Genomic DNA, 288,358 nt, shown 5'->3' on the forward strand with positions numbered 1-288,358 from the left:
GGAAACTTTATTAAAGGAAGTAATGTACCTTACAGTACATTAGGCTGGCCTGAGTTGATATTTATATTAACAAAATAAATATATGTAACAATCAGTGCAAAACTACAGTGGAGTGGAGAGCCAACCCTCTGCTATCCTGGGTTGTCCATGGTTTTAAAATCTTTATCATTGACTAGGACATGATGTGAAGTGTCACCTTAACTATAATTTTTTATTTTTACTTTTTTTGGTTTTTTAGAAATACCTAGTTTTGACAAGCTTTATATTCATCTTTTTTTAAAAAATGGTGATACTTTGTATTAAAAGCTGGAGATCACTGCTTTAAGTAAGTTATGGCTTTTGTACTTTAAGCATATATATTCTAAACCAAGCATCAGTAAGTGTCCTGGGTAGGTTATATTTTCTGTTTCCAGCAATGTTCAGTATTGTGTGTGCTTTGCACCTCAGAAGTGAGTCTGCCAAGGCACTTAGAGAATGTAAGTCTTTTAGGGACTTCATGAGAATGGGCTACAATTGACACAAAACAGAACCCATCCATCAGCAGTGTCAAATCCCCCAACAAGCATACTTCCTTTATAAACACTCAAAATCTACTAAAAATCCACAATGAGGAAAAAAAAGCCATTTACTGCATGTCACTAAAAGACAAAGATTTCCCCTAATAAAAGCACAAAGAATGGATCTTGGCTGCCTGTAAGAACAGAACAAGATTTTGTTTTGTTTTCAAAAGAGAACAAAACAAACAAACAAAAACACCAGAAATACCACACGCTTGCCATTTCCACAAATCCACTTCCTTTTATCTATCCTTAGAGGTCAGTTTTTCAATCAGTTCTTGAAGTGGAGCCAGTTCTCTTCTGTCAATAAGGTTGAATTCCTGTAGAAGGGGCGGGGAAACAAGATTTTACTTGAACAGACAATGTAGTGCTAGTACCAAGTTTACATTTAATGATAAAGTTACCCTGCAGTTTGCAATCGTCCAAGCTTACCTGTTAGCCATTTTCAACATCTAGGTAGCTGGTTCAAATCCAATCTAGGTCACTAATGACTAAACATGGTTACAATCATCAGAAGGCTATTCAGCAGCCTATGTGAAATGAATGAGTGTGCTCAATAAAGTGCCTGGTAGATTCATATTCCAAAAAAAATATTTTACTTCACACTCAGTAAACTCCCTTCTCAGACCCTGTTCTGCATTAAAGCCATCGAGCAATGGAGCTCAGACAGTTTTCCCCCTTTTATAACTTCTAAAGTGCCACTTCCTTGATGGAAAAACAGTAGCAGCCAGTAAATGCACTCTGCAGCTTGATTTCAGAGTTTTCTTCTTCTACTGGCTGTGAATTAAGGTTTTCTTTGGTACTTGTCTGTCTTGTGGAAACATGTCATAATTCACTGTTGCAATCTGTTAATACTTATAGCAATAATTATACCCTGCATTACCAATAAGGTAGCATCTTGGGCTTCGAGCTGCCCAATTATGTAAAAACACCTGCTTCCATACCAACTCCTAGAAAACTCAAAGAATGGTATTTTTATATATCGACATTTTAATATATGCTGTCTTCAGAGCAGAAGGCAACCATTACCATCGCATTCTTATGCTAATTTACCTGAACAAAAAAAATAAAGTGCTTGAAGGATGTGTTAAGATGTGCCTCTTCTTGCAGCTGGATTACTGGATCAAAGTGCTGGTGGTAAATGTGAGCATAAACTCTAAAGAGACGCTTTAGAATGGTCTTTGCCACTGACATGAAGTTCTTTGGGAAAGGAACACCTAAAAAGAAACAAATGCAGAGTAAGCTCCTGGGGGCAGAGACCGTGTCTTCACAGATTTTAAAGCCAGAGGGACTATTATGATCACTTAGCACATAACACAGGCCATGGATTTCACCCAGTGATTCCTACATCAAGCCCATAACTCCTATCTGAGTTAGACATCCCATTCTTGCTTTAAAAACTCCAAATGATAGAAATCTCTGTGTAAATGGGTCCAATGGTTAGCCTTGCTGTCAAAAAAATTGCACCTAATTTCTAGTTTGAATTTGTCTAGCTTCAGCTTCCAACCACTTATTATGCCTTAGTCTGCTAGATTAAAGTGTCCTCTACTATCAGAAATCTTCTCCCCATATAAGTACATAACTATGATCAAGTTACCTCTCAACCTTCTTTGGATAAACTAAGGGCTAGTCTACACTTACCTGTCGGGTCGACGCGGTGAGTTCGACTTCTCGGAGTTTGAACTATCGCGTCTAATCTGGATGCGATCGAAACTCTCCCCTCGCTGGTCGACTCTCGCACACCACCACCACCGCGCGCGGGCGAGTCGACCTTGGAGCCGCAGACTTCTTCAATCGGCCTGCGCCGGATCGTAAGTTTAGAACTACTAGTCGAGAGTTCAGCTACGCTATTCACGTAGCTGATAAATAGATTGAGCTTCTTTTGTGTCTCACCGTACGACAGACTTCAAATCAATCTTGTAGCTCTTTTCTGAACCCTTTCCAATTTATCAACATACCCTTTACACTGTGGACACCAGAACTGGACAGAGTATGTCAGTAGTGGTCTCACTAATCCCTTATACTGGTGTAAAAAAACCTCCTTACTCCTACTCAGTATTTCCTTGCTTATACATCTAAGGATTGCATTTGCTCTCTTAAGCCACTGCATCACACTGGCAGTGCATGTTCACTTAGGTTATCCACTATGACCCTGTTGGTCATTTTCTGAGTCACTGCTTTCCAAAATATAGTCCCTCATCCTATTAAAAAAAAGTCTTCATATATACTTGAACAGGGCCAAATAAAATGGAGACGCAAGCCCTCTGTGCACTACAGTAAGATCAATATTAAATAATTTAAAAACACCATTAACGTTACTGTTAATAATAATAAAAGCAGCTTTCCTCTCCCCCACTCGCTGTGCCCAACAGCTCTGATCTGAAGCACTAAAGCAAATGCCATCTTGCTAACAGGTTCTACATTGCCACCTACTGAGCAGGGGATAGCTGGGAAGAGGGATGACTTAAAAAACAAAACTTATTATAGGTTCATTGCACCCGACTAAAACCATGAACAAGTAAAAGCAAAAGCCATTTGATTTTGACAGATGGTCCATTTTTTTAAAATGCGCTGTCATTAGCAGCTTGCTGAATAGTGCCATGCATTTGAAGAAGCCTCCTCAAAACATAAAACATTTCCCAATTTATTTGTAAACAATAAGTTCTGTATTCCCGATCAAGGGTGCAATGCTGACCCAGTAGGGGAATGCCTCCTTGGGGCTATGCTTCTTTCCTGCACAGAAGCTTATTTTGGTAGTTGGGAAAACACAATATTCTGCAAAAAGATACAGAGGATAGGGTCCAGGGGTTGAAATTACTTTTCCTCCTCTCCTATTTCTCTAGGAGCAACACCCTGCTTTTTAAAAGGAGAAAGCTGAAGAATCAATGAAAATACAGCTGCTTATTAAATAGAAACACCCTTTTTCTACATCCTGAATTTTAACAGGTTTTTATTAAGGATTGCTCTATTATGTATCATGTCTGATAGCCAGGCAAACAAATTGTACCTGTTTAACAGATGCAAGTACCTTTCAGTGTACTAATAAATTGTTCTTTAACTGTCCTACAGCAGTCACTAATCATTTAAGAAACAACTCAATATTCAACAGCTCACTCTATTTATTGCTGAGTTCCCTTTAGGGTTGAATCAATATTTTTTCCTTCCTGTAAATTCAGACACAAAGCTACACATGCTTTTCAATGCTAAGAGATCTTAATAGTCCTGTACAACAGGATGCTGATTTCACTGTTCATTTTTACCTATTTTGGATGGAAATAGTGTTTCGTCATCCAGCTGATCCTGGACCCAAGTCATCAGGTAATCAATGTACTTTGGTGCTGAGCACTTGATTGGTTTCTTTATGTTTGTCCCATCTGCCCAGTGATACTCGTATCTGGGTTGGAACAGAAAGGAAAGACATCTCTTGAACACACAACTGAGTCATTCATACAAAAGCCTTAGAAAGGTTTTTTGGTTTCTGTTTAAGGAACTTGATTTTTATAATGCTTTTAGAGACACTCACTCCCGGTCCTTTCCTTTCACCAAGGGAGAGAACATACTGCCAACCCAGGATGAAAAGGACTGCTGAGTGCTGCAGTGCTAAAGTCCTCCCAAAGGAACCAATGAGCTATTTTACGTAATTATACATACACACCTGTATATATTATATTCCTCTAAATACAAAAGAGAGCGATACTGCCAGTTTAAAACTATGTGCTTTCAGAGAAAACATCGTTACCTATCCTACAAATCTGACCTTAAATTATGAGAACTGAAAGAACTTTAATAAATCTTATTAACTTTTAAAGAGCTTAAGTTTACTCTTCATTTTTTTCAGCTTGGACTGAAAATAGCCTAGTCACTTTCATTTTCTATTCTTAACACAATAGCAGAATGCTGGGATGTTTGAGTGGCAAACAGCAGGGGAATGATTGTTTTAAAATGTTTCCTCCAGAATTAAAATTATGAGAACAATTTTGTTGGTCATACATCTTTGCAAAATATGTTTAAAATATATTTGTTTTACACAAGGGCAAAATTGTGGACATAATTTAATCAGACAGTGCCTGTTTTAAACAATGTAAGGCCTGGTCTACACTAGGAGGTTATGTCGAATTTAGCAGCGTTAAATCGAATTAACCCTGCACCCATCCACACAACGAAGCTATTTAGTTCGACATACAGGTCTCTTTAGTTCGATTTCTGTACTCCTCCCCGACAAGGGGAGTAGTGCTAAATTCGACATGGCCATGTCAAATTAGGCTAGGTGTGGATGGAATTCGACGCTAATAGCTCCGGGAGCTATCCCACAGTGCACCACTCTGTTGACGCTCTGGACAGCAGTCCGAGCTCGGATGCTCTGACCAGCCACACAGGAAATGCCCCGGGAAAATTTGAATTCCTTTTCCCGTCTGGCCAGTTTGAATCTCATTTCCTGCTTGGACATCGTGGCGAGCTCAGCAGCAGCGGCAACGATGCAGAGCTCTCCAGCAGAGGTGTCCATGCAATCTCAGAATAGAAAGAGGGCCCCAGCATGGACTGACCGGGAAGTCTTGGATCTGATCGCTGTGTGGGGCGATGAGTCTGTGCTTTCGGAGCTGCGCTCCAAGAAACGGAATGCGAAGACCTACGAGAAGGTCTCCAAAGCCATGACAGACAGAGGATACAGCCGGGATACAATGCAGTGCCGCGTGAAAATCAAGGACCTGAGACAAGGCTACCAAAAGATCACAGCGGCAAACGGACGCTCCGGATCCCAGCCCCAGACATGCCGCTTCTACGAGGCACTGCATGCCATTCTCGGTGGGTCTGCCACCACTACCCCACCACTGACCGTGGACTCTGAGGATGGGATAGTGTCGACGGCCGGTTCCTCGGAGATGTTCGCGGATGGGGAAGATGAGGAAGGAGATGAGGAGGGCGAGGCAGTCGACAGCGCTTACAACGCTGATTTCCCCGACAGCCAGGATCTCTTCATCACCCTCACTGAGATCCCCTACCAACCCTCCCCAGCCGTTAACCCAGACCCTGAATCAGGGGAAGGATCAGTCGGTACATGCTTTAAACATGTAAACATTTATTTTTAACAGAGCAGGAATGGGGATAGAACAGAAATCCTCTTGGGAGATCTCCACGAAGCTCTCCTGGAGGTAATCAAAAAGCCTCCACAGGAGGTTCCTGGGGAGAGCGGCCTTATTGGGTCCTCCGTGGTAGGACACTTTTCCGCGCCAGGCTATCAGCAGGTACTCTGGGAGCATTGCCTCGACGAGCATGGCGGCATAGGCCCCTGGTTTGTGCTGGCTTTCACGCAGCATGCGGTCTCTATCTCTGTCAGTGATCCTCCTCAGGGTGATCTCGCTCAGGGCATCCTGCTTTGAATTAGGGGAATGTTAGTATTGGGAATGCTTGACTGTTCCTTTACATAACAATAAGCGTCGGTTTACAGCCACGTGGTGGAGGCGGTAGAGGGGCAGCATACAGGGATCTTTCCCGGGGACAGCCGCGAGGGGGTGGAACAGGGGCAGAGTTCATGCTTTCCGGATTGCCGGCAGCAGGAACTTGCAAAAGCTATGACCATTGCTTTGAGCGTGAAAGGAGGGCACTGCTATACATTAAGTTTTAAGCAGCCAAAAGTCTACGGCTTACCATGTGTGCCTGCTCCCCGAATTCTGCTGTCCTGCCCCGCTTGTCTGATCTCCAGTGCAAGACCCCAGGCAATGAATGCGAAGGCCGAAAATTCGAACTTGTCCTGAGTGCGCATGAGATAGGTGCTGTGCATGGTCTTGTTCACAGAGACAGACTAGACTATGTTCATTGTTCGCAAAAATGTATCTTTGTAAGGAATTCACTCCCTTTTTCCCATCACACAGCTGCGACTGTTTCCCTACCTGCCCCGGCATCCCCCTCACAGAGGCTGGCGCAGATTAGGCGACGAAAGAAAAGGACACAGGACGAGATGTTCTCTGAACTTATGGACTGCTCCCGAGCCGAGGCGGCACAGCAGACCCAGTGGAGGGAGAACATGTCTCAGTACCAGCGCTCACACAGCAAACGGGAGGACAGGTGGCGGCAGGAAGACCAGCAGGCGACTCAAACACTGCTTGGACTAATGAGGGAGCAAACGGACACGCTCTGGCGCCTTGTGGATGTTCTGCAGGACCGCAGGCAGGAGGACAGAGCCCCACTGCAGTGTATCTGTAACGGCCCTCCCCCGCCACAAAGTCCCATACCCCCCTCACCCAAAGTAACAAGAAGGAGGGGCGCCAGGGGCCATGAAAACTGTCACTCCACCCCTGCAGAGTGCTCAATTACCAAAAAGCTCTCATTCCCTAAATTTTGAGAAGTCCTTTCCTTCCTGCCTCACCCAAGCCCCCATCCCAGTTTCATCCCCTAACTGTCTAGGTGATGATAAAAAAGACTTTTCTGTTAATTACTGTTTCTGTCATGTTCTTTTAGAGGAGACTGTGTTTCAAGAGGGGAAGGGGGTTGGTAATTGGACAGGTCAGTCACCTTTACCAGGGTACAGACACGGGGGCAGGTTCAGCAGCAGGTCACACACACAGTGCAGTCACTAGGCACCCTGGTCGGTCTGGGAGGTGGTTTTCATGTTCTGTGTGTGGGGGGGGGGGGGCTATGTGACTTTGTGGCGGGGGAGGGTGGTTAGAGATCTTATGCAGCGGTCCTTATCCTGGATCACAGAGCCACGCAGCAGGGGATCTGTAACCGTCCTCCCCCGCCACAAAGTCACATAGCCCCCACACACAGAGTCCCGAGAAGGAGGGGTGGCAGGCTCCGTTGAAACAACCAGTCCGCCACCGTGCACCGCTCTAGGAGCAGGAGCCTGTCATTCCTCGAGTTTAGAAGCGGTCTTTGCAGCACTACACACCCTACCCACCACAGTCTGCATCCCAGTTTTAACCGTTTACCGCGAAATCAGTACTAAAGAAAACGGTGTTAATTAACAAAGTTCCATGTATTTTATTTTTAAACGTGCGTTGGAAGGGGGTGAACGGGGTATGTAACTGCAGAGGATAGTCAACATTAACTGGGTAAAGAAACAGGGGCAGGTTCAGCTTCTCTGTAAACAAACTGAACAGTCACAGGTCACGCTGCTCGCTGGGGAACCTAGCTTTCAAAGCCTCCCGGATGCACAGCGCTTCCCGCTGGGCTCTTCTAATCGCATGGCTGTCTGGCTGGGCGTAATCAGCAGCCAGGCTATGTGCCTCAACCTCCCATCCCGCCATAAAGGTCTCCCCCTTGCTCTCACATAGATTGTGGAGCACACAGCAAGCTGCAATAACAATGGGGATATTGGTTTCGCTGAGATCAGAGCGAGTCAGTAAGCTTCTCCATCTCCCCTTGAGACGTCCAAAAGCACACTCCACCACCATTCTGCACTTGCTCAGCCAGTAGTTGAAGAGTTCTTTGTCACTGCCCAGGGCGCCTGTATAGGGCTTCATGAGCCAGGGCATTAGCGGGTAGGCTGGGTCCCCGAGGATCACTGTAGGCATCTCCACATCCCCAACAGTTATTTTGTGGTCCAGGAAGAAAGTACCTTCCTGCAGGCGTCTACACAGACCAGAGTTCCTGAAAAAACGCGCGTCATGAACCTTGCCCGGCCATCCAACGTTGATGTTGGTAAAGGCGTTGGCTACACTTGCAAATTTGCAGCGCTGCAGCAGGGTGTGAAAACACACCCTCTCCAGCGCTGCAAATTGCAGCGCTGCAGCAGGGTGTGAAAACACACCCTCTCCAGCGCTGCAAATTGCGGCGCTGCAAAGCGCCAGTGTGGTCAAAGCCCCAGCGCTGGGAGCGCTGCTCCCAGCGCTGTCCGTTATTCCCCACAGGGAGGTGGAGTACGGACAGCGCTGGGAGAGCTCTCTCCCAGCGCTGGCGCTTTGACTACACCTAGCGCTTCAAAGCGCTGCCGCGGCAGCGCTTTGAAGTACAAGTGTAGCCAAAGCCAAAACGTCCCCTATGGTCCACCAGTGCTTGCAGCACCATTGAAAAGTAGCCCTTTCGGTTAATATACTGGCTGGCCTGGTGGTCCGGTCCCAGGATAGGGATGTGAGTTCCATCTATAGCCCCACCGCAGTTTGGGAATCCCATCGCGGCGAAGCCATCTATGACGACCTGGACGTTTTCCAGGGTCACCACCTTTGAGAGCAGTAGCTCAACAATTGCGTTGGCAACTTGCATCACAGCAACCCCTACGGTAGATTTGCCCACGCCAAAGTGGTTCGCTACTGACCGGTAGCTGTCTGGCGTTGCAAGTTTCCAGAGGGCTATGGCCACTCGCTTCTGCACAGTCAGGGCTGCTCGCATCCGGGTGTCCTTGCGCTTCAGGGCAGGGGACAGCAAGTCACACAGTTCAAGGAAAGTGCCCTTACGCATGCAAAAGTTTCGCAGCCACTGTGATTCATCCCAGACCTGCAGCACTATGCGGTCCCACCAGTCCGTGCTTGTTTCCCGGGCCCAGAATCGCCGTTCCACAGCATGAACATGACCCATTGCCACCATGATGTCCACGGCGCGGGGTCCCGTGCTTTGTGAGAGGTCTGTGCCACTCTCACACTTGATGTCCTCACCGCGCTGCCGGAGCTTCCTCGCCCAATTTCTCAGCATTTGACTGTGAAAAAGGTGGACGATAAGGTGCGAGGAGTTGACAACGGCCATAACTGCAGCGATGATCGCAGCGGGCTCCATGCTCGCAGTACTGTGGCGTCCGCGCTGTCACTGACCAGAAAAAATGCGCAAACAGATTTCCCGCCAGCGCTTTCATGGAGGGAGGGCGGGAGTGACGGTTGAATGACGACAGTCGACACATTTTCCCCCAGCAGGCATTGGGGGCTTGACCCAGAATTCCAATGGCAGCGGGGACTGCGGGAACTGTGGGATAGCTGCCCACAGTGCACCGCTTCCAATGTCGACGCTTGCCCCGTTAGTGTGGACTCACAAAGTCGAATTACTGTCCTTAGTGTGGATACACACGTTCGACTTTGTAAGGTCGGTTCCACAAATTCGAGTTAAGTAAAATCGAACTACTCTGGTAGTGTAGACATACCCTAAGGTATTTTGTCAGTTAAATCAGCAACTAGGATAATCTTTTCACAATATTTTTTAGAAGAGAGATCAATTACGGCAGTAAACAAGACTAAGCACATTTATTTACACATCTCTCTTGGTTTATCAAATCATGGATAGTTCTTTGAAAACATCTAGTCAATGTATAGCAGCAGTCCAAAAAGCTGACAGAATGTTAGAAACCATTAGGAAAGGGCTAGATAAGAAGACATCAATATCATAATGCCGCTATATAAATCCATGGTACGCCCACACTTTGAATACTGTGTGCTGTTCTTGTCTCCCCATCTCAAAAAAGATGTATTAGAAAAGGTACAAAGAAGGGCAAGAAAAATGATTAAGGCTATGGAATAGCTTCCATACAAGGAGAGATTAAAAAGACAGACTTTTCAGCTTGGAAAACAGATGACTATGGGGAGATATGATAGAGGTCTAAAATATCATGAATAGTATGGAGAAAATGAATAAGGAAGTATTATTTACTCCTTCACATAACACAAGAACCAGGGCTCACCCAATGAAATTAATAGGCAGCAGGTTTAAAGCAAAAGGAAGTATTTCTTCATACAACGCATTTGACCTGTGAACTCACTGCCAGTGGATGTTGTGCAGGCCAAAACTATACTGTAACTGGGTTCAAGAAAGAATTAGATAAGTTCATGGAGGATAGGTCCACCAATGGCTTTTAGCCAAGAGGGTCAGGGAAGCAACCCCAGGCTCTGAGTGTCCCTTGCCTCTGACTGCCAGAATCTGGGATTGGCTCGATAATTGCCCTGTTCTGTTCATTCCCTCTGAAGCATCTGGCATTGGTGCTGTCGGAAGACAGGATACTGGGCTAGATGAACTATTGGTCTGACCCAGTATGGCCGTTCTTAGGTTCTAGCATAGAGAGAAAACATTAAAAACAATCAAAAAGTCTACTTGCATGTTAATGAGTTTACCAAGAACTGCCCAGTCCAAACATTGATTCTGGCAGAGCAGACCTTCAGCAACCCCAGCCCTAGGGGAGACCTGGGGTAGTTACCAGCTCATCACAGCTTCAGCTCAGAACAGGCACAATCATGACATGTTTACCCTTTCATTTCAGGAGCTGGCAATTAGTAAACAATAGCTTTTCCCCCCAGGCATACATTCAAAAGAGTGGATTCAAAGTGTGTCACTTGCATTCCCCAGCTACTTCCTAGGAAATCCAATCCATGGGTATTGTCCCAAAAAGTCCTTTGAACTTTCTCATACCTTCCAGAAATTGCATTAATCCCGTCTTCCTGCTAAAGCACTTCCACACTAATCTCACAATAATACATAAACATTTGCATTTCTAATATAATGTACCCCAAAGATAGCAACCCTAATTCAGAAAGGTTTAACTTAATTCAATGAAGTTCATTCAGGATAATACAGGATACCGTCAGTCTGTCATATAGTGACCCACACCATTTCTTGACGCATCGCCTTGTTCCTCTGAGGTCTTTTGTGCATGTATTGACCCTGCTTAGCTTGTGTGACCTGACAACCTCGGAGTATGAAGCGGTATGACTTCTAAGAAACAGTAAAGATATACTCTCTGCCACAACACATACTATAAGTGGAAATATGCAGAGATAATCTCCAAATACTCTGGCAATCCCCACATGTCTGGCTTCATAAAAGAAACTGGACTAAAACTTTGAGATGGTTTAATCTATGGTACCCACACTTTATTGCTGCTAGTGAGAATACTGGGTGCAGTATTACATTTGGTACTTTTAGGGGTCACAAAGCTGATAAAAATCAGTGTTTTCTGCATGATTAAATGTATTAATGAAAACATTATCCTAGGACTGAAACTTCTGTAGAGGATTCCCAAAATCAAGAGCAGCCGCATTAGGACAGTTATGGAAGATTAAAACCAGACTCATACATTGACTCAAATGAGTGAGCAAGCACTTACATCTCTAGTAGTAAAATAAACATACCATGCCATTGCCATCAACTAAAACTCAACCTTATGGTTGGATTGGTCTTTTTTGAAAGAGAGAGAAAACCCCCAACCCCTCTGTAATGCTCATGGATCATGTTAAAATAGAGACAAAATGATATTTAGTGGGTAGAGTAGGAAATATAACATTTATAGTGACTAGCTGTAGGATCGAACAGCCCCAAATGACATTGTTAGGCTTTACCAGGATTGAGATAGATTAGTTAATCATTCTTGCTATTTACATATGCTAATGGTTCTACCTAAATGTGAAAATATACCTACGCACTAAAGATAACAAGACCAACGCCTCCTCCGTAGAATTCTTATATATCTAGACGTTGGTCTTGTTATCTTTAGTGCGTAGGCGTATTTTCACATTTATATATGAACGTACACTTTTTCTTTCCAATAAAAATACCTTTGAGAAGGCTGTAGAACAAAACTATCACTTTCGCTAAGCAAAGCACCCATGCTAGGAGGCCAGGATTAAGATTTTTAAGGATATTATTATATACATAGGAACTTTATATGTAACATCTTTAAATCCCAGTGAAGAGATATTAATTTGACAGTTTAAAATACTGTGTTCAGTTTTGTGAAGGGACACTGGAGCAAAGGAAGAGGTCAGAAAAAGGTAAGTAGGTTGGCACACTGCTGAGAGAGAGGAGCTATTTAAAGAGGCAGATTCAAATGAAGATATATAACTGTTCTCTCAGCAGACATGTAAGGCAGAGGAACAGAAATTTCATATTTCAGTAAGTTATGAGCTTAGGCCAAAATTGGGATTTGTGGATACTCTTCACTTCTAAAAGTCAGGCCTCTGTTGTTTAGGTGCCTGAACACATAAGTGCTGAGCACCCACAAATCTAACTGAAGTCAAAGGGATCTTTCAAGTGCTCACTCAGCAAAAAACAGGCCACTTTTATGAAGATACCTAAATTTGGACTTGGACTAACCCTAGACATCCAGATGCGAAAATTTTGGCCTTCATGTTTTTTCCAGTGTGTACCTACTGGCAGACATGAAAACCAATGAGAAAAGGGGAAATTGAAGCAATAACTCAATTTCCCCTCCTTCCTAGTACCTTGTAAACATATTACTTTAACAATATATTTTATACAGACTAATAACTTTGCAATGTGCTTGGTTACATGACAGTTGAGGTGGCAAACATAGTAATGAGGACTGACGACTGAAAGCAGGTGTAGCTCGTTTTGGTTGGGTAGATGAAAGAATATGGGTATGAACAGGAGACATTATTTTAAGACATGAGTCAGTGAAACTTACTATTTTCTTTCCCTGTTTTTATTTTTCTGACAACTAGCCACTGGGTAGTGGAAGGCAGAACATAAGGACTGCTCCTGCTACCGACTCAACGGGCATGTCTACACTAGAATTTTTACCCGAGTTAATTGATTGCCCATTGCTCAAGGTACCTAATATGCTTGTAAAGGGCTAGTCTGGTAAAACCTCCAGTGAAGACCCAGAGCCACAGGAACAGGACTGAGCCCATAGTGCATGGTATGTAGATGTGAAAAACATAAATGGACCCTTGGCTAATAATAGAAATCATTCCAGTCTTACACCTGCAAGCAGCTCCCCATCTCCAAGCAAGATCTCAGGCCAGGGAGGTATGCAAAGAACCCTAGGAAATAACTTCCTGTACTTAAAGGTCCCTTCCGACACTTGCAGATGTAGAGCGCGAGGAGTTAAATCAGCTCTCAGAGACGGCAGCAGGGAAAGTGCTGCCGTGTGTTTACACTGTCAGCTGTAAGCGCAGTGACGTGGCCACAGTAGCAGCTCTTGCAATGCCATAGAGAGCAGTGCATTGTGGTAGCTATCCAAGTATGCAAGTGGCTGCAGCGTGCTTTTCAAATGGGAGAGGGGATGGAGTGTGTATGTGGGGGGAGAGATGGTGTGTTTTGGGAGACAGAGTGTGTCAGCATGCTGTCTTGGAAGTTCAGACAGCGGCAAGGGGAAACTCCATCAGCCCCCGCCCCCCCTTCCTCACACACAGCCTGCTTCAGCAGCAGCATTCCACAGTAATGGTTTGCTTTGTCCCAGAGCAGATAAGCATGCCAGCTCTTAGAAACAGAGCTTTGAAAGGGGATATCCCCATGCCTGCAGCCAAGTTCAAAACAATGACAAGAGTGGCCACTTGACTTCAAGGGATTATGGGACATATCCAGAGGCCAATCACAGTGCAGTAATGCAACACGTCGTCCACACTGACACCTGAGAATTTCAGCCAGGGTGCAGCAAGCTCTATTCCTCTCACGGAGGTGGATTACCAGGAGTGCTCCAGCTGCAGAGTCCAGGCACTCTAAGTGCCATGCCAGTGTGGACACCTCAGGAGTTAGGGCGCCCAGGGCTGATTTAAGGTGCGCTAACCTGCAAGAGTAGCCAAGGCCCAAGATAGCTGCTGGAAAGAGGTAGTGAGTGTGAGCTGCAGAGACCCCAGACACAGAAGCCCAGAAGCCGCTTGCATTTAAGGCTTGCCCAGAACACAAAGTAGGATTCCGCATGTCAAAAAAGTGCTTTAGCCCAATCTGTCCACTTCCAGGGGGTTACCTCAAATATTTATCTTTGGATTTGCAAAGACTAAACCCTAATAATGTTCAGCAGATGCACAAGACTCCATGCCCATGCCAGAGGGAAGGTTATTTTCACACATCAGTGGCTCTTCAGTTTGGTTACATATTTCATAAGCTTCTGAAAACAAACCTTTCAGTTTTGCTTTGAAAACTGATAGGATGTCTCAGTGATTTGCAACAGTGAACCATTTATATGCTACATGTTTTGTGCATCACTAATCAGATATTTGTTTCCCTTTTAACATAACTAAATAGTGCTACACCCATCTTGTCAAAAATTTATGGCAAAAATCTACATATCCTGCTGTCATAAACAGATGGTTAAGGGTTAAAGTGTGTTTTACCTGTAAAGGGTTAACATGCAGTACCTGGTGACCACCTGACCAAAGGACCAATCAGAGATGAGATAATTTCAAATCTCTGTGGAGGGAAGCCTTTGTCTGTGTTCTTAGTGAGAACTGTTCTTGAATCTAACAGAGGACAGTCATGTCTCCAAGTTCTCCTGGAGTAGTTTCTACTAATTAATAGTGAGTATTAATTAGAAAGGCAAATTAGTCTTATGATTTGATTTCTATATTTGCAATTGTGTGTTTGCTAAAGGAAATGCTTTATTCCTGTTTGCTGATATTGCTTTTACTGAGAAAAGCGGGAGAGGGGATTCTCTCCAGAGATTGATAAGGTTATACCCTATGAGTGTCCAGCTTGGGCTCATAGAGATTCTGTATTTTCTTTTTATTCTTTAATAAATTCTTTTCTATTAAGGACTTGTTGGTCTTTCCTTGGGTGGATTCTCAGGAAAGAGAATTTGAAAATCCCAGAGAGCGGGAACTTGGGTCTCTGTGTTCTTTGTTCTGAGTTCTTAGCCGTCTGGACCTACACCAGTCTAGACGCTTAACCAAGTCTGCTCATCTTTCTGAACTAATTTCTTCTATTCAAGCTAGTGAGTATTAGAAGAACTGGGTAATTGCATATAAGAATCCTGTGTCTGCAATTCTGTGTGTTTGCATTGATTATTCATAATTTTGCCTGTATTGTTTGTACTGAGGAAAAGGGAGAAATTTCTCCAGAGGACAGTCATGTCTCCAAGTTCTCCTGGAGTAGTTTCTACTAATTAATAGTGAGTATTAATTAGAAAGGCAAATTAGTCTTATGATTTGATTTCTATATTTGCAATTGTGTGTTTGCTAAAGGAAATGCTTTATTCCTGTTTGCTGATATTGCTTTTACTGAGAAAAGCGGGAGAGGGGATTCTCTCCAGAGATTGATAAGGTTATACCCTATGAGTGTCCAGCTTGGGCTCATAGAGATTTGAAATTATCTCATCTCTGATTGGTCCTTTGGTCAGGTGGTCACCAGGTACTGCATGTTAACCCTTTACAGGTAAAACACACTTTAACCCTTAACCATCTGTTTATGACACCTGCACTTTTCAGTTTTTCTAGAAGGATGTTGCAATCAGAGAGCAGGACACAGGAAGTTAACATATGTATTTTTGTAGTGATTAACTAGAAGGTTGCATATAAACCAAATAAATAATAAATATCAGTAGCAGTAGTAATACATACTTAGCATATATTGTGCTTCATATCTGATGATCTCAGAGTGCTTTACAGTATCGGTAAGTATCATCCCCATTTTAAATTCTAAGAACCTTCCTTCCTTCTCCCCCAAGACACTCTCTCTCTCTCCCCCACCTTTCTCCATCTTCCCCTCCGTTCCCCCAACAAAAAGGTGCCTGGCAAAAGTTTCTCAAATTAGCTCACTTCATCTTATGAGACTCATGGTCCATGAAGATCTACTTCTGCTTTATTTATTTTTGTCAATACTCCTGTTTCATTGTCACAGCTCAGAGCTAATTGTACCTTTGACTACTGTCTGTCTTCCCAAGTGCAACCCTCTTAAATGTTAAGACCTCTTGCCTTCACCTGTCCCGGGATGGAATCCTGCAATTTTCTCACTCTCAGATTGGGTCCTGTATACGACCTGTGATTCTGCAGCGAGCCCCACTATTCTTCCCTTCGCGAGCTGTGACCAGTGGGAGAACAGGGACATAAAACAGCCTTTCCAAAACAAAGTATGACTTAATCTCATCAATAGGAACAAAGCATAACAAAAACAAAGGGCTCTTAACACAAGAGCCTACATGCGTATCTGTCTTACCTAAAGTCTGGGTAGACCTAGCTGATGGGACACCCCCATTTCTGGGAATTGCTGGTGGGAGGCAGCTGGGCTCTAGCCACGAAACTGACAAGAGCGCCAACAGCTGGTGTAAGTGCCCTAACTACACCAACGTAAGCCCTATACCCCTCGTGGAGGTGCAGTTATTATGTCGGTGTAGTAGGGCACTTACATCAGCAGGAGGAAGGCTGTAGTGTAGACACTGACATAATCAGGTCGAAGTACACTGCCTTATGTCAACCTTACTGTGTAGTGTACAGCAACCCTTTGTTACGGTGTTGGGCATGGTGACTGATTATTTTTAGGCCATAAGGCACGTACAGAGTAATTGTATAAAATACCATCTGGCCTTTGGACTTAATAAAGGAATTTATGGTTACATTAGTGTCTAGTGGTCTCCCACATTAATATTAATAATTTCTAACATTATTAATAATTCCACCATGCTGGAGTACATCCTCCACCCTTTGGAAACATGACAAGCAACACCCTAACGGTCAGACAGACATAATATGCACAAAATGTTACAGGCAGCTCTCACATCCTTCAGATTATTTTATTTATTTATTAGAAATAGCAGCTCTGACTGTGACCCACCTGAAGGAAAAAAATTCAAGACATGGCCTACATAGTTTTTGACTTTTATCATACCGCTTTTGATTAGAGGTGAGATTTTTAACCACTATACTTTACTGGTAAAAGTCCTAGTGTGGACTTTAAGGCGCCTTATATTGGTATATCTTAGGCCATGTCTACACAGCAAACTTTTGCCAACGCAAGTTACGTCGGCATAAAGCTGATGCAGTTAGTATACCACGTGTGCACATGCATACTTGGTTCCACGTGTCAGCACTGTGTGCACTCAGGAGTGCGTGTTGACGCTCTGTGCGGTGCGGGTATCCCATTGTGGTGGGATGTAGGTGCTTGGGCCCACCGTTCAGCGCACTGCCTTTTGGGAAGATTTGGCAATGTACTATCAGGCAGAAATAAGTCACGCAGAGGTGACCTGGGAGCAAGGGGTCACCTTCCAGGCAAGCAACTTTCTCTGTCCTGTAAGGTCATCTATATCCCATAATTTTCCTACCTTTTTTAAAAAATCCCACAAGCCTGCGTGGCCCATCTCGCTGTCTGATATCTCTGACAGAAGCATGGAGCCTGCACTATTGTATTGAGCATTGCAAGCACAGGATGCACGATCCTCTGGTATTTGCAGAGCTGCAAGAAGAACCAAATCAGCAGAGAACATGATGATTTCGTAGAAGGCAGATGCTGTGGGACACAGCGAGAACCACTTCAAGATTGTTGGTGGTGTTCAAGGAGTAGCTGCAGAGGGTGGAGCACTGCTTCTGAGCCAGAGAAATGAGTCCTGATTGGTGAGACTGCATCGTAATGCAGGTTTGGGATGATGAGTGGTGGCTGCAGAACATTTGGATGTGCAATGCCACATTCCTGGATCTGTGGGCTGAGCTTGCCCCAGCCCTCCAGCGCAGGGACACCAGAATGAGAGCTGCACTGACAATGGAGAAGTGAGTGGTGATCGCACTGTGGACATGTACAATGCCTGATTGTTACCGGTCAGTGGGAAATCATTTTGGAATTGGAAAATCCCCTCTGGCGGCCGATGTCATGTAAGCGTGCAGGGCCATTAATCGCCTCCTGCAAGACTGTGACTCTTGGCAACGTGCAGGACTTAAGTGGATGGATTTGCAGCAGCAAGGTTCCAAGACCGCAGTCGAGTGAAGTTGGCATGCGTATCCCTATTTTGGCACCAGACCACCTTGCCACAGCATACATCTACAGAAAGGGCTACTTTTCTACTGCTGGATCACCAGGGATGCTTCACCAAAACCAAAGTGGGCTGGTCAGGGAAGGTGCATGACACTCGCATCTTAAGAACACAGGAATGTTCAGAAAGCTATAAGCAGGGACCTACTTTCCCGACCAGTGGATCACCACGGACGATGCTGAAATGCCAACAGTGATCTTGGGAGACCAGCCTACCCTTTGCTCTCCTGGCTCATGAAGCCATACACCAGCCACCTCGACAGCACCAAAGGAAGATTCAACTACCAGCTCAGCAGGTGCAGAATGACAGTTGAATGTACTTTTGGCATACTGAAGGGAAGCTGGTGTTGTTTACTCACAAGATTGGATCTTAGTGAGAAAAATATCCCAATGGTTATAGCAGCCTGCTGTGTCCTGCATAGTATCTCTGAAGCAAAGGGGGAAAAGTTGCTGCCAGGATGAGGAGCAGAGGTAGAGCGGCTGTCTGCTGAGTTTGAACAGCCAGACACAAGGGTTTTTAGAAGAGCTCAACATGGAGCTATATGGCTCTGGGAGGCTTTTAAAAAAAACACTGACAGTGAACCACAGTAATGGGTTGTGATGTACTGTGCTCTACCTGGGCCCTGCTGTCTTGGGGCTTGTTAGGAATTGTGGAGTACTGTACTTGGTGTACATTTATGAATATAATAGTGTCAATGCACCTATTTATTTTGTGGTGCTCGCTGTACATTTATGACTATTATCCTGTGAGTTGTGTCAGACCGTACAGCAAGTGGGTGCTTTCACTACAATTAGGCATTCTGTAGCATATTGTGGGAATTAAAAGATTAATTATTTTCCAAACAATACAATTTTATTGAGTAAGAATCATAGATTATTAGGGTTGGAAGGGACCTCAGTAGATCATCTAGTCCAACCCCCTGCTCAAAGCAGGACCAATTCCCAAATGGCCCCCTCAAGGATTGAACTCACAACCCTGGGTTTAGCAGGCCAATGCTCAAACCACTGAGCTATCCCACTAGTCCTGTGGGAAATACTGTAAAAAAAATTCTGTGCAAATTAAAGGCAAATGCATTAAAGCCTTAATAAATGTATGGAACAGAACTTAAGAAGTGGAAAAACCATTCAGGTCCATTTTAGCTACACATAGCAACCATGGTTTTCACATGTCAGTGGATGTGAAGCTGTGGTTCTCCTTAACATTCCCGTAGGGAGGGGTTCAGGATGTGGGCCCTGATGCCACATTGGACATTGAGGGGGATGTAGGGAGATGTTGTAATGGAGTTTTCCATGGACTGCAAAGGGAGGCGAGCCTGTGATTGTTGAACCTGTAGGTCCACAAGAGTCTGCAGCATCTGTGTTTGCTGCCAGAGAAGCCCTATTATGTCCTGGTGCATCTCTCTCCCTTTTGCTGGTGGGATTCCTGTGCCTTTCTCCTGTCAGGTCTTTCCTTCTCCATACAGTCTGCAGTATTCACCCTCCAGGCCCTCTGCTCATGGTCTGATGCAACACTGGCTTCCCAGATCTCACTGAACATGTCATCTCAAGTCCTCTTCTTTCTCCTCCTTCTCTGGCTCAGGTGTTCCACAGGTGTGGAGGGGAAATCCCTCAAGGCTGCAACAGCAGCAGCTACAGAAAAACATCCAGAGATACCACTGTCAATATAGTGACAATGGAAAGCCAAAGTTAAGATTCAGAACTCCCTTCCCTCGCTCCCCGTGAGTTTTAAACAAGACATGCTTATTGACACTTCTGCTTCGGAATGCTTATGCCCGGCACCACTCACAGCACCAGTCATAGTGAGTACGTCCCACCAGGGAGAAGGGAAATGAGGAGAGAATTGCTTCGTTGCATGGAACTACGGGGAAAGGGCGCGGTATTGAATACTGGCACTGTTTTCCACAGGCGGTGGTGATTTTAGCTGATATCTCACTCCTTAGGGTAACAAAGGCACGGAGAGCACAGCTGCTACTGCTGTCCCAAAGCCACTCAGGCCAGTATGCCGCTAGCCTGTTTCCTGCAACGATGCCTACCAAAGTTATTGTTGACCGGCGTGGGAAAATCCTACCTGGAGGAAGAAATAAGGCTGCCATCCCTCGAAACCTTCGGGAGAGGATTGCAGAATACTGCCACGGAAGTTTTATCAAGATCTCAGAAGGATTAAGGAGCCATCCTGGTACACACAAACAAACTGCGCTGCATGCCCTTCCTGCCTAATTCTACAGGGGAACGAAAAGCAGATAACTCTACCTCTTCTTGTTGTACCACTACCTCTTCTGGTAGGAGTAAATTAATGAACAGTCAATAGGTGTGTCTTGTAAGGCTGGGGGCACGTCATTGTAATGGGAAATACTTTTAAACACTTACCCACGGTTCCTTCCGCTGCATCGGGCTTGCCCATGCTCAGCTGCCGGGACTGACTGGACTATAGTGGAGCCTCAAACAGGCCCTGGTTCGTGTCGTAACTGGAGCCCCAGGTCGCATGTCCCTCATCCTCCTGCTCTTTTTTCTCCTCCTCTTCCTCACTATTCACAGCAGGGGCCAAAGACTTGAGCTCCTCAGAGGTATCCAGAGTAGTCTACAGGGTGGTCGTGGGGTCTCCATCAAGAATGGCATGCAGCAATTTGTAAAAGTGGCAGGTCTGCAGCTCGGCACCAGACTGACTGTTGACCTCCCTGGCCTTCTGATATGCCTGCCACAGCTCCTTTGCTTTCACGCAGCACTGCTGCTGATCCCTGTCGTACCACTTCTCTTGCATCCCCGGTGCAATCTACTTGTAGATGCCCACACTTCTACAGCATCTTCTCCACACAGGCCAAGGAGAGACAATTATCTCCAGGCCAGAGCATGTCTGGAGAGTGTAGCCAGCATGGTCAGCTGGGCAGTTGCACACAACAATGGAGAGCTGGTAGGCATGCTCACCAAACTGGACAATCAGGAAAAGACATTTAAAAAATGTACAGGGCTTTAAAAGAGAGGGCGGCCTTCCAGTCTCAGTGAACCCTGGGCAGTGGAGTTCACAACTGTGACCAGAGCAGTCTGTGTCGAGCATTGTGGGACAGCTGCTGGAGATCTGTTCAGGTTGACACAGGTAATGCGGTGCCTACACTCGCACTGTGTCAACCTGAGTACAATGATGGCCCAGTGCCACTCGGGGAGGTGCTATACTGCCTGGCTGTAACAGAGCACTTACACCAGCGGGAAACAAATGTAAGTGTAGACACATGTGCCACCAGATTGACGCAAGGCAGCTTATGTCAACCTAACTTTGTTGTCTAGACCAGGCCTTATTTTCGTATGGAAAGGGGAATAAACTCTGCTAGTAGAAGGCACTTTTATACTGGTATAACTGCACCACACGAGGCTGGTTGCGTGGGTAGACAAGCCCACCAAGTAAACATAGCATGCTTGCTTCTAATCAGATAAACAGTATTGCAGATGAATAGTTTCACTGTATTCCTTAACTACACATTACAAATTCAGAGTTCATGTTGCATATGGAAGTAAAAAGCAGAGAGAGGGGGAAGATGCACACGCACACATTTTTATCAAATATTTGTGTGTAATATCAAGCACTCTTCAATATACAGAAGATTTGTTTCCCAGTTTATTTTACATTAGAATTTCAGGTATTTTCCACTCTGGAAGACACTGGACAGCTGCAGAACTAGCAGAAGTACAAGATGACATGTATCGAGTAAGTCAAACTTCAGCAATTGAGAGGGGGAGGGATTTCTAGTCAGACTGTTTAAAACTGGGGTTGATTATTTTTGTAATATCTAGTTAACTAAAACACATGAAAAAAAAAGCTTTCCATATCCCCAACCCTTCATTTAGGGGGTTAAATGGATACCAGTCTGCCTTACAAAGACTTTTTTTTTTTGTTAGAGAACTCACTTGGGAAAGATCAAATTGGACATTCATGATATTTCTAAGATTGGGGGTGGGGGAGAACCTCAGTGTCCCCCCGTCCCCGCATAGTGTCAGGTCTTCTTTTTATATCATAAAGCAACAAGAGAGGGCACAACATTTTCTCCATCGTTGTAAGTCACCTTTAATGCAAGAGGAACTGAGCATTATCACACCTTTGCAAATAGAGATTGATCTCAAAAGTTGCACTCTCTCAATGATATATAACAAGTATTCTTACTTTGGACCAGCTGACATCACTGGGCAGCTCTCTTCTGTACAGAAGTCTGTAATAGTACCATAAAGCATATTGATCTGGTTGAAGAAGTCCACGGCTGTAAAGAATGTGAACAGGTCAGTTAGCAGTCTGGTAACAGTCTACCAACAGTGCAAACTTCATGCAGTTCTAATTACAAAATTCCCACTGCTGAACAGGTGTATAGAGTTTTGTGATGAAGCTTCCTCATTGTTAATTGCTTTGTAAATATTACAACGGAAATGTGAGGCACAGACAAAATAGACAATTGCGTATAAATGTTATATTGAAGTCCATTGCCATACAATGATTTCTGTTCTGCTGGTTATGAGCCAACTATTAAGAATTTATGTTTTAGCCTTTTAATGTATTTAAAAACATTGCATTTCATTTAGCAGTGCATTTCATTGAGCTTTTGTTTATTTTGGGGGAATGCTTATTACACATTCTGGGAGAGAGCTGTCTGAAATATTTAATAATATTGCACCTTTCACAATGAAGGAAAACAGTTAGATTATATATGGTATCTTGGCTAACATTTTTTAAAATAGAGCCAAATATTTTTTCCCCCAAAATTGCTGGGCACCCAGAAGCTCCCATTTCAGTAGGAGGTGCTGGGTGCTCAGTGCTTTTTAAAAAACAGGCCTCTTATTTAGGAGCCTAACTTTAAGCTCTTGTTTTTGAAAGGCTTGGCTTCTGTAATCAATTTATAAAAATAAGCCTACTTTTTCCCCCTATTGACTGATCCTGATTTCAGTTGGCAGTCTCTATGTTGCTCCAATGCCATCCAAAGGAATGCTTTGGGAGCATATTTTGTCTCAGTTCAATGTAAATTACAGGCAAAATTAAAGCAGGGAAATCAATCACATGGAACAAATCTGTGATTGGTAACCACTAAATACTTCCGGTTCTATGCATAACACTTCATGGGGATAAAGGTTCCATATGTCTTTCCGCAATTATTCCCATCTGCCTTCCACCCAGGAAGAATCCAGCTACTGTTATAGTCTCTGCTGGTGAGCTCAAGTAATACAAATCCACAAGAAAAGATGGTCTATGATATTTTACACACACACACACACACACACACACACACACACACAAAGGATGTGAAATGTAGACAGATTCAGCTACAATTTACAAAATCTATTATTTCATTTTGTCACTGCTAAATGAAGTTTCTAGCCCTTTTGGCTGCATGGCTAGTTTTGACAATGTGAACAGATGCACAGTTAGTTTTGTTTCCGTCTGTCTGCAGACTAAAGAAAAGCACTAAGGATACTTCTACACAGGAAACAGCAGCCCGAGGCAGCATGTCTCAGAGTCTGGGTCTCCAGTCTCAGCCTCCTGGGGTTTGCACTTTGGCACCAGTGTAGACATTCGAGCTACGGCTGGAGCTCAGGCTCTGATGCCTAGGTATGGGGGTGGGCCTCAGAGCCCAAGCCTAAACATCTATGCAGCTCTTTTTAGAGCTTTAGTGCAAGCCTGAGTCTGTAGACCGGGGCTCTGCAATGGGTTGCTGCTTGCTGTGTAGATGTACCTTTAGGTTAAAGTGCTGTGTAGACAAAAAACAACCCACCCACCCTCTCCGTGAGGGGAACAGCTCCCAGCGTTGGGAACGCGGCTCCCAGCACTGTAGCACTGTCTACACTGCCACTTTACAGCACTGAAACTTGCATTGCTCAGGGGGGTGTTTTTTCACCCCTGAGTGAGGAAAGTTTCAGCGCTGTAAGTGGCAGTGTAGACAAGCCCTAAGAGACTCAAAACCTTCCACTATTTATCTTAGTTGGGGCAAGGTGTGTGAAACCAAATTAGGGCCGCTTCTATGCCTGTGTCATGCTGAGATGGACCCCAAAATACTCAATTAATGCCCCAATTCAGTGAGCTTGACAAACAAATCACGTCCTTAAATGTCATTTGAATGAGTGTTCAGCTAAGAATAAGGCTCTTCGCTCCCAAGGCACAAGTAGCTGAATATTCTATTGGCTCATCTTTGGAGCATTCAGTTAGACATTTTTGTATTGATAGCCTTCATTAGAAGGTGACATTTACAGAGCTATCAGTTACAAAATGCAGCACTCCCACAAGTACAATCTGCAGACCGCTAGGGAGCACTGTGGGGTTTTGCAGTGTTTACGTGAAACATCATGCTCAGCCACTTCAGTCTCACTGAACCTGCTATCCAAGGCTGGGGTTGAGCTTGGGGCAGGGTGACCAGACAGCAAACGTGAAAAATCGGGACAGGGAGTGGAGGGTAATAGGAGCCTATATAAGAAAAAGACCCAAAAATCGGGACTGTCCCTAAAAAATCAGGACATCTGGTCACCTTAGCTTGGGGCAGGGCACTAAGAAAATAACTTGCCCTGCTCAGTAGCAAACCCCCAGTGAAAGGTCTGAACTTGCTCTAAAGGGAATTCTTTCGGGCAATCCCATCACGGCAAAGGGATCCACACCCAGAACTCAAGGATTGTCAAGGTAAGTATCTGAGGTAGGGGAGAGGACAGGAGAGATCCTTTAGGCTCCATAAATGACACTTAAGGAAAGTTACTTCACAGACTATATGCAGAGCATGCCCAGCAAATTCCTGCCAGTTATTTTAGTTCATCCCACTTTTCAGCTGATGTAGTAAACACAGGCTATAAACTGCATTGTGCAAGCACAATCACCCAGGAGCAAATCAGCTCAAGACTGGTGGATCGTGTGTTTAGTGCACAGTCTTTGGAGAAGCAGTAGCAGCAAATGGCAAGACATCATTCGGGGATGGGGAAGGGGAAAGGGAAGTAGTCATGGAAAGGAAGGGTTGTTAACACTTGGAGAAAAAAAAACCAACACCATAAATTATTAAAATCTTAACAGGAAATTTTAAAATCAAAAGAACTACAAGCAGATTTTGTATATTGCAGCCAATTTTGAACTTTCCAGTCTACAAGAGCTGTTAATTAGGTTTCCAATCCTCACTCCCCCAAAACCCCACTAACCCCGATTTCTCCTTAAATGCAGACATGCCCAAAACCACACCGGCTTTGAAAGTGTGACTGTTATTGCTTTGAAGCCCACATTCTGAGTTTCAAAAGGGCATGAAGCACATCTCCCAACCTCCAAATTCATCAGCGTGTGACAAACAAGCATAATGTGGGCCACCTGTTTTTGACGTATGTAATGCAGTGCCTTAGCCTGTTAATTTCCCCTTTTCAGCCACAGAGCTGAAGGTTGTAGTGTTTTTTTAAAAGCAGTTTCTCCAGTTACAGAGGTGTGTGTTATCTGCTGATTAAAACAAGTAAAGAACCAAGGTTTGTGGGGTTTATTTCCACATCTGTCACTGGTGTCTTTGGGGAAGACATTTCAAATTTTGTACCTCGATTTCTTTCTTCTCTGAAAAAAAGAGAATAGCAGGCTTCTCATAAGGGGGTTCTGAAGTTCATATGTTTATTGCACATCTAGGATGTTTAATCCAATCATTTAAAAATATTTTCGTTTTTTTGCCTTTCAACTTCATTGGAAGTTCCCACAATAAAACTATTTTGTAAAATGGATCAACTATTTGACACACTTACGTAACCCATTGCCACAAACCATCAGAGCGGTCAAGGTCTGGCAAGATTCAAAAAGGGTTAGGCATTTATATGGATAAGAAGAAAATCCACAGTTACGTTCAACAATACATACACCCTCATGCATCAGCCAACCATCCCACCCACTGTTCGGGATAAGGAAGAAACTTATATGGGCAAATAACTCCATAATTACCCAATTCAGGGATCCTACCATTTTCTTCTGAATTACCAAATACTGGCCACGGTCACGAGACATGACATCAGATGAGACATAGGAATTGCTCTGCCAGATCAGACTGGGGCTAAGTTCCATTTTTCTCCTCCATTGTTCTTTGCCCAGCAGTTTTGAAATGTTGCCCTCTCTGCTCCCTCAGACTGAGGCACACTGCTTTACTTGTACAGCTGTGCCTGCAGCATGAGGAGAACATACCCTTCTATTAGGGAGGGCACACAACATTAGGCCTTCTTTATATATCCTAAAAAGGTAACAAACCCAATGTTTGTCCTTTACAGGCCACATTTAATAGGCTTTGATGGTGGCAAACTGGAGAGCAACTGAAAGCAGGAGTAATATAATTGGTATATGAAGCATCCTTGGTAATGTTTAGTCAGAAAAAATAGTTTGCTTTTTAGACAGTTTAAAAAAAATCTATTCATGCTAAATTTTGTAAAAGACCTATTTCGATTATTTAAATATTCCCTTGTAATGATGGAAACTCAGACCATAGCATCATGTGGATGCATGGGAACTAGAAGGTCAAGCTGGGCAGTATTGCTTTACTGCCCAAGCAGCATAAAATGTGGAAAGGAAACACACGGTTTCCAAAGTATTATTTATACTGCACACCAGTGTATAGAACATTGTGCAACAAGGGAAGCACACCAAAACCACCAAGTTCCTGCCCTGAAGAGTCTACAGTCTAAACGCACAACAGGTAGAATATCAAAATTACATGGGGCATCTGGTTATTACAGCCAAAACTCTCCATGAAATGTAGGGGGCTGGCTCCCTGAGTGTTTGTTCCAAGATGACGGGACACCAGGAAAGGCAGTACAAAGGAGATAAAATGAGTGATCAGGAGAGGCATGTGCAAAATATAAAGGATGGGAGTTGTAGGCAGGGATGGTTTTCAAGAGAGCTTTGTAAGTGAGGAGAACCTTGAACTTACTACAGAAGAGAGGAAGCCTGTGTAAATATTCAGAGGGGGAGAAAGAAGAAGGGGAAACATGGTTAGAGCAGGCAGAAAGGATGATAATTTGGGCATCTCTTTCGCATAAACTAGATGGGAAGAAAGTGATAGGAGAAACAGCAAGGAAAAGTTATAGTAACCAAGTCAGGAAGTTACCAGAACACAGGCTAACGCCTTGGCAGGAACAAAAGGAAGAGATTAGCTTTGGAAATGTAATGAAAAAGCTTAGAATTTGGCAAGAGCAGACGAAAGACATTCTATATATAAACGTTTATAATCTTCACATCCGTTTTAGACTTGACCCTGAGTAGTATTCATCCAAGCAAATGTTTGAAACTCAGGCTGCGGCAGCGCTTTGAAGCGCTAAGTGTAGTCAAAGCGCCAGCGCTGGGAGAGAGCTCTCCCAGCGCTGTCCGTACTCCACCTCCCTGTGGGGAATAACGGACAGCGCTGGGAGCCGCGCTCCCAGTGCTGGGGCTTTGACCACACTGGCACTTTGCAGCGCCGCAATTTGCAGCGCAGGAGAGGGTGTGTTTTCACACCCTGTTGCAGCGCTGCAAATTTGTAAGTGTAGCCAAGCCCTCAGTGTGGAGAAGCATGTACAGTTGAGAAACACAGCACTAGCTGGAATCTGAAGGAGTAAAACACCCTAGGATGATACTTAATTATTTGCTAGAAACAGTGTTGGTGTTTCCCCTTCACTGCTCATCTGATTTGTGAACGAGCATTTAGATTTTAACCACAAAGAAAAGCAATTTGTTTTGGAAAAACCCATAATTTCACCACATGGAACAGAGGGGTTTTTAGCTTGAGCCACAGACTGACCAGTGCATTAAGAACCACGCACTGCACAAGAGACAGCTATGCAGTTGTCCTTATCCATTATCAGACACATCACTGCCCACCTCATATAAAAAAGGTCAGTCAACTTACTATTAACTGCGACCCATTCATTTAAATCTTCACCCTCTGGCAGCATAACGGCCATCCGGAGATTACCACTTCCAAGCGTGGCTTCTGCATGTTTTAACAGCTCATACTGGTGAGACCCCTCCGGAATGTTTTTCTTTGGTTTAAAGGTTTTAGAAGAGCGACTACCACTGTGAAGGGGAGAAGAAAAAAAAAAGATTTAAAAGAACTTGTAGGAATTGAGGGGAAGGAGTGAGGAGCAGAGAAGTTAAGAATCAGTTCACTTCTCGGCCTTCTGGCTAAGAGGGGTGAAAACAATATCTAGTGTGAACACCTTTACCCCCTTCCTCCCCGTTTTTATTTAGATCAAGCAGGATGTTTACAAAAATAAGGAGCTACAAATTACAGAACTGACTCATATTTGTTAAACAATTGCTCGTAACTCAGATTACTCCCTATTTCACTGTATTCTCATCTATTAATATTATTTCTGAGCCAGCTGGGAAAAGGGGAAACCCATCCTACCATCCATCTCATTGCAAGCTGGGTCAAAGCCAAAACATTAAAAAGCACCTTACCAGAATCAAGATGACCAAATTTTAAAGCCACAAAAAGAAATTCTCTCCCACCTCCCAAAGATTAAATGAGTAGAGCTGAGCAAATACTAGATTTTTCGGTTTAGGAGCCAAACAAGAAAAACTGAAAAAAATTCCAGTTTGATTTGAACCAACAATTTTTTTTTTCACTGAATCAGAAGACTTGTAAAAATTTGGTTTTGAAAAAAAACGAAATGTTTTAAGTTAACCTGAAAGGAAATTTTTTCAGTTTTTATATTCATTTCGAGTCGACCAAAACATTTCAGTCCAATCAATTTTTTTTTTTGGTAAGTTTTTTGTTTTGATTTCGGCCTTTTTGGGTGTTTTTTACTGTGTGTGTGTGTGTGTGTTTTGTTTTAAACTGGCCAGATTCAAAATTCAAATGTTATTTCAAAGTAAAAAGTCAAACTGAAACATTTTGACCCTTTGACATTTTTTCCCCTGACGCTATTCTCCCAATTAAGCAAACAGTTTCAGACCCCCCCCCAAAATGCATTTTTTGCTGAAATTTTTTTCCCTAGCTCTACTGAGGAGACAGCATGGGGGGTGACAAGGAAGAATAGAGAGACGGTAAAACCATTACATTTAAAATACTTTCTTTCACTGTGGAAAAAGGATAACATTGAACAACTCTGGGAAAAATACATTTAAAAGCTAAAATCAGCCTGTTCAAGACCAGCAGTAGTTTCACTGTATAGGGCTCACTGAAAATATAGTACATCACACTGAAGTGGCTGTTATTTATGAAGGGTTCTCAGATGATTAAAAACAGTGCAGTGGTCATATTAATCTGCGTCAACCTATTTACATGCAAATATTTGCCTTCCCTAAAAAGATAGTGTGAAGCATGGCTAGAAAGGGTTAAACATCCTGCAAAATAAACAACCCTCAAAAGACATGTGGGGAGATAATGTTTGTGGTTTTGTGTTCTTACATATGTATGAGTAGGGTCCTCAGACAATGTAATCAACAGTCCCTGTCTATGCTGTATTCTGATAATTCAGAGGTCAAAAGATCATCATTTAAATGAACTGTAAACACGGGAGATCTCCGTATTCATCTCTCTTTGAAATGCATAGCAAATAAGCTGCAAATGGTGGAGGAAAAAGCAAATTGCTTTATGTTAATTCTATAGCTAAGTACCCGTGATGGATCTCCTTCAAAGTCATGCTAATTACCTTTTGAACTCCCAACTTGTCAAAAGACAAGAAATTGTATAAAAGATCCTTGGGTCCTGATTCTGTCATCTCAGATCTGCTTAGGCTTCATCAGGGGAAGTTTGATTTGCAAGACTGAGGTCCCAGTTATGCTGATAAGCTCTGAATATGATATTTGGACATTAGACTATAACCTATGAACTATTTCTGAAAGAACTCTGCAACTACAAAGCTCACCATCTCTGCTATGTATCAGAGAGGTAGCCGTGTTAGTCTGGTTCTGTAAAAGCAGCAAAGAATCCTGTGGCACCTTATAGACTGTTAGTCTATAAGGTTAGTCTATAAGGTGCCACAGGATTCTTTACATCTCTGCTATGAATCTGAACCTCAATGAATTGAACTCATGTCTGTATGTATATTATCTTTTACCCATATGCTCTGTGTTGTTTTTTAATAAATTTTAGTTTAGTTAATAAGAATTGGCTGTAGCATGTATTTGGGTAAGATCCAAAACATTCATTAACCTGGGAGGTAATGTGTCCGATTCTTTGGGATTGGTAGAAACTTTTCTTTTATATGATGAAATAAGATTTTCAGAAATCATCATATTTGACTTAGGTACTTGAATGGAGGCCTGAGGCTGGATCACTTTAAGGGAACTGTGTTGTTTGGACTTCTGAATAACCAGTGAGGTGGTAAAGAAGCTGTTTTATGCTGCCTTGGTAAATCTAAGTATTGGAATAACCACCAGCTTTATGGGGATTGTCTGCCCCATTCTTTGCAGTTCACCCTAGTTGAGTGACCATAGCTGGCCCTCACTGGGACCCTGGTCACAGATGGTTAATCTCACACAGCAGCTCCAAGTACACTTTATAAAGAATTACTATTGTTTGGATCACTATTAAAGTATTAAAATATACTTAGCCACAGAATTGCTACTGCAGTGCTATAGTTCTAGCTGAGCTGACACTTCCACTTCCAATCCCTATTTCCATATATTTCTCAGAACATTTCTTTATGGATTTCATGAAGGGTTTTCACATATTCTTTCAGACTAGAAGTTATATTTGGCTGGAAATTTTTATAACAGTCAAAAAAAATTCTAGGTAAAAAATTCTTGCTATTTCAGTTTTATACAAATCCAGATTATTTAATGTTTGTGCTTGGACAACTACAAATAGGTTTTTTAAAACTTTCAACTTGGTGTGCATGTGTGCTGAACAAACAGAGCCTAAGAAAGAAAATTTGGATAGAATTAGAGGAAATGTAGTTACTTCAGTTTTAAAGAAGGGTAATGAGCCAGCATTGCATATTAATTTCCAAAATGTTAGAAAAATGCACCAAAGTGTGAGGCTCCAAATATTTGCAGAAGTGGATTTCATAGGAACAGCCAATATGTGGAACCATAAATGATTTCTAAGTGAATTTAGAGCAGATTTCTGTTGGAAGGGGAAGTTAACATTCTTTTTGCTTCTAGCAACCAGACCGGGGACGTGGGGGGCGAATAAATTAAATCCAGACACTATGGAGCATCCAAAGCAACCACCACCCAATAGTCTTCTCTTGTAAAAAAAAAGCCCTTCTAATTTTTCAATGTATCATCTGTTAAGGGGTATGGCTTTCAAAATTTTCTAATAGTGCAAACTACTGTTATGCAGGTGTTTGCGTGGTACAGGAGTCACAAAAAGATGAGACTGCCCATTGCCAAGGCAGGGCTCATGCTTGGAATAATGTTTGTTTGGCTACATTTTCACCTAAAGCATTGTAAATAAACTGTCTCTTTTCCTTTGTATTTTCCCCACTCTGCAGCATCACAGAAAAACAAACAAACATGAAAGATCACACGCTTGTTTCTACAAATGGTAAGTATTAAGAAGAAACATGCACATGAAAGAGCGCAATGAAGATAGGTTTTTAAAGAGTTTGATGAGTGAGGAATTACAGGGACTTAATGTTGTTATGTAACAAGCATATGATAAATTGCCAACTGTGTCATTAGGTCTTTTAGCAGCTAAATCTCAACAAGGGAAGGGGAAGAAGCAAGTTACTGAAATTGGAGTTTATTAATCAGTTGCTTAAATTCTGTTGAACGGGAAGCCTCTTAAAGTAAGAGAAGAACCCTGGGATATTTGAACATTTACACTGAATGTGACTTGGGCTTCTAAGCCCTAAACAGTGTTGCACCACTCTGCTTTTCTTTTCTGTAAAGCTACAATTTTCTACCTTAAAATCTCCACAAGTGACAACTTTTTAAAAATAATCTGAGATTCATAAAACTAAGACATTTAAGTATTTTTGTCACTCTCCAACTTTTGACATTAAAGGTGGCTTGCAAAAAAAAAGTATTATTGCCCTTTCTTGCTGCTTTATGATTAATTAAAAAAGCCTGAAGGTAAAATTAGTTTCCTTTCCTGTAATTTTGGTTTCTCACAGTAAAGTGTCAGCTATTTTGCTGTTGACTGTTGGGCTGTCCCTACCCAAGTTCCTAGTTTGGGAGTAACTGCTTAAAGTTCTTCCTTTGAGCTGGGTTTATAAAATAATTATATAAATTCATGGAGGATAGGTCCACCAATGGCTATTAGCCAAGATGGTCAGGGATGCAACCTGATGCTCTGGGTGTCCCTAACCTCTGACTGCCAGTAGCTGAATCTGGACGACAGGGGACGGATCACTTGATAATTGCCCTGTTCTGTTTATTCCCTCCGAAGTACTTGGCATTGGCCACTGTCAGAAGACAGGATAGTGGGCTAGATGGACCATTGGTCTGATCCACAACAGCCATTCTTATGTTCTTCTTCTCTTATTGTAATATTGTTCCACAAGATAATACCAACGTTTCCTGATGACTTTTAACTTGAGCAAGCTGATGATGAGATTCTGGGATAGGTAGTTTCTCCTGATCTGTTGGAGATTACCAGCCTTTTTGGAATTCCCAAATGGAATAGAATAATTATTATCCTTATTGTCTGAAGGCCCACTAGGAAGATTTTATCTGGACCTTCATCAGGAGAATTGAATTACCAAGGATAAGGATAGCACATGGGGCATATATGTCTCTTTTCTGGAAAAGCCTATTTTTAATAACAAAATTCTGTAGATTAAAAATAGATACAATGACCATGAAACTGTATTTGGGCACAATATAACCATGCTGACCAACTCAACACATTTGTGCGATGAATGGATTTTAAATGTATTCTGGGAGGAGAAGGAGGGATCTGGGTTTGCACTTGAGTCAGACAGACTTTTATAAGGGTGTAAGCCTACAGAAGGTTATAAAAGAACTGTGCACACAGTAAGCATACATACCACAGCAGCTCTCAAACCCATGGAGGAGTATCCAAAGCCAAGTTTGCAAGAACTTTCAGTTTTAATAGTTAAAAAAAAATACATAAGAACATATGCTCCACCCACTAGAAACTAACTTCCTAGATTGGGAGTAGCCCTGGCTTCAGTGCAGAAAGAAGGAATCCATCTTTGGTACCAAGAATAACTTATGGCCTTTGTAATGGGGTACTTTGTATCACTACAGAAATGCCCTACTAATTAAATTTTTCTTGTCTGGATTCAGGAGAGACATGGGTGGCTCTGTGATGGCCAAGGTTGAGTGGATCAACTTGACCAAAATATCCAGTCATTATCACTGCAGAGGTTGCCTGTTTCATCTGAATCAGAATGTTTTAAGGGCTCACCCTCTTTGGATGGAGGTTTTGGTGCTAACTTGCAGGAGTTCCACTGGTGCCTAGATTTGTAAGAGGGGATATTGGGCTTGTAATTTTTCTGTTTGACTTTCTTTTTCTCACCATTAGGCTCAAAAGAGAAAAATGAGGAATCCCGTTTCCTGTGAAATGATGAAAATAGATAACTGGGTCTCAGAGGAGGAGGAGAATTCTCTAAGGGAGAGTGAAGAAGTATGGATGGGAACCTGTAAACAGGAAATGGAAAATACGGAATAACCCCAAATGTGATCGGATCAAGAGGAAAGATGAGAACACCCAAGTCTTTCAATCAAAGAGGCTGTTGAGGTATATGAACATCTTGTTTGAGAGGCTCAGGGTACAAAACTGGTGAGAGAAGCTAAACCCCTGGGGCCCTCCTGAACTGAGCAGTCTAAAGTTTAGAGGGTGTAGGGAAGTTGGGGATATACAGAGGGAGACTGTGAAGAGGATCAAGCACTGGTAACAGAGCCATCCCTTGGGCATGGAAGGCAACAGGAGCCTGTTAATGTGGCTCTCTCTGGAGTCCCAGAGCTTTTCCGTACCCCGCTAATGACCTTATTTGCTAGCTTGGGAAGCACTGTGGTAGGTTCTGGAGGGATAAGCAGATGTGGCAGGGGAGTCTCAAACTGTAGCAGGTATTCGACACTTTTGTAGTAACAGCTGGCTGCTACTGCAATTAAGAGTCACAGAGTAGGAACAGGAAACAGGTGGCTCTGATGTAGACCACTTCTAAAAGGCATTCAATAATATCTGTGTTTCACCTAGAGCGTAAAGGTACGAGAATCACATCTCAAATAAGATAACTGCTGTTCATGGGCAGAGAGGAGGAGGAGAAACCACTGCTGGAGAAGCCCTCCACCCTCATTTATTGCCAACCAAATTGGGTTCAAACTAACGCAACAGAGATGGAAAAGGCACCAGAAAGGCCTGATAATCGAGTGCTCCCAGGAAAGAGGAGGAAGCTGATGCTCCCCACGGTACATGGATCTCTCACAAGCTGTACAGTCAACATACCAACAGGGGGAGTGGCAAGCAAAACATCTCAAAAAGCTCCTGGCAATTGCTTCCGTAGGAGCTCAAGTGGACAGGATACCCTGATAGTAACAGCCACAGTGATGGATCCAAAATACAAGAGATTATTAAAATAGGTGTTAAGTGTTAAACAGTGACCAAACATTTCTTCTCTCAGTCACTCAGGTTTCAGGTGCATGCTGCCAATCATCCCACTATTTCTCCAGTATGGACAAGGAAGCCAACTTCTGATATTTCTAATGTAAACCAAACCAAAGCCTTTTGAAAAACAAACAAACGAAAAAAACCAAACAAACCACCATCCTTTTAGGTCTTCTTTCTGCATCATAAAGCATCAACAAACAACAACAACAAAGGGTGGGGGGAGCAAGAATACTCATCCACTCTTTGCAGGGTGCCTTCACCCACCCTGGTCTGCAACCCTGGCCGTTTTACCAATATAAATGATTAATACTGAAAAACCGTAACTGCTGTGACTAATCTGGTGCTTGAGGCAGAATGTACACCCTAGTTATATAGACTATGTGACAGATGGATCTCTGTGGGATGTAAACAACTCTGGTTTGTAATTTAAGATACAAAGAGTGGATCTTGGCAGGAAGATTTAGAAGCAAAGAAGCGAGCTGCCCAAAAGGTATGTAAAATTCTTCAGTGTCCCACTCAAAGACTTCATCTTTGTGCTGGAGGGGAAGGGAACAGACAAAGAAGCGAAGAAATTCAATATTTGATAAAGAGGACAGATGAACCGTTTGCTTTTACATAATCATAGAATAAGTACAAAGCATAGGTGAGGCTTCCGGGACAAGGAAAGAGCAAGTGTAGATAAAAGATGGTGGGTGGGTGTGGGGGAATCCTAAAAAGGGATGAGAGCTCAACAGCTAAGTTACAGAGCCTGTTCAATCCCTGGATGGGAGACCTTCTTTAAAAAAAAGGAAAATTAGGACATTTTGGCAATTCAGTAGGTAGCAGGTTGAGCCAGTAAACTGCTATGTTGGTTGGGTGTCTCTTTAAATGAAAGAAGTACAGAATTGTAGACTTGTAAAAATAAAAGATTAACCAAGCTCCACATTAGCCCCAAATATGCACCCTCAAACTTCAAATACATACAATCACATCTTGGTTTCTCCACCTGCCTACCAAGCTGGTCAAAAACCACATTGATAAACATGGTCCTTATGCCCATGTGACTAAATACAATCAATTCCCTGAGTTACAGATTCCGCACTGCCATTCTCCCATTCCAACCCACAATCTCTGTGCCACTACACAATCATTTCCAGATGGCAAGAGATGGTGTAATGTAATATTTGCGGGGAGGGAGAAAAGGTAAAGATTCAAAGCCACGAGGTAAAGAGAGGAAGGAAAATCCAGGACAGTGGTCACAAAACGCTACAGAAATATTTATAACGTTGAGGCCGGTTTATCATTCCCATGCAATTGGGAGATTAAGCACACAAGAAGTCTTCCAATTGCATTCATGAGGTCTCATACTGTACATACAGTAGAGTTTAGAGCTGCAAGAACCTAGTACAGCATCTCTATGCCAACCCCCTTCCAGGGCAAGTTTGTTCCATGCCAGATGTTTTCTTGTGCTTTGTCCAGTCTGGTTTTAAATGTCACTACTGATATGGTTTTGACTACTTAACTGTCCTGGTGTTCTCCTAATTACACTAATACATCCTTTTCTTAATTTCATCGCATTACTCAGTTATACCCCCACACCTGTTTGCCACGCTTAGTAACTTCTCTTCCTCTATGAAATTAAGCAGTGTCAAAATAGACTGTAAAATCCACCACCTTAGTCTTTGCTTGCCCACACTATATATGCTTTCCAAAACTGAGCAGATAAAAATTCACTTAACCCCTTCTATTTGTTATAAATTGGTTTGTGTGAAATGAGATTATAAAAACTCTTATTGTCTCATGTCAGCTTCCCTAAATCCGCAGACACACATAACCAAGTATATGACTACAGAGTGTTTTGTTTGGAGGCCACCGAAATGATAGATTTATCATCATTGTGCTAACCATGTATTATATAAAAATAAAGCCAGTTTCCTCTGTGTCCCAATTTAAGGTTTAAGATTATTTAATTGTGAGCCAGTATGTGAAACTCCCCCTTGCCTGTTTCATTCCCTAAACTGTCAAACTCAGGTGCATGACATTTACTCATGGACATAAGAGAAATAAAAGGAAAAGAAATTTCTTGTGTAAATACTAAAACTTCCATTTTTCTTTTAAATTAAATAAGCGGATAATTGTTCAGTAACCATATTAAATGCATCGAAGAATGAGAAACACATCCAAGTATCACGTCTTCCCCAATATTTCTCAGTCAACTTAATGAGTTTCTTCTCAGTTGAACTAAGTTTCTACACATTCTTGAGGTTTTAAGTATATTTAGTTCACCTGATTCCCACCTCAAACATTTCTAGAAACATTTCGCAACCTGTTCTATATTTGGAAATAACTGCAGAGATTCAGCCTCCAGATGTAGATTTATCTATGGGTACGTCTACACTACGGGACTATTCCGAATTTGCATAAACCGGTTTTGTAAAACAGATTTTATAAAATCGAGTGTGCGTGGCCACACTAAACACATTAAATCGGTGGTGTGCGTCCACGGTCCGAGAGCTATCCCATAGTTCTTGGCATTTCCGGGTTGAGATCCCAGTGCCTGATGGGGCAAAAATCATTTCGCGGGTGGTTCTGGGTACAGCCTCACCCCTCCTCCCTCCTGACAGCGGCAGACAACGCTTGGTGAACCGTGCAGACGCTATAGCACAGCAAGCATGGACCCTGCTCAGCTCCATACCGCAATCGTGGATGTTTTAAAAACCTCGCGCTCTCTCGCAGTATATGCTGAACCAGGACGAACCGAGGCGAGTAAGAGGCGGATCGATGACAGTGATGAGGACGTGGACACAGAATTATCTCAAACGGAGATCCTGATGGTAATGGGGCAGATTCTATCCATTGAACGCCGATTTTGGGCCGGGAAACAAGCACTGACTGGTGGGACCGCATTGTGTTGCAGGTGTGGACGATTCCCAGTGGCTGCGAAACTTTTTCATGGTACTTTGTGACTTGCTTGCCCCTGCCCTGAAACGCCATAATACCAAGATGAGAGCAGCCCTCACAGTAGAGAAGCGAGTGGCGATAGCCCTGTGGAAGCTTGCAACACCAGACAGCTACCGGTCAGTCGGGAATCAATTTGGAGTTGGAAAATCTACTGTGGGGCTGCTGTGATGCAAGTAGCCAAAGCAATCACTAAGCTGCTGCTACGAAGGTTGTGACTCAGGCCATAGTGGATGGCTTTGCTGCAATGGGATTCCCTAACTGTGGGGCGATAGATGGAACCCATATCCCTATCTTGGCACCGCAGCACCAGGGCACCACACGTGAAACCGAAGGGTACTTTTCAATGGTGCTGCAAGCACTGGTGGATCACAAGGGACTTTCACAAACATCCACGTGGATGGCCAGGAGGGTTCATGATGCTCGCGTATTCAGAAGCACTACTCTGTTTAAACGGCTGCAGGAATGGACTTTCTTCCCAGACTAGAATATTACTGTTGGGGATGTTGAAATGCCTGTCGTTTTCCTGGGGGACCAGCCTACCCCTTGATGCCATGTCTCATGAAGCCTTACACAGGCAGCCTGGACAGTGGTCAGGATCTGTTCAATTACAGGCTGAGCAAGTGCAGAATGGTGGTGGAATGTGCATTTGCAGACCTCAGCCAAACCAATGTCCCCTATGTTATTGCTGCTTGCTGTATTCTCCACAATCTCTGTGAGAGTAGACCTTTATGGCGGGGTGGGAGGCTGAGGCAAATCACCTGGCCGCTGATTACGCGCAGCCAGACACCAGGAGATTAGAAGAGCACACCAGGATCAGAGAAGCTTTGAAAACGAGCTTCATCAATGGCCAGGGTACAGTGTGACTGCTGTGTTTGTTGATGAACACCCAACCCCTTGATTGACTCAGTCCCTGTAAACTCCCCTCCCCTTCGAGTACAGCTTACTTATGCAAATAAAGTCACTCTCATTTAAAAGCATTAATTCTTTATTTTTCATTATAAAAAGAGGGAGAGAAGTAAGGGTGTGCTTTGGGAGGAGGAAAGAAGGGATGGAGAAGGCCATTAAAAAAATTCAGAGTAACGGCATCCTTCTGGTTGGGCTGTCCACGGGGTGGCTGGGTGAGGAGGCTAAGGAACATGGTGAGGAGGGTGGTTATACAGGGCTGCAGCGGCACTCTGTGATCCTGCTGCCGTTCCTGAAGCTCCACAAGCGCCGGAGCATGTCAGTTTGATCACGCAGCAGCCCCAGAGTTGCATCCCGCCACCGCTGATCTTCCTGCCGCCACCGCTGATTTTCCTGCCGGTCTTCCTGCCGCCACCTCTCATCTCGGTTGTCCCTCCTGTCCTCACGTTCATCCCTCCTGTCCTCACGTTCACTGGCATCTTTCCTGTAATTTGAAACCACGCCTTCCACTCATTCAGATGAGCTCTTTCATTGCGTGTAACTTCCATAATATCTGAGAACATCTCATCTCGCTTCTTTTCCTCCGCCTTATCTGTGCTAGCCTTTGGGATGGAGGAGGGCAGCTGCATGAGGGAGATAAATATTTAGAAAGATACATTTTACAGAACAATGGTTATACTCTTTCACAGTGAAAAGCACTATTCACCTTACATAGCACATGTGATTTCTACAAGGTCGCATTTTCATCTTAATAGTGACTGCTTGCATCTCTGGGGTTACAGATCTCACAGACACAGGTCCAGGCATCAGGATTCAGCTTGCATGCGGCCATGGTAAGCCACTGTCTCAGTGATTTACCCTCCCCCAACGCATGGCTAATACCACGCTAGCTCCTGCTAATCAACAACCTTCCCCTCCCCACCCACTGCTTGTCCGTGACCAAACAGAAAAGATCATCGGCATTTCCAGGAAAGTGTTTTTAAGCTGCTGCATTCCACGAACCCAGTAGAAAAATGGCCACCCCCCTTACTTAAATTCCTGATTTTTAACCAGGTTATCCTGAACGATATCACTTTGCTGAGGATAACAGAACAAGATAAAGAGCGGATGCTTCTTGAATGCCAGCAGTCCCGGGACCATACGCTGCGATGCTTTGCCACGCAATGATACCTGATTACTTGCTACATGCATGGCATGGTAAAGTGTCCTACCACGGTGGGCAGAACAAGGATGCCTTGCCCAGAAACCTTCTGCAAAGGCTTCTGGAGTACCTACAGGAGCGCTTCATCGAGATGTCCCTGGAGGATTTCCTCTCAATCCCGGACATGTTAACAAACTTTTCTAAGTAACTATACTGTCTGCGAATGCATCCCAAGTCCTCAGGGCAAATCAATCATTAAAAAAGGCTTGCTTAAAAAACACTGTTTGCTATTTGCAAAGGTACACTCACCAGAGCTCCCTTCCAGGGCGTCATTCTCTGCAATAGTTGCAGGGCTGGGAGCAGGTAATTCCGTCAGGGTGATAAAAGCTCCTGGCTGCTGGGGTCACGGAGTGCTGTGTGCTCTCTGTGAGGTCTTCCTCTTCTTCTTCCTCTTCATCTTCCCGTCTGCATAATCCTCAGACATGGCAGAGATTACAACCCCACCTCGGAATCCACAGTCAGGGGGGGGTACTTGTGGCGCAGCCCCCTAAAATTGCATGCAGCTCAGCATAGAAGCGGCATGTTTTTCGACCTGCCCCGGACCTTCCGTTTGCTTCTTTGGTTTTCTGGTAGGCTTGTCTGAGCTCCTTAACTTTCACTCTGCACTGCACGGAGTCCCTGCTGTGGCCTTTAGCAGTCATAGCCTTAGAAATTCTTTCAAATACTTTTTCATTTCGTCTTTTGGAACGCAGTTCTGTTAGCACTGAATCATCTCCCCATATAGCGATCAGATCCATTACCTCCCGAGCGGTCCATGCTGGGGCTCTTTTCGATTCTCAGGAGACTGCATTGTTAACTGTGCTGATGAGCTGTGCGTGGTCACCTGTGATGATGAGCTCTCCACGCTGTCGGCAGGAAATGAATTTCAAAAGTTCCCGGGCTTTTCCTGTCTACCTGGCCAGTGCATCCGAGTTGAGAATGCTGTCCAGAGCGGTCAGTGGTGCACTGTGGGATAGCTCCCACACTAACCCTATTCCGATATGTTAATACTCGTCGGGCAGGAGTACAGAAACCGATTTAAAGAGCCATTAAAATCGATATAAGGTGCCTCCTAGTGCGCCTAGTGTAGACCAGGCCAAAGACTGAGCCAGGCAATATGTCTAGTGGAATGTTAGGCAACTGACTCACTAGCCAAAAAGTCACCAGGCAGCCCACACCCCTCAGCCAAACAAGTTCTTCCCACTGTCAAAGAGTCTCACTCACTTTATTGCCTTGGCAAAATCATCACAACATTCCTGTGGTCAAGGGCTAAATTTCCACAGATGCAATTCTACCAAATCATCTACTGATGGGGAAGTCTGAGTGCTAGAGCCTACACCCTTTTCCTCCTAGAAATATGATTCTACATATCTGAAAAGCAATACTCTCAGGGTGTCTTGCAAACAAACGTCATAATCCATTAAACCACTTGGATAGCCTACCGTGATAATCTAGATTCAGCATCTGATGGAGGTAAATCTATCAAGATCCAAGTACTAAGTATTTAACCTAAGTTCTTGCTATCCTTAATTAACACTGGAAAAGGACAACCAAAAAGAATGCCTACCTAAAACATCTAACTCTTAAGGGAAAACTCTAGGAAAGGATTGTCAGACTCATTCAGTGAAAACGCCCAATTATATTTTAATTATGTTCCATGGGTTGGGTCTTAAGAGTCTGGGCCATCTACTCATTATTTGCAGTACCAGGGAGGTTTGCACAGAGGTTGAGGATAATCTTTGGCCCTTATGCAATAATTAAAACTTTGAGGGCATTTTCACTGCAGAGTTAAATCATGCTCTTGCTTGGATGTTGCCTCTTCTACCCAACTCCCATTCACACACACACAGAGCCCTCTGACGTGGGTGTGGTAGTGCTTTACAGGCTGTCTGGTCCATCTTGTGGCATAGGCTGAAACCCAAGTGCCGCTTACACTCAGGGTAGTAACTTGCCCACTTTGCAGTGAGGACACACACTAAACCACTTAAGTGCTAGTAGTCCTCCAGTGTCTTCCCACAATTCCTCATATGTGCCCAAAAGGAAGATAAGATCTCCCACAATTCACTGGAAAGAATAAGAGCAGCTCGGCTTACTGCAGCCTTAAGAAAAGACAGTTACCTGTTCTGTAACTGGTGTTCTTCGAGATGTGTTGCTGATGTCCATTCCACAGTAGATGTGCATGCTCACCACATGCACTGGTGCCAAAAGTTTTTCCCTCAGCAGTATCCGTAGGGGACCAGCTCTGGCACCCGCTGGAGTGGTGCCCGCATGGTGCGGGATAAGGAGCGCTGCCAGCTCTCCCCACCCTCAGTTCCTTCTTGCCAGAAACTCCGACAGTGGGGAAGGAAGGCAGGTCGTGGAATGGAGATGAGCAACACATCTTGAAGAACACCCATTACAGAACAGGTAACTGTCTTTTCTTCTTTGAGTGCTTACTCATGTCCATTCCACATTAGGTGACTCCAAACAGTTCCCGTGGAGGTGGGTAGGAGTTCACGGCTGCGCAGATTGTAGTACAGCTCTGCCGAACACAGCATCACCTCTGGACTGCTGAGTAATGGCATAATGAGATGTGAACGTGTGGACCGAGGACCACGTCGTGCCTCTACAGATGTCCTGGATCGGGATGTGCGCCAGGAAGGCTGCCAAAGATGCTTGCACTCTAGTCGAATGGGCCCTGACGATCGGCGGTGGCAGGACCTTTGCTAGCTCGTAACAGGTCTTTATGCAAGAGGTAATCCAGTTGGAAATCCTCTGCGAAGAAACCAAAAGGCCCTTCATCCTATTTGCCGTAGCGATGAAGAGCTGGGTCGATTTTCGGAAAGGCTTGGCACGCACCAAATAAAAAGCCAAGGCCCTCCAGATGTCCAGCACGTGCAGATGCCTCTCCTCACTAGTCTTGTGCGGCTTGGGACAGAACACAGGCAGGAATATGTCCTGGCTCATGTAGAAGCAAGATACCACCTTTGGCAGGAAGGCTGGGTGAGGCCGCAGCTGGACCTTGTCCTTATAAAACACTGTGTATGGCGGTTCCAAGGTCAAGGCCTTTATCTCTGAGACGTGTCTCGCTGATGTCACCACCACCAGGAAAGCGACCTTCCAGGACAAGTAGGAAGGAGAGCAGGAGCCCAGCAGCTGGAAAGGCAGGCTGGTGAGCCTGGAGAGGACCAGGTTAAGGGTACTCTGCAGGACAAGGGCCTGTACCTGCAGGTAAAGCCTCTCAAGGCCCCTCAGGGACCTGACAGTCATGTCATGAGAAAAGACTGTCTGACCTTGGATTGGCTGGTGGAACGCAGAGATGGTCACAAGGTGCACTCTGATGGAAGAATGTTCCAGACCCTGGTTCCTGAGCTGTAGTAAGTAGTCCAAGATGTACTGCACTGAAGAATGTGAGGGAGAAATGCTGCACTCCAATGCCCAGTGGGAAAACCTCGTCCACTTGGCCAGGTAAGTTAGTTAGTCTCATGGATGGCTTCCTACTTCCCAGGAGAACCTCCTGGACCTACTCTAGTCAGGTACGCTCCTCTGGCTTCAATCATGGAACATCCACGCCAAGAGGTGTAGAGACTTGAGGGTGAGGTGTAGGAGCAAACTGTGATCCTGTGACAGCGGGTCCGGACAGTAGGGAAGGGGCCAGGGAGAGGCCACCACCATGTTCATGAGCATGCCGAACCAGTGCTGGCAAGGCCATGGAGGGGTGATCACGATAACCTGTGCCTTGTCCCTCTTGATCTTTACAAGGACCTGGCTGACCAGAAGGATCAGAGGGATGCGTACATCAGACCCTTGGACCACGACAGGAGGAAGGCATTGGAGATAGAGCATTTGCTCAGGCCCCACCGGGAGCAAAACTGATGGCACTTTCTGTTTCGCCAGGTGGCAAACAGATCTATTGGGGAGTTCCCCACCTCTGGAAGATCATGCAGGCCACCTCTGGGTTGAGGGACCACTCATGGTGAGAGAAGTCCTTGATGAGGTGATCTGGTACAGCGTTCCTGATGCCAGGGAGGTGACCAGCTTCCAGATGGATGCTGGGAATGATGCAGAAGTCCCAGAGACGGAGAGCCTCTTGGCAGAGAGCCAACAAGCGCACTTCTCCTTGCCTGTTGATGTAAAACATTGAGGCTGTGTTGTCCGTTAGGACTCCCAGAACTCTGCCTGATAGGTGTGACAGGAAGACCCCGCAGCCAGCCGGACCACTCTGAACTCCTTGACGTTTATATGTAACATTGCCTCCTCCAGGGTCCACATCCCCTGGGTCCGGAGATGTCCGAGGTGTGCCCCCCAAACGAGGTCCAAAGCATCCGACGCTAGCTCGACAGATGGAGCAGGACTCTTGAATTGGACTCTTTCCAGGACCTTCTTGCGATCAGTCCTCCACTACAGTGAGGTGAGACCCGCTGGGGGAATGGTGACGATCTTTTCCAGGTGGTCCCTGGATTGGGAATAGGTTGATGCCAGCCATTGCTGCAGGGGCTGCATGCAGAGCCTGGCATGGTGGACCATGTATGTGCAAGCTGTCACGTGGCTGAGCAGGCGCAGGTACACTCAGGTCATTGTCAGGGGAAACATGGACACTTCCATAATAAGGTCCATCAGGGCCTGAAACCTGTCTAATGGCAGGAACTCTCTCGCCCAGGTCAAGTCGAACACGGCCCCGATGAATTCTATCCTTTGAACTGGAACTAACATGGACTTTTTGTGGGAGCGGCACATGGCTTGTAGTACGACGACGTTGTGTTGGACCTGAGCCTTGGAGCTGCCTTTGACCAGCCAGTTGTCAAGGTACGGGTAAATTTGGAAACCCCGACGCCTGACGTAGGCCGCGACTACTGCCATGCACTTTGTAAACGCCCTTGATGCTGTAATCAGGCCAAACAGAAGGACTGCAAACTGGTAGTGGGCTGAACCCAGCATAAAACGGAGAAAGCGTCTGTGTCCTAGGAAGATTGCTACATGAAAGTATGCGTCTTTCAGGTCGAGGGTGGCATACCAGTCTCTCAGATCCAGGGAGGGGATAATGGAGGCCAGGGAGACCAGGGGAAACTTTACCTTCTTTAGGTATCTGTTGAGGTCTCACAGGTTCAGGATGGGACACAGACCACCCTTGGTCTTTGGGATCAGAAAATACCAGGAACAGAAACCCTTGTTCCAGTAAGAAGGAGGGACCTCCTCTACTGCCCCCAGCTGTAAGAACCCCTGAACCTCCTGCTCAAGAAGACTCTCATGAGAAAGGTGCCTGAAGAGGGACGGGAAGGGGAGGAAGGGGGAAATAAATTCGAGTGTGTAACCATGCGCCACCGTACTGAGGACACAGTGGTCCGAAGTTATCGCCGACCATGCTGGGAGGAAAAAGGAAAGGCGGTTGCAAAAAATTGGTAGGTCGCCCTCAGGCATACCCTCAAAATGACTTTTTAGCTCCTTGCTTGGAGCGGGTCTAGCCTGACTGGGCAGAGGGTCGTGGAAGGTGGCTTGTGCGCTGTCTATAGCCCTTGGGCTTTTTGTGAGGCGTGTCCAGCCGGGGATGGCTCTCTTGCCCCTGGGGTAGTTGCAGTTTGAACCGCTTATGTGCCGAGCCCGGAATGTAAAGCCCCAAGGTCTTTAGGGTGGTTCTGGAGTCCTTCAGCCCATGTAATTTCTTGTCCGTCTGCTCCACAAACAGGGCCTGGCCATCGAAGGGGAGGTCCTGAATCGACTGCTGAGCCTTGGAGGACAACCGGGAGAGGAGCAGTCAGGACGTTCGCCGCATGGAGATGGCAGACGCCATGGTGCAGGCGGCAAGGTCTCCCGCATCAGACACCGCTTCAAGGGCCGCCCTAGCAGAAGCCATGCCCTCGTTGAAGATTGCCTGGAATTCTTTACAGGAACCTTCCAGGAGGGCACTTCGAACTTGGCCGTGGCTTGCCACATATTAAAGACGTAGTGGCCAAGGAGGGCCGGTTGCAGTGATCACAGGGCTTAAAGCCTGGGGAGCGAGGCATGCCCTGTCCCCCGGCTAAGTCCCCAATGGGACTAACAAAACTCTAACTACTGCTAAGGGCTAACTAACTCAACTACTAACTACGTACACTAACTTTACAAGAACTCTCATTCGTACGAATGAAGCCTAAGCAACGCTAGTAAGAGCAGCGAACATTCCGTGCTCCATCACTGGCAGCAAGAAGGAACTGGGGGGGGGCAGCCGGTGGTGCCCCTTTTACCATGCCGTGCGGGCGCCACTCCAAAGGGTGCCAGAGCCACTCCCCTACCGATACTGCTGAGGGAAAAACTTCCAGCACCGGTGCATGTGGTGAGCACACACACCTAATGTGGAATGGACATGAGCAAGCACTCAAAGAACCACCCTGGAATACATCCCAAAGTTCCAGAAGTCCTAGTGCCACTCATGAATGAGGACAGCACCAGAGTGGGCCTTGTAACTCAAGTATGGCTCACACCCAGTGTAGTCTAACCAGCATATTCCAGCCTGGGTTCTCATCACCGGGGTTAACTCTGTAGTAAAGATGCATCCTTAGGGTATATTTACATGGGAGAGACTCAAGAAAGTTAAGGCGAACCAACTAAAGGTGTAAAGTCAATGCACAGAAATTAAAGCATGTTAAACCCCTATGAGGTGCTTAGTCTCTGGAATAAAGTAGCTGTAGTTCGTTGTGCTTTAATCCTCAAGGAGCTCCATCTTCAGAAAGTTTTCTTTGAAATCATAAGGACCAGAAACTTACTCTAAAAAATTAAAAAACAAAAAATCTGCAGAATCTGATTCTATTGTAGGAGCCATCAGCATACTTTAAGCAGGCCAGATCCAGCCCATGGACTAAGTGATATCACTTTCTCTAGTGTCACTCTGGGTACTTGTGTGTTTTTGATTTGTGTATATGATTTGCTGTGAGGAGGACGTAATCTTTATTTTTCTCCCCAGAGATGCAATGTCGGACATACCAACTTCAACAAGGCCAGCTGCAGAACTCAGAAAAAAAACTCTCAAGAGAGATTACTGCAGTACAATTAAAGTGAGTCCCTCAAAATAGCTTTCTAAGCAAATATTTGTGACAGTTTGACACAGTCCGAATATGCATAATTCAGACAGTTCACAGAACATGTACCTGGGGCTTGGACAGCGTGGTTTTGAAATAATACTTAGAACTCCAGCTTTTCATCTTCAAAGGACTTTATAAACGTTCATTAATCTTTACAACATACCTTTGAAGTAAGCATCATTACCTCCATTTTACAGATGGAAAAACTGAAGTAGTGAGATTAAGGGTATGTCTACACTAGCCTGGCCAAGGTCATCTGACTCAAGCTCACAGGGCTCAGGCTGCAGGGCTACAAAATTGCAATGCAGACATTTGGGCTTAGCTGGAGCACGGGCTCCTCCTCCTCACAGGGTCTCAGAGCCCGGGCTCCAGCCTCAGCCCAAATGTCTACACTGCTATTTTATAGCCCCACAGCTGGAGCCCTGTAAGCCCAAATCAGCTGCCCCGGGCCAGCTGTGGGTGTTTTACTGCAGGGTACTGCACATACCAAGTGATTTGCCCAACTCCAAAAGAGGAAATTTGTGCTAAATACAAAATTAGAACTCAAGTTCCTGGCTCCCAGTCCCATTACTCATACTGTGCTTCTTTTTAAAGTGATGCACAAACACACTAGACAGGCAGAACTAAACTCCAGATAATTAACCATTTTAGACTATCAAACATGAAGAATGCTGGGCTTCAAATTATACAGCTTTGCCAAAAATAGCCAAACGAACACTTCAATATTGGAGAAAATGTTAGGTCCTGTCTAGATGAAGTAAATAACTGATATTTTAACACATACTAGCCAACATGCTTTACTCAATGTGTTTTTAACCCTAGTGTTAAACCCTTTCTACTGCTGCTAGGTGGCATTCAAAAACATGTTAATCGTAATGGGCTAGCTAACATGTTTTAAAACTCCATCTATTTTACTAATCTAGACAGAGTCTTTGAAGGTACAGTACCTCTTTCTACCTGTTGCAAAAGAGATGGAGATGTCATCTGCCATTGTGGTTAGCTGTGACAGTAATGTCATTTATTTCCAGTGGCACCAAAACAACTTATGTTAGCCTGTCTCACAATAACTAACATATCAGCATGGGGTAAATATTTTAATATCTTTAAAAAAATAAAGCAATAGGTTTGACATTTGGATGTGTTGTCTCCATGGCAATGAAGGTATATTTGAAGGACAGCAGGAAAGAAAAACTTTACATGCTCAAATTTATACTTAGGAATTTATCTTAAACATTTTTATTCATAGCACTGATGTGTCACAACATTTCTACTTTGAAGAGAAAAGGTAAGTGAGCCAGGTGTTTTCAGATTCCATTTAGTTCATTATAAGCCACTTTATTCTGCTTGCAAAGACAGAAATCTTAATTTTTTAGCTGTGCTCCTACATGCTAAATTAAATTGTCCCAGCTGGCCATTTTAATCTGGATGTAGCAATTCAATGCAAGAAGTTAGAACAATTGCCTAACTTTACGAATCATTCATTCCTCTGGTTAGCCGTCACGCAGCATCTCTTGAGACAAATTTTTAAAAAGAAAAAAGGACACGGTGAAGCAGCAATCATTTGCTCCTTATGGCGGTCACCTTGGAGCTAGCTACCACGAAGTCCTCAGGTGCATGTTTCTAACATGCTGTCCCCAAAAATGGGTCATGAAAAGTTCTTCAACTATGTTCAGGATGACTAGGTACCCAATAATCCAGATGTACTTAAGTTACACAGATAATATTTGATGTGTGGGTTTATTTACCAATAACTTTTAATAAAAGTGATCAGGAACATTAAACAGGATGGACTAAGCTGTTCCAAATATTATAGTAGTATCCAGCCAGCCAACTCAAAGCAATAGTAGACTGTGGGTGCACTAATCTTTATTGAACAAAAAATGATGGCAGTGTAAATATTGCTAGGTTACCACAGATTAAAATATATATATATATATATATAAAAAGATCACAACTGCCAGAAATGTATATACGTCTTCTAGCAAAGGCTACTCTGTGGGTTTGGAATAGAACTAGAGATAAATTACTTTTTCTCTCCAGTAACAACCATTGCAAATCATCCGGATTTTTATCCAAATCTGGAACCACAGACTGTAAAGATTGGGACAGCCATGGAATACATATGGTTGACCAGTTGTTCACCAAAGAAGCTTTTCTAGTTTATTTAGAAATCCAAGCTAACCTTAACTGGCCCACTTCTCCTATGGTACCAATACCTTCAAGTTAGGCATTTTTCTCAGCTTCCTAGAAAACTTGTTTTATACAGAAAACAAACTTTAATATAAGCAATGGTTTCTAGTTGATGAGGAAACAAAAAAGTATAACTAATTTATATCAATCTTTGAAGGCAACTTTCCTAAAAGAAATAGCCATATATAACACAGTGGGAAAAGATTATGGACAGAGAAATTATCCCAGAGAAATGAGCTTTGATATGAAAAAGAGGACCAGCAACCTCAGTCTGTAGCACAATAAAATAAAATTTCTTTAAAGATATAGTTTAAATGGCACCTCATACAGGAAGGTTAAAAATAGAAAGCGTTAATAGAGATAAGTGTTGGAGATACTGTGGTGATAGAGGTAATTTTATGCATGTATGGTACACATGTCTAGTCATTAAAGAGTATCACGAAGCAATTCATAACCAAATATTACAAATTGTTGGATATCTGTTACTAAAAGATCCTCTGGCAAACTTCCTAGAATTAATCTCTGATTGGCTAGTAGCCACCAGACTAGCAGTAGCCTCTCACTAGAAAGAGAAATAGTCCAAAACTACAGAAATGGTTCCAAAAACTATGTGAGGCTGTTGTTTTATGGAAAAAATAACACATCCATTACATACCCAGCAAAACAGAGGCCAATTAGATGCTTAGCTATTTGGTCACCATTTATTCAATATTCAAAGTATACCTGTCTGCAAAAACACAGCACCCCTGTCCAATTTTCTTGAATATTAACATTAAATAGACAATACAAGTAGAATCAGTAGTTTCACTCAATTTGATAAAATCCACAGAAACAACACATCCTGGATGATGTAAAGAGGCTCACTCTAATATGGCTCTCAAACTTTTACATTGGTGACCCCTTTCACATAGCAAGCCTCTGAGTGTGACTCCCCAGTATACATTAAAAACACTTTTTTAATATTTAACACTATTATAAATGCTGGAGGCTAGGCAGAGGCTGACAGCTCGCGAACCCCACATCATAATCTCAACCCCAAGTTTGAGAACCCCTGTTTACTTTGTTAAATAGAGAGATCTGATTTTATTAATGCACAATCTCTCTCTAAACAAAGCTATTGTTTCTGATATTTACATGGCAGTGATTTGTAAATTGCTAAAACTTCCTGAATAAATAGTTGTTAAAAAGGAACATCAAGTTAAGTGGCAAAATGTGACCTAAAATATACATTTTTAAAAGTTTTGAATGCATTTTAGGGGTCCTGCAATTGATCTTCTTTCACTTCCTCTCTGCATGCTGAAGCCCCGCCCCCAATCAGGTAGATTCCTACAGCACAATGGGAAGAGGCCAGTGGGAGCATCAGCATCTGAAGAGGCGGCAGCGTTTAACAAAAATCACAGGATAGGGGAAGGTGAATCAGCTGTCTCCCCCACCCCTCTAAGAATCTGGGGCAACTCTGGAGAGGGGGGGACAATCCCACCCCCCCAAAGACTAGGGGGACAACTGGGAGTCAGGCAGAGCCACCTGTGCACACCTAACAACCCACCCACATACATTAAATGATGGGGCACGTACACACACACACGCATGAATTGTAACACATAATTTTCCTACCAAACCCCTTTTTGGGGTAAAACTATTATTTATAAATAACAGAGAAAATTAAGCCACAAAACATGGGAGTGATGCCTACATTTCATTTCAATGGAACAAGTGTGAGAAGAGCAACATTTCACCCCAAATCTTTCTGTAGGCTAGTATTATTTTTAATTCTGTATGCAGCTCCTTACCAAAAGCAGGGCTCTAGTTCTGTTATGGTCTGACTGGGAAAAGAGAGCAGAGGGGGAAGGATTTAGAGTTTCTGGAAACTGGACATGACTCTGAGTCTCAAGACCTTCTTAGGGCTTGGCTACACTTGAAAGTTGCAGCGCTGGTGGAGGCTTTCCAGCGCTGCGGCTAGTAACTGTCCACACCTGCAAGGCACATCCAGCGCTGCAACTCCCTGGCTGCAGCGCTGGCTGAACACCTGGTCTGGTTGGGGTGTAGCGATTGCAGCGCTGGTGATCCAGCGCTGCTCGTCAAGTGTGGACACACACCAGCGCTGTTATTGGCCTCCAGGGTATTAGCAGATATCCCAGAATGCTTTTAACTAAATTACTCTCTTTGTTTTGTTATGCAGCCTCTCTTTGTTTTGTTGTGAACTCCCGGAGCTGCTTATCTAAAAAACAAACAGAGCTCCTGTTTGCTGTGATCAATCTGTACCTGGCTGTGAACAATCAAATGAGATAATGAGGCAGGCAGGGAGTGAGTGTTTGCTTGACAGAAACGGGGCAGAGGGGAGAGAGGGAGTCCGTTGGCTGCAGCTGTTTGCAGTTAAGAGTTAAGGGTAAGGGATCGGGAACATTTTCTGATTTTTCAAGGCAGGAAGGTAACACACAGTGTTGGCTCCAAAAATCCACTCTCTCTCTCTCGCCCGCTCCCTGTCACACTATGCCCCATCCCACCCCCCTCTTTTGAAAAGCACGTTGCTGCCATTTGAACGCTGGGATAGCTGCCCATAATGCATCACTCCCAACAGTGCTGGAAATGCTGCAAATGTGGCCACACACCAGCGCTGGTAGCTGTGAGTGTGGCCACACACCAGCGCTGTTCCTACACAGCTGGATGACCAGCGCTGGTGTGTGGCCACACACCAGCGCTGTTCCTACACAGCTGGATGACCAGTGCTGTAACTCCCAGCGCTGCAACTTTCAAGTGTACCCAAGCCCTCAGACTCATTGTGCTCGTAAAGGACCATACAGCAGTTCTACAGAGGAATGACTTCCTCAATCCTTGGCTAGGCCACAGAGAGAGAGAGAGAGCGCGCACCTGTTCACCTCAGACATGGACAGTAACACACATTTTTGCCCCCTCTAGATTTGTAGTACCACACACTAGTTGGGACTGGCTGTGAGAGTCACTCAGAAATGCCAGCTGGGATAAAATGATGCTGCCTACCTTCTGGGCAAAAAGAGAGACTGATGGAAGCATGTGACCCCTGTACTATACTTATTACACTGCTTGTGGATCCAGATCCCAAATAAATTATTTTTATTGCAATGGCAAGCTTGGCAGCAAGTGCTGCTTGATTCACTGATTCCACATGTAACAATCTCACCACACATTAAGTCAGCAATTTAAATCATGTGGATTAAAAAGAAGATTCATTTAACATTTCGTGAGGACAAAGTCACATGAGTAACATGACATAGTCCTTGCACAACTCTCTGCCATTCGCCATACATTACTATCAACTATAACACCTCAACAGCCACTCAGTCTGTTCTCAATGTCCTGGGTCAGTGCACTGACTGAAGGCAATCAAGACAGTCTACTACAAGTCTCAGATGTCAAGATGAATATTCAATGTAAAATCTGCCCACAGTTTTACCAAACAGAAACTGGACAGCGGGAAGCAGACCACTCAGTGAGCATATGGTGCAAAAGGCAACAGCAGTTTTGTTGTTTCATTTGTTTCTCGATTATCACAGTTTCAAGGGCAAGGTCTGTCTGTAGTTGGAGAAGTTCCCGATATAATCCAAAGCAGTCTAAAAAAAGTATTCTGTGATTAGTTTGCTGAAGAACCATCCTTGAAAATTAAGAACTGATAAGGCTGGTTGAATACATGCACAGACCAAATGAACAATGTGCAAGACATGAAAAATGGCTCAACAAAGAATAGCCAGAGGCTCCATCTTTTCTCTAAATACCAAGTGTCTGACTAATTTGAAGCCTATCCTCCTTCCCTTTTGGCTGCTGGAAGCAGTACTGCCAACCCCAAGCATTCAAAATGGATGAGTCAGGTTACAAAAAACTCATGAGATTTTACAAATACACTACGCCGATATAACACCACCCGATATAACACTAATTTGGATATAACACGGTAAAGTGGCACTCTGGGGGGGGGGGCTGCACGCTCCGGCGGATCAAATCAAGTTCGATATAATGTGGTTTCACCTATAACACGGTAAGTTTTTTGACTCCCGAGGACAGCGTTATATTGAGGTAGAGGTGTATAATGTATTTTGGGCTCTTCATTTGCTGTTTGTTATTTGAGCCTTCAGGGTACACACATCACATTTTCAAGCTTTTCTCTACAACCATAAAGTCTAGAAACATGCTTTATTTAAAAAAAAATGAAAGATGGGATTCTTCCATAATCTTTCTTTATGTGCTGGGTTTTTATGTAAAACATCAAATATTGCAAGACATGACAAAATCACAAGTATCAACAACACTGCAGAAGGGGTATTCTCTCTCTCTGTATTCTTGCTTCCTAACCTAAGAGTTTCCAGGCTGCTCAGGGAGGAGGTAGGGCCTGTGCAAATCTACCCCGCCTCTGTTTTTTAAGGCACTAAAAAGTGTTTGTCTGTAGATGCGTGAAGTTAGCACAGTACTGGTTTACACTCAGTTCATGCTCAGAAGGTTTTCACCACAACTCTCAGGGCCAGAAAATCCTATTTTGTGTGGTGACCATGAAAAAAAGAGAGATGGGTGTAGTAAATGCTTAGATTCTGCATAAATTGATAGCTCTCACTTGGAAAGCCTTCCTACTCAGACAACATGCAGGGTTCCTCAGACATCTGCCACTATATCTCCATCCTGAGCAATATTAATAAATGCTCCTCGCTAACACAGCACATTTCCACCAAAAGCAGAGAATTTTATACCACACCATGAGGAAAGTATACATCAGTCCCATTTCAGAGGGAAGTTAAGTGATCCTGCCAATATCACACACAGATTAAAGCAGCAAAGCCTGGAAAATAACTCAGAATTCCCAACTCCCATATTCTGACCACTAGAATAGACTCTGGGATAGCCCCTTTGCTATTCTAGGCCTGGACTTTCTAATGAAGGGACACTCCCAGTTGCATCAAACTGTACAGCAGTTTTCAGAACAGCAATATACATTTGGACCCAGGTTGCAAAATCCCAAGTCATTTTCACCTATAACCCAATTAGGATTTGAATCCAGGTCTTCAAAGATGACAAATGAATAGCCTACTGTACTCTCTTACTACTCTCCTGAATTATTTAGAAAAAATAGCGCATATGCATGATCATTTTATTCTGCTTCCAGACTCAGTACGAAGTGTCAGTTTTACTTCCTTCTGTTTCCCATCAAGCAGTGGCATTAAACTGATGAGACAGACAGATGTAAGATACATGCCAAGAAAAAACAGCCAATGGAAACTTTTTATTTATGACATAAAGCTGTCAAAAACACATCCCAATATTTTGGAGAAGTGGCTTGAGAAGGGGAACATCTGTGGAAATGAACAGAATGCCAAACTATGCAAGTTACGAACGAGTTCACCTAGACATCCCTTCCATTTACCACTGTTTGTTGTTTTTACATTAATGTAATTCAAGGGTAAATGCTTTTTTATTCTAAACTGCAACTGGCAAAAGTCTGGTATTAATTTTTAATCCCTTGTATCCAACATCCTTCCTATTACACACACTCCTCTGGATACAGTCTAGTTGCTATTTATTGTTTCACCTGCGATAAAATAAAATGGCAACTGCAAGCCCTTTGATAAATGTCTTGAAAAGCTGCCATTTCCCGTAGCTGCTAATATCTGGTATAAATGTAACCATTGTACCTAAAGTAAACTGTCGGAGCTCTAGACTTCAAACAAGTTATTGTTTGGGGGACGGAAGATGTGCTGGTCCTCTCCTCAAGGCTAATAACATAGTATTCTTACCTAGAGACAGCAGCAACCAGAGTTTTCAACAATCTCATCATTCAGGAATGCCTTTTACCCTTTCATGCGACGTGCACGTCTACTGTATACCAAGGCTTCAACCAGTTGTTGAGGTTACGGAAGACTTGCACCAGCTTGCACCTCTTCCTCATTCCCAACTATTTTCCTAGGACTTGTCAAATTTTGCAACCCACACAACAAGAATTAAGATTTTCCCCATAGATAGGTCCACTCTGTTGTAGTAGTGTTATTCAATGAGCCTTCTGGCTAATCCTTAACAATAACTATGTGATACTACAGTGAAAATACTCATTTGGCTTCCAAACATTTTCAGACAAACTCAATCACACTGCCTGCATCTGTAACTTTCACTCCATGCACCTGAAGAAGTGACATTTTTTACCCACGAAAGCTTATGTCCAAATATATCTGTTAGTGTTTAAGATGCTAATGGACTCCTTGTTGTTTTTGTGGATACGGACTAACATGGATACTCAGTCACACTGTATTTCATTCACAGCTCCTGCACACTTCAAAATAAGACAGCTTTCCAAGTTCTCATTTGAAATGCTTCCTGGAGACTCTGCTGTTTGACCCCACCGTGCCAGGAAGGGAGCTTCATTTCCTGGTTCGAGCGCCTGCTCTTGACCACTTTAAACCGAAGACAATGCATGACCACATCTTTCTTTCTGGCTTGGTGCACAAGACCTAGGTCAAGGAGGAATGTTACATTATGCAACCTGAAAAAAAGGCTGGTCAGGATACTCAGAGTGTGTGTGTATATTCAGCAACTCCTACTTCCCAGTTCCAGCCTGTTCAACTCCTACGTACACTTAGAAGTGAGCAAAAATGCTGTCAACACTTGCAATTTTATTGCAAGTCTTCTGATGTTTTTCTTAAAGCCCCAACTCCTCAAAGTCATGTGATTCTGAAAACCTCAAATTTCAACGAAAGAAGTTAGTTTCTAGCCATCATGATTGCTACGAAAAACTTGAATGTCTCAACTCTAAAGCCTCAAAAATTTTGAGGCAAATAAAAAGAACCCTGCATTTATAATTCTTAAGCCAATTATGATTTTTTGAACACTTGGGGTTGGCAACACTGGCAAAGTAACAGATGTTATTTGTTATGGAAGCGCGTCTTAAATTTCTCTTAGGTGAATTCTAGACTTTGGCTTTGCTTTTTTGATGTAAAGCAAACCCCAAGTCTAGAATTCACCTAGCAGAAATTTAATGAACATACAAATGTGAGAAAGAACAAGCCTGTGTTAGATAGAAAGAAGGAGCTGGTGTTCTCTTTAATATTGGGTTACTGAACATCTTATCTTAAACCAGGGCAGAAGAATGGCTTTGTGGTTAAGGAACTATACTGGGATTTAGGAGATCCAGGTTCAACTCCTGGCTTGGCCATATGCTTCCTATGCAGCAAGTCACTTAGGCTACATCTGCACTACAAGCTAGGGGTGTGATTTCCCTTGCTCATGTGCACATACCCATGCTAGCTCTCAATGAGAGAGCCCAAGTATAAACAGCAGTGCAGTACAAACTTAACAAGGTATGTACTTGACACAGCTAATGCTGCTACCATGGCTACACTGCTATTTATGTTTGTGCTTGCTTACTGAGAGCTAGCGTGAACGTGTACACGAGCAGAAGATTCAGACCCCTAGGCTGTAGTGTAGATGTAGCCTTAGTCTCTGTGTCTGTTTTCTAACCTGCAAAAGGACGATTACACTTCCCTTTCTTCTCAGAATACTGTCATCAATATTTGTGATGTTCACAGTTACTATGGTGATAGGAGGTCACAAGTACCTAGACAGAGTTGTGGTATGAATAGGAATTTATAGGGTTTGCTGCAGCATTTCTCCACAGTGCAATGCAAAGTGTGGCTTCTAAACCAGGAAACAGGCAAAGGTTGGATATGCTTACACCCTGAAATAAACGCACCCATGTCTTTACATGTGATCATTTCATGCACTTTTAACCTCTGGGGAACCTTCAGAGAGCAATGCAAGTCAGAGCTAGAATCACTGGATACTACTGTACCAAGTTCCACACACTGTAAAACACGGCTGAACTGACTCCCGGAAGACCCTACTGGTTGTGACAGTGGCTTAACTTTATAAAGCTTTGTCCACAGTAGTACAAACAGCAGCATTGAAGAAGGGGGAGCAAAGAGAAAGTGAAGCTGATAGGATGATTCAACAGGGAGGAGCTGGGATCAAAAAGGCAGCAGGTCACAATGAAAAAGGCTACAGTCTTACTTAAATCACCCAGACAAGCAGAAATTAAAGGGGGGGCACCGAGGGAGGGGGGGGATAAAAAAAATGGCCATATTTTTTATTTATCTCCCTTAGAGTCTTCCACAGGTTATTCCTCATGGCCTTCCTTACAAGAAGACTACAACATTACTGATCGAATGGTTATTATGGCTATTTTTTAAAAGGTACCATATATTTCATCATTATACATTAAGATGAAACAAGTGGCTATTCAATTTCATAGACTTTCATTTATTACTTGATACCAACAGACTAGGCTACAGCTTTAAAAGGAAACCAGCAATAGCCTGTTCATTAATTAACACAAACTATACAAAGCCTAACAGCCAAGAGGCAGCCTGGGGGCCGCAAGTGGCCTTCAACAGCAGCAGTCAGTAGTGAGTAAAGCCTTTCAACAGTGCAGGTCTCTACACGGCAAATATTGTAGCGGCAGAGCACTTAGTCAATTGCTTCCTGGTGCTGCTGTTGTCACAGATTAAAAAGAGAGACAGGAGATAAATCAATAACAACCTGGAGATGAAGTTTCCTTTTGGCACAACACACATTGAAGAACTACAATAGACCAAGAAGTCAAAGAGTTGGCTGGGTGCCATGTCAGGAAGAGAGCAAGGGGCCCCTGAAACTGCTCTAGCAGCCAAAGCAATTCAAGCTTCCCACAGACTTTGGCTCTTGCAGGTACAGAAGGTAGGATTTATGCTGCCCTTCTCACCCAAAACAAACTGATCTACAATTCAAAATGTCATATACAAATAAAACAAACTTACGGTATTTCCCTGTATTCTGAAGGAAGGGAAGACGACAACAGTTCAAATTTTCAGTGTTTGTTGCTCTGTGTTTAGCAGCAAGTGCTCTCGGTGGAATCAAACAACTGGTTGCACAAGTACAAGTTTAATCTCTAAAAAGCATCCAGAGCAACGGGGGTGGGGGGGAGGGGGGAATACTTTTCACTGGTTACAGGAAACAAATTTCTTACAGTACCTCTATTACTTCACACTAGAAAGTAAATAATACCTTATAGATTCAGAGTAGTTAGAAACAGAAGAAAGCTGTCACCTAGTCCATCTCCCTGCTAGTACAGGATTGTTCCTTACAGTAAATTTCCTAGGGTTTTGGCCAGTCTGAGCCAAACTGAGAAGTTCCAAGTGATGAGGCTTCCACAGTTTCCCTAGTTGTGTTATTCCACATCTAAATAAATCTCATTGTCAGGAAGTTTCTCTCTTAACTGCAGAATCTTAGTCTGATATATAAGGGTATTACTAAGAGTGAGTCTCTAACCATCTTTGATGTTTAAGTCTACACACATATAAAGGATGCAATATTTCCTACATCCCTGTAGTTATCTTCCAGGCTATAGGTATTTTGCTCTTTTATACTTTCCTCATAAGTCAATATCTCCAGCCTCTTCTCTGAATTCCCTTCAGTTTGACAATATCTTTCTGGTAACAGTGTTCACCACTGAATGCATTATTATAGGTGCAGAAATAGCAAATATGGGAGAACCAATTGTCAGTTTATTTGGCCTTTCAAGAAGTCTTTGAAAAAGTCCCTCACAAGAAGCTATTCAGGAAATTTTACTACACATTTTTCTAATTCAATTTGATCTAGTACACTTACTTCTAAGTCCCTTTTTATTACTTCTCTATACTTACTGGTATGTGCAATTCCTCCCAATCTACAAGCATGTTGATGAAATTCATGTATGCTCTGGAAGAGGGGGAACACTTGAAAGTGTTAAGGAAGACCACTCCTACCACTGACCCTTCTCTAGCTCACTAGACACCTCTTGCCCCAACTCAATGAATTGCTGTTTGTCGTTACTTTTTCTTTACGGACTTTCAGACAGTTTTTTAAATGACCTGGAATAACTTTTTCAAAGATAGTTTAAATTAATTTTTCAATTAAATCTGTGAGACAGTTCCAAATTCCTTCTAGAGTCTAGATATATCTATTGCATTCCCTTCCACTAAGTCTATTATAAAAAGCAAATCAAGTTTGTCTGGCATAATTTCTTAATTACAAACTCCATGTTTCCTGTTCATGATTTCACTACTCTCTAGATGTCCAGTGACTTTTCTATCTGTAGTAAAATGAGGGAAAATACCAAGTGAAATTAGACTTGCAAGAAGTTAAACTGCCAGGATCAGTCTTTGAGGATTTGAAAACAATTTTTAAAAATCAGTACTTTGCTTTCCTGAAGATTTCCATGATTTTTCAAATAGAATGGTCAGTGGCCCAATAAATTTGTTGGACAATTTCCTTAATATCCTAGGATGTATAAAATATGTTGGACCACTTGTGTAGGCTCATATTTTTCAAGTATTCAATTACCTATTCTAAAACTGATAGTAACTTTTTTATTTTAAAATATATGAACAGAGTTGGCCTTCTTAGTCTACTGTTCAAACTTTGATATTTTTCTTGGACAGATGTAAAGAAGGAGTTCAACATTTCAACTGTCTGAGTCACTAATTTAATTCTACTTATAATTAATGGGACTACTTTCTCCCTAGTATTACTTTTTCCACTTACTATGTTTGCAGAGGTCCTTCTTTCTTTTCACTAGCATTAACTTGCTTTTAAAAAAGTCACAGGGCAAATTCAAAATAAGAGTTAAATTTTCACCCAGTTTTATTTTCAAAATTACTTAGAGGGAAAGAGTTGGATGATCTTTGCTTCTTTGACAACCTGTAGGTATTAAAATATTCAGAACAAGGTTCCTCCCTCATTTCACTGAAAAGGTTCCAAAAATTAAAAGTTTAAACATAGTCAAGTTTTTCCACCACAAGCATCTGGGCATGCAAACATGGCAGAGGACTCTGGGAATTACTCAGTAATGTCTGAATATGCTAAACAAATCAGCCAAGAAAGGTTAAGCAATAAATCATTCAGATTTCTGTGAAGCCCATCTTTCCCTAAACATAAAATCTAGCCTTAAAAAAGAAATTGGAATACTTTAATATTTCTACTGTACTTGAATGTAAAGTGCATTCCCCTTTACAGAAGCAGAGCACAATACAGTTGTAAATATCAGACCATCAGAAAAGGTCCATATGCCACTGAGAAAGATTCCAAGTGCATCCTGCAGCAAGAATGGCCATACACCATGCAATTTACGCAATGGCAGACTAAGATTAGTTGTCAGTAAAAGTAGAGCCCTGCAACAGAACAGTATTTTTATAATTTTAACTAATACCACCAACATGCTCAGTACTGTATAGAACATGGAAGAAAAAACAGTCTCTGCTCTGCAGATTATACAGTCTCAATATTAGACAGCAGTTCTGTTAGATTTGTCATATACAGGTTAAACATGCAGTACAGAAAAAGTGTAGAAAGAGGGTCTAGACTGCTTGTGGGATTATAATGTCAATATGTTTTCAGAAGTCTTGACACAGAAAAGTCTTGTAGAAGAAGTTTGTTCTGAAGAGATTCAAGTGTAGAGAGGGAGGACCCTTGGCAAAAGTTTGGAAAGGCACTCCATACAACAGTAGCATGGGTGAAGTGACAAGAGGAATAGGCAACCAGGAAGATGGAGAGATACAAGCATGTGCACAGACATGTAAGGATCCGAGAGGATGAGGAACTTGCACTTAATGAAATGGTAAGAGCGAGACAGTGGAGTGTTTCAAAGAAGGCAGTAATGTGGTGGGGCCATGGGATGAAGGACAAATGGGTACAAATAAGACAGACAGAACACACATGTCCAATGTCTACAAGAGATCAGACACGAAGATTATAAATCACCATTACTGATGATAAAGTTATGTAGATTCCAAAAGAAAATTAAAAAAAAAAAAAACCACCCAAAACAGCAAGCCCACTTTTTATACCAAATCTGACTGCAACTACACAATAGATATGAGAAACATTAAGAAAGGAATAACGTTTGTATGTCATTTACAGACTCATATAGGTCTAGGCTAAATGATTAACAAGACTTTCCCATTTTTGACTTCTCAGTGCTGTAGTGTTCACTACAATACTCCCCGCCCCACACACACACACACACACACACCTTCGTTATCCAGTCAAGGTGAAAATGTTTCATACAACAGGCTTCTACCTCTTCCATTGAGATACTATTCTATAATTATTCAGATCTCATCAATAAGAAATTTCAAGCCAAACTATTCTTAATGTCATTTCATTATTTCTAGTTATATTCTTTTGCAGCCTAAATAATCTCTTTGTGATATTAATATCCTTCAAATCTATTTAGACACAACATAATGGGGGGGCAGGAAGCATGGATTTTCAGAACCCAAACTTTACACATTCTTGAAGTTAATGAATTAAAGAGCAAATTAGAAACAGCAAACAAAACTGAATTTAAGGAACTGATTTGATATTGTTAGTACACAAAAAACAACTGTAACTGATCAGCACTTTTTTGAAAAACACTCTGTGAATGGCTGAGGCAAATCCAACCAGACACACAAACGGCTGACCTGCAGGGGCAGAGTTTCTTTTGTTACCATGCTATCTAGATAGTTTAGAACAGGGGTCAGCAACCTTTCAGAAGTGGTGTGCCGAGTCTTCATTTATTCACTCTAATTTAAGGTTTCGCGTGCCAGTAATACATTTTAACATTTTTAGAAAGTCTCTTTCTATAAGTCTATAATATATAATTAAACTATTGTTGTATGTAAAGTAAATAAGGTTTTAAAAAAAGGTAAAAAAGTAAAAAGGTTTAAGAAGCTTAATTTAAAATTAAAATGCAGAGCCCCCAGGACTGGTGGCCAGGACCTGGGCAGTGTGAGTGCCACTGAAAATCAGCTTGCGTGCCGCCTTTGGCACACGTGCCATAGGTTGCCTACCCCCTGGTTTAGAAATAGGGTTCAAAGCTTTATTATTATTTTTTTAAGATATCGATAAGAAATAGTTAAGAGATTTGCAAAAAAGAGATGCATTTCACAAAGGGTCACACTATTAAATACATGTTTGTAATTCTACCTCTTTCTATAAGGTAAATAAAACTGGCTGATGATACAAACATGGAAAACCAGAAAAAGTAGTGCAAACATCATTTAGAAACCTGAAGGTATACACTTAGGTATGTCTATGTTACAACAGCACAATTATGTCTCTGTAGCACCATAGTGTAGATGCATCCTACATTGCTGGAAAGTTTTTTTCTGTCAATGTAGTAAATCCATCTCTCCGAAAGGTGGTAGGTAGGTCAATGGACAAATTCTTCTGTCAACCTAGATGTGTCTACAATAGGGGGTTAGGTCCACCTAACTACATTACATAGGGCATGAAATTTTTCACAGCCCTGAGCAATGTAGCTAGGTCAAGCTAATTATTAGGTGTAGACCAGGCCTTAGATTACACATCTGAGTTGATTAATGGTACATAGTGTTCACTTAAGGAAATAAAATAAAGACTAAAATAATCAGAGGCAAGAGATTAAGGGCTTGTACCCACTACCACTTATGATGGTATAGCTTATGTGACTCAGGGGGCGTGAATAAGACACCCTCCCGAGCGACACAAGTTACACCTAAGCACCGGTGTAGACAGCACTATGTTTGCGGGAGAGCTTCTCCTGCCGACATAGCTACCAACTCTCATGGAGGTGGTTTTATTATGCCAACAGGAGAGAGCTCTCCAGTTGGCATAAAGTGTCTTCACCAGATGTGCTACAGTGGAGCAGCTGCACGGGTATAGCGCTTCTAGGGTAGACTAGCCCTAAATCAAAGCACAACAGAAAGACTTAAAGGATAGGAGGTGATCATGAATCACCTATCAGAGATTCTACAAAATCTATACTATAATATACTACACCACCACCAAAGCTTCATTACATAATCCTCAATATTTAATGCAACATGTAGTTATATCATGATCTGAAATCTGGTAATGTCAGCTAAAATTGCTTGACTCCTGCAAAGAAGTATCACATAGTTAAAACGAAAATACAGATGCCTGAACTAGTGTTACCTACTATCATTACAACTCACAAGACAACAGAAAAGAGACTAAGAAAAATATATCTATTTCTCTTTTTTCTGTTTTACTTTGTGCTTTTGACAGCACTTTTTGTACATGGTCAGTTTCCTGTTTACTTATTCAGATTCCCCTGCTTGACACACATGCTGCAACAGAGGAAAGAATAACGTTTAAAAAAATATATAGGCAAATGATTGTAAAACCATAAAAAAATAAGCCAGCAGAATCAAGGACAGGAAGTGTACCGGAAGTTACTTTAAATTCATGTGTGGAAACAGATGAATTTGAAAGTTTATGTTTTTTAAGTTTAATAAGATCTTTGTGTAGCCATAAAATGTGCTGAGAACGGATACAAGCGTACTAACTACCAATTTCATTTCTTGGTCTTGAATGGAAAGTTCTGAAACCCTAAAAGTATTACCACTGCATTTGACAATGGAAGACTATAAATGAGGCTTTGAAGTAAAACAACAGCTGAAGAGTTCAAGTTGGTAGAAGTCTAACTATAATCAGAAGTAGTGAGACCAAATGTGGGTTATTGGTATTAAATTTAACAAAGGGAGCCCACCAGAATGTGCTTTGGGCCCAAATCCTCTTACTTCAAAAGGAATCCCCCTTAACTTTTAGCAAGAGCATGTCTCTACTGCAGCTAGTTACTTGACTATTTCAGAACCATTGTCTCTCCCTGTCGTAAACAGAACAATTAGACTTGTAATAAGGACAAGAAGGTCAGGAATTTTGAAAGTGTATCTGTAATTTAGTCAACTTTGCCACTGAAAGTGGCAAATTCCTAGATTTAATAGGACTGTATCCCCAGGACACAGAAAATGATCCCTGTAGGGGTACTGCCATATTCAAACAGGTGCGATGAAGGGCAACCAAAATAACTCAGAGAGAGGGGATGAAGCTATACTGCTTAGAGTAAAGAGAACCAAGATGGGAAGGATCACAGTAAGTATATAAATGGACTGATGCTAAATGGCAGCTGTGGACTGTAGTAAAGAGGGAGAGAGAGACTAAACAGAGGGTAAACAAGTGAGGCAGAAATGTCTTCACACAAAAGATAGACAGAAATTTGGAACCAGAAATACTTCAAGAGGAAACAAAAGATTTTTTTTGTGGGGGGGAAGGGAAGAAAGCTTACAGCCTTCTAGATATTTGAAGTTATATTGAAGTGATATAAGTCAATGTATTTAAGATCAAGGCTTAATAGACCAAAAGGCTCTTAATGTTCGTATTTTTTCCTGCAGGCAAGTGAAGAGGGAATGGGAGAAGAGAATGGAAGCCATTCACTTCTGAATCAAAAAATTTACTGCTTATAAACATTTAGACACACAGTCTCGGGGAAAAAATACTTTTACATTCATTAATTACAAAAGAATGGGGTTTGTGTCTTTGTGCATTTGAGACAATGATTTTGTACAATGAAAAAATGAGGAACTGATGAGTAAATTCACACATTTAGATGGAAAGAAAAGCCATTAATTTAACAGAGCACTACTGAAATGTGTAACAAAGCTGAGAGCTATAGAATTGGAGACTCAACCAACTACTGGAAGCAATACTTCCAGTCATTTAATATATAATTTCTGGTAGAAATGATGTAATATGTGAGAGTGGAACTGTGAGACTGCTAACAATTTAGGAGAATTCTAATCAGTAAGTTAATGATCATATTCACAAGAACAGAATGATGCACTAGTATCAGGATGATGTTCTGAACACCTTAGCAACAGGAGCTACTCCTGCCCCTCCAGCAAAACTAATAGCAGCTCTGTGGTACTGGGAAACTGCAGTGCTACTTTGTAGACAGAGTGGGGAGTTCAGAGAAACTTGACCTTACTTCTCTCCTCCCCCGCTCCCTTTAGATTTTTTTTTTTCTGAAGTGGGGCTTGAAGCATCCACCAGGCGTCTCTAGATCCTCATCCTCTAGCTCTTCTTCCCTTCTACCACACTTCTGTTCCCACTTCCAGAGTCCCTGCATAGACCTTAATGTGTTCTGGATGCACCCGATGTGTCAACATGGGAGTGCTGCTGGGCCAGCCTCGGGAAAGTGAATGCAGCAAGACAGTTATGCTGAAAAATGGGCTTGTCAATCTAGCAGAGAAAGGTATAACATGAGCCACTCACTGGAAGTTGAAGCTAGACAAATTCAGACTGGAAATAAGGGATACATTTTTAACTGACACTAATTAATCATTGGAACAACTTATCAAGGGTCATGGTGGATTCTCCATCACTGACAATTTTTAAGTCAAGATTGAATGTTTCTCTAGAAGATGTGCTCTAGTAATTATTTTGGGGGAAGTTCCATGGTATGTTTATACAGAGGCCAGGCTAAATGATCACAATGCCCCCTTTTGGCGTTGGAATCTATTAATGAAAAAGCAGGTCATATGAAGAGCACCTCCTGTAGAGAAGTGAAATGAATAGACAATCCATCTTGTAGTCGGTTATATTTAAACTGATCCATACTCAAATGGCTGGACACACACAGTTTGAGAAAATTCAGTCAGAACCACTGCATGTTCCTATAATACTTCAGAGTATCTCTCTATAGGAGTCATCTCATTTTTAACGTTCAATGTATTTCTTCGTGAAAAGATGAGTCATACAAAGGGTTTACTCAGGAAGAGCTCCCACTGGAGTCAGAGAGAAAGTAAGGAGGAACAAAAGAACTCTCATCCACACTTTCAAAGGAGTTTTTAGATTTTTTTGGCTATCTTTTGATAGCTCAGTCTCCGCTGACTTATATGTTCCCCAGAGCAGAGGATAATACTCAGCATGATGATACAAATGCATTCTAGTAGTCCTCCTCCAAAGGCGCTAGCAGTGTCACGAAACAGATGATCTAGAGCAGTGGTTCTTAACCTTTACTGCAGCCTGCACCCCTTTGGTTCTCAAAATATGCCTCACACCCCTTGTCAAAAATCGTTGAAGTTCTTTAACCCTACATATATCATAACTATAGAACAAAAGACAGAGTTTGATAGTATATTACAGTAATCATTAAAAAATGTATAATGTTAATACATACATAGGTTTGATTAAACAAAGTAGTTGTACTTACACATGCCCATGCTTAATTTGTGTTTTTGATGATTTACCTTCTAAAAATTCTGGCATGTCTCACACCCCCAGAAAGGGCATCTTGCAACCCCAGTGGGTGCATGAACTCCAGGTTAAGAACCACTGATCTCGAGCAACTCTTGCCAGTTATGTGTTATTGCCACAAAAGCAAAATCAGGTATAGAGTAGGCAATATCAGGCCAAATGATTATTCTACAAGATGCTTCTAGATGGCTATGTAAAAAAAACCCATGAGAAGGCAAAGCTAAACATTGGATTCATGCAATCCCACTCAATTTAAATGTAATGGGAAGAAAATAAAAGATGGTCTGTAGGATGTGGCAAAGGAATAGTCACTCATTGCCCGAAAGTGATTCTGCAACAACTGAGTCAATATGACTGATGACCTTCCTTGCTCTAATCCTCTGACAGTAAAGTTTCTCATACAGTTACATCTCATTTTTTCAGCAAGCTCACTGTTCCCCGGATTTAGTAGGAACGTTTTGGTTAATTAAGCAATAAGACATGCTAAGGCATATGTTGCAGTTTATTTTATTTGCCGGTAAAAAGTCCTCTTAATATCTCCAGTACCACAGTATTTCCTATTGTATACTACTGCAGAGCTAAGATAGACTAAATTAATTAAAAATAGCCTTCTAGTTTTTCCTTTTTAAAATAAAATCAAGAAGTTTTATTTTCCTAGTTAAATTTTATTTATTTACTTACTTTAGAGTAAAAGTTGAGCACTGAGGCTTCAAGTTAAGTACTAATGAAAACAACAACAGTCTAGTGCCAAGGGAGGATAATTAGAAGGTCTAAACATGTAACAGAATTGTCAAGATTTGCTAATATAGGCAAGCAGTTTCATGAATATATCTGATTTGTGTCAATCACCAGAATATCACCATGTTTATGAAGGTTTTAAAAAGTAACATTTGCAACAACAGTTAATATACAATCACTTCCAATACCCATCTTCATCTCTTTGCAAATGGGGACAAAAACCTGTACCCCTGGTGTCTTGTTACCACACCCTCCTGTAGAATGGTACAGTCCTCAGTTCAAGGACTCAGTACAGTCTTATCAAAAAGGTACTTTCAAAAGAAATATTACAGGATCAAAATAAACATTGCACACAGAAATCTTGCCTTTGAAGGTGGTCAGAGTTCTGTTCTTATTTTCATTTTACAACCATAATAGCTAGTAGTATAGGCTTAGAAAAATAAACATCAAGAGGAAATTATAAGTATGAAACAATTTTGGCATAAAAGCACACATTTAGGAAGTAGTTAAGATGCAGTAGTTAAAATTGTGGTGGTGAACATGTAAGAAATCTCCACAATGAACTATGCATTTCTTTGTCAATGTCTTTTTGTTTGTTTTTCTAAACTAATGCTTCTTTATCCACTGGCATAAATAAATAACAAAGCCCAACAGCAGCATCCATTCAGTCCTTCATTCACGTATTTCAGAAGATTAAATTTTATGTGCAGAAGTTTTCAGATGTGATCTCTGGACTTTAAAATTCATTGCAACATCACTAATATCATGGAGCTTTAAAGTCATCCCCATAATTCTACCACTCCCAGGGTAGTACTATTTCATCTTGTAGCTGGGAGCTCAAATGAGCATACCACACAGCTTTGGCTCCACAGCCCACCAACAATAATCTGAGGGAGAAGGAGCAAGAGCTCAAGCATGGTAGGCACAAATCTATTGGGGGGGGGGGAGATCCTACAGTTCTTTGTAAGAGCATATGGGGTTCCCCGCATCAGGAGGTATTTCAGTTCTTATTTTGGTTCAATGAATAGGGTAGGGGTAGTGGCACTGACGAAGGAGAAAGTCTGTCCCAGTAGCCCAGGGCTTGGGAGCAACTCTATGATAAGGCAGTGTATGTGTAATACTGAAGAAAAGTTTTCTAGAACTTTTCTGAGTTCCCAAGGGATTACAAAAGGGAAAAATAAAACAACAAGCATTTAAAAGACATTGTCAAGACAGTCTGATAATTGCAAAATAAATTATATTAAAGATGGGGCAACTAGGAAAATGGGGGTTTTCATTTAGGTTTTAGTACTGTGTTCAGCATTAGGGTTTCCGACAGCTTTCAAAGAAGGGATCACAAAGGGATACAAAGTGAAAGACCGGAGCTGCCAGCATGGGAGCAAATCCTTGGACCCTGACCCTTTGAAAATAGGAGCTGAACAGAAGTACTTAGAATTTTAGCTACAGAATTTGAAAATACTTTGTTTAAATAATGTTAAACAGATTTTTGGTAAAACACATAATCCAATTATTTTTATAATTACTAAAAATCCTTATTGTGAAACTAAGTGTCACAAACTGGTTCCATATACCATAGCCTCAAGAGGGTTTATCATCAGGACTCTTTGGATGAGGCTGTGGCATATGGAACCAGTTGTAACACTACTTTCACAGTATGTAAGGTTTACTTGAGACCGGGCACTGCTGCCACCAGGGCTTGGAAATTTCCCTTGCATATGGTGAGTAAGATGCTTTCCCAGCTAAGTTTCATTAGCTTCAGCAAAATCTAAACTCTCATGAGTTTCAGTTTTTTAAAAAAGGAAGTTTCTAGCACCTTATAGTTGCAAAGAAAACCTTCCAAACACAAACAGAATGTAATCAACACAGGTGTCCTTCAGAGTCTGCAAACAGTGTGTTCCAATGCCTTTACTGTAGCTCTGAGGGCTCCCAAACTGTAGCAGAGTGTAAACTGAACAGATGGTGGGTTTTCACAACTGTTATTGGGAACCCTATGAGCACCCACATAACTGACCAGAATCAGGTCAGTTTCATTCTTCAGTACCTTAGGAATCTTACAAGAAGCATCACTGGGAAGGATTCCCCAGCAACAGAGGTTAAGGACAGATAAAGTAGTGGAAATTCTCCCCCCATTGCAGCTAGGGTGACCAGACAGCAAATGTGAAAAATCGGGACAAAGGCTAGTGGATAATAGGAGCCTATATAAGGAAAAGACCCAAAAATCGGGACTGTCCCTATAAAAATGGGACATCTGGTCACCCTAATTGCAGCAACCAGGACACTAAAGTGGGAAGAGGAAAGAGAGAGAGAGAGAGAGAGAGAGATTATTGTAGGGAGAAGAACAATAGATTGGCTTGACTTCTGGCAAAGCTGAGAAAAGTAGAGAATATAGTTCTTCAAGAGCATTGAGTGGGCTAGAGGAGGCACAAAAGACAGTATTTGTCAGTCTGAAGTATATGTATTCTGTAATTTATCTGCTATGAAATGTGTTTATGATTTTTATAGTTCTGATTTTGAAGTGGACCTGCAAGAAGTAGTGAAGGAAGGAAGGTGGGAGAAGAGTAGAGACACATTCCCTTTTTGACCTCCATATCTATAAAAGAAGCCTGAATTTAGTAGATTTAAAAACAAAAAAGTCAGGTCTTATTTATACATCATGAAGAAACAAAAAACGGTATCATCAGAAGCACATTTTTTCCCTTTGTTTACAAGTCACATTCACACTGATGTTTATTGGGAGATTGCTCACAGAAATGTTACCAATAAATAATGCATACATCCCAACAAATATAAGCTTATCCCTCTTCACTCCCTGAAATTGTTTCCTACAACTCTTTTTCACCAGAAATCTGCACTTGTCAATTCTGACTGCTCATTTTAATAAAAAATATGAAACTGTATATTGGCCTTACGGATGGGGGGGTTACATAATCTTAAGGGTACACAACTGTTGGATAATAAATACTTTAGGATCCTGAATTATGTCAGGGATTTTTATTAAAAATCATTTTTGATGTAGCTTCTTTGCTAAGGCAGTTTTAGTAATTCAGGATAGCAGTAGCAAATTGCCAGATGGTACGCCTACAGAACTATCTTTAATTTCTTCCTTGGAGATGCAGACTATCATTTCTGAAACTCTGCTGTAACTTCTTTTTGAAAGGAATCTGTCAAACTTTTTTATTTTTACCCAGCTTTTGATAGCACGGCCTGTTAAAGAGTATATTCTGTATCTCTTTTTTTGCTCCCCTACAGATGTTTACAAGGATCTTTTCAACACCGGAAATACTGATTATACAGAGAAAACAGTGAAAGTGACAACATGCAACACTGCTGTCAAATACAAGCAGTAAATAAAACATTTTTTAAAATTCATTAACTTATCTCAATGATAACATTAGATATTTTGATAATAATAGGTACACTTTTATTTAAAAAAAAAAACTATTTTCAAATTGAAAATGTCACCCTGAATTCTTCCTACATAGCTAGATAAGAATGAGGCAAATTCACTCCATGCTGACCACTCGCTGACCCTATCAAAATAATGGAATAATCATGGGTCTGAGAAATGGAAATTGAGAATATTCTCTACATTACAGGAGGCGCTCGGCATGATTGGACCCCATATGAACACAACTGCTGTGTTATTTGGAAACCCAGTTGACAAAGAGAACGTGGGATTTTATCTTGTGCTTCAGGGGCAAATTGGAGAACTACAGCATTTACTGAAGATACAACCTGCACTTGTATAGAGGATCACCATATGGTACACCTAACAGAAGCATCTTTATAAAAACTTCATAATAAAACTGCACCAGATAAATATAAAAATGTGTACCCAGCCGGAAAATAAAAAGAGAGCACTGTATGATTGGACTGGAGAAAGGGGGGGAAGGAGGGAAAAACATTGTTACCTGCAGCAGCAATTAAGCCTTCTCCTGAAGCTATGTCTAAAAAAAAGTGTGTTTATTTTGCAGCCTAAAAAGTGAGTGAGATACTGAATATGTAAATACATTCATGTGTTATATAAGACTTTGGTTTTGATGGGTGTAACCAGGATAATAAAAGATAATTCCCGGGGACAAGAGGAATTGAGGAGACATAACTAACCTTTTTTAGGAAAATGCTTGGAATACACCTCTACCGCATTATAACATGACCCGATATAAAACAAATTCGGATATAACACGGTAAAGCAGTGCTCCGGGGCGGAGGGGGGGCTGCACACTCTGGTGGATCAAAGCAAGTTCGATATAATGCAGTTTCACCTATAATGTGGTAAGATTTTTTGGCTCCCGAAGACAGCGTTATATCGAGGAAGAGGTGTATCTAAAATGCTTGAGATATCTACTTGCCAATAGCAAGCTGAAAGCCAGGTGGGGAAGAGAACAGGCATACATTTCTGCTGAATTTAAACTTTAAAAAAAACTTTTAAGTTTCTAGACCTTAAGATTTGAAAGAAACTCTTTCAGTTATAAACAAAGGCAGTGCTGTCCCCATGAGTCTGCAGACAGTTCCAGTACCTTTGCTGCTGTTCCTAGCTTTGCTGAGCAGCAGCAGAAACAGGCACTGAAGTTATTCATACAAGAAGTTGACCCTGACCAATGGAGGCTAGGGGGAAATGGTATAGCAGAGACCTGCTTCACCCCATTCCAGGAGCCAGGAGGCTCTAGAAAAGGAGAAGAGACAGAAGTGTATCTTTTTCTTTCAGCAGCCAAAGGTGGAGCTTCACATTTTACTGACACCAATTAGCCAGAGACCATGGATTCTGAAACTAACGCCCCACTCACAGACACACACCAGAATCCAAGGACAGCATTCTGGTATCACTCTCGCTCTTTCCCAGCAGCTTGGGATGGTGGAGGAGGGGCACAGCTAAGCTTCTAATGAGGACAGTACCAAGGCCACCCAATAAACTTTTGTATCTACTGCTGACTAGCAAGTTTGGTCATTCAGCTGGTAGGTATCTACCAATTCTAGCCTTGACTAAGATACTGCATCTGCAATTTCAGGTGAATTGGGTTGGTTTTGGCAAACTTAACCAATGTAATGACTAGATTTATAAAAGGAAGCTAGTATCAATCTTAATTACAGAGAGAATAGTGTCTCTCCATGATGAGAGAGTCACTACTACTCCAGTTCCCAAGAAGAAAGCATCTCCTCCCATGCTGTTTAGAATTAGGCCAACCATATGGCATCTAACAGTTATCAATATAAGCCTTCACCAACTTTCATATACCATGTTACTGGTCCAGCAAAGACTTATGTATGTGCTTCTTCACACAGCGCACAGTCAACTTGTGGAACTCCTTACCTGAGGAGGTTGTGAAGGCTAGGACTATAACAATGTTTAAAAGGGGACTGGATAAATTCATGGTGGCTAAGTCCATAAATGGCTATTAGCCAGGATGGATAAGAATGGTGTCCCTAGCCTCTGTTCGTCAGAGGATGGAGATGGATGGCAGGAGAGAGATCATTTGATCATTGCCTGTTAGGTTCACTCCCTCAGGGGCACCTGGCATTGGCCACTGTCGGTAGACAGATACTGGGCTAGATGGACCTTTGGTCTGACCCGGTACGGCCTTTCTTATGTTCTTATGTTCTTATGCTTAATTTTAAGCACCAGTAGATTTTGTAAATTGGGGCCTAAATGGAGTTTAACTATTAAATGGTATCTTTTTCAGCTGTGTAATTCCATCCCCTCACCCCCCTTCTTTGGAGTGCATCTCAGTTTAGTTAATAGGTCACTGAACTGGTTTACATTAATTGTCTTAAGTACCTTCTTTCCATTCCCAAGGGGAGAAACAAGGATAATTTAGTTCCACTCTAGTCTATGAAGCTGAATAGCAAGAACATAGGTATTGCATGTGTCTGATTTGTCACTAATTCCTATAGGATCTTTGTATCCTTGCAGTAAACAATTGCCTTCTCATTATCATCCATCCAGTCAGCACCTTCTTACCTACCTGGCTTGCTATATTTACAGCAGATGAAAGGTAGTCATTTGCACAAGGAGTATCTGAATCCTTAATTAACTTTTAATTACATGCATCTGATGAAGTGGTTATTCACCTAGGAAAGCTTATGCTCCAATACATTTGTTAGTATATAAGGTGCCACAGGACTCTTTGTTGCTTTTTAATTCCTAATGTGTTACATTAACACATCAGCCAAAATACCTTATGTTAAAAGGTTTTTGCTGCACATATTTTTATTTAGTTTGAAAAGAAAAGGTCTAACTTAGTACCTACATAGTGTTTCTCTCTACAGGTTTTTTTTTTTTTTTTTTACACAAACATTGGCCTATTTCCGTACCAAATATTACCAGTTGAGCAAATTCAGAATAGTCTCTGCAGAGTAACATTTGAGAAAGTCTCACTTCTCTATATTAATGGAGTGCAGTGATTTATTTCCTGTATTTTTTTTCTTTAAACCTCCCCCTCCTTCCTCCCTTTTCTTTTTATTTACAGGCTCCAGCAATGAAATATACCAACATGTTTCCCTCTGTGAAAACAAACTGTGCCCTCTACATGCCCGAGAGATACTGACAAGGCTGTCTGGTGGTCCCAGTCCTATGCGATCATGAACTTCTAATTTTAGAAATCTACCCTTTAAAAAAAATGTAAAACCAGGACTCACAAGCACCATACCCTCCCCCATTGCCCCAACCACTAGGGTCGATGTTAAGCTACATGTCACAGGAATAACATAACACCACGTTACACCACCCAAGGGCCAGGGCCGAGCGGAGGATGGGGATTTCTCAGTGTTATTGTCCAAGATGTCCCTGTCGCTCCAGCGAAGGCTGTATCGCTGCTGGCCTCAGCCAAACCCACCCAGGAAACCCCCGGCTGCGGGCGGCAGGGGCGGGCGTTGCGTGCCCGCTCGACCCGCTGCTCTCGCCGGCCGGGCACAGCTGAGGGGCGCGGGGCGGGAAAGGGGAGCAAAGAGCCGGGCTGCGAGAGGGACCCGCTCATGGTGGCGGTGAGGAGACTCTGAGCTGCTTCCTCAAGCACGAGCCCGGGGCCGGGCCGGAGCCCCGCGCTGTGCACTAGCCCCGCCGGCCTGGGAGGGAGGGAGGAAGATGGGGGGTGGGGAGGGTCCCCGACCCCAGGCCCGGCGGGGAGCGGGGGCAGCACGAGCCCGGCGCTACTCACAACAAGAAGCTCATGGCGCAGGCGGCGGCGCGGGACCAGCGAGTGGCTCCGCTCTCGGCTCCCAACGGCAGCGGCCGGCGCAGGGGGGCGGGGGAGAGCGCGGGGCGGGGCGCGGAGAGCCGGGGCCTCCCTCCGCCGTGCGGGGCCGAGATCCCCGCAGCCCGTCCGCTCGGCAGGGCCCTTGGGCTCCTCCATCCCCGCTGCTCCAGGCCTCCCCACCTCCCCCTCACGCCGTGACATTGACCCCAGCCACCCTCCGCTGCCCCCACCCTGGCATCCTCCGCCGCTGCCCCAAACACTGCCCCCAGCAGCCCTGCCACCCCCAAAACCACCTACCACCGCTTCCCCCACTGCCCACCAAAACCACCTTCCACTGCTTCCCCCAACCACATATACCAGTGCCCCCCCTCCCGGCACAAACCCAGCCCCCACACCCCTCCCAAACACCGCCCCCAGCAGCCCTGCCACCCCCAAAAACCACCTACCACTGCTTCCCCCACTGCCCACCAAAACCACCTTCCACTGCTTCCCCCAACCACATATACCAGTGCCCCCACTCCCTGCACTAACCCTGCCCCAACACCCCTCCCCAAACACCGCCGGCATCCCTGACACCCCAAAACCACCTACCACTGCCTCCCCACTGCCAACCAAAACCACCTTCCACTGCTTCCCCCAACCACATATACCAGTGCCCCCCCTCCCGGCACTAACCCTGCACCAACACCCCTCCCAAACACCCCCCCCAGCAGCACTGCCACCCCAAAACCACCTACCACTGCTTCCCCCACTGCCCACCAAAACCACCTACCACTGCTTCCCCCACCCCACAGACCAGTGCCCTCCCGGCACTAACCCTGCCCCAACACCCCCTCCCCAAACACCGCCCCCAGCAGCCCTGCCACCCCCAAAAACCACCTACCACTGCTTCCCCCACCCCACATACCAGTGCCTCCTCCCGGCACTAACCCTGCCCCAACGCCCCTCCCCAAACACCGCCCCAGCAGCCCTGCCACCCCAAAACCACCTACCACTGCTTCCCCCAACCACAGATACCAGTGCTCCCCTGGCACTAACTCTGCCCCAACACCCCTCCCCAACACCGCCCCAGCATCCCTGCCACCCCAAAACCATCTACCACTGCTTCCCCAAACCCGCATACCAGTGCTCCCCTTCCAGCACTAACCCTGCCCCAACACCCCTCCCAAACACCGCCCCAAAGCCACCTACCACTGCACCCCCTCTCCAAACACCACCCACAGCACCCCACTGCCCACCAAAACCCCCTACCACAGCGTCCCCCGAGCCCCCAAACCAGTGCCCCCCGGCACTAACCCTGCCCCAACACCCCCTCCTCAAACAGTGCCCACAGCACCCCACTGCCTCCCCTATACACTGCACCCCCTCTCCAAACACCACCCATAGCACCCTACTTTCTCCCATCCAAACATTACACCCTATTTCTGCAGCACCTCACTCCCCCAAACCTCCTACTGCCTCCCTTTTAGTACCTCACTCACCTAACACTACTTCCTGCAACAGCCTCTCCCCAATCAAGGACCCCCCTACCAGCACTTCCTCCAAATACCTCCCACCTCTCCCCCTATTGCCTCCTCCCTAACCTCCAAGAATCTATCTGCAACAGGACAACTGTCTCCACCAAAGCCCCAATAGCATTTCCCTCATAACAAGCCTATCAGCATTCCAGACCTTCCCCCAAACCTTCATTAGTGCTTGCTCCATCCAAAGCCCCTACCAGTATTTTCCTCATAATAGACCCTCAACACCTCCCCATTAGCATTTCTCTAAACTGAAGACCCCCCCACTACACCCCATTCCCAACACCCATCATTCTGCACTAACCTCTCCCAGTAACAAGATTAGTCTAGTGGACAAGGGCAAGGCACTGGACTGGGACTCTGAAAACCTGGGTCCATTTCCCAACTGACTCACAGATTTCATGTCTGTCCTTGGGTAAATCTCATAATCATTCTGTGCCTCAGTTTCCCATCTGCTGCAAAGACAATAGTTCCCTATTTCATAAGGGTGCTGTGAGGATAAAATCCACTAATTAGTGTGATGCAACTCAGATCTTTTGGTGAAAAAAAGACATTTAAGTAGATAGCAAATCTATCCAAATCCCCCAACATTCCCTAAGTCTCCCTCTCCCCACTTCTCCCAACAGCCCCACAAAACACCCAAGCCCCTCTCCCATACTATTTTGTCATCATCCCCTTGCCTTCACTAAAGCCAAACGCCTCTTTACACACCAGCATGCCTCCTAACAGCAGAACCTGCTCAATTTACCCCAACTCAGGCCACCCCAAGAGCAAGGTCTCGCAAAAGCCCCTTCTCCCAAACCTCCACCACTCAGTCCAGTCCACACTGCATACCCAGGACTGCCGACCTGTGTGTGTACTATTCATTGCTTTAGGTGGTTCAGATAAACCACTGAAATTATCCTACCTCTGTTGTTTGTACCCCAAGTTCAGGCCCCTCTTTAAGGTATGTTTCATATAAGGATGCAGCGCTCTCTGCTAAGACTATAGCTGCAGGAAACATTACTGTATGAAAAAATATATGGCTTTAACTTACAAATTGTCACAGGACAAACATGCAACATACCATTTTGCATTCTGCAGCCTATCGGCCCTGAGCCCTCCGTCTCTTCACCAAAAGGAATTTAATAACCCATTAATGTCCTATGAATTAGGTTTGCAAGGAATATCATAGAATCATAGAATTCAAGATCAGAAGGGACCATTATGATCATCTAGTCTGACCTCCTGCTAGATGCAGGCCACATAAGCCGATCCACCCACTCCTTTAGCAAGCGACCCCTGCCCCATGCTTCGGAGGAAGGCGAAAAACCTCCAGGGCCACTGCCAATCTTCCCTGGAGGAAAATTCCTTCCCGACCCCAAATATGGCGGTCAGCTGAACCCCGAGCATGCGGGCAAGACTCTCCAGCCATACCCTCTGGAAAAAGGTTATATCATATCATTGACCCATTGTACTATTTACCAGTGTGGCACTTAATTGACCTATTGACTAAGCCCGTTATCCTATCATACCATCTCCTCCATAAACTTATCTAGCTTAATCTTAAAGTCATGGAGGTCCTTCGCCCCCACTGTTTCCCTCGGTAGGCTGTTCCAGTATTGCACTCCCCTGATGGTTAGAAACCTTCGTCTAATTTCAAGCCTGAATTTCCTGACTGACAATTTATATCCGTTTGTCCTCGTGTCCACATTAGCACTGAGCTGAAATAATTCCTCTCCTTCCCTGGTATTTATCCCTCTGATATATTTAAAGAGTGCAATCATATCTCCTCTTATCCTTCTTTTGGCTAAGGAAAACAAACCGAGCTCCTCAAGTCTCCTTTCATACGACAGGCCTTCCATTCCTCGGATCATTCTAGTGGCCCTTCTTTGTACCCGTTCCAGTTTGAATTCATCCTTCTTAAACATGGGAGACCAAAACTGCACACAATACTCCAAATGAGGTCTCACCAACGCCTTATATAACGGGACTAGCACCTCCTTATCCCTACTAGAAATACCTCGCCTAAAATACTTTGCACTTCTATAGAACCATTTTCCTCCACCCTGAAAGATTCGCTTTAGTTCCACAGGAATTAATTCAGGGAACTCCTATGTCCTATACTGGAGGACATATTAGATGATCACAGTGGTCACTTTTGGCCTTATAATCATGAAACTATGAACCTTCCATTCAAGGAACTAAAAAAACATTATCCTGATTTTACAGGTGCAGAAAGTGTGGCACACAGAGGTTTATTTATTTGCCCATCAACAAACCAGAAATCGGTGACTGTCAGAAATAGAGCCCACAATTGCTGGCTCTCACATTTCTACTCTATTCACTTAACAATTCTGAGGAAAGAAATCAAGTGCTTTAAAAATATCAAGACAAGTAGCAACCCTAGTTTAGCATGTAATCTTTATCCAGCCAGGTTAAACCCATCAGTCGGTTAGGGACACACCTCTTAATTAAAGATCAGGGCAGTTACAATCCAATCCACTTTGTGCAAACTGTTGCACTCAAACTTCTTGGAAATTGCCAGCATTGCCCTTACCTGAGCCCCTGCCCTAGCAACTTTTTTTTTTCCACAGCAAGGTGGAGGTATAATCTCTTCTCTCATCAACAAGAGTTCAGTGTGGAAAGTGCTAGAGATACATTTTGAAATAAAAATAAATGCAAATAATTGTAAAATTTTGCTTGCAAGTTATACTTCGATTGAATAGTGGGGAGGCAGGTGTTTGCGGGCCAGGAACCCCAACCGCGGGGTGTCCAGTATTCAGGTGGATCAGGACCCTCTCCCTTTTTGTGCACCCAGATCCAGGGACTCTTTGGGGCTGCCCGGGCATGTGCCTGGCCCTTCGTGCGTGGGGCTGTCTGGCCGAGATCACCGCCGTGCGAGGTTGAGCGGCTCCGGCAGACCACCCAGGGGTCTGAAAACCCAGAGAGCCGCAAGGCTCAGCAGGGCCAAACACGGTCGCGAGAGCGAGCAGGAGTGTGCTGTGGTCCCCCACCACACCTGACGGGCCCACATCACACACCGCCCTCTCGTAGGAGACCCAGTAACCCCGGCTGCCCTCCCTGTCTGGTTTGCTGACTTCTTTTCTAGGGGGCTGCCTGTTTTTTTTTTTTCCTTTTCTTTTATGGGAGGGGGAGGGATAGCTCAGTGGTTTGAGCATTGGCCTGCTAAACCCAGGGTGGTGCATTCAATCCTTGAGGGGGCTATTTAGAGAACTGGGCTAAAAATGCATCTGGGGATTGGTCCTGCTTTGAGCAGGGAGTTGGATTAGTATGACTTCCTGAGTCATAGACTATCAAGGTTAGAAGGGACCTTAGGAGGCCATCTAGTCCAACCCACTGCTCAAGGCAGGACCAATCCCCAGACAGATTTTTACCCCAGTTCCCTAAATGGCTCCCTCAAGGATTGAGCTCACAACCCTGGGTTTAGCAGGCCAATGCTCAAACCACTGAGCAATCTCTCCCCCCATGGTCCCTTCCAACCCTGAGATTCTATGATAAGAGGCCCAACCTCTGGGTAAAATTCAGGGTGCACAGCACCTCTCAAGAGGTGCTCAGCAACTGATAAAATCAGAGTCAAAGTACTGGAGAACAGCTGCAGGCCACATTTCTGGGCTGTTTAGACTGTGCTTTGGGTGTCCCTACCTTACAAGACAACTCCTAGACCAAGCAAGAGACTCTTACTTTTCTTGTGGGTCTCTCACCCAGTTGCTGCTTGTATTCTAGTCTAAACAAAAATAAAAAATACAATCCAAAGACATAGGCTGCTGGTGAAACCTTAGCCCTATTGAAGTCAATGGCAAAACTCCTATGGCTTTAGAAGGCCCAGGATTTCACTCCTTTATTTCACGAGTTGCTGGGTGCAAGCAGATGCCTGCTTCAGGATCCCTGCGTTCCATGTCAGTGGCTGTAGAGTCTGTCCATGTGGAACAACTTGTAGGATCAGGGCCATAGTTTGAGACAAACAAAAAAAATGCAGTTTAGTATTGAAATACACAAGAAAGGCAGGAGACCTTCAGGGTTGCTGTAAGGCAAGTTAAACTTTGCCAAAAGATGTTAGAACTTAACACAGAGCTTTAAAATTTGCATAGGATAAGTTCTAGGGTTTTTTTTTTCAATAATTCGCCTTACAACTTTGAAAGTCTCCTGCTTTACTCATGCATTTAAAAGCTGAACAGCTTTTTCTGTGTTCCAAACTAAGTCAGAATGTCAGGTTGGTGTCTCCCTGCTCTACTCATAATTATATTTTAATACTCTGTAATCAAGACACTTTTTAAAAAAATGGTTTATTGGGGAGAATTGGGGTGTAATTAGAATGCATGTAAGATGACATTGCACTTTTCTCAATACGTTTGTTAACAATCTGTATCTAGAGGGTATTTCTGCATTGTTGGCCAGGTAGATTAGGCCCTATGCCTCAAAAAATATTGGGGGGGGGAAACGCAAATGCAGATCTATTCTGGTTTTGACCTGAATAATCTGCATTCCCTCCTCCTACCCAAATGCACTCTTCTGCCTGCAGAATGTTGTATTTTAGTAGCAACTTAAATTTCAAAGTCTTACTGCAGTATACTATAGGAGACGCTTTACCTTGGTAACTGTCATGGGAGATTACATAACCTGTATTCTTTATGCCTTGTAGCATTTTTCTATTCCTAAGGGCAGAAGAGATGCTTATTCCAGACAGAGGGGATATGAGGAATCAGCAGCAGACTACAGTGTTACATAAGCATAGAACTGCTCAGCTGAGCAAGTAAAGACATGTTGAATCTAACAGATAGGAGGAGACAGAGGGCCAGCACCAGTGCTAATGGGTTCTTGGGCTGCTGCCACATCCACACCACCAACACCAGAGGGCTTTATGCTCCACTAAAAGTACTGCTCACAGGAACCTGATTGGAAAAGCTTTGGAGCCCGACTGGAGCGGGTACACTATTTAAGCTGGAAAAAGACAGAAAATCATCTGTGCAAGAAGATGGATCTTGGTTTCCTGCAACAACATACTGTGCTGTCAACTACTTGACTCCCAGCCTTGTCCCCGACTTCAGTCCTGCCCTGCCCTGTTCCCTGCTCCTTTTTGCTGAGTCCAACCCTTTTGCTGAGTCTAATTCTCTGACTTTGATCCTGGGTCTGACTCTTGTCTCTGACTGGTTCTGACCCTTGGTTCCATTTCCTGTCTCCTGCTCTGACTACTAGCTCAGACTGCCCATGTCCCAGTCCCTGATAGCAACGGCCTCACATCTACTATACCACAAAGCATAAAAAATTACTTCGAAAGAGCCCTAAAACTAACACTTGACAAAATGCTTTGGTTCCAAATGAAAGTTTCCAGGTTCTATTCACTGATAAACATTAATTCATTTGGTGCTCGTAGCACAAAAATATGCTTAAAATTATAATAAATATATACTTTCTAAGGTGTATTGTGAGAGGAAAACAATGTTTAATCACAACATTCACTTCTGCAACTAATATAATGCAGTACATTAATGCCAGGAATATTGTACCCTACATCTTGGATGAAATCTACAGTATATAACAAGGTGGTTTTTTAGCAGGTGTATTGTTTTCCTGATTAATGTATGGTATTTGTCTCCAGGGGAATGGATACCTAGATGATGGATTAATATGATAACTGAATATTTACAGGTGGATATCTGACAGACTCCATGGTCAGTACCTCTAGAGTTATTTTCATGTACTAAATCAAATCCTGAACAAACAAGCAAAGCATGAATAAGTGATTTTTTACCCTAGGAATTACAAAAGATTGTGTGATGGGACATAATCCTCACCCCCAACCAGAAGTAGGACACTTCTTCAATCTGAGCATGTCCAGTTACAGCTGGGTATTAGGAAGAATAATAAATAGGGTCATTTGTTACCTCCAACGCATCCCATGGATTTCGTGTACCATGCTATGTGTGGCTCCTACTTTCTGACGTGCTAACAATATGCATCTCTGAGATAAGTGTGGGAGCTTTCTCCAGAGATCACCACAGTGTTTGTGATATGGAGTTCCTTTGCCTGGGTTCATGCAGATTTTATTCCCTCATGCAGCTGAGTCTCAGTGATGGATGTTTTGCAGTATCGTTCAATGGTAGCCCAGAGTAGGCACAAAATATGATACTACATATGTACAGGGTTTGCAGGTTAGGCTATTAGAATAGTCTCCTAAGAAAAATCATGGAAACCCCATTGCCTGAATAATTTAAAGTAAAACAAATCACTTATGACTATACTGAAGGCAACAATTGTGCTTTGGTAAGGTGATACACAGAGTATCCTACTGGAAGAGTAGCACCTGTTCTGACGCATGACTTGTTCAAGACTTTTCTTCTTTCTGCATCTCAGGCTACAGAAAACAAGAATTTGTGTAAGTAATTTTTAACACACAACTCTGCTACCAATAACATAGTTAACAATTAACAATACGCTGTCTTCCTAGAAATATAAATCCTCTAAATCCTTAATCAAATATGATATTGACGGCAAAGTTCAGATATACTTATAACAGATTTCCTTTTTCAGATAGGCTTTCTTAACCAGGGTTTCTGACGAATAAATAAATACAAGGTGCATTTGACATATGTAATGAACCTTTTTCTTATCCTGGGTGTAGGGTCTTTGCTTCATAAATACATTCATATTTACATATAAATGTTTTGTTACAGGAGTCACAGTGATGCCTGGAAGATATCAGTGTCACATTAAGGCGATAATACATGTGAAATCATTGTCATATATTGCTTATAGGCTGTTTTGCCAACAAACTGTTGCCTCCTAAAGGTAATCTTGCAGACACTCTGAAAGCTGCAACATGGGTTCTGAGTGGGATACTACCCATATAGATATTCTTCACATCAGTGGAGGAACCGATATGTTGAAGGCAAGATGGGTGAAAACAGATGTGCATACACCATTTGTCCTACTCAGTTGAGAAATCTTCAAGAACAATTTCTCTATATGAAAATAAAATCTATCTAGCACGGCCAGTCAGTGAGCTCAACGATCTAGTTATGCAGAGAAAAGCTGTCTGGCCTGGAAGCTGATTTATGTTATAGGCCAAACTGTCAAAAGCAGCTTCTACAATTGTACCTGCAAAGTTTCTGCACTCAAGTTTTTGTATATGCAAAACTTGGGTCTGCATATTCAAATACATATTATGAATGCAAACCTAGGTTTGGCACATGTTGAAACTTGAACATTAAAAACAACAGGCTCAGCTTTAAAAGCTGGGCTGAAGCCCCTTTGCAAATCCATATATGTGGCTTCTTGTGTCCAAAATCCAATAAATTTGAGAGGACTATTGTCCAAGGTAACAAAAGTCCAACTCATCCTATTACATAAAATTGTTTATAAATATGAGCAAAAATTAGGAGAGAAATAGATTGGTACAAAATGGGCTGTTTATTTTCAAAGAATGGCGATAAGGGGCCTTCAAGGCTCCTGGTAAAGTCATGCATTGGCATAACAAGCTGATTCTAGAAACGGGAGAAAGTGTTTACAGTTTAAATCACCAAAATGTTTTGATTGGTTAATTTTAATGGGAGAGGGTGCCTCCCCTTCTTTATCTGGGGTTGCACTAGATAGAAGTGGCGGCATGTGAGACTGAAAGGCGTGAGCTTCACCATCATGGCTGCCAATACCCTCACCATCTTCTGGAAGCCTGGGATCCACCATGACAGGGTGGGTCTTCACAGTTCCAATTCTGAAAGAATCCTTACCGGAGTAGGTCAGAGAGGGAAAACCAGAGAACATCACCAGCTTTGGCTAAATCCTGACAACCTTGCATGTGAGCCTTAGGGTCCTGGTGTCATATCCTCCCTCATGTGTCATTTTCCTTTCCTACCTTTTTTCTTTTCTTCATTCTTTCTTTTTGCCTCGGACTGATAAAAATTTGGCTTATTTGGCCAAGATAACTCCACCTTTTTCAACACTGCTGTGAGCCTGTGACCAGAAAGGCCAGCTAACAGCAATCGCCTGAATAGCCCAATGCCCAGGTCACAGAGTGGCTGATCAGACAGTGAGCTGGGCCTGTATTACTCCAACAGCGAGGATGTAAGTGAAAGTCAGTACCAGAAACAGAAGCTGCATTCTATTATTCTTTTATTTCCCCTATTGTATGCTTGTCTCATCTTAAAGGAACAACAGCAGCGGTTCTATGCCATCTAAAGTAACCTTTTCTCTCACCACCCGACCAAAAAAATAATAATAAAACAAGGAGTTAGGACTGTCTTTAATACCAATTAATACCATGTAAAAGACTCTCAAGTGTAATGGTGGTGGTGGGTTTCTCTATGTACTCCTTTAAGGGAGAGGGCATAAGGAATAAATAAAATAAAATAAAATACAAATTAATGCTTTACATTCCAAATACTTTAACTGTTTATCCTTCTTCTTCGGTGTCTTTTTTTAATAAAAAGTTTAAAAAATTGTAATGGTGGTTATTACAATGGGAGTAAGCCTACAATAACTCCACATGAAACCCTGAATCACACCTGACCGTTTAATGTTGTAACTGAACAAGCCTTCATTTACATCTTAACCCTAATTGGTCCTGAGATACCCATTTATCAACCCAACAGGACACATGTATCTTAGGGCTTGTTCACACTTTATTCCTGAGGGAATTCTGCGCCACTGCACATGTGCAGAATTTATGTCCCCTGCAGATTTCTTTGCTTACTCGCAGAAAAATGACTTTTTGATGGGGAAGCAAAGGGAAGCCACAAGAGCAGTCAAACAACCCTCCCCAGCAGTATGTTTTGGGCACACAAGGCATCTGGCAGAGAAGTAAAACACTGTGGGGCAGGAGGCAAGACTGGGGAAGACCCGGCTGAGCTGGGGAGGATGGGACTTCCTCTTCCCCTGCATGGGATTCAGGACTATGTCAGACCCACCCCCAAATTCCTCCCAGCTGTAGAAAGCTCTGTAAACTTCCCCCCCCCACACACACACTTCCTGCACCCATTGCTCCTCAGCTGTAGGGGGAGGGATCACTGTACAGGGAGCTGCTCCCCCATCCGCCCAACCCCCATGCATCCAGACCCCCTCATACCCAGACCCTCCTGACAAGCCTCACCCCCCCACACACACCCAGGACCCCCCGACAAGCCCCACTCCCCCTGCACCTGGACCACCCCAACAAGCCACCCATACCCAGATCCCCACCCTACCAAGCCCCAACCGGCTGCACCTGTATCCCCACCCCACTGAGCCTCACTCCCCCTGCATCTGGACCTCCCACTGAGCTCCCCACACCCAGACCCCCCTGCTGAGCTCCATCCCTCCCCCCAGACCTCTCCTGCTGAGCTCCAACCATCTTTATCTGGACCCCTCTGCAGAGTCCCATTACCATTGCACCTAGACACACACACCCCCGATTCCCCCACGGAGCCACTCGCACCCAGATTGCCCCACACAGAACCCTCTCAACCCACAACTGGATTCCCCCCAGGCTAAGCCCCTCCCTGCCCACACCTGATGCACCTGGCACAGAGGGGCAGGGCCCTGGGATGTTTCTGGGGCAGGCCCAGCCCTTGTGCTGTATTAGTTTTGGTGCAGCCTCACCACTGAGTCCATGTCCCGGGGTGGGGAAGCTGCACAATGATCTCCCATCTCTGTGCAGCCAGTGGCCTGTGCTCCCTAATGCCATGCTGGAGCCTCCGCATATATATGACAAATAAAATTTGCAGAATTTTAAAATACTATGTGCAGAATTTATATATTTTTTTGCACCGAATGTTCTCAGGAGTAACACTTAAAGGGCTACAGTGGGGCAGCTATGCTGCTGCAACACTTCAGTGAAGACACTACCTGCATTGATGAAAGGGCTCTTCCTGTTAGCATAGGAATTCTACCTCCCTGAGAGGAGAATTCTCCTGTTGACCTATTGCTGTCTACACCAGAGGTTAGGTCTGTTTAACTGTATTGCCAGGAGTGTGGATTTTTCACACCCCAAATTAATGTACGATTTCAGAGTAGCACCCATGTTAGTCTGTATCCACAAAAAGAACAGGAGTACTTGTGGCACCTTAGAGACTAACAAATTTATATACTGAGCTAATTTCCTAGTGTAGATCAGGCCTTATTAATTTGACACAATTAAACTTTTTCCTGCTGCCTTCACCCTGTTAGTTGCATAATTTCTTTTGCCTTAGTGACCAAGCTTTTCAAAACAGGAAACAGTGTTTTAGAAGGGAAAACAGGAACTAACTATAATTTAAATGGGAGATGACAACATGGTTAAATGATTAAGGCAGGGACATGGGTTCTTTTCCCACCTCCGCTAGACTCACTGTTTGAGCCTAGAAAAGCTACCCAAGCACACTATGCCTCAGTTTACTCACCTGCAAGATGGATATATGAGCTATTATAACACCACCTTGCTCTTAAGTAGAGCTCAATGTGCTTTACAAAGGAGATGGGTATTGTTAAACTAAGCCACAGGGAGGTGAAGCCCCTTGGTCACCCACCAGGCCAGTGGATTAACCGGGGACAACACCCAGGTGTCCTGAGTCTCGCCCAGTGCTCTACCCACTAGGGAACACCGCCTCCCTCTTTCAAAGCGCACTAAGCTAAAGGGCGACCAGGCTCCCTTATTCGGGGGGGAGCCTCTGCTCCCGACTAGCCCCAGGTGCAGACAAGCCCTAACCCTGCCTTTGTTCTGTCTAGTCGAGGTCTTTTCGCCAGGGGTTTCAGCGACTGTGTGGGTGGTGGGGGGTGTATGCGTGCGTGTGTGTCTCTCTCTCCTTCCGGCTTGGAGCGTCCACACCGGGAGTTACCCGGCACGACACCCCCGTGTGGCCGAGCGCTCCCAGCCCCAGTGTCACCGCAGGGGCCGAACCCAGCCCGCCCGGGGCAGCCCCACACGCTAAGCCCCCAGCCCAGGCCGGGCCCCGCACCCCATGCAGGCCAGGCCGGGGCCCGCCGCGCCCCCGCGCCAGGGCCTCCTGGGAAGGGGAGGCGGAGCCGGAGCCGCCCGCCCCGGGCCGCCTGGTGTCCCCGCAGCAGCGCATGTGCCGGGCCTGCTCCGCCCCCGCCGCCGCCTCGCCTCGCCGCCGCCCATGGCCGGGACGCGCTGGGTGCTGGGCGCGCTGCTCCGGGGCTGCGGCTGTAGCTGCAGCAGCTGCCAGCGCACGGGGGCCGCCTGCCTGCCCCTGCGCCCCGCCGCGGCCTCCGCCTCCGGCCTCTCGGGCCGCCGCCGGCTCCTGCTGCTGCTGGGGGCGGCGGCCGCGCAGAGCCGGGGCCTGCAAGTGGCGGTGGCCGCCGGCAGCCTGCCCAGCCCGGCCGGGCCCGGGTTCGGGGCCTTGCGGGGCCCGCTGCTGCACCAGGCCCACCCGGGGCGGAGCTACGGCCAGGTAGGGCGCCCCCCACCTCCCCCTCGGCCCGCACCTTCTTCCCCGGGGATCCTCCCCCCACCTTGGAGGGGGTCCCCAAAGGGGCCGCTGGCCTGCCCCCTCCCCCTTCAAATCTCGGGGGGACCCCAAAGGGAGGGTAACTGCCCCCCCCCGAGTGACCCTGACCCCCAATCTCTGGCCGATCTTGTGGGTGTTCCCCTGCCCCCAGATCTCTGCCCAAGTCCCTCTAAATCTGTTCCCATCTCTTCAGTCTGCAGGGGGGCTCCCATCCCTAGCCTGGGGGGGGTCATTCCCTTTTCCATCAACTCCCCTTTCTCTAGAGTCACTAGGGGCAATCTCTCACTAACTGGGGTCACTATCTTCTCCCTGGCACCCAGTCTGTGGGTGATAGAAGATTATCCAGAGGAGAGAGGCTGTTTTTCCCCCCTCATGTTCTTGTTCCTGTATTTCCCCTCTAATCTTTATTGGCCACTGCTTCTGTTTATACCCAGGAGGTCAGTGAAAAATCCATTTATTGGAGCCCTTATAGAGTTAAGAAGAAACTCCTGTCACTCTTGGGAGAACTCCCTTGCCCAGTATTGAAGGTCACCTCTGTTGCCTTCTCCATCATGCCTTGGCGGGGAGGATGTTCCTTATCTGAGGTGTTAAATACCCAGTGTCTTGTCAAGATAGCAAATTAGAAGCCACAGACTTTTTTTGTATAAGTAACTTCTCTACAATGCTGCTATTCTGTAAAAATGACTGTGAACTGTTGTATACAGGTTTTTTCCTGTATTGTGTCTAATTTCTTGAATACTGAGATTTGTGTAATGACCCTTTTTTTTTAATGATTAAGTGCCCAGTTATGCTAGATTTGTAGCATGGCATAAATGGTTTTCAGAGGAAAGTCTTGGGTATCCTGTTGCCATTAGGCAACTGGCTCAGGATACCTAAAATTAAGTTTCTCATTACCTGCTTAGCTCATTGATTTCACTATTCCTTCCATCCTTTCAGTGAGGAGGGTGTGGACTTTTCAATCCTATGTTTAATCTTTAAAAAAGAAAGTAAAATATAGTGAATTTTTCACAGAAACTGGGTCTGTGTTTGAGTTTGTAACAGAATATGAATGATCCAAGTCGTTTTCCCTTTTCTTCCAAAGATTTTGGGCACCTCTCAGTCATTAGGCATTATCTGTGGTGGAGACCCTGAAAAGCAGACTTTAAGATATAGTTCTTTTTGTTTGTCATTTACTACTACTGGGACTGAAAAAAGTCTTTATTAGGAGCAATCCTACAGTTTGACTGGGTAATCTAATAGACTGTTTTTATCTCTGTTTATTTCTCTGAACTGCTGGTGATAGCCAGCACAATATTCATTTAATAGTTTTAACACAGAAGGGAACTATTACTGAAACAAGTAGTTGAGCAGCTGTTATTTTAAAAAATAATACTCTCCTCTTTTTTCAAAGGATTCAAGTTCTTCATTTCAAGATGAGTATCCTCCACTCTCAGAGTATGAACCAACTCCATCCAAGACAGGAGAGGAAGATGATGTGTTTCTTATCCGAGCCCAAGGATTGCCATACTCTTGCACTGTTGAAGATGTGCTTAGCTTTTTCGCTGGTATAATATCTGGTTTTGTACGAGATGTGATGTGGTTGAATGTGTTTTTAAATATTAATGATTGACTCCAAAACACAAATCCTGTGTTTACTGTTCAGTTACATATTTATAAGTATTTGATATGGTGGAGCTATTTATTCTGTGTTCAGTCTCTCTCTGTCTCATAACGGTACAAATTAAGTCTGTCAAGCTATTAAAAGAATTAATTATGATTAAAAAATTAATCACTATTAATCGTGCTGTTAATAGAATACATTTATTTAAATATTTTTGGATGTTTTGTATATTTTCAAATATAACAGAATACAAAGTGCACAGTGCTCACTTTATATTTTTATTACAAATATTTGCACTGTAAAAAACAAAAGAAATGTATTAGTATTTTTCAATTCACCAAAGTACTGTAGTGCAATCTCTTTATCATGAAAGTTGAACTTACAGATGTAGACCTATGTACAAAAAATAACTGCACTCAAAAATAAAACTATGTAAAACTTTAGAGCCTACAAGTCCAGTCAGTCCTACTTCAGCCAATCACTTAGGCAAACAAGCTTGGTTATAATTTGCAGGAGATAATGCTGCCTGCTTCTTGTTTAAAGTGTCACCTGAAAGTGAGAACAGGCATTCACATGGCACTGTTGCAAGATACGAATCTTTAGTGCATCTGGCACGTAAATATGTCCCTTTGTGCTTCAACCACCATTCCAGAAGACGTGTGTCCACGCTGATGACAGGTTCTGCTCGCTAACGATCCAAAGCAGAGCGGACCGATGCATGTTCATTTTCATCATCTGAGTCAGATGCCACCAGCAGAAGGTTGATTTTCTGTTTTGGTGGTTCGGGTTCTGTAGTTTCTGTATCGGAGCGTTGCTCTTTTAAGACTTCTGAAAGCATGATCCACACCTCATCCCTCTCAAATTTTGGAAGGCACTTGAGATTCTTAAACTTTGGGTCAAGTGCTGTAGCTATTTTTAGAAATCTCAGATTGGTACCTTCTTTGTGTTTTATAGATCTGCTGTGAAAGTGTTCTTAAATAAACATGTGCTGTGTCATCATCTGAGATGGCTATAACAGGAAATATATGGCAGAATGCGTGTAAAACAGAACAGGAGACATACAGTTCTCTTGCAAGGAGTTCAGTCACAAATTTAATTAATGTATTTTTTTTAATGAGCATCAGCAGCATGGAATCATGTCCTCTGGAATGGTGGCTGAAGCATGAAGGAGTATAAGAATGTTTAGCATATCTGGCATGTAAATACCTTTCAGTGCCGGCTACAGAAGTGCCACGCAAATGCCTGTTCTCACTTTCAGGTAACATTGTAAATAAGCAGGCAGCAGTATCTCCTGTAAATGTAAACAAACTTGTTTGTCTTAGCGATTGGCTGAACAGGAAGTAGGACTGAGTGGACTTTAGGCCCTAAAGTTTTACATTGTTTTGTTTTTGAGTGCAGTTACGAACAAAAAAAAAATCTACATTTATAAGTTACACTTTCATGATAAAGAGATTGCACTACAGTACTTGTATGAGGTGAATTGAAAAACTATTTTTACAGTGCAAATATTTGTAATAAAAATAAATATAAAGTGAGCACTTTACACTTTGTATTCTGTGTTTTTAATAGAAATCAATATATTTGAAAATGTAGAAAAACATCCAAAAATATTTAATAAATTCATATTCTATTGTTTAACAGTTCAGTTAAAACTGCGATTAATTTTTTTAAATCGCAATTCATTGAGTGAATCGCATGAGTTAATTGTGCTTAATTGGCAGGTCTAGTACAAATAAATCATTTAACTTTATTTTTAGTTGTATTTTAAAATACACTCAAATTATTTGAATTACAAACACAAAAAATAAAAATTTGCCAACCAGGTAAGGCCTTGATGCTACAGTCTGATCCAAGTGGGGAGATCCTTGCATCCATGCAGAGCTCTGCCGGCTTCTATGGCACTCCACCTGGGTATAAATGCTCACCTGTTTAGAACAGATTGTAGGATCAAGGCCTTAAATTGATAACCAGTTGAAATTAAGGCAGTGTATGATCCTAGTTGTGTGATTGTGGAGATATCTATATCTCTACATAATGGCATTTACTGTCCTGTGTTTGATACACTGTAGTGTGCTGCTTAGGTGAAATTTTTATATAAGATCAGAATGTTAAGTTTCAATTGGATCAGCAGATTATGGTAAGGAAGAAACACAATAAATCAATATTGTGCTGTTTCCTTAACTGTATCTTTTGTGTGTAACTTTCTAGACTGCAGGATTCGAAATGGCGAGAGTGGGATACACTTCCTTTTAAACAGGGATGGCAAACGCAGAGGAGATGCTTTGATTGAACTAGAGTCAGAACAGGATGTGCAGAATGCCTTAGAAAAGCACCGGAAATATATGGGTCAGCGGTATGTGGAAGGTACGTTTAATCTATCTGTTTTGAAAGTAACCTACATATACACCTCTATCCCGATATAACGCTGTCCTCAGGAGCCAAAAAATCGTACCGCGTTATAGGTGAAACTGCATTATATCGAACTTGCTTTGATCCGCTGGAGTGCGCAGCCGCCCCACCCCCTGAGCACTGCTTTACCATGTTATATCCGAATTCATGTTCTATCGGGTTGTGTTATATTGGGATAGAGGTGTATTAAAACAGGCAAAGAATATTTTGGAGCAAAACTAAAGATATTACTGTGTCGTGGCGTTCATATGGCTGCAGTGCATTATGTATCCTCAGGGAATTCTGCACCCAACAATTCTGCGCACCATATTTTAAAATTCTGCAGAATTCTACATATTTTATTTGTCAAAATAACACAATATAATCATGCCATTTTCAATTATTTTGGTAGTTTATTTCAAAATACCTGTCAGCAAGTGTCTGTAACAATACAGACAACAACAAAAAAAGACTCAGGAGATGTTTTCTGACCAATAGTTTCGTTACTAGGTATATTAATACAGAACGTTGAGTAATTCATTTAAACTAGCATAGAGAAACGTATTTCCTGCATCCCTCAGAAACAATGCAAAGGCTTGAGGGAGTCAAGCGTGATGGGTGAGCCAAGGGAGAGAAGTAATTGCTGGAAAGAAGCCTGGGAGTGAACCTGAGAGTTGTTAGGTGTGGGTGGGAGAAGTATGGAACAGGATTTTGGGTTGTTTAGGAGCCGGGAGGAGTTGTTAAGGGGTTGCTGAGCCTCCCCCATGCAGACTCTCTGGCTGATCCTTAGCCTCTCCCATTCAGTCAGGCCCCTCTCTCCGTGTGTCCCTGCACTCCCCCACTCTATTCAGTCAGGGCACATCTGCCCGTCCCCTGTGTTTCCTGCACTGCCACTCCCCATTCAACCAGGCATCTCTGCACATTTCTCATGTAGTCCTGCACCTTCACTCAGCCAAGCATAGCTGCTCCTGTCTTCATCTGCCCCTGTGACCCCACTCAGCCATCCCCACTCCCACACTACAAGATCTATCATTTGCTGTGTGGCTTGCAGGTTCGAAGGTGATGCCTTTCCCCATCACATAGCAAGTCATAAACATTTCTCAGGAAACCCAAGCAAAAACTCCAGTTAAAGTTGAAAGAATCATATTGCTTCAGCCCAAAACCAAGAAAAGAATGTTTCTTCAGGGTGACTTTGTAGGAGTTGGGGTGCAAAGGAAAATATACAGTCTAATCTTGTCTTGTATTCTTTGCAGTTTTTGAAATACACAATGAAGATGTAGATGCCATATTGAAGAGTCTGCAGTCCAGTTCATCATCCCCTGCAGTTAATGATGGAGTTGTACGCCTGAGAGGCCTTCCTTACAGTTGTACTGAAGCAGACATTTCAGAGTTCTTTGCAGGTGACTTAAGACTTTTTCTTTTCAGCTAACATCTTCTAAATAATATCTTCTGCTTAGCTGATGTAAATTTGAGTTGTATAAATTCTCAAGTGCAATATGGTGATATCATCTCATGCTGTCTACAGGACATGTTAATACTTCTGGCTGTCTCAATTTCTGGGCTAACTGCACTTCTAACCCATCCTGGTCTGAGTGCATTCCTTCTCAGGCTTGGTGGCATCACACAGTTTTCCCACTCTCACACCGAGCCTTTGGCCGCAGTCCCCGGGTACTAACCATGATTAACTTGGCAGGTCCGATTTAAATTCAGAACCTGCTGCCTTCTTCCCTCCAAGGGCTGTGACCAGACAGCCTTCTTAAAGCAAACGGTTTCACAGAGTTTAAGGCCAGAGGAGACCACCAGATCATCTCATCTGACCTCCTGTGTATCACAGGCCGCCAGCACTGGTATGCTAAACCTAACAACCAAAATGAGACCAAAATGTTACATTCCACAAGAGACTAAACGACTGTGTGTCACAGGCAGAGAATAGGAAACCAGAAGCATTTCAGAGAAAAAGATCTTAAAACAATAAACCGACTGCACACTTGTCTGACAACCTTCTGCATGGGGATACTGACAGGTCTAAGCTTCCTGCTCACACCCCTACATGGCAGTCTCTGCCCTTAACTCACAAACCAGTTCACCTCTTTACTTCAGCCAGTGTGTCATCCTGCTCAGTCTTCTGATCACCCTCCTACACAGCTGCCAAGTCATTTTTTAACAGTTTATAACCCTTTGATCTTTTAGCTCCCAGCCGTGGTAAAACAAGCCTTGCAGCTCTGTAGGAAACACAAGGTTGTTTCCTTGAAGCCAGTATCTTTCCTGCTGTCTTTCCAGCATGTGCTGGGATGTGCCCTCGCTGAATTAAACCAGTATAGGTGTATAATAAACCTTTCACTAGCCCTACTATAGTTACACAGTCTATCCCAGTCACTAGGTCACCTACAGTATTGTTAACACACACATACACAGCAACTCCACATCTGCTGCTCTGGCATCCTCATAGTTGTGAAGAAAAGCTTCAGAATCTGGGCTGAGAGGACGGCAACAGCGCAGCAGTTACAAATTCTGCCGACAGCTTCTAGAAGAGGGAGGAGCAGCACCATTAGGACTTGGGATGCATGCCCAGCACTAAAGCAGTACAGAACTCTGCTGCTGAGGGTTGGCCCACGCTGATTGCAGAGAGAGTTGGCTTCCCTTCTGGGCTCTGCAGGATTGGCTTCCACTTTGTAGAGCCAAGATTAGGATGAAAATAAGATGCAAAAGTTAAGGCACAGAATAGATAAAATGGTGCCAAAATGAAATGTCACTGACGGTATATTGTGCACCTCTTCATAATATCATCACTCCTTTCTAATGTAGTTTGAGCATTGAAATAGTTAACAATGTTGATATTTAAATGATCCTCACTAGGCATCTTAGTTAACACATGGTTGAGATGAATGTGACATTCTCAGAGCCACTGTTTCAGGCTGTCTGCAAACTCAGGCAGATGTTGCTGTCTCACCTTCAAAACATGAACAGAATGTGTTTAAAGTTATAACAGTTAGATATCGTAGTTAACGAATATAATGGAGAACAAGATGACTGCCCTCGGGGGGGGGGTGGGGGGGAATCAGGTGAGCAACTCAGCCCAACCTGGTCCATTTCAAGCCTTGGCTTAGAGATAGTGTGGAGTTTTAGAAGCTCTAGGGTCTGTCAGACATCATGATTATTGTATCTCTGGCTTCTCTAGAGTGTGGCAGAAAGGATTGCACATTGGAAAAATGATTAATCATAATTTAAGTATGGTTGAATACTTCCCCTGACTTCTATGTGGGCTGCTAGAAATTGAGAATAAGACTGTTCCTTTCAGCTGAGCACCTGCCAGCTGTAGTGTAGGGATAACTTGTTCATGTGCTTTAGGTCCTCTGTCCTTAAACAACCAACCCTAAACGGAAGAATGTAGAGAATTGAAGTAGTCATAGAGAATAAGTAGTCACTTATTTTCCCTTTGAAAACTCAGGCAGACCAACATTTCAGAGAGTAAAGCTCATATAAAAGTAAAATTTATGTACAAATCAAGGAAAAGGTAGAAAAGGAATAAGTTTAAAAAAAAATCCAAAACATTCAGTATTTGATCAGTTCTATTCAGGGTGACTTGAACTGTCAGTTCAGAAGTAGGTACGGTTTCATCTATTTAAACAAGAGAAGGAAGACTGCACATGCTACAGCTCACATAGAAAATGCTTTTTTTCCCCCCCTAAAGGTTTGGATATAGTTGAGATGACTTTTGTCATGGATCAGAGAGGAAGAAGGAAAACAGGAGAAGCTTTTGTGCAGTTTGCCGCACCAGAAATGGCAAATCAAGCCTTGTTAAAGCATAAGGAGGAAATTGGGAACCGGTATGTGTTTCAGTGTGGTTAACTAAGTGTTTGTGTACATTATGATTTTAATCTAAGGATACAGAATAACTTAAAGCTTGTGGACATAAACAGTGAACAAACATAACTGTCTACCTTTGTTCCAAATTGCTCAACAGTATGCTCTTTCACTCTCCGTCCTTGCTTTTCCCCAGTCATACATGCTAGCTTGAGTGTCGTTTGAAACATTTTGTGCAGAGTGGAGACTTGGTGAGATTTTTTTGATGTAGTATTTAGAATTCTTAAGGGAATTGGATGTTTCATAGACAGTGAAGGGGGAAAGAAGCCTCTGGGACATGTAGTCCATTACTCTGCAATAATCTGGGATTCTGGCTTTAACAGTGCCCATCTAATTTAAATGAGAACATTATGGAATAATTTGCAGGAGGATGGGTAAAGCATCTGCTGGGCTGGGATAGTCTTTCCAAGGCAGTTTTTTTGATGCCTGCAATTAGGTGGAATCTGGTGCATGCCAAATAAAAAACATGTTCTAAAGCGGTCTGAGTCATCCCTGTCAGAGGTATCCAGACAGTATCAAGAGGGAGGAGTAACAAACTGGGAGGTGTCTGCTTCCCCTTCAATTAGAACATGGCTTGACAAGTATATTCTATCAAAATTCTTTCCTAATATTTAACATATTTCATTTTCCTTCTGTTTAGTATTTGTAGATGGTTGTCATAGCTACCTTTCTCTGGGTTTTATGTTACCTTATTTTCACCTGTAAATAATATATGCTAAAACCTCGAGCGTCTTTGCTCTCCTTTGCATTTCCTGCACTGTGTCAGTTATCTGTAATGAAGAGATCTTAATTGTATACAATACTGAGCATGGCTTCACCAACATAGGATTGTTGCCTCTGTCGTTACATATAAAATCCTTACTAACACAGCCCAGGATAACAGCTTTTTTCTTTTTGTAGTTTCGGCATACTGATAGCCTCTAATTTGACATCCCTCATCCGTTCTCTCCCCTAGATTTTTCTTCACATTACTGCTTTCTATATCCCCAACTATAACTAGGAACAGACTAATTTAGCAATTGTGGTTAAACACTGTTGGGGCCAACTTTAAATACTGTTTGGTCCAGCCTGTGTGAACAGGACCAAATAAGGATTTAATTAGGTTCTTAATAACAGGGTAACCTACCTAGAGGCCTAGGCTATTTTGTGATAACTTCTCCCCTTTCATATAAATGGGGCCCTATTAGTGTGCCTTGATGTTGCAGTTCATCTTGGTCTGTTTTTCTGAACCCTTCTATTTATCTAAATTGTTACCCCATTCATTTTCACTCAGTTCTTTAAAGATTGGGCTCCCTGGCAATCATCTTCCACTCTGTTCTTGAGCCCCGACTTGCTGGAGGATTCTCTGCAGCTTGAGGTCTTCAAACCATGATTTGAGGACTTCAGTAACTCAGACATAGGTTAGGGGTTTGTTCCAGGAGTGGGTGGGTGAGATTCTGTGGCCGGCATTGTGCAGGAGGTCAGACTAGATGATCATAATGGTCCCTTCTGACCTTAAAGTCTGAGTCTATGAGACTAATTTTGTATAATCTACATTTCAATAATTAATTGTTCTTCCTTTTTAATATTTCCTTGTGTTACATCTAATAGACCTTAAATTACTAAAAGAGAAAGGACATTCTAAGTGACTTTCCACTGTCCATGCATCTTGCATCTCTCGGTTTAGCCACTGAAAATAGACTAGATGGTTTGTTTTCCTGCACCGGTACAGTGCTGATCCACTGGGATTTATGCACCAAAACGTACATTTTGGTTCTGAATTAAGTTGTCGTCCTTTTAAACACTGAAGTAGACTCCATTTACGAGACTGTAGACTAAAGATCTTGTCCACACCAAATTGATGTTCTATTTGGCTTTTATTATCATGACTGTTGCACAGAAATGTGGATGGTCTCTTCTCTGATGGCTCCTAATGTCCCTGGGGCTATCTCTGGGTTCCTCATCTTCCTGAATATTCTTTGTCTCTTAGAAGCCCTTCTGAAGGGGCTCAGCACATTTGATTGCCATTTTCCTGATCTCAGCACTCCCATTTAACTGCTCTAGGACTTAGTACCTTGGATTGCATGGTACCTAATAGCTTGTAAGATTTAAAGACCCAGAATGGTTAAAAGGCTTGCTTAGGGCCTTTTGATGGTTTTATTCAGGTAGAGAAGTATGTAAGGAGGGACACTGAGAGGTCCAATGTTGGTGCATTTGTTCATTGAAGGATGAGGGCTGTAATTTTACAGTAGATTTCAGTTAGGATAAGACACTTGTCCATCTTATGCTTGCATCTTTTACCCTGATTAATTTGATTCTGGATCCTTTGCAATTACACTGTTTATGGCCCAACCAGTTTTGTATCAAAACCTCAGTGTTTCTAGCTAAACTTTTTAATTCTAGGCAAGACTGTGCTGAAAGCTTTAATGAAATTTACATGTATGAAATCAGTGCATGCCATTGGAGCACCACGCTTGCAATTATATCAGCTGAAGAAAGTGGTTCATCTCATGCTCTTTGGAACTGTGCTTGTTATGTATTGATCATGACATTTTCTTCTTCATGCTTTCCTAACTTATTCTGCTATTTTTAGTACTGAACTGGTCTGTAGGAATGCTGCAAATGTTAAGACCATTCAAGTGGCTACATAGAATCAATTGCAGGGTTTTAGAATCCCATTAACACTTGAAATCACTGTGACCATTTTGGATTTACTCTGGAGAAGCGGCAAGTAGTTTCTAAAGCTTTAAAAGGTTCATTTTAAGTTGCAGAGTCAGGCTTACTAGGTGCAATTGAAAACTTAGCTTTAAGATGATGGTCCAGAAATCTCTGCTGCTTAATGAATCTCAGGGTAGTTGCAAGTTGTGTTGCGTGATTTCGAACTCCCACAGAGCAGCATCCAGTGGGAACTGTGATAGCACTGCACTTGAAAGTAATTGAACATTACCATGTAATCCTTTTTCCTTTTAAATCTAGATATATAGAAATATTTCCAAGTAGGAGGAGTGAAGTTCGAACCCATAGCGGTTTGTACAGGGGGAAGAAGATGAATACTTATCCAACTACTAAACTGATAAAAGAATCAGAATCAGTCTTTGAAGAAAATGATTTGGGTCAGCCCCTAGGACTGACTACAGCTTGTGAAAGTGAAAAAGAAAATGGTAAGTTCTTGCTTGTTGCATTTGTTCTTTGAAGCACCTTGGCATATACTCTTGCTTTTGTCTGCACCATGTACACATGCATACAAACTGTTTTTATGGAAGAGTGTAATGTTGCAAGTACTAATACTGCTTTTGTTCATTTGTGAAGAATCTTATAGAGAAATGATTGAAAAGCCTCGGGATGCTTCAGAATTCGGGAGTACCTCATCACCGCTGCATTTTGTCCATCTGAGAGGTCTGCCTTTCCAAGCTAGTGCCCAAGACATTGTAAATGTACGTTACAATACGATCACGTGAATATACAGCATTGGTGATAATTTAAACCCTGATTACACTTTGAAGAGTATCAATCTTTTGTGCTATAAATATTTTAATGCTGCCTAATTTCCAGGTGGATTGCATGTGGAAACAAGGGATGTTTTAAAGAGTTGAAGGACAAAATTCAGACACATTGTGGGGGATGGTAGGTGGGCGCAGACATCAAGGGATGGGTGGGTAGAACAGGTTCAATAGCTAATTAAATCCGTATACTTAAAGTGCCCCACTTACTGCTGTAAATTTAACTTTTGGTAAATGTACATATAATTTCTGCCTTGGAGTGTGAACTTCCCCATCCTAAAAAATCCTCTAACTCTGTTACAAGTAACGTGGCTTGTGCTATCTGAAGCTGTAATACAGGTTATTCCATAGCTGAGTTTTCTGTCTTGCATATTTTATTTAACATTTATGGTTCAATAGAGCCTAGACACCTCAACTAGGTTGGTGTGCCATTGTGGAAGGCATTGTTCAAATTATCTGTTCTAAATTGCTGCCAGGCCTTGGTTTTGTGCTAAATAATTTGAGCTAGTACTGCTATTAGCAAAAGGCCATAGCGTGGGGGAAAGGTAAAACTAATTTCAACTCCATGAGCAGCAGCAGAGCGTGAAGCTTCACTAGGAGAATATTTTTTGGGTAAAGATGTTACAAACAAAATAGACTATTGTGCTTTCTTCTCCCCATTCTATCTTGCAGGTGTTTTGTTAAGAGAACTATAGGAACAGATTTTTACAATAGCTTAAGGCAAACCACTGTGCGTGACTGTGCTCTTGTGTACATGTTCATGCCAGATCTTTTAAATAAACTTCTCTACAGATCAATCAAAAACCCTTGTTTTAAAACTGAAAGGGTTTGATAAGATTTGTCCGATATAACCAGCATTTGTCCCCATGTTTAGCTGTAAGCATGGCTATGCAATGGATACAGCTGATGATTTTTTTTTTTCTGGTGAAAAACAAAAGCAAGCACTTCCTCAAAACAAAGTAGAATACAGTTCATCTAAATAGAGGTAGGCAACATGGAGTTTATTCTGACAAGCAAGATACGTCAATGCAAGGTGATGCATATTGGGGCACATTAGCAAATTTAGTCTAAAAGGTTTTTAGAATAAAATGATTCTAGATATGATCATAGATAAATGATTGTACTTATCTAAGCAGCATCATATTTAACTGACACCATTTTATTTCAACTTGGGTATTGCCTTTATAGCGAGAAACCAAGTTGTAACAAAATGGTCAGCTAACTTTTATGCTGGAAGGAATCTTGTATAGAAGTGGAATTAAAAATGGTAACCAACTGTAAAACATTTTAATTCTATCAAATAGGAGTTCCCAAGATTTGTTGAATTATTACCACTGCAATAAACTTGTAGAATTAAACTACATAGCTTACCTCCTCCCTGTTGCTCCATCTCACCTTTCAGTTTGACTCTTAACTGCTAGCCATATATACTTGAGCTTTCACTTAGATTTTGTTTTCTTTAGTTTTTTGCTCCACTGAAACCTGCAAAAATCACCATGGAATATAATTCCAATGGAAAAGCTACAGGAGAAGCAGATGTACATTTTGAGACTCATGAAGATGCAGTTGCTGCTATGGCCAAGGATAGGTCACACGTGCGTAAGTAATGCCTGCATCTTTTTCTGCCATGCATTATTGCTGTTGAGCCCGGTAGTGCCAGTCATCTGGAACATCTTGTCAGGCCGTGGGCTGTCTACTGATCATGTAGTACGGAGCACCTTTCAAGTGTTAGGCCTTGAATTGTTCAGGCCTGAAATGTTTAACTCTACTCAGTGTGACTGTTACATGCACTATATAGACTTACCTTTTTTTTATTATTATTATTCAGAAACTTTATAAACAAACATTTTGTAATTATTCCCCAGAGCATAGATATATTGAATTATTCCTGAATTCATCTCCAAAAAGAAAACAAGATTGCTAGTGACAGTGGCACAAACCCAAACTAGGTAAGTATATTAACCATCCTCCCCTCCTTGGTATGCTGTTTCCAAAGATGGACAATTTGACCCTTATTTCATAGGCTTACTTGTATAGCACAGTGCCAGGATGCAGAACATTAGCTATTGAAGACAAGTAGCTTAAAGTCAAAATCTAAGTCTAGAATTTTCAAACAACCCTACTTAAAGTTAAGCATCTAAATTTATAATGAATTTGTCATAGATGTCTTATTGCAGGCACCCAAATTTGAATATTTTGACCTAAGGACCCCACCCAATTCCTGATGAACATTCTTTTCACATTAATGGAGTTGGATCAGGCCCTCATTTAGACACCACTCAGTAAAGCATGATAGAACTGAGTGGGATGCTGTGGTACATCAGACTCTTTACAGCTGGACAGACATTTATCAGACTCTCCAGTTAAGCAGTGACCTTGTGCTGGAATTCAGGTTTTAAAGGGCACCCCCCCCCCCCAAATCCCCTGATTCTCTGACTCCTGTGGAAGGTGAAATGAAAGTCTAGGCTCATAAGTTTCTCAGTTGTGAAACCAATTTTTGTGAGCCAAGTAACTGAAAAATGTATTGATCATTTCTACAGCAGTGGAGTGGTATGAGAAGCAAACCTCGTAACCCTTGATTGCATTTGAAATAGCTGACTTGTTCAACATATTTACTTAGTGACACGGGAGACACATTGTTTACATAATGGGTGATGGAACTGGGCAAATGAGAGAATGTAGGGGAGGGAGCAATCTTGACAGACTTGATTCTGAGGAAGCTGGATCAAAATTTGTTTACTTAAGAAAATTTCTTTTAAAGCTTTTCATGATAACAGCTGGCTTTGTCAGTCATCCTTTAAAAGCCCATGTCGTAGCTGTGCATGGACTGTGAGCCTGCTATGTAAAGTGCACCTGACAGAGAACCATCATGAGCTTTGTTCTAGCACTGAGGTGGGAGAAAGCAAGATGCTCCACAGGAGCATGAGCATGATACTTGGATCATCTGAGCCAAGAAAAAGGGGTGGAGATTTAACATATGCAGTTGAAGTTTTTGCTGATTGAAGCCTATTTAACCTGATGAAATGTAGTTGCCTGTAGTGAACACCTGGGGCTGCTGTCCTGCTGCAGGGAGTTTGTCCTCCGGCTATAGTGCTCAGAGACAATTGTAGATTCTTCCCTTAAATGTCTTCTGCAGAATATAAATTTTGGCTTTATTTTTTTAAATAACTTGTTTTTGATTGAGTATTCCCTGCATAGAAGCGGGTTCCCATCTCTCCCTCCCTTCGCTTTCCTAGTCTGAGCTCTCTAGTAAATGCAGTGGAAGATGGAACCCTCTCAAGTGGTACATTGATTAGGTTGGAGGTAAGGGACTAGCTGAGTTTCAAGGCTTTAATCTTCCTTGCCACGTGTAGCAATGCTGGCCAGGTACAGGAAAAAAAAGCCCTTTTTTTTTGAAATTCATTTTGCTTTTCACAGCGGCGAGCTCATCATCACAGGGTGACCACGCACAGCTCATCAGCACAGTTAACAATGCAGTCTCCTGAGAATCGAAATTTGAAGAATTTCTAAGGCTATGACTGCTAAAGGCCACAGCAGGGACAGAAACAAAGAAGCAAATGGAAGGTCAGGGGGAAAAAACAAAAAACATGGCTGCATGAGCTGCATTTGCTGCAATTTTTGAGGCTGCGCACACCCACCCCCACCTGACTGTGTGGGGTGGGTAAATCTCTGCCATGTCTGGGATTATGCAGACGGGGGGAAGATGAAAGGAAAGAAGAAAGAGAAGACCCGCAGAGAGCACACAGCACTCCGTGACCCCCAGCAGCCAGGAGCTTTGCAAATAGCAAACAGTTTTTTTAAAGCTTTTTTTTTGATTTTGATTTGCTGAGGACTTGGGATGATGCATTTCAGACAGTATAGTTACTTAGAAAAGTTTGTTAACATGTCCGGATTGAGAGGAAATCCTCCAGGGACATCTCCTTGGCAGAAGGTTTCTGGGCAAGGCATCCTTGTTCTGGTTCTGGTAGGACACTTGCATGCATCATGCATGTAGCAAGTAATCAGGTATCATCATGCGTGCAAGCAAGCAGCGCGTGGTCCCGGGGGACTGCTGGCATTCAAAAAGAAGCCTCTTTATCTTGTTCTCTTATCCTCAGCAAAGTGATATATCGTCAGGATAACCTGGTTAAAAATCAGGAATGAAATGCGATGATCTTTTCTGTTTTCACCGGGGGATCTTCCCCCCCAAGCGGACGGACAGTGGGTGGGGGGGGGGGAAGGTTGTTGATTAGCAGGTAATCACTGAGACAGGCTTGGCGCAGCTGAATCCTGATGCCTCCTGACCTGTGTGTCTGTGTCTGTGAGATGCAAGCAGCCAGAGATGCAAAGCAGTCAAAAATTAAGATGAAAAAGCATGTGCACATGGGTATGTATAATTGCTCAGTTGTTTTGTGTATAGAACAGTAACCATTGTTCTGTAAATTCTGTCTTATTAATCTCTTTATCTCCCTTTCATGTTTGCTTTTTTTCCCTTCTCCCTCCCCCTCTCCCAAGCAAAGGCAGCACAGAAAAGGAAAGGAGAGGAGAAAGAGATGAGATGTTCTCAGATATTATGGAGATTACGCAGCTCATGAATGAAAATGATGATCTGGTTTCGTGGCGGAATTTCAAAGAAGGACACAGGTGAGAGTGGGTGGAGGAGGAGGGGAGAGGGGGACAGGGACAGGGAGGGAGGAGAGAGAGAGAGAGAGGGGGGGCAGGAGCAGAAAATCAGTGGCGGGGCGGAGATCAATCGGTGGCGGGATGCAACTCTGGGGCTGCTGCGTTGATCAAACTGACATGCTCAGGCCGTGCCGCTGCTGCTGCCCCTGCCCACCCTCCCCCTCCCCTCCCCCCTCCCCCCCTCCTCACCCAGGCGGCAGAACGGGAGGGGGGGAGGCCTGCACCCGCCTCCCCCCCCCCGTGGACCCCCCCCCCAGAAGGATGCCGTTACTTTTTTTTTTTTTTTTCTTCCTCTCTCCTCCTCCCCTCCTCCTCCAGCACACTTACTTCTCTCCCTCTTTTATAATGAAAAAATAAAGAATTAATGCTTTGGGACTCAAATCAGGGGGGTTGGGTGTTCATCAACAAACACAGCAGTCACACTGGACACTTGTGCCATACATAGCTTGAAGACAACCTCCACTACTGCTTTTGTTACTTGAGGAAGCAGTAAATGTTCTACACTTGCACTACACATCTCCTGTGAAGTCTTACAAGAGTATTTAGTACCATCTATGATCTCTTTACTGTGCATGGTGGTGAGCAGTCTGGTTGAAAATGGGTTAATTTGCAGAGCGTGATTTGGATCAGCTCTGTGCTTGGATCTCCTCCACTTCCACAGACTTGTCAAGAGAACCTGCTTATTTAGTGATGGCTTAATTTAGGTAAGCTTTGAGTGCTCCTCACAAGTGAAGAGTTGTAGTCATTCTTGTTGAGAGCTATGTACAGTAGAGAACTCTCAAATAACAAGGGGTGGAAGAAAAAGTTAGCATTTGGCAATTGAGAGCTTCTGATACCCAAATCCGTAACATTTTTTCCTTTTTCTTTTCAGGATGAAGCAAGAACGTGTTTGCTTATCATTCTTGGAGGTAGAATACAGCTGCTCTTGTTCAGTAGCAAAGAAACCATAAACATTGTTTTTTCAAAGGCAATTCAGTCTGTATCTAAAATTATTCAGTATGGGTTTGTGTAGTAAAGCGCACAATAAACTGTGTTCACACTGTGGAATTTGTCTAAAAACAGAATTAAGGTTGAATCCATTAATTGTCTTTGTAGTACAATAATTGCTACAGTACAGGCAGGGGTAAGTTCTGATCTAGGTTGTTGCTGTGACACTGAAATATCACCTACTTGTGTTGCATTACTATTCAGCTTAACAGTTCTTAGTAGATAAGAACCCTATGTTTAGAGATTCCAGCAATAGTTGAGAACCATCTGAACAATAACTTTACAAAGCTATGAGGTAGTTGGGCGCTTGTTTAATTTAAATATCCTAGAAAATACAAAAGCATGGCATTGAGAGAGTCTAAAACACAGTAAGAATGTGTTACTAATAGATTTTGTAATGGTTTCACAACTCTTACCTATTGCTTTCCTTTGTCATCTAAACCTGGCACCTCTTATCTCATTGTGCTTAAGGATGGAGTAAACACTTTGAAATTGTCTGAGCTTAAACTTCTACAGTGTACATGCAGTCTGTGGGGTGAAAGGTAACTTCTCTGTACAGTACTTAAGTACCTACCCAAACGTTTAATCAAGGATGTTTCATATTTGCTTTTATGGGGTAGTTTCTAAACTGCATATTGTATAATAGCACTGCTTCTCCCCACCCACCCATACTTTGTTGGGAGACTGAAAGGCATAGCATGATGGAATAGCTACATGAACCTAGACTCAGTACACAGTTGGAAAAGGCTTAAGGTATTTTAATCTTTAGTTTCACCATCACAATAAAAGCTTATTTCACTTCTCTTCTTTCTTATACTATGTGAGGCACATTCTGTGTACTCTTCCCATATTCTGAGTAAGGCTTTCTCCACTTTTCCCTTAGTTAAGCTCTGTTACTGAATTTACAGTAGATAATACTTATAAGAGCATTAATATCTCTTTATAGTATCTCAACTTTTCCAAATGGACAAACTGCTTAAGCGTACTATATTGGGTTCTGACAAAGGGCAGGTCTACATGAGAATGCTCCAGCTGGGAAAGAAATGATTACATTACCACCATAACCACTCAGTCCCTAAACAAAGTGTTTGAGATTTTATTTATTTATTGGGGGGCAGGGGAGAAAGAGGGCCCTCTATATTTCAGTGTTTTCTGGTTCAACTGCTCCCTTCATGACAAAGCTCTACCACCTCCCCCTGCGTTCCTTCACAGATTACCTTCTGTAATAAGTATTAGAGGTCAAAATAACCTTACACTTACAGGTGTGTAATCCACATTGTCTTCAGTAACATGGGAGTTTGACAGCTGCTAACCCCCCAGGAGAAACAGAATCCAGCTCACTCTGAGCTGCATACTGCTGCAGTGCCAGTAAAAACAGGTAATTAAGTAGGTGAGTGCACACAACCAGCAAAACTGATGAATAAGGTGCCACTTGTGTAAATGGTAATGTTCAGTGCTAGCAAACTGTTTTTTAATGCAAGTGCCACCTTCCAGCTAGCAATGCATTTATAATGTTACAACTCCACCTAGTGCATAAGAACAATCCACAAGCAGAAATGAGAAGCAACAGGGATGGAGAAAGTATTCTTTAAGCAGTTTTATTTTGTGTGGAACAGCAGTGCCAGAAAATACCTTCCCCTCCCACTTAGCTTTCAGGGCTACACCTACGAACAATATCAGAGCAAACATGCTTGCAGAATTTCCCTTAGAGGTGGTATTCAACATTGTGTACAGTAATGGGGCCAGCACTGCATTTACAAGCCTTTAATACTGAGGATAACATCAGAGGACCGATGTAGGAGCCATCTTGGAAATCACATTGTAATTCTGACATTTAATTTTAACTCTTCCTGAATCTCAGATGTACACAAATATACTACTAACTCCTCATGGCTGAAGTAAACTGAAGTTGTTGAGCACAGTGGATTTTAAGTGACTTTATCCTGCTTTTAAAAATTGAGATTTTAGAATTGTAGCATTAGTATTTAAGAAGGATAGCAGCAATTTTCCTTTTTGTGAAGATCAAAAGAAGGTATAAAGGCAACCAAGGAATCGGCTACCATCTCAGAGCTTCTCATCACACTCACAAGGGAATGTGGACATGTCAGCATTTACACAGTAAAATTAAGTACTATAATATCCAAATGCTCTTAGAATGGCTTACATTTCAGTTTCTACTCTGACTAGCAAAAAACAAAACCAACTTGACTAGCAGATGTAAAATCCTGTAGATTTGTACAGTATATGCATATTGAATATTTATCCTCCCTGCAAAAGCCACCAACCTCACCTACAGATAAAAGATCCATTAGTCAAGGATCTTTTCCAGTCACTCAAAGTGCTGTCCCTGACTCTGCACTGGTGCCCCTAATTAAACGGTCTTCCTAGAAAGTTGAAAGCACCATATTTCCCACTTAGATTCCAAACACAAAGCTACTTTTTTTTTTAATTCCTCCTGAGAAGTTGCTATAGTCAATTGCAGGAAGATAACTACTATTTTAAGGGGGAAATATTAGAAGAAGAAACCATTTCAAACTGATCTTGTAATGTTTTCCTCTCTGTTCCCCCTACTTTCCTGAGTCCCATTCACTCCCTCATGTTGGCTCCTGTGAAAGAGGCCCTGCTAGTTGCCTGCAGTCAGCAGAGGGAGAGTCAGACTAGATTATATACTGATCATCACTGGCCCAATCAAGTGGCCTGAACTCATCTACACACTTCCAATGTAGTTCTAACAGATTTAATTTGCATATAATCACCTTTAGAGAAATAAACCAGGTTTCCCTATAGATTTGTACAAAATTAATGCAACACCCCCACATACATATAAATATACATAAGTCAGTTTTCTAAAGATTACAATACATTCTGTGGTCTTGGTGGTTCAGTTAGGTTTCCAATACAAAGTAGGCCAAATAACCTAAGCCCCTCTCTTGGGAGTGGGATGCATACCAGCATTTGTAATTTTGCACTTTTGGCAGGGGCGGGCTGGAGCCCTTACATAGAGAGGTACAAGTGGCTGTGTACTTCAGAAAGAAGGTGGTGTCTTTTGGGGTAGCAGAGAAGCCTTAGATAGTAAAATGTCATATGTCAGATTATCTTTGTATGAACCGTAAAACCTATTTGAAAGTGAATTTCAAATTAGCACATTTGAGCCTCCTACTAGCAGTAATCACTTCTTGTGGCTACAAAATGATCAGTCTTATGACTATTTTAATAAAAAAACACATTTGCTGCTTAAACAGCTGATTAATGTGCACAACATTAGTAGGAACAGTATGCTGGACAGAATGTACAAACATGCCCCTAAATATTCTGTTTAAATAAAGACCAGTATATATATATTTAAATTTAAATATTTTGGAATCAAGATCCATCCTCTAATTATCAGGTCAAGACAAAACAGATTTATAGTTTTTAGAATGTCACGAGAACTTCCACTATAAAGTTCGAAGGTGTTTGTTTTTACAAAAAAAAAAAAAACCAGTTGTATTTAATGTCTGAGTATTTCACTCAAGCTTACTGTGCTGAGTGAGTGAAGTGGCTGCTATTCAGTTCTCATCTCTCACACACACCTCAAAAAAAAAACCCCAAATCTTTTAAATCTTTCCTGTTACTCTACACAACCAAACTGGAGCCCAAGAGAGGACTGAACTGAGAAATGATGTGCCACACACATGTTCAATTCCCAGTTCTTTTGTGGGATTTTTCTGTTTGAACTAGAGCACCACAGTTCATTAGCACTGCCAGGGACAGAAGGGAAAAGGGAAAGTGGTGTTTTAAGCAGAGTCACACATGCGGGTGAAAAATTCCTTCTCGTTCTTTGTTTCAGTTATCATCTGGTTCATTCCATTTTGCCTTCAAACAAAGCACTTAAGTAAACCTTTGTACATGCGTTTTTACCTCTTCTTGTAGTTGCCATGGTACATGAAAATGAACATGCATTAAGGCTACTCTGACACAAAATTCTGAACGGTTCCTCGCACAGCAGCTCATGCCTGAAAGTGGGGGTGTTCTCCTGAAGGAAGGCTCGGACCACCATTTTAAATTGACAGTTGAGAGAGAGAATGTGAACATAACGTACTTCCGCTCTTTGACCTTGCAAGAGCAGAGGGAAGAGAGATTCTTCTCTAGAAACTCGCCCGAAGAGCTTCAGAGCCGAGACCTAAGCTACAAGATTTCATAGCTGGACCAAGCCTTGATTGGTCATCACTGTCCCACATGCGGAGTCCTACAATGGGCTTGTGGAATATTGCTGTATCAGCTGTTCGTGACAGGTGTTGCAAACACGCTCTGGGTTTATGCTGGATGGAAGGGGCAGTTCATTAGCTGAACAGGCCTCACAGAAGATTCCGCCACAGTTCTTGCAAATGTTCTAAAAAAGGGAAAGAGGAACGAAAAGTGGAAACTACTGTTAATGAGATGAGAGAGACCGCGCCAGCCAATCACAAGGGGCCCAACAACACCACGTGAAATAACTAGGTTTTCTCACTAACATTCAGTTGGCCAAAAGACTGTACTTTGTCCCTGGAAAGGGCACCTGAAGCTTCTGTCCCTCACCCATCACTAGAGAGTCCCTGTTGGCCTCTCCTCCAACCTTTGAGGGACAAAGGTTCTTTCCCAAAGGATGAGAATGTTACTTCCGCAAAGTTCCTAAACCCAGAGAGTAAAAATCAAAACTCCAAGAACAGGCTGGAGCAAATTTTGCAAACTATACCCACATGTGACTTGGCAAGAGTCAATTTAAGCAATCAGTACTTAAATGCTAGTTAATCAGAACACACAGCTACATATGAAACCCTAGTAGAAAAAAAGTCTTATCCACCAGAACTACACGTGTAATTTTAATTTCATGCACATTAGGGCTGTCAATCACGCGATTAACACTATTTAAAAAATTAATCAGTTTTAATCACACTGTTAAACAACAACAGCATCCAATTTACATTTATTAGATTTTTAGATGTCTTCTACAGTTTCAAATTAGGGCTGCCAATCCCAGTTAACTCACGTGATTAACTCTAAAAATCACGATTAAAAACAGTAATTGCGATTAATCGCATTGTTAAACAATACCAATTGAAATTTGTTAAATATTTTTGGATGTTTTCTACATTTTTAAATATATTGATTTCAATTACAACACGCAATACAAAGTGTACAGTGCTCACTTTATATTTTATTACAAATATTTGCACTGTAAAAGACAAAAGAAATAGTATTTTTCAATTTACCTAATACAAGTACTGTAGTGCGATCTCTTTATTGTGAAAGTTGAACTTGCAAATGTAGAATTATGTACAAAAAAACTGCATTAAAAAATAAAACAATGTAAAACTTTAGATCTTACAAGTCCACTCAGTTCTACTTCAGCCAATTGCAGGAGTTAATGCTGTCCACTTCTTGTTTACAGTGTCAACTGAAAGTGAGAACAGGCATTCTCATGGCACTATTGTAGCCAGTGCTGCAAGATATTTACGTGCCAGATATGCTAAATATTCGTATGCCCCTTCATTCTTTGGCCACCATTCCAGAGGACATGCTTCCATGCTGATGATGCTCATTAAAAAAATAACGCGTTAATTAAATTTGTGACTGAACTCCTTGGGGGAGAATTGTATGTTTCCTGTTCTGTTTTACCTGCATTCTGCCATATATTTCATGTCATAGCAGTCTCAGATGATGACCCAGCACATGTTCGTTTCAAGAACACTTTCACAGCAGATTTGACAAAACGCAAAGAAGGTACCAATGTGAGATTTCTAAAGATAGCTACAGCACTGGACCCAAGGTTTAAGAATCTGAAGTGCCTTCCAAAATCTGAGAGGGACGAGGTGTGGCGCATGCTTTCAGAAAACTTAAAAGAGCAACACTCCGATACAGAAACTACAGAACCTGAACCATAAAAAAAGAAAATCAACCTTCTGCCGAGAAGATGAAAATGAACATGCGTCAGTCCGCTCTGCTTTGAATTGTTATTGAGCAGAACCCATCATCAGCATGGACGCACGTCCTCTGGAATGGTGGCTGAAGCATGAAGGGACGTATGAATCTTTAGTGCATCTGGCACGTAAATACCTTGCAACACTGGCTACAACAGTGCCATGTGAACACCTGTTCTCACTTTCAGGTGACATTGTAAACGAAGCGGGCAGCATTATCTCCTCCAAATTGTTACCAAACTTGTTGGTCTAGGCGATTGGCTGAAGCAGAACTGAGTTGACGTGTAAGTTCTAAAGTTTTACTTTGTTTTACTTTTTAATACTTTTTTTGTACATAATTCTACATTTGTAAGTTCAACTTTCGCGATAAAGAGACTGCACTACGGTACTTGTATTAGGTGAATTGAAATACACTTGTTTTTTTACAGTGCAAATATTTGTAATAAAAATAAATGTACAGTGCTCACTGTACACTTTGTATTCTGTGTTGTAATTGAAATCAATACATTTGAAAATGTAGAAATCAAAAAATATTTAAATAAATGGTATTATATTGATTAATCGTGCAATTAATCAGTTAACTTTTTTAATTGCTTGACAGCCCTATTTCAAATATATTGATTTCAATTACAACACAGAATACAAAGTGTACAGTGCTCACTTTATTTTTTACTACAAATATCTGCACTGTAAAAAAAATAGTATCTTTCAATTCACCTCATACAAGTACCGTAGTGCAGTCTCTTTATTGTGAAAGCTGAACTTACAAATGTAGAATTATGTACAAAAAAATACACTAAAAATAAAACAATGTAAAACTTTAGAACCTACACGTCAACTCAGTTCTACTTCAGCCAATCGCCTAGACCAACAAGTTTGGTTACAATTTGCAGGGGATAACGCTGCCCACTTCGTTTACAATGTCACCTGAAAGTGAGAACAGGCGTTCGCATGGCACTGTTGTAGTCAGTGCTGCAAAGTATTTACATGCCATATATGTTAAACATCCGTATACCCCTTCATGCTTCGACCTGTAGATTGCTCTCTTTTGTTTCATCTTTTTTACATTGCAAATACTTGTATTAAAAAATAATGTAAAGTGAGCACTCTATACTTTGTATTCTGTGTTGTAATTGAAATCAGATTTGAAAATGTAGAAAATCAAAAAATATTTATAATAAATGTAAATTGGTATTATAGTATTAACAGTGCCATTAAAACTGATTAATCTTTTTAATAGTTTGACAGCCCTAATATATATGTATATGGGGATGTATAGATGTATGTGCATAAGTTATATTGACATATCTACAACCAAACACTACTCTCGTATTTGGGGATTTATAAAAAGCTGGTATAAGATGTGCTGGAATTTGCAGTCCTTTTAACTAGTGTGCTTCCTAAAGGCAAGCTGAAAAGCTTCTAGAGAAATCATATTTGAGACTCCCCACTATTAGCAGCATGTACTCAAAAATAAGAAGGATAGGGTTTACCCAAATGTTTTAAGTCGCTGCTTTACCTACCTGCCAACACAGGAGTTTAGGGATCTGTGTGTCTCTCGCCATAAGGGCTGGTGTCCTTGACACCCAGCGCTGCCAAGAAAGCAGCTCCTTGCTCAGTTCCTTCAGTCAGTGACACTCAATAGTTCAGAGAAAAAACACAGAACCCCTCAGTTCAGGCCTTGGCAGATACACTAAAAAGCCTTTCAAGTTCTCCCTGAAAGTATCCATACTGAAAATGTGACCCAAGCTGCCTTCTAAGAGTGGTAATTTTTAGAGCCATAAGCTAGTGCTCTATATAACATGGGACAAATCTTTATTGAACACAAGCAAGTCTCAGAAAAAACGCCAATTATGCGGGAGGGATTAGGTGGGTCTCCCAGCGATGTTACCAGCTTGCCAGAGGAAGTAGGACAACAGGGTCCTCTCTGGGTCCTGCTTTCCCTTCTCACCTCACAGACAGGGGTTTTCCTATCTAGCTCTCCCAATGCTATTGGGAAGAGTTCAGTGGCTCCACATGACAGAGGGGACCCGGCAGCCCTAGCAGCAGGGATGTTGGGGGACTGAGAAAGGAAAGTTAATTTAATTAGGGCTTCATTTTCTCTCTGTGAGATGAGGCCCATTGTATGGCACCATTTCTGTGATTCTGGAAAGGCGAAAGGGCCAGGGAAGGAGAGTGACCTGTTGAAAAGAGAGAGGGGAGAAAAAAGTGAAGATAAAGGAGAATAAAGAGGGAGGTGGCAGGAAAGAAAGTGGAAAAATGAAATGAAAACCACGTGTTCACATGGTCACTACTGACTTTCTCTGGCAGAAATGGGGAGAGAGCGGATTGTGCTCCCAGGTGTGGCTGGGGGGTGAATTAAAGGCAGTTCTTGGGGGGGAGGGAAGCATACCAGCATTTATCATCTTCCAGTGTCAACAGCGGGTGGCATGGAGGACATAAGAACATAAGAAAGGCAGTACCGGGTCAGACCAAAGGTCCATCTAGCCCAGTATCTGTCTACCGACAGTGGCCAATGCCAGGTGCCCCAGAGGGAGTGAACCTAACAGGCAATGATCAAGTGATCTCTCTCCTGCCATCCATCTCCATCCTCTGACGAACAGAGGCTAGGGACACCATTCTTACCCATCCTGGCTAATAGCCATTTATGGACTTAGCCACCATGAGTTTATCCAGTCCCCTTTTAAACATTGTTATAGTCCTAGCCTTCACAACCTCCTCAGGTAAGGAGTTCCACAAGTTGACTGTGTGCTGCGTGAAGAAGAACTTCCTTTTATTTGTTTTAAACCTGCTGCCTATTAATTTCATTTGGTGACCCCTAGTTCTTGTATTATGGGAATAAGTAAATAACTTTTCCTTATCCACTTTCTCAACATCACTCATGATTTTATATACCTCTATCATGTCCCCCTTTAGTCTTCTCTTTTCCAAGCTGAAGAGTCCTAGCCTCTTTAATCTTTCCTCGTATGGGACCCTCTCTAAACCCCTAATCATTTTAGTTGCCCTTTTCTGAACCTTTTCTAGTGCTAGAATATCTTTTTTGAGGTGAGGAGACCACATCTGTGCACAGTATTCGAGATGTGGGCGTACCATGGATTTATATAAGGGCAATAATATATTCTCAGTCTTATTCTCTATCCCCTTTTTAATGATTCCTAACATCCTGTTTGCTTTTTTGACCGCCTCTGCACACTGCGTGGACATCTTCAGAGAACTATCCACGATGACGCCAAGATCTTTTTCCTGACTCGTTGTAGCTAAATTAGCCCCCATCATGTTGTATGTATAGTTGGGGTTATTTTTTCCAATGTGCATTCCTTTACATTTATCCACATTAAATTTCATTTGCCATTTTGTTGCCCAATCACTTAGTTTTGTGAGATCTTTTTGAAGTTCTTCACAATCTGCTTTGGTCTTAACTATCTTGAGCAGTTTAGTATCATCTGCAAACTTTGCCACCTCACTGTTTACCCCTTTCTCCAGATCATTTATGAATAAATTGAATAGGATTGGTCTGAGGACTGACCCTTGGGGAACACCACTAGTTACCCCTCTCCATTCTGAGAATTTACCATTAATTCCTATACTTTGTTCCCTGTCCTTTAACCAGTTCTCAATCCATGAAGGGACCTTCCCTTTTATCCCATGACAGCTTAATTTACGTAAGAGCCTTTGGTGAGGGACCTTGTCAAAGGCTTTCTGGACATCTAAGTACACTATGTCCACCGGACCCTGAAGCCCTTTCTGTTTAACAGCTTTGTCCTAATGGGAAGGTGGACAAACATGTATTTCCTGGTACCCAGGTAATTAAAGGGAAATCTACTTGTATTTATCAGCTTTTAGAAAATAAACTTAGAGGGCACACATGTGCTACCAGGCTGGCCAAGACACACAAGCCTCCCCTTAACTACAGTTACCTTTGTTTTGGTGAGACTGCCTTCCTCTTGGCACAGCTGGCATATCTGTGCTTTTGCAGGTCCAGATGGCAGTTCCTAAATCATTAAGAAAACAATTGCTCAGCATTACTTTTCCTACACCCTCCATTTCAGTATTATTGCTAGTGTCTGTTCCCCTCCGCCCTCACAATGCGGCTTTCCCTTTTCCTACTCAATGTGAGGCACAGTCCGATTGCTCAGGAAGTGGGCAACTTGCAGGAAGCATTTATTTGTGCACATACACAAACAGGACCTCAAACTATTCAGAAAACCACAAGACAAACCGCTCTTCTGGGACGTAGTATTTAACTCTGGCCAATCAACATCCAGAATCCACTTCACAGAGTGCAACTGACTCCCTGACCAGTGGCTTCATACTTCGGGCACCGAGTCCTGGAGGGACTAAATGCAGCAAACCAACAAGGCTCCTAGGGAAGACTGATCCTGTCCTCCTAACCTGGAGGGCACCTGTGCGGATGGGTCGGGACACACACACACACTCAGTCAGCACCACACTCATTGCAAAGATGTCTGGGCGCTTTACACAAATTCATGAAAAGTGTAAAGAAGCCATTCTTTTGTCTAGTCTAGTTTGCAGGTGCTCAGGCTGCAGCCTCCCTGCCCAACCTTTGCGCTGACTGTTTCTCTGCACTCTGAGAATGCCGGGGCTGTGGGGTCTGGCTCGACACTGAAATCCTTACCAGCTCCATTCTGTCGACAGTTACACATCCTAGTAGTATTTGTTTTGCTTCACTTTCTCTTGCTTTCTACTTATCCGTATGCATATGACAAACACACTTGTACTAGGTCTCTATAAATGATTCTTATCCTACAACCGAGCTACCCAGTGGCATTTATTTCACATTTTTAATTAACTTCTTTCCTGTCAATTCAAACGTTTTTAGAAATCCCTCATTCCTAACGCCTAAGGCAGGGGTCAGCAACCTTTCAGAAGTGCTGTGCCGAGTCTTCATTTAGTCACTCTAATTTAAGGTTTTGCGTGCCAGTAATACATTTTAACGTTTTTAGAGGCTTCTTTCAATAAGTCTATAATATATAACTAAACTATTGTTATATGTAAAGTAAATAAGGTTTTAAAAATTTTAAGAAGCTTCACTTAAAATTAAATTAAAATACAGAGCCCCCCGGACCGGTGGCCAGGACCTGGGCAGCGTGAGTGCCACTGAAAATCAGTTCGCGTGCCGCCTTCGGCACCCATGCCATAGGTTGCCTACTCCTGATCTAAGGCTACCATTACAGGGCTGAAGTATTTGCAGTGACATATTCTACTGTTCTGTTAGCTTTAAGGCATGTTTATGATCAGAAAAGTGACTATAAAATGGCACCATCTTATTCAATATTTCTGCTCCTAGTGTGTTAACAAATCATATTTTACTTTCCCAGCAGAAAATACTTTTACAAACATTAACTCTACAGAGTGAAAACTGCATGGACGAGTGAGCTAGCCTCGGGCATCAATGCACAAACACCACTGCCAACTGAGTTCCAATTGCAGGATCTTTAGCACTGGCAATGATGCATGAGCCAGGAAGAACACAGCTTGGCATTCAGAGCCCAGAACGAGTCTGCAAGCCTGGGAGTTTGGGTGCGCGTGCGGATGTGTTTCAAACCAAACCATCTTTCTAATTGTAAACGGGACCTGACTGACCCTGAAGTCACTGATGCAGACAGAATATGAAACTTTAATGTCATTTTCATACTCAATTTTCTGATCCTAACTGTGCTTTACCAGGCACATTATTTACATGAGGGTAGAAAAAGACTCAACTTTGATACTTAATATCTTTACAAAGCCCTGGCTGGGATGATTTAGTTGGTGTTGGTCCTGCTTTGAGCAGGAGGTTGGACTAGATGACCTCCTGAGGTCTCTTCCAACCCTAATCTTCTATGATCTTAAGGGTGCATGGATTGAAGAAGAAATTGTGAATCCACAAGACTTGTCACCACATTTGTAATTTAGTGTTTCAACATAAGCAGAAGAAATACTAACCTGCTCTTCTTTTATGACAGATTGTATCCTACAATAAAAAAAGAAAACGGTAAGTTAGTAATATCATTTTATCCACATCTCCCAGAAGAAAATTGCTTGAGTCTCAGATCCATTCTCACTGAAGTCATTTCTTGTTTGTTTTTTTCAAAAACACACTACCACACTATTTTTGTTATTTCTTGAGGTTTATAAAAAGCACCTATTTTGACCTCCATATGCTTGCAAAATGTAAAACCATTCATAAACACATACGTATTTGGGAATACATGATTACGTACTGTGGTGTTAAAACCTATCAGCATGAATGTGGGATGATCCCTTATATATTAGTAGCAAAGTCATCAATTAAACAAACTTTACAACCTGAGTGTCAGGTGCTCATCCCAAACTCATGCTAATATAACCTTTAACCACACCAGCATGCATTTAATATACATTAATGATGATCTGCATAAGAAAAACACACAATTAGGCTCATGCTGTTTCCCTCCTTTATGACATATGAAGAAGACCCAAAAAGTTTCCCTCCCTCCCTCAAAATGTTTTCTTCTCGGCATTATTTTTACATTAGAAGTGTAGATCATGTCTGTCTGGAAAGACTATGATGAGAACCAGTGAAATAGCATCACAAGAGCCTAGAGCAAAAACAGAAATGAGAGGGGAAGGGATTTTCAGTTAGACTGTGTAAAATGGCTTTTGGTAATATCTCTTTTGCTTCAAGAACTAATTAACATTTTGGAGAAAAGAAGGCTTTGTTAAAGGTGCAACATCCCCACAACTTCAACTAACATGAAAGCTTACAATATTCTTCCTTTTAGATTCTCTCCATAAATCCTCCCGCAAAATCAGGGAAGACAGGAGTTCATAAGTATCTGTTACTATGCTTTGAACAAAATCCTGATTATAGACCTGGTTCCCGACTACAGAAATACAAATTTAAAACATCTACCCATTTGAACACAAGTCTTTACCTCATCTCCTGTTTTTTTTCTTTTAAAAATAATCTTCCAGATAAACAAAAACCCAGCCAAAACATAGCTTATTTTCTGCTGTGATGTTCAATTCACTTTAGCACATTTTAAAAACTAAACTCTTACCTGAATGGGATTTCTGCATTAGTATTTTGTAAGTATTTTATTTTATTATAGAAGCCATTTCTCTATAGAACCCCCCCCCCCCAAAAAAAAACAATCTCCCCCGCCCCCCACAATCTTTAGGCTCCAGTACATCTTGTTCTTGGTCCTCAACATTATACTATACCAAAATCAAATACAAGAACAGGGCTTTTTCCTGAAGCACTAATATCAAAGGGGCGTGTCCTTGCAATTTCAGATTTGTAAATGCAGAGCTCCTACCCTGCCAAGGCCTAAAAGTCAGCCTAAGTGATTACATTCTCCAAATGAAGAAAAAAGAATTACAGCTACGTATCAGGTGGCTCAGAGGTAGCTGGGAGAGGAACAGAAATCTCTTCATCACCTCCCCTGTTCCAGAGCAAAAAACCTGATGCCTGGCAATAGAATCTGTTTCCTGATTCAGTGCTGTGAAATAGGCACAGTGGAGAACCTCAAACAATGGGCACAAAGGCCGTTGCAAACCTTTGACAGGAGAACTGCAATACTCGAGAAGTCCCTGAGTGTGTTACACACCCTTACAATCCCTGCCCCCCCACAAAAAGCACAGTGCGAAAGACAATGCTAGAGTCTTCTCCAACAGTTTGAGAAATAAACCATATTGTGACCTCCTTGTATGAGGCAGACAACAACTGAAGAAGCCCCAAACAACCTCTAAAACAGGAAACTTCAAGTCCCTCCTGTTTGCACCAACCCCAAAGCCTCTCCTAAAATCCTGAAAAGCCAACTTCCCACACTTACTACACTTAAAAGTGAATCCCCGTTTCTCTCCCAGGTTACTGTGTCATTGAGAAGAGCAGATCTTACCACGCGGGAACTTTAAAGTCTCAAATTACAAGTGTCTTCACTTCAAACAGAAAAGTTTAAATTTCACTTAGAAGATTTTAGCATATTGTTTTATTTAGAGTTGGGTTTTTTGTTTTGCTTTTTAAGTGAAGGAAAGGGTAAGCCCACAACAAAACTAAATTCTCACCAACACAGTAATTGATACCTTTAGCCGAGAGCATAACAGACCTGCTTTTCACACTGCAGCGAACAGAGACAGGAGGAGGAACAGTGAAAGTGAGAAAAAGGGGAAAGGGGATATCTTTCAGTCCATACTTGTTTGGAAGAACAGCATTTTCCCCTCTTCCAGGTTCTCTCAATCTGGCATTTTCTTCCTGGATTTTCTGCTTTCCATCCTGTCAAAAGAAAAAAACATATTTACAAGTCTGAGTATTTCACTAACTGCACTCTACACATTTAGACTGGGATTTCCAAGGCCGCTTAAATGACTTAGTGAACACAAGTCCCACTGACTTTCAATGGGATCTGTATCTAAACCACATGGGTGCTTTTGAAAATCTACCCTTTGACCTCTCAGACCAGTGTGGTACATGAGCACCAATCTAATCACACTAGCCGTTTGCCTTCCTCTTGATGGGCAAAAAAAAACTGAAATGTCCAAGCTGGCTTCAGATTTTTGGAGAGGTAATCTAACTTTTTTTTTTTTTTTTAAACTGGGAAGGAGGAAGCATAACCCAACCACCTCAACTGGTATAGCAGAAGCAGGGAGGGTAAATATTATTTGTAGAGTAAATCTATAAAGTATCAATGAGACAAAGGGAAATCCCCAACCAAACATAGCATTACTTTTCAACACGACTAAGAAAATAAATTGCTATCTGTATTAGTGACGGTGGGAACGTGTCTCAGCACGATCCATGCCTATGAGAGTTGCTAGAAATTTGAACTACAGCCTGGCCAGGGCATTAAACTGCTGTTAAAATGATATACCCGTATAAAAGTAAACCATCCATAGACCACGAGACACAATAAAAGGAGATCTGTTACATAAATAGATACTTCTGTAAATTAAACCCATTTGTTCCAAAGACTTGCATGTCCCATTCTAGTGAGTGTTCCACAATGACACACAAATGGAGGAGGGTAATCCCATGAAGAAAAGGGCACATCAGAAAATCATTGCTTCAGGGTTTGATTTTGTAACATGTACAATGAGAGAAAAGAATTATTTTGCCTTGCAGCTGAATAGCTTGCTTTGGTTTGGAAAGATCAAACAGCAGCTGGTTTTAAGAGCCAGCTGCAATAAATTTTTCATTCTGACACCTTTTGTTATTGTAGTGTAACAGCTGTTTATAGAGACAATGCTAATGACAATTAAGTTATTAAGAGGCATTGCTAACCTTTTTGTTTGTTTATTTTTTTTAAGTTATCAATGCTACTGGTTAAAAAAAAATTACTGAAGAACTTAAGAAGCCCTCAAGGGAGAGAGCAGTACTACTAAAGTCTCCTGGGGAAGCCCAGTGAAGATTAGCCACCTGAAAGAACAGGTGCTGCAGTGTACATGCAGAGTACAGAAATACCCTGTACTATTTCATTGTCTTCATACTTGAGAGTTATGCTAGTGTCTCAGGAAGAGCTGCCCTTTTACTGACACTTCCCAGGAGACAGCCAAGTCTAATGATTTACAACAAGGCAGGGAGAGATCAGATTTTCAAAGTTGTTTTAAGACAAGTTTAGTTAACATGAAAACCAATTTTTTCTTCAAGAATAGAACTTACAACTTTGAAATGCTGCTCTCTTATGCATTAAAAAGCCAGCTTCATTTCTTGAGTTCTACTCTCTCTCAGGCTGTCAGCATGGTAACTTCCTGCTTATGATGTGAAATTATTTTAAAGGTGATTTACTCTTAATGAGATGTATTGATTAGAGTATCTTTTATATTGCATTTTTCTTTAGTAAATAGTGTTGATGAACAAAATCAATTTCAAGATTCTGTCAAACAGCTGGGAGAGAGGGATACACTCTTATATTACAACTAAAACTTGTTGCTTTTAAGAAGACCTATCTCCGGCTGAAAAAGGAGAACCATTTCAATTTCATGGTGTGAGAATTAAATAAAAATTTACATGAATTTTTCCTATCCTGACTGCTACCCTCATACCTTTACTACTGCAGCATAGCAGCAATGCATATGTGCAGTAATAAGAAGCTCAAGGTAAGACAGTAGCTAAAATTAAACCATATTTAGATGTGAACAGTGACACTACCATTTTTAATTGCATCTTCTGGCAGCCCTTGCCTTGGGCTACTGTGATTTTGTTTTCTCGGATACCCTGGTGTATTGATGACAATCTGTCTCTTTCCCGTTTCAATTCTTGTTCAAGTTGATCCCTACAGTATAACAAAAGGAAATTGTGGATAAGCGATCTGATTCTACAGCACCCAATATGCACAGCTATTAAAAAGGTGATTTATGTTTTTAGCATAAGAGGGCACAGAAGAAATCTCCATTACCAGAATTTTCAAAACTGTACACCTCTGAACGAATTATCCCAACGTATGTTTAACAAGCCCACAATGCATAAAGTCTGAATCTAAATTCCGGATCTAATCCAGTCAAGCTTAATTTTGTTTAGAGGTATGAAATATGCACCTGTTCACTAAGTCTGCAGGTCCTTAATTAAAATATACAGTCATATTTTTAACATGCTACTGCCAACAACAGTACACAAACTACCAGAGTCAAAATAGCATGAAATCAGAAGCAACATCTTCAATTTCCAGGGACATCCTTAAAGAGGCTTCTCTTCCTGCCTCTCACACAAAACCTTTGTCACTAGGGTGCTTTCCACCGTGGCTGAAGATTAAAATTAGGCTGTGTTGGAACAACTGAGTTCTCAAGCAGAGGGTTCTCCACTGAGAGTACCCTGCCAGCAGGTCCCAAGTGTTTGAGTCTAGGGACTGTTAAGCAAGAGCACATCAGCTCAAAAATGGGCAACAAAAATGATTGGGGGGCTGGAGCACATGACTTATGAGGAGAGGCTGAGGGAACTGGGATTGTTTAGTCTGCAGAAGAGAAGAATGAGGGGGATTTGATAGCTGCTTTCAACCACCTGAAAGGGGGTTCCAAAGAGGATGGATCTAGACTGTTCTCAGTGGTACCAGATGACAGGCCAAGGAGTGATGGTCTCAAGTTGCAGAGGGGGAGGTTTAGGTTGGATATTAGGAAAAACTTTTTCACTAGTAGGGTGGTGAAGCACTGGAATGGGTTACCTAGGGAGGTGGTGGAATCTCCTTCCTTAGAGGTTTTTAAGGTCAGGTTTGACAAAGCCCTGGCTGGGATGATTTAGTTCGGGATTGGTCCTGCTTTGAGCAGGGAGTTGGACTAGATGACCTCCCTAGGTCCCTTCCAACCCTGATATTCTATGATTCTATGAATAACTGCAAGGGAGACCTCAGTGCAGATAGGTAATAACTCCATTAATGTAACTCGATGAAAGTAACAGCCCAAAGTTTCCAGAGCACCCCCAGGACCTCAGGGAACAGAGCTGGGTGAAAATCACTTGAGACATGGATCGGTGCCCACCAATTCACTCAATACCATACAAGTCAGAGCGGTCTTACCTGTAAGATTGTATGAAAACTCATCAGAGGTAAAAATAGTTTCTTAATATGGCAATCCAGTTCAAGGAAGCAGTTTACCACCAATATAACTACCTCAAGGGCCTTGTCTACCAACAGAATTTAAACTTAACTAAATTCACTTAGAAATCAATATAAATACAGTGATAAAAGAGCGTCCACACAAGGTGCTTGCACTGATTTAGCTGAATTAATTTCTAAACCAATTTAGTTAAATCAGTGCAACGTGTGTGTGTAGACAAGACCTAAAGCCCTTTTGCATCTGATAATATTGCTAGCAGCAAAGACACAAGGACTAGCATTTTCATCCTGTTGGATGCAGTCTAATTATACTATTGGCAAACTTTTCAAACGTGGACACATAAAATGATGTGTTTGTGGGAACAGTTGTGTCCTTTGTGTGCACAAATGGGAGCTTACATATATTTGTTAATAAAAGCCCCATCAGTCATCACACCCTCCTCCTCACTGTAAACGTGTTTTGTATCACTTCACTTTAGCAGACACCTTAAGGCAAAAAGAAGTGTGAGGGTCCTCAGTAAAGGGAAAGAGGTCAAAGAAGGCAGTACGAGACAATATATTTTATTCAACGATGCTTCAGAGTGACCTTGTCATGGGACAGAGAACGTATCGTGTATGCAAAATGAGAGGCCATCTTCTATTTCGTGGTAAAAGGGTCTGTATTTCCCTGCTGTTAGTAAACTGACAACTCTGGAAGAGGAATATGTTAGTTTTTCATGCTGAGTTTTTTGTCCTGGACTTTCAGGTCTTTTTTTGGTTCCCACCAAAACTAAGGCTGTTTGTAGATTTTAAAAATATATATATATAGGTTTAGTTATTAGGTTGGTGCCCAAAGATATTTATTGTCTCAGTCTCCTAAAATAGTAGATTTACTTACTGGCGAAAAAGAGGAAACTGTAGATAATAGCGCTAGCATTCCTGATTATGAATAATCACATTGTTTGCTGTCTAGTCTCTCTCTAAGGTTTATATTCTATAATACAAATGACATTATTAGAGCAGAACTGCATACTGACAGCCTCTCTTTATGAACTTTTAGCTGCCTGGAGAACATTTTTATATTTAATTTCCACCCATGGTGTTCCACAGACTGTTTTTGTAACAAGATTTTTCTTTTTAGTGTTTGATGGTGCACTAGACTTGTACTATTCTTGTCATTTTTCCTGATTATGTATTTTGTAATTTTCTTTAAAAGTATTAAGGTTTTAAAAAAATGCAGTTGCAACTCAGATGTCCACATTTGAAAATTTGGTCCACAACATATCAAAGCACTTCCCCATTCTAAGGTTACTCTGTTTGTGTTTAGGATAAACACACTCCCCCATTTACTATGGGTTTTCCCAGACATTTCTGACCTGGCAGAGAAAGCACACCCAATAAGTACATTAGAAAACTGTCTTCACCGCTGCTTGGTGAGCTGTTCCACTTCTATCTGAAGACTGTTGATCTTTTCACCAAATTCCTGCTTGAAGAGCCGGTTGTCCCCCTCAGCGGACTGACGTTCTCTCTCTGCCTGTCGCAATCTGGATTTGAGCCACATGAACTTGTGATAAAAAACAAAAGCCATGGTGGGGAGGAAGACTGAATTTAAACAAACAAAAATAAACCCAAAAAAGGAAAACAAATTGTATGGTAAAACAAGGGAAAGGATGAAAATATTCTAAAGAAAGACAAAATGTAGGTGAACCAGGCAGAAGAAACTCTGATTTTCAATGTTTTTTTATTCTATTACTACAGTTTACAGCTATTAGATGATAAACAAAACATTTTATCCATATTCAAAGCAAACCTCAGGTACACAGAATTTTAAGTCAAATTTTATTTTAATGTACGTTACATTTCAGCTTTACACATGTAACTGGAACTTGCAACATAGGTTATCTACTATATTTAGAATTAGTGCATTTTCCTGGTCTCTTCCACAACTATCACATCAGATTAAGCACACAGGCATTTACACCACAGCAACCTATACTCTGGATCAATTTTTCGACATGTTGCTAGATATTTAAGTCTTCAATCCTACTATAGCATTGCTGTGATAGGAGAAAGTTTATTGTCCACAAGAAGAATTTGGCAGGGGGTTGTAACAATCCTAACTAGCCATTTGGATACCCGGATGAAAGCTTTTATTCTGCAGATAATTCAAATGAGTTCAGAATAAAAGGTCACAAGGTTCATTTTGTGTTTTCAAACATGTGACTCAATAGCCAGCCTCAAATACTTAATACTTGTTTTCCAGGGAGTCTGCCATTGTGCACATCAATTTTACAAGCTAAGGGGTGATACCCACTTGTGTATTGGAGGGCAAGATTGCGCCTCACAGATTTTTAAGTGTGTCCAGTGCGAATTAATAATTTTTTCAGCTGCATGACGGTCATATAAGTCTCCCACTACGTGTCAAGGAGTCCTATTCTACATGACAGAGTGGGAAATTTACATGAGACAGCATTTTTGCGAGCAATTCACAAGGACAAAAAAAAACTATTAAACACAGGGGGAAAAAAAACCTTGATTTCTTGAAGCAAAGTATTTATAGAATTATTTACACCCTAAAGCCTGCATGGGACCAGCATGGTGACCTCTTGCGACCATAGGGAAGAGGACACTAACTTACAATATTTCAATCTACAGTTTTAAAAAATTTGAAGTGAGATGTTAAGCTTATGATTATTTTTCCTATTCAGAACCATTTCTAAGCTTTAGTTGGTCTTTCATTATTTTGCCAGAACTCTCAGCAAATTCTCTATTTGTATCAAGCAACAGAAACTTAGAAGCAAATGTAACAAGTGTAACAGTGAAAGGCAGCTATTTTGTTTTATTTGTTATAGGCTAGCTACTCTGAGACAAGGACTGGCCAGCAAAAAACCTACTACTTGTTCCACTCCTTCCTCTCTCTCTCTCTTTTTTTTTAAACCGCAAAGTATAAAGAGCGGAATATTTTTGTAAAATGTGTAACTATTCCTTTTCTAGGAAGAGGAGAGACCAACAAAACAACGGTCTCTCCTCAGCTTCCTTCAGTTAGGAAGAACTGCAGTATATTTCTAGAAGGAATTATGGCAGAGGTAGAAGGCAATGAAAAGATAAGGAGGTTCTACTGTAACGTTACTCTAAGACATCTAGTTACTAATTTTGTCTTCATGAAGTTTAAAGGAATCTATGGTTGATTTACCTCCCCACCCCAAGTCACTAAGGCAAAAATGTTGCAAGTAGTCTTGCTTAACAAGGACTGGATCTTCACGGTGACAAAATATTAAGATGTAACGCCCATTTGTCCTTGTTTTGGGGTTAAACCCAAAGAACAAAAGTGAAAGGGTAATGGTTGGGAATACACACACACAAACTACTTTCAACTACTTCCAGGGACACATTTTCTTTGTCTACTTCATAACTGGGTAACAGAGAAAACTAATTTGGCTTCCCCAGAACTGGCCAATCGGATATTGGCATAGAACCACACATCTAATACCCATTCATGTTGAAGACTTGTGCTGTATACAGTACGTATCAAAGGTATGTACAGAGCCACAAATCTCTCATTCCTTAAGCTTTCCTTGTGTATTTATTGGCCAACTCCTCTGTAGTTTAACAAAAGTTTATATGGCAAATTAGGGAGCTTCTACCAAATTTTCTATCTCTGAAAAAAAGCCCAAAGGTTTTAAAAAATCAGCAAATTCCAAATCAACTTTAAATGACAATTAACATTTTAATAGTTGCTTTTAACTATTCTTAAGGTTTTCCCCCTCATAACTAAGTTTCAATGTCAGAGTTGTGAGGTGACCAGTTGCAAAAATGCCTAATGGTGCTTATGAATCAGTTTGTTTGCTGCACTATTTAAGGCTTTTGCCTGTTTCACCAAATCCTTTTCACTATATGAAAAATGTCAGAATGATGATGTGGGGGGAAATGGAAAAAAAAAATCAGTAAGAGAAAAGTTCAGATCAGTTAACTGAACAGTTATTGTCATACATTCAATACAATATGTCTGTATAAATTATGAAAGGGAAAACATTTCTCAAAGAGCCACTCAAAAGACTACAGAAACACACCATCTCAGAAGAATTTGATGAAAGTTACACACACTACAATAATCATCCTTTTACTGAATAAGGTAATAATTATAAAAACATCATAACTATTCCCCTTACTTCTGTCTTTATTATTTCCAAGTGAAACAGCATTTATCTTTAGGAAATGCACCTCTCATGCCCGCTAGTATCATTTAGGATCATAACAAGGGGATGGATGCATAGGTGGAGACATTTTGGACTAAATAAGTACAGTTCCATTTGAAGTCAAGTCACACCAGCTGAACCCTTTGTGAACGCAACTATAAGAGGCTCAGCTCCAAAGATGTTAACGAAAAAGGAATGCAACTCCCTGAGATCCTCTTCTGGGAGTGAGCGGTTTTACGTCTGACCTCAAAGTCCATCCCAATTATGCGGGAGTTGGTAGTGGGTTGTCAGCACTGTCTCACTAGGATAGGTGTTTGAGAATGTGCGCTCATGGAACTAAGAGATATTGTTCCCACCCGCCACCTCTGCTAGCTCCTAGTGCCAGAAATAGTCCTCTCCAGTCCCACCCCCCAAGTTAGTTTCACTGTGCTTTCTTGCACTTCAGACCTCCCAGAAACAAACATGGGTCTCAGTTTTCATGGAGATGGACGTTCCAATTTTAATATAGGATAGTTTTAAAAACAGAACTAGAGTCTTATGTAACAATAAGCCTATTTCAGCGCTGACTGTTGTAATCCTTGTCCTTCATGCCCCCTCTACTGTATTGCCATCCCTCCCATCTTGTGTCTAATATAGACTGTATGCTTCTGTGAGTCATCCATTTGTACAGTGTTAGTGGTGCTGTACAGACCTATTTAAATTAACAATAGGCAATTCATTACCCAGTGTTCCATCTTCACATACAACAATGCTGACAAGGATTCCAATAATTAGCTTTTATATATGTATGCTCTGTTTGTGTGTATAAAACAAGCATCTACAATAATTGATATTTTAGCAGGATGTTCTCATTTATGGAGGATTTTCCTGAGCACACAAAACACGTCCTAGCTATCAGTCTATCACGGAACTACTGCTATAGGGCCGAGTCCTGCTCTCTCTATTCATCTGAATAGTTCCACTTACTTCCATGGGACTGTTCAGGTGAGTAAAAGCAGTAGGATTGGGCCCACTGCTGTAATGCCCAGTTCCGCTCCCATGCTAGTCAATGGAAATTTTGCCCCAGACTTCAATGAAAGCAGGCCTAGGTCACTGAATGCAACTCAGATAATATTAACGTTTCAAAAAATATCTATAAAGGACTCTTAGAAATAGCACTTGGCGTGTCTGGGATATTTGTTTAGCTCTGTGTAACAAGTTTATATAAAAATATGCATTTTTAGCACCTGCAAAAGTATACCACACACCACAGGGAGACATTTATATTTTGCAATAAACCAATTTCATTTTTACCTGTGTTCAAGCTGTTTAATAGTAGCAGCCATCTGATTTGTCTTCTCCTCCAAACGGCTGTTTAATTCACTCCTCTGTTTCACTCCCAGGTCTGAACTCTGGAAAGGAAAGTTACCTAATGTCTTCAGTAAGCAGTGGTAAATATGAAATAAACTACATTGGAAAATGAAATGGAATTGGTGATACTAAAACAAGTAAGAAGGAGTGATCCAAAGGGCAAAGATCGGAAGCAAAGATTAACAGTGGGGACAAGCATTTCCCCATGTCCTGGTAACTGAGTAAGTAAACAAACAATTTTATTTTATATATAAAGTATCATATCTGAACCACATGGCATAGATTGACGTAGTATCAACTGATGGAGCATCAATACTACGCCATCAATTGTGTGGCACAAGAGTGCCAGTTGCCTGAACTGTCAACTGTCTGGCAGCGAAATCTATTTATGGTTTTGAAATTAAGTTGAATACTTATTTCTCTGGGCATTAGCTGTCTGGTTTTGTCTGAGTAGTCTGTTCTAGTGAATTTCAGTGACAAGTGAAACTGTATACATTAAAATAATAGATTTTACTAGATAGATGCTATCATGGTTTTGTTTTTATAAATACGTGGGTTTTACAGTTATATATTTACTTTTAGGTTTGGTCGTTAGAGCTTTTCTTTAGAACTGACTTCGCTTATGCTGCAGGCGGTCCTCTAGAAGCAGAAGTTATAAGGACTATGATTTTGAAACCCTGTCTCTGTCCATGGTAACCAGTACAAATGATTTCATTTTATCATTATATACCATAGCAAGTGATACCTTGCGTGTTACAGTAGAGAACACAAAAGGAAACTTCATATAGGCTGTGATTGAGGACAGCCCAAGTCTAAATTGGCAAATGAAATTAGGAGGTAAAACCAGAGGCTACGGATTCTGAAAATGGTGCTGTGTCATCCTTGCTTCTAAAGTTACTTAAAACTTGTGCTCCAGTCTAGAGAAAGGAGCTTACACACTGTTATACAGTTATTTGCACTAATAAAAGTGAAATGCAGCAGAAAGGGAGCTTGCCCACCATCTCCCATAAGTATTGTAAAGATCCATCTCCTTAGTTTCTAGCATGTTAAGGCGGGAACAGAAGTGGAACCACTGAATACTGACCACCTATGCAAGCTGCTTCAAAAACAATATCAGATGATTGGGAGCATGCTGCTGCGACATCCTTATCCAACAACTCTCAAAACAGCCATGTATTAGGGGAAAATTACTGTCCTACTATTGAACAGATAAGTGTTTAGATATCATGGGATGCTTTTTCCTCATAAGTCCCTGCATCTGGTGACCATTTTTTATTTTAAAAAGGTATGAGCCAGCCTTGTAGTGCTGGCAAACCACACGACTACATGAAGGATCCAAGAACAGACTGACTTTCTACAGAATCTACTGCTTCTGGACCAAGTCATGTTCAGCTTTCCTCAGTTAGAAAGGTTAGCCTCAATGCAGGCTGAGCGTAGAAGGAATCAAATGGAATCCATAGTGAGATTAGGAGATGGGGAAGGATGGGGCAGGGAGGAAAATAAAAGGTATACAAGTGATCCTCTTCTTCCCTCACAAATGACTTTCTGATAAGAAAAAAAAGTAGTCTAGTTGGTTCCTACATGCCATATCTACAAAGAGACCATTTCATTTCATTGGCTTCCTTCCCTACCTGCAGCTTGAAAGAGAGTTCATGCTTTAGTGCCCTGAGATCATCTAGTTGCTGTCTGAGTGCCACAAGTGCATCCTGCTTCTCACAAACGTCTTTTTCCAGCATCTTCATGGCCAGCTCCATCTCTTGTCTCATTCCAATCTGCACCTCTAGTTCTTTTTCTACATCCTGAAACATACACATTATATTTTATAACAAGTCTGATTAGAACATGACTGAACTAATGTGTGATAATCCACCCTGCCCTCCACCCCCATCAACACATACTATTAATCATGTGGCACTACAAACATCCTATTGCCACTATAAATAGAATTTAGAAACTAAATAAAGGAAAACAGATGCCATAACAGCCAAGTACTATAGCTATGTATATGGCTTCACTGGCAACCAATCAGAAAACTATTTGGGCCAAATTTATATTTTTCATTAGTGAAATGTTTGTAGACCTCTTATTTCACAAGAATACCCCTTTCAACCATTTCCCCCACCCTTATCCCATGTGCTGTGTAACAATAGTTGACAGGTGTCCATGCTGTAGGCTCAAGGATATCATTTAAATTTCTTAAATACAAAAACAGAAGCTCGATGCATGTTTTGTGTGATGTTGACCCAAATCTGGTAAGTATTCTGCTGTGAAGCAGGAAAATTACTTCTGGTAGATTGTTTTAAAACAAAATGAAGTTATTACGCAAAGTTATTAATGGTTATTAAGCAAGGTATTTTGGAATACTATCACCCTTACTTGCATCTTGGACCATAACACATACCCTTTGCAAAAGGTAATTGTTAGACAATGAATGACTATATAAAACATAATACTTTACCGAATTCTGAGTTTAGACCAAGCTTACCAGCCGTAGCTGAGTCTCCTCCTTTAACTGTTTCCGTGCTTCACTCAGTGCAAGTCCATCTGCAGTTCTGTCTTGCTTAGTTACCTAGAGTTAACAGAGAACAAATCAGATGGCAATCAAACTATCAGAATCCTCATATTTGTTGATTTGCTTCTGCCGTTTTCAAACATCGACAGTCTTCATTAAGTTAATACAGAAGTAACATCCTTGTGACATTACTATTTCCCTCCGCCAACACGCGTTATTTAATGCAATCATGTATAATCAGTCTAGCCATCTGCAGGATGTATATAATAGGATTTTAAGTATGAACAATTTATAAAATCTGATGAAATATCTTTATAATTTCAAAAAGTAGAAATAGATTCTGTAGTGGATACCAATATCTTTTATCTGGTTAAGTAAAATCTTTGAAACAGTTCTATGGAGTTCCCCTTGATTGTAGAAAAAAAGATGGGCTTGAGTAATGAGCATGCCAATGGCACAAGTAAGTGAGAGTTCCACTTTAAAAAAAAATAGATTCATAACACACACTGACCTTACGATTACTTTCCAAGAGGTAAGAACTTTCTTCTTTAACTCGTTCCATCTCTTCTTGCAGTGTTATAATCCTGTTGTTTGCAACTGCAAGCTGTAAACAAAACCAGAGACTTGTAACTTAGACGCAGATGTTTCACTTGGCTGGTTGGACAGCTATTTACACTACTTGGATACCAACGTGCTCAGGCACTCAGCTAAGACAGTGATGGGTGCGATATGAGAATCTTAATAGGCCTATTTGGGGCAGTGGTTCCTTGTCCTACTCCATGCTGGAATTCCTGGGAGAAAGACATCCATGGCCAACAAATTACTTATTTTAATACAGAAGCAAACCAAAGTAACTTGGAAAAGCTTTTCCATATAGCGAATTACTTTGTAAATCATAACTTATGTAACCTCCTCCACTCAACAAAAGCTCAATGACATGGCAAGATGTTAGTTGAGTGGTTTCATTGTGTGACAAAACTGGATAAAAAAGATCCTGACAGGACCATAATTCTTTTGTACAATTCATGCAAAATGCATGAATTGATATGACATGCAACACAATTAATTAGCTACGTGCCGCAAATAGTTTTGGTGGGCAGAGTTGTTACAATGTCAGTTATTACTTTAACCAGTATGGAAACTCCACTGAGTGACCAGAAAACAAACAAATACTTTGATAAGTACTGCAATCAATTTGGTAGGAGACATGAATATGTTTGCTTAGCACAGCATATGAATTTTGCAGGCTTTAAACAAAAGGCCATTTATTACAGTATAACTAAAAACAGCAGCATAATCAGGCTGCCTTTTAAAGTACTCAATTTTTAATTGCACAATATAACAAAACTTTTCTTCCTTACCCAGGTGAGTAGATCCAGTCAGATCTACTAGTGAAATTGGATGCCAGAGGAGAGACTGCAAAACTTTTTACATTTGTACCAGGACCATCTGAATATGTATCTTTGGAACTGTTCACTAACCAGATATATAAAGGTATCTGGAGTGAGCAAAACATGAAAAATGTAAGGCCATTACAGTCCTTTTCCAGAGATATTTTCATCTTTATTATCATAGCACCTAGAGATCCTAATTAATATCAGACCCCCCTTGTGCTAAGAGAGAGTCTACATCCCAAAGAGCTCCTAATCTAAACAGACAAAAGAGACAAGAGTTCAAACTCATTATTCCCTATTTTACATGGGAAACTGAGGCAAAGAGATTAACTGACTTGTCCAAAGTCATACAGGAGGCCTGTCATAGAATGGGAAAGATTAGAATGCATTTCTGGCTTTAAGGTGAACTACAAAGCAAAAATGGAAAAGAAAAAAAAGTTATATCTAGATTTGTGTATTGACTGACGTAAGTGACCAGTCTGTGGGCGTTTTCTGCAGAGTGACATTTTTATTTATATTCAGCAAATTTTGAGCAGATACAGGGAAAAGTCATCTTTACATTTCAACATACACTATGACAACACCAAGGAAAAGCCGATACAGAAGCAGATATTTACCAAAGAAATACATTTTTAAACAAACATCCTCTGAAAATTTTTCATAAATTCCCAGTTCACTGAAGATATTCATAGATTCACAGGTTCCAAGGCCAGAATGGACCATTGAGAGCACCTAGACTGACCTCCTGTATAACACAGGCCATAGAACTTTCCCCAAATAATTCCTGTTTGAACAAGAGAGAATCTTTCAGAAAAAGATCCAATCTTGATTTAAAAGTTGCTAGTGATGGAAAATCTACCACAATCTTTGATAAATTGATCCAGTGACTAAATTACCTTCACCTTTAAAAATGTATACCTTATTTCCAGTCTGGATGGGTCTAGTTTTGACTTCCAACCGTTGGATCTTATCAAACCTTTTTGTTTGTTAGACTGAAGAGCCCATCATCCACAATTTGTACTTCACCTAGGTACTGACAGACTATGATCAAGTCACTCCTTAACCTTCACTTCATTAAGCTAAATATGGTGATAGATTGAGGAACTCAAGTCTAAGTCATGTTTTCTAATCCTTTAATCATTCTTGTGGCTCCTTCTTTGAACTCTCACTCACTGAACAACCTTCTTTAATTGTGAACACCGGTACTGGATATTTTATTCCAGCAGCAGTTGCACCAGTGCAAATTCAGAGGAGTAAAATAGCCTCTCTACTCCTACTTGAGATTCCCCTGTTTACACATGCAAGGATCATATAAGCCCTTTTGGCCACAGTCTCACACTGGTAGCTCATGTTCATCAGATTATACACTATGACCCTCACATCTTGTTCAGAGTTTCTGCTTCCAAAAATAGAGTCCTCTGTCCTGTAAGCATGGTCTACGTTCTTTGTTCCTAGATACTTTTGTATTTGACCACATTAAAACACTTTGTTTGCTTGTGACCAGCTTACCAAGTGATTCAGATCACTCTTTATCAGTGACCTGTCCTCTTCATTATCTACTACTCCCCCAATTTTTGGGTCATCTGCAAACCTTATCAGTGATGATTTTATGATTTATTTTCCAGGTCATTTAAAAAAAAAAAAAAGGCTAAATAGCAAAAGGCCTGCAACTGATCCATGTGAGACCCCACTAGAAACACACCTGCTTGAGGATTCTCCATTTACAATTACATTTTGAGACCTATCAGTTAGTCAGCTTTTAATCCATTTAATGTGTACCATGATAATTTTGTATCATTCTGTTTTGTTTTTTAATCAAAATGTTGTGTGGTGGCAAGCCAAGATGTCTCATACAATCCATTCTGGGACACATTCTGATGCCTTCCAATAAGCGGAAAGTATCAATAAGATTTCAGAGAGGAGAAAAGTATTTTTTTAAATAGTTAATTTAAAAAAAAGCATTCTTTTGTGGAGGGTCCTTCATGCCTAGTTAGTGGCAACAAACAACACAACCCTGTGCTTAACTCAGTTTTCATTTCAACTTTCCAGTTCACCTTTAACAGACATCAGTCATTATAACTTAATTCAGGAATCAGGTATTGCTTCTGCCTTAATTCAGGATTTCACAGGGCAATGAAGATGCACCCCTTTTCTGTTACACCTACCTCTTCAGTAAGTTTAGTGTTGGATTTTTCTAAAGCATCCACCTTTGCCTGCAGATTGTTTACAGTGGCACTGTCAAATTAAAGAGAAAAAGCTACTGGTTACTTGAAAAATAAATATAACAACCATTCTATGTCTCTTAGATCATACCATAAGAGAAAAGAACTTATTACCTTAAGTGTCTATTGAGTTCTTCTACATAATTTTTCTGGTCCAGAATAGCAGTTATCTGACCATCTCTGAAAAACAGACACAGTGAATAGTCAGTGCTTCCTGATATACAGTTCTCTGCCAACCTACAAGCAACGATTGTCTCATGGGACTATAGGAATGGCTAAAGCTCAGGCCATAGCCAGCTCATCTTTAATCCTTCAGATACTGGTCAGTTCTGTGGTGTTTCCTGAGGCCTCTAAGGAGGCAATTGTTCTTTACAGAAAGGAAGGTCTCTTACCATTGGGAAGAAAGGCCAGGACTACCAGGAAGAGCTAGTTCTACCTCATCCAACCTTCCCTACCAAGAATGTCCCCTCCATCTTGACCTATTTCGGTTGTCGCTGAAGTGGGAGGGATTCCTAGCATGGAGCCTAAAGTGGTTCCATGATGAATGGGGCTGTCTGAGGCAGAGGGAACACAGGCATGCTGTCACTTCAAAATGCTTATATGGGGCCAAAAGAAGAATATAGAGAGGGATCATTCAGCAGATGAAGGGGAGAGGAGAAAGAGAAAACATTTCTCTTTGCTCCCATCTCTCAACTTCAGATTCTAGTCAAGGATATTCATCTTTAAAGTTCTCAGAGTAGACAGGTCAGCGCAGACAACATTGCTATCTAAGAACTATCCGTACCTGAGAAGAAGGCTATTTGGATTGCGATGGAGTCTACAGGACTGAGCGTGAATTCCTCCATGTGACACATACATATATTGAAAGATGAGAGCAGTTGTAATCTGTGCCTTTATATAAATTAGTTACAGCCCTTGACTTCGGACAAGTCAGTACAACCTTTAGCAGGACAAAGTTTGTATAATTTGCACAACTGAATGCCCAATCAAGGAAGACATTTTGATTAGCAAGAGAAAATACAAATAAACAAGTACCAGTATTGTTCTGTGTACTGCCTTCAAGCTTAACAAAACAAAGTCATCCCCCTACGATCCACTCAACAAAAGCTGAAACCAGACTTTGTTTCATGCATTTCCAGCATGAAAAGTTAAATAAAACCAAATTAATTTTCAAAAATGACAAATACAAGAGGAAAGTGTAAACTACTTCACTCTGATGAACCAAGGTAACACCAAATGAATGGAAAATGATAGAACTTCTGATCAATGAAGAAGAGGAGTTAATGTATTTCAGAACTACAGCAAGTCATATTTGTATGTATTATATAGTCCTGTATTTTTCCATCTCCTGTTCCTATACAGTGTTATACATCTACTTGAATATATGCAGGTACAAGAACTCAAACTAATCCGATAAGTACATTCTGGTTCATTTATGCAGTGGGGGATTTCTTATATATCCCCCTATGATGCTAGAGATTGAAGACACTTTTACTGGTCATGTAATTGTTTGGAAAAAGAAAATCCCAAACCACGCAGCTCTTAAACTGAAAGAGCTCTAGAAAATGGCCCACCACAAGTTTGATTGCTGTGCCTTTTTGCTTTGTAAAATGTCCTCCGATTTAATTGCTGGTTAGGTCAATAAAAGCAACCCCTGGACCCTGAGATTCTGGATACTTTCCTGTTCTTTCCTGTGTTAGCTTTCTGAATTCCATCCCAGAACTACAATTAGAACAAAAATGGAATTCAGCATGACTGCAGTGTTTTAATTAAAACTACAGGATTATGGGGCAACTTGCAATACTACTCAAAAACCAAATTAACACCCCCCCCAGAAAAAAAAAAAAGGGACAAGTTTCCCTTTGTACTTACCCTTCATTGCCCTTACTGCTGTTGGTGTCCTTCAAGTACATTGAAAAATCAATAACTCCAACCTACAAAGGAAGATTTTAGTATTTTACATATGGCTGTATAACTCTTCCTAAATATTACTCTTTTTAGCTACACAATTTCAGTGTCATTGGTGTGTTTGTAAGCTCAGTAAATCCATTATACCAACAATCTACCCAGAACTGATCAAAACAAGGATGAGCTCAAGCAGAAGGTCAAGTTGCTACCCTTTGTAATGTAAGTGGAGTACTGGAAGGAGGGAAGGACAGCAGATCTTGATCAACACACTCCTATACACACCAGCTACGTAAGCCGAATCAGACATGCATGTTAACTTACTTCCCTTCTGTTAACAGCTATAAACGATTTCCTGACATACGCTTTTCGAAAAACTAATACTCCTGAGCCCGGTCAGAGCAGCATTCCCCCCTTCTTTTTAGTTCTCTTCTCCAGCTTCATTTCTCAGTTTTCACTTCCTCCTCCTTTGCCATGTAATAAGTTTCACTCTGCTGTTTGCAGCCGGTATGCAAATCACAATGAGGAGCAGCAGCAAAGAGAAACAGAAGGGATGGTCTCTCAGGCTGGTCATTTAAAAAAAAAAAAAAAGAACCAAGGGAACAGAGGCAGTGGCACTCTGCCAGTGTAGAGACAGATCATTGCTGCACAGCAGGTAGCCACGGAAAGTGTTCTGTCAGCACTTCTATGTAAAAAAGATGTTACATCTAAATGTAGAAACCAAGTACAAAAGGTTCACCTCCAACGGCAAATATTAAGTAGGAGGAACCAGTAGGAAAAAAAACAAAAAACCAGCAAATAAGACACACACACTTTTTATCCTGCAAAACCCAGTGTTACCATTTGGAGCCAATACAATCCCAGAAGCAAATACTTACAGTATTCCCTTTGTTTAACTAATTGGTATAATCTAAAACTATACAATCAAAAACCAGCATAATTTTGGTGAGTGCAATTCATCCCAGAAACACTTATTACAGCTAGATATTATGATTAATAATATCCAATACCTGTGAATCCAAGTCTTCTCCTTTCATGCAGAAGTTTGCATCAATGACATTCAACCCTACTAGGAGGCCAGCAATTATGTGACCTTCCTCTTCCATTATGAGAGCATTAGGCTCGTAAAATTCACTGCAAGATGCACCAAAAGAGACAGTAAGTGTTACATGACTAAAATCTTTAAAAAACAAGTTGGAGTTTGAAGAGACACTTACAGATAAATTGGCATGAGCTCCATTACCCACTACACTCCTGCCCTGTGATCTTATAAGACAACAATGAAGTGTTAACACCCTCCCCTCGTACCTGGTTAGACGGCCAGCTGCTAGCGGACAGTCTATACATCAGCTGTACATGGCTCTATCAACATACTGCTGCTCTGACCTGAGAGAGCTCTAGAAAGGACGATCTCTCAACTTGCTAAGCCATGAATGTGAGACAAAGGCCCAACATAAAGGAGGCTTGATAGCTCTGTAGGCATGTCCTGCACATGGTAAGTTACTGCAGACAGGTCTCGGGTTTCCAGCTTTGACTGATGTAATATATCACTCATTTATTTTTCAAATTAAAAGCAAAAGAGCCATGAATGATAAGCTAATATTAAACTTTAAAAAAGTTGCATATCCTAATTTTTCTCTGTTATAAACCTCCACTCTGACAATAGATCACCCTACATTTCCCTAGTGGTAATTTCAAGCTTCTCCACCCCCGCTCAAGATAACTGAAGGAATTAAAAAATGAATATTCATAAAGCCAAAAACACTAAAACCTCATAACAAAGAAAAACAGGCATGCAATTATGCAATACTACTTAGCACTTTTCATCCATAGATCTCACAGCACTTCACAGAGTATCATTATTGCTGTGATGGGGTGACCACGTAGGCCTAATAACTCCATAGCCTGCACCTGGAGGAAGAGACAGGGAGCAGGGATGGATTGTAAACAGGCTCAGCTGGGAAGGAAGAGGCAGGGCCTACAAAGTCAGGAAGCTGGCAACAGACGGGGCTGGGCTGCTGGGAAAGGGCAGTCACTCCTGGGAGGAGTGTTTGGAGGCTGCAGAGGTGTATAGCCAGCATTGCTCCCTGGGAGAAGGAAGGGTGAGGCACACGAGTAGGAAGCATCCCAGGGAGTATGCAGCAAGGTTGGGGACTGAGCAGATTTTGGCTGTGTGTTGTAGGGTTCCCTGGCTGGAAGCTGGAGTAGAGGGTGGGCCTGGGTGTCCTACCCGCCACTGGGGAAGTGGCACTAAAGAGGCAATGAATGGGAAGACTGCCTGGGTCACTGTGGGAGTGACAGAGAATTGCAGGACTGTACCCCAGAATGGTGGGGGGAAACGCTGAGTGACCTAGATGGAGGGCTGAGTCAAGAAGAGGACAACACTAAGGTTCCTGAAGAGAGAGAGGACCTGCAGACCAGAGATAGATGGAGCGATGGCATGCAAACCACAGAAGGGGCATCGACCTCGAGAGCTAATCCCAAGAGGGACCAGGAGGTGGCGCCAGATGAGCAGTGAGTGGCGCACCCTGTGACAATTTCCACTTTATGGATGGGGAAACAGAGGTACAGAGAAGTGAAGTGACATGCCAAAAGCCCTGTGCCCTATCCACTGAACAACACTGCCTCCCCACAATACAGACCCCTTACTCCAGTTACCTGTGTTACAGCACTGTTTATAATAAATGAAACGTCTGGATCTTTTGCATGCTGCTATAACAGTGGAAGACAATGGCTTTTACATTGCAAGCAGAAAGCTGAACAGTTCCCCATCTCTCAAAACAAGCTCTAGATTTCACCAGTGCCACTGTCCCAAACCAGAAGTACAAGTACAACTGTTACTCCAGTGTTGCAGAGTAATAAAAAAAAGCATTATAAAATGCCCTTTGAGTGCAATGGACCTACATCACTTGAGGACAGAGAATGAAACGAAACTCTCAGATTCAAGAGAGAAAGAATTGCTCACCTGAGAAGATCCTTTCTGTTAATCAAAGCTTTCATGTATTCTGAAAGCTTCTTCTGCATTAAGGCCAGGCGAAGCCAGGCTCTTCCTCTACCCGCAGGCGTCCTACCAAAGCCCAGAACCAAAACAAAGAAATTACTCACATATTATAAAACACATATATTCACCCAAAGCTTGAATGTCTTACTCTGCTTGCAATCTCTGCAATCTACACAATATCTCAAAGGTGCAGCTTTAAGCAATTACTGTAGGTGGAAATTTGTGTCCACATACAGTGTTTATCCATGCAATCATTTGTCTTTTTCTTCTATTTCCCATCTTCCCCTTTTACTCCTCTTGGATGCTGTTTCTGCAGAGAGCTAGCAGTACTTATCTAGACAAAGATTATGGGAAACATTTGGAGAAATCAAGGAATGGGGCATGGATATAGAAATGGGTCAAACGCAATTGTTATACTAGGCAAGTTAATAGAACAATTCAGCCACATTCATTCTGGACTTTAACACAGTGTGGGTGCCCAAACCTTTCTCAGGTAGCTAATCCTCAGCCTACTGAAGAGCTAAACAGGGGAGTTGGAGTACTGATTAAATATGGATCTCTCAATGCTAGGTGAAGTTCTGAACATATCAAACAAGAATGTTTTATGGTTCAGATAGTTAATCTTTCACACTTTCCTCCTTCGCCCATTTTGGCCAGCAAGTGGAACGTACACTGTTTTAGAAATGTAGAAACTGACATGCTGGATCAGAGCAATGGCTCACCTAGTCTGATATGCTGCAGAGCAGCCAGTGGCCAATGCTTCAAAGGAAGGTGTAAATCCCCCATATAAACAGTAGCATGATTAGAGGGAAATTATTTTTCACCTCCCAGCACTTAGTCAACTGGCTTGTATCATGAAGCATGTGGAGGACTTAATTTTCTTATTCCAGATAGTGTAACCTAAGATATTTTTGTTATCCTTGTATGTTTTCTTTTTTAATGCTACAGTGCTCTGGGCCTTTGTAATATTTTGTGCCATCAGTTTACATGTGTACAAAGGTTGGAGTTCTTTGGTTAATCTGTTTCAATTTTGTTGCCTATTAATTTTATTGTTTATCCCCTTGTTCTTTTATAAAAGGAAAAGGTAAATAATGCACCCTGATCGTACAAGCTGTACCATGCAGGCAAACTCTGTATAGAACTCCAGTGAAATCAGGGGGCATGAGGCTCTATCCACATGGAACAACTTTCAGGATTAGAGCTTCAGTTATGAATACAGGAGACACTTTGTATGATTTGTTATTTTATGTACCTCTGTCACGTTGCCTATTCATCTCCTCTCTGAACTAAGCAGTCTTAATACTTAGTCCCTCCTCATGGGGCAGTTCTCCTATGCCTCTGTTCATTTTTGTTGCACTTCTGTAGTTATTTTCTATTTCTGCTATATTTTTTCAAAAGGGGAAGCAAAACTGAACACAGGATCTCAGGTTGCTATATAATATAAAGGTACTTTATTTCCAGAACTATTCTGTCTCCCTAATGCAATCTAACATCTTGTTTGCCTTTTTGGTCACTACCAAGTCTTCCTTTTATTTAAATTAAAAGAAAAGGATTTTAAAAAGTCAATCAACCTTTGTATCTCCAGTGTTCCAAGGTATCACAGAAAATTCTTATCTAATGTTCTCCCTCTTTTTTCAATCCCTCCCTCTTTAATGCCACTTTTCTTGAGCTAGAGTGAAAGAGATTCAGTAAGGCCTGTTTTTGGTCCCTCCAGATTTCATCATTTATTGCCAGTACTAAGCATTCAGTTGTTCAGGAAGCCCCGTTGCTCTTTTATAAAGGAAAACATCCTCACCATCGCTAATTCCTTTGCCTGTTTTGGTTAGAAGCTGCAGAAAAAGACCTATTAATTGCTTTCACTTTTATATCTTACTTACAATTAAACCCTACAGTATTGAGTCAACAATGCAATGCTGTGGGGGAGGGGGGGTGCGGTAAATGCAATTTTAGATAGCATTAGCCCCGCAGCCTGAGCCCTGTGAGCCAGAGCCAGCTGACATGGGCCAGCCGCGAGTGTTTTACTGAAGAAGTGTAGACATACCCAGGATTTCACTTACTTAAGCCCCGGCAGATCTTTAACACTTGCTGTGATCTCTCCAGCTTCAGGAACAAGCTTCTCTACCAGCTCCAGAGGTCCCCAAAATGACTTATTTTGTCCCAGAAAAGTCTTCTTGGCTAGAACAAGAAATATAAATAGACGATTAGTTTCTCTTGCATCTGTACTGTCTTAAATACATTCTCAAATTTGTTCTAAGTGGAACTAAAAGCAGAAGTGAGACTGACCCAGGGTGTCTGGCCCAGTAAATGAAGCAGGGCCAGCTCTCCCATGCTAGCGCAGGGGCTGCATTTGGCAAATTAAGAGGGCAAGGTGACACCTGGGGGCTGTAAGGTCAGGGAAACCCTGGTGAGACTCATTCAGAAGAGGGTCTCTCAGGAAAGCTGCAGAGAGCAGAAAGCTTTCTGAAGGCCCTACCTGGGAAGACAGACTTTATGTTTGGGATCTGGGAGAAGGCTGAAGGTGGGAGAGCAGCAAGAGGGGTTTGCTGGCTGGTGTCCTCAAGCCAGAATTGGAAGAGGCTGAAGGCAGGAGCAAGCAGCAGAGGGAGTTGCCTGCTGGCTCTAAGCTGGAGAGGGCTGATGGCAGGGTTGCACGTCAGCTGGAAGGGCTGTGCAGCTTATCCGCTGACACCTCCAGGGCCAGAGACCTGGACCCAGAGGAACCATGACAGGGCTGGGGGAGTAAGAGATGGTCCCAGCACAGAGGCTGTGAGGGTTCCCATCAGGAAGAGCAGGGCTGCACACCAGCTGGAAGGGCTGTGCTGGAGAGCCGAGGCTTGGTGAAGGATGCTGGAGCTGTATATTGAATGGACTACGGTTGTGGGACCTTGGTTATGATTTATGTTCATGGAACTTCTGTAATAAATTAACTATACAAGGACTATCTTTATACTTGGGAGACTCCGTAGACTATTTCTGGGGGGGGTGGGGGGGGAGAAGGGGGTGGAACTGAGGCAGGTGTGCCAGTCATGCCACAATCTGCTACAGGAGCGTGCTCCAGTCCAGACCTCTAGAAAGTTCTGGTTTCAGAAAATTATACTTACTACTTGCCCAGTGTGACTGATTACTTTTTATGTTTTCAGGCACAGGAGATATTGGTATCAGTAAGTATGAGAACACTGCAATTGCTCAGGGCTTGAAACAGACACTTCCTAAGCAAAGGCAGGTACCAAATATGGTACCTAGGGGCCCACCTGCGAAAGCCAGAACAACATACAGATGAGCACTCTAGCCTCTTCACCAACAGCAGCTGCTGGGCTAGAATTTCTACCAGGATGTTGTCATGGGCCTTTCTTCTGGGTGTGGGGTGGCATCACCTGTCAGATCAGCATCATGCTATAAGTAACAACTTCATCCCTTCTAGCTACTGGAAACTGTGTCTCTTTACTCTCTTGTTCAGCCTCCAACACTCCTTCACAAGGGTAGGGTCCTCACTGCTCTACCCCTCCCATATCTTCTTCCCAACACCTGCCTCCACCCTTGCTCATAGCTTTCTCAAGTAGCAACAGCATGAAATTAATTTGGCTGGCAATTTCACAACTATTCATAGGATTCTGAGCAGCAGCAGTGAAACTGATCCAAAATTTGTTAATGCCAAAGCTAAGGACAGCACTCGATTCAAGGAAGCCGTCTTTCTGCAGAGTTGGGTAGACAACACTGTGTTGCTTTATACTCAGGTTACTTTTGGATGGTTATTTTAAAAACCCTAACTAGTTTGTTTCTGTTTCTAACTTGAAAGCAGAAGTATGCTAGAGCAGCAGTCCATTTTATTTTATGTACTACAAGGACTCTATATACATACCAAAACTCCATAACACAGGACATTCTGAAGTCACTTTCATTTACACCATGTCTTTGTAGGACATCAGTCCTTATGCTTCTTAAGGATCAATTTTTTCATTATTACTACTAGAATAAATAGCTGATGGGAACGAATGCCTCTGGCATTCATCATAACATCATCAATCATGACTGATTAATTTATCACATAGGATGCAATGCATAATTCCAAAGGGATTGTACTATTTACCTATAAAACTGGTACATTATTTTAAGAGCATTGCTTAAGAAAAATGTAGCAATATAGTATCTGTCTTTTATTTAGTCTGATTTGGAAGGTAAAATTAAAAAGTTAGATTCTGAAAACTACTATCCTTGGCATTCATATCCCCTATACACAACATAGAGAAGTCAGGTAGGCATTTACAGTAACATTCTTACCTTTCAAGCCATGTTTAAGGCAGTGTTCCATCACTACGAAGAACTGCTGAAGAGGTGCATAGTCAGAGTCCAGTGTTCTGCCCAGATTAAGTGCTGATTCAATCAATCCCTTTATACTCAGTTTAGCCATATTCATCAGGTTCATGCGTTCATTAGCCATGAGATAATTAGGATCTATAAGAAATCAAAAGACAGCATTTGGTAACAAGAGTTATTTTAAGTACAGTGTATCATCTTTCTATTTCCTTGGTCTTCAAAACTAAGGAATTTAAGGGCTACATTTTTCAAGCGGCAGTGGCCCAGTTTAACCTGAGCCACACCACTCAGGTCTTCTGTTGAGGAAAATTTTCTCTATCTGAATTGACCAAAGGCTTTTTAAAAAAAAACTATATTGGCAAAGTTGGAAAACTATATACAGACAGGAAGATAACCAGGCACATGCTGAGGCTGCCCTGATATTTAATTAGTTAAATGAACCTTAAAAGGAACAGTGTTGGAAGACATTCATTAATAGTTTACTTAATGTCTTATAATGCATGACTGAATGTCATGGCAGCCTCACTTGCCCTAAAGACTCACGTAATCTGGCAGGAGGTTGTACCTTTGTTGCACCCAGAAAAGAATGAATAGAAGGAGGGCAGGCAATTAAATGCCAAGAGTACTTTGCTTGTAATTTGCTCTTCTCTCAAAGACAAGGAACTCTAAATTCAATTCAGAAACTATAAGTGACACACATATAGGAGAATATATCTTTTTGAAAAAGCAAAATATTGTACATACAAAAACAAAATATGAACAGCAAGGCCTCAGGGTGGTATTGTGCTGAGCCTTCAAGTTCTAGTTTGAGCCCACATACAATAATCAAAAGCACCACACAGTTAAGACTGTTTAAAATTTAAAAAGCCTATTTTCTCTGAGCACTACTGATATTTGCAAACATGCTCCTCTTACTCTTAAGGATTTATCCACCAATTTATCATCCTCTGTCTTGTCTCACATCTCCAACTCTGATGTCTTCTTGTTAATTCAACTGCAACACACCCCAAACTGAGTTGCTTCCCACTCAAAACTCTTTCCATCACACCAATGTTACTAACATGTATCCTTCTTGTGACCACCAACTAGTCAAACTGCAGTTAACTTCTGATGCCTCCTTTCCATCCCCATTGCATTCAGGCCTTTTATTTTATCTTATAACCAAAGACAGTTCCAGAACAGCTTTCCAAGGGGAGCAGTGGGGGCAAAAAACCTAACTGGCTTCAAAACTGAGTTTGGCAAGTTTATGGAGGAAATGGTATGATGGGATAGCCTACAATGGCATGTGACCTATTGGCAACTGCCACTAGCAAAAATCCCCAGCTGGTGGCAATGGGACACTTGAAAGGGAGGACTCTGAGTTACTAAAGAGGATTCTTTCCCAGGCATCTGCCTAGTGGGTCTTACCCACATGCTCAGGGTTTAACTGATAGCCATATTTGAGGTGGGGAAAGAATTATCCCCTCGGTCAGATTGGCAGAGATCCTGAGGTTTTTTTGCCTTCCTCTACAGCATGGTGCATGGGTCATTTGCAAGTTTAAACTAGTGTAAATGGTGGATTTTCTGTAACGAAGTCTTTAAACCATGATTTGAAGACTTCAGTAACTCAGCCAGAGGCTAGGGGTCTATTACGGGAGTGGGTGGGTGAGGTTCCGGGGCCTGCAATGTGCAGGAGGCCAGACTAGATGATCACGTGGTCCCTTCTGACCGTAATGTCTATGAGACGGACTCTCCTCTCACGGCTAGAACCAGAGTATGGACAAATTATTTCCCACCTCAACTACTAAAACTTCCTATTTTCATGCCTCCCCTTACCTTCCTCTCCTCCTTCCAGCCCATCCAAAATGCCAATTCAAACAGTATCTTTTTTGTCACTCTGCCCATCTCTTTAGAGCACCATCCACACTATAATCTTTATATATAAAAAAAGAACAGCCAGGGAGCCTACGTATGACATGGCTCTCCCCTGACAAGGACGAAAAGTTGCCACGTACCACTATGCAGGAAATCTGGATTGCTAAAGTGTTAGCCCATGTATGGGTTTCAGTCCTGTCTACAGTATTACTTTCACTGTTGTAACTGGGTCCCTCAATTATTATATTTTAGCAGAGATAGTGCCTTAATAGGGGGAAAAGCAATCACGTGTTTCACAACTCCTTTCCTGCCAACATCACTTCCTTGATAAGCTGTTACACTCCCCCTTCCAGCTGCCTACTTTCCATCCATTGACTACTCCTTTGTCTCTCTGCCTTCTTACATGCTGTTCCTTTTACTTGGAACTGCGTGCCAACTAACGTGTGTCCCTAAGCACTCTTCTTTCCCGCTTCAAAACATTCCTGGAAATACATTTTTTCTGCAAAGCTTTCCAGCTGTAATGATCAACCACCACTGTGTTCGTTATGATTTGAATTGTACTCTCATTATTTTAGACTAAAAGCTCCCCAGCGCAAGGGATTCCATTCTTTGTAAGGCACATTCTACCTGCTATAAAGTTGTGTGTGCACAAGGGGTGGGTCTACACAGCAACTAGACATTCGAGGCTGGCCCTGCCAGTTGATTTGGGCTCGTGGGGCTTGGATTACAGGGCCGTTTCTTTGCCGTGTAGACATCTGGGCTCAGGCTGGAGATCAGGCTTGAGGACCCTACCAGGTGGGAGAGTCCTAGAGCCTGGGCTGCAGCCCAAGCCTTGGAAGCCTACACTGCAATGAAACAGCCCTGTGAACCTGAGTCAGCTGGCACGGGCCAGCCATGGGTTCTTCATTGCAGTGTAGACCTACCCTTTACCACTTAGTATGCAATCTACCCATTCACCACATTTCTTAGTAGTTTTAGTAGACCTAGTGGCAGAAATGACTGAGGATCACTAAGTGTCTATACAGAATGGTATTCTGCCCTACAGAAGCATGCACATATTCAGCAAGCAAGTGAAGAAAAAAAATATTTGAAACTGAATCAAGATTATGTATTTCTATACTCAAATACCTGCTCAGCTACGTATGGTGATGGAAGCCATTTAAGTACCTGGCTAGAAAAACCCGAAGCAGCAGTAACATAATCCAAAACACTATTTTCTCTCTTATAATGCATATCATTAAATATTCCAAATTACAAATTTCATGCTACATTTACTTCAAAAGGAAGAGGAAATCTGAGGGGAAAACCATATTTCACATTTTCTCCTTAACCAGTGGATAACACAGGAACTGGAATCGTCCATAAAGTAAACAGAGCCAATTCACCACAACACACCCAAGTAATCTATGCACTTCCAGGAATGTTGGTATGGAACAGACCTGTTAATGAAAGAGCAAATGTATTTTTCATGTTATCTAGTGTGAAAGGCTCTGCCTAGTGATCAGGCATTACAGACGCTCTTCTGTCTTGGTGCCCCACTCTTGATAGTTGTTCCAGCCCTGCAGTTGTCTGCCCTCTTCTGAGACTCAGACCTCTGGCTGGGCCACAAGCTGCATCCATCTCTTCTGGGGTATGTAAAGAATCCAACAAATGCTAGTTCTGATGACCAACAAGGGGTGTCAGGCTTCACCTGGCCGAATTCCCAGAGGCAGGACTCTCTAGAATGCGGGATCTTCTACTCCTCAGTCTCTAGTATCAGGAAGAGATTTTTTTCCTGCAGCCCCATAGGAGTGGGTAGGGGAACCTGAGCCTACCCTCTCCTCCGGGTTCCAATGTAGTGTCCAAAGGTAGGTCACTGAGTCCTGCACTCTGGAGTTCCACACAACAGGAACAGCAACGACATATAAAACAAAATACATCAAAGAAGTCTTCAACTTAGCAAATATCTAGTCCTTTTCCCTCAGCAAGTTGGGCAGACCACCAGTAGACAGGAGCTCTGGCAGCTGGGCCGCCCACAGTGCTCCTTTTGCAGAGTTCAGAGCAAAGGTCACCTCCACTGGCTTCCTGCAAGTGAGCTACTCTGCTCCCCTTTTAAGCTCCTCCACCAGCCGGTGCATGCCTTGCAGGTGTGATGTGGGCCCAGAGCAGCCTCCTTGGCCCCTTCCTCTCCAGTGTGGGGTTTGTACACCTCATCGGACCTAATAAAAACCATTCTGAATGAATGGAGTTAAGTTTTTTTCTTTTTCTTAACATTAAGGATTAGCAGATCTCACTCTAATTCCCAGTGGACACTGCTGTAAGTACGAACTGACCCTTACTGCAAAACAGTAATTGAATGGGCATAGGAACCAAATTACATCTTTACCCTAAGAGATGTTCTCTTCATGTCGGGGCTGAATTACACCTATGAACTGGGGAGGATACATATGCACTGCCATTACCTGTACTGGACCTGTTTTGTGGGTAGACGGCTTCATAGCTGACACTTTTCACAAGTATTACATTCACACACACAAAAGGAAAAAGCAGCTATTATAATGTACCTCACACACCACCAGACACGCACTATTTTTCCTCACTATTGTTACTCCCATCAAAAGTATTTTCAAAAGGGAGCAAAGCTTAGTAGAAACACATGGCAGCCTCCAATCTAGGCACCAGGACCACAAATCTAAATGCCAACTAAGAACATTAAGAGACTATCAGAACAACCCCTAAAAACAAAGCCACATATCTGAAAATATTTTTCAGTCTGTGGCCTTCCCTATTTTAGATGGATCGATGCAGTCTTGAGCTTCCCAATTGAAGGGAAGTGTTAGTGATATCAGAAATAAAGAACTGTTACTTACCCGACAGTAACTGTGATTCTTCAAGATGTTGAGGTCAGTGCACATCCCACTGTATGTATGTATGTATGTATGAGCCTCATGCATGCACATCTAGAATTTATTTTGAATAGCACTGTCCATCAGGATCAAGGATGTGCCCTTGTGTCTCCCTGTTATCCCACAGAGGGCATAAAGGACAGGATGGCCATGACCCTCAGTTCCCTTGCAATTTAGAGCCTGTGTTGCTAAGGACTCCTAACAGTGGGGCTGGGGGGCAGGCCACATGATCTACACCAGAGCATGTCATGCTGATATTGCTGACAGGTGGACCTTGAGAGAGTTAAATTCCAGTTCCACCAGTTTCAGCAGCAGTATATAGTCTAGGGTCTTCAATACTGCAGGCCTCTATTGCGTCCATATTGTTTTGCAATGCCCATATGGAAAAATCTTTTCCATTTTGAGGAGTACATCTTCCTTGTGGAAGGTTCCTGCTTTGTATGAGAATTTCCAGAAAACAGTCTCTGTCATTAGTGCTCAACTAGTCAACATCCAAGCCATCAGATCTGGTTGCAGGATCTGACCTTGGCTCTGAGAGGCTATGTCTGGGCAGGTTGGGAGGTATGAGAGACTGTTTGAACTGCAGGCCAGGCTAGATGATCACAGTGATCCTCTCTGGCTTTATAAATCTATGAATCTGCAAGAGGTCTGACAGCCAAGAATGTTTCAGCCAGTAAGATGCTATCAGAATGACTGTAGCCTAATCCAGTCGGATCTTTGATATTATCCTAGGGAAATCATAGGAAGGCGTATGAATCCTCAAGACCACCAGAGGTGAAAGACATCTAGTAATGAGCCCAACCTCACGCCTCTTTGAATCAATAGTTTGAGCATTTGGTGTTGCCTTCTGTGGCAAACAAATCTATTGCAAGAATCCCCAACTGACAAAATATTAGCTTTTATGATGGACTTCTGCAGTGATCAGTCATGGCTGGACACTGCATGCCTGCTCAGGAAGCCTGCTAGGTCACTGCTGACCCCTGGGAAGCATAGTGCCCGTGGTCCTTTCTCAGTACCGTCTTTCTAGGCTAGTCTTCAGTGTTGCTGGTCTGCTAGCTGGGGTGCTGGACAATGCTAGATTGTCTGTTAGCAGGATTATGGAGTTCATCTCCTCAGGGTTTAACAAGCCCGTAATTGATTGTTCCAGAAGATGGAGCTTCAGTCTCACATCTCTTGATACATGCATCCTTGCAGAGAAACAACAAGCACACCAAACATCCTTTTGGTACATGCGACTCTCCTAAACAGAAGATACACCTGCTACGTCCATCTTTTAGAGAGTTGATGGGGCTTGAAGCTCATAGTCTGCCATGTCAAGAAGTTCTGCACAGCGATAGTTTGTACTTTGGGAGGAAGTGTGTCTCTAATAGTCACCACACAGTCCAGACAGGTTAATATGCATCACAACAGTTGTAAGTCAAGATAACCAGGATAGTCCTGGATGTTTTCAGAAAATTTGACAGGGTTTAGCCAAAGATAGGAACTAGCACATCAGACACTCTCCAGGTTCCATCTCTCTGCCATAGGCAGTAATAGGGAACGGGGGTGTGCATGTGCGCACAATTATTTTGACCTTTATGCCCTGATAGGGGAGCACAAGGAAGCATGGGGTGCATGCGTGGCCCTACTATTAAACTCTGGTCTCACACGCACATGCACCTACAGTTGGCTACATTGACATACTAACATTTATGCAAATTCTCAAACAGATACATAAATTACAACTTTCTATAAGCTCTCTGGAGGCTAAGACATGACTAATGTCTATTAGACTAACTGGATGAGAAGCTGGATGACCAAGGCAGCACAAAAACTGACACCACAATTAATCAAACAAACCAATGAAGGCAATACCTAAGATGATTATTAGAGGCGAGCAGAACTAGAGAGATACAGATCTGGTCTAATAACTGAAGTGTTACTGTCATTGCAACGAAAAAAAGAACCCCTAGATCTGAATGGACAAAAACTACTGCAAAAGATCTGGAACTGAATATAAAGCATACTTCTCTGTACTGCAAAGTGTTACATGAGGTGGTTTGACCAGATAAGCAGCTCACGAGACCATGAATGTATAAGGCTAGCAGCTAGACACCAGAAGGAATAAGTGTTTTCAAAGAACGGAGCGAATTTTTGTTTTGATCAGGAATTTGATAAGGTAATGCAGAATTTAACTGATGAGGAAAGAGAAAGAAGCTTTGCTTTTCCTAGTTAAATTGTGTGCGCACAATACAAAAAAATCCTCTCTCTTCTAAAACTCAAAGCTCAGAAAATCTACTACTATACAGGGAAGACATGAGAGAAGAATATTTAAGTTAAGACAAACCAGTCTGGATTTATTTTAAAAGGAGGAAATAATGGTTAACTTTCACTATTAAGAAAGCCTAAAGTTTAAGATTCCATTGCTGAAAGTTCCTAGGAGATTTGTGTTTTCCTTTCTGAATGGTAGGAAAGGAATAAAGGAAGCCTTGGTATGCATGCGAACAGTCTTATGATAATACCCATTCAAGGTTCATTTTATACTGTGGAAAACACATTTAAGGAAGTAATTGATTGTTGTAATAGGTTCTTTTTATTTCTAGTCTCCAGAGTAAAAGTCAAATTCAGCTACATCAGTCAAGTTTTTCTTCTGGGTCCCTGCCCAAGCAGTTGATGGACTGATAAAATAACTTCCCTATAGTGTTCGTTATTCCACTAAGTGTAAAATTTCCAAGTATACTGTGGCTTTGATCCCGGAACATGGAAGGACTTAAAACAAGGAATTTGCAACAAACAAAATCCATTTGTAATTTATTTTAATATATTTTAGTTAACTTCAAAGTAATAATTTAAGAATTCAACTCTCACCAAAGGCCAGACTTGAATAAAGGAGTTACTTTAGTGAATAAGGTTTACAGATTGCCTTTACAAAACTATTATTTTAATATAATAATTCACCTGGTTTGTATGTTGCACAGATTGCTAAATCATAAAATTGACAGTGCAGGTAGAGGATAATCGCCTATACTAAAAATGCAGTGTAGAAAAAAAGGCAGAAATATAAGTGTTGTTCATTGTAAAGAGATACTGCATGTGACTGCAATTAAAACAGAGTTAATATTTCCTTTTGTTAGCTTCTGGGAAATGCTAACAAACAATACTTTTACATTAATTTTCTGTATGAACCATAAAATAAGTAAAATGTTTTAATTACAGAAAACAGACTTGTACTATTTAAATCCATTCTGAAATCAAGGACGGACAGGATTCTTACAGTTTGCCTCCGCTGGGAATTAAACAGATGATGTATGGCTTTATACACACATATTCATTAGAAGCAAGAGGAAAACCAAGGACAGAGTAGGCCCGTTACTCAATGAGGGGGGGAGACAATAACAGAAAATGTAGAAATGGCAGAGGTGCTTAATGACTTCTTTGTTTTGGTTTCCACCAAAAAGGTTGGTGGTGATGAAACATCTAAAATAGTGAATGCCAGTAATGGCATAGAGAGTACACTTTTAAAGTCTGTGGACGATACCAAGCTGGGAGGTGTTGCAAGTGCTCTGGAAGATAAGATTAAAATTCAAAATGATCTAAACAAACTGGAGAAATGGTCTGAAGTAAATAGGATGAAATTCAATAAGGATGAATGCAAAGTACTCCACTTAAAAAGGAACAATCAGTTTCACACATACAAAATGGGAAATGACTGCCTAAGAAGGAGTACTGCGGAAAAGGATCTGGGGGTTATAGTGGATCGAAAGCAAAATATGAGTCAAGAGTGTAACACTGTTGCAAAAAAAGCGAACATCATTCTAGGATGTATTAACAGGAGTCTTGTAAGCAAGACAAGAGAAGTAATTCTTCCGCTCTACTCCACGCTGATTAGACCTCAACTGGAGTACTGTGTCCAGTTCTGGGCACCATATTTCAGGAAAGATATGGAGAAATTGGAGAAAGTCCAGAGAAGAGCAACGATCATGATTAAAGGTCTAGAAAACATGACCTATGAAGGAAGATTGAAAAAATTGGGTGTTTAGTCTGGAGAAGAGAAGACTAAGAGGAGACATGATAACAGTTTTCAAGTACATAAGAAGGTTGTTACAAGGAGGAGGGAGAAAATTTTTTCTTCTTAATCTCTGAAGATAGGACAAGGTCTTAAACTGCAGCAAGGGCAGTTTAGGTTGGACATTAGGAAAAACTTCCTAACTGTCAGAGTTGTTAAGCACTGGAATAAATTGTCTAGGGAGGTGGTGGAATCTCCATCATTGGGGATTTTTAAGAGCAGGTTGGAAAAACACCTGTAAGGGATGGTCTAGATAATACTTGTCCTGCCATGAGTACAGGAGATTGAATTAGATGACTTCTCGAGGTCCCTTCCAGTTCTATGATTCACCACTGAACAAGATGTGAGGTTCCTTTAAAGAGCCACCCCCTATACGGAACAAATATATTACATTTTACTTAAATCTCATTAAATTAAATTTTTTAAATTACTTTCCCCATCACTGCGAATGACTGATTATCAAGCTATTGTAGGTAAACAGAAACTTATATCTTTGCAATCAGACAGTTGCTCTACAAGAGAAGCTCTTTCAGTGATATCCCAATGTAATACCAAAATACATCTGCAATATTGAACTGTCATGTCATAGTACTTTTTTGAATCCATTGATCAAATTAGTATGGAATAACAAAGCAAATTACCCCAAGAGCTTCTATTTACAGTAGAACCTCAGAGTTACGAACACCTTGGGGAATGGAGGTTGAATAAAACGTTATGGTTGTTTTACAACAGAACATTGACTTAGTATAGCTTTGAAACTTTACAGAAAAAAATGCTGCTTTTAACTACACCTCTACCCCAATGTAACACAGTCCTCGGAAGCCAAAAAAATCTCACTGCCTTATAGGTGAGACCGCGTTATATTGGGTTTGGTCTGGTACGCCGTGCCAAACTGGACCGGCTTTGCCGGCGGTGATTTAAAGGGCCCAGTGCTGCAGGCTCTCTTTTTCACATCCTGATGAAAAAACAGACAATGTTTTTCCTTTGCAGGTGACTTTGAATATCCTCTCCATGGAAATACCTTTAAAATCTAAATAACTTTAAAGCTATGTATCAGAGGGGTAGCCGTGTTAGTCTGGATCTGTAAAAGCAGCAAAGAATCCTGTGGCACCTTATAGACTAACAGACGTTTTGGAGCATGAGCTTTCGTGGGTGAATACCCACTTTGTCGGATGCATCTGAAAGCTCATGCTCCAAAACGTCTGTTAGTTTATAAGGTGCCACAGGATTCTTTGCTGCTTTTAAAACTATGGTGTGATACTTTCCCCATAATAAGGAGAAGGCACAGCTGTATTTGGAATCAATGCAGTTAGAAACAAAAGCATAAAACAAAATGCAACATTTTAACAGAAAGCCTTATTCACAGAGGGTACGATACATCATTAAAAGCAGTCTGTACATGTTTTTGTGCCTCAAACTGACTTTCCCGGATAGCTGAAAGATTTACATTATCTGGAACTCCTTACATTAAAAAATTTTTAAAAAGGAGTTTAGTATACCTTACACATGAAAACAATACAACAGAAATATTGAAATAACTGAGATACTTTGATATGGACACAGTAATCCTATATCTAGAGGATAGTCAAGGAAGACATACAGAAAGGGTAACAACTGAATTAATCCCCTTGCCCCCATTAGATTTTTCTTCTTCTCCTCACCCCATCCCCTCCTCAGGAAAATGTTCAACTTTCCCCCTCCCCGAAAGTGTATATCAATGGTATAATACAGTGGTTCTCAACCTTTCCAGACTACTGTACCTCTTGCAGGACTCTGATTTGTCTTGCGTACCCCCAAGTTTCACCTCACTTAAAAACTACTTGCTTACAAAATCAGACATAAAAATACAAAATTGTCACAGCCACACTGTTACTGAAAAGTTGCTTACATTTTCTTTTTACCATATAATTACAAAAATAAATCAATTGGAATATAAATAGTATACTTACATTTCAGTGTATGGTATACAGAGCAGTAAAAACAGGTCACTGTCTCTATGAAATTTTAGTTTGCACTGACTTCGCTAGTGCTTTTTATGTAGCTTGTTGTAAAACTAGGCAAATATGTAGATGAGTTAATGTATCCCCTGGAAGACCTCTGCATACCCCCAGGGGTACACATACTCCTGGTTGAGAATCACTGGTATAATATATACACATATATGCACATGCACATTGAGTTTGTGTTTAAATAGGGAAATGTTAATAATATAACAATGATCAATATAGGTTACTTAATACTGTAAATTCTGTATTAAGATATGTACCCATATATGTCAAGTCAATGTAATAATAATGTCTATTGATATTTTGGGTCATTTACAATAATAAAATATTTTCCTAAAACAAAACAAACAAACAAAAAAGAGTTTAAAAAAACCCCATCGTTACACACTTAAGAGGCATAATCTCCATATCTCATCAAGCTTGCCTTGGTATCTTGCCTTCACTACTATAAATTATCAGGGAAGATAAAAATCTTGGCAATCTATAAAAATCATTTTTCTTATTTAATGAGATTTTATTTACATGTGAAGAGTTCTTTATTTTCTTCCCATTTTATAATCTCAAATTGCTAAATTAGATATTTTATATGTTTCTTTAATTAGCTTCCTAGTTGTTAGTAGAATTTCAGATTGTAGATTTCACACTTAAAATGCTCATCTATGCTGTAAAAGACAAATCCAGGATCCCATTAACATCCTTACTATGAGAACACCGCAAACTCAATCAAAACACAACATTGATAAGCAAATCAGCCTGTGCTATATTTGCAACCAGCGTTACCTTCCAATGTAGCTCAGTGGTTTGATTATTGGCCTGCTAAACCCTGGGTTGTGAGTTCAATTCTTAAGGGGGCCACTTAGGTATCTGGGGCAAAAATCAGTATTTCATCCTGCTAGTGAAGGCAGGGGGCTGGATTCAATGACCTTTCAGGGTCCCTTCCAGTTCTATGAGATAGGTATATCTCCATATATTATACTGAGCCTCCCTTCATAAATCAAGAAAGCTGAAATGCTTCGACAAGGCTATCCTTATCTATAATGGTCTGCAGTTTGAAGAGAATGGGATCTGAGCACCTAAATCTTTTAGGTACATTTAAAAATCCCATCCTCAGGTGCCTACATTTGGTTTTAAGAGCCTAACTTTAGGCTCCTAGTTTCAAAAACTTGGCCTGTGTGTATAAAAGAGTTCACAATTATTGTACTAAAGTATTTAAAGTATAAAAAAAATTAACGCTGAAGCAATTTTGTTTTAATTTACAAAGATTTTACCCACGAAGAAAATATTACTATTTTGTTTTTTGCCTATAGCTGTTTTATAACATCCAAATAAGGTACCCTACTACTATATTTTTTTAAAGCATTTGTAATTAATTTTGTTATATAATAGCACAAGTTTTCAAGTTAGTTTTACAAAACCTCAAGTGACTGAAATCCACAACTGATTAAAACGCAAGTGATTTTAATCAATTATTTAAACTGGTTTGATTTATATTGCTCTACCCTGTAAATTTACATTACAATTGTTATATGCAGTGTTGCTGTAGCCGTGTTGGTCCCAGGATATTAGAGAGAGAAAGTGGGTGAAGTAATATAACTCTTGGCTCATGAAGATGACAGCCGAAAACAGCATTCATCAAGATAAATAGGTTAGTCCCACATCTTTTACAGTTTCCATTATTGTCACATCTTCATTTTAAGTCTCTACACACGGAAACTGTAGCTGTTTGAGAGGTATGACAGATACTAATTACTAAGCAATTTCAATTGCTTTTTGTTTTTCATTATTTTAAAAAAAAAATTAAAGAATTTAGAAGGCAAGACTATCCAGATGGGACCGACGTCAAGTTAGAGCAAATTTGGAACTAAAAAAGTCTTCACAATATCCTTTCAAAATGTAAATAAGTCAAACTCAAAAATACATGCACATATGCTTATAGTGACTGAAGATATTTTCTTTAGAACCCTAACAGTAGTAACTACACATCAATACCAGAAAGCAACTACTCCAGTATATTTAGACTGTGAACCCAGTTCAAGCAGACAAGCATATTTGCAGAGCCACAGTTATTGCCATTGCAAAAGAATACTGTAGCTGGTGCTCAGAATCAAAGTAACACATTAAAAGCCAATTAAAAGAGGAAATAATAGCTGAAAGATGTTGGTGTGGCACGCACCTTCAGTATCATCACGCAATTGCTCCACCAAATCTGTCAAATCCTCCCAAGAGTCTTTGCAAACAGCAAAAAGAAAGGAAAAGAAAGATAAAATGTCATGCAAGCCATGATCTAAAGGAAAGAATCAAAATCAAGATTTAAGAAAGGGAAAAAGGAAAAGAGATTTCTGTAATACAACACTCAGTTTGCAGTAGTAAGAGATTTGCAATTCAAGAGGATTTATTAGTCTGCACAAAGTAATATAGCAAAGCTTTATTATTGAAGAGAAAGCAATTATTGCAGTTAGGTTTGGAGATTGTTTGTTTAAGCTTTAAGGCTGATATTTCTGTAAAGCATTTGTTAATAAAAAAAACAATCCAACTAGAAAGCCGTATCTTTTTATTTTAGAACTATACAAATTTAAGTACTGAAGTTCTCATATTTAACTTTATGCAACTTCAGCATCTGCCTCAGTCCTCTTTCCATATGACCACCTAAATATTCCTACAAATGAAAAACAAGCCCTGGTAAGCATTTTGGGTTTGTTTTTTGTTTTTTTAATAAAATGCATGTAAAACCAATTAGGCTAGAAAGGACCATAACTCAGATTTCCAGTTGCTGCAGATCTGTCCAAGATTACTTCAATCATGTCACAGTTTAAATTGTGTCACACAAATGAGGGTGCACTGACATCGCCATAATAAAAAGTCTCTTACTCTACAATGCAATTCTGCAGACAGCTGATAGGTAAGGGGGCGGAGATAGATCCTGGCAGAGAAGTAAGGAAGGGGGGTGGGGTGAAGCCTGTCTTAACATGCTCAGTAATTCTGTTATCAACACCAGAAAACAAAGTTACCAAACAAGAGTGTATATACTCAACATGATTCTGGGCTTCATACTTACATTAAGTTTTTCCTAGAGCAAATTTGCAGTTATATTGAGTCTTTGACGGATAAGGAAGGTTGAATTCCCTCTTACATGCCAAACTCCAGGAAGGTACTGAGCAAAGTACACAATCCACTAAGATCTCATACTTGCCCAGCCCCCCCCTCCAAGAAAGCTACAACTAACCTCCTCCTCCAAAGAAACTGTGTTGATTTGTGAATAGCAAAGACAGTCATACCCTGCATATAAAATAAAGTGAAAATGTGATAGAGATCCTAAAATTATTGAGCTGAAGGTAAATCTCCCAACATATTCTTACTGACCAACCTTCATATTCTAAAACTAACCAGCTCATTCTAATCATTTTTTGGAAATTAGTTTTACACCTGAATTTTTGTATTTTCCAGATGTCACGTTTTTCTTATTCTAAAGCAAATCTGTTGCATATATTGAGAGTAATGGAGTGAAACTGCATTTCATTTTCATAGGACAGAATCTTTATAAGTATTGAAGCTAGTGTCACATTCAGTAATTTGATATTTGTGGGAAACACTTTCTATAATGAAATTATTTAAGGTAAGAGTGCCTAATATCTGTTGGATACAGTTTTATAGTTTGACTCATAAAAGGGTCTAGTAATTCTTGTTAATTAATAGGATTTACATGCATAGGTAACGAACAGCTCCAGCCCCTAATAATTCCGTAATCCTTATTTACATACATGTAAAGGAATTCCACAGGTTTTGAGTCACAAACACATCACCATCAGAAGTAGATGATTAAACAAAGATTCATTCCTTCTTTGTGCAAATGTTCATGGTAATAAAGAATAAATGAGGAAAAAACCCACAACGTTAAAAATTTCCAAATACAGTGGTTAAGAAAAACGTCCACTAGGCATCAGCAGATTGATAATACACTTTTTCCTTTTCCTATGCTGTGATTTTTGTCATCCCCCCATCTAACAAATGCATAGTACAAGACACTTGTGAATCTCCAATTCTATATTTGCTTTCTTTCCCTCAATCCTCTCTCTTCCCATGGACCCCCACATCTAAAACCCACGACATCATACGGTATTTTCCACCGAACCTGAGGCTTTGCTATTATGATCGTCTGGTCTACATGCCTGCTGATTACTGCACAAACAACAGATTTGATTTCTTATCACTTTTTAAAAAGTTAGCTATTATAGTGTGCCTTCCTGTAGTGACCTTCTGACATTTCCGCCCTTTTCTTTAGCTGTTAATGCACAAAAATATCCCTGAAGGCCGACAGTTTCTAACATACGAATCACGATATCAGGTCACATCAGTAAAGTCCAACTAGTCTACTATTCTGTGTGATGACAGTAGCCAGTACCAGATACTTCAAAGGAAGGTGCAAGAAACCTTTTGGTGGGCATCACATGGGCCAAATTTGGCCCAGAGGCCATATATTTGACATCCCTGAGCTAGGATTTTAAATAAAAACAGATTTCCAGGGAATTTTTTCACACACCACCATAGGCATCGATCCTATTCACTTTCAGAGCAGGGAGCAGCACAGGAGCTGCATAGGTTTGAGCTGACAGCTGAGGCTAAAGGGACCATTAGCTGCATAAAACCAAATTCATGAGAAAGAGCATGTGAGTGAGTGAGCGAGCGAGCGAAAGAAAACTGGTACTAAGAGAAACTGAATCAACTTCAAAGTTACACTTTGGTCTAAAATCTTATTACTACAAGTAACACCCAAAATTAGTTTAACAAATTTAGAGCAAAGTGTTTTTATTTGTTTCCTGTTTATTTCTTAGTTCACTTGACAGCACTTTGTGTATGGTCAGTTTCTACGTTAACTCTGTGTTATCAGTTTTCCCCCATTTGTGTGGGTCTCACACAGCAAAAAGGAACAGAAACTTTTTTTTTTTTTTTTTTTTTAAAGAGAGAGAGGAAACACTCAAAATTGTGAATGCTGGGACAGCTGTAGTAAGTGAAAATACTTAAAATTCATTTATTAAATGACTGTATTTCATCTTCATGGCATCTCTAACAGCATTTCCAACTTTGATTCTGCTTTTGCCAACATCAGTGTTCCCAGTCTTAATTACCCAATCAATCCAATTCAGAGTATAGAAACATCCAGACTTCAGTTCAAGACTGGGGGGGAAAAAAAGGTTTCACAGTTCAAATTAAAATCTTGAGAAGTCTAATGTTATGGATTTTTAATATTAGATAAAAATAAGCACACCGTGAAGCTTCTTTTCTTCAGAAAAGTGCAGGAAGAAAAAAACTTTAAGGACCAATTCATATTAAAACCATCTAATATACTAAGTATCAATGCTGCCTGTGTTTTAAGGAGAAAAATACTGTGACATTTTACACACGTTATAAATACAATAAATTATTTGTAAGTCTGTTTCCCAAATCAGAGAGGTGTTGCTACTTTAATACACTGTAGAAGTATGGGGTAAAAGTTACTGTGCCACAGAACACACATGCATGCTGCTTAAAAAAAATTAGAAAACTAAAAGGCTATATGAGCTGAAGCAACCCCCAGACACAAATGATTCTCTCTGACAATGTGTGTACGTTTAATATATCTACTTTGCCTACTAGTCAATAATAAGTGGCTCCTTTGCAGTACACAGTACCGCATTCATCAGAAATATTTGCCCCCCAATATCTTCACACTAGTGTCAAAGAATCTTCTGCATTTTTTAAATTTTCCTTTAGTTACTTAACACAATTTGTAAAGACAGTTTTGTCGAGTGTATAAGGATGATTTTAGATAAATTCTACTCGACCTTGATTAAAAAGTATTCATAAACATTGACTGAACAAGTAAGGAAACGTACAGGCAATGAGAGAATGAGTGTGTATGACAGGGCAGCTGTCCTCTGTGCCACCATTTCGATTCTGCTATGAAGAACCTTGTGAAATGGTGGCTATTCCTGAAGGGCCCACAAATATTTCCATTAAAAAAATCCTTTGTCCCACTCTTGCCTTTATGGGGGTGATCATTCAAATTTGCAATGTCTTCCTTTAAGATTCTAAAGCAGACACTATACTTAAAAGGTCACGTATACCAAAACTCATAATAAGTAGTGCAGCTAATAATGGAACTTGATCATACATATGTTCCCCTGTATGAGATGAGGCCTTACGCAAACATTCTTAAAAAGCAGAAAATACTAGGGCATTAAAAAAGCTGCATTTTCATAAGCAAATAAGATTAAAAAAATCAAAAGAAACTGAGCGTCCAATAAGCTTCTAACAGCTTTGTTGACTGCTAACGTACCAATTTTTTTAAAGCAATTAGTGAGGAAAAATTTTACATAACAGCTGTGTACATTTTTCTAAAAATTGTAATTATGAAGAAGTCCAGGGCATCATAATGCCAGTGCCCAGGCCCAAGCCCTTTGTGGCTATCCACTTCAGCATAATGCTTTCCCAAACCCACCACTCATTACCTTGGCCTGTGTGCTGTGAAGAAGAGACAATATAAGTTGTACCAAACTGGTCAAAGAGACCACACTGGGGAAAACGTAGTGAGATTCCATAGCACTGCACAGCCTCAAAACCCCCTCACTACACGAATGACTTAACTACAAATTAAGGAAGCGGGGGGAGGGATTGTGGCCTGTGACATAGTGGGAAGAACCAGAGTTAAATGAAATATCTGCTTTGATTTACATGTTTTTCTGATTGATGGGAGAAAATGGACAGCAACAGGGCATAAAGCCCAGGACAGGTATTCCTTTAAGTTTCTTCAGTTAAATATCCCATATATACCCCCGCATAAAAAGCAGAGTAAAATCCTATAGCACTCTCTCGCACACAAATACCTACCATATATACTCATTCGTAAGCTGAATATTTTTGGTAAAAATGTGACGCATCAAAGAGCGGGGGTCAGCTTATAAATGGATCTACACCAAAATTTGACGATTTTAAACTCTATGGAATCACTGATTTGAATATTAATACATTGTCGTTTTGTTTACTTGGAGCATCTGCAGGCATGGAGCCCCTCAGCTCCCTGTCGCTGCGGTTCACCGTTCCCAGCCAACGGGAGCTGTGGGAAGTGGCACTATTTCTCTCAGCTCCCGTTGGCTGAGAACGGTGAACCGCAGCGACAGGGAGCTGAGGGGCTCCATGCCTGCAGATGCTCCAAGTAAACAAAACGTCCCAACCCGCCAGCGGCTTACCCTGATGTCCGGGAGCCAAAGTTTGCCAACCCCTGAAATATAGGGTCAGCTTATGAAAGGGTCATACAGTTTTTGTTATTTTTACCTAACCATCTTGAGGGGTCGGCTTATAAACAAAAGGGCTAATGAACGAGTATATACGTATATATTTCACATCAAGCAGACTTCAAAATTGTAGTTTTTAAAAATCGTTATCCTGTGCAGGGCACAGGAGAACGATTCTCTGCTTGAGTTCCTACTCAAAGATATCAAGGGGTCTCAGCACACTGTGACAGGACCTTTAGCCAGGCTCCCACTGTTGTACTAAGTCCACATGTTACAGCATTGGGCTCTGTGGCTTCCACAATCATTTGCTATTGCTTTCTATTTTCCATGGCTCACCTGCCCAGGCCCACCGTATTTTCTAACACTGTGTTATGCGGATGTAAGAGAATGGCTTGCCACAATTTAGTACAATGCTCTGGCATTTGTGGAATCAGAGTCCTCGTGGAAATTCACCAAAAAAGTGTTACACAGCCTTAAAACGTTATGTCAGATACTCATTCCTCTGAACATGCTTTAAATGGAAATAAATATTTTGTACATATGTATTATGACCCTAATACACACTTACGGAGAACCAGAAAGATATGCTATGTTTAAAAAGGACAAACCAAAAACCACCCACCATCATGTTGGAAAATGAAATGAACATGATGCGGGATTTAAGCAAAAGTGAATCTGAGGGCCTTTAAGCCAGCTTGTGGTTACCTACTATGAAATGCTTGACCTGGAAACATTAACTTAAAATACCAATAATCAATGTATACAAGATTAAAGAAATACTGCAGACAAAAATTATCTGGGAATCTATGGACTAAGCTGGAGAAGACAACAAGTCTAGGTGCATTTCAACCAGAATTCACACTAAGAGTGGTTGGAAAAATAAAGGGTTTGAAAAAAATAGAAGAGATTTGGTGTTATTCAGTTCCTTTTCTTTCCTTTTTGCAGCCATATGCAGGGTGGAAATATGGAAGTTACCAGACTGCTCAGCATTAGAGTTATGCAAAATTAAAAAGTTTTCTTTCACATCATCAAGTGAAACTTGTCCTCTCATTTCAACTTATACACAATACTGAAAAAATACCTATTTTTGTATTAAAATAAGAAACTACTATTAATTTCTGTTATCTAGATAAATGTATCTTATGCCTCAAATCGGTCCCTTCTCCACATAAAAATAATCTCAGATACTATAACCCTAAGCAATTTTCTCAGAAGTGGGCCTAATTTTCCTGTTTGCAATAAAAAAAAATGAAGGAAGTCTGAATTGCTTTACATTTGTCCATGAATATTTCACATTTGTCCATTCAACATCTGTGCTTATTATAAACTGTGAACTGTTCTGTTACATTTTCACAGCAAGGAATCATAAAAAACAAAAGGAAAAGATTGGAAACAGAGTGGGGGAAATTACATAATCGAAAACACTAGTAAAAATGTCATAACAGGCCAGAAAGGGTAGACTGTATAAACAAAACTGAGAATTTCACAAACAAACATCAAAAGCTTTCCTGCACATATATTAAGGGCAAAAAGGAAAAATGCCTTAAAGATCATAAAGTTGGCCACAAAGTGTCAATTACAAAAACTCCTTCCAAGCAAACATCACTGCATCAACCAAGCTAATATCTGAATACTAAACTAAACGTTAAAAGTAGCAATGTACAAAAGGAAACAAGACATCTGTCACAGCCAAACCCCTGGATCTGGGAACGTACAGTTCCCATTGTAGCACTGTGGCTACATTTTTGCTGACATTATTTGACCTTGGTGTAATCTTATCAGAGGTTTCCTCCTACCACAGCAACACAGGCATCTTTTTCTTATTCCTCATGCCATTATTCTGAAAGAACCATTTTTGCTTTCCTAGCCATTGTACCATTTTCTCCAGAGACTTCTGAAACCATCTTCCTTGCTTCACATTCTAGTTTGTAGAGCTTCCAAGAGAAACTCTACAAACTCATCCCCCATGAACCCATCGCAGGGACCTTATATGTGCTTCCCAAAATACACAAAAACAAGGGAACCCAGGCAGACACTTCCTATCTGGCCACAGCACTCTTCCTGAAGGACTATCAGGACCTATGGAAACCATCCTTAAACCACAGATGACACAAAGGGCCAGCTTATTCCAAGACACAACCAACTTCCTCCATAAACTCTGCAACATTAAGAGCCTCCCTCAGAACACCATCCTTAGCATCAAGGATGTCACTTGCCTATACTCTAACATCATTCACAATGATAGCATAGCTGCCTGACTCCAATATTTACAAGACAATTAACAACCCTTAAATATTCACCCCAAATAACACCAAACTCATCCATTTCATCCTCACCCACAACAATTTTACAAAAAACAACAACAAACATTTTGTCCAAACCATGGGAACAGCCATGGATATGAGGATGGCTCCTCAATAGCCAGCCTCTTCATGGACCACTTTGCATTATAATTTCTGGACAAATGCACCATCAAACCAGTGAAATACCTGAGATACATTGATGTTATTTTCATCCTCTAGACAGATGACAAACTCCTTCATAGATTTCCACTACAACTTCAACTCTCTTTGGAACACTCCCACACTAGCATCAACTTCCCGGACAACACGATCAGCTTCAGCAATGGAACCCTTCAGACAACTATATACAAGAAACCCACGGATCACCACACCTATCTTCACAGATCCAGGAACCATCCCAAACGCACCAAGAAATCTTATCTACAGCCAGGCACTCAGATACCACACAATAAGGTCTGCGGACAAAGTCTGGGATACACACCTTAATGCTACCTTCACCAAACAAGGATGCTCCAGAGAAGTAGACTGCATCATGGAACAGGCAACCCAAATATCCTGAGAGAATCTGTTTCAATACAGAAATAAAACCCCTCTGACCACACATCCCTAGTTATAACCTATTACCCCACACTGGAACCCTTTCGGGGTATCAAACAACTACAACCCACATTTGATGGGGAACCCATCCTGAAATAACGCTTTCCTGAACCCCCTCTTCTGGCCTTCAAACAACTCTCCAATCTCATCATCAGAAGCAAGCTCCCCACAGACCAGGACACTCCATGTGGAAAGTGTCATCAGACTCTGCCACAACAACAACAATCAACGTCCACCACAACATACCTTTCAAGATCCATGGGTCCTGCACATGCCTATCACAACATGTGGTGTACTTCAGCCAGAGCATTAAATGCCCCAACAACAACAACTATATGGATGAAACCAGACAATCACTACACTCTCGAATGAGCTCACACAGGAAAATTATGACAGACAAAAAACACAGTATCACCTGTGGGTGAACACTTCTCACAAAGTGATCACTCTATATCTGACCTATCGTCTTCATCCTCAAAATGCACAACATTTTCAAAAGATGAGCCTGGGAGCTTAAATTCATAACTTTGCTAAAAATCATGGTCTTAATAAAAACATTGGATTTATGGCTTATTACAACAATCTATAACCCACTAACCCCCCTTTTTGTCCTAACAAAAAGGATGAGGAGTAGTTGTGGCACCTTAGAGACTAATAAATGTATTTGGCCATAAGCTTATGGAGTGGAAAATACAGTAGCAGGTGTATATAGACAGTAGATGAAAAGATGGGAGTTGCCTTACCAAGTGGGGGGGTTGAGACAATTCAATTGAAGTGGGCTATTATCACTTTTATAGTGGTAATCAGGGTGGCTCATTTCAAACAGTTAACAAGAAGGTATGAGTAACAGTAGAAGGGAAAAAAAAAAAACAAGGAGCCATTGTGGCACCTTGGAGACTAAGGGTATGTCTACACTAGAAACTTCAAAGAGCTGCCAGGGGAACGCTCCCGCGGCAGTGCTTTGAAGTGCGAGTGTGATTGCACACGAGCGCTGGAAGAGAGCTCTCCCAGTGCTCCTGATAATCCACCTGCACAAGGGGCTTAGGTCCGAGCACTGGGAGCGCGGCTCCCAGTGCTCGGAGTCCGTCTCCACTAGTGCTTTAAAGTGCTCAGACTTGCTGTGCTCAAGGGGGTGATTTTTCACTCCGCTGAGCCAGCAAGTTAGAGCACTATAAAATGTAAGTGTAGACAAGCCCTAACAAATTTATTTGGGCATAAGCTTTCATGGGCTAGAACCCACTTCATCAGATGCATGGTGTGGAAAATACAGGAGCAGGTATAAATACATGAAAGGATGGGAGTTGCCTTACCAAGTGTAATGTCAATCTAACGAAACAAATCAATTAACAGCAGCATACCAAGGGAGAAAAAAAAAACATTTGAAGTGGTAATGAGAGTAGCCCATTTCAGACAGTTGTCTCGTTAGACTGACATTACACTTGGTAAGGCAACTCCCATCCTTTCATGCTACTTGGGAAGGATTTGAAGATTCTGTAATGATAAAGTAAGCAACAGATACTGTTTTATTTTGAATTTAAAAAGATGGAAGAACACCAGTAAAGACACTACAGAAAAACAATTTTCAGTTTAAAAAGGTGGCTCAATACATGGTGCACTATGTTAATGAAGTAATATGGTGACGTTTAAATAAAGCGTTTATTTTTGAACTATCTACATAAATTCTTCTTCATATAAAAATGCATTAATAACTTTTAAAACTCCTGGCCAAAAACAAGAAAAAGATTCAACCCGATTTGATGTTAAACTGCCAAAAATTAGATTAACATGAAAGATGTACCCTTTTACCATGAAATTGAGTCACTATAATATAACTAAATATAGCGTTTTAAAAATAAGTGAAGTAGTGTATTTGATACAATAAATTCTTCCTCATACCAAATAAGTCTCATAACAAGGCTGTGATGCATACTGCTCATGCTCTCAACTACAAACTGATCCCATCAGTACTAAAATTATTAACCTAATGTGAAAATCCAGCTAAAGTGAAGCCATGTCTTTCAAGGAAGAGGGGAGAAACTCAACAGAACTTTCACTCCACCTCAGATGCACTCATCTTCAGCTATCCTTATGAAAATTCATGACTATTTTGCACTTTACAATTATCCACAAAAGCTCAACTCTCAATTCCATTTGAATAATATCCGTTCACATGCACATTTTTACATTAGTCATTAAAAAAATCAAGTGATTTCAACTTTTTAACCCATAAAAAGATTGACTGTATTGAAAACAAAACAGCAAAAAACCTCTAGCTGCATCTATTATTTTGTGTATTTGCTTAACAAAAAGCATATTCCAATTTTTCAGTGACCTACTACTGTTCTGCCAAAATAAAAAACGACAATGGCTAAAACTAATTTTATTCTTTGCATCTAGATAAAATTATGGCCTTTCGAGGTCACCAATTTAACCACCACCAATAACTCCAGAAATTGGAAAAACAGGAAATTAAATGTTTTTATTTATAATTTTGTTCTTTTGAGGGTCAGTGGGTGGATTTTGTTTTGTTTTGTTTTAGTTGCATACAATGTTTAAGACAGAAATTATTTCTAGAGGCTAAAAAGAGTTGTGCTAATTTTAACCTGAAGCATGATCCTACTCTCATTTAAGTCAATGAGACAGATTCTGCTCTCAGTTACACCAGCAAAATCCAGGGTAATTCTACTGAAGCAAATGGAGTTACTCCAGATTTATACTTGTGTAAATGAGATCAGAATCTGGCCCAAACGGTTTTGTCTTTGTCTTAAGTGGGAGCAGAAATAGGCCCTTGGCTATTATAGAAACTAATATGACTGCATGAAAGGGTGGTTTTGTTTAGGGGTTTTTGTTGTTTTTTAAATATCAATGCCTGAGCAACTGAATGCAATTGAATTCAATGCTGAAGCTACTGAATTACCACTATGTCCTTATATTACTGAAATATTAGCTCCTTTCTTGCCCCTCCACCTCAAAACCACAAAATCAATTTGAAACTAGGTTTCTTAAGGGAATTCTAATGTAATCCAGCGTCTTCTGTCATTCCCCTCTTCAGGACTCTCTCTTCATAAATAGTGAGCACCCACCATGCTGAGCCTCATTCTGTTTGAGAAATTAATATTACATCCACAAAGGTTCTAGTTTTACACACATTCTCCATCTAGCTAAAAAAGCCTGAACATCCTGTGTATTCACATGATATTTAGGGTTGCTTTTAAACTCTGATATTTATCTGACAAATTACCAATATGCAATGTTTTGGTGGGACATACAAAATCAGAATAACTGATAATTTCCTTCAGTTGCCTACTTTATGTTTAATACACATTTTCTAATTAAACTTGCAGTAAGGAGTCAACAGAAAAATGACAACAAAATGAACCTACATTGCTTCTCTGGACCACTGGAAAAAAATATTGATGTAATATTTTTGTAACTTGCTGGTTTACCAGAAATCCTGGTGTCTCAGCTTCAGAGTAACTAAAAGAAAGCAGCAGCTTTCTAAAAGGAATTTACATCATATTGTAGCCAGTCACACACAGGTAAGTTTGAAAATTAAGATGCTCTAGGACCCACCTACTGAGAAAATTCAGAGCCCAAAAGAGGAGAATCTGGAAACCACTAAAGCCCCCAATGGGGTCCAGCAGCAGACCCTCACAGGAAGTTAGATGAGGGCAATAAAATATTGGTATAGTCTACATAAATAATAAATCAAAATACACTAAACAAAAAGCTCTCTTCACTGAGTTTTCCTCTTACTGTGTCCGTCATTCTCTCTACTTCTCCATCCTCCTTTCATTTGTCCTTTTTTACTCTTTCATTGAAAATTAACACTTTTCATTCCCTAGCTTCTCTTTCTTTATAAGCAAGCACAACACTCCTTCCTGTTTCTTATTTCCACTCCCACTAGTTTGTCATCATCTGTGACATGTGGAGACCGTCAATGTGGAGGAGGAACTTACTTCTTATGCCATCCGAGTACCTACGAGCCCCAGCCATGGACTAGGACTGCATTCTGCAAGGCACCGTACAAACAGAACAAAAAGACTAAGCTCTTTGGGACAGGGACTAAGTAGAAGACAAGAGACAACAGATGATTCCAATGGGTCCAGGTATAGGAAACAGAGATTGTGTTTTCAGCACACCAGCCACCTAGTCGTTGTCAAGTTTGTTGCCGCCATCACAGCAAAGGAAAGTTTAAAGGAGGGATTTGAAGGAGGATGTGATAAATTAAGGGGGGAGGGGGATATCTCCCTTTAATGGACACCCAACCAGACAGTTAGTTGTAAAATCCCTCTTGGTAGCTGTTTTATTCATAGATTCTAGGACTGGAAGGGACCTCGAGAGGTCATCGAGTCCAGTCCCCTGCCCTCATGGCAGGACCAAATATTGTCTAGACCATCCCTGATAAACATTTATCTAACCTACTCTTAAGTATCTCCAGAGATGGAGATTCCACAGCCTCCCTAGGCAATTTACTCCAGTGTTTAACCATCCTGACAGTTAGGAACTTTTTCCTAATGTCCAACCTAAACCTCCCTTGCTGCAGTTTAAGCCCATTGCTTCTTGTTCTATCCTTAGAAGCTAAGGTGAACAAGTTTTCTCCCTCCTCCTCATGACACCCTTTTAGATACCTGAAAACTGCTATCATGTCGCCTCTCAGTCTTCTCTTTTCCAAACTAAACAAACCCAATTCTTTCAGCTTTCCTTCATAGGTCATGTTCTCAAGACCTTTAATCATTCTTGTTGCGCTTCTCTGGACCCTCTCCAGTTTCTCCACATCTTTCTTGAAATGCGGTGCCCAGAACTGGACACAATACTCCAGTTGAGGCCTAACCAGTGCAGAGTAGAGTGGAAGAATGACTTCTCGTGTCTTGCTCACAACACACCTGTTAATGCATCCCAGAATCACGTTTGCTTTTTTTGCAACAGCATCACACTGTTGACTCATATTTAGCTTGTGGGCCACTATAACCCCTAGATCCCTTTCTGCCGTACTCCTTCCTAGACAGTCTCTTCCCATTCTGTATGTGTGAAACTGATTTTTCCTTCCTAAGTGGAGCACTTTGCATTTGTCTTTGTTAAACTTCATCCTGTTTACCTCAGACCATTTCTCCAATTTGTCCAGATCATTTTGAATTATGACCCTGTCCTCCAAAGCAGTTGCAATCCCGCCCAGTTTGATATCATCTGCAAACTTAATAAGCATACTTTCTATGCCAATATCTAAGTCGTTGATGAAGATATTGAACAGAGCCGGTCCCAAAACAGACCCCTGTGAAACCCCACTTGTTATACCTTTCCAGCAGGACTGGGAACCATTAATAACTACTCTCTGTTCTCTAACCCTTTACAAGTAAAGCAAGTAAAAAGTCCCCCGGGTTAAAAAAAAAAGTGAGCACCTGACCAAAAGAACCAAAGGGAAGGCTAGAACTTTTAAAAATTGGGAAGAAACTTTCCCTTTGTCTGTTGTTCTCTGGGCTGCAGGGACATGGAGCAGCAATGCTATAAGCAGCAATGCTGTGTAAGGTTTGAACCAGGTATGAAAAAGTATCTTCCATACCTAGAAGAAATTATTTGGGTAGGGAATGTTTAGACAGATACAATCAGGTTTATTTCTTATTTTGGCTTGTGGCTCTGTTCTAACCCCTGATGCTTTTGTTTGCTTGTAACCTTTAATCTGAGCCCCCAAGAAAGCTAGTTTGGGTGCTTAATTTTTGGAATTGCTCTTCTAAAATCTAGCAAAAGCCTAAATTCCAGATGTATTTTTTTCCTTTTTGTTTTTAATAAAATTTACCTTTAAGAACAAGATTGGATTTTTGGTGTCTTAACATGTTTGTGCATGTTGTTTGATTAGCTGATAGCACAGCTAATTTCCTTTGTTTTCTTTCTCAGCTCTTCCCCGTCAGGGGTTGGGTGGGCAAAAGGGCTGGAGGATACCCCACAGGGAGGAATTCCCAGGTGTTCCCTCCTGGGTCCAAGAGGTTATTTTTGCATTTGGGTGGTGGCAGGGTTTACCAAGCCAAGGTCAGAGAAAAGCTGTAACCTTGGGAGTTTAATTGAAGCCTGGAGTGGCAAGTATTAATTTTTAGAATCCTTCCCGTCCCCCACATTCTGTACTCAAAGTGACAGAATGGGGATTAGCCTTGACAGAGGATAATGAGGTAGTTTGTGGATGTTTATGGGGAGCTCCTCCCAAGTGTGAGGGGCAGAATGGAAAAACCACAAAGGTGCTTGTTTGAATATTTAACAAGTGAGCGAGGGAGGCTGGCATCCTTGGGAGGCAGAGGGCAACCTTTCAATAGTAAATGAGAGATGATGGGCAGGGTCGGGATAGGGTGCAAAGGGCCTTGTAAGTGAAGACAAGTAGCTTATGTTTGATGCAATAGATAAGAGGGAGCCAATGAAGGGATGCAAGGAGAGAGCTAAAATGGCCTTGGAGAAGCAGTCTGGTGCCAGGATAGAAGCCCATCCCTGGTTCTAGGGTGCCAAGCCTAAAGTATCTGGACCAGGGTGGGATTTACTATCTACCTTTATTTGTAGTAAGACAGGATAGCTCAGACACAAAGTGTCCATCCCCCAACAAGTAAACTAGCCTTTTTAAATCAAAGAGATATAAACATCTACATAATGCCAGTTTTATGATATATTAATTCATATCTCAAAAACTATTTTTAAAAATCAAATGTGTCTGTGGAATGTTCCACGATATTTTCTAATAGCTTCTGATGTTTAAAAGATAGCTATCATAACAACTAGATCTAGAAACTAAATTACTTACTGTGCATGCAAAGTAATTACTTTGGTAGAAGATTTTTCTTTTAGTAGTAATGCTTAAAGTTGTCTTTAGAGATATTTACATGATTTGAACTGGTACACAATCATATTAGGTAAGTAGGATATATTTTCAACATCTTCTGTGAATGGTACTATTGAGTTAATATGAAATTCGTTAAGCAGAAGAGGGCCAAAACTGAAATAATTCAAATTCTACTCCATCATTAACTTTGGGGTTTATATGCAGTGAGACCTGGATCTAAACAACCCATAGTTTACAGAATCAAGATCTGATTGAATAGGTTTTCCAAAGCCACAACCACCTCCTGTTTCCCCATCTCCACTATTAGAAATACCCAAAGTTTTCCAAAACAACCTCAAGATAATGTACTGTAACAGCTCAAAAGGGTAGCGATATTTTAATCACACCAACCCCCACTACTCCAAAGAACGTTTATGAAAAGCAAGTACCGTAAGAAAAAAATGAAACAAATTCAAAGAATATTAAAGTAAGGTTAAGGCTAACATACAGAGACTCAATAGTAACGAAATTCGAAGTCAAGTACATCTGTTCATTCTTACATCTCCCATTGTTTGTATTACTTCAGATACTGTAGGAATCTCAAACGTGCATGCTGCAGCACCTAAGCACAGTGGGACACACTTAAGATGGAGTTTCAGCCTCTTATTTTGAAGCCTCTTACTGCTGTCAGTCTGAATTACTTTGCCTTTGTGAGTAAATCTGAGCTAATAGATTTCTATCCCTGAAATCGTCTGACAGGTGAAGTTTAAATTATTTTTTTTAACCAGGGAGAATCTTATTCCACACAAAAGAAATCCCATCTAGCAAAATATCAAAGAAAGATGATGTTACTATTTGACAATGGCAATGTCAAGTGGCTTGGCATGGATTTACATCATGATAGTTACTGAATAGGGGGCCTAATACTGAAAGGTATATGCCAATTGGTGTCAGTCATTTCAATAGGAATTCAGCACTTCGCAGGATTCAGTACTAAGTGACTACTGGATCACAAGTAAACAGAGTAAAATGCTTCCACGCATTATTTACCATTATTATTTTTTGGAAGAGAATGTGTGGGGGTTTTGGTTTCTTTTTTATTCTTGCAAAGCTTTACGTTGGTTCTTTCTGTTTCCCAAGTTCACTATACCTGGCCTGTACATTAAATAGCTTTCATCACAGCTAGAGCACAAATAATCATTAGTTCCCTTAAAAAATTAAAGGCAGAAATGTGTTTTATGTATCCATATTGCAGGCTTCAAAGCAATCTTAAATAATGGCACAAGATTCCTCATAGTATCATCACATGATATGAGCCATAATTGCTCAATTCCTTGTGGCTTGTCAAAATTCTCCTCATATCACATATTAATCAGAATGTTGTTGATGTGCTCCATTTTTTAACTCTGCCTATTTACAAGACGTCCGCAAATATCTAATAATCAATGTTTAAATACGGACATCAAGATAAAATGCATCATTAACAAAAATACTAAGGTTATTTTCTTTTATGTGCAGATATGACAATATAGATCCTCATCTCTTATGATGCAATTTTGGGCTTCTAAATTAAAAAACCCAACACCACCACAACAATGACTCTCTAGAAAGAAGTCTGATTTTAAAAGATATTTCAAAATCTTGTCAGAATTTTATCTATAAAAATTGTTGGCTAAGGCAAATACAATTTTGGTCATGTTTTCCAGATTATGCAAGCCCTTGAATGGTGAAGCCCCCCCCCCCACCATACACATACACTCTGTAGTTGTAACAATGAGATGGCTGCAGGGCTCCCAAGGTAGAGAACTGGACCATACCTTCATGGGTAGGTTCTGGGTCGGGGGTAAGTGAGATGTCATCCAGCTCGCGCAGGCAGAGCCATTCTCCATCCATAGACACTCGGAATTTGCAAAGATAGATGGTCTCCATGGCAGCCTGCGTGATCTTGTCTGTAGTGGGGGTTGGCATATCGCTTTGAGGCGTCAAGGCAGACATGATGACTCAGCTGGCACAACAAAAAAGAACTAAAAGGAAAAGCCTTCTGAGGAAATAAGAAGAAATACCTTGCTGTGTAGAAACAAATATGCTCAAATCACACAAACTGCAAAAGCTTTTTCATATATACAGCAAGGTATAAATGATGCTCCTCTTCAGTCTCCTCCTCTTTTCTCTTCCCCAACTATCTTTTTCTTCAGCTGTGCTAGATGCTATTAATCCTAAGCAACCACAGAAAACCTGGTCACTGCATAAAAGAAAAAGCTTCCTTTTCTCGTTGCCAAAATTAAGAAAAGAAAAACCAAAATAATATAAGTCTATAGGAATAGCTATCCAGAATTGCTAGAATTACTACTAGTCTCTTTCTCCCCCAGAGAAGCCAGGACACAGAGTGATAATAGGATTGGTTGTGCGCAGCAAGCAGGGTGTTGACCAAAATGGCTGACTAATGAACTGAACTGAAAATTCAGACTCATGTGACCAGCTGCTCAGATCGTAGGGCAAGCAATTCCCAGGATGCTCTATAGATGCTGCTGATGCAGGGAGAGCAATTAGGCTGATCTTGCTCTCACCATCCACAGCCTCTTTTCAGACTATGCTAGTCAATCTGCGATCAGGCATAACATAATGCACATATTTCTCATCAGTCCCTCTCATAGTACAAAGGAGTGGAGTGTCTATTTGATGACTACAAAGAGAGATTTGTATTCCGTTCACGTGCCTGGGTGCTTCTATATAAATCAAATTGGGTGTGCAAATTATGATTGAGATCTCGCTTCCAGTGAGTTTAAGTTTCTCAAAAAATACCTTTTCAAGTGAACTTTCCCAACTAAATATTACATGGATTTACCCTCTGAGATAGTAAAAAAAAACACAAACCACCTAGAAGTTTTGTTCAAATCGGAAGTGTTTGCAGTGCATCATTGACCCAGATTTTAGCCTCTGCTTTTTTTGTGGTATTATACATTATAAAGGCCAGATTGCTAACTAAAAATTAAAATTATCTATTAAAAACTGGTGCAACTTTGGATAAATCCAAATAAAAGCTGTTGCCACTGAAGGAAATAAAAATTGAAAGATACTTTTTAAAGAACAAACTGGTAACCCTGCCTGGTACCTTTCAGGTAATTTGACTCCTCGTGCCCTTAACCTTAACATGCCTCCTGTGAGGTAGGAATTGCAGTCTGCTCTGTGCCTGACACCTTCTACCCAAGTTGGTACCTCAAGAAATCAGTGACCTCAAGGTCACTGCCTAACCATGGTAATCTACATAACCACCACTTAAGGTATATATAACACCAGACAATAACCTCATGTGGTATTTAATAATTTTAAATAAGATTTATATTAATTCCAGTCCTCAGTGACTGCAGTGTTACAGATGAATGAATTGTCCCCACATCAACTCAATAGGGCAACCTAGAGGAATTTTACATTGAAAACTACATGAATAAAAAAATATTACATAGAAAACTGCCCTCCCTTCCCCAACCCTGAAAATCAAATTTAAACAAACACCTGAATGATGTATTTGGATGCACAGAAATGTTAGTAGTTTGAAAGGCAGAAACACATGACACTTCACTACAAAATTCAGTTCCCCAATAAGTATGACTCAAAAAAGGGAACAGAAAACAGTCACCAAGTTAGTTTTCACTGTATTTATGGAACTGGGGGGAAGTCAGCAATAGTTTACAGCAGTTACTTCTAACAACAGGCAAAGAAAAGAAGTTGCTTACCAATATTGACCAGGAGTGTGACAACTGATTAGTTAGAATATGTACGCAGTCCCCCCTTTAAGGTAAAATTAATAGTTCTATAGTGTATTGTTACAGTGATATAATACACACAGCACTCATGGCAAAAAAATACAGGTAGCTTTCTGAGAGAAAGCAACTTTTTTAAAAAACACTAACGGTAGTTTTACCATGTTGATGAAAGAGTATAAAAACCTCAGCAAATATCTCCAGTTTTAATGTTTAGATTTTATCACCACCATCATCCTGGACAACGAAACTAGATGGGTCAGTCTCTTTATTTAGTCAGTCTTGTTTTCAAGTTCAAATACAATATCATAATACTTCAATGTTTATACTTTAAATATCAGAGCAGAATGTTTGAACAACAAAACCTCTCAAAATTAAGCAATATACATTTATTTTGTTAAACCTAATTTTGCTTTGTTGGTTCTTTTAATACAAAACCTGAATTTCCACCAACAGTGGTTCTTAAATGGCATTTGTAACATGCCACTTTAAAAAAAAAAATCCATTTTACCTTTGTAAAGCTGTCCTACCTTTTTAAAACAATCTCAATTACACCTGGCCTAGAAACTCTAATTTTATCCAGTCATCTTCAACAAAGAATGTACCCTTTGAGTATTTTATTTGAAAGGTTGGCAAAGTTATTTTTAAAGGTATTCGATGCATGTTTTTGAATTGCTGAGAATTCTTTTAATCCGATGCAGACTAACACGGCTACCACTCTGAATTCTTTCAGCGTTCTCTGGAATTGGTATACATGGAAGTTCTGGTTGAGTCCTGACCTTTTATTAAAAAAAAAAAATGTTTAGACCTTTTCTTTGTAAATATATTCTAAGTGTAAGTTGACATCGACAACATTCAACATGGAAGAACAGCATGTCAAAGCTGCTACCAAAAGTATGTGTTGTGCTGTATGACAAAAATCAGCTACTATATTGGAGAGGAAAAACTGTAGTTATCTTTAGAAGAGCACTAAGGGGTGAACATCCTGGGATTCACTGCCCAGAGAACCTTAATTTAGGAAAATTGGTTGAAACAACTAAAAACAGAGCTATAAAACAAACATGTTCACACAATAAAATTGGGGCAAACATGACTTCTGTGTACAAACATTGTGTCTCAAAAGCTGTTAGAGAACATTAGAGAAATATTTTTTTGTTTTTCCATAAACACTTTGATATTAAAAAACAAAGCAATCACAGGGCAAGAGGTAAAACTTAATCATGGCTCAGAAACTGGTCGAGCGGGAGGAATTATCTAAGTTCAGTACCGATGTGGACACAAGAACAAATGGATATAAACTGGCCATCAGGAAGTTTAGACTTGAAATTAGACAAAGGTTTCTAACCATTAGAGGAGTAAAGTTCTCTAACAGCCTTCCAAGGGGAGTAGTGGGGTCAAAAGACATATCTGGCTTCAAGACTAAGCTTGATAAGTTTATGGAGGGGATGGTATGATGGGATAGCCTAATTTTGGCAATTAATTGATCGTTGATTATTAACGGTAAATATGCCCAGTGGCCTGTGATGTGTTGTTAGATGGGGTGGGATCTGAGTTACTATAGAGAATTCTTTCCTGGGTGTCTGGCTGGTGAGTCTTGCCCACATGCTCAGGGTTTATCTGATCGCAATATTTGGGGTCGAGAAGGAATTTTCCTCCAGGGCAGATTGGCAGAGGCCCTGGGGTTTTTTTTTGCCTTCCTCTGCAGTGTGGGGCATGGGTCACTTGCTGAAAGATTATCTGCACCTTGAAGTCTTTAAACCATGATTTGAGGACTTCAATGGCTCAGACATAGGTTAGGGGTTTGATACAGGAGTGGGTGGGTGAGATTCTGTGGCCTGCGTTGTGCAGGAGGTCAGACTAGATGATCATAATGGTCCCTTCTGACCTTAAAGTCTATGACTCTATGAAAACAAAGTATAGGACTAAATGGTGAAGGAGGTTAATAGTGGGTATCACTTCATTAAGCTGCAAGTAGCTATAATATGTTAAAAGTACTGAAAAATGCTGGCATGATCAAAATATTTGAAAGCTAGAAATTTCAGATCAAAGATTTACGCAAGTGACAAACACAGTTCTGTAAAAAAAATTTAAGACAAGAATTTAAAAATTAAGTTCAATTTTATTAAATGAATCAAACATCAGAAAGCAAGCCAATTCATTTGACCATTACTATTTAAAATGTTAACTTTAGATAATAGGACTTACTTTAAACTTTGGTCCTGTGCGTTAAATATCAACTAGATTAGTCCAATAGGTCAGGCCAATATTTTTCTTTCTTGTCCTTTCTTTTTTATTACTGTGGCAAATTGCTGGCACTATTATGATGGGTCTCACGCTTTCTCTTCTTAAGGGGGGGTTCAGGGCACCATTTCTTGCCCCTGAATCGGAATATTAATTGTCCCACTAGTGTCTTTGAGGAGGGGAGTGGAGAGGCAGGGACCTGGGCCCGCCCTCTACTCCAGGTCCCAGCCCAGGGGCCCTGAGGATAGTGGTGAACCACTTGAACTGGTGGTTCCTTCCCCTGGGCTACTTCCCTCTCCTGCCCTTCAGCTTGTGGGGGGCTTCCTGCCCTCCCTCTGCACAAGCCAGGTGCCCCTTTACCTAGGGTCTTGGACTTCTTAGCCCACCGCAGCACTCCTCCAAACTTTCCTCTGCTTCTCTTCAACCTGTTCTCTGTTCCAATTCCTTCAAACTGTTCTCTGCTCCAGCCAAACCTTCCTGCTCCAACAACCCACCCTGTCTGACCTGAAGCAGGGGTTTATATCATGTGACTCACTGCTGTTATTCTAATTGGCTTCAGGTGCTCTAGTTAATCTATAGCAAACCTTCCACCCCTTGCAGGGAATAAGGCTCCCTGCTAACACTCTCCTGCTGCCCTCTGGCCATGCTGTATCACATTACAAAGTGACAAAAAAGAACTTTTTGAACTCCAGTAAGTACCTCTACTTTTAAAGTGACAAATCAGGAATCCATTGTCCACTTCAGATGTAGAGCAGGGTTTCTCAAACAGGGGTTGCCCTCTTCTGTAGGGAAAGCCACTGGCGGGCCGAGCCGGTGTGTTTACCTGCCCCGTCCGCAGGTCCAGCCGATTGCGGCTCCCACTGGCCGCGGATCGCTGCTCTGAGCCAATGAGAGTTGCTGGAAGCGGCGGCCAATACGTCCCTCGGCCCGCCAGGGCCTTTCCCTGCACAAGCAGTGACCCCTGTTTGAAAAACCCTTATGTAGAGGAATAAATTCTAACTTACGCACAGACCTCACATATTACTTCTAAAGGCAATACTTAGTGTGAACTTTTAGTTCAGAAGCCAAAAACCAGGCTTGCAATAAAAACTGAGTTACAGCCTTAACCATACAGAGCCTACCAACTCGCCATAAAGGGTGTAGAATAAAATGGCAAAGTTTTGGGATGACAACATTATTTTGGTTATTCAAGACGGGAGAAGACTGAGGAATTACAAAACAACCGACCAATGCTAGGTAAATACAACACTGACAGATGAGATTCAATGAAGATAAAGTACTCATATACATAATAATGGGTTCTAAATTAACTGTAACCACTCCGAAAGAAGATCCAGGCAACACTGCAAACAACAGGATAAAACTGTACAGCATATATGTCTACAAGGTTCATGGAGTTAGAAAGCCAACCACTAACTGCCAGGAATCAGGAAGAAGTTTCCCCTACAGACAAGTAACTCCATACTTTTCACCATAGGGTTTCTTGTGTCCCCCTCTGATGAATCTATATGGCCACACACAGGCTACAGGACTAGACGAGACATCAGTCTGATCCAAAATGGCAGCTCCTATGTTTCCAAATTAAATAAATCCTGATAATCAGTTTTCCCCATTCCCCAGCTATGCCACTTGCAGATGGAACTACAACCTTGATATTCTGTTCCTAGTGTCCAGTATCTTTTCCTTTACCTTTTAACTTGGCGGGATATAGAAAGGCAGGTGGCAAAAATAATCACCCTTTGCATGATTTCCCTCATATCTCTGCTCCTGCTTTCAATGCTGTACCTCAATGACAATGGCAGCATGCCCCCCTCACCGCAAGTTCAAAAGTTAATATATCTTCCACACACACACCCAAAAACTTTCTTTTCTGCATAAAATATTCACCAGTCAACCCGCTCTATAGGTGACATGCTGTAGGATAATCAGCCCCCACCCTGAATGGGGGCATAGGCAGGATCCAACCCTTCATTTCTTTGCTGCAGTCAGACAGGCAGCCTGGATTTCCACCTTCCGCATAGGAGGCACACATGCAGTACATCTCTTGCAATTTGAGCCCAGCAGGTTAAAAATACAAAAGGGCAGGAGTGAAGAATTTTCTAGGCTCAAGGAAAAAGATGGAATCCATTACTTCCATGAATACAGAGACAGACTTTTCTCTTTGTGCAACAAAGGTGTTTCAGAATTTAGAATACCTAGGTTACTAAAAGTACAACTGAAAAAGGGGAAGGAAGAAGCCACCAGAGCCATCATGATCAGATGGCCTCCCACTGGAAGCTAACAGGAATTTTGCAGAGTAAAGGCAGCTCAATCAGGCTCTTAGTTTTTGTCTTTAAAAACCTTCTATGGATTTACTGCAGCTTACCTCTCCTAAAGAAATGTTATTCTCCTACCTGTTCTCTCTGCTTGTCTACCACTGGCTGCATATTTGCCTCTTGGAGGAAGAGTCTCACTAGAGCATTCATCCAAGAGCAGCTCCTGTTGGCATGAACAGCTTTCATGATCTCTCTGTCTTAACTCTTCATCTCAGTTCAAGTTTCAGCTGAAGACATAAGTATCTTGCCTTTCTTTGCCCTTACTGTTTCTCTCTCACTCTGCTGCTATTTTTTTTTTTTAGTTCAACAGTAATGTGGTCTGGGATACAATATGTGTAAGTCACTACACTTGACTTGTACATATTGTATCCCAGACCACGTTACTGTTGAATTAAAAAAAGACACAAAAAAAACCCACCACTACACATATATGTGAGTGCAGTGAAGCGCTGATAATGAAGCACCTGCTCATTTGCCTACTCCTTGGGGAGACCTGTACGAAGAAGGACCTCGCAGCTGCAATGGAAAGAGCCATCACTTGTACACGGTTTTGGAAAAACATCTAGTTTGTGACAAAGACATGAGAAGAAGAAGTCACTACACAAAATAAAATTGTTATAGTGTATGATAAATTCTTGGGGTCTGTTCTTCAGCATCTCTGAATATCTTCATGCTATTTTGAGCACACCTGTCACCATGGGCCCAATGTTATCAGCACATGGCAAGCATGGAGTTCAGACCCGCAGCTCTGGTATTACTAACATTATGCTATAATTAATGAGCCTACATAGCCCATGCTTCAGTTTAGTTTATCTGTAAAAGCAGCAGCATAGTGTATATTGTGTACAAGATGGTTAGATAACTACAGTGTCAAACAGCGACCAAGACTATAGTTATTTACAAATCATGAACATACTTCCTATTTTCAGAATTTTCAACTCTAAACTTAAATAGCTTTACAGTTTATTAGTCTCTCTTTCCCCAGTCTCCTCAAGTTTTCCATTCGTACTAGGGCCATCTACATTTGAGCAGGGAGTTGATTCCCAGTTTGTGTAGATGTACCCATGCCAGCTCTTCTTAGACTAGCACCTAAAAATAGCAGTGTGCCCACAGTGGCTCCGGCTATCCACCCGACCATGTACCCAGGGGTCAGGCAGGGTTGTACTCGGAGCAGCTAGCCCAGGCGGTCATCTGTGCTTTCACAGACACGCAGCTATTTTTAGGCTCTAGCCATGGGTGGCAGGTATAATGGGCCAGGGAAGGCTAACACCTGGGCCGTGGTGGCCCTGCCCCTTTCCTGAGACCCCCACCGTCTGCTGCTGCCCGCCTGCCACAGCTCACTGTGTCCCTTGTCCTCGGGAGTGGGGGAGTGAGGAGGGAATGCGACAAGCCAGCAGTGGGTGGGAGGGTGTGGTGGGGGAGCGAGGTGGCTCAGCCATGTGCTGGGGCTGGCCAGGTGGGGGTCCGGTGGCTCACCTCGGCGATGCCACCCGACATGGTCGATGGCTCGGCTCGGCCCAGCTCAGCATGGCTGGGGCATGTGGTGGTGGCTCAACTCCAGACTGGTGCTCGGGGATGGCCAGGTGTGGCTGGGGCTCCTCCAGTCACGGGGAGAGGGCCTTAGGGCTCCTCCTGTTATGGGGTGTGTGTGTGTTCGGGACTCGGAGGGGGGCAGGGCCTCAGGCAGAAGGGGGTGCAGCCAGTGGGCTAGTCTCCCCAAAGTGGGGGTTCACCCACTGCCCATAGCACTAGCTCAGGCAGAGCTAGCATAGGCATGTCTACTTGAACTGCAACTCAATTCTCAGCTCGAATCATAGAGTATCAGGGTTGGAAGGGACCTCAGGAGGTCATCTAGTCCAACCCCCTTCATCTCAATGTATACAATTCACTTTCTTCAGTTGATAAAATACACTATCTACATCCTTCCCTCTTCTATTCAACCTTTTTTCATTTGCAGACCCCTAAAAATTTCAAATGGAGATGCAGACCACTTTGGAAATGTGACATAGTTTGAAAACCACTGTTCTATCACAATGACAACCTTTCGTGCATTCCTTAGACATAGCCTGCAGACCCTTGGGGGTACATGGACCACAGGTTGAAAACCACTGTATTACATCATTCCTTCATGCAATTTACAAAGCTACTGGCTATCTCAATTTCCAGCTTGACTGTAGACCAGTATAAAGTTCCCCCTTCATTAGTACACATCTCACTATAAAGTAAAAACCATTTCCTCCCACCAGACTCCTATATGAAAGAACACAGTTAAATATAATATGACTACCAAGAATTAAATGTACAGTTTTTCTGATTTGTTAACTGGTCATTTACTAGTAAGAGCCTTATAATGTACACAGAATGCCAGATCCATGACATAACTACATTTCAGCAGAACGTACTTATTTTCTTGTTTATAACAGTCATTACCTCCATGTCAGGCATACCCTAGCTGATCATTAATTGCTGGGGAAAGGGCCCTTTATACATCTCAATCCCTCAACTCCCATGATCATCAACTGCCAGAAAATACCCTTCCAATTAGTTGTATTTAAATCTCTTCTCTCCCTTTACTGCTGTGCAAGAGGGATTAAGATTTACAGAGTGCTTTTAGGTTCTTGACTGAAAGGCACTGTAAATGCAAAATTCAGATGTACGCTTACTACTCCTTAGTTTACCTTAATTTTTAAAATGATGGTGGTAGCAAAGGTTAGGGAAACCAGGAGAACCACACACACAAGCAAAAGTTTCAGTTCTGGTTGTGTAGGATTGTAAGGCATAAAATTATTGTCTGATGCAGGGGCTGCCTCAAACCATGATAATATGAATAAGAGATATTTTAAAAGGCTCAGTGAAACGAGGCTGGAGCTCACTGTCACATATGGACTCCCCTATTATCAACACTGAGGTCTTTTGGGATAGAATGCCCTGCTGCTTTGTGGGGTATATATGTTAGGGGAGGTTTCTGTAGTCTATAAAACTCATATTGCATGTTGTATGATTTTGATACAAATAGCTTATCAAAGATCATCTTTTTCTTTTCTTTCCTCCCTCTGCTTTATATATATATTTATGCTGAAGCCTCTCTCTGTTCCAGTTCCTTTCTCACTTTCTTTTGGGAAACAAATGAGCACCAGAGGGTCCTGACACCTGGGAGTCAACTGGGTGGTCTTAAAAACAAATGGTGGAAAGAGACAGGGACTAATTACGCTGTTTAATCCTGAAAGCGTAAGTGAGGCTTGATGAGGAAATCAGAGTCTGGGCTAATCAGGAGAAGGTAAAAGCAGCTCTTCTAAATTTGGGGAGGGTGTAAATCAAACACTGCACACTACTGGCCTCCTGAACCGGCTGGGGCAGTTAAGCTTCCTATGCTGGCACAGCACACTGGGGGAAGAAACCTGGCTGGGGAACCTGAATGTTGACTTTGGGATTTTTATGTTTGGAATGTTTTGGCACACATCCTTTTCCAGCTCAGGAGAGGACAAACAAAACTTGTATTTCACGCTAGATAAGAAAGCACATGCGAATTGTTTTATGAAAGCCAGACCCACCATTCAAGGCATTTCTGCAACATCTTTATAGACCACCCCCATCAATAAACACACCCACCTCAGAGAGCACTGTACCACTACTATAATAATTATAGCTACTCAGGGATACCTTAAGAAGCTGTGAAGCCTCTCAGGCCACAGAGTCTGCAGGTAAGTAAGGCTAGTCCCCGAATTGAAACATAAAACAAATCCCTCCAGAAAAAAAATGGTTTATTGTTAATTCCAAAGAAGTGAGACCTGGCAGAAAAGTTTGCTGCTACTGCCCAGACAATGAATGAGCAAGTGTTTCTACTGCCTGTGATGCAGAGAGAGAGCGAGGATGAAGAATGCTGACCTGCATGCAAGTTTGACTCAGGAGAAGCAGACAAGCAGCACCATGGGAACAATTTATATTTCCTCTTTGCTTTACTTCCCACTATAGCAGTCTCTCAGTCAGTAAGCAGGAATCCAACTCCTGACACAGGTTATCACATAAGCAGCTATCACCGTGCAGGTAGAGAAGCACAGTGCACCATATATATATTAAAAAAAAAAAATGTGTTTGGGTTTTTTTACTAGGCTTCTTCCAAAGACTTCTGTATTACCAACAGCTATTGCAGAGCAACACCTAGGAAGAAAGGAGGGTAATGAACTAGGGACTCTTGAGTTCTTATACTGGCTTTGACTCCCTCAGGCTTGGGCAAACCCATTAAGCTCCCTGCCTCAGTTTCCCCATTTGCGCAACAGAGACCCACTCAAAAGGGTGTTGTAAAAATTAGTGTTTGCAAGACACTTTGAAGACTAAAAGCACTATATAAAATGCTACATGTTAACAAGAAAACGTTGGAGTATGCTAAACTCTGCTTTGTAAACACTGCATGCTTGCAATAGGGCAGGTTAGACACTTCCATCTAACCAGCCTTTGCTAAAATACACAAATAACCTATCCCCTGTCACAAACAGACTGCAAAATAACCCCACACAATTACATAACCTTGTCAAGTGGAGAAAAACACCCTATATAATACCAATTTACTTTAGGACACAGTGGCAGGAGGTGGGCAGTCAAAGCCAGCCTATCCTTGAGAACCCATACCCATCCTCTACTCCAAGCATGGCAGTGTAGCTACTCAATTAAACTTCAAATGACTGACAGCTCCTTCCCCAGAACAAGCAGAGTGGAGTGAAGTGAAGTGGAGAGGGAGGCTTGTGATTATTTTTAATGTGGTAGCTGAGTTTCTGAATGAGCACTTCAGGAAGGCACGCATACCGAAGCATCTCCTTCCAATGTATCTTCCACAACTTTCGAGGCCGCACCACAGTCCTCCTGTCTCCTGCCCTCAGCTCAGATATACACACTTCACTTGCCTGTTGGGGAGATGACAGTAATATGATGGAGGGAGCGCTATATGCCACCCTCTTCTGAAGATTCGGCCACCAAGTTCAAAGAAGTTTTGGTGTGATTTCCCCATATCCAATGCAGTCATTACTTTCTGGATACTGCTAACTCTTCCCTGCCAGAAATGACTGAGGCCCAGGGTTCATACAAATTTGAATGGAATGAATCAAAGTGATAAATCAAAAATAATTTACGGAAGTGCAGCTATCTCCTCTTCTGATTACAAAGTACCGTAGTCAGCCCACCATGCTATATTATAGTCAATATATTTTCAGAAACAAAGTACAAACATTTCCACCTGAGCGCAGCTTAACATAAGTTACCTTGGCCAGTTGTGTTACCTCCTTCCTTGGCAATGAAACTAGTTTTCCGTTTTAGCGGGAACCCCAACCCCCCCTGCCTCTGACCTCGCTCTCTGACACTCACATCCCCAGGCCCCAGGGGTTGATCACAGGCCAAGGGGATTCTGGATGGGGGCCCCCCTTGCTGAAAGAGAGCCAGTAAGTTCTGCAGCTGCGACCACCCTCAAGACCCAAGTTCAAGTCCAGGGGAGTTTGAGGAGAGAATCGGGGGCCGTGAATTGGGGCTGGGGGCGAGAAGGGATCAGTAAAAGCAACAAAGAATCCTGTGGCACCTTATAGACTAACAGACGTTCTGCAGCATGAGCTTTCGTGGGTGAATACCACTTCTTCAGATGCAAGTGTAAGGGAGCTGGGGCGGCTCCTAGGCAGTGGAGGGGCCATGCTGGGGGAGGGCAGGGCACCAGGCCCCCCGGGGTGCGGGGTGAGGACGGGGGTGGCTGCGAGGGGAGGCGGTGGCTACTCACGGGGGCCGGCTCTGTCCTGCCCGGACGCGGGCCCTGGGGAGCTCAGCAGCAGCACGGGCAGGGCGGCGCCGCCGCCGGGGGGGCTCCACACGCTCTGCGGCGGCAGCCCGGCGCCTCGATGGCCCGGATAGAGCAGGAAATAGGGGGGAGACTCGGGGGGCGCCTCCGCCGCTGCCGCTTCCCCGTCCGCGGCCTCCAGCGCCCCGGCCGAGGGGCTGCGCCCACCCCGCGGCTCCATGGCGGGGGGCCGCGCCGCGCCGGCTCCGTCCGGGCAACTTTCCCCACCGAGCTGGGGGCGCAGCGGCGGCTGCGAGTCCGCCTCCGCCATGGACACCGGCCCCGCCCCGGAACGGCCGGCCCCGCCCGCCAGCCTGGAGACTCGGCTCGGCCAGCCCCAAGGGACCCGCCCCCAGCTCACCTCAGCCACGCTACCCCCCCCCCTGCAGGGGTTAATTCAGCCTTCACAGACCCCCCACACTGCTCAGGGGTTGGCCCCTCACTCCCCCACACACCCACCCCAGCGCCTCAGGCTGTTAACTATTACCCGCCCCCCCCCAGTCCCCTCTGTGCACCCCAGCCCCCGCGGGGTTCAACTCCAAGGGGGGGGGGGTTCGCCTTCCCAGCTCCCCAGCACATTCAGCTGTCTGAACTCCACCCACACTGGGGCGAGAGCGTTAGAAAGTCTCTCCTGGGGGGCTCCCAGCCCCACTGACCCCTGGGCACACTTGCTCCCTCACTCATTAGTGTCCAGTTTCTCTCCCTCACCCCCTTTGGTGCTGCGAAGATCCAGGTTTCTCACTGGCCTGGATTTTTCCCTTCCTAGCCTTTAACTTCTTCATTGTGTGATTTAATGCTGGAAGTCTGGGGTGGGAGAGGGCAATTTGTCCAAGTTGCTTTATTAAACAAAGTTGCACTGCACATACTAAGTAGTATTAATTAACAAGTGTACAGTAAGATCTTATTTTATAGGTCTAAGCTCTCCATTCATATTTCAGATATGATTTCCAGCATAGTTATTTTGATTTAGTTTACTAGAGCAGGATGTATCAGATGCTGTTTTTCCTCCTAAATATGTATATTTGTAAAATGACTACAGGCGTTTGCTGTACCTTTCTCTCTGTCAATATATTAATGTGCTTACATGGCCCTCATCGTAGTATATGACGCCATGTCTGATAGCTATTTTGTCTTTGCTTCTCCATTTTTCTTGGCAGATACACAATACTGACTAATACTTATATACAATACACCTATATAGCACTTTTTGTTTTCCCAGCACATTATAAATACTAATTTCCTTCCTAAAACAGTATCAAACATTCAAATTACAACAGAACTATAAACATGACAACTTTAGCACTGCCTCTATTTTCAAACCAGAGGACTAAACTGCTATTTGTGCAGGTTGTCACATGAGGAGTTTTCCCCCTTTGTGAGGAATGAGTAAATGTAATGTGCAGATTTAGGCCTCAGGTTATTTTTTCTCATACATTATTTACCAATACTGTTTTTTCTTAAGGACTAATAGCAAGAGGTATTGTTGACCAAGTTTTTACCTTTGTAAGTATCATCTATCATACTACATAAGTATTAAGAATTACTTCCAAAACTTCAGTGACATGGCAGGTTTAGCTTCTGCCTAAGTTATTTGAATTTCCAATTTCTCTATTCCAAATAAAAGCTAGAGTTGATTTTTTACACATTTAATTAACTAGACAAACAGTACCTAGTATAAATAAGATGAGAACAGAGAGTAATACAAACATGCAATTCCAAGACAAAAAAGTCTTCAGCTGTAGGTCACAATTGTGGATTGTTTGTGAAGGAGAAGCATCCAATATAATCTAACAAGATGTATTTTCTATTTTTCAAAACATCCACACCAAACAAAACTTTTATTCTACAGCATTTCATAAGTTTGTTGCAGGCTACATAAATAGCATTTTGTTCTTAAAGTAGATTTATGGAAGTTGGCGTGCAATGGCTTACACACTGTGCCATCTGACTAAAGTACACCTCTACCTCGATATAACATGACCCGATATAACGCAGTAAAGCAGTGCTGGAGGGGGGAGGGCTGCGCACTCCGGTGGATCAAAGCAAGTTTGATATAACGCAGTAAGATTTTTTGGCTTCCGAGGACAGTGTTATATCGAGGTAGAGGTGTAATTGAACCTCACTGGTTAGTCTATACAGCTGATTCAGATCCTGTATGTTTACAGAAGACACATATCATACCTTTCCACAAGAACAAATACAAAAGAGACTTGCTGTTCAGAGGCAATCTAGGCTCTATTCTGCACAACAGATTTTCTGCACAACTTACATAAATCTACTTTAAGAACAAAATTCTATTTATATAGCCTGCAACAAACAATCAACTCTAGCTTTTATTTGGAATAATAATAATAAACTTTCCTTTGCCCCTGCACCTGTTGATAACAATAAATAACCTTTCCTTGTGCACCTGTTGATTTCAAGGGGCTTTACAAATATTAGTAAATCTTCAGTTTTCCTCTCTGAAGTAGGGAAGACTTTATCATCACCACTTTGCAAATGGAGAAACTGAAGCAGAGGTTAAATGCCTCTCTCCTCAAGAAAGGATTTTCTGCAGTGCCTATTTTCTTCTCTCTCCAGTGCCCAAATTTTAATCAGTACCAACACCTCACAAAAAAGCTAATACCAACTTCCCTTTCCTTTTTCCTGTTAAAAGGACATCACCTAACACACACTGCTTGCTGGCTGAACAGCAACCTAAAAGAAAACATTGTCATTTCATGTGTACTCTAGTGTGTCTTCCCAAAACAAAGGTTAACATATATAAGGAGGAAAGGATAATCTAGTGCTCAATCCTGCAAGGTGCTGAGTATCATCTACTCCTAATGACTTCCATGGGAGCTTAAAACACTCAGCACCTTGTTATATCAGACCTTATATGGGAAGATCTACATTCTATTTGTGTCATGGACATCCTCATGCAACTATAAGAAAGTCTGCTTTGTGCTTCAATTTCCTAGCTGCAAAATGGGAATGTTTATATATACTCCTCCATTTATATATACTCCAGGAGTGTAGTGAAGCTTTCTTTATTTGGCATTTTCAGATCCTTGGACAGAAGTGCAAAGTTATATTATTTAAGACAAATAACTAGCTCACATATTAATCAGAAAATTTTAGCTGTAAAAGATGGGCATGAAGAGTTTTTATTAAGATTTTTAGAGGTGGAATAAATGTTGGTGCTATTTTAGGATTCCCAAGTTTCACCAACTTCATTCATTTTTCTTTAATCTTGCCAGACTAATTCACAGGTTCTGAAAAATATCCCGTCTACAATCTTTCTTTGCATCATGTTGCAACATCATGTCATTTTGCAATGTAGTATTATTTTCTCCCACAGGACAAAAGTGGCAACCTCAAGACAACTCATTCCTGGAGACTAATTTTTTTCTAGTGCTTCCACTAATTATTTGCTGCCCCAGTATGGCAGAGTTTTCAATGGGTTTTGTCAGTGATAGGAAGAGTAAAGGAATAAGAGGAATGAGAGGAGGGGTTGGATGGGACAGCAGGGGGCAGTCAGGGGACAGGGAAGGGGGGTGGATGGGGCACGGGTCCCAGGGGGATGTCAAGGAACATGGGGGGTTGGATGGGGCAGGAGTCCTGGGGGGGTGTCAAGGACATGGGGGTTGGATGGGGCAGGCGTCCCGGGGGAGCGGCCACGACCCTCTCGTGGGGTGAGGAGGAGGGAACCTGTTGTTAATATTTTGGCAGCTCATCACTGACTGTACCTGATATTTTGTTTCTATTAGAAGTTCCATAGAAAGGAGAGAAGATGCAATGCACTTGTATCATTTTAGGCAGCTTCAGGTTTACTTTTACTTCCCTACACACTTGATTTAGAATGGTCTGTTGGGTTTCTACCCTCCATTGTATTGTCTGTTCACACATCCAAATGCTGATGCTGTCTGGATGCCTATAGAATAATTACCAGGCGAGTAGACAGGTTGTTGTGAGTGAGGGGTGTGGATGTTTACAAGATTTAATTCTATCTAGGTAGACCTGTCTGTATATTTCTCTTGCTCGCTTTGTCTCAGCAATGGGGAATGTATGCTCAGTAGCCAAGGCCACATATACAAAAATAAAGCCAACCACAATAGGTGCTGGTCTCCTTTGTGGCTGAAGTTACCAGAATCTTTGGTGTCTTGTCCCTCTTGCTAGAAGGTGGTATCTACAGGTCTTTTGTGTTTTTCAAATATATATTTTTGTAAAAAGGTTAAAAAGAAAAATTCTGGTGAGTCATGCAGCTTCAAGTGTATAACTCCTGAACATAAAGGATGAGTAAAACCTGCAAATGATCTGGTCGATCTTACTCATAGAAATTACAGCTGGATGGGAAGACATATTAAAGCCCCCCCCAAATGAATCCCCTCACCAAAAATCTTGTTTGCTGAACAGGAGGTGAGTAGACAGTAAGGCAAGGGCTTTGCAAAATTTGCCATTCGTTTACCGAAGTTCCATGCTGTGTTCATAGCTCTAGCATGGCCATTTGATCAATCTTTTCTCTGCCTCTCCAACTCCTTCCTAAGCAGTGCATCAGGCCAATCACTAAGCGGACGTACTTTGTGGCAGAGGTACGACGTCATGTAACAATGGTAATTTAGACATGTCAGTTTTTTCTGTGAACAAGGAACTTCGTTACAATAAGGAAAACATTATCCATAAACCCACTGCCGCTCTTTGTCACTGTAAAGCAATTCCCTAATTTCTTCCCAAGCTTCCTTCCTGAGTCAGAGGTAATTTCAGCACATTGGGGACAGTCCCAAGGGGGCCTCTGTGACCGAACCTGTCACACACACACATCCTCTCTTGTGAGGTCTTTAAAATAATTTACCATCAGTGTTATCAGTAACCTGCTAGAAGTGTCTTTCAGTTCCACTTAGAGACATAATTACATTACTTGTTTTGTAGTGTTCAGTAGCCCTTCCTTATTCAATATATTTAAAAGCCCCTATTAAAAAATTATTTCATCTTTCAAAAATGAAGACTGTCTAGGCTCTGAATTAGCAAACTGTAAATAAGATCCCAAGAGATTTCATTTTCAGGTTGAACAGGTTGGCACTACTTTCAAGTCTACAAGATTATGTGCACCATCTACTGTCTGGACTGTGGTATAACAGCAAAGAATCCTGTGGCACCTTATAGACTAACAGATGTTTTGTAGCATGAGCTTTCGTGGGTGGTATAACGTTTCCTGAAAGACTAAAGGTACAAGCTAAAGTCAGTATGCTAAATTAATGTTGGCTTAAGTTATAAGTCTACAATTTCTAGAGGCGAGGACATTTTTGATATTGAAAAAGGGAGAAATGCATTATCATCAGTTTCCATAAATCTGCTTGTTGTCAAAGGCCCATCAATTTTATACATTATCACACAGCATTCTACATACTTTGTTTGCCCTCAGATTTTGCACATTAATTTGTTAGCTGTGTATGTTCTACACCTTTAAGGATATGAATGGTAACAGCGTTGATAAAAAGCAATGATTTTTTTTATTTAATGATAGTTTTCCTCAAAAAACATTTTATCTAAACATAGTTTTAATTAAGATACATTATAGCTCAAAGATATCTGATCATGGAATAGGGATTATAAATTTTAATTCTATAGTATGAGACAGTATAGTCATGTAATGTTTAAGAAAAGTTTTGTAAATGAGTTCCAATAGTTCATGGATTAGGGACCCAATTTTATGGGGTTCCACAGGCTTCTGTATAGATTATTTAGGTTAATCTTTCTATCTACCCAATGGGACTCAGTGCTCAATCTAGAAGATACCATCAGAGATGCTTAGTTTTGCAGTTCTCAAACTGTTACGTTCAGTTCTCAAACTGTGAATTTGTGTCTCCAGAGGAAACATTCTGGTTAACAGCAAAAATGTTTTTAAATAAATAAATAAATATAGAGGTGAGAAATAACAGATCTCAACTCTATTGTCCCTGTGCAAATTTGTGTACACAGAGTAAATCCCTTACCTCTCTCTAAAAGTGCAAAGTTTAAAAAAGTTCAATAAACAGAAGATTGTTGGGGGCGGAATAGATCTGGACAAGGAGAAGAAGTCTGAAGATAAATGTGAGAAGCGAGGGACATATGCTTGTTTTGTTAAAATATTATATGTTTGCTGTTTAAGAAAAAAAATCTAGAATGCTTAACGTTGTTGTTTTACTTAAATAAAACAACGTAAATGTCTGTCTGGTGATATTCTCCTCCTAATACAGCATGGCAAGAAAATCCTCCAGATATTAATGATTAACTGGTTGAATTGGAGGTAGTTCACCTCCCAATGACTTCATAAATATCTGCTTCAATTACCTTTGGTAAATGAAATAACCAAACAATCATTCATTTTCTGATATAGCTGTAAAACTAATCTGAAAAGTTTTCAAAATAAATCACTGATTAAAAATGTATAGTGTGAACCTTCTAAAAATGAAACTTACATCTATCTCTGAGTTGTGAAGAATATGAATTAAGGTTATAACAACCAACAAGAATGCACTTTTATGTAGAAAACCATGATTAACTCGAGTCTTCCTGACTATTACTGATTTAAATCAAATCTACCCTGAATGGTAATATGAAAATCATCTTTACAGGAAATGAGCATTTCAGTTAGTGGCCATCTGAGTAATAAGATCAATTTTCGTTTTCAAATTTTTTTACACACTGGTAATAATCACCCAGTTGGGCTGAGGTTTTGATATTCCCTTCCTCATTCCCTACCCCCACTCTTTCCACTCTAAAGGACATAGGCCTATTTAAAAAAAATCCTAAAAGTCACCTATAACTGAGGTCTTTCCAGGAGTGCAGCTAATGTACTGAAACAATACCAGCTGTGAAATGCACAATGATTTTTTTTTGCTTTATCATGCTCCCAACACACTTAGTAAATAAAGGTAAGTTATGAAGGTGCACTACACTTAGGGCGACCAGATAGCAAATGTGAAAAATCGGGACAGGGGGTGGGAAGTAATAGGAGCCCATATGAAAAAAAGCCTCAGAACTGTCCCTATAAAATCAGGACATCTGATCACTCTAACTACACTCCCTCCATATTTAAGGATAAACCTGGGTTCCCATCATAAAAGGCTTAAGATGAGCAACACTAAATAAGGAAGACATATTTTTGTGTCTGCTACAAGAGCAAAGGACTTCAAATTGCTACACTGTTGACACTAACTTAGTCTTATTCAATCCCACTGGCAGTGACGCTACAAGGACTGAGTGTACAGCCCAAGCATTTGCCATTCATACACAGGCAGGTTTTACAATGTACAACCACCATGTTACAGAGGGCATAGTTCAGAGCCAGAATACCTTCAAGGGTGAGATTTTCAAAAGCACTGTTTGGCCCATTTCTTCTTCCACTGAAGTCAATGGCCAACAGTGAAATTTCCAGTGATTTCAACTGCAGCAGTTAGGCCACTGAGCACCTCTGAAAATCCCATTCTACAAAACATGTAATAAATGCATCTTTCATAATAAAAACCAGAGTTGAAGAAACTTGTTGGCTCAACAGCACCCCCAATCCACTAATATTTGGGATTTTTACATAGGGCAACCAGACAGCAAGTGTGAAAAATCAGGACGGGTGTGGGAGGTAATAGGAGCCTATATAAGAAAAAATCCCAATTATCAGGGCTATCCCTATAAAATTGGGACATCTGGTCACAAGACCCTTTTCAATGGAAATTTGGTAAACTGCTTGTGTGGATTGTACCAGCAGAAAACACGCATAGGGTCACAAATAATCATTCCAGGACCTGAGGGATCCCTTGCTTCATTCCTACACCTACCTGCAGTCCTCCCTTTCTCTGAGATGTTGCTGCGGCATGGACCCCAATCTCACAGAGAAGATGGAGGTGTGAAAATTGCCCCCACTGCTGCCAGCCACTAGTGTTCCCTGGCCCTGTGGAGTAGTTTGCATTGGCTCTCTTCCTGCTTCTAAGGTGCCACTGCTCAGTGGCCAGATCAAGCTCAAATTCTCTCTGTCACACCCACTACTGAAACACAAAAATACTAGTTTGTTACCAAGGTCAAATTAATTACTGGTTCTATTCAGAATGCTGCTATATGGTATTTGTATGGTGTAAACATGTATTCCTGTACTGCATTTAATCATCAGCCAAACCATTCGTAGGTGTAAACAGGTGCAGCACCACTGAAGGCAATGAAGTTATATGGATTTACCAAGGATCTGTCCCTGTGTATCCACATATTGAGATAAATTGTCTTTAGAATCACACTGCATAGCTCCAATTTCTGCAGTAATTTACGTGATTAGTACACAAGCTGAAATCAATCTCCTTTCATACGTTCCAGTCTGACTATATTTCTGCTAGGTTTGTTTTCCCACCTGTTTTTTTTTTTTTCCTTTCACAAAAGCTTATGTACATTATTCTGGAGGGAAACAAGACTGGTCACTAGAAGTAAGTGGCACATAACTTCTGAACTTGTTCCTCTAGGAAAAAGCAATTAGACTGAGCTGAACTCAAACATACATATTTAAGAGAAAGTGTCATCTCTGCAGTATTATTACATAACCAAAGACTATGCCAATGAGTGTGCAAAACAAATTTGCATCACTGACATGTTACCATTGTGCATCATTGCTGTACAGCAGCTGGTTGCCTCCCTACATTCCAGAGGGAACTACACATTTCAGTGATGCTGTATATACCGTTTATGGACTGCTCATATATTTAGATTATTGTTAACCTGTCACAGCCTAAAAGTCAGAATATTGATTTAGTTATGATGCACTTTCAAATCTTGGATTCCCCATGGAGATTGTCACAAGGTTACTAATTACAATAGCGATTTTGTAATGTGGACATATGTCCACTAATCCACCAATTTCACATAAACCACTGGATAGATAATGACTTTCATACACTGCTAACCTGGGTCAAAAATCAAGCCAGACTTGCCATCCTGAGATATGAGCACCCAAAACTAGAAGTTAACTGGACTTGTATATGTTCAGCATCTCTCAGGATATGGCTCACAGTGGTACAAATTATAAATCTCTCTTGAAAATGCAACCGTGTAAACACCTGTCACTATTTTAGCACAACCAGAACTGTGAGTGGTCTCTCGAATGATACTGTCATTTTATTGAAACTTCCCAGAAGGACTTTCAGTCTGATTAAAACACAGGAAATGCAGTTCTCCATTAGAATGCATGGGAAAAATAGGAGACTTTGAAAGTTGCTGTAAGCATGATTTAGCTATAAGTACAGACAAGGACAAATCAGAGCAGGGGTTATAGCAAAGGTTAATGATTTTAAATGAACTGGTGCTGGTCAATTTGCCCTGGTCTCTGCTTATACCTCAACTGTGCTCAGCACCAATGCAAACAACAGATTGCTGACAACCAATTACTAAAATGGTAGTACAGCCCAGGCCAAAGAAATAAGGTAACAATGGGTTAAACTGGTTTCAGAGTAGCAGCCGGGTTAATCTGTATCCACAGAAAGAGCAGGAGTACTTGTGGCACCTTAGAGACTAACAAATTTATTTGAGCCTAAGCTTTCTTTGTCTATGCATCCGATGAAGTGGGCCGTAGCCCACGAAAGCTTAGGCTCAAATAAATTTGTTAGTCTCTAAGGTGCCACAAGTACTCCTGTTCTTTCAATGGGTTAAATGTTTAACCACTAAATAATTGGCCCACTAAATATAGAAAATACATAAGCTTGTGAAGGTCGCAGCTTTCTACTGAATTGCTAATTATTGCTTACTAGACCTAAGGTTTTTTTTTCCTTTTAGTGATGCATTCCCTTGTATAATTAGATTATCTAATTCTTATCTCATCTACAATTTTCCAAAGAACCACAGGAAAGGTGGGAGCAAAGTATAGCAGCCATTAGAGGAACTACCATAGCAGGCACCTAATTGTACTGCTTATCAGAGTTACTGGACCAGAGAAACAGGCAACAAATTAAGTAAAGGAAGTGGCAGGGATAGCTCAGTGGTTTGAGCATTGGCCTGCTAAACCCAGGGTTGTGAGCTCAATCCTTGAGGAGGCCACTTAGGGATCTGAGGCAAAAAAAAATTGGCCCTGCTAGTGAAGGCAGGGGGCTGGACTCAATGACCTTTCAAGGTCCCTTCCAGTTCTAGGCAATTGATATATCTCCAATTATTACCTTATTACCAATGGTAGCTGCACACATTTTACTCCCTCTCCACATAGAATCTTTTTGCAGATGCTGCCAAGTCTTTTCCCAATTGCCAAATCCTTTGGCACCCTCTGTAAAGTCCTACCCAACCTGATTCCCACCCTGTTGTCTGTATTTCACTCCCTTCCTTCACAGCCTTTTCTGCTTCTCAGAGAATTACACCATACAGGGAAAGTTACAGTAAGACACAGTAATGCAGGGAATAGCTCCGGTACACAGGAGTGTTCAGGGTTATTTTTAGAGAGGTGTACAATTAAAGGGCTGGTTGTCCATTCTGTTAAAATATATACACACACATACTTTCTACATTAATAAGTATTTAAAAACCCACAATGTTCTATTTAGAAATGATTTATTGTGTTCACATCCACTATCTTCAGGTCCACAAATCGCAGAGGGAATCATTTAAGCTTTATGCTTTTCTTAACTCCAGCACGAATGCCAGACAGTTCACCACCATATCTTTGCTCTTCTTTTCGAACCTCACGAACCTGGCCCTTTCTACGAATCTTGGCACGCCTGAATTTCTCACGATGCTTGACTCTTGGGTTACGATCAATCTTCTTCCTCTTGGGTGTAAGACCTTTATTCTTGGCAATCTGATATGTTATACCTCTCTTTTTATTTGGATCTTCTTCGAGAACCATTTCCTCTTCCAGAGCATTCTGATCTTCTCTTCTCTTCCTCTTGAGTTTCATCTTCTCCTCCATCTCCCTGTAAAATTTCAAGGCAGCCTCTTCATCTAAGTCTGAATCATCTCTTGGTTCCTTAGCAGCAGCCTCAACAGTAGAAATCTTAGGAACAGATTTTGGTTTATTTTTATTAACAGTTCTCTGAAGCAGCATTGTGGGTTTCTTCTTTCCTCCTACATCATTTCTCTCAGTATTGTGGAGCTCATTAAGGAGCCATTGGACTTCCGATGATAACTTTTCATCCACAATCCCCAAGTCATTGATTAAATTTCTGTAAGCAACCAGTCTTTCAATAACAGGGTGGCCCTGAACTGGAATCCTCTTTGATTTCAGAACCAAATAGAAGCTGATATTGGTGCAATAATTCAAATAGAGATGATATTTGGTCTGCAGGTAACGGCTACCTTTTCCCTTCGGGATGATCCCATTCCGGACCATGTGCATGAGTGGATCCAGTTCATCCTTGAGCTCAGTTAACTTGGCTTCAAAGTCCTGAATCAGCTGCAGCAGCTCGGGTGACTCTTGCTTCAGCAGCTTCAGTTGCTCTTTTCTGGAAAGCGTCTTCAAATCCTTGGCGATCTTCGGCCCGGTCTCCAGCAGCTGGGTGCTGCGCTGCTCATCAGCGTACGCCTGCACCAGGTCCAGCCCGTAGTCGTCTTCGCCCAAGGCCTGCGCCAGACGCTTCTGGATGGCCTGAGCCTCCTGTTCCTCCTCCAGCTCCTCGGCCTCGGCCTCCTCGCGACTCTGCTTGTTCTTCGAGCCGGCAGCGGCCCCGTAGTCTGTCTGATAATAGACCTGCTTGCGCTGCCCCCAGGAGAGCTCGTGGGGGAGGCCGGAGCCCCTGACTGGCTCCTCCAGGTCACTGTGCATAGACAGGTCCCCATCATCATCATAATCTTCATCCCCATCCTCCTCCTCGCTCTCCGACGGCAGCTGCAGGCCCAGCACCTCCTCCTCGCTCTCCTCCTCCTCCGCCTCCTCCTCGCTCCCCAGCGCCCCCATCACCGCCTCGAACTGCGCCTCGTGGAAATCGTCCACCTCGTCCGTGAAGCGCTGCGAGGCCAGCGGGCCCGGCTCAGGCCCGGCGGGTTCCTCCCCGGCATCCTCCTCCGCCTTCGGCAGCCTCCGGCGCGGGGCGGCCCGGCGCGGCCTACCCATGCTGCGTGCAGCCCGCGTGTGTGCGGTCCCGGCGCGTCTCCTCCTCACTTCCGGCACCGGAGAGCGTGTGCCACCGCCATTCTGCTCCCCACTTCCGGCTCCGGCCCAGCGTGCGCCACCGCCATTCTGCTCCCCACTTCCGGCTCCGGCCCAGCGTGCGCCACCGCCATTCTCCTCCCCACTTCCGGCTCCGGCCCAGCGTGCGCTACCGCCATTCCCTTCCCCACTTCCGGCTCCGGCCCAGCGTGCGCCACCGCCATTCGCCTCCCCACTTCCGGCCCCGGCCCAGCGTGCGCCACCGCCATTCTCCTCCCCACTTCCGGCTCCGGCCCAGCGTGCGCCACCGCCATTCGCCTCCCCACTTCCGGCTCCGGCCCAGCGTGCGCTACCGCCATTCCCTTCCCCACTTCCGACTGCCGGCCCTGAGCCAAAGCGATTACCGTCGTCACCACTCGCCTTCTTCCGGCCACTTCCGGTAACGCAGCGCGTGCCTTAGTGATGCTGTTCCTCTCTTCCGGCCGCTAGTGTGGTGCCGCAGCGATCTCCTTCCCTACTTCCGGCTGCCCCGCGTTCTCCTACAGGGCCTAGCGCCCTTCTGCCATGAGCCCGCCCGCGGACGGCAGTCTGGTGCCTTTACTCCCGGGAGACGGGCCTGGCCCCGACGGGCACTCGGCGCCCCAGAGCGGCTCGTACCGCCCCCCCCTGCCGCCCCCCCAAGCCCCAGTGGTTCCTGTGACTCCAGCAGCACAAGGTGTCACGGCCCCAAGGGCGCCCCTCAGCCTGGCCCAGGCTGTAGCCAGCTCAGCTAAAGGGAAGTGCCACGTGGTGCCGCTTTCAATAGCGTTAAGCCAAAGGGACTGTGCTAACTCCGTGGGAAGACGCACTGTTGTTGCCTGTGAAGACGCCTTTTGAATGCGGAAGATTTGAAAAGGCCACAGCCGTTTATCACCTTCCCCCCCACTTCTTAGTCCGTGTGGAGCTTGCTAACAAAATGCAACAGCAAAAGAAGAGGAGAGAAGCTGGTTCAGTGGATAGGGGGCAGGCCTGGGAACCCGGAGGCCTGGACTCTATTCCCAGCCCTGCCCCAATGTGTGATGTGGGATAAATCTCTCCATTGCTCTAGCTAGCCACAGCTGTAAAATAAAGATAACACTTGCACACCTTTGTGTAGTGCTTTGAGAGCTACAGACCTAGTAGGAGTCCTAAGTATAATTAATAACAAAGATCTCATACTAGAAACAGAGTTTGTGTATTTCCAGATTTGGTCAGGCTGGCTCAATCAATGAGGAAAACTGGAAAACACTGACTTCAATGAGATTACCCTGGGGGTAAATTTGGCCCAGGAGTGTTTTCTATCCTTATTATTACATCTTGAAAAAGTCTGAATTTACTCTCTCATATCCATACACATTATTAGAGTAGCATAGTGTTAATGAGACTAAAATATTCTAAGGAAAAGCAAAAAATGAGACATAATTGTAACAGATGGTGCAAAAAAAAACAATGAAATGATGTAGAATCAATATGACATTGTAGAGTACTGTAGAAGAAATTGGCAGCTACTTTGTCATTAAGGCATCTCCATCATAGCAGCACAAAGTACTTTCAATATGTCAAGTGATACAATCAAGTGTACTTAGTGTTAGCTACCATCGCCATTGCTAGTGAAACCAAGCTGATGAAGTAAAGCCACTTCCAGATGTGATATTTAAGACATTATTGTAACTTCTGCTTGTGTTTGCCAGCTTAAGTGAATAAGGAATAAATTCAAATCTCTCAGCAGAGCACCACTCACATGCTTTCTGTATTCTATGTTCAATTTGTAGCTGCATGAAGCTATTCATTATGGTTGAATAGTTGGTTTCTTTGCCACTATCTTACCCTCCTTTCTCCTGAAAAGTACTGTTATGCATTAATTTCAGAGGGAAATAGCACTAGATGAACAGTAGGGGTGAGAAAATGAATTGGCTGCAGTTATTCCATCATTCATACCGGAGGTTCAGCTCATGTAGCACCGTAATATTGCAGTACAACATTGTTGTGTTGTGCTACAAGTTCAGAAAAGGCCTGTGGTCTAGGACTCACTCTTTTGAGCAAAGGGGAAAGGTTTTGATTAGTGTTCAGCTTCAATGAAAGTTGTAGACAGAAGCCAGAGTTCTCTGGGTTTGTCCTCCCTAGTTGTGAATGGTGAATTCAGAGTTCAAATCTGAGCTGAGTTTCCCATTCTCCTCGGTGGAAAATTGGTTAGAAGATGACAGCTCATTTAAAAATCAGACACTGCTGTAAGATAAGGAAAGCAGGACTCTGAGTGATTTACCTCCTGACTTGGCCAGAGGAATGGTCCAGTTTGGCCCAAGGGCACTTGATAAAAGCTGCTTTCATGCTATGAAGGCCCTGGTTTGAGTCTTGCCCGTGACAATGGGCATGGCTAAATCTTGCTCATCTTACTCAAATGAGTAGATCCAGGGATGTCAATAGGACGCTTTGTGTTTAAGTAATACAAGCAGGCTTTGGCCCTCAGTAAGCCTAGACACCATGCAGGGATGTCACTAACTGGCTAATCCTTTCTATTGTATATGTTCTCCATCTGGCGGACAAGGGGGTAGGGGGGGTGTCAAATTTTCAGATGGCTTCCGCCCAGCTTTAAAATTTGACTGAGTGTGCAGGTTTTGCATTCATGTGTCAAGTAACTGAATGCCAGGGTACTGACTGCAGCTACATATGTGTGTGCGTAAGTTACACACACAATATTCAAGACCATATTTTAAACATATGGCCCTACAGTTGCATATTAAACAAGGTTCCGTAGATTGTAAACTCTTTGGACAGGGGCATTCTGTTTCTTCTTTGTTTGTACAGCACCTAGCACAACAAGGTCCTGGGTGCGGACTGAGGCTCCCAAACATTACCACAATACAAATAATAAGTTGTATTCCCTTAGGGCAGAATCCATGACACAAACTCTCAGAAAGCATTATGAAATGCTGATTCTCCAGTTAAGGTTTTATAATGTCTTGAAATTAAACTTCATCTCTGCTGGATGAGTAGTAACTGGATCAGGTACAGAATCATTATCAGGTTGCTCTGGAGTGTAACTGACACCATTATTATAAAAAGAATCCTTTTTAATCAGAATGACTGATCTAAAAAGGCTCAGCTGTGGTTAGAGCTGGCATCTCTGTGCTGTTATTAGGCTAGCATTTCTCAGCTCCTGCAGGGATCCATAATGAATGCTGCCACGTGGAGGGGGATTTTTGAAGAGGAAATGAGCTCCCCACCCCCTTGGTGTTAAAAATACATGCTCATTTTTTAGATGCCTTTTTGGTAACACCCATTGCAATAGCTCCCTGGGATTTAGCCTAACAGAAAGAGGAAGATCTGAAGCGCACCTGGCATCTGGCTGCGTGTTGACTGAAACTGCTCACTACCAGGTTCCCTGTAACCAGACTGCCAAAGCGTCTCACACTCTAGAAGACCACAGGAAAGACAAGACAATACTTGAAAAATTATCTGGACATATAGGAGGGACAAAACAAGAACTGTCCTGACCTCTTGCCCTTTACAAAGACCCCCTATTTACATGTAAATGCCTCTTACAATAGATATAATGAGTGCTCCCTGCAATTCAAGTTTTCCTTTCTATGTTTTTTTCTGTATGTATATGCATCTTCTTAGATCTCTCGGGTAGTAGATTTTGTTCTTTGGGGATTGTGCCTTCATTTATATTTGTATTTCTGTTAGGCTAAATCACCTAGCACGCTATAGGCACTACTGGAAACAAGCAGCAACTATTATATAAAGTTGACCTCTTAGGAATTTTTATTTTCTCAAATTGTAACTCACCTAACATGTTGTTGCTTTTCTTTGCCAAATGCTGTAAGCTATGGAGAAGTTAGGACTGGCCATTGCCAAAGGTGCCTTAATGCATTATGGGCCTGCTTTGCATCTCACTGCGCATGGGTGTAAGTCAGGAGTACCTCCATGGAAGTCAATGGAGTGAAGTGGTAAAACTTGTGCCAGAGAAGAATTGTGCATGTTGGATTTCCTGCAGCACTGCATGCATATATCAAGCTTGTATTTTTATGGTAGCATCCACTACATGCTCAGTGGTTTCCAAACATTCAAGAAGGGGCAGTCCTTCACCAAGGTGCTCACAATCTAAAAGGGGACCGAGATAAGGAGACAGAGGCTGGGGAAGGGGAATAACAAAGAGAGAATGCATATTCAAGTCCACTGCAAGCAGCATAGAACCTTAAAGGTAGGCAGGATAGGGTCCCTTGCAGATGAGCTGCGGGAGGGAGGAAGCTACGTGAAAAGAGGTGCAGAGAGGATCCTGCGAGTAGCTGAAGTAGGGAGACAGGGGCCGAGTGCAGGTCAGGAAGCAGTGTCCTGAAAGCCATCCCTCTCTAGCTCTTCACTTCTTTTTTACAGCACCTAGCACACAATCCTTCACTGGTTGAAAACGTTCATTAGTGACTGTTTCCGGAGGCCTCCTTATTCTGGGGACCTAACGGAGATGTAAGTGGTGCATAGGCCTTGTGCTACCCATGCATAGAGGTGAATTTTACCCTCCACCTGGCAAAGCAAGCACAGCAGTGTAGGAGAGGAGTGGAGAAGCATACTGCATCCAGTTGAGATGGCAGAGACTGGTTAGGAGGATGCCTATAAGCAACTGTGGGCTGGACTTTGGCCAAAAAACATCCCTACTTTTGTGAAAGTACCATGGGACCTTTATTGTCATGAGAGATCAGAATCCCCATTTTACATCTCATCTGAAAGAAAGCACCTCAATCAGGATAGCACCCCATCCCTATGCAGGGCCAAGTTCTGCCAGCACCTGTTACAGTACCTCTGCAACACTGATATTTCCTCTCTGGTGCTGGAGGTCTCATCCTAATGCTGTCCAGACCCAGCAGCAGTGCTTAGCTTATGAGAGCCCGTGAGATCATAGCCTGCCAGGGGACGCCTGCAGAGGCACTAGAACAAATTAATACCTAGAATGGGGAGCACGGATCAATGTTCATGTCACGCTCCCCCTCAGTACCCGGCCCAGGCCGGGAAAGCCAATGATGCAACCAGTGGGCCAAATTCAGTGATGATGAATCCTGGTCACAACCACCTGGAGTACATTGCGCCTACGCTAAGAGGAATACCTAGAATAACTAACTTCAGCAGTTATGCCAGATTAGGCCCATTGTTTGTATTATGTAATTTACAAAATACAACGGTGTCTAAAATCTGGCATAACTGGGTAATGCAGTGGGCCTAACGTGGCGTTCCATGGGCGGTGCCCAGACTCCTTCAGTGGGTACTTTAGCTACACTGTTTGAACAAATTCTGTTTTGGGACTGGCTCTTCAGTGGGTGTAAACTGGCACAGCTCCATTGAAGTCTATGCAGCTATGCTGATTAACACCAGTGAAGGATGTGGCCCTTAGCCTGTGCAATTTTTAAGCCATCTTTATTTTCCTTTTTGTCTACCTGAATGTTTCCTTTTATAGTTTCCACTCTCAGTCACAAGAGGCAGCTAATCTACTCTCCCACCCTTTGAAAGGGGTGGGAGGGAATCAAACACAAACTGACTGAAGTGATTCTGTCATTAACAAATGCAGAAAGGCATGGCAGATGGCAGAATGAGTCATAGTAAATTATGTCTGATGCACTCAGAAACACTGGTCTGGTGAGTTAAGCTGACATATACCATACCCAGCAACAGTTCTATGTGAAACAAGCGCAGGTGCTAGTTTGTTTAAAAACCAAACCACGGAACAGGTGCAGCTTTTCTTATTAATATAAATATTTAACCACAGGGGGGGAAAACAAGAGACCTTTCAAACTAACATTAAAGTTGACTTAGATGGCAAGAAGATTCAGTAATATAGCTTTAAGGCTGAAAATTCAGGTTGACGCTCCAGCCTTCACTCAGCGGTTGTCTACACAAACATTTAATGGCTAGTAAACAGGGGTGTAAATCTAACCCACACTAGCTGCCACTGACTGATTGGCTGTATGGACCCTGCTGACATGTGCTAACACGTCCTTCGTGGATTTTGATCTAGCCCTGTTTCAAAGTGAGGTAACTGCCATGCACTAAGGAGCTGCCGTGCGTGGCAGCGGGGTCCATACACACAGTTAATGCATGGCAGGCTAAAGTGGGGTAGATTTACACCCCACTTTGCCACAAGCTAAATGTTCCCATCTTCTTCTTACATCTAATAACGATAGTGGATGCTAGTAGTTAAGATTGCAAAATAGTTTCTGTTATCATCCTTTTTTCACATGCTCACTTTCCCGAGTAAGGGTTGGCAAGCGTCCCGGGGGTGCAGTTGCGATGGAGTCCTCTTGCTTGGAGGGCGGAGGAGGTGGCAGCACCATGAACTGAGGTGTTGCTTATTTCCTCTCTCGCACCAGGCCAGCTCACTGACTGGCACATCGAGGGGCATGGAGCCAAGGCTCTGACCTCTCTCCAACCCACCCCCTCCTGCCCAATTACACTCACGGTGGGGTGGAGGAACAGCTACTGAGCAGCCCCTGCTTTCACCATGCCCGTGCCAGTGCCATGATCAGTGTGGATCCCATGTGGCTGTGCTGGGGCCTGGGGACTTCCTCTTACAGCCTGCATAGAACCAAGGCCCTATTGGCAAAAAAGCTGTGAGCCTGAGCCTTCCGTCACTGAAGTCAGAAGCAAACCAGGGGGTGAAGTCTGGCTCCATTGACGTCAATGGCAAAACTCTTATTGACTTCAATGATCAGGATGGGTCAATGGGCAGGGGCCTGGATTTCACTCTCTGGCTTTAGTGGGAGCAAGCCAGGCCCTATATGGCCCACACTGCAATGCTGCCAATCCCAGGAAGTCAAAAATCGTGAGTCAGGCTTCCAAAATCTTGAGGGGTTTTTAAAAAAAATAAATCAATAAAGGTTGGGTTCATTTTATTTGCCTTTTTGCTTCTTGATTCTTTAGGGCTCATGTTTTAAAGATTTTTGCTGCAACCCTGAAGGCTGGAAACTTTAATTAAAAAAAAAATTAAAAGCTGAGACTCTCCTATAATCACATCCCTCACTTCAGAGGAAAAGCTGTTAGGATACCAGTAAATACTTAAAAAGTAAAGTGCCTGGCATGCAGATGAAACAGTCTAATCCCAAAATAAGGGTCCAATCTGAGTGTGCAGGGGAGGAGTGGGGAGGGTATGCATGCAGTCAAGATCAGGCTCTCAAGAATGTAATTTGCCAGGGTGCCTAAAGTTAGCATCCTAAATCCATCTTTAGGCTCCTAAATATGTGGCCTGATTTCCAGGGGTGCTGCCCACTGAACTCAACAGGATCACCCAGGATGTAAATCAGCACCTAATTTTGTCCTCGGGGACTACATAGTTCTAAAATATTCCTGGAGGTTGAGCTTTGATTTTTTTTTAATTAAACCCTCCTGCATAGGCAGAGCTGGCCAGAATCAGCCTCCTTTGCATATTCTGCTTTCTGCTGCTTTCGTTTTCTTTTTTTTTAAACCTATCTTTGGATTATGGAACAAATGACCGAAACAAATAGCAGTTGGCGAACAGAAACTCCCTCATGGTTAACTCAAGCTTATTTTTAAACCTGTGCTAAAGGTGGAGCTCAGCATGCATCCGACAGCCATAGCATAAGAAAGTGCCATATAACATCTAGATAGAAACGCTTTCTAGATATCTTGGTATACAGAAGAAGAGACAGAAGAGCAACTTCTGCTTTTACAGACAGGCAGCCCCACTGACTGTACTGGGGGCTGCGTAGATCTGAGACACAGCGGGATTAAGCCAAAAGAACTGTGACAAAATGAAATGATAATGGAAGTTGTGACTGACAACCGCCTGTCCCCCCGTTGGCGAAACATTGCATAAAGATACTTGTTAATCCAGTGCAAATGCTCTTTGCATTGGGTCAGTGTCCCAAGACGCATCTGTGTTCAATCCTGCCCCTCTTACAGTCAATGACAAAACTCCCATTGACTCTAATAGGTACAGGATCCGGATCACAGTTAGTAAGATGTACAGTGGGGGAAGACAGCATGTGAGTAGTTATCTTACGTAGGGGCAGTATATGTCCAAGACACATTCCATTCACAAACACTAAATCTAGATCTCCCGGGCAGCAAGGTCAGGTGGGTACAGCCTAAAATGGGAGTGAAGAGATTTGACGGTGTGCTGTTCATGGCTCTATTATTCACTTGCTTTGCTGCGCCTCATTTTTGCCCTCTATAAAGTGGAGGTGGGGGAATAATTTTTACCATCTCTTTTGTAAGATGCTCTGAGACCTGTGGATGAAATGAGGTTGGACACGTCACTTAGGCCTGGTCTACACTGGGGAGGGGGATCGATCTAAGTTACGCAACTTCAGCGACGTACTTAGATCGACACTGTGGTGTCTTCACCACGGTGAGTCGTCTGCTGCCGCTCCCGTCGACTCCGGTCTGCGCCTCTCGCTGCGGTGGAGTACAGGAGTCAACGGGAGAGCGCTCGGGGATTGATTTATCGCGTCTAGACTAATAAACCGATCCCCACTGGATCGATCGCTGCCTGCCGATCTGGCAGGTAGTGTAGACACACCCTAAGTCTCCTTGTGCCTCTGTTCTCTGTGGAATGGGGGTGCTGGAGAGGAGATGGACACTGTCGTCATAAAGTCACCCATTGAAATTACACCCGTCACTGAGCTGATGATGGGATATACAGCCCGTAACTGAGGTGCATTGGTATCCTGTGGGGGCATCAGAAGGGAACAGGGGTTCCCCAGTCTGCCTATGCAGACATTAACAGGCAAGGCAAGGTACAACTACTAATGCCTACTCATCTCTTAGCTTGCCTAGGCAGAGAGGCAGTGCTCTGGAGCAGACAAAGCACCAGGTTGGGATTCAGGAAACCTGAGTTCTATTTCCAGTTCTGTCACTTCACCTCTGTTTATCCTTCATCTTGTCTATTTAGATTACAAACTCTCTGGGGCAAGGACTGGCTCTCCTTACGTATCTGTACACAGGGACGGCTCCAGGCACGCCGGGGGGTGGGTGTGTGCACCAGTCGCCGTGAAGGCGGCAGTCAGGGAGCCTTTGGCGGCGTTTCTGCGGGAGGGCCCGTGGCTTTGGTGGCAATTCGGTGGCGGGTACGTCAAAGGCGCGGGACCGGCAGATCACCCGCAGAACCGCCACGGAATCCGCGGGACCGGCAGATCACCCGCTGAACCGCCGCGGAATCCGCGGGACCGGCAGATCACCCGCTGAACCGCCGTGGAATCCGCGGGACCGGCAGATCACCCGCTGAACCGCCGCGGAATCTGCGGGACCGGCAGACCACCCGCTGAACCGCCGCCAAAGGCTCCCTGACTGCCGTGCTTGGGGAGGCAAAATACATAGAGCCGCCCCTGTCTGCACAGTTCCCAAGTACGATGGGGCTCTGAGCCCGAATCTTCCAGCTGCTACTACAGTACAAAGAATAGTAGCCCGAACACGTGATTTTTAAGTCAGATTTCTCAGGACATCTCAGGACTAGAAGCAAGAGTGGTGTTCCACTGTCAATCTGGGAATCACTCCCACCCCCCACCCATTCCTAGCCCTCTGAGTAACTGCCTGTAAACGTGTCACTGGTCTAGGAATGAACACGATCCATCCTGGCCCTAGTGCCAGCATAATTTGGTGGCCCTTTGGGATCCTTTGCTGCCCTACTGCTTGCTTGGCAGCACACCGAGTTAAAAGTGCTGCAATGATTCTACCCATCAGTAGATCTTTGAAAGAACCAAAATCTTCACTTGAGCATTAAACCAATTGCAGTGTCTGGTTTCAACACGCCCAACCACATCTTACAGCGGTGTTAGAGAGCTAGCACTCTGGGCTGTTATTTTAGGAAACAAATAGCTCTATCATTTGCACACACCCTTATAGGCAGATGACACTCCTCTAAACTCAAGTTCTTCAAAAGAAGGGAAGGCAGGATGAAGACCTCTTTGTTACTGTGGGGAGTCCTGGCAGTTTTCTTGGGGGCTGCTCTTGTGGCAGGTAGGTGTGAAATGAAATGAAATGAAGACCATTATAAATGATGCTTAAATATAAACTTGCATTTGGGTAGCTCGGCTGAACAGCCACCTGGCATCAGTGATCTTAATAGGCAGGCAAGACAAGCCTCCCTCTGCTAGGTCCGGACCCAACACCCACTGAAATCAGTCTTCACTGGACTTGATTTGGGGCCTTTGTCTGTCTCTGCACCCAAAGAGTGCTGTTTTGAAAAATCCCTATTGCAGTGCTACGAGAGTGATCGCTAGCTACTCAGGAACGCCTTAGTATTAGCTGTGTGGTTCTCAAACTTTTCTACTGGTGACCCCTTTCACACAGCAAGCCTCTGAGTGCAATTCCCCTTATAAATTAATTTAAAAAAAATATTTAACACTATTATAAATGCTGGAGGCAAGCAGGGTTTGAGGTGGAGGTTGACAGCTCACGACCCCCCGTGTAATGACCTCACAACCCCCTGAGGGGTCCCGACCCCCAGTTTGAGAACTCCTCTTTTAATCAGAGGTTCTGCATCAATGAGCTGAAAGTCCAAGTGTTTTCTCTTCCTCCTACCCAGGAAACTCACAAGACTGACTTTGCCTAGCTAGAATTAAAGGCTTCTAAACACTTCTTTCTGAGTGAATCTGGCTGTTACAACAGGGGATTCTGATCTCATTATAATTTTACACCACGTAACTCTGCTGATTTAAATGGAGATATTCCTGGGTTACACTGGTCTAAGTGAGATAAGAATCTTGTCCATAGAGAATAGTAAAAATAGTTGACAGGTAATACATACTGACTATTTATGTGACTTTTTTATACAATGGTGTAACTTGAGTTACACCAGAGGTATATTTGGGTCAAATTCTATTCTGTGTTCTATTCTGCTGTTAAACCGCCAGGGTCCATTACATCCTGCATTTTCTCTAATCTTGATAACATTAAGGGCTACATTTTGCATTAATTTATAACATCTTTAAAAGTATTGATTTCATAGCGATGTAGCTGAGTGCAGAATTTGGCTGCAGAAGTGTACAGGAATCGGTGACAGTGGTCGATTGTCAAATATGCACCAGGTCAACTGAGAGCTGAACTTGCTTCTTCTCATTGTAATTATTACAGCCTCTAATGTGTGTGCAACTCACAGTGAGGTGTATGTGAGCTAAGTGCCTCTCTGGGAGCATAATTTGGCCCATTTGTTTTTAAATGACTCCATTTTGTGTCTAATTGAATTTATTCTTGCTTTAATAATGGAAACGGTTTAAAATTCAGCAGTGTGGGAGCAGCCATTTTGCAATTTCTTTGCTTCTTTAATGCGCTGCAGATGATTATTTATTGATTTTATTGAATGCCACATCCAAATATCATGGCATTTTACATGACAACCCAATGTTAAGTGAGACATTTCTCATGAAAATCCATTTTACACGCAGCCACATGCAGAATACATTTATCCAACCTCCAGGCATCATAAGCAGCTCTCCCAATGCGCTATTTAACCACTGCTAAACTTTGCTTTTCCTAAGGAGTCTTTGTTGCTCCACCGGGACATGGAGACATTATTATAGAGCTGAAGAGCCGGGGATGATGGTGTCTTTTCACTTTTGTGATTTATAAGAGGTTTTAAATTTTACAGAAATTATAGAGCAATTATTAAATATAATTACATTCGCTATTATTATAAGTGAAGTCAATGGAGTTGCACCAGGGATGAATTTGGCCCATTATTTTTAGTGTACCATAATAGTCTTTAGTGAACATTTAGGAAGACATGATGCGGTCTGAATAATAGTTACAGAATTAGGCCTGATCCAAAGCCTGGCTAAGCCAGTGGGAGTCTGACTTCCTTCAATGGCCTTTGGAGCAAATCCTTGGAGAGGACAGTTACATACGCAATACATAATACAGTTACGAAACAGCAGAGGGAGATGGAGGGGGAGAAGAAAAGGCTCTAGAGGTGAAATCTGAAAAGAGATCAAGAATCACTGAGGCAGAGACACAGGAAGGCTCTGTTCTTTCAGAGAAAAGGATTCTGGTTTCACCAGTTAACTAGATTGTGGAGGGGGCAGAGAGCAGAGAAGGGAAAGGGCCATGAAACCTGAATCATAGTTATACGTCAAACACGATTATGGAGTTCTGTATTTTGGGCCTTAGTAAGGGGATATGAAAGTACTGTGGCATCAGAAGATTACAGTGTAAACAGCATTATACTCTAGCTACATTATTTGTCTTACATTAGTGCCTACAGGTCCCTAAGTAGGCTGGGGCTCCACTGCACTAGGTGTTCTCTCTCACTACAATACCTGCCCCAAAGAGCTTACTGTTTAAATAGACTGCACAGGGGTGAGGATGGGAAACTGAGGCATATAGAGACGTGACTTTCTCCAGGTTACGCAGCAGGTCAGTGGCAGAGCCAGGAACAGAACACAGGACTCCTGAGTCCCAGGGAAGTGCTCTAGCCACTAGATAACAGTGCCTTTATTTCTAGTGAAGGATGGCCTGGCAGAGGCTTCAGTCAGGATTAAAAACAGCAGAGGGCAGTTAAGAAAGGAAAGTCTTTGGAATGCGCAGGAATGGGAAGCTCTGAATCCCAGGCAACTCTTAGCATCTGAAATCAGATGCTGCCTCTAAGTTTGCACTCACACACCGAGTACAATCCCCTGCACATGCCACCCATAGAATTTGTCACTTGTGTGAGCCAGTGACAGTGCACAAATAACATTCCTGCAGGTGCACTCAAGTGCAAAACTGTGTGTGCAAAAATGTAGACCCTGCAGAAAGCCAGCTCTTTGGTAACTCAAAGAATGCAATTCTCCTGTATTCAAAGGGCCACGTCGGGACTATGGAACTTTTGAGTCCCATGAACAAATAGGGACTTAAGTGGGACCAAAGGGGTATGTCTACACTGCAGCTTCTTCCCAGCTCAGACAGACACATGCTAGTTCTGCTCAAGCTAGCATGCTAAAAAATAGCAGTGTAGCCAGTGGTAGCAGGGGCTGGCTGGCTGACTACCCACCTGCCCAGCGCCCCAGATACAAGCTGCCAGCAGTGCTGGTGTGGCCACCATGCTGCTATTTTTGAGCCAGCACATCTGAGGTCTGTCTGCTTCAGTGAGGAAGCGCAGTCTGTGAGGTGAGGGATTCCCAGAGTTGGGGGAGGAGTCTCAAGTCCCAGCCATGTGCCTCTGCACAGACAGCAACAAACCTCCCTCCTAGGAGGCTGGGAGTCAACCCCCGGCCCAAGCACCAAGTTAACAAACACAACACCATGTGTATCTAACCCAGGAGCAGACCCAGGTCAGGCTCTCTGGTAGGAGTTACACAGCTGCACCCATCCTGTCCTGCACCTCTCGTCTCAGGGGTCAGTCAAACCTGTCCACACGCTCTGAGGCTGACATGGATTGGTGTGTCTTGCCCTGTGGTCTCAGCTCTGCTCACTCCATGCTACGTGTCAGGAAGGGTCCCCTTTGGCACACTGCAGCAGCTGGCAGCTCTCCTCCAAGCAGCTCCTCAATCAGGTTCAGTCCCTCGCCAGCTCAGGGGGGTGGTGCTACTACTCAGCAATTTCTTTTCTCTCTTCACATCTCAGTCTGACTCTTATTCCCTAACTCACCCACCCACCTCTGTTCATTGGCTCAAACCCTCCCAGCTGGGTCCTTGTTTTTACAGTGGCTTTCCCTCCCACCCAGACAATCTGAATCTTTTCATTTTCCTGCCTGATCCCAAACAAACCAGGAGTGGGAAGGGTTCCTGAGGCTGACTCTATCCAAGCAGCTCCTGCCTCAATGGCCAGAGTCCTCTTTCAAACCCAGTGAATGCTCCAGAGGTGCCCAAATACAATCTGGGACCTAGCTAGTTATCTGCAGCTGTATTTCACCAGCTACACACAGGTTTGCAGTTCTGGCGGGACATGCAAACCCAAGGGGTTTTATTGCACTGAAGTTGGTTTCTACCTTTGGAGAATTGGCCCTGAGTGTTGGAGGGTCAAGTCTATGGATCTGTTTCTGCTATGGGTGAATTTGGCTGTGTAAAGACAAAGTCACTACTTAGGAGCTATAAAAATGCCCAAACTTTAGCTGAAGGGTTTCAGCATTGCCAGTGGGAACTCCCCACTGACCACGGTGTTCTCCCTCTGCTTTGGGGGAGAAACTATGAAGTCAGGACGGGTTCTGACAGTGCTGCTGAAGCTGCCCAGCATTGGAGCTGAGGAGCTGGTGGGATTTGTTACTGCTCATGCTTCAGGCAGTTTTGGGATGGCAGAGCTCTGTGTTGGTGCTAACTTGATGTAGCACACAGAAGCAGGGTAGCGGTTTCCCTTTAAATAGCTTGTAAATAGCTTTTGGCCCTCGTGGTTTTCTGTTTCCGAAGCTAGTGTATACATGAGGCTAGGCCTTCCGTGTTATTTATGTTTAACAGTTATTGGGACCATACTTGGTCCATTGTGGTTCCTTTGTATTCTGCATAAGGAGCAAAAGACAACCCTTGAGTTGCCTGGTGTGGAGCAGAACATCTTCCTTGGCTCAAGTTGGGGTATTGGCACAAATTGGCACAGGTTCTGCACTCCTGTTTAACCGGAAACCTGCACCTTTTGTCTCTCAGACCCTCTCCAGCTATGCATAATTTGTGGCTTCATTCCCTACTGCCCAACCCTTTCAGACCCAGTTGTTTGAGTAAGTGGTGGAAGGAGATCACACTGACTTTGGGGGCTAAGCAGTGGGGGATTCAGGTTTGCAGGAGGGCCTGCAATGACTGAGCAGATGTTAGAGGAGACCCACATTGTACATTACTGAGTGGTTGATAAGATGCCTGAAAAATACAGTAAGTCAATTCCAGGAACCGGCAAGAATTTTCTTTTCTCTTGTTTTTCTCTTCTTTTAAAACCCATCCTGTGTTCCCAGGTTATGAGGATGAGGAGGCGGAAGAGCGTGTCCTAGTTGATAACAAGTGTAAATGTGCAAGGGTGACCTCAAAGTTTGTCCCTTCTAAAGACAATCCTGAGGAAAAAGTCCTGGTGAGAAACATACGAGTCATGTAAGTGGCAAACAATGCTTGATTTGAAGTAGGTAAAGATGAGGTGACACGGCACAGCAGGTTCCTTTTCTTTGTCTTACTTCAGCATATTAGTTACGGGACTTGAGAGGGTTTCATTATGTCCTGGTTTTCGTGTCATAGTCTAAGTAATGACGATTTAATTGACACCCACTTAGTGCTCCAATTGCTTGTAGTGTACAGTGCTGTACACTAGTGGAAAATGGCCCATGTCACACTACATGTTGCTGAATTCCAGCTGCATGGTGCTTTGTCCATCAGTCCAAAACGCAACTCAGAAATGTTTCTGAAGGGTTGATAGTAGCTTTGTAAGATACACTGACAGAGACAAGAGTAGCCTTTCTCCTGTCCTGATAATTAGGGACACTGGCTGGCACAGAACATAGGATTGCAAGTCTGAGATCTTGTCCCTGGGAGAGGCCAATGCCGAACTCCCATGATGCAATTAGCTAGTTAATTGTCCGCTCACAGGGACTAATTCTGCATTCTTTACTCCCACTGAGTGAGGGATCTTTTGACTGAGTAAGGAGGGCAGCATTGGAGCCATGGGAGTTCAGGAAGAGATCACTTCAAGAAAGTGAGGGAGTCAGTCACCCACCCACCCACCTGAAAGTGAGCTAGTCTCATATGTGTTGTGTCCTGGTTTCCACCAGCTCAAGAGAGGGCAGGAGGAACATCAGTGCCACAATGTCATTACTGAAAGCATCATCTGTGGCAAGTGGCACTTGTGGAACATGTTCCATCACTCACTAGTGGCCTAACACGGTGCAGTGCTTTGACACCCTCCAGTCTTTCCCTGGTGGTGTCTGGCAATGATGCAAGAAAGACCCTGTCGCTCTAGAGGGTAGTGAAGGCTCAGTCCAGGTATAACACATATCCGTTCTACAGATCAAGTATCTGAAACTTCACGGGGAGTGGAAGGGGAAGAGATGAAAATATCTGAACACAGAACAAGATAAAAACGTGGATTCTGTGAATCAGAATAATCATGACACATTATGGAGCTTGCAGAATTCATCAGAGCAATGTGTGGTCACTTGATAGTCCTGCTCTTTTTTTTTTTCCCCCTTAGAGTCCCCCTGATGAGCAGAAAGAACATCTCTGATCCCACCTCACCAGTGAGAACCACTTTTGTCTACCGGCTGTCTGAGCTGTGAGTAATTTTCTTTACTGCATTAATTTCAGAACACTTTGCCCTTCCATCTCACTGTCCAAACAGCAATGAATTAATCCTCATCACATCCCATTAGACAGATATGGGAATTCAGGCAGAAGTTATGTGTCTTGTCCAAGGTTACAGGAATTCTACTACAGAGCTTGAGAACAGAATCCCCAACCTCCACACCAGTGACTTAACCACACGCCTGTCCTTCCTATAGAGAGGAAATTCAGGATTTACCATGGTGAATTTAGATGTAGAAACTAAACAAATCCCTTCATAAAATGTCATTTTTTAAAATAGTGCCATGATGCACATAGCACCAATACATTAAAATCCAATACCCATGTGAGCTCATGGGGCAAAACAGGACCTTGACTACTAGCATAGACAGTGATGAAGCTGGCAGGAATCTCACCTCTGCTGAGACTTAATCCAATGTGAGTGAGATTCAGCCTACGTAAGTGTAAGATGTTGGGTCAAATTCTCTGCTGCTCTAACTCATGATTTTATCCTGAGTCTTGAAATATTTTATCTTTTAAGTAAAGTCCCAGCTCCTGGAGTCATGTGATCACAGGAGAATCCCAGAGTTCATTAAAGACAAAAGTGAGTTTCTAGCTCTCGTGGGTGCAGAGAAAAGCTTGAAAAAGTTACCCAAGTGCACACTCAAAAACCGGAAAGCAAATAAAAAGAACCTCACATTTACTGCTAACCAAGCTCATCATTTTGGGGACCTGACTCATCATTTTTTGCAGGTTTGGGGGCTGGGCCCTGGTGCCAGAGAATTGGGCCATTTGCTCCTAAATCAGGATAGGGCCTGGCTGCTCCAGAGCCTAAAGAGACAGCAAAGCCTGACTGACGTGTGACTGCCAAAGTAGCAATGAGGACTTGAGCCCTCTCCCATGTGGTGGCCTCTTTCAGTGACTAACATGCATTCCATCCTATCTGTCTTCCAGCTGCAAAAAATGTGATCCCACAGAAGTGGAGCTGGGTGACCGGATAGTGACTGCTGGGCAGAGCAACAACTGCAGCAGTTCCGATACCTGCTACACCTATGACAGGAACAAATGCTACACCAAAACCTTCCCATTTTTCTATGACGGGAAGATCAACACCGTCCAAGCAGCCCTGACTCCAGAATCCTGCTACGCTGATTAGATTAAACCACTGCTGTTAGAGTGCCTTGTTATACTGTCATTTGCCCCCACAGACCAAAACACATTTATATTAGCATGGTAAGAAAGACAGCGTCTGAAATATCAGCTCCTCACAGTTAACATGCTAGCTACGTGAAAAGTAACCCCTTCCTTCTATAGCACCCGGTGGTAATAAATATAACTGAATAATTAAGCCAATTATGCATGGTGGGCAAAATCCTATACTGTGAGGCAGATCCTCAGCTGGTACAAATCAATGTAACTGCGTTGAAATCAAGGGAACTACACGAACTTACACCAGCGGGGGATCTGGCTTGGACAGTCTTCATTCAGTCCTGCCTCAGATGAGGGTCTCATTAAAGTCAGTGGGAGTTTTGCCCTAGTAATAAAGACAGGATTTGTTGTTCTCTATATATAGAAACAGTGACATCCAAATGCCATGCCAGTGTTTGGGTTCAGCTTTCCACGATTATGTTTTCCAAAGCAATTTCTCCAGGGTCATGGTCTTTTTGGTTAATACAATACCTTTTAGCCCTGCACATACAATATCAGTGTGCCATTTGAGACGGCCCCTTGTTTGTGCTCTTTTGGAAAACCCCACTTAAATGATCTAAAATAATCCTATGCACAAACTTTAAGTAACACAAGACCATACTGTTACACTCCCACCTGTGAGCATAATAGAAATCAGTGCCATTATTGAGAAGGAGGTCATTCAGGATGGGGCTTTCAAAGATGCCTTTGGGATTTGGAAACCCAGTTTCTGTTCATTTTTAATGGGCATCCTAATCCCTTATGTGGCTTTGAAAATCACATTCTCAGTGTATCCCTGCATATTTAGAGAAGACTGAGGATGTTGCTGCTCTTGAGTATTTTGAAATGGTGCCAAAATACCATGTGTTACGGGAATGATAAATTATTCTTTCCCTATATATTCGAGATTGAGCTACTTACCAATGATATTTCACTACTCTGTGTTTCATACTGACAATTATTAATGCTTTCTCCAATTCATCCAACACTGGGGAGAACAAATTATTTCTTTCAGTTTAAATAAATAAATGGCCTAGGCCCTGATTCTGCATTCAGAGGTGCATTGGCAGCCTTTGGGCTTGCACGACTCTGATTGCAAGAACGGGGCCCTCGTTAGATTCCTTTCTCTTGTTTGTAGAAGGAATTCTCACCCATCAAGGAGGCTGATATTGCAATGCACTGTTCGTCACATCTGAGTGCATCATCCCTTGTGTTTTCACTAAGCAGTCATGTGTGAAAGTCCATAAACTGTGTGCAGAATTACCCCTGAGAAGGCTGATACATTCCTCCCTGTTATAAAAATTGGTTGCACATCCCTAGGCTATTCTGAGAAACCCTGGCATATTTCATGTTGCAACAAAATAGAGCAAGACCCATGTACCCAGGATTTCAGCTTTGTTAGCAAGATTGAAGTAATTAAATAGATTTTTCTGCAACTATCTGTGTGTGAAATTGAAATGGCATTAAAAGGAAGAGTCTGGTCTGTACTGGTTTTCCTCCAGGTGAAGAAGAAGAATTTGCACTAAATAACTGACTAGAGTCAGGGTTCCGTGTCTGTCACGGAGGTCGCAGAAGTCACGGATTCCCTGACTTTCCATGACCTCTGTGATTTCTGCAGTGGCTATTGTGGCGGATCCCAGGGCCGCCCAAGCAGCTGGCTCCGGTGCCAGCTGCTCCAGGGACCCCAAGGACAGCCACACCGGGTGCTGTTGGAGTAGCTCCCAGTAGCTGGTGCTGTTGCCCCCCCGCCAAGATTTAGTCAGGGGTATTTTTAGTAAAAGTCATGGACAGGTCACACCCGTGAATTTTTGTTTATTGCCCTTGACCTGTCCATGACTTTTACTAAAAATACCCCTGACTAAATCGTAGCCTTAATTGTAGTTACAGGCAAACCCACTGTGATGTATTGATTAGATGCTTACACTTTCATCAAGGAATTTCAATGCTGCAATGAAGCTCCATTGCTTTATCATATCAAGATCCAGCCTACATCAGTGGGAATGTTCAAAGTGCTCAACACATTGCATGAATGGGCCACTGTGAGCCAGTTTAGACCCAATCCTGCTGTTCATGTACCTGCGTGTTGTAAATGGCAGGATCTTACTGTGTGGCCGGCATATTGGGTCTGTACAGCGTGAGTGCCTTCAAATAGAAACCAAAATAGTGCTTGTCATCAGGGCTGCCACTTCAAATCCAAAACACCTTCCCTACTGAGACGACAACCTTTGTAGCACCCACCCTTGATCAACACAATCAGAGGCTACAGAAGATTAAAATAGCCTTTTGAGCCAATTAATATCACAGCCTGACATTAAATGGCATACATGTCCAATTTTATTTTTTCCACGTTATGAAATAAGATAGTTCATCAGATTAATTAAGAAATAAAAAACACATAAAGGAGGAAGAAAGCCTTCAAGATCAAATCTTTCTATAGTGTACTGTACTGACATGGTTAAAGAGAAAGCACTCTTGACGTCAGTGACTTTCTGGGTACGCAGTACTTCTGAAAGCCAGACCACTTATTTGGGGGCTAAAATGTGGACACAGGAACTTGGAGCATCTTGTTGTGAGATTCTGGGCCTTTGCTAATGGTAGTGTATTAAGCATGTAGGAGCTTTGTGACACACAAAAGTACTGGGAAGAGACTGAACTTTATTTCTGGACTCCAGTCACCTGTTAAGGTCAGGGTTACAAAAATTCAATATTCCTTGTCTCAAGGCAGGGCTTAGCATCCACTGTAGTCCTTCCTGACTGTCAACAAATTCCTAGTGGTAACATATGTCAGAGTAAGGCCTTTAAGAGAGTGGGAGTTTTGGGTATGCCTGGGAGGCACACTTGAATGAGACTGAGGATGGACAGTCCAGTGGTTAGGGCACCAGCCTAGGCCTTGGGACACCCGAGTTCAATTCCCTGCTCTGCCACAGACTTCCTGTGTGCCAGAGTGTAGTGGGCTAGCGGTGGTTAGTGGGAGGCCAGTCTGCCTCACTACATTAGTGGGCGCTGCCCGCAGTTGGGGAGTTAGCAAAGTCTGGCGTGAGACTCCAGGGTGGAGCGGACTCACTGTCTGAAGGGGCTCTGGCTATAAGCGGCAGGGCAGAGCAGTAAACGTTCAGAGCAGGCAGGTGCAGAGCACCAAATAGTTGGGTGTCCTGGCTCTGGTGGGGTGGCTGATAAATGCAGGCCTCTTGGCCTAAAGTCGAGGGGGGAGGGAGAGACCCTGTCCCAGCACAGGGCCCTAACAGTGGCAGAGGTCAGTGGGGATCCTGGCCGCAACACACCGACCAGGTTTCAGGCAGCACTGGAGTCGGCCGTCGCTGGGCCACTTCCTGCCCGTGGGGTGTACCTGTAGGCGTGGGTGTTGACAGTTTCTCCAGGGTAGATGGCCAGCGGCAGTCCCAGTGACGCCTCAGTCGGCTGGCAGCTCTAGCCAGCCCTCAGCTCGGCAGGGCTCCTCTTCGGTTTCCAGCCTCAGGAGTGGTCTACCCTTTATACTTCCTGTTCTGCCTCTTAACTTCCGGTGAGAGGGGTGGGCACAGCCTGTCTCTGCCCACCTGGGTTTAGAGAATGGCCCGTCCTCCTAGGGGGATTCAAGTGGACTTTACAGCAAGTCTCATGGGCAAAAGCTGGTGCCGTGCTTTGAAAATGTAGGAATAACTGTTCCCATAGCTGGTGCTACACAGCCAGAGGAGAGCACGTGCTCTCAGAGAGTGTAAAAAACCCACCCAGAATACTATGCCCAATAAAATGGGGTTAGAAGAAGGCACAAATTTGGTTTCAGTAAACAGGACAGTCCCAGAAGACATGCAACAAGCCCACACTCACTAGGTTACCTCCACATCACTCACTAGAAACCCTATACTGCTTCTGTGAAGTCCATGGGAGTTTTCACTTTTATTTCCAAGGGAGCAGAACTGGAGCCTAGGTCCCCAAATCCCTACTGAAGCACAGTTTGGGGCACCCAGTAATACCAACAGAGGAATCTAATCTGGGGGCTGGGGGAAAGCAAAGCAAAGAGGAACAGGAGGCTTTTTCTAGCAGGTTTACATGCTCAGACCCTCTCTTCTGTAACACAGCAAGCCATCCCTGGCAGGTAGGAAAGGCCATGGGTGAAATCCTGGCCCCATTGACTTCAATAGCACCAGGCTTTCACTCCACATTTTTAAGAAAGCAGGACTGAGTCCCTCCAAATTGTTTATTTAGGACTCTGAGACTGAAGGAGGGGTATCTAGACCTCAGATTCCCCCGGCCTCGTTATCAGACAGGGGTGGCCTGGGTTTAGGCAAAAAGCCCCAACCAAGCAAACAAACCAGCCAAACAGAAAACAGGCCGAGAGATTGGTCCTTCCCTGGCTATTGAAAGAGGGAGGAAACAGTTCATCTCCTCATAGCACAACATGCTGGGAAGAGGAGCCGTCTGGGGCTGTTTATAACACAGGCCCTCCTAGGTCTCTGTTAGTGTTAGAGGAGGAAAGCGTTTAGGTGCTGCCTAGCGAATTTTGGGAGAGGAACATTGATGGCGGATACATTGCTTGGCAAAGACTTTAGATCACTGTGTAGCTTGTGGGACTAGGCTATATGTGAGTAATTGTGTCTGATGTAATTGACATGATTGTCATGAAGAAAATATTCCATCTCTGTTCTTTATCTAAGCAATTCAGTGAGGCAGGACTTCCTGCTGCTGCTGCCACCACTGTAGTGGGTGGTGCCCCCTCCTGACTTCTCTACCATTGGCCTATAAGATCAGACACGGTTCTTTTCCAGGGCATCTCCCATTTGCAATAATTTCTGTATCAGGATGCACAGGGATGTATTGACCAGAGCTATTTTTGTCCCTAGACACTGCACAAAGTATTCAGAGCTTGGCTTTTTCACAAACTGATGGCGTCCTATGCTCACCTGCTCTAAATACTCCAGGGCGGTGAGTTTGTTGTCCTCATGCTAATTTGTAACTGTGTGGTGCTGCTCCCACTAGTTTGAGACTAACAAAGAGATTTTTGCTAGCTTTTTAGAGACCCTTTCAGTAAAGGGAAATCTACACTTATTCCAAAGCTGGAAGCAGGGTTGGCTCGACAATCTGCAGTAAAGACTGAAATGTACATCAAGATTAACTGAATAGGGCCCTGCTCCTCAAAAATGCTGCCAGACTGCAGCGAACCAAGTATGGACAACAGAGATCAACCAAGGCTGGCCAGGCCAGATGGCAGGAAAAATCTGCAAGGAAACAAGCACATTAAGGACTATAATGTAATGCACATTCTGCATTCAGCTCTGTCCCCAGAGCTCCCCTCAGCCAGTTACTCTGCTCTTCCAGCTTTCTTCCCCTCACAAAATTATTCCTTCCTCCTTCGTTCTCCCTCCTCTGCTTCCCTCTAATGTGCCTGTAAAACACAGGAGGTGATGCAGAGCTGCACTGCCCCACTGGGAGCTGCAGGCATATAGGCCAGCCACAAATGTCTACATTCCCCTCCTTCTGGTGCCGGCAGCGCCAGAACAGTTTTTGGAGTGGGGGTGCAGAGCTGAACCCCTCTTGCCCCTGTCTGTGCCCCTCACCACCCCCTAGAGCTGGGGCCAGGAGCAGGGCCATGGCTCCGGGAAGGAGGGACGCAGACAGGAATAAGGGGGCAGAGGCTGAGGCCACAGCTAGAGACGGGTGTGGAGCCCCAGGCAGTGGGACGGCAGCCGAGACCTCTCATGCGGGGCCAGGGGCCAGGATCCCAGGGCTGGCAGCCAGGACCCAGGGACCAGTGGCTGGGATCCAGGGGTCAGTGGACAGGACTTTGGGGCCAGTGGCCGGGACCCTGCATCCGGGGCTGGGGGCTGGGTGGGACCTTGGGGCCAGCAGTGCAGCCCCCGAGGCCAGTGGCTGAGCGGGACCTTGGGCCGGCAGTGGAGCCCCTGGGCATGGGGCCAGTGGCTGAGCAGAACCTGGGGTGGGTGGCTGAGTGGGACCTGGGGCTGGCAGCAGAGCCCCCGGGTAGCAGCAGGGATGGCGGCCAGGACAGCGGGTGGCAGGGGCTGGTGACCGGGATGGCAGATGGCAGGGATGCGGGGCCGGTGGGCACAAAACCTGGGGGTGCTGCAGCACCCCCTGCACCCCTCCTTCCAGTACCTATGCCTGGTGCAAACAGTAATCAGGGAAGAAACGCTGCTCTGAGGCCACGTCTACACTAGAACTCTTGCTGATATAACAACATTGGTTAAAGGAGGTGATTTTTCTTTTAAAATGAATTTCTATACCAGCAGAAGCCATAGCATAGACAGTGTCATAAAAGTACTTTTGCCGTATAGCTTATTTCACTTGGGGAATGGTATAAGCTACACTGCCTCTGAAGGCAAACCTTTTCTAGCGTAGACTTGGTTTGAGACACTATGCCTCGTGGGGACACCTAGATTGGTAACATTTATGCACCTAAAGAAATTATCTAGTTGTTGGATTGCAAGCTCCTTGCGGGAAAAGGACAACACAGCACTGAGCATAACATTGGTACTTAGCAAGTAACAAACCAGACCATGATTCTTAACTAAATTAGTGCAGTAGAGTCGAGCCGAAATTTCTAGTACGTAACCGGGTGTCCCAGCCAGCCTGTACCATGGCTGAGCAGCCAGGACAGCTGGCATGTGTCTGGAATTCATAAATCCAAGTAGTTCTCTTTAAACTGTATTTGACTAGCAATTTCTAAAGAAGGAAACAACCAACCTATCTTTGAGATTACTATTTTGGGGACTTCCAGGAGCAGTTTCACCAGTGCTTCTGTTTCTTGTGAATAAAGTGAGAACTCTGTGTTAATTAACAATTGTGGAGGAAGATCCTTCTCTGATCCCCTCAGGTCTCTTCAGAGACTCTTTCTTGTAGCCCTTTGAAGTCCGCTCTTGTGCTCCATTAGCATCCCCTGCAGCCAGCATCTGCAGGAGGAACTAAAACAAAACACACACACACACACACACACACTTACTAGCAAGGCACTTAAATGGCTGACTGTTTAATACAAAAATATTTTAAAGGAATTGCAGGGGATCAAGAAACCAATGAGATTTGTGTTTACATATAGTTTTTTTTTTAATGAAGGCAGTTTAGACCTGATGGAATGGTGCCTGATAGCGCACGATAATGAGATGTTCTGTATATGCAGGTTACTATACGGGTAACAACGGAAGTGCAAGTTTCTCTTACGCTTACACCTTTTAAAAATCCTGTCCAAATGCCAGCAGCACTGTTCCAACATGCTATTAACAGATGGGTTTAAGCTGTTTCCCTGAGCAGTGCGTATTTTGAGTTCGTTTTCTTAATGAGAACTGATCTATCCAAGCTGTGTTAACTGCCCTGAGGACAAATGCAGGCCTGATATTAGCGTGGAGTGGCATAAGCTTGCATCAGGATTTTGAATCTGGCCCCCAAGCTAAGAGCACTGTTCTTGGCTTGCTTGAGCAGAACCAAACCACACTAAAGCATGGTACCTGGATACGTTACACCTTGTTGTGTGGATGGGGCCCATAAATTACACCTTTAGCTAGTGCACAGCATGGCTGTATACCCAGCTTCTCGTATGGGTCTGAGACTAAAAGTCCCTGTCCACGTGGGTCAGGGAGCCTGCGCTAGGAACAACGGTCCCTGACCAGAGCTACAGCAAGCACAGCTCTGATTCCTGAGTACACAGGCCTAGGGCACCACAGCCCATGCTGTTGCGATCATGTCGACCAGCTGTTAACACTCTCACTGACTTACCTCAGGCTTCCGGTAGCCCTTCCTTTCGAGGAATTCCTTAAAAGCCTGTGTTCCATGGAGCTGCATGAGCTCTGCCTCCTAGGGGAATTTCCAAAACAGACTTGAACAGCTTCATAGGAAAGGAAAACTTAAAACAAGCTTGTGAAACTTATTTTTATTTACACCCTCCTTGAATCAACCACAAAGGGGATTTCTGTGAAATTCTCATCACTACAACAAACACCAATTAACCATTAGGCATCGTAATTAGCTTAACTGATTTCTGATTTGCTGCTTTTATAGAGATCTGGTTACTTCACAACCCTGAAGCGTGATTTTTTTTAAACAGATCATAATCAAATTTACGGTCACCTAATTTGACCACAGGCCATAGAACTCACCCAGGAATTCTTGCAGAAGAGGAAATTATTCTTCCTTACTATGTAAGCGAACACTATCGAGCCCAATAACGTACGGTTGAACTGTACAGTACCTTGTTTTTTCAAGACATGCCTTAACAAATCAGGGATCAGCAGATTTTGTAAAGCTTTCGGATGAAGCAGACTTCTCATCCTACTCCCAACACAGGATCTATTTCAAACTTACCTCTCCCCGGGCTTTGCCTTTATTGTTATCTTAAACAGTACTAACAAACCCAAATCTTATTCTCCACCTAAGCAGTCTATTGACCTTGGTTGTCTCCACCAATTTTTCCTTGCAGGATTCCTCTGTCTCTAACCTTCATTCTCAGAGACATTCAAACCCTCTTGTACTCCTGGTCTGAAGCTAACAGAACCCATCTGGTCTGACATCAGAGTGAGTCAAAAGAAGCCCTTTGCATCTTTATGACGGGTCCTAGAATCTGATGCTCTCTGATAGTTTTAAAGTAGAAAACGAGGCCGCCACTTATTCACTGTAATTCAACAAACCAAGATTGTATAACAATCATTGCTTTGAAAATCTGGTCCCCTCTTTCACAGTGAGCAATTGCTGAACTCTTGGATTTAACTTCGGAAGCACTGCCCTCTAGTGGGCCAGGAGTATCTTTACTGCTCCTTAAGCATAAATCTAGGGAGTCTGGGAGATGTGAGCACCACTTTGACACTTGTTTGCTAGAACAAAATGTAAATGCCGTGATTACAGAATGAGCCCCTCTGCTGTTCACCATCAGTCTGATAATAATGCTCGACCTTCTGTAGCACTTCATCATAGCATTTTTTATGACTCATCACATCCCCTAATGTATGTAAGGGGTAGTTGTCTGTTTACATCTGTGATGAATTTGAGCCCTTGTTTTTACGGGTGGATATTGCAGCCAAAACCGAATGCTTTCTGAGCTGACATGTCACATGCCTGATCCCTCCCAGGGAATGAATTTTTGCCACATTGGAAAGTATCTGGTTAATCTGCTTATTTACTGAAGCAAAACACTCTCACCTGCATTAAAGAATCACTTGAATTAAAACAAAATCCTTCAAAATAACTGCTGGTCTGTGTGTAGTTGCCTTTTACAATCGCAGGCCACATACAGGCATTGCTGTGCCACCATTTAGTGTGGGCTAAATTAAGTGCCATGTCTGGACCACAACTGTGAGTAGGGTGGATAATATAAACCATTCCCCGCCCTGTGACTGCGTCAGACAATATATGGTGTGCAGGCGTATTCCAGTAACAATGTAAGCCCATTCACTTGGTTGGGAACTATACCACAGAGATTCCAGGGGTGCTTGCGGTACCTTTTCACTAAACTGGTTCCTTAAATTCTGAACGGTATCCACTGCTGTGTTTGGATCCTCTAAAGGTTCATTTGCTCTTTGTTTTCTCCATGTTTTTGGTTCAAGGTACCAGGCTCCATACCTGATCTTCTCCCATTTTGGTTGGGATGGATCCTGTAAAAAGATAATTGGTAATACTCTCTAGTCATGTTTGCGTTTGCCTCTCCTCCCACCATATGTATGTGAACCACTGCTTTTTTCTGGGTGGAACGTCAGACCTTATGAATGGATGGGATCCGGCACTCATTGAATGTGAGATGGATTGAGTACAGCTGATTATGTCTCCCACTGATCTCTACAGCAGGTATAAGTCCTAGCCCTGCTATAAGTGTGAATGTTTCATTGGTTATCTCTAATAATTACCAGCTCGCATTGACTTTTCTTTGTATTGCAAACAGCATTAGGCAAGGATCCACACAAGACAGCAATCCTCTCACAGAACCTCTCCCTTCATTCCAGGCAGGCAACCACTGCTTGGTTCTCATCTCAGACTTGTTAATTTTGTGGATGACCAGGGATGTCTCAGAGGATCACAGCTCTGGAGTCACTGACCTAGTGAATGTCTTTCCATCATAGTCTTTAAAGCAAAACTAGCAACAATTATGGAGAAGCAGTAATCTCTCCCTAGCTACATTTGTGATTTGCTTTCTGCTATAAGCCTAGATCTAGCCCAACTTTGCCCTCTCCCCTAAAATTGTCAGAAATGTCACTTCCTCTTCAGGTTTGACACAAGTGGTCTGTGGCTGGCAGATAATGTTTTGCCCAAGTTTTAGGTGATGAAGATGAAAGCGCGTAGCAAGAAAAGCCATGAACAGGAGGGGTAAGAATTTGTAAGTTAAAAGATGATCATCCTGTACTTTTAACTTGCACTTGCTCCCCAGTCTGTGAGTTACACCAGCATAGGTTTAAGAGGGTCTAAATATACCATCTCACACCATTGCTGAATTTGGCCCATTGGCTGGGAGCCTGCAATTCTGGACCTGATCCAAAGCTTACTGAGTTCAACCACAGTCTTTCAATTAACATCAGCGGGTGTTGGATCAGGTACTTTATACAAGCAAAACTTTGCCAGTCAGTGGCAGTTTGGCCGGTAAAGGGACTGTATGGAAAGTTCCCATCCTGCCTTTTCTAAAGTATTGCCCCATGCAAAAATAAGGGTCCACAAATGTTCAAAACAGACAGCGATTGTGAGTGCCTCCATTTTTGGTGCCCAGTTTCAAACACTTTAGAGGAACCTGTTTTTCAGAAGGCGGGTGCTCAGCACTTCTTGAAAACCAGGCCCCTTTAACGTATCAAGATGGGCACCCAAAAATTAAGGCTCCTAAAATAACTAGAAACATCTGGAAATGTAGGTGTAGGCCTGTTTACCTTGGCAAGGCATGGGCGGCACCTGTTCCGAAGAGGACTCTTGACAGCGGTTGGTGGAGGTGAAACACCCATATACTTTCTCAGCTCTGCTGGCACATTGTTTAGTTCCACAACATGGATGGGCACAGACAGCACCAGCTTGGTTTCATATCCAGTGTCAAACAAGCTCAGAATGGTGGCTTCGTCCACTTTGTATTTTTCTCCTCCCTGCAGTAATAACCCAATTGCACAGCGTAAGAGTGGGAAAAAGTGGCTTTTCTCCCTATCATTCTGGTTTGGCCGGCCCAGCACTCATATCCCCAGACCTCATCTTCCTTAGGACAACCAAGGTATATCTCTTGAGCCACAGCTGGTTTCTGCTGATTCTATTGATTTTTACATGTTTAACATGTGCCCGTCATAGTAATCTGTAGGCACATTTAAAGTTGATTTAACAACCCTCCGTGAATTGGTGAACTAATGTTGATCAAATAAATGAACGTGACTCAAGAATGGAGCAGCTATATGAAATCTGACAGGTACACTATGTCCCACTCCTGCAGGGAAATGCTCTGAGTAAACAAATTGACTTGACGGTATTCCAGAATAAGTCATTTGTTGTTTGCTTGCTTTCCAACTGGTTGAGCTCAGTTACGCCCCAAACATTCCTGTACATTAGGATGAACGTTTTCAGACCTGGGTGCCTGAAGCTAAGCATCCAAAGTCATATTTAGGTTCTCAAGTCTGGAGAACATTGGCCTCAGTCTTGATCATTGCATTTCTGGAATGAGAGTGTTGGGTTTTACAGGTTCTTTTACTTACCAAAGAATCCACCCAGTCACAAAACTCCTTAGTCACTCGCCTTACGTTCTCATCCAGGGGCGGAACGTAGCTCAGACTGGCCTCCTTTTCCCTTGCTGCTACCTCTTTCTTGGACAGGTAGGTGTACTGCGGATTCTTGCCTTTGGACTCCTTGCTGCTTAAGATATTAATGTTATAAAATAACACCTAAAATGTCTTTGGTTAGCACAAACGAGACCCAGTAATAACTGGCATGGCACAGTCACTACTACAGAGGGCCACATAAAACTTGTGTTTATCTTGCTTTGGCTCACAAATGGTCCAAATGACTTGTATAGTTGGGACTAAAATAGCACGGTGATTTCATGCATTAAACATCCACCTCTGGAGGACTTGGTTCAAACTGGTCTCACAAACATAGGGAAGCCACCTATCCTGCTTCTAGCGAAAGTCCCACAGTTTGAAGGCCAGGCCTATGTTCAGATCTGCATTCTTCTGGGGGGAAAAGGTAATCTGGCTAAAAACAAACAACGCTTCAAACTGGCACATGATACATGTCTGTCACTACACCGTTCTGTCACTGGAACCCTCATCCTCCCTTACCTGCTTGTTGTATCACTACTGAATATCTCATCTTGGTTTAGACTGCAAACTCTTCTGGAGTTGGACTGTCTCCTTGTGGTTTTGTACAGCACCCAGCACAATGTGACCACATTCCTGATAGCGGCCTCTAGGCAAGACTAACTACTGTATTCTAGGACATCAGTTTATACTCAGTATAATCTGAAATAGGGGTAGGCAACCTATGGCATGTGTGCCAAAGGCGGCACGCGAGCTGATTTTCAGTGGCATTCACACTGCCCGGGTCCTGGCCACCAGTCTGGGGGGCTCTGCATTTTAATTTAATTTTAAATGAAGCTACTTAAACATTTTAAAAACCTTATTTCCTTTACACACAACAATAGTTTAGTTATATATTATACACTTAGAGAAAGAGACCTTCTAAAAACGTTAAAATGTATGACTGGCATGCAAAACCTTAAATTACAGTGAATAAACAAAGACTTGGCACACCACTTCTGAAAGGTTGCCGACCACTGATCTGAAGGATGCAGGTAAGGGTATTTTGTGATCACAGAACCATAGAATATCAGGGTTGGAAGAGACCTCAGGAGGTCATCTAGTCCAATCTCCTGCTCAAAGCAAGACTAAAAATATTGTCCCTTTGGTATCAGATTTTGTTAAAAAGGTTGACCCGAGAAATATTTTTTCAGTAAAAGACACGAGGTGTTTCTCAGAACACTGACCACCTCAAGCTATATTATGTGGGTCTAGATGACTCCCAAACTCTTTTTGGACATACCAGTCAAAATACTGTACAAAGGTTACAAATATGGAAAGGAAATGTGACAATTGTCCTTCTCCGCACAGGAAAGTACCAGGATTGACATAGCCGGGGGCTATGTGTCAGGATTAAGATGTATTTGCAGAAAAGAGTAATGTGGGGACACTTGCTTTGCGCCATGTGCCAAGTTCCTGTGCTGACTTTTGTCCCATGAAACACCACTGACTTTGTCAGCGTTCCCTGGGGTGTCCATCAGCAGAGAATTCACCTGTGTCTGGCCCTAATTGGCACTGTTACCATATCACCTGTGTAAATAGACACTTTAAAAGTCATGTGTCGGCCATGTTTGTTCTCCACCTATCTGGGGAACATGGGTTCCCACAGTCACTCCCTGACCCAGTTCTTCTGCATGGCTGTGAAACATGCTCTGACAGGCAAGACTCTCTGAAGGTGAATTGGCACAGAGTATGGAGTGCCCCCAGCCTTAGAAACAGGGAACTCCTCTCTTTCAATACAGCTACATTCAGAGGAGAGAGATTGGACTGAACTGAACCCAGGCCCAGCAGCAGAAGGTGGATTCAGGTGGCCCTGGTGCTACTCGCTCTGTCCTGTCCAGTACTCACAGGGCTGATGACCTGGGACATGCTTCTTTACTTTTCCCATCCTCCGGCTGATACAGCACTTGCTGAGGGGTATGGCTGTCCCGGTCACAATCCTCGTATCCACGTTCACTACTCAAGCGCATCTCAGGATCCAGGACGCCCACAACCTCTTCGAAAAGCTAAGAGATAACAAGAACAGAGCACGGTATTCACACCAGCGCAGTTCCCATGGAGACTGCGTAAGGAGGCACATTACAAACAAAGCTCCTGGACAGCATAGCGATGAACAGATGGAATCAGTCCTATTGTCCACTCACCTGTCCCAGACACCAGATGCCTCAGAGGAAGGTGCAAGAAACCCCTGAGTTGGGAGCTGTGGGATAATCTGCCCCCATGAAGGACTCATACAATCCCCCAGTAGTTAGAGATTGGTGTCATACCTGAAGCATAAGGTTTAACATCCCTTCCAAAACCTTGTTTAGCATTAACTACTGTATCTCTGGATAGTTATCTATATAAATGTCCAGTCCTTCTTTGACTCATGCTAAGCTCTTGGCCTGAACTGTATACTGTAGCAATGAGTTCCACAGTCTACTTATAGATTGTGCAAAATATTTTTCTTTCATTGGTTTTGAATTTACTGCCTTTAATCTCATCAAAAGTCCCTCTGTTTCATAACCTAAGGACAGAAGTTGAGTCTACGCTGTGACCTGGGGTCTTACTGATCAGACCCAAGATTCCTCATTTACCCCTCAAATTTCGAAGAGTTTGCCTGACACACTAAATACACTCTCTTGATGATCTTACTGTTTCTTATCCTTACCTCAGTATGTTCCCTCATGGCATTCTGCCCTGACGAGGAGTATGCTTGCCATCAATTCCTCTCTTCCATGCCCCTCTCCCAACACGAGACTAACCCTGCCCCTTTGCCTGGTCCCTTCCTCTCCAAATGACCATGTTAATTCACCTTCACTGTCTGCCCCCAGCTTGCCTGTACAGAGTCCCTCTGAGCTCTGTGCCAGAAGCTCCCTGCCCCAAACCAGAGGTAGAACTGTGTGCTGACTACTCTTTGCTGCTTCTTTGCATGAAGCAGGGAATGGGCAGGGACAGAGGCTGGAGGAAGATGGGGCTGCTCGAGAGACAGGCTGGGGAAGAATGGGAGTTGGATCAGGTCAGGACTTGCTCTGGTGTCTTGGTCAAACTCTTACCTCTTTACGTTTGAGCAGAGACACTTACTGCCATGGAATATCCGGTTATATTTGATGTCTGGTAATTTAATTTTGGCTACACACTCTGCCTAAATACAGCCCCGTGTGCTTGACTTCTATAGCAGCCCTTTAAAAAGATGCTGTCTCATGTTACGTTTCGACAAATGAATGGGGACAGGTTCACTGACTGCAAATAATGGGACAAAACTCAAAACTGACACCAGTTCAGCTCTCTCGTTATGTTTAAGATCATTCACCTTGCCATGATGAGTCACATTGAAAATCTTCAGAATATGTAAGGAACAGCTGACAACTGAATTATTTTTGTGTTTAAACTTGCCAGAAAGGCACTTGTCTGAAAGAAGAACAGCAGCAGCGATGAGGACTTTACCTCGGGAGGGATGCTTTCTTCCAGGTGAGAGTAGAGTGCTAGGGGGTGCTGGCTCAGGCAGTGTTCTGTCTGTGCAACGCGATCCCGCCTGGCTTTCTGCAATGGACTGAGCTTGGAAGGACTGACTTGGGTTTTGGTGCACTTTTTCCTTCCCTTCTGCTGGGCCATGCGTGAAGCATCAGATGCTCGATTACGCAGAACAATCGGTACAGGCCCCTTTGTGCCACAGATGATGATGTTGTCAGACGGTGGAGGGAAGCCGCTTCTGAAATCATCCAGGCCACTTTTCAAGAATCTCCAGCGCTGGCTGTTAAGGGAATCTGAGAACTTCCGTTTGTTGTGTTCTTGAAAGTACTTAGACGGCATTTTCTTCTGGTACCTGAAAGCAAACATTTCTGGTCAGTGCTGGAAGTAATGGGGCTTTTAATGAAGCACATGAACATCACTGGAGTCTCTCTGGTGTTCTTATTTGTAGCGTTGTTAAATATTCAAATTCCAAATCACTATGCAACTCCACCATGTTGGCACACATTGTCCAAGAGGCAAGCTTGCGCCATCACTCAACCTCAGAGAAAAGCCTGGCCCTAAGAACTGCTCTAGGGGAAGCTGGTAGTGATCCTATAAAGTACAGCTGGCCAAATGACGGAATTGCCATCCTGGGGAAATGTTGAAATTTGGTTTAAAAAAAAAGTCAAATCTGGGAATTTTTTGCAAAATGAAATATTCTGAAATATTTCGTTTCTATCAAAAGCCTTGATTTAGATAAGGTTGAAACATTTTGTTTCTACTTTATCATTTCTACTGATATATTATGGTTTATATGTTACAGTTTATTTAATGTATAGTATATATATACTCTAAAACCTCAGCGTTACGAACACCAGAATTACGAACTGACCGGTCAACCACACTCCTCATTCGGAACTGGAAGTACGCAAGGCAGCAGCAGAGACCAAACAAAAAAAAAAGCAAATACAGTATAGTACTCTGTTAAATGTAAACTACTAAAAATATTCAAGGGAAAGCAGCATTTTTCTTATTCATAGTAAAGTTTCAAAGCTGTTTGAAGTCTATATTCAGTTGTAAGCTTCTGAAAGAATAACCATAACATTTTGTTCAGAATGATGAACATTTCAGAGTTACGAACAACCTCCATTCCCGTCATGTTCATAACTCTTCAGTACTATCAAAACTGAAGTGATAGTCAAACCAAAATGATAAAGTCAAAATGAAATGTTGTGATAATTCTAACAAAAGTTTTGTGGAAATTGATACATTCCCATGACACTTTTAGATTTTGTCAAATGTGCATTTTTTTAAAATGGAAAACTGTTGGTTGGAAAATTTCTGACCAGTTCTACTATTCAGGTTGTTATTACTGCTCATTACTATGCGACTTCAATTGCCCAGACCTTTGACAAATTCTAACTGCTCAGGCTTTTTTAAGTTTCACTGAAAATGATTTAGTCATTTCTAAGAACAAGATCAGGGAAAACACATAGTTTTACCAATTTAGAGTTTATTTGTTTTTGTTTTTTTAATAGCTTTAGGGCAATTTTTTTCAAAAGCACCAAGGTCCCATTTTCAAAGCATAGTTAGACAATGAGGAACCTAAGTAACTTTCAATGAGGTTTAAGTGATTTTACAATTGCTGCCCATAATGCCTCCTTGGTTTGGAACAGAACTTGCAATTTGGCAGGAAGATGGTCCTGTGGTATGAGGTGTCTCTTGCTATCTCCATGAAAATCCACCAGATTTGGCTAAGTTATAAGACACAGAAAATCAGTATGTGCATATGAATTTGAGGCTTGTTTCTAAATTCTGCTCTTCACTATGCATGCTCTCAAACCGCACTGAGACTGCATCAGCCCTACAGACATTTCTGAGAGCATACAGACAAAATAGAACCTCCTGCTCCCCTCTCTTCTAGGGGAAGGTTTACTAGGCTGGGAGCCAGGAGACCCTGACTACTAGACTCTCCTCTTCTACAGACTGGTGTTAATAATTCAATGCACTTCACAACCATTAATACCGAGGAAGACCTCATGCCCCATCTTAAGAGGGAGACAAGCATCAGCTCTCAATTTTAGAGGAGTGACTGAGATGTTTCACAGTGTCACTTCAGGCAGAACCAAAAGTTTCCAGGAAACATGCAATTTACTCTGAGCATCAGACAGTTTAATTCCAGAAGTATGTTAAAATAATTAGTTAGAATACCATGGTATTTGCAATTTGATTGTGAACTGAAACTGCAAAAATCAAAATACATACCTTACGTGTTGCACAACTCAGGGTAAAACTCTCACTTGCAAGATGGCATCTAGCTCGGTCACTGATGCATGGATTGGATTTATAAAACGTTCCTCATTCAATGACAGTGCAAATATGTGTGTAGCTGCGTTTTTAAATATACAAACTCTTGCAGTGTTGCTTCAGGGCAGGCAGGCTCAAGTGCTAAGCTCCCAGTGCATCTTGCATACTGCAGGCATGTTTGGAGCTGGTTGTTGTGGAAACCAAATCCCATAGACTCACAAGTCCTCTCTCTCTGTCTCGCACACATACAGAATTCTTGAACAGTTTTTTGTGAAATGCAATTTAAGAATTAAAAGCTAAATTTGATTTCACCACATCAGTAGAGTTCTCATGCATGAAGTGTTATAATTAAAAACTTGACTAGCAATTCATCCCTAACGTTTATAAAATGAAATCATGTTCTCCCTCAGTGATGTTTTGCTTCACACGATTATGCTAAGTTGTCTTCAGTGTTGCTCCGCACAAGTGGGGGAATGTTTATTTAAAGAATAAAACAAACAATTTCTGATCCGGTAATGACTTAAAGGGAAAATGCAATCACTGATGCATGGACTTAAATGGGAACTACTTGTGTAAGTAAGGGATACTCTTGTGAGCAAATGTCACAGAATCAAGCCCAAAGGGAGTATTAAGTTGGCATTAGGCCACATCCAGCTAGTTCCTGACCACTGCAGCTCCCCTTGTATATAGAAACTAGACAATCATGTGACCTATAATAATTAAAAATCAGTACACCTCTACCCCGATAGAACACGACCCGATATAACACGAATTTGGATATAACGCGGTAAAGCAGCGTGGAGCCCCGGGCCCTTTAAAGCACCACCCGAGTGGATGAGCATATGGTGACTACTGAATAGTAGTTCCTTAAAATTCAGAGGTCCATTTTTGTGTTGACATGCATCGGTTGAATGAAGCTGCAATTTAGAAGCAACAACTGATTCCCACAACTGAAGAAATGCTCCATGTCATATAGCAACTGTTTCCACCAAGCTTGATTCAAAATGGGGTTTTCACTGACTCAAACTATTACCGCAGTCCAGAGGAATTGTAAGTCATCAGGGGTTTTACAGCGAGAAATGGTTCTTCATCTGCTCTAGCAGTGCACCAGCACATTATAACAACATATTTTGCAAGAGCACAATCGGATCCAGAGCATCTAATGCCATAATATTTTTGGACAAGAATAGCAACTTCAGATGTTTCTCTCCCTTCAAAAGGTGTTTAAGGGAGGAATCTTTATGACACGAGAGATGTACACATCTGTCACCTCCAATTGTATTTTCCAATGGGAGGAAAATAATGGAGCAGAAGTTATCTAGACTAATACCGGTACCAACATGGAAAAGTGGGGGAAATGTCGTGACATTAGGTTTTAGGACTCCAGTGACATCTCACTCTCTGCGCGGGGGGTTTCTTTCAGAAAAAGACAAAGCAAAGTGCAGCTTCCTAACTGCTAGAATTCAGAGTCCTCTGAGACACCCGCAGTGCCCTGTGTCATGTCAGAACAAGGAGTGACTTCCATGATTAAAAACAATTTCTAATTGGGAATGAAGGTGCCCAGCAGGAATGGTTTGGAAAAGTCCGGGGACTAACTAGCTTGCACTTAAATCCCCTCTCAAACGTCACTGAAATTGTACAACACTGAACAGCTAGCTGCCTCCAAAGCTGCTGAGAGAAAACTCTGAAGCCTACTCCATACGGGCGATGGCTGTGATTGCTTGTGAGTGACGATAGCCCCTCCAAGCAGCTCTCAGGCGGCTTCCGCAGGTTTTCCTGAAGCCCATGAAATACAGAGGAATCAGGGGACGATAAAACAGGCTACAAACCAGTAACTGGAGCTCCTAAGGTATACCTGGCTTTCCTCCCCGCCCCCGCCCATCTACACTCCTGGATATTGTGCCGTACAAATCTCTGTTGAATTATTGTGTTCTTAGGCCAAGGACCTCACTTGGGACATGAAAACCATTTTCTGCCCAGCTCTACTGTCAAGCCTGAAACCGAGGTCTGGCTCATCCTGTCTCTTCCTCCAGACTACCGGTAGATGGCAGCAGAGAACTCCTTTCCCTATGATCTTCAGACCACAGCGGCACTCACACTGCCCGGGTCCTGGCCACCGGTCCGGGGGGCTCTGCATTTTAATTTAATTTTAAATGAAGCTTCTTATACATTTTAAAAACCTTATTTACTTTACATACAACAATAGTTTACTTATATATTATAGACTTATAGAAAGAGACCGTCTAAAAACATTCAAATATATTACTGGCATGCAAAACCTTAAATTAGAGTGAATAAATGAAGACTCGGCACAGCACTTCTGAAAGGTTGCCGACCTCTGTCATAGATAATCTGTTGGAAAACGACGAAGCATGGTATAATGGGTTATCAGTGTGTAACTTTGGGGCTAACACGGCACAAAGGACCCAAGAATCAACTGCACAGGGGCGGCTCTAGGATTTCCGCCGCCCCAAGCAGGGCAGGACGCCGCGGGGGGCGCTCTAGTGGTCGCCGGTCCCGTGGCTCCGGTGGACCTCCCGCAGATGTGCCTGTGGAGGGTCCGCTGGCCCTGCGGCTCTGGTGGACCTCCCGCAGGCATGCCTGCGGATGCTCCACAGGAGCCGCGGGACCAGGGGCCCCTCCGCAGGCACGTCTGCGGGAGGTCTACCAGAGCCGCAGTCCCAGCGGACCTTCCGCAGGCATGCCTGTGGGAGGTCCGCCGGAGCCGCCTGCCGCCCTCCAGCTGGGACACCGCCCCAAGCGCGCGCGCTTGGCGCGCTGGGGTCTGGAGCCGGCCCTGCAACTGCAGCCACTTTTTCAGTTTGGAACCTCACCTTTAGCCAGAAAGCAGCAGGAATTTTGGCTGCAGGCTGATTGCAGGGTGGCCTGCACTCGCTGTGTCACATTACCGTCTTTGGACGTTGGTGGTATTTTATTGGGTCAGCAGTGGCATGTGCTGCTCCACCACACCCTGTTAGTAATGCCGTCATGTTGCTACACTGCTTAATTGAGAGGTTTCTCTGCGGATATCCTAGAGAACCTCCATATCCGAAGATCGTTCCACTATCTGCAACCCATGGACGTGCTCAGGTCAGCGGGCAATGCATACATATGGCACTGGAAGGGAAAGTTGGTAGCAGAAAAAGAAGATCTTGCATGGATGATGTGGTATTCTGGGTGGATCAAAAGGCTTGTTCATCCAAAGATTAGCAGAGGCTCATACCAAAGGGTCGCCGAGGTTGCAAACCTCCAGTGACAAAGCTGCCATATAACAAGAAAATAAAGCATATGAGAAAAAAAGCTGTTAAAATACAAGCTTTTGCTTTAGTGCTACAGCCTCCAGTTCCTCCCTCTCGACTCAGTCAGGCCATCCAAAGTGTCTGCTCCAGGCACTGTCCTTTTTGGAACCTTCCTCCACTTTCAGGCCAGGCACCATCCACAAAATGCAAAGAGCCAGGTTGAGGGACCTTCCTGACAGAGCGACTCCTCTCAGGAGAGGTGTTAGTTCTGTGGTTTGTTGGTGCTGAGGAGGCACAGCTAGAGTGAAGAAGAGGGTTGTGCAGTTTGATCTGCACGTGCTGTGGTTCATGCTCATGCTGATCAATTCTGGGACTAGTTTCACAGCTGTGGGCCATGAGCCAAGCAAGCTGTTAATTATGATGGAATAAGTGGGCCCAGAAAGTCAGATGTTAACATGACCCTGTCACTCTATAACACTGAAGAGTCAAACACGGTTTGAGGTTTTGGGTACAAAGGTCTCCGCCTGCTCAGTTCAATGGCAACAGCTACCACTACAAAACCAAAACTTCATAACCTTTTATTAGAGAGAAAGAGAGCAGTTAAAGCAATTAAAAATGTGAAACATTAAGTGAGGTTTTAGTTTAACAATACCCCTTAAACGTTCATTCGCTTTAGCTATCGAGAGTTTTTAAATAAGGAAACACAGATTTGTCAGTCATTTAGATCAGTGGCTCTCAACTTTTCCAGAATACTGTACCCCTTTCAGGAGTCCGATTTATCTTGTGCACCCCCAAGTTTCACCTCGCTTAAAAACTACTTGCTTACAAAATCAGACAAACATAAACAATGAATCTAATGTCTGGTGCGAACTCTTCCTTGCCACCTCACTGCTAGAGAAACACAGTCACCACACATGGTCCAGCCAGCATCTATGAAACCTGGCAAACTTGTGCTAGCATTGGGGTGTTTAAGGCATTGATTTTAGCAGCCTTGCTGGTCCCAGGCTCATAGCAGTGTTGTGAAAGATGCAGTTTGGCCAGCTAAGCTGGGCACTTATTAAACATAAGGTGAAAGAAAGAAAGAAAGAAAGAAAGAAGAGACAAGGTGGAGAAGGAAAATGACACAGGAGAGGGACTGACAGCATGATCCCATGGCTCACATTTCAGGTGTTGTTTGGGATTTAGCCAAAGCCAGTGGAGATGGCGCTGTCATTGGTTCTCTCTCTCTGGCCCAGACTGGTCAGGATGCCTTTCAGGATCAGGACGATAAAGAACCAGTGGTATCATGGTAGATTTTAGGGACCCTGAGAAGTGGGGATGGCAGCCATGATGGTAACACTCGCTCCTTCCAGTCCACCCATCTCTACCCCAATGATTCCCCCCAAAGTCTCGTAAGGACGCCAAAGAAGAGGGTGATTGATGGAATAGCCCATCCCCTCATTATTTTGTTGACCACTTAGATCTAACTTCTGACACCCTAATTTTGGTCCATTGATTTCTGATTCCATTCTCCTTTGTTCACTACTTATGATCTTAACACAGTCGTTGGGTGGTGTCAGTAGACCTTTTTGTTTGGACAAATTCAGTCTGTCTAACCTTTTACTGACTTTTATAAGCAATTTTTTGTAACGGGCTGAGTTGAACTTTTGTTACCTTGGGCAACTTAGAATACAGGCCTCTGCACAACAGCGCTGTCTCCTGCACACAAGTTTTACTCACAAGGGTAATATGTCCATTTTCCATGCAGCGTAGCTGTGTGGGGGAGGTCTTGGCCACACAGGAAAGCGGAAGCGGCTGTGGAAATCCCTGTCAGGCTCTGTAGTTTCAGTTGTGAAGAGTGGAACATTGTTAGGTCCATAAGGAAACTGGGACTTCCCCACAGAGACTCAAGGATTGCTGAGACAAGTCTGTGTCTCCTTCATCCTGGAGGGCAGCAGGCACTAGGGTCTTGTCTGACCATAAAAGGTACAGGTCGCACAGCTGTATCTTGCAGCTGCTTATGTCCTAGAAACAAATGACTGGGGAATTTCCTCATATACAGCTAGATTGTTCTTTTGGCTCAGGTTTCTAATCTAGAGCTCAGAATTACAATGCTAGTTTTGTATAAGCATGTATGTACTGTAGCTCAGGGATCTGCAACCTTTGGCACATGGCCCATCAGAGTAATCCGCTGGCGGCCTGCGGGACATTTTGTTTATGTTGATTGTCCACAGGCACGGCCTCCTGCAGCTCCCAGTGGCCGCAGTTCACCGTCTCGGCCACTGGGAGCTGTGGGGAGTGTGTGTGGGGGGGAGCGTTCCCGCAGACAGTCAACATAAAAATAAAGGCCCCCGTGGCCCGCGAGTGGATTACCCTGATGAGCCGCGTGCCAAGGCTGCCAACCCCTGCTGTAGTTAGTGTTTCTTCATCTTTTTAGCTTCCTGTTCTGCTCCATAATACACTCTTGCAGGCGCCGTTTGTCATTTTGAAACCTGGAAGAGGAAGGGAGAATCTGTGCAGCAAAACAAGACATCCAAATGTATTAAATTAGCTAACTAATTACAGGAGAGACAATGTTTGCCATTTGGCTGCCCTTCTGACTACTCCAGTTTCTGCACAGTGGCAGAACGCCAGAGAATGCCTTTGGAGCACCAATTGTCCACTGGAACATGGAGTAATAATAAAATCAGACTATTCTAAATAAAAGTGGATGCACCTTGTTATTTACACAGGTTGTTAATGGAACCACGTTGTTACCTGATGTACTGAGAAAGTCATGATTCAGAATGTAAATATGCAGATTTCTTAACCTCAGTGCAGTTGTTAATCTATAGCAGCTGACCAGAAAACAGGCCTCACTCACTTCCATGCTACCGCTTCCACCTCTGGGACCGTCTCTGCCACCAGAGCTGTGTTCTCTTCCAGACAGAGGGGCAGACCCTTAGCGGCTATAGATTGTCCTTGCTCCATTGACAACAATAAATCTCCAACAATTTACATCAGTTGAGGATCTACCCCAGACTACCTTACAGACCTGGGCAGTTCAAAATGCTAAATTGATGGGCCATAAAAGGCCCTTCCGTATGTTTTTGCTGTGTAGTTCATGAGTTCTAAGTCCATGCTCATGAAGAAGATGCTAAATGGAGGTAGTGAATTTACCTTGGACAGGTTGCAACAACCTCATTGAGGGACGGATTATGGCTGAATGATGCCTAGTTCTACCTACAAACTTTGACATATCTTTGCCAGACTCTCCCTTACAGTCCGGTCCCCTAACACCGGAGCAGTTATTAGTCATTCAGAGCAGGTGGATGACATGAGCTTCAAAAGGCAAGCTTGCATCAGGAGTGAAGGGGCCATCTTCTAAGAACAGCCCTGTGACCTGTTATTTTATTTTAATGCTGATCTAAGAAACATACCTTTTGAAGGAATGAATATTGAAATATTTGCCGAGCTGCAAGACCTATTTCAGAACATGAGTCATGTTTTTGTATCATGTGGGCCTCAGTTATTAAGTTCCCAGGTGGCATACTGTAGAAATGCTTCACTCTCACCGATCAGTGTTTGAACACACACCCTCGTGCCGCAGCTATGGACCTGATCCAAAGGCAGTGGAAAGGCTCACAGCGACGTCAGTGGGATATTGATCGTGGCCTAATTAAGTACTCTTATTTCACAGACGGTGAGATTCAAAAAGGGACGTGAGGGCCTAATTACTCAGCACCTGCAGCTCCCACTGACTTCAAATGGAAGCTTTGGGTACTCAGCACCTCTGAAAAAAAAAACAAACCCACATGCCTTAAGCAACTTTCCAAGGCGCATTTTGAAAGTTGATCTGGAATAAACATGTCATGGAAATAAAGAAGATGACTCTGACATACTTACGGGCCAAATTCTGCCCTTAGATTAATGGGTGTACAGAAACTGTTAACTTCAAAGGAAGTCCTGGGCACATATCTGAAGGCAGATTTTGGCCTTTCAAATCCCTTTAACCATAATACTGCAATATTAGCTGTACATTCACCTAGGAATCACCATTAACTTTATTCACATTCTGTGCTTCTTCCATCAAGCGACGGAAATATTTCTTTTAAAAGTGGACAGCACAATAAAGCTTGGGTGGGCATTTTCCATTCCATGCTCCCCAGTCTCTGCAAGAAGCTTCTTGATTTTACGTGTTCTGTGATTTTTAGCAGCGTTAACTGAAACTACTGGGGTGACCCAAAGTTTCGTCTGAACTAGTTTTAACAAAAGGCAAAGAGTATGAGATTGTGCTGCAATTGGAATCCAAAAAAGTCAGAACATTCCAGGCAATTATAAATAAAACACATCTCAATTTGCCCTTTTTCTACCCACAGAAAGAGAAGCCCACCCGCCCACTCACCCACCCACACAAAGAAGTCTTGTTCAAAGACCCTTTTCACTTCTGAATAAGAATTGTTTTGTGGGAAGTAGAAATGAACTAGTGCCAAGAGGATGAAGGCAGGGGATTTCTGCGGCGGGAAAGAGAGAGAAGCAGAGTGCCAGTGAACCATTGTCTACACTACCACTTACTTGGTCATAACTTATGTCACTCAGGGGTGTGAATAATCCACCCCCCTGAGTGACATAAGTTACAGTGACCTAAGCGTTGGTGTGGACAGCCCTATGTTGGCAGGAGAGCTTCTCCCGCCAATGTAGTTACCACCTCTCACAGAGGTGGGGTTATGATGCTGACGGGAGAGCTCTCTCCCGTTGGTATAGAGCAGGGGTAAGCAACCTATGGCACGGGTGCCAAAGGCAGCACGTGAGGTGATTTTCAGTGGCACTCACACTGCCTGGGTCCTGACCACCGGTCTGGGGGGCTCTGCGTTTTAATTTAATTTTAAATGAAGCTTCTTAAACATTTTAAAATCCTTATTTACTTTACACACAACAATAGTTTAGTTATATATTATAGACTTATAGAAAGAGACCTTCTAAAAACATTAAAATGTATTACCAGCACGCGAAACCTTAAATTAGAGTGAATAAATGAAGACTCGGCACACCACTTCTGAAAGGTTGCTGACCCCTGGTATAGAGCGTCTTCACCAGACATGCCACATACAAGGCCCTAGTGTAGACTAGCCCAGAGTTTGAAGCTGAAACTCAGAGGTGCAAGTATGTGCCAAGAGAACTAGGCAGCAGATGCAAAAGCACATTCAGGATTAAAACCTAGACTAGAAGTTAAAGGTTCTTAAGATTTTGTTCAGCAGAAGCTGAAGAATGACAACTCAGTAATTAAGGGTAGCTTTGTTTCTCACTAAGGTCAGAGAAAGGCATGTCCGTACTTTAAGAGAATTATTTAGAACATTTAAGGGTACTTCTGTTCCTGCAGACTCAAGGACCAAATCCGGAGGGGGAAAGCCATGTTTTGAGAACCCAAATCAGTAGAAGATGAACCAAATCAAGCCAGACTTAAATGGAGGCTCCTGTTCTGTATGTCCAACCAGCTGTCTTTCTCTAGGCCCAGGTACAAGGTCTTAATATTAAAAGCCTAGGTGGAGTAATAGCTAGGACTTTCTATCATAATATCCAGCTAAGAAGCCTTTAAAATACAAAAACTAATCTGAAAGCTCCCGTAGCCTACGAGAGAAAAGAAGAACAAACCATTCAGTAACTTAAAAGTTTAACATCTTACTTAAATACGGCATTGAAATATTTGTCTAGGTTTTGTGTCTGCAGCTGACAATGAACACTGCTAACTAAATGGAAAAAGTGACCTGTCATCTGCCTTTCAGTACAACATAACATGAACTACAGAACTGTAGGGTGTTCTATTGTGAGCTGTTTTTAACAGCTAGCAAAAAAAGTATAATTTAGTTTATTACATGGGGGAAAACCTGAATCCTCGGTCTTAGGCTTTACTGAATGTTAATTCGTTTGGGCTTTGTCCAGTAGGAAGAAATCAGCCTTCTGATAACACTAGTCACAATTTTAATACTTTGTTTAATGTGGGTTCCAAGTGACTAATAGTCCCATAAAAGGAAACATAGGGCATTGGGAAACTCCCGCTGGCTAACAGTATTGTAAATGGTTTCAGAGGGGTAGCCATGTTAATCTGTATCAGCAAAAACAACCAGTCGTCCTTGTGGCACCTTAGAGACTAACACATGTATTTGGGCATCAGCTTTCATGGGCTAGAACCCACTTTGTCTGATGTAACTCTGGCAGTAGCCACATCCAGCTATCCTCTGCCATGAGGAGTTCCAGCAATTAATGGAAGTAGTAGTGATATGAAGGTAAATGGAAAGAGAATAAGAGGTGTGAGGGAGCCACATATACAAAAAATCCTCCCTGTCTCCTAACACAAGAACAAGAGTTCAGTTGAAGTTAAAAGGTAGGAAATTAAAAGTCAAGAAGAGGAAATACTTCAGTAATTCGACTGTGAAATTCACTGAGGCGAAGCACTTAACAAGGTTCAGAAAGGGATTGGCCATTTATATCGATATCAAGAATATCCAGAGTTATAATCAACGCCAACAAAAATGTTGCTGAAGCAATATTAAACTTGGGTTTGAGGGCTTAAGCCCTTCTCCAAATATTAGATCCCAGGATGAGACTTACTAGGGGGTGTATGTGTGTGTGGGGAGAGGATTTTTCACGTCTGCCTACTGGGGGTTTCTTATACCTCTGAAGCATCTGGAGCCAGCCTCTGTCAGAGACAAGATACTGGCCTAGATGGACCTTGGGTCTGACCCAGTCTTGAAATTCCTATGATCGTCTGCACCCATTTAGCCCTGGTGATGATATACTTTAATTTCTAACGCTGAGGAGCAATTCTTACCACATATCAAATGGTAAATCCGGGGGTGGGGGGAGGGGGAAGAGTTTTTGGATGGAAACTAGCATGCCTAAAATCATCCGACACATAGAGCCAGGGCTTGCCAATATAAAACTAACTAAATAATAAAATCATAAAGGATCAGACCCTTGGATTGAGAGGAATAGGTAAGGATTTCTTCTAACCGGGAAAATGAAACTAGCACAGACTTGCTTATCTATGGGGAAGGAAACCGAGCTCTTCAAAGATAGATTGGGGTTTTCTGAGGTGGGAATTCCCACCTACACACTTGTAGACTAAGTGAAAATGCCCTACAAATAGCAGTCCAGAAGCTCCCTCTGAACCCCACACCACATCTACTTGCCTCCGACTGAGCAGCAAGTGGAAGAGGAGCAGCAGCAGCTACAGAGCTGAACATGAAGTCTCTTCTTCGTCTCTCACTCCTGCTTCTTCTGGCTGCCGTTCTGGTGCAAGGTACAGTAGCATTTCCTGAGGCACAGCTTGATGTTTACATTCTTCCTGCAAACTTTCATTGCTCTTCACTCCTCTTTCCTGTAATGTGTCTTAAAACGACCACCTGTCTCAAACCCTGCTTAAACGCTTTGCAGTCTCTTACAAGTGTTATGTGAGAGATGAAACCTGATAAGAGCTGCACAGACACAATATCAGGAAATACTTAATGCAGTAAATAAGAGGCAGCTGTTGGCTTTGTGTAATTGACAATGTGCAAAGCAAGCTACAAGCAGGAAAATGCACTGGTTTTGTACAATCTTATTTTGTTACTTAAGGTGGTTTCTCCCCTCCCCTTCTGGAAACTGGTCTCTCCCAGCAGGAAAAGTCTGATTTGTCAAGCAAAGTGTAAATGAAGGCTCAGTTTATGGTAAAATAGATGCTCTTCATTACAGAGATATAATTTTATGATTATATGATCATAGAAAGGGAAAGTATAGGATTAAGGCCACCAGCTCCATGCAGGTGCTGTTGTGCAAATGTCTCCCACACAGGCATGATCATGCCCAACTTTCATTTATTGAGGCTGTGGTTGAAATGTTATTTGGAGCCACCTCTGCTGGAAATGAAAGGGTTAAATACTGCTTAACAAATTATTCTGGTCCAGCTTCTCAAAGGTATTGAGGTTCCTAATGGCCACTGATTTCAATTATTCGATTTCCTGGATACTTTGGAAGAACCGTCTCTCTCTGCTCTGATCTGTCAGAATACAATTCAGACACAGGCAATAGCTCCCCCCCCCCGCCAAAAAAACCCCCAAACAAACAAAAAAAACCAACCTCTTATTTTATTTCATCTCTCACATCTGCTAAACCTACACTGACTTTGGTGGAGTTACACCAGCGTAAGAGAAAGGAGAATTTGACCTAGTCGTGTTATCATAATAAACAGTGTTGTGCTCAAATGTACCGGGTATTTACGTATCTGTATTCTTTATGTCATCGTAGGAATGCCAACCTCCAGCAGAGGACGCTGTCTTTGTATAACAGCTGGTGCACCTGCAATCCACCCAAAATATATTGCAAAGTTTGAAATATATGGGCAAAGCAGCAGTTGTCAGAAAATCGAAGTGATGTAAGTGCACAATTAATACCGTGCAGCGCAGGTTATTTTAGTATTTATTCGGTCACTTTCCATTTCATGCTAAGTCATTTTTTCTCCTGACAGTGTCACACTGAAAGGGAGCGGGCAAAGAAAATGTCTGAACAGCAAATCCAAGCAAGCATCACGCCTGATACAGGTAAGTCATAAGGATGCTGCCTCTGTCCTGGCTTTTCCTAGAATGCTCCACTTTGAGCTTTTTTGCTGTAAGTTGTAGGGAATGCAACTTTGGGATTTGAGGTAATCTTTTCCTTTAGTCTGTACCAAACCCTTTATAAATCCAATGTTAGACATTTAAGAGAAGTCACAGTGCCTGTTATCAGTCTACTACATATCTTTAGCAGCTGAGTTTCCTGGATTTCAAAACCCTGGGATTGACAGCACTGACATTTTGGTATTGGGAGATACCGTTGGATGAGACCATCCCCTTTTAGCACAGTGTACAGGAGTCCTGAAAACACTGGGTTTAAACCCCTTTTCTTAAGTCACTGAATCATCATTGTGTGGCTTTGTACTGGGTCTTTAAGTCAAATAAATCAAGATGCTCATTCTGGACAAGATCTTAACTTTAAAAAGGCCTAACTTGCATGCATTGCACTTAAATATTAGATGCAATGGGGAAGCTGCTTCTCTGTCTGTATGAAGTATTATCATTGGCATGAGAGGCAGCAAGATTTTAAGTGCCTAGGGTTTAATGACACTCCTTAGCAGAGACCTATAATATTGATGTAGAACAGATGCACAATATAACCCTTTGCAAAATACACTGTAATGATTTCCATTATGCACAGAAGTATAGAAGGAGAAAAAAATGGATGGATAAGTGACTCCAGTAGGAAATTAATCCTTTGTGAGATGGTGAAGCCCAAGCACAGGAATACAGCCTGGGGTAGTGGAATAAGCTTGTTTATATAATAATTGCACGCCCTAAGCTAGAGCACATGCAGAAACACGGTGATGGCCCTTTCCAAAGGGCACCGTACAGAGCGGGACAGATGTTCAGAAACAAACTCCAGTGCACCTGACCGTAAACTCCAATAGGAAGTTGACCTGATCGCCTAGAATTGTTAAATGAATAGATGGACTCTGCAGAACTCAACTAAAATTGTCCTTTATAGGAGAGCAAGGCCTTTACTAGGAAACAAATGGTTAACCTAGTAACCATGTATAACAGACTCCTGTAATGGAGTCCGAATAGGAGATATGAGGCTTTCAGTCCTGGGCACTTGAAAGTTTTCTGACTGGGAAGGGAAATCTGACCATAACTGTGGCCCACGTGCAGTTGTGTGTGTTTCTGGTTTGGCATTGCCTGCCTGCTGTTTGCTCGTGCGAGCATCTGTGGGTTTTGTGGTGCACCATGCTTCCCGTTCACTGAAGCAAAGTTTTCAAGTGAAGCAGTGTCCTCTGTTGGTTACAATGGGGTCCTGAGAGTCAGGACTGCTTGGTTCTATTCCCAGTGCTGCTACCTAGTCACTGTAAACCATATTCTGACACATTTACACCCAGCAAGTATTACTCTAATCCAGAAGTAGTCCTGTTGACTTCAACAGACTATTCATGGAATAAGGGGCTAGTCAGCATAAGTAAGGGTGTCAGAATCTGGTCCTGTGTGACATAGCGTAAGGTGCTCAACCTCTATGCCTCAGTTTGCCCACCTGTAAAGTGGGGCATTGATATTTTCCCACCTTTGTAATGGACTTTGCTATCATGGAGATGCAATAATGGAACATGCTTCCACTGTATTTGAAGGAGGCCAGATCAGAGAACTGATAGTATTTTTCCCCCTTCCAGAAATTCTTGAAGAGAAGTAACTAACAGCAGCGGCCTGAAAGGAAGACTGTGCAAAACTACTAGTGAACATGACTGCTCACGCCATTTACCTGCTCACAACGAGGCGAGCACCCGGCCAGCCTGACTTGTCCCTGGAGTGCTATTCCATAGCTTCTAGCCATGCAAGTACATCACGATGTGTGATCAGCCCCACAGCAGATAAAATATTTGCAACTATTTTCCTGTGCGTCAACATCTGTCATCATTCTTCACACTGGTTATTTTGACTGCTATTGTTTTAGCCTTGTCAGGGTTTTTGTCATCAGGAACTTGATCTCAGCCAGAGCAGATTTGCTAAGACATGACAAAAAGTAGGTCCTCTCTGATATGCTTAATTATGCATTTACCTTAGAGACACTGTAGAACTCTATCCCAAAGAAACCAGTTGAGTCTTTTGGGTCAATCATTCATATTCTATGAATATTCAGGAAGAGCATTCTCCTTTTAAAAAAAATATGCAAGGGAAACCCCCATTTACATAAAAATATGCTTGAAGCAAACTAACAAAAGCCAGCAACCTCACAGTCAGAGTTTTAACCCTATCTTTAACTCAAAGTACTGGCTTATTAGTTTCATAAGAGAGTTTAAGAGGAATTGTCACCCTCCGATTTGGATTTTTATCTTCCGTCGGTTTGTATCATACTGGCTATAACATTGAGACATAATTTGTCATGAATAGTACGAATAGATGTACAATCATTTCAAAAGACATACTTTGGAAATACATAAAGGTACATTTTGTTTTTTGTCTGAGACTGTAGATTTCTTTTTTTAAACATTGAACTAATATCTTGAATTTGTGCGTTTTGTAAATAAATAGATTTGTTGGATACAAGCATTGCATTTTTTTCTTCTAAGGAAAAAAATATACATACCTCCCCCAAACACACTATGAATAATATTACTGGACACATTTTGGCACAGACCCTGAGCAGCTTAGCACCACTGATTTCAATGAAGCAGTGTTTGCATTGGCTGGGGGACTCATCTGGTATAACAAAGAATTCAGTCAATAATTCTCCCTCTCTCCGTGCCCTGCCTTGCCATTCCATTCCCAAAGCATGGCTACAGTAGCATGCTGCAACTTACCCTTGCACGTCAGGGGCTCACCGTTCTCATGGGAGCAATATTACCAACCCCAAAGTTTAAAAATCCTGAGTTAGGATCCCCCCACTCCCAAAAAATGGGTTAAAATGTCCCCCCCATGGGTTGAAAAAAACATGATCTATTTTAAGGTAGGGGAGCAAGTCGCACACTTTGTTACTTCAGTAAAATGAACTCATTGTGCACACCATTGGCTCCTTGTCCCTCCATTCTCACCCACAAGCACCATGTGTACCATCCTCCCCTCTTCCTCCACTTCAAGGACTCACTGTAACTAGCCCCCACCCCATGCCAGGGAGTCTGTTTTCCTGCCCCCAGAGAGCAACCCTTGCATCAGTGCAGGATGTTGCTGCTACCTTCGGCTCCAGCACCTCCTGCCTGCTGCCTGCCTCTGGGCCCAAGTCTTCTGTGGCTCAGCTCTTTGGGCACATCACTTATGTTCAGACCCCTTCCAAGATATCACAAACAAGCCCCAACAGAACTGAACAGTTCTCCTACCCCTCTGGGCTACCAAAGTCCTTTTTTCTCTCTCTATTTACAAGCTGTATCTCAGGGCTTCCCTTGCAGGAGCCTGCACCACCACCCTCATATCCCCTGTTGTCTCTGTATCCTGACCCTGAACACCTCTCAGCTGGAGAAACCTACCACCTCTACCCAAACCAACCAACTTCAGTCTACTTATTATAGCTTAGCTCCACTCCCCCTGGCCAGGACCCAGTCACTGACACCTCCCCAGCTGCAGGGCAGGACTAATTGGATGGGGGTAAAGCCCTATCACAGCCCCACCCTCTCCCCAGGCTTTGTATGCTCCCCATTCCTCCTACATAACAGTGGTTCTGTGTCCCCCTTCTTTTCTCCCCATGCTGCAGGTTCTAGGTGGCCACCTACCAGGGTCTGTGTACCCTAGTCTCTTATTTCTATCAGACAGGTGTCACAATTCACAGGGTGTGCGTGTACTCTGTCTCCAGCTTTCATACTGTCTTTCTGGGAGAATCACCTTTTTTCTAGGCCCTAGACCTTCGCTTTTCACACTGGTGAGCTCTACACCTCCACTACGCCACCACTGGGACCTCTGGCTTCTCAACATGGCTCTTCCGCCAGTCCAAGTGAGTTCAGACCCCTGGGAGAGACTTCACCCCTTTGGGGAGTGACACAACCAGCAGGACAGCCCTTCAAAACAAGCCAGAATTTGTCAGTCAACTGGAATACAATATTTAAGGGTCCTCAGGCAAAGCAAAACTTAATTGAGAGCCCACGGTTGCAAAATTGCCTGCCCTTTTTTCCAAAGCCTCCTGGATTTCATCTGTCTCTCTGCCCTGGACAGCAGCAGCAGCAAACTTATATTGCCATCTGCCCACATGTAGGCCTTTCTTTCAAATTGCATTCATGTTGTGTTCACATGTTCAGCTTCCCTTGGCTTCAGGTGTTATCTGGTTGTTGGTACTTCATTATACCTCTGAGGCAACTCCTTTGATACCTTGACATTAAATAGACATGGGTGGGTTGGTGTGAATTAACACCAACACCCTTATTTCCCTGTCACAGGGGAAAAATGAACTCCTTCACAATCAGTGGGCAGCATATGACAGGAGTGGTGGAAAATGAGTCATGCATCTCTTCATAATATTATCACAGAAACGTCCATAGTCTCGGCAATAGGCCATTGAGAATGTCAACATTCTAAACTGAGACGGGAGCATTATGCTAGAAGGTGTTAATTGCTGCCATTAAGTGATATATAGACAATTAGAGGTGTTTGAAGCTGATGAGACTGCTAACCAGATATCAGGGGTTTCACATGTCCCCCATTTTCCCCTTCCAGTTTTCACCAAAAGCAGTTTACTCCCCTTTGATGCTTAGAACATTCTCAGAAATTTTGGAATTGATTGGATGCAGATTTCAAAAGTTATTGAATTGGAGACAGAACAATGCTCTTGAAGTGAGTGTAGGGCCTCACAAGCTTGGCCAAAAAGATTAGGGTCTTCCGATTTTTGAACTCCATCAACCAAAGGGGTAGTGACGCTGAGCAAGCCGTGAGTGAGCTAAGTCCTTGTCACATGAATTCTTGCTCATTTTGTTTCTCCAGAACCCAGGCCTAACAACATCTTGTGACACAAAGCCAGTAGATCTTTAATGTCAATCAAATTACACAGATTTGTATCAACTGTCACAAATTTATATGAAGTGCTGCTTGAGGGTGCGGAGGGCTCTCAGAGTCTCCTCAGACCCTAAAATGGCAGTTAATTCTGTGCCTCTTAGCTCCACCTGCTGGATTCATCACCAAGGATTTCTGTTATTGCTAAGTAACTTTCATTTTTGGGTCCCCAGTTCTTGCATTGACCAAGTGTTATGCTTATAAGAAGCACATGGGATTTTTTTCAGGTGAAAAGGCAAAACGCTGAAGATACAACAATTAGCATATGCATTTTAATTACAACACACACACACACACACACACACTCCCGCCAGTCGATGTTATAGTTACCAGTTTAGAGTCCGGATCAACCTAGTGTCAGCTAGGGAGGAGCCAGGTTCCATTGTCACGACACGATGCTTCAGGGAAGTCTTGGCAGGATGAACCCAAAGTTTTATGGCAAGGCACCCTGTTTATATAGTGATTTTTTTTTAATTGGGCCAATGAGTTTTGCATCGATATGCTGTAATTAATTTTTGTTTGATAAGTGCTTGTTTTTTTTAATTGTTTTTTTTAATTAAGTTTTTTAGGGAGTTATTATTTGATACTGGTTTTGATTACAGCTATTTTGCTTCCATTGATAGATGCCTGTTTTATTTTCAGAGTTGTTAATTTGCCTTTTTTTGGACATTTTAATAGGGGCGTGTTGCAGCCTCCTGACGACCTTGTGTTTGTCTTTGGTTCCTTTCTAGACCATTGCACACCCAGCCCCAAATCAATTAGTTTTGTGCCCCCAGCCCTTGTATCTGCCCCCATGCCCAAACGCATGTTAACTTTTTATGCATAACCCCAGTGTCCATCTGCTCCTTGTCCCCAGTACACCTCTGCTCCTTCTGCAGCTGTGGAGATTCTTCACGTCCCCTCACAAGTTGTGGCCCTTCCCAGAACTGTTCACATGCCCCCTCTGGCTCAGGCCTGGTGATGCAGACAGAGAAGAGCGGCACTGACCCATGCTTTCAGGGTAGCAGAAGGCATGTAGAGCTCTCCTCTTTCCCTCAGGAGCAGACAGATTTTTTTCTTTTTTTGGGTGGGGAAGAAAGCAACGGCTACCATTTCAGCATTGCCATCCTCAAGTGTTCAGAAACTGCAAGCCAAGCCTCGAAAAACAGCACAAGATTGACTTGCAAATCATGAGATTTAAGAGCCATCGGGTTTTTATTTTCATTCTGGTTTCTGAGTCTTCAGGGTACATTCAGGTCATGTTTTCTTCTTCATCCATGAGAGCCATACACATTTTAAACAAAGGCTGAGATTTTCATCGAATCACAGGACTCCAGAAGCTAAGGCTTTAAGACAACAAATATCACAAGTCTCCCCATAAAAATAATGAGAGTTGGCAACACTGATTACAGAATAACTACTCCGTGGGAGAATGGGTATCAAAAGCTGTCCCTAAATAGAGTATAAGCCGCTGTTGTTGAGACAGACCCTTTACTCACACTGGTGAGCAATTACATGAGTAGTCCCATTGACTTGACTGGGATTGTTTGTACAAGTAACGCCTCATCAATTCAAGTAAGAGGTGCACAATTTTGCCCTAAATTACGCTGACATTAAAATTCCTCCTTGGAAGAGTGTTTTTACACTTACTGATAATTAAACTCATTGCTGTGGGAAACACACTAGCTTTCTGTGGCTCAGCTATCTGTCATACTATTCAATATAGAATGACTTTTGGAATAATTGTTACTATTCATAAAGGGCACGGGAGGAATTTAATGAAGTGATTTGAAGGCTGGATTGTTGAAGTTTTGGATAAATGCCAGCAAGCAGAAAGTGACTTCCCAGAAATCACGTCTGTTGACTTTCAAAGCAGCGTCCAGAGTCACAAAATCCCATGGACTATGTTTTACAATGTGCCACAGTCTCTGTAGGAAAATCCCTCAGCTGGTTTAGATTATGTTATAAAAGATTTCTATTTCTTGTAAATCATGCCTGCTCTCTGCATTTGCAGTCTCAGATCATCCCATTTTGCCATTCCTGTGTCATGATAAGTCTCAGACACCAGAAAGGGATGTTATTCAATATTGCATTGCAGTCAATAATTGAGGTGGCAAAAAATGGAACACATAGCATCCCTCTCACTCAGCACTGTACCTCCCCTCTGCCCCTGAAGTCTCCCCCTTTCTTTAGCTGGTAGCAGTCGGAAGAAAAAAAGTTATGGCATAGCCACATTCAACCTTCTTCCCCTGATCCAAGCACAGACACTAGGGTAAACTCAGGCTCTGATCCTGCACACGCATCCATAGCCATGTCCTTAAGTTTAAGCACACAAGCAAGCCCATCAGGCCCCATACTTTTGTGAGTCGAGCTAAGGATGAATGTGGTTGGAGGATCAAGGCTTGGCTTATGTTCCTGGAGTCAGTTCCAGAAATGCTGCATACCCACAGCTCCAGTTAAAGTCAATGAGAGCTGGAAAAAAACCAGTGAAACAAGGCCCAATTCGCCTTTGTTCTTCACTATATGTAGCCATTTACAGCTGTGCAAGCTGAGTGCAAATTGGGTGTGAAATGATACCATGCGGATTTGGTGGCATTTTACATCCACGTTGCATAGGTGTAGACAACTCCACAAGGAGCCCTGTTGCTGGGAGCATATGGTAAGGATTTGCTCTTGAACCTAGTCTAGTTGGTTACATTTTAGCTACTAGAAATCATTTTACCTTTATTTGTCTTGTAACCATTTCTCACTTTAATGCCTTGTACTTCTACTCAAAATCTTTGTAGTTAAATAAACTCATTTTCTTCTTTAATGAAACTAATCCAGTGCTGCATTCAAGCTGAATTGTTTGGGTAACTCCTTTTAAAGTAGCAAACTGTTGGATCCTGTTCTCTTACAGGGGCAACTGGACCTAAAATATCCAAATTGTCCAGGAAGAGGCTGGCCAGTGCAGAACACACATTTTGGGGGAACATTTGGGACTGGGAGTGTGTTGGGGTCACCCTGCAAGTGGTAACCAGCGCAGGTGGAAGCCAGAGTGGGGCTGGCAGGCTGCAGCTATACACAGACACAGAGCGTGACCTTCAGGCTGTTTGTGGGAGCTACAGCAGCAAAGCATTGTGAGGTGCTCCCGGTTGCAGGCGAGGGATATCACAACCCCTCACTGATCTGCATTGCACCTTGGAATGTCAAAGACATACAGCAAGACTCTCATTTTTTCAAAATTATCCTTGACATTTTGACAGCAGTTTTTAAACTGTTGTCAAAATTTAGCATTCAGTTTCTGGAATTTACACTGTGAGGATTATCTAAGTCATAGCATTGCTTATACTCCAATTGGATGATTTATGCAAACAAACAGTGCAGATTTCAAATTCTGAATATCACGATCATCTACAATGTGAAATTTGCTTTTAGTGAATATTCAGGTTCAGCATTCTTTGTATTAATGAAGCTCAGCCGTTCACAAGGAACCAGTGCAAAATGGTTGCAAATATGGTCAAATCCAAGTTAGTTTTTGTAAGCAACCATATATTTACAGAATATTTTTTACAGTTCTTTCCCTTCTATTATATAGATACCGATTCAAAGCCCAGTGAAGTGAATAGGATTCTTTCCATTGACTTCACTGGGCTATGAATGGGCAACGGCGGATGGATCACTTGATGATTCCCTATTCTGTTCGTTCCCTCGCAAGCACCTGGCATTGGCCACTGTCGGAAGACAGGATACTGGGCTAGATGGACCATTGGTCTGACCCAGTCTGGCCATTCTTATGTTCTTAAACGGTTGGTACCCAAGTGAACAATGCTTGTCTTGGACAGAATAACATTTTGGCTGGTTGCAGACATGCTAGGACCTTTGGATTTCAAAATGGTAATGTCCTTCCATGATGTGTACAAGTCCTGTTTATTTCTCAGCCACCAGGGTTTTGCTGGCTTGAGACCAGAGTGCTCAGTCCTGTTGGCCATGGCCTTCTCAGTGCACATGTTTTTAATCAATACAAACTATAGTTTTCTTATCAAAGAAATTCTGTAATTCCATTTTACTCCACCATCCTCCTCTTACAGGCGGTCCCAGTCACTGGATCAAGGTTTCTGATCTCTATCTTCCCTCACACTTCCCCTTTCCCCTGGGTGTCATGATGTTCCCTGGTTAGCCACATGCTTAACCTGAAGCATGTGGTCCACTGAAGTCCTTGCTGGATCAGAGATCGTGGTCAGCACCTTGTAGGATCGAGCCCAAGAAGATCTAGGAAGTGATCACCTAGAACTGGGTTACGACTCAAATTTATAAAATGGAAAATCTCCTTTCTGTCTTAGTTATGCAGCTAGCAGAGTGTCCGCAAGACTCAGACTGAAAGAGGAACTGGGGAGGTGGGGGTCTCCTGTAGTTAGAATGAAGATATTATTTCAATATAAAGAAAACAAAAGCAAAGCAGGGGGCCGGTGCATTCCCCTGGTTAATCATCAGCCATTTGATGCTTAAATATATATACACAGCAAATCTATCATTTTCACATCAAGATTAAACAAAAGCCGTTTGATAAATTATCCCATCTTACAACTATCTTAACATAGGGCCTGATTACCAAGAAAAGCCTTTAGGTAAGGAGCTCCAGGGGGAATTCAACCCCAGATGGCTAAGTCACCCAGAGGGCAGCTGTAGTAGGCTGATTCTCTGGATGAGGCAGAGGGTGTACCCCAGGGGTCCCCAACATGGTGCCTGTGGGCGCCATGGCGCCTGCCGGGGCGTCTAAGTGTGCCGGCCGGTGGATGAGCATCTGCCAAAATGCTGCCAACAAGCAGCAGCATCCGGAGGTGTCGCCGCTGTAATGCTGCCGATTTTCGGCAGAATTTTGGCAGCGACACCTCTGGGTGACGCTGCTTCTCGGTGGCATTTTGGCAGCAACACCTATTGATGTTGCCGCTTGTTGGTGGCATTTCGGCGGATGCTCGTCCGCCGCCACGGTCCTCTGTGGCTCGTCGTCTGGCACCCACCGGACGAAAAAGGTTGCGGATCACTGGTGTACCCAACACATCCAACAGTGGCTTGCTTACACTTGCTTCCTGCATCGTCACTACACCTGTGCAAAATGAAGGGATAGCAGAGTTGGAACAACTGTGGGTGGCCACACAAGCTGGCGAATGAGACCGAAAGCCATGTTTTAGTGCCGTTTTGCTTCCAGTGTGTCACAGTGTAATTGTTCTAACCTCTGTAGACAAATATTTCATGCAATGTACAGCGCTACTGGAGGATGGAGACCTGCAATACGGAAGAGAGCAGTAGATTTAAGGTTAGAAAATTAAATGGAAGCCTAGAAAATTAAAGTGAAGTCTTGTTAACGGATGTATACGTTATACCATTTTTCCAGCAAGGCAGCTGGTTGGGATTAGTGAGCAACAGCCTTTGCTTTGCAGAGCTACTAGGAAGCAGCAAGAAGAGAGGATTCCTGAGTAAAAAGGATTTAGGAGACTTATTTCTGTTGTTAATCATTTCAGGCTGCCTGGGCACAGCGGTTACTTCAACATCTGCTTAAGCCGCAGACTGTGGTTTGGCAAAGAACATCAAACTTAGGGGGATTTACTACTTTTCTTTTCTTTTCCAGAAAAACACCCCAATTAGTATAAGTGAACAAGAAAATAGAAGCCCAGGAGGGTATTTCGGGGGAAGTGGTTTTAGAAGTACTGAATTTGTTAGGCTAGACATGTAGGAGATGTATATTCATATAGCGCAGTGACCGCACTCAGACCCAGGCAACACTCAGGAGCTTCTGTTACCCCTTGGCAGCCTCACGTTCTTGAGGTTGTCAAAGTTAGACTCAGGACTCACAGTTTGTCAGACCACTCTGTTTTATTAGCACAGCGCTCTGCTAATAACACTGAGGCTATGGCTACACTTGCACTTCAAAGCGCTGCCGCTTTGAAGCGCTAAGTGTAGTCAAAGCGCCAGCGCTGGGAGAGAGCTCTCCCAGCGCTGTCCGTACTCCACCTCCCTGTGGGGAATAACGTACAGCGCTGGGAGCCGCGCTCCCAGCGCTGGGGCTTTGACCACACTGGCGCTTTGCAGCGCCGCAATTTGCAGCGCTGGAGAGGGTGTGTTTTCACACCCTGCTGCAGTGCTGCAAATTTGCAAGTGTAGCCATGGCCCCAGATAATGTGAGCACCATGCAAGACACAAACTATCTTATTTATACAGATAAAAGGGTGAGAACTTAACAAGATAACAAAGGAAGCAGAATCAGATAAGTTTACCTGGGCTAGGCATGCATATCTTATTTCCTTACTAACTATTACTGATCTTCTGTTAATGTTTCGCCATTAGCACCATTGTTTATGCCTAATGTTTCTTTTCCTGGCACCTGTATTTCAACATTTCTTATTTCTGCTTAAAGGTACATACAACATTTCTTTAATCCATTCTTATTTTTACAATATAATTCATTCTACTTTCACAAGGTCAATGCGGTTGGATGGCCCTTTGCATCTGTCAGGATCAGGCCTTCAATTTGGTCATTCACATAGGAAGAACCAAATTAGACAGGCCATTTGGGGAATATACTGACATAGCAAAAGGCTTGAGTGTTTTTGCTCTTTGCCACGCCATTTTCCCGTGGTTTGCCAACACTTTCTCTTCAGTGTTCTTGATTTCATTCTCTTTATATCCATATGTCTTCCCTTGTGCCCCCTCTCCATTTGCCTGTTGCCTCCATTGTATCTTCTTGGTTCCTGGTCTTAAGCTCATTGAAGGCAGTGGGAGACTCCCAGTGATTATAAGAACTTTGTATCAGGGCCATGGCCCTCATCCAGCCTCAAGCCTCTACGATGCCACCACCCAGTGAGCTGCCCGTAGACTCCCCTCTCCTTCTGCACCTAAGGCCTGTGCAACCAGGTTGTCTATCCTTCCTCCTTCCCGGGGCTCTATGCAGGAGGGCATCCCAAAATACACTGCACCATGTGAAAGACACCCACAATCTTCTGTCATCAGCACCATCAGCTGAGGCAGTGTAGGCCAGCTATTGAGACACCCAAAAGGAAGGGGTACAAACATGGTTTTACAGCACGGTAGGACAGGTCAATATATACACTCTGGGCTTAGTTTGAATTAAATGTTGTTAGTTACAGTGCACCCATCCAATGCTTGGGATGCATGCACTCTCTGTTTAAATAAAAAAAATACATGAGGAGGACCAGTGTCCAGAAACTAAGGCCAACATTTTCAAGTGACCATTGATTTTGGGTGCCTTGTTTCCTAGGTTCCCCAGCTCACACCTAGCCTTGATGTTCACTGGTGCTGAGTGGCTGCAGCTCCAGCGGAAACCAAGAGGCGGTGTGTGCATTCTCTACCTCTGAAAGGCAAGCAGCCCCTTTAAACGGTCTCAAGATGAGCACCCAAAAATGGAGGCCCTCAATAGTAGTGGTCATGTTTGAAAATTCATCTTTGGAAGACGCCTAGCTCTTCCTCCCCAGACAGAGGGCTGTTCCCCAATAGCAGCAGGAATGAGACCAAAGAGAGTGATGTGCAGCCTCATTTTCATGAGGAGGGTCGCACGGAAGCCTGTGTCTCCTCAGATAAAGCCATTCCCTGCCACTCTTTCTTTAGCCTGCACTTTTCAAGTGAGGTGCTGAAGGACACCACCACCACTACTCAACACAGAGAGCGACACCAGGTGAAATCACAGCCCCATGGACATCATTGGCAGGCCTATTATCTTCAGTGGGGCCAGGATTTTACTCCTAGTCCTTAACCCTACTTGTTCTAACATGCCACTTCCATTCACACTCGCACCAGAGCACAACAGGCCTTAGGGACCTGCCAGTCTGGGCACAGTGCACAGCAAGGAGCAGTCTATAAACACTCCAGATACAGTCTCATATTTTAGGCGAGGTGGGAAACACTGGAAGACATGACACTGTGATGCACTGGACTTGCAGAAAGCCTTTGATAAGGTCCCGCACCAAAGGCTCTTAAGCAAAGTAAACAGCCCTGGGAGAAGAGGGGAGGTTCTCTCATGGATCAGTAACTGGTTAAAGTTAGGAAACAAAGGGTAGGAATAAACGGTCAGTTTTCAGAATGGAGAGAGGTAAATAGCGGGGTTCCCCCCGGATCTGTAGTGGGACCAGTGTCGTTCAACATATTGAGAAGTGATCTAGAAAAAGGGGCAAACAGTGAGGTGGCACAGTTTGCAGACTATACAAAATTACTCAAGAAGTTAAGTCCAAAGCGGACTATGAAGAGTTACAAAGGGATCTCACCAAACTGGGAGACTGGGCAAGAAAATGGCAGATTAAATTCAGTGTTGATAAATGCAAAATAATGCACATCGGAAAACATAATCCCAACTATACCTATAAAATTAGCTGTTACCACTCAAGAAAGTGATTTTGGAGTAACTGTGGAACGTTCCCTGAAAACATCTGCTCAATGTGTAGCAGCAGTCAAAATAAATAAATAAATAAATAAATAAATAAAAAAGCTAACAGGATGTTAGGAACCATTAGAAAAGGGCTAGAGAATCAGACAGAAAATATGTCACTATCTATATCCATGGTATGTCCAAACCGTGGATACTGCATGTTTTTCCGGTCAACCCATCTCAAAAAAAAAAAAATTAGAATTTGAAGTACAAAGAAGGGCCACAAAAAGGATTACGTGTATGAGACAAGATTAAAAAGACTGGAACTATTCAGCTGAGAAAAGAGACCACTAAGGGGGATATAATAGTGGTCTATAAAATCATGAGTGGTGTCAAGAAAGTGAATAAGGAAGTGTCATTTACCCCCTCACATAACACAAGAACCCAGTGAAATTAATAGGCAGCAGGTTTAAAACAAACAAAAGGAAGTACTTCTTCACACAACGCACAGTCAACCTGTGGAACTCACTGCCAGAGGATGTTGTGAAGGCCAAAAGTATAACTGGTTTCAAAACAGAATTAGGTAAGTTCATGGAGGATAGCTCCATCAATGGCTATTAGCCAAGATGGCCAGGGAAGCAACCCCATGCTCTGGGTGTCCCTAAACCTCTATCAGAAGCTGGGACTGGATGACACAGGATGGATCACTCGATAATTGCCCTGTTCTGCCCCCACCCCGCCTCTTCCCACGCAGTTCCGCCCCCCTCCTCTGAGCGTGCCTCATCCTCACTCCTCTCCAGTGCCTCCTGCACACTGCAAAACAGCTGATTGTGGCGGGCGGGAGGCACCATGAGGGAGGGGGAGGAATTGATCAGTGGAGCCACCGGCAGATGGGAGGCACAGAGTGGGAGCAGAGGAGCTGACTGCCAGTGGGTGCTAAGCACCCACTAATTTTTTTCTGTGGGTGCTCCAGGGGTGGAGCACCCATGAAGTCAGTGCCTATGCACCCAGCCACCACTGAGGATAGGTAGGACTTTGACCCTAACTTGGAGGAAAAACAAATAAGTGTTTGGGTAAAGTGTGTACAAAGGTTTATGGCCAGCTGCCTAGGTACATACAAGACCTTGGCTTTATTTGTGCGTGTATTAGATACACATCCTGTTCATCTTATCTGTAAAGAGGGGAATTCTTATGCTGTTCTGGTGTGAGTTGTCAGCACGGATCTTCCCAGCCTGCTCTACAAGAACACATCACGCGTTCTATCAAATCTAAACTAACCTCTTCCCTGAAATTTGGCTTTAATAACAATAAGATCACAAAGATCAGTTCACGGCTTTTCCCAGGTTGACTTCAACTCGAGTTCCTAGCTCAGGACTGCTCGGCCCCCACCAGAGGCGGGTCAAAGCTTGGGATTTCTGCTCTGTGGGAAAGTTCATTGTTTTGTTTTTGTCCGGTTTGGTCCACTCAGACTGCTAGGGACCCTAAAGCTTCCACTTTCAAACTAGCTGGCTGGCTCTCATGTTTGCCTGCTTGGAGGAGGCCAGCTGGTCAGGATGTCTTCAAGTGCGGGGGTTCCCACTCAGGGCAGTCCGTCCTGGAGCCACAGATCCTGGAATAGAAGAAGGTTGTAGAATCCCATCACTGGAGGCTTTTAGAAACGAGTTGGACAAACACCTGTCAGGGATGGTCTAGGTTTACCTGTTTCTGCCACAACATAGGGGGCTGGACCTGATGGTCTCTCGAGGTCCTTTCCAGCCCTACATTTCTATGATTCCTTCACGTTGTGAGGCGAGCTAAGCCTGACACATGTGTGGCTGAGCTCCAGGTCCCCTTTAAGGACCAACTCACCACACGACAATGCCTCATTTGACTCAAGTATCTGATGAGTAGATTCCAAGGCCAGAAGGAAACACTGCGATCACATAGCCTCTTGCATAACACAGGCCATAAACCTCCCCTGCTTCAAGTCCAATAGCTATGGTTGAATTAGAGCAGATCTTTTAGAAAAACATCCAATCTTAATTTAAAAATGACCAGTAACAGAGAATTCACCACAACCCTTGGTAAATTGTCCCAGCGGTTAATTAACCTCACTGTTAAAAATCTGCACCTTATTTCTAGCCTGATTTGTTTAGCTTCAGCTTCCAGACATTGGTTCTTATTGCATCTTCATTAACTAGAATGAAGAGCTCATTATCAGATTCTTGTTCACATGTAGGTGCTTATAGATTATGATCAAGTCACCGCTTAACCTTCTCTTGGATAAGCTCAATAGTTTTAGCTCCTTGTGTCTCACCATAAGGCATTTTTTCTAATCCTTTAATCATTCTTGTGACTTTTCTCTGAACCCTCTATAATTTTTCAACATCTTTCTTGACGTGTGGACACCAGAACTGGACACAAATTCCAGCAGCAAGCCAATCGCACCAGTGCCAAATACAGAGGTGACACAACCTCCTTACTTCTACTCTGTTTATACATCCCAGGATTGCATTAGCCTTTTGACCACAGCATTGTACATGGAGCTCATGTTCAGCTAATTATCCATCACAAGCCCGAAGTCTTTTTCAGAATCACTGCTTCCCAGAATAGAGTCCCCCATCCTGCAAGTATGGCCTATATTTTTTGCTCCTAGGTGTCTAACTTTACATTTGACCACACTGAAGTGCTTATTGTTTACTTGTCTATGTTTATCAAGTTATCCAGATTGCTCTGTATTAGTGATCTGTTCTCTTCATTATTCACCGCCCCCCCCTCAATCTTTGTGTCACCTGCAAACTATCCATGGTGATTTTATGTTCTCTTCCAGGCCATTGATAAAAATAGTTGTTTCTAAACTGATAAACGATGCCACTAAATTCGCTATGTAGACAAGCCCATACTCGCTTCTTCTAAACATGTGGGTCTCGTACAGATCTTTATATCAAGCTTAGTGCTCGGGTATAACATGATCCAGTGGCTGTAAACTGAAGCTAGACAAATTCAGACTGGAAATAAAGTATAATTTGTTAACAGTGAGGATAATTAACCATTGAATCAATCCGGCCGGCCCTACACCAAATGGCAACCCAGGCGAGGAGCATCTTCAGTGCCCCCACTCCCCCATTTGTTAAAATTTCGAACACCTTATCTTTTATTGTATTTGTAGCCCATTTCACGACTTTGTTGCATGATTTATCCCTGTCATATAAGACGATAAATTTGCATGCTAGGATCTGTACAATAAAAACAGCACCCCAAGCCCAGTGCCCCAAACTCCGGCACCCCAGGCGGTCGACTGCCCTAAATCTGGGCCTGGAAACAATTTACCAAAGGTTGCGGTGGACTCTCCATTACTGTCAATTTTTAGACCAAGATGGGATGTTTCTCTGAAAGAGATACTCTAGCCCCAAAGGAATTATTTTGGTGAAGTTCTATGGCCTGCGTGATACAAGTCAGACTAGGGCCTGGTCTACACTTAAAGTTTAGGTCGGCATGGCTACATTGCTCAGGGGGGGTGGATTTCTCACATACCTGAGTGATGTAGCTATGTTGACCTAACCCCCCCGTGTAGGTGCAGCTAGGCTGACAGAAGAATGCTTCTGTTGACCTAGCTACTGCCCGCTTGGAGAGGTGGAGCTCCTACAGTGATGTCATGGTAGCCTGCATCAATACCAGGGGTCTCTTGCGTGTGGCCCCGCCAAGCTCCCTGCACCCCCCCGCCCCTCTGCCTACCTGCAGGATTGCCCCCTGTGGTGTTGCGAGTCCTGCGCCTCTGTCTGAAGCCGCTGGCAGCACGCCCCTTCGGGCCGGGGGGGGGCAAGGGGGAAGGAGGCAGAGGGAACAGGGAACCGCGGCCAATGGGAGCTTCATGGGAGGTACCTGGAGGAGCAGCAAGAGCAGCACAGGCACAGAATCCTGAGCCCCCTCCCGCTCCCCCAGGAGCTGCAGGGACACGGTTCCAGCTGCTTCCCAGAACGGAGCAGCGCGGGGCCGGGGACCAGGGCAGGCAGGCAGGGAGCCTGCTCTGGCCCCAGTGCGCGCCGCTGCCACTCCAGAGCTGCTCTAGGTAAGCAGCGCCGGGCTGGAGCCCAAACCCTGCCTGCACCCCAACTCCCTGCCCTGATCCCCCTGTCACATCCCACACCCTTTCTGCACCCCAACTCCTGATCCCCCTGCCACATCCCACACCCCTCCTGCACTACCTGCCCTGAGCCCCCTGCCGCACCCTGCACATCACCTGCACACCCTGGGGGCAGCCTTGGGGTGTGAACTTCGGGGAAGGGGTTGGATTGGGGCAGGGAAGGGGTGGAGAGAGGTGGGGCAGGGGTGGGGCCTAATGGAGTGGGGGCAGGGCCAGAGGCAGTGAGAGGTGTGTGTCAGGGATGTGGCCCTCGGTTGAATGCACTAGTCCGCATGTGGCCCTTGTGGTCATTTGAGTTTGAGATCCCTGATCTATACTATGGGGTTATTGTAGGATAGCTATAGCACCATAGCTATGCTACTATAGACGCATATCGGAGACATGGCCTAGATCATCACAATGATCCCTTTTGGCCTTGGAATCGATGACTCTTCTGACACAAGAAATACTCAGCCCTTCAACACGCAGAATATCGTTCGAGGCTAAAGGATTCTTCCATTTTAGTTCATTATTTTCTAGCACAATGTCTTTTTTTACACGACAGTTGTTTTGTATTAATGGCAGGAAGCTCCATTGCCCTTTCAGTCTCCGAATTGTTTATCATCTGTTTGGCATGCCACTCTAATACGGAAATTCTTAATTTATTTTAGTTAGAGTAGAAATCCCCAGATATGCTGTATCATATCAGTTGGTTTCCCACTGATGCAAATAAGACTTAGATATGTGCTTAAAGTATTTTCCTGATTAGGGGCCGGTGAAGGAGTCAACTGGTGCCTCTTCACTCTCTGTGTGTGTGTGTCCTACTGGTGGCTGTTCCGCCTGTGTGGCAGTCTGCCTCTTCCAGTGATGTGGCCCTCCAGCCAGGTCCCTTCAAATGTAACAGTTCTTTATGTCTTAGAGTTCAGAACTATAACACACAAGAACCCCAAAACAGAAGGAGACAAAGCAGGCTGCTCCCGAGAGCAGCAAGGAACAACTCACCCTATCCTACTACAGGCCTTTCTGACTGCAAACTCACTGCTGCTAGTGTTGGGCCCAGCTCACACACTTCTCTACAGAGCCCTCTAGCCTGCAAGCAGAACCAGAGGGACCACCCCCTCCCCAAAATTTAAAATTATAACCTACAATTTTAACACAGTTTTAATATACCACAATTTGGACCTCACTGAACCTGTGTCGTTCTTTCATATTTCATATGTTGTGAAAGAGCAGAAGGCACAACAACTGCTAAAGGCCAGAATCCAGGGTCCGTACTCACACTACATAGCACCACACTCATTGTGCAGTATCACTGAAAATATTGCCTTGTAAATTAAACTAAGTAGAGAGTATACAGTCTAGGTGGAGAAGTCACAAAAGCAAATAGTCCTGTGGAATTATCTTTGCCGGCTGTTCCCTTTTTCATTTAAATGTCTGTTTCCTCATGGGGACACTAAGTAGGTTTCACTTTCTGTGACTCTTAGGAAATGATCAGCCTGCAAATGGGATGTGTGCAGGGAGCTGTCTGGGTGATCTCACAAGAGAAACTAACCCAGGGGGATTTCTTAAAGTTAAAGCCCCCCAAAATATTTCAGGGGTGGGACAGAGAAAACAGAGTCAGATTATCTCAACCCCAGTCCCTTAATCCTAAATGTGAGTTGACTCAGCTTTGGGGCTTTTAAATATTAACAGAAATACTGCACTATTTTCCTATTAGTAAGTCCTTCACACTTGCACAGAATTTGTAGTGAAAACTTCAGACCATGTTTCCGAGCAAGATTCCTAAGATATATGAGAAAACAGGGCACCCTTAATGGAGGGACAGGAGCTGAGATAACTTGACTCCCTTCCCCCGACTCCTCACCCCACACAATGTTTATTTGTGGCTTTCACTTCAAGAATTTCCCCTGTGTTATGTTTGCCTAGGAGAGCAAAAAGGCAGCTCCGCTCTCTGCACACATAGAGGCGTGCGTGGATCACTTCCTAACACTCACTGAAAGTGAAACCTAGTTTGAGTCCTTATGAGAAATCAGGAATTTCAATTAAAAGGGAACAGCTGGCAAAGCAAAGCCATTCTGTCACCTGCTGGGACTTTCCCATACAGCTTGAATAATCTCTGGATATTTTAGCTGTCTTGGCAATAATCAAGACCAATCAGCATCAAGGAGGGAAAAGGCTTAGTGTATAAATGTACACTGGGAAACACTTTCTCTTAGGCACTTCTCAATCTCTCCCAGCCATCCAAGAATAATACAGAAGAACCTTCACTCTCATCACCATGAAGGGAAGCTGGGCTGTTGTCCTTTGTTCACTGCTCCTGATTGCAGTTGAAATTCAAGGTAAGAGGCAGCAATATCACAAGAGACGTGTAATGCAGTGAGAAAGCCAGAGGCATGGGTCACTGGGAAGCTGTGTAGAATAAATGCTTGGAAGTTACTTTTGTGGGAAAAAAGTGATCTCAGTTCAGGGTTTGTGTTCTACTGCAGCGTGCAAACATCTGTCCGCTCTGCTTGTGTCTAGAAGGTGTGTGTGTTGTCCACACAGGACTCAGACTGACCAGCTTGTATTTAGCAGGGAAATTAATATGAGAGTTTTCGGCAGGCCTGGATTTGTGCCCAGACTGTCCCCTCGTTTGTAAGGGTGTGAAATCAGCCTCAGTCTATCATATTTTGTCTTATTTTAATCACCGGAGGAAGACAGTTTGGGTCTGACCCAAAGCACATTGAAGTCAGTGGGAACTTTCCCACGGATTTCAATGGGTGTTGGATCAGACCCTTTGTGAGCAACCATGATTTTAGTTCCAACTGCTCATTCACTCCCATCACTTTTACACCAGAGCGACTCCTGTTTTCCACTGACTCGTGTGAGAGCAGAATCAGGCCCTCTGACTTCAAAACTAATGAGATCAAGGCAAAAGAGTGTAGCTTTTTGTAACATTGTCCTAATGTAAATATGCACATGGTAACACTGCAGGACAAATTACTCTGCAGTCCTGAGGATGAAATGGAGTGTTTTCAACCTCTCCTCTTCCAACTTAAATATATTTTACTGAAGACATCTCAGGTATCTAATATCGTTCTAATTTCTCTCTCTCCTGGGCCCATTTCTTTTAGGGCACTTGACCTCTGGAAAAGGACGTTGCAGCTGCACAGGGAAAGGTTCTGATTTCATTCAGCGAAACACCTTAGGAAAAATAGAAGTGATTCCTAAGAGCTCTTCCTGTGACCATGTTGAGATCATGTGAGTAATGACTTAACCACTCAGCTATCACCACTCAGTGGGGCTGTTGTTGCAATGGCAGGAAATATGGGGATTTCCCCCGCTTTAACGTAAGCCCAGGTTCTGATGTCCATCTCCGTATTACAAGCAAAGCGAAGTGCAATGAGGCTAGAGCCTAAGGCCCAGATCATCAGCTGGTGTGATCAACACAGCTTCATAGACTCCCATGGAAATACACCAACTGAGGACTAGCCTGGAGGGTGGGATTCTCCAGGGCTCGGTGCCTTGTTTAGTCATTGACCCCAGACCTGAAGAGGAGCATTTTCTGCACTCCTTTGGCACAAGGGTCAATGACTACACAGGTTGTAGGGAATCAGGCCCTGAGGCTAGATGAGAACCTAGATCCCACTTGCTGGGTGCATAGAAATACATCAGGTAGATCATACAAACGCTTTAGCTGATTTGAGGTCTTTTGATTGTATATTCGCTCCCAGGTCATGGGACAATGTAGCGTATCACTCAGCTCACCGAGGGCCAGACTCCTGCTATTCAGACCCTGGTCCTAGATAACAAAGACAATGGTGACCTTTCCATAGTATGGAAATATATTCTGTTTTTGGGGTGACCAGATAGCAAATGCGAAAAATCAGAATGGAGTGGGGGGCGGGGGTAATAGGTGCCTATTAAGGAAAACCCCAAAAAATCAGTATATCTGTTTTGCTTTGTTCATTTCAGTGCGACAATGAAGCCCAGTGGAGAGCAAAGATGTTTGAACCCTAATTCCAAATGGGTACAGAAGATGGTGACAGCCCTCATCAAGAAAAGGTAGGTTTCCCATCTGTCATGGGCTTAAGAGCTCACTTTATTCTTATACCTCAGTGAGATCCAACTTTGGGCTCAATTGATGGTCACTGCAGTCTCACAGCCTGTGCCTGAACCACTGCTCACAGCATCCTCAGAAACCTGCATTGCAACCCCAGAAAATGGCAGATTTCTTGGGACACAGTATAAGCTATCTGGGGCATAGAGAATAGCCCCTGCTTCAAGCAGAAGAGCAGGTCAAATTCACTGCATTGTTTCAAAAGGAAAAACAAGTTTGTTTAATGGCCTGTGTGTCACAGACTCAGTACTACACTCGCTTGTGCTGAATTTTGGGGCTCTTCACCCATGGGTGGACTTCAAGAGCTGGGAAGAATAGCCGTCCTATTGAGAAATCACATAATCCTTTAGGACCAGACTGTGCCACATTTACCCTCACCAAGTAACACCTTACTCCACAAGTAATCCTATAGAAAGCAAAGGGGCTATTCACAGCGTAAGGTGCCAATCAGCTTAACAGTGGCAGAATCTGGTCCTTTAAATTTAACTTACTGTTCTACCAAGTACTCGATGGTCCTGATACTGATGTGACTTAAACTGGTGTAAATCAGAGTCAGTCCAATGGAGTGGCACAGTGTAAAGGTAATGTGAGAGGAAAATCAAGCCCTTCTGTATGTGAAATCCAGAAAGAAACATTCTAATGAAAGGATAAAGTTCCCACTGTGTTTATTTTGACAGGTCTTCACAAAGCACTCACCTGTAAAGGAGAAGAGCTAAGGATCACTTCAACAGCGCTTCAGGCTCCCTCTACAGTGAGCAATGAACTTGTCTGTTTCCTCCACCTGGCTCTACAGCTTTTAGAATACAAATGCTGCAGCTGAGGCAAGTTGTTCCCAGCACAAAGTCGTTGTATCCATTAAGGTAACATCTGGGTTTGACATCATCTCAGCACTGTGATGGAACATGAGCCTGTCATGGCAGGACATGTAGTGTGGCCTCTGTAACCTCAGTAATCCTACTGGCAAACCAGTGACAGTAAAGGCCCAGTTTGTCTTTGGGGTCTCCTGGTGGATATAAGGGGTAATAGCTTGATTCTGCTTATCTAATTAGCAAATATTTCTTTGAGCCACATGGATGGGTAATTATATTATTATAATCATAACTCAGAGATAAAAATATTCTCAGGTAACACATAATAAGAATTCCAAGTTATTTTTTTCTAGCAGGTTTGAAATTAATGTAATTCTTAGATATACATGTTCCATGTTAATTTATATAATATCACATATGATTGTTGTTCTAGGGTATGTGAAACATTTGCCTGTAGGCTTTATAAATAAAATTGAAGGATTATAATCTAAAGCGAACCACACTCTGTGTTTAACTGATGTATAAACGTTTATTACATAGATTAAATGCATCTGATCATTATGAAATGTAATATAACAAATGACTGTAATATAATATTCACAAACATTCCTTGTGTTAGACTTCTCCTTTTAAAGATAAACCAATTAAAGTGAATAAAAGACACTAAAAAACTGTAACAGCTGCCTTGGAGTTTGTACTATGTAATCATTCATCAGCTGAAATTTCATTCAGAGTGCTAGGTATATTTACAGTTGAGTAACTCCATCTGAGAATAAATGCTAATATCCTACCATATTAATCTGATAAAAATACACGTATAGAAAGCTCAATGCTTGTGTACATTCATTCACACTACAGTGAACCAATATGCAACCAACAACACTTTCTCAAGTCCTCCTACTACACCTTTAACACCAGAACTGCACCCCATCCCCACTCATCTACTTACCTTTCCGTGTTGCCCCAAAGAAAACTCTGGAAGAATAGCTAAGCATTGCAGCTTCACCTGAAGGTCAAGTCAACACATTTGGTCTTTGGCAAAGTGGGGTGGGAAAGCTAGTTCACAGGAGGGCACCTCCCTGAAGAGGTTCTGGGCCTGATTCCCGTTTACACAGCGGCTCTTTGCCTTGGTGTGGCAGCACGAAGGGGCTGAGACGTGTGTCCCTGGTCTGTGACAGAAAGAAGCTGGTCCCAGACGAGCAGCACAGGGGCCCAGACCCTCCAGAGTATGTAGGTACCTAATTCCTACTGATTCCAGCGGGAACTAAGTGTCCAACACCTTAGGTGAACTGGTGCTGCCAGTCCCAGCTGGAATCCCCCCTCCGCTGGCCAGGGACAGCTCTTTCCCTTTAATACAATGAATTCCTATTAACGGGGAACACTGTAATGAAGCATTCTGCACCTATCACTGTGCCTGCCCCAACGAGCCCCATCTCTAGTGCTGGCCTTGCTGCCCAGCACCCTCAGCAGCACACAGATACTTCCTGAAGCTTTGAAGGGGACGGCGCATGCCTGCGGGGCAGCAGAGATCAAAACACTGAGCAGAGCCATCAGGGCAGGCTTGTGGGATACTGGCGGAAGCCAGTTTTGTCGACAAAACAATCAGCAGTGTCTACACTGGCTCTTTGTCGACAATAATGCGAGGGGAAAAGACAAAAAAGTCTCTTTTAGGTTTGGAAGTTTTTTCTCGCCAAAACTGGGCATTTCTCCCGGCAAAAGTCCCTTTGCAGTGTGTACGCTCTTCAGGCTGGGCCCACAACATTTTGGCACCTGAGGCAGGGAGCTCAAATGCCGCCCCCCATGGCCCCTCGCTTGGGCCAAAACTTGAAAGGTCTCAATTCTGCCTTCTTCCTGTTCTACTCCTCTCATGGTACTGCTCTGCTACCTACCCAATAAAGGAGAACTAACAACTTAAAATGCCTTGTTCAAAAAGTTTAACACTTAACTTTCAAATGCCTGAACAGCAAATGTAACTTTTCTTGTCTGCATAGTAAACACTGGCATTTGTATCTGTTTGAATAATCCAAGTGGGGCTTTCCGGGCCGCCTTGGTTGCAAAGATTTGAACTGCTGCCTGCTGAAGGTCCACAGTCTGGGCCAGCTCATGCTCTATTGAGATGGTTGCAAGGCCGACCAGCCTTTCCTGTGTCATTGTGGAGCGTAGATGTGTTTTTATTAACTTCAGCTTGGAGAAGCTGCATTCTCCACTGGCAACTGTTACAGGAAGTGTTAGAAGTATGTGCAGAGCAACAAAAGCATTTGGGAAGAGGGTGGTCATCTTATCTGTGCACATCTATTCCAGAACAGCCTCTGGAGTTGATCCTGCTGAAATGTATCTTGAAAGGGCTTTCAGTTCATCACCTAAATCACTCGCATCAATATCGCGCATGTCATCATGTGCCAGCACTGTCTCTAGTGCCCTGCATTGCTGGTGTAGGTCTTCTTCAGGTATAGTGAGGAGTTTTGGAACATCATACAACATCCCAAATATACTGCTGTGTTCCTTGAGCAGCATGAAACGTTCTTCAACTGACTGTATTGCACAATCTAGCACCTGGTTAAAGAATTCAACTTTGAATTGTTGTTTGGGGTCTCTTATGGGATTATCCTGTGCCTTGTAACCAAAATTTCTTCTTTGGTGACTCTTGTATTCTTGAATGGGTGGGAAAATAGATTCAGTGTGAAGTTCTTCTGCCAACTTCTGTGCACTCTTCTGAACTTTTTGAAATCCCTCATCTGACTATTAAGACTGTAGGTGTGACCAGGGCCGGCTCCAGGCCCCAGCATGCCAAGCGCGTGCTTGGGGCGACATGCCGCGGGGGGCGCTCCGCCGGTTGCCGAGAGGGCGGCAGGCAGCTCCGGTGGACCTCCCACAGGCGTGCCTTCGGATGCTCCACCGGAGCCCCTGACCAGCGGACCCTCCGCAGGCACGTCTGCAGGAGGTCCACCGAAGCTGCGGGACCGGCGACCGCCAGAGCGCCCCCCCGCGGCCTGCTGCCGTGCTTGGGGCGGCGAAATTGCTAGAGCCGCCCCTGGGTGTGACTTTGCTTTGTCCAGTTGTTCCATTGCTCCAGATAGAACAAGGTCAACACCTTGGAGTCTCTTGCTTACAACATGTATTTCAAACAGTATGGCATGCCACAACACTAAGCCACACAGAAATGTGAAGTTATGTATGTTTCTGGTGATTCCATTTCCCTCTGCCACTGTTCTCCCATGAACAGTTTCTGTCATAGCATTATCCTCCATAATGGCAACTATGGCATCATCTATCTTCCCAATTTGGTGTTTGATAGGCTTTATCGCCTCCACGTGACTTTCCCATTGTGTGGCACTCAGTGGTCAGTGTCAGAGAGGATGTTCCCTGATGTTGCTTCAAAATTTGGCATCGATGAGTTGATGCGGAGAAAAATACATAGATGCTTTGAATTACATTAAAAAATTCAGCAGCCTCACTAGAAGCTGATGCTGCATCACTGACCACCAAGTTCAATGAATGAGAACTGCATGGGACAAAAAGCCTCGAGGGTTTAACTCTCGGCTCTGTGTCTGCACTCCTCTGTTCTTTCCTCTCATGTTGGCACCATTATCGTAGCCCTGATCTCTCATGTCAACTATCGCAATTCCTGTATCTTCCAGCTTTTTAAGAAGTACATTTGTCATACCAGCTCCTGTAGTATCGTCAATGTCAATACATTCTAGAAAATGCTCTCTGACAGTCACCATTGCAGGGACATTTTCACTAGGTTCTGTTCTTGTTACAGTGCTAATAAGCGATGGTCACATAAACACCACCCTATACGGGACACCTACTGACCGCTATACTTACCTACATGCCTCCAGCTTTCATCCAGATCACATTACACAATCCATTGTCTACAGCCAAGCTCTAAGATACGACCACGTTTGCTCCGAACCCTCAGCCAGAGACCTACAGGATCTCTATCAAGTGTTCTTAAAACTACAGTACCCCGCCCCGGTGAAGTGAAGAAACAGATTGACAGAGCCAGAAGGGTACCCAGAAGTCACCTACTACAAGACAGGACCAACAAAGAAAGTAACAGAACGCCTCTAGCTGTCACCTACAGCCAGTGATGAGCTGCCAAAATCTTAACAACTGGTTCCCTACCAGGTCTTCGGTGGCACTTCGGCAGCGGCTCCTTCAGTGCTGCTGAAGACCCATAGCGAGTGAAGGACCCGCCGCCAAAGTGCCGCCAAAGACTCGGAGTGCCGCCCGGTGAGTACAGGCCCCACATGTTTTATTACGTGTTTTTTTTTAGTAATCCCTGCCGGGGCCCCATTGAAACTGTTCGAATTGGGCCCCGCACTTCCTAAAACCGGCCCTGCACATCGGGGCTGCAAAATTGTATTGGGAGCCAGGTAGGGAAGGCTGTGCCTCCCAAAACAGCCTGACTCCCCCATCCGACCCCCACCCATGTCCTGCCCCCGACTGCCCCCCTCAGAACCCGCAAGGGCCGCAAGCAACCCATTACCTCCCCCTGCTCCTTGTCCCCTGACCACCCCCTCCCGAGACCCCCCACCCTAACTGCCCCAGAACCCCTCCCCACCCCCTACCCAATTCACCCTGCTCCCTGTCCCCTGACTCCCCTGACCCCATCCACCACCACCCCGACAGACCCCCAGAACTCATGCCTACCCAAACCCGCTTCGTTCCCCATCCCCTGGCCTCCCCGCCCCAGAACCTCCGCCCCCTCCAACCGCTCCCTGCCCGGCCCCTGCCTTATCCAACCCCTCCTCCCAGGCCAGGCCCAGCCCCCTTACCATGCTGCTCAGGGCAGCGTGTAAGAATGCCGCGCGGCCCGCTGGAGCTCGCAGCCCCCACCTTATCTTGCTCCTCCAAGCGGCAGGAGCTGCAGAGCTGCCCAGAGCGCTGGTGCCGGTGGCTCGGCATGCGGCGGCTCTGCGAGGTAAGGGGAAGCGGAGGAGGGGTTGGGGGAGCCTCCCCAGCTGGGAACTCAGGCCGGGGACAGAATGGGCACGTGGACCAGAGTTGTTTGCCCACCCACCCGTTTAACAGCCGGTTCTACACCAGCTTCTAAATTTAACCACCAGTTCCTGCGAACCGGTGGGAACTGGCTCCAGCTCACCACTGCCTACAGCCCCCAACTAAAACCTCTCCAGCGCATCAACAAGGATCTACAACCTATCCTGAAGGACGATCCCTCACTCTCACAGACCTTGGAGACAGGCCACTCCTCGCTTACAGACAGCCCTCCAACCTGAAGCAAATACTCACCAGCAACCACACAACAAAAACATTCACCCAGGAACCAAACCCGGTGCCAACTCTGTCCACATATCTATTCAAGGGACACCATCATAGGACCCAGCCACATCAGCCACACCATCCGGGGCTCATTCACCTGCACATCTACCAATGTGATATATGCCATTATGTGCCAGCAGTGCCCCTCTGCCATATACATTGGCCAAACCAGACAGTCCCTAGACAAAAGAATAAATGGACACAAATCTGACATCAGGAATCATAACATTCAAAAACCAGTAAGAGAGCACTTCAATCTCCCTGGTCACTCAATAACACACCTAAAAGTGGCAATTCTTCAACAAAAAATTTCAAAAACAGACTCCAATGTGAAACTGCAGAACTGGAATTAATTTGCAAACTGGACACCATCAGATTAGGCCTGAATAAAGACTTGGAGTGGTTGGGTCATTACAAAACATAAACCTAATTTCCTCAATACTAATTTCCTCCTACTGTTACTCACACATTCTTGTCAACTGTCTGAAATGGGCCACTCTCATTACCACTTCAAAAGTTATATTTCTTCCCTTGGTATTCTGCTGTTAAGTGAATTATCTCGTTAGACTGACCTCACACTTGGTAAGGCAACTCCTATCCTTTCATGTATTTATACCTGCTCCTATATTTTCCACTCCATGCATCTGATGAAGTGGGTTTTTGCTCACGAAAGCTTATGCCTAAATAAATTTGTTGGTCTCTAAGGTGCCACAAGGACTCCTCGTTGTTCCAGCCCAAAAGGAATTACTTTGAGGAAGTTCTATGGTCTGCATGATAAAAGTCAGACTAGGGCCTGGTCTACGCTTAAAGTTTAGGTCGGCATGGCTACATTGCTCGGGGGGGTGGATTTTTCACACACCTGAGTCATGTGGCTATGTTGACCGAACCCCCCGTGTAGGTGTAGCTAGGATGACAGAAGAATGCTTCTGTTGACCTAGTTACCACCCGCTTGGAGAGGTGGAGCTCCTACAGTGATGTCACGGTGGCCTGCATCTATACTATGGGGTTATTGCGGCGTAGCTACAGCACCATAGCTATGCTGCTATCGTCCCATATAGAAGATGTGGCCTAGATGGTCCCTTTTGGCCTTGGAATCGAGGACTCTTCTCACACAAGAAATACTCAGTCCTTCAATATGCAGAATATCATTCGAGGCTAAATGATTCTTCCATTTTAGTTCATTATTTTCTAGCACAATGTCTTTTTTTATGCCACAGTTGTTTTGTATTAATGGCAGGAAGCTCCACTGCCCTTTTGGTCTCCTAATTGCTTGTTATCTATTTGGCATAGCACTCTAATACGGAATTCTGAGTTTATTTTAGTTAGAGTGGAAATCCCCAGATATGCTGCGTCGCAGAAAAACTCAGTTCTCGCTTTTTGTTTGGGTGCAGCAGAGTCAGATACTTTCTTCTGTTTAGCAGCTACACCAGGGAGAGAGTGCACTAGGACATAGGGTCTCCCCTTCCTAGACAGGACTCTCAACAGGTAAACAATTATAGCAAGCATTTATACATTTGTTACAGACAATAATAAGCAACAGCTGCATTTTGTTTATACCTAGGTCATCCTGGTATCTTGTTTTTCTCACTTAAGAGACGCCAGTCTACATATTGTATTATCTACACAAGGTCGAAAAACAACTTCTCACACAGTTCTTTTCCACTTGCCTCACACAATCCTTGCTTCTACAAATCTCGCGTTATTAGGGTTACAGTTAGCCTAACTCTGGCTAACAGAGACTGTCATGCATTAAGATCCTCTACAAATCCCTGTCAGTTCTTTCTGTACTTCCACAGCTGTATCACATCAGTTGGTTTCCCACTGATGCAAATAAGACTTAGGTATGTGCTTAAAGTGTTTTCCTGATTAGGGGCCTGTGAAGGGGTCAACTGGTGTCTCCTTATAGCCAGGTGTGGTGTAGCAGCTCTCTCTTCACTGGGTGTGTGTGTGTGTCTTCTGCTGGTGGCTGTTCCGCCTGTGTGGCAGTTTGCCTCTTCCAGTGATGTGGCCCTCCAGCCAGGTCCCTTCAAATGTAACACTTCTTTATGTCTTAGAGTTCAGAACTATAACACACAAGAACACCAAAACAGAAGGAGACAAAGCAGGCTGCTCCCGAGAGCAGGGAGGAACAACTCACTCTATCTAACAGGCCTTTCTGACTGCAAACTCACTGCTGCTAGTGTTAGGCCCAGCTCACACACTACATTACAGAGCCCTCTAGCCTGGAAGCAGGACCAGGTGAACCACCCCCTCCCTGAAATTTAAAGTTATAACCTACAATTTTAAACACAGTTTTAATATACCACAATTTGGACCTCACTGAACCTGTGTCATTCCTTCATATTTATATGTTGTGAAAGAGCAGAAGACAATTGCTAAAGACCAGAATCCAGGGTCCGTACTCATACTACATAGCACCACACTCCTGGTGCAGTATCACTGAAAATATTGCCTTGTAAATTAAACTAAGTAGAGAGTATACAGTCTAGGTGGGGAAGTCACAAAAGCCAGTAGTCCTGTGGAATTTTTTGTTTTTGCCGGCTGTTCCCTTTTCATTTAAGCACCTCTTTTCTCATCGGAACACTAAGTAGGTTTCATTTTCTGTGACTCTTAGGAAATGATCAGCCTGCAAATGGGATGTGTGCAGGGCGCTGTCTGGGTGATCTCACAAGAGACACTAACCCAGAGGGATTTCTTAAAGTTAAAGCCCCCCAAAATATTTCAGGGGTGGGACAGAGAAAACAGAGTCAGATTATCTCAACTCCAGTTCCTTAATCCTAAATGTGAGTTGACTCAGCTTTGGGGCTTTTAAATATTAACAGAAATACTGCACTATTTTCCTATGAGTAAGTCCTTCACACTTGCACGGAATTTGTAGTGAAAACTTCAGACCATGTTTCCAAGCAAGATTCCTAGGAGATATCAGAAAACAGGGCACCCTTAATGGAGAGACAGGAGCGGAGATAACTTGACTCCCTTCCCCTGACTCCTCACCCCACACAATGTTTATTTGTGGCTTTCACTTCAAGAATTTCCCCTGTGTTATGTTTGCCTAGGAGAGCAAAAAGGCAGCTCCGCTCCCTGCACACACAGAGGCGTGCGTGGATCACTTCCTAACACTCACTGAAAGTGAAACCTAGTTTGAGTCCTTATGAGAAATCAGGAATTTCAATTAAAAGGGAACAGCTGGCAAAGCAAAGCCATTCTGTCACCTGCTGGGACTTTCCCATACAGCTTGAATAATCTCTGGTTCTTTTAGCTGTCTTGGCAATAATCAAGACCAATCAGCATCAAGGAGGGAAAAGGCTTAGTGTATAAATGTACACTGGGAAACACTTTCTCTTAGGCACTCCTCAATCTCTCCCAGCCATCCAAGAATAATACAGAAGAACCTTCACTCTCATCACCATGAAGGGAAGCTGGGCTGTCGTCCTTTGTTCATTGTTCCTGATTGCAGTTGAAATTCAAGGTAAGAGGCAGCAATATCACAAAAGACGTGTAATGCAGTGAGAAAGCCAGAGGCGTGGGTCACTGGGAAGCTGTGTAGAATAAATGCTTGGAAGTTACTTTTGTTGGATCTCGGTTCAGGGTTTATGTCCTACTGCAGCGCGCAAACATCTGTCCGCTCTGCTTGTGTCTAGAAGGTGTGTGTGTTGTCCACACAGGACTCAGACTGACCAGCTTGTATTTAGCAGGGAAACGAATATGAGAGTTTTCGGCAGGCTTGGATTTGTGCCCAGACTGTCCCCTAGTTTGTAAGGATGTGAAATCAGCCTCAGTCTATCATATTTTGTCTTGTTTTAATCACCGGAGGAAGACAGTTTGGGCCTGATCCAAAGCACATTCAAGTCAGTGGGAACTTTCTTACTGATTTCAATGGGTGTTGGATCAGACCCTTTGTGAACAACAATGATTTTAGTTGCAACTGCTCATTCACTCCCATCACTTTTACACCGGGGCGACTCCTATTTTCCATTGACTCATGTGAGAGCAGAATCAGGCCCTCTGACTTCCAATCAAGACTGATAACAGAAAAGAAATTCTCAGCTCTGGAAGAAAGAGGTTCAGAAGGCCCTAGTGTAAACAAATGAACGGAGATCAAGGCAAAAGAGTGTAGTGCTTTTTGTGACGTTGTCCTAATGTAAATATGCACATGGTAACATTGCAGGACAAATTACTCTGCAGCCCTGAGGCTGAAATGCAGTGTTTTCAACCTCTCCTCTACCGACTTAAATATATTTTACTGAAAACATCTCAGGTATCTAATATCATTCTAATCTCTCGCTCTCCTGGGCCCATTTCTTTTAGGGCAGCTGGCCTATGGAAAAGGACGTTGCAGCTGCATAGACAAAGGTTCTAATTTCATTCAGCGAAAAGCCTTAGGAAAAATAGAAGTGATTCCCAAGAGCTCTTCCTGTGACCATGTTGAGATCATGTGAGTAATGACTTAACCACTCAGCTATCACCACTCAGTGGGGCTGTTGTTGCAATGGCAGGAAATATGGGGATTCCTCCCCCCTTTAACGTAACCCCAGGTTCTGATGTCCATCTCCGTATTACAAGCAAAGCGAAGTGCAATGAGGCTAGGGACTAAGGCCCAGATCATCAGCTGGTGTGATCAACACAGCTTCATAGACTCCCATGGAAATACACCAACTGAAGACTAGCCTGGAGGGTGGGATTCTCCAGGGCTCGGTGCCTTGTTTAGTCATTGACCCCAGATCTGAAGAGGAGCATTTTCTGCACTCCCTTGGCACAAGGGTCAATGACTACACAGGTTGTAGGGAATCAGGCCTTGAGGCTAGATGAGAACCTAGATCCCACTTGCTGGGTGCATAGAAATACATCAGGTAGATCATACAAATGCTTTAGCTGATTTGAGGTCTTTTGATTGTATATTCGCTCCCAGCTCATGGCCACAATGTAGCGTATCACTCAGCTCACCGAGAGCCAGACTCCTGCTATTCAGACCCTGATCCCAGATAACAAAGACATTTGTGACCTTTCCATTGTATGGAAATGAATTCTGTTTTGTTTTGTTCATTTCAGTGCGACAGTGAAGCCCACTGGAGAGCAAAGATGCTTGAACCCTAATTCCAAATGGGTTCAGAAGTTGGTGACAGCCCTCATCAAGAAAAGGTAGGTTTCCCATCCGTCTGCATGGAAAAACTCTCATGCGCTTAAGAGCTCGCTTTATTCTTATACATCGGGGAGATCCAACTTTGCGCTCAATTGATGGTCACTGCAGTCTCACAGCCTGTGCCTGAACCACTGCTCACAGCATCCTCAGAAACCTGCATTGAAACCCCAGAAAATGGCAGATTTCTTGGGAGACAGTATTAGGTATCTGGGGTATACAGAACTCCCCATTGCAGCAATACCCCCTGCTTCACGCAGAAGAGCAGGTCAAATGCACTGCAGACTTTCAAAGGGAAAAACAAGTTAGTTTAAACAGCCTGTGTGACTCAGACTCAGTACTAAACTGACTTGTGCTTAATTTTGGGAATCTTTACCCATGTGTGGGCTTCAAAAGCTGGGAAGAATGGCCATCCATGATGCCTATTGAGAAATCACAATCCTTTAGGACTAGATTGTGCCACATTTACCCTCGCTGAGTAACACCGTTCTCCACAAGTAATCCTATAGAAAGCAACGGGAGTATTCACAGAGTAAAGTGCCAATCAGCTTAACAGTGGCAGAATCTGGTCCTTTGAATTTAACCTACTGTTCTACCAAGTACTCGATGGTCCTGATACTGATGTGACTTAAATGGGTGTAAATCAGAGTCAGTCCAATGGAGTGGCACAGCATAAAGCTAGTGTGAGAGGAAAATCAAGCCCTTCTGTATGTGAAATCCAGAAAGAAACATTCTAATGAAAGGATAAAGTTCCCACTGTGTTTATTTTGACAGGTCTTCACAAAGCACTCACCTGTAAAGGAGAAGAGCTAAGGATCACTTCAACAGCGCTTCAGGCTCCCTCTACAGTGAGCAATGAACTTGTCTGTTTCCTCCACCTGGCTCTACAGCTTTTAAAATACAAATGCTGCAGCTGAGGAAAGTTGTTCCCAGCACAAAGTCATTGCATCCATTAAGATGACATCTGGGTATGACATCATCTCAGCACTGTGATGGAACATGAGCCTGTCATGGCAGGACATGTAGTGAGGCCTCTGTAACCTCAGTAATCCTACTGGCAAACCAGTGACAGTGAAGGCCCAGTTTGTCTTTGGGGTCTCCTGGTGGCTATAAGTGGTAATAGATTGATTCTGCTTATCTAATTAGCAAATATTTATTTGAGTCACAGGGACTGGTTATTATATAATTATAATAATCATAACTTGGAGATAAAAATATTCTCAGGTAACACATACTAAGAATTCCAAGTTAGTTTTTCTACCAGGTTTGAAATTAATGTAATTCTTAGACATACATGTTCCATGTTAATTTATATAATATCACATATGATTGTTGTTCTAGGGTATGTGAAACATTTGTCTGTAGGCTTTGTAAATAAAATTGAAGAAGGCTTATAATCTAAAGCGAATCACACTGTGTGTTTAACTGATGTGTAAACAATTATTACATAGATTAAATGCATCTGATCATTATGAAATGTAATATAACAAATGACTGTAATATAATATTCACAAACATTCCTTGTGTTAGACTTCTCCTTTTAAAGATAAACGAATTAAAGTGAATAAAAGACACTGAAACTGTAACAGTTGCCTTGGAGTTTGTACTATGTAATCATTCATCAACTGAAATTTCATTCATAGTGCTAGATATATTTACAGTTGAGTAACTCCATCTGAGGATTAATGCTAATATCCTACCATATTAATTTGGAAAAAATACACGTATAGAAAGCTCAATGCTTGCGTACATTCCTTCACACTACAGTGAACCAATATGCAACCAACAACACTTTCTCAAGTCCTCCTCCTACACCTTTAACACCAGAACTGCACCCCATCCCCACTCATCTACTTACCTTTCCGTGTCACTCCAAAGAAAACCCTGGAAGAATAGCTAAGCATTGCAGCTTCACCTGAAGGTCAAGTCAACACATTTGGTCTTTGGCAAAGCGGGGCGGGAAAGCTAGTTTTTTTTGTTTTGTTTTTTTTTAAACTGGAAAAAAATCCTTTATTTTAGTCTCTGAAACAACATTCCTCTTCACTACGTCAGGAGGGCACCTCCTTGAAGAGGCTCTGGGCCTGATTCCTGTTTACACGGCGGCTCTTTGCCTTGGTGTGGCAGCGTGAAGGGGCTGAGACGTGTGTCCCTGGTCTGTGACAGAAAGGAGCTGGTCCCAGATGAGCAGCACAGGGGCCCAGATCCTCCAAAGTATGTAGGTACCTAATTCCTACTGATTCCAGCGGGAAGTAGGTGCCCAACACCTTAGGGGAAGGGGGCCTGCCGGTGCCAGCTGGAATCCCCGCTCCGCTGGCCAGGGACAGCTCTTTCCCTTTAATACAATGAATTCCTATTAACAGGGAACACTGTAATGAAGCATTCTGCACCTATCGCTGTGCCTGCCCCAAGGAGCCCCATCTCTAGCGCTGGCCTTGCTGCTCAACGCCCTCAGCAGCACACAGATACTTCCCGGGGCTTTGAAAGGAGACGACGCATGCCTGCTGGCCAGCAGAGATCAAAACACTGAGCAGAGCTATCAGGGCAGGCTGAAGCCAGTTCTGTCCACAAAACAATCAGCAGTGTCTGTTGGCTCTTTGTCAACAATAAAGGGAGAGGAAAAGACAAAAGTCTCTCATGGGGTGGAAGGTTTTCTCACCAAAATTGGGCGTTTTTCCTGACAAAAGTCGCATTATAGTGTGTACGCCTTTGCTGTTTTGTCGCCAAAAGGCAGTTTTTGGCAACAAAACTTGGTAGTGTAGACAAGGCCTAAACTGACCAACTAAATTGGAAAAAGGCACTCTTAGTCTTGGATTAGTGTGTCTACACAGGGATTTATACCAGTATAACTATGGCAGTATAAATATCCTAGTATAATTATGGCACTAAATTCCCTACATAGACAAGCCCATACTTCTTCTAAACATGTTGGTGTCAGTGGCTGGAAACTGAAGCTAGACAAATTCAGACTGGAAATAAAGTATAATTTTTTAACAGTGAGGGTAATTAACCATTGAATCAATCCAGCCTGGCCCTACACCAAATGGCAACCCAGGTGAGGAGCATCTTCAGTACCCCCCCATTTGTTAAAATTTCGAACACCTTATTTTTTATTGCATTTGTAGCCCATTTCATGACTTTGATGCATGATTTATCCCTGTCATATAAGATGATAAATTTGCATGCTAGGATCTGTACAATAAAAACAGCACCCCAAACCCAGCGCCCCCAACTCCGGCACCCCAGGCTGTTGTCTCGGTTGCCTGACTTAAATCTGGGCCTGGAAACAATTTACCAAAGGTTGTGGTGGATTCTCCATCACTGTCAATTTTTGGACCACGATCGGATCTTTCTATGAAAGAGATACTCTAGCCCCAAAGGAATTATTCTGGGGAAGTTCTATGGCCTGTGTGATACAAGTCAAATTAGGGCCTGGTCTACACTCAAACTTTAGGTCGGCATGGCTACATTGCTCAGGGGGGTGGATTTCTCACATACCTGAGTGATGTAGCTATGTTGACCGAACCCCTCGTGTAGGTGCAGCTAGGCTGACAGAAGAATGCTTCTGTTGACCTAGCTACCGCCCGCTTGGAGAGGTGCAGCAGGGGTGGGCAACCTTTTTGGCCCGAGGGCCACATCGGGGTTGCGAAATGGTATGGAGGGCTGGGTAGGGAAGGCTGTGCCTCCTCAAACAGCCTGGCCCCTCACTCCCTATCCGCCCATCCCATTTCCTGCCCCCTAACTGCCTCCCTCAGAACCACCGACCCATCCAACCCCCCCGCTCCTTGTCCCCTGACCATCCCCTCCTGGGACTCCCACCCCTAACCACCACCCCTGGGATCCCACCTCTATCCAACCCCGCCTGCTCCCTATCCCCTGACTGCCCTGACCCCTATCCATAGCCCTGCCCCCTGACAGACCCCCCGGGACTCCCACGCCTATCCAACTCCCCTGCTCCCCATCCCCTGACTGGCCCCCCAGGACTCCCACCCTCTATCCAGCCCCCACATCTCCTTGTCCCATGACTGCCCTGACCCCTATCCACACCCCCATCCACTGACAGACCCCCCCGGAACTCCCATGCTTACCCAACTCCCCCTTTCCCCATCCCCTGACTGCCCCACCCCCAGAACCTTCACCCCATCCAACCGCCCCCTGCTCCTTGTCCCCTGAGTATCCCTCGGAACCCACCGCCCCTTATCCAACTCCTTGGCCCCCTTACCATGCTGCTCAGAGCAGCAGGACTGGCTTATTGCAAAGCCTGGGAGGAGGGCGGGCACAAGCTTTGCTGACCACATGGTGGCATGGCTGCGGGGCAGGGGGGACAGCAGGGGAGGGGTTGGAGGTAGCCTCCCCGGCTGGGAGCTCGGGAGCCGGGCAGGATGGTCCCATGGGCCGGATGTGGCCCGTGGGCCGTAGTTTGCCCACATCAGTCCTACAGTGACGTCACGGTGGCCTGCAGCTATACTATGGGGTTATTGTAGCAGAGCTACAGCACCGTAGCTATGCTGCTACAGTTCCATATCACAGACATGGCCCAGATCATCACAATGGTCCCTTTTGGCCTTGGAATCGATGACTCTTCTCACACAATACTCAGCCCTTCAACTTGCAGACTATCATTTGAGGCTAAAGGATTCTTCCATTTTAGTTCATTATTTTCTAGCACAATGTCTTTTTTTACGCCACAGTTGTTTTGTATTAATGGCAGGAAGCTTCACTGCCCTTTTGGTCTCCCAGTTGCTTATCTGTTTGGCGTGCCACTCTAATACGGAATTCTTAGTTTATTTTAGTTGGAGTAGAAACCCCCAGATATGCTGTATCATATCAGTTGGTTTCCCACTGATGCAAATAAGACTTAGATATGTGCTTAAAGTGTTTTCCTGATTAGAGGCCTGTGAAGGGGTCAACTGGTGCCTCCTGATAGCCAGGTGTGGTGTAGCAGCTCTCTCTTCACTGGGTGTGTGTGTGTCTCCTGCTGGTGGCTGTTCCGCCTGTGTGGTAGTTTCCCCTCTTCCAGTGATGTGGCCCTCCAGCCAGGTCCTTCAAACGTAACACTTCTTTATGTCTTAGAGATCAGAACTATAACACACAAGAACCCTGTGGTGGGTTTTGTACCTCGTCAACCTCTTTGATTCAAAGGAGGGTGAACCTCCTCCCCGCATCTACATCAGTCTTACTACCGCCCCGGTAGTCAGGGCTGTATGGCCCAATGGCCAGAGTCCCTCTAAATCCGCTTCCCCTGGTAGGATAGCATGGCCTAGTGGCCGGAGTCCCTATAGTGTGCTCCTAAAGCAGCAGGGCCCAATGGCCAGAGTCTCTCTGCACTTTCTTCCCTTGGCGGGATAGCACAGCCTAGCAGTCAGAGTCTCTATAGTGTGTTCCTAAAGGAGCACAGCCTAGTGGCCAGAGTCTCTCTGCCCTTCTTTCCCCGACAGGGTAGCACGGCCTAGCGGCCGGAGTCTCTATAGTGTGCTCCTAAAGCATCGTGGCCTAATGGCCGGAATCTCTCTAAATTCTCTTCCCCTCAGGGGATAGCGTGGCCCAGTGGCCGGAGTCCATCTATCTCCTTTGGGGTGAGAGAGGAGTCAGTGAACTATGTTGTCACAATGGGGGGGGGGGGAGCTTAGAGACCCCCAGTAGGGGAGCCCGGGGCCCATCCGCTTTCACCAGGCTCCAATCCAGGGCCCTGTCAGTGACGGCGTGATCCACCATGGGTCAGCGGGGAATCCTACTGCAACATGCTGCCCTCAGAGTGGTGGTAGATACCACTCCCTTCCCTCCCCTGGGTCACTTCCTACCAGTCCTCCCAAACGTAGCAGTCCCTGTGGCATCAGGGTCTTCAGGTTCCTCAGCACCCGGCACTCCCTGGGGTTCCAACAGCTGCCACTCTCTGGGCCTGCTTCCTGGCTCCTCAGCTCCCTCCTGTAAGGGTCACCACTGCTCCCGGGCTGGAGCTTCTGCTGGACATTCTCCTTCCCCAGCCACCAGCCCTGACCGAGCAGTTCTGAAGGCTTTTATGCTCGACTCCCAGTTGGAGCATGCCCAGAGGAGCCTCAAGGGCTTGGCTGTCTCTGCCAAAAGGGAAGGGTTAAGTCTCTCAGTCCCGGTGTGGGGCCAGTCCGCCCCATCACAAACCCAAAAACAGAGGGAGACAAAGCAGTCTGCTCCCTAAAGCAGCAAGGAACAACTCACCCTATCTTACTACAGGCCTTTCTGACTGCAAACTCACTGCTGCTAGTGTTAGGCCCAACTCACACACTTCTCTACAGAGCCCTCTAGCCTGCAAGCAGAACCAGGGGAACCACTCCTTCCCCGAAATTTAAAGTTATAACCTACAATTTTAACACAGTTTTAATATACCACAATTTGGACTTCACTGAACCTGTGTGGTTCCTTCATATTTCATATGTTGTGAAAGAGCAGAAGACACAACAATTGCTAAAGGCCAGAATCCAGGGCCTGTACTCACACTACATAGCACTACACTCCTTGTGCAAAAACCACAAGGAGTCCTTGTGGCACCGTAGAGACTGACAAATTTATTTGGGCATAAGCTTTCATGGGCTAAAACCCACTTCTTCAGATGCATGGAGTGGAAAATACAGTAGCAGGTATAAATACATGAAAGGATGGGAGTTGCCTTACCAAGTGGGGGGTCAGTACCCACCTGGTGAAGTGAAGAAACAGATTGATAGAACCAGAAGGGTACCCAGATGTCACCTACTACAAGACAAGCCCAACAAAGAAAGTAACAGAACACCACTAGCTGTTACCTACAGCCCCCAACTAAAACCTCTCCAGTGCATCATCAAGGATCTACAACCTATCCTGAAGGACGATCCCTCACTCTCACAGTTCTTGGGGGACAGGCCAGACCTCGCTTACAGACAGCCCTCCAACCTAAAGCAAATACTCACCAGCAACTACACACCACACAACAAAAACATTAACCCAGGAACCAAACCCTGGAACAAACCCCGGTGCCAATTCTGTCCACATATCTATTCAAGGGACACCATCATAGGACCTAACCACATCAGCCACACCATCTGGGGCTCATTCACCTGCACATCTACCAACGTGATATATGCCATCATGTGCCAGCAATGCCCCTCTGCCATGTACATTGGCCAAACCGGACAGTCTCTACGCAAAAGAATAAATGGACACAAATCTGACATCAGGAATTATAACATTCAAAAACAGTAGGAGAACACTTCCATCTCCCTGGTCACTCAATAACAGATTTAAATGTGGCAATTCTTCAACCAAATAACTTCAAAAACAGACTCCAACGAGAAACTGCAGAACTGGAATTAATTTGCAAATTGGACACCATCAAATTAGTACTGAATAGGCCCTGGATGGGTCATTACAAAAACTAATTTCCCCATACTAATTTCCCCTGACTGTTACTCACACCTTGTCAACTGTCTGAAGTGGGCCACTCTCATTACCACTATAAAAGTGATTTTTCCTCCCTTGGTATTCTACTGTTAATTGAATTGTCTCATTAGCACTGACCCCCCAGTTGGTAAGGAAACTCCCATCTTTTCATGTACTGTGTATATATACCTGCTACTGTATTTTCCACTCCATGCATCTGAAGAAGTGGGTTTTAGCCCATGAAAGCTTATGCCCAAATAAATTTGTTAGTCTCTAAGGTGCCATGAGAACTCTTCATTGTTTTTGCTGATGCAGACTAACACGGCTACCACTCTGACTCCTTGTGCAGAATCACTGAAAATATTGCCTTGTAAATTAAACTAAGTAGAGAGTATACAGTCTAGGTGGAGAAGTCACAAAAGCCAATAGTCCTGTGGAATTTTTTGTCTTTGCTGGCTGTTCCCTTTTCATTTAAATGCCTGTTTTCTCTTCAGAACAGTGAGTAGGTTTCACTTCCCGTGACTCTTAGGAAATGATCATAATGCTGAAGTAGCAGAAAAGTGAGGTAAATGAATTTGCAAGGCTGTCACAGATGGAGGGCCAGAGAATGTGTGCAGGGAATGTATGCAGGGAGCTGTCTGGGTGATCTCACAAAAGACACTAACCCATGGGGATTTCTTAAAGTTAAAGCCCCCCAAAATATTTCAGGGGTGGGACAGAGAAAACAGAGTCAGATTATCTCAACCCCAGTCCCTTAATCCTAAATGTGAGTTGACTCAGCTTTGGGGCTTTTAAATATTAACAGAAATACTGCACTTTTTTTCTATTAGTATGGCCTTCACACTTGCATAGAATTTGTAGTGAACACTTTGGTCCATGTTTCCGAGCAAGATTCCTAGGAGATATCAGAAAACAGGGCTCCCTTAATGGAGGGACAGGAGCTGAGAAAATTTGACTCCCTTCCCCCAACTCCTCACCCCACACAATGTTTATTTGTGGTTTTCACTTCAGGAATTACCCCGGTGTAATTTTTGCCTAGGAGAGCAAAAAGGCTCCCTGCACACATACAGGCGTGTGTCGATCACTTCCTAGGACTCACTGAAAGTGAAACCTAGTTTGTTTCCTTATGAGAAATCAGGAATTTCAATTAAAAGGGAACAGCTGGCAAAGGCAAACATTTCTGTCACCTGTTGGGATTTCCCTGCACAGCTTGAACAATCTCTGGTTATTTTAGCTGTGATGGCAATAATCAAGACCAATCAGCATCAAGGCGGTAAAAGGCTTAGAGTATAAATATACACTGGGAAACACTTTCTCTTAGGCAGTCCTCAATCTCTCCCAGATATCCAAGAATAATACAGAAGAACCTTCATTCTCATCACCATGAAGGGAACCTGGGCTGTCGTCCTTTGTTCACTGCTCCTGATTGCAGTTGAAATTCAAGGTAAGAGGCAGCAATATCACAAAAGACGTGTAATGCAGTGAGAAAGCCAGAGGCGTGAGTCACTGGGAAGCTGTGTAGAATAAATCCTTGGAAGTTACTTTTGTGGGAAAAAAGTGATCTCGGTTCAGGGTTTGTGTTCTACTGCAGCGTGCAAACATCTGTCCTCTCTGCTTGTGTCTAGAATGTGTGTGTTGTCCACACAGGACTCAGACTGACCAGCTTGTATTTAGCAGGGAAATATGAGAGTTTTCGGCAGGCTTGGATTTGTTCCCAGACTGTCCCCTAGTTTGTAAGGGTGTGAAATCAACCTCAGTCTATCAAATTCTGTCTTCTTTTAATCACCTGAAGATGACATTTTGGGCCTGATCCAAAGCACAGTGAAGTCAGTGGGAAACTTTCCTACTGATTTCAATGGCTGTTGGATCAGACACTTTGTGAGCAACAATGATTTTAGTTCCAACTGCTCATTCACTCCCATCATTTTTACACCAGGGTGACTCCTGTTTTCCATTGACTCGTGTGAGAGCAGAATCAGGCCCTCTGACTTCAAAACTAACGAGATCAAGGCAAAAGAGTGTAGCACATTTTATGACATTGTCCTAATGTAAATATGCACATGGAAACATTGCAGGACAAATTACTCTGCAGCCCTGAGGATGAAATGGAGTGTTTTCAACCTCTCCTCTTCCTACTTAAATATATTTTATTGAAGACATCTCAGGTATCTAATATCGTTCTAATCTCTCTCTCTCCTGGGCCCATTTCTTTTAGGGCAGTTGACCTCTGGAAAAGGACGTTGCAGCTGCATAGACAAAGGTTCTGATTTCATTCAGCGAAAAGCCTTAGGAAAAATAGAAGTGATTCCCAAGAGCTCTTCCTGTGACCATGTTGAGATCATGTGAGTAATGACTTAACCACTCAGCTATCACCACTCAGTGGGGCTGTTGTTGCAATGGCAGGAAATATGGGGATTTCCCCCCCTTTAACATAAGCCCAAGTTCTGATGTCCATCTCCATATTACAAGCAAAGCAAAGTGCAATGAGGCTAGGGACTAAGGCCCAGATCATCAGCTGGTGTGATCAACACAGCTTCATAGACTCCCATGGAAATACACCAACTGAGGACTAGCCTGGAGGGTGGGATTCTCCAGGGCTCGCTGCCTTGTTTAGTCCTTGACCCCAGACCTGAAGAGGAGCATTTTCTGCACTCCCTTGGCACAGGGGTCAATGACTACACAGGTTGTAGGGAATCAGGCCCTGAGGCTAGATGAGAACATAGATCCCACTTGCTGGGTGCATAGAAATACATCAGGTAGATCCTTCTAATGCTTTAGCTGATTTGAGGTCTTTTGATTTTATATTCGCTCCCAGCTTATGGCGACAATGTAGCGTATCACTCAGCTCACCAAGAGCCGGACTCCTGCTATTCAGACCCTGATCCCAGATAACAAAGACATTTGTGACCTTTCCATTGTATGGAAATGAATTCTGTTTTGCTTTGTTCATTTCAGTGTGACAATGAAGCCCAAAGGAGAGCAAAGATGTTTGAACCCTAATTCCAAATGGGTACAGAAGATGATGACAGCCCTCATCAAGAAAAGGTAGGTTTCCCATCCATCTGCAGGGAAAAACTCTCATGTGCTTAAGAGCTCACTTCATTCTTATACATCATTGAGATCGAACTTTGAGCTCAATCAATGGTCTCGGCAGTCTCACAGCCTGTGCCTGAACCACTGCTCACAGCATCCTCAGAAACCTGCATTGCAACCCCAGAAAATGGCAGATTTCTTGGGAGACAGTATAAGCTATCTGGGGTATACAGAACTCCCCATTGCAGCAGTACCCCCTGCTTCACGCAGAAGAGCAGGTCAAATGCACTGCAGAGTTTCAAAGGGAAAACCAAGTTCATTTAAATAACCTGTGTGTCTCAGACTCAGTACTACACTCACTTGTGCTGAATTTTGGGGCTCTTCACCCATGGGTGGGCTTCAAAAGCTGGGAAGAATGGCCATCCATGATGCCTTTTGAGAAATCACATAATCCTTTAGGACCAGATTGTGCCCCATTTACCCTCACCGAGTAACACTGTACTCCACAAGTAATCCGATAGAAAGCAAAGGGGCTATTCACAGCGTAAGGTGCCAATCATCTTCACAGTGGCAGAATCTGGTCCTTTAAATTTAACCTGCTGTTCTACCAAGTACTCGATGGTCCTGATACTGATCAGGGCCGGTGCAAGGATGTTTTGTGCCCTAGGCAAAACTTCCACCTTGAGCCCTCCCACCCCCGCCCTGAGGTGCCTCCCCCTGCAGCAGCTCCCCCGCGCTCCCGCCCTGGGACGCCCCCCCCCGCGGAAGCTTCCCCCCTCCGCTCTGAGGTGCCCTCTTTGCGGCAGCTCCCCACCCTCCGCCCTGAGGCACTTCCCCGCCCCAGCTCACCCCTGCTCCGCACACAAGCACCCCGAGCACGCTGTGGCCGCTTCACTGCTCCCGCCTCCCAGGCTTGCAGCGCCTAAGCTGATTGGTGCCGCAAGCCTGGGAGGCCGGAGAAGTGAAGCAGCTCACCCCTGCCCCGCCTCCTCCCCGAGCACACCATGGCCGCTTCACTGCTCCCGCCTCCCAGGCTTATGGTGCTAATCAGCTTAGGTGCCACAAGCCTGGGAGGTGGGAGCAGTGAAGCAGCCACGGCGTGCTCGGGGAGGAGGCGGGGCAGGGGTGAGCTGGGGCGGGGAGTTCCCCTGCGTGACGCCCCCCACTTTATTTGCTGCAGGCGGCCCTTCCTGTGCTCCCCTGCCCCAGCTCCCTCCACCTAAATGCCGGCGGCGACCGGGGCGGCCGAAGATCCGGCTGCCACGGTCGCTGCCGAAGAAAATGGCGCCCCCCAAATGCCAGTGTCCTAGGCAACCGCCTAGTTCGCCTAAATGATTGCACCGGCCCTGATACTGATGTGACTTAAACTGGTGTAAATCAGGAGTAAGTCCAATGGAGTGGCACAGTGTAAAACTAGTGTGATGAAAATCAAGCCCTTCTGTATGTGTAATCCCGAAAGAAAAATTCTAATGAAAGGATAAAGTTCCCACTGTGTTTTATTTTGACAGGTCTTCACAAAGCACTCACCCGTAAAGGAGAAGAGCTAAGGATCACTTCAACAGACTAATGATATTTTAGGATCTCAGAGTCACATGGATGGGTTATTATATTATAATCATAACTCAGAGATAAAAATATTCTCAGGTAACACATACTAAGAATTCTAAGTTAGTTTTTCTTCCAGGTTTGAAATTAATGTAGTTCTTAGATATACATGTTCCATGTTAATTTACATAATATCACATATGATTGTTGTTCTAGGGTATGTAAAACATTTGTCTGTAGGCTTTATAAATAAATTGAAGAAGGCTTATAATCTAAAGGAAACCACACTCTGTGTTTAACTTATGTATAAACATTTATAGACTAAATGCATCTGATCATTATGAAATGTAATATAACAAATGACTGTAACAGAATATGCACACACATTCCTTGTGTTAGACTTCTCCTTTTAAAGATAAACCAATTAAAGTGAATGAAAGACACTGAAAACTGTAATAGTTGCCTTGTAGTTTGTACTATTGTATCATTCATCAGCTGAAATTTCATTTATAGTGCTAGGTATATTTACAGTCAGTGGTGAAAGTAAAAATACAATTCTTACCGGTACAGGGGTCCACTCTGCCCCCCACCCTGAAAGGGGTGGGGCCAGGGTGAAAGTAAGTTAAATTTCTTACTGATACAGTCCAAAGGCAAGCAACCCACCTCTCCTACATACTTCATACCTCCCATTGCATGACTTCGCTATAGAAAATAAAGCTACTACTACTACTACCAGTACTGTCTGTAATAAAACTTTCATAGTGGAATAAGCCTGAAAAAGTGAAAACTCACTGTCATACAATGTCCTCTCTCCTTCTCCAGCCAGGCTGCTGACACAGCATGGCTCCTTGTTACCCCGACTTCCTTCCGCACTCAGCAGGGGCTAGAGCAGCTCCCCTCTAGCTTATAGCAGGGAGCAGAGGGACTGGGTGAAGGAGAAGCCTC

General features: G+C 43.1%; 9 protein-coding genes and 1 long non-coding RNA gene across 27 annotated transcripts in view; 6 read left to right on the forward strand and 4 right to left on the reverse strand.

Moving 5' to 3' along the window:
• Positions 1-611: 611 nt before the first annotated feature.
• On the reverse strand, positions 612-73,996 carry MOB1B (MOB kinase activator 1B). Of its 2 annotated transcripts, none has more exons than XM_039539227.1 (6): positions 73,864-73,996; positions 28,001-28,167; positions 22,309-22,402; positions 3,818-3,951; positions 1,611-1,774; positions 612-877 (listed from the first exon to the last, which is right to left on the reverse strand). In XM_039539227.1, the coding sequence occupies exons 1-6, from the start codon at positions 73,875-73,877 to the stop codon at positions 800-802; spliced, it is 651 nt and encodes a 216-aa protein (XP_039395161.1). In that variant the 5' UTR covers positions 73,878-73,996; the 3' UTR covers positions 612-799. The 2 variants fall into 2 exon arrangements, with proteins under 2 accessions (XP_039395161.1, XP_039395162.1); XM_039539228.1 differs by lacking the exon at positions 612-877 and adding an exon at positions 993-1,087.
• Positions 60,295-70,453, forward strand: LOC120405591. The gene is made up of 3 exons (XR_005598707.1): positions 60,295-60,506; positions 69,959-70,052; positions 70,306-70,453. It is a non-coding gene; the product is annotated as an uncharacterized LOC120405591 (long non-coding RNA).
• A 12,167-nt stretch (positions 73,997-86,163) lies between the features above and the next one.
• GRSF1 (G-rich RNA sequence binding factor 1) lies at positions 86,164-103,882 on the forward strand. The gene is made up of 10 exons (XM_039539546.1): positions 86,164-86,785; positions 88,233-88,386; positions 90,651-90,806; positions 92,084-92,230; positions 94,522-94,657; positions 97,650-97,834; positions 97,983-98,107; positions 99,637-99,772; positions 100,039-100,122; positions 103,707-103,882. Exons 1-9 carry the CDS (start codon positions 86,333-86,335, stop codon positions 100,095-100,097), a joined length of 1,551 nt encoding a protein of 516 aa, XP_039395480.1. The 5' UTR covers positions 86,164-86,332; the 3' UTR covers positions 100,098-100,122; positions 103,707-103,882.
• A 1,517-nt stretch (positions 103,883-105,399) lies between these two features.
• Positions 105,400-184,348, reverse strand: RUFY3 (RUN and FYVE domain containing 3). Of its 7 annotated transcripts, none has more exons than XM_039539539.1 (18): positions 183,986-184,341; positions 142,124-142,297; positions 139,903-140,020; positions 137,810-137,911; positions 135,855-135,978; positions 134,812-134,873; positions 133,054-133,119; positions 132,883-132,952; positions 129,835-129,927; positions 129,297-129,380; positions 128,443-128,610; positions 126,755-126,852; positions 122,690-122,809; positions 119,891-120,014; positions 117,939-118,018; positions 115,708-115,735; positions 113,679-113,753; positions 105,400-108,194 (listed from the first exon to the last, which is right to left on the reverse strand). In XM_039539539.1, exons 1-18 carry the CDS (start codon positions 184,311-184,313, stop codon positions 108,051-108,053), a joined length of 2,058 nt encoding a protein of 685 aa, XP_039395473.1. In that variant the 5' UTR covers positions 184,314-184,341; the 3' UTR covers positions 105,400-108,050. The 7 variants fall into 7 exon arrangements, with proteins under 7 accessions (XP_039395473.1, XP_039395476.1, XP_039395475.1 ...); XM_039539542.1 differs by lacking the exon at positions 183,986-184,341 and adding an exon at positions 183,031-183,117; XM_039539541.1 differs by lacking the exon at positions 183,986-184,341 and adding an exon at positions 171,731-172,314.
• A 10,204-nt stretch (positions 184,349-194,552) lies between these two features.
• On the reverse strand, positions 194,553-196,182 carry UTP3 (UTP3 small subunit processome component). The gene has a single exon (XM_039539291.1). The coding sequence runs from the start codon at positions 196,065-196,067 to the stop codon at positions 194,619-194,621; it is 1,449 nt and encodes a 482-aa protein (XP_039395225.1). The 5' UTR covers positions 196,068-196,182; the 3' UTR covers positions 194,553-194,618.
• Positions 196,183-205,898: 9,716 nt separating this feature from the next.
• On the forward strand, positions 205,899-214,911 carry JCHAIN (joining chain of multimeric IgA and IgM). The gene is made up of 4 exons (XM_039542630.1): positions 205,899-206,081; positions 210,973-211,105; positions 212,196-212,276; positions 213,239-214,911. The coding sequence occupies exons 1-4, from the start codon at positions 206,018-206,020 to the stop codon at positions 213,438-213,440; spliced, it is 480 nt and encodes a 159-aa protein (XP_039398564.1). The 5' UTR covers positions 205,899-206,017; the 3' UTR covers positions 213,441-214,911.
• A 4,187-nt stretch (positions 214,912-219,098) lies between these two features.
• Positions 219,099-288,358, reverse strand: part of LOC120406986 (protein FAM47E-like) — a 69,400-nt gene continuing 140 nt past the window's right edge. The window contains exons 1-10 of one of the 9 annotated variants that reach the window (XM_039542240.1): positions 264,914-265,050; positions 263,866-263,899; positions 257,295-257,625; positions 228,646-229,024; positions 227,068-227,225; positions 225,121-225,277; positions 224,320-224,526; positions 222,913-223,065; positions 221,198-221,275; positions 219,099-220,389 (exon numbers count right to left, since the gene is read on the reverse strand). In XM_039542240.1, the coding sequence (XP_039398174.1) occupies positions 220,258-220,389; positions 221,198-221,275; positions 222,913-223,065; positions 224,320-224,526; positions 225,121-225,277; positions 227,068-227,225; positions 228,646-229,011 (1,251 nt within the window). In that variant the 5' untranslated portion in view covers positions 229,012-229,024; positions 257,295-257,625; positions 263,866-263,899; positions 264,914-265,050 and the 3' untranslated portion in view covers positions 219,099-220,257. Of the gene's footprint in view, positions 220,390-221,197; positions 221,276-222,912; positions 223,066-224,319; positions 224,527-225,120; positions 225,278-227,067; positions 227,226-228,645; positions 229,025-230,916; positions 231,092-233,792; positions 233,837-257,294; positions 257,626-263,787; positions 263,900-264,913; positions 265,052-288,205; positions 288,329-288,358 lie in introns of those variants that run through there. The other 8 variants (XM_039542242.1, XM_039542244.1, XM_039542248.1 and 5 more) reach the window with 8 other exon arrangements.
• On the forward strand, positions 241,325-245,252 carry LOC120406989 (C-X-C motif chemokine 11-like). Its single transcript, XM_039542254.1, has 4 exons — positions 241,325-241,455; positions 242,439-242,565; positions 242,659-242,731; positions 244,384-245,252. Exons 1-4 carry the CDS (start codon positions 241,398-241,400, stop codon positions 244,405-244,407), a joined length of 282 nt encoding a protein of 93 aa, XP_039398188.1. The 5' UTR covers positions 241,325-241,397; the 3' UTR covers positions 244,408-245,252.
• On the forward strand, positions 261,844-277,016 carry LOC120406987 (C-X-C motif chemokine 10-like). Of its 3 annotated transcripts, none has more exons than XM_039542251.1 (4): positions 261,844-262,457; positions 274,621-274,747; positions 275,362-275,451; positions 276,224-277,016. In XM_039542251.1, exons 1-4 carry the CDS (start codon positions 262,397-262,399, stop codon positions 276,246-276,248), a joined length of 303 nt encoding a protein of 100 aa, XP_039398185.1. In that variant the 5' UTR covers positions 261,844-262,396; the 3' UTR covers positions 276,249-277,016. The 3 variants fall into 3 exon arrangements, with proteins under 3 accessions (XP_039398185.1, XP_039398183.1, XP_039398184.1); XM_039542249.1 differs by lacking the exons at positions 274,621-274,747; positions 275,362-275,451; positions 276,224-277,016 and adding exons at positions 263,232-263,358; positions 264,073-264,162; positions 264,895-265,031 and having other exon boundaries at positions 262,288-262,457; XM_039542250.1 differs by lacking the exon at positions 261,844-262,457 and adding an exon at positions 273,465-273,781.
• Positions 284,143-288,072, forward strand: LOC120406988 (C-X-C motif chemokine 10-like). The gene is made up of 4 exons (XM_039542253.1): positions 284,143-284,279; positions 285,051-285,177; positions 285,791-285,880; positions 287,377-288,072. The coding sequence occupies exons 1-4, from the start codon at positions 284,219-284,221 to the stop codon at positions 287,399-287,401; spliced, it is 303 nt and encodes a 100-aa protein (XP_039398187.1). The 5' UTR covers positions 284,143-284,218; the 3' UTR covers positions 287,402-288,072.

The sequence above is a fragment of the Mauremys reevesii genome, linkage group 5 (assembly GCF_016161935.1).
Source record: "Mauremys reevesii isolate NIE-2019 linkage group 5, ASM1616193v1, whole genome shotgun sequence".
Taxonomy (NCBI): Eukaryota; Metazoa; Chordata; order Testudines; family Geoemydidae; genus Mauremys; species Mauremys reevesii.

What these genes read in the sequence shown, in the direction of transcription:
- MOB1B (XM_039539227.1), bottom strand. An exon ending in GTGATGTCAGCTGGTCCAAA is followed by an intron (nt 3,952 to 22,308) that starts GTAAGAATACTT and finishes GTTCCAACCCAG; the next exon opens with ATACGAGTATCACTGGGCAG. An exon ending in ACTTTATTTTTTTTGTTCAG is followed by an intron (nt 878 to 1,610) that starts GTAAATTAGCAT and finishes CCCCTTCTACAG; the next exon opens with GAATTCAACCTTATTGACAG.
- GRSF1 (XM_039539546.1), top strand. Translation starts at nt 86,333, where the DNA reads ATGCAGGCCAGGCCGGGGCCCGCCGCGCCCCCGCGCCAGGGCCTCCTG. An exon ending in TGTGCTTAGCTTTTTCGCTG is followed by an intron (nt 88,387 to 90,650) that starts GTATAATATCTG and finishes GTAACTTTCTAG; the next exon opens with ACTGCAGGATTCGAAATGGC. An exon ending in TGAAAGTGAAAAAGAAAATG is followed by an intron (nt 97,835 to 97,982) that starts GTAAGTTCTTGC and finishes TCATTTGTGAAG; the next exon opens with AATCTTATAGAGAAATGATT.
- LOC120406988 (XM_039542253.1), top strand. Translation starts at nt 284,219, where the DNA reads ATGAAGGGAACCTGGGCTGTCGTCCTTTGTTCACTGCTCCTGATTGCA. An exon ending in TGTGACCATGTTGAGATCAT is followed by an intron (nt 285,178 to 285,790) that starts GTGAGTAATGAC and finishes TGTTCATTTCAG; the next exon opens with TGTGACAATGAAGCCCAAAG. An exon ending in ACAGCCCTCATCAAGAAAAG is followed by an intron (nt 285,881 to 287,376) that starts GTAGGTTTCCCA and finishes TTATTTTGACAG; the next exon opens with GTCTTCACAAAGCACTCACC.
- JCHAIN (XM_039542630.1), top strand. Translation starts at nt 206,018, where the DNA reads ATGAAGACCTCTTTGTTACTGTGGGGAGTCCTGGCAGTTTTCTTGGGG. An exon ending in GGGGGCTGCTCTTGTGGCAG is followed by an intron (nt 206,082 to 210,972) that starts GTAGGTGTGAAA and finishes CTGTGTTCCCAG; the next exon opens with GTTATGAGGATGAGGAGGCG. An exon ending in GTCTACCGGCTGTCTGAGCT is followed by an intron (nt 212,277 to 213,238) that starts GTGAGTAATTTT and finishes TCTGTCTTCCAG; the next exon opens with CTGCAAAAAATGTGATCCCA.
- RUFY3 (XM_039539539.1), bottom strand. Translation starts at nt 184,313, where the DNA reads ATGGCGGAGGCGGACTCGCAGCCGCCGCTGCGCCCCCAGCTCGGTGGG. An exon ending in GAGAAGACTTGGATTCACAG is followed by an intron (nt 134,874 to 135,854) that starts GTATTGGATATT and finishes CTTCCTTTGTAG; the next exon opens with GTTGGAGTTATTGATTTTTC. An exon ending in AGGAGACTCAGCTACGGCTG is followed by an intron (nt 128,611 to 129,296) that starts GTAAGCTTGGTC and finishes TGTATGTTTCAG; the next exon opens with GATGTAGAAAAAGAACTAGA.
- LOC120406987 (XM_039542251.1), top strand. Translation starts at nt 262,397, where the DNA reads ATGAAGGGAAGCTGGGCTGTTGTCCTTTGTTCACTGCTCCTGATTGCA. An exon ending in GATTGCAGTTGAAATTCAAG is followed by an intron (nt 262,458 to 274,620) that starts GTAAGAGGCAGC and finishes CATTTCTTTTAG; the next exon opens with GGCAGCTGGCCTATGGAAAA. An exon ending in TGTGACCATGTTGAGATCAT is followed by an intron (nt 274,748 to 275,361) that starts GTGAGTAATGAC and finishes TGTTCATTTCAG; the next exon opens with TGCGACAGTGAAGCCCACTG.
- LOC120406989 (XM_039542254.1), top strand. Translation starts at nt 241,398, where the DNA reads ATGAAGTCTCTTCTTCGTCTCTCACTCCTGCTTCTTCTGGCTGCCGTT. An exon ending in GGCTGCCGTTCTGGTGCAAG is followed by an intron (nt 241,456 to 242,438) that starts GTACAGTAGCAT and finishes ATGTCATCGTAG; the next exon opens with GAATGCCAACCTCCAGCAGA. An exon ending in TGTCAGAAAATCGAAGTGAT is followed by an intron (nt 242,566 to 242,658) that starts GTAAGTGCACAA and finishes TTCTCCTGACAG; the next exon opens with TGTCACACTGAAAGGGAGCG.
- UTP3 (XM_039539291.1), bottom strand. Translation starts at nt 196,067, where the DNA reads ATGGGTAGGCCGCGCCGGGCCGCCCCGCGCCGGAGGCTGCCGAAGGCG.